Source organism: Aulonocara sp. 'chitande type north' Nkhata Bay, linkage group LG12 (assembly GCF_057382095.1).
Source record: "Aulonocara sp. 'chitande type north' Nkhata Bay isolate Kocher_YH1m ecotype deep benthic linkage group LG12, A_spYH_male_GT1.1, whole genome shotgun sequence".
In the NCBI taxonomy this organism is placed as follows: Eukaryota; Metazoa; Chordata; class Actinopteri; order Cichliformes; family Cichlidae; genus Aulonocara; species Aulonocara sp. 'chitande type north' Nkhata Bay.
In genome coordinates this window covers 33,844,108-34,104,714 of record NC_141355.1, presented here as the reverse complement: position 1 = coordinate 34,104,714, position 260,607 = coordinate 33,844,108, and the positions used below count along the sequence as shown (strand labels likewise).

The 260,607-nt window shown below is 40.7% G+C and overlaps 9 protein-coding genes across 17 annotated transcripts; 4 read left to right on the top strand and 5 right to left on the bottom strand.

Moving 5' to 3' along the window:
• Positions 1–1,697: 1,697 nt before the first annotated feature.
• On the bottom strand, positions 1,698–4,937 carry LOC147317879 (E3 ubiquitin-protein ligase TRIM35-like). The gene has a single exon (XM_086315267.1). The coding sequence runs from the start codon at positions 4,181–4,183 to the stop codon at positions 2,741–2,743; it is 1,443 nt and encodes a 480-aa protein (XP_086171393.1). The 5' UTR covers positions 4,184–4,937; the 3' UTR covers positions 1,698–2,740.
• A 1,738-nt stretch (positions 4,938–6,675) lies between these two features.
• On the bottom strand, positions 6,676–7,956 carry LOC147317878 (zinc-binding protein A33-like). The gene has a single exon (XM_086312977.1). The coding sequence runs from the start codon at positions 7,939–7,941 to the stop codon at positions 6,676–6,678; it is 1,266 nt and encodes a 421-aa protein (XP_086169103.1). The 5' UTR covers positions 7,942–7,956.
• Positions 7,957–10,588: 2,632 nt separating this feature from the next.
• On the bottom strand, positions 10,589–13,677 carry LOC147317877 (nuclear factor 7, brain-like). The gene has a single exon (XM_086315266.1). It carries the CDS (start codon positions 13,579–13,581, stop codon positions 12,157–12,159), a length of 1,425 nt encoding a protein of 474 aa, XP_086171392.1. The 5' UTR covers positions 13,582–13,677; the 3' UTR covers positions 10,589–12,156.
• A 5,849-nt stretch (positions 13,678–19,526) lies between these two features.
• LOC147317876 (retinol dehydrogenase 14) lies at positions 19,527–22,330 on the bottom strand. Its single transcript, XM_086315265.1, has 4 exons — positions 21,921–22,330; positions 21,489–21,731; positions 20,786–21,088; positions 19,527–19,943 (listed from the first exon to the last, which is right to left on the bottom strand). Exons 1-4 carry the CDS (start codon positions 22,039–22,041, stop codon positions 19,684–19,686), a joined length of 927 nt encoding a protein of 308 aa, XP_086171391.1. The 5' UTR covers positions 22,042–22,330; the 3' UTR covers positions 19,527–19,683.
• Positions 22,331–22,371: 41 nt separating this feature from the next.
• On the top strand, positions 22,372–56,295 carry susd2 (sushi domain containing 2). 5 transcript variants are annotated; one of them, XM_086315258.1, is made up of 14 exons: positions 22,372–22,734; positions 22,880–23,078; positions 23,406–23,554; positions 31,104–31,455; positions 32,253–32,454; positions 32,958–33,043; positions 33,142–33,410; positions 33,956–34,099; positions 34,900–35,052; positions 35,528–35,779; positions 36,617–36,796; positions 37,087–37,263; positions 45,491–45,587; positions 55,352–56,295. In XM_086315258.1, the coding sequence occupies exons 1-14, from the start codon at positions 22,668–22,670 to the stop codon at positions 55,401–55,403; spliced, it is 2,379 nt and encodes a 792-aa protein (XP_086171384.1). In that variant the 5' UTR covers positions 22,372–22,667; the 3' UTR covers positions 55,404–56,295. The 5 variants fall into 5 exon arrangements, with proteins under 5 accessions (XP_086171384.1, XP_086171382.1, XP_086171383.1 ...); XM_086315256.1 differs by having other exon boundaries at positions 36,518–36,796; XM_086315257.1 differs by having other exon boundaries at positions 22,880–23,082; positions 23,485–23,554; positions 36,518–36,796.
• Positions 56,296–73,384: 17,089 nt separating this feature from the next.
• kremen1 (kringle containing transmembrane protein 1) lies at positions 73,385–136,590 on the top strand. Of its 3 annotated transcripts, none has more exons than XM_086315264.1 (9): positions 73,385–73,728; positions 97,602–97,764; positions 105,822–105,913; positions 124,777–124,901; positions 126,391–126,544; positions 127,358–127,690; positions 132,050–132,211; positions 132,892–132,976; positions 133,626–136,590. In XM_086315264.1, exons 1-9 carry the CDS (start codon positions 73,650–73,652, stop codon positions 133,783–133,785), a joined length of 1,353 nt encoding a protein of 450 aa, XP_086171390.1. In that variant the 5' UTR covers positions 73,385–73,649; the 3' UTR covers positions 133,786–136,590. The 3 variants fall into 3 exon arrangements, with proteins under 3 accessions (XP_086171390.1, XP_086171389.1, XP_086171388.1); XM_086315263.1 differs by having other exon boundaries at positions 132,050–132,289; XM_086315262.1 differs by having other exon boundaries at positions 132,050–132,331.
• A 3,435-nt stretch (positions 136,591–140,025) lies between these two features.
• Positions 140,026–146,922, top strand: coq5 (coenzyme Q5, methyltransferase). Its single transcript, XM_086315255.1, has 7 exons — positions 140,026–140,217; positions 142,021–142,170; positions 142,259–142,483; positions 144,201–144,307; positions 144,469–144,557; positions 145,527–145,638; positions 146,065–146,922. Exons 1-7 carry the CDS (start codon positions 140,037–140,039, stop codon positions 146,164–146,166), a joined length of 966 nt encoding a protein of 321 aa, XP_086171381.1. The 5' UTR covers positions 140,026–140,036; the 3' UTR covers positions 146,167–146,922.
• A 1,313-nt stretch (positions 146,923–148,235) lies between these two features.
• znrf3 (zinc and ring finger 3) lies at positions 148,236–218,033 on the bottom strand. Of its 3 annotated transcripts, none has more exons than XM_086315253.1 (8): positions 217,497–218,033; positions 178,253–178,375; positions 158,354–158,428; positions 155,552–155,683; positions 154,615–154,722; positions 153,109–153,276; positions 150,233–150,335; positions 148,236–150,151 (listed from the first exon to the last, which is right to left on the bottom strand). In XM_086315253.1, exons 1-8 carry the CDS (start codon positions 217,725–217,727, stop codon positions 148,407–148,409), a joined length of 2,685 nt encoding a protein of 894 aa, XP_086171379.1. In that variant the 5' UTR covers positions 217,728–218,033; the 3' UTR covers positions 148,236–148,406. The 3 variants fall into 3 exon arrangements, with proteins under 3 accessions (XP_086171379.1, XP_086171378.1, XP_086171380.1); XM_086315252.1 differs by having other exon boundaries at positions 154,615–154,725; positions 217,497–218,032; XM_086315254.1 differs by lacking the exons at positions 178,253–178,375; positions 217,497–218,033 and adding an exon at positions 158,515–158,551 and having other exon boundaries at positions 154,615–154,725.
• A 17,500-nt stretch (positions 218,034–235,533) lies between these two features.
• On the top strand, positions 235,534–237,480 carry xbp1 (X-box binding protein 1). The gene is made up of 5 exons (XM_086315251.1): positions 235,534–235,891; positions 236,401–236,497; positions 236,674–236,790; positions 236,892–237,058; positions 237,154–237,480. Exons 1-5 carry the CDS (start codon positions 235,668–235,670, stop codon positions 237,329–237,331), a joined length of 783 nt encoding a protein of 260 aa, XP_086171377.1. The 5' UTR covers positions 235,534–235,667; the 3' UTR covers positions 237,332–237,480.
• Positions 237,481–260,607: the final 23,127 nt, after the last annotated feature.

The following is a 260,607-nucleotide window of genomic DNA, read 5'->3' as shown; positions in this document are numbered from 1 at the left end:
TGGCAGGCTTTTGAGTGTCCTTGCAAAGAAAGGTGGCTATATTGGTCGCTGATTTGTTTTTGTTTTGTTTTTGAATGTCAGAAATGTATATTTGTGAATGTGGAGATGTTATATTGGTTTCACTGGTAAAAATAAATAATTGAAATGGGTATATATTTGTTTTTTGTTAAGTTGCCTAATAATTCTGCACAGTACTAGTCACCTGCACACACAGATATCCCCCTAAAATAGCTAAAACTAAAAACAAACTAAAAACTACTTCCAAAAACATTCAGCTTTGATATTAATGAGTTTTTTGGGTTCATTGAGAACATGGTTGTTGTTCAATAATAAAATTATTCCTCAAAAATACGACTTGCCTAATAATTCTGCACTCCCTGTATTTAACTGACAGAAAAAAACAGGAGATTAATGAACTTGTTTTTCTGATATTTTCACAATTTTTGTTCATCAGGAGAAAAACTTGAACTCCACAGTTAATAAGACTAATTAGTATCAAATACAAATACAGAGGAAATGTTCTCAGCTTCAGTATTTGTATCAAGACTTGCCTGATGAGGTTTTCATTGAGACTAAAAATGTTCAGTGTTTTCATTATAACATCTTCAGTGAGTTTTGTAAATCCTCCATGCAACAATAATAATTAAAAAGACTCAAATTGCTTTCAAATACAGCAGGTGTCCAAAAAAAGGAGAAAAACATTATTTTTAGTGTTTCAGCCACTGAAACAACCAAAAGATGAACTAGTCAAATTGTTATTTAAATGGTTTTTGATCAGTTTTAGTCGCTCCAAATCACAGTGACTAACAGAAAAGTTTCAGATCAGGCTTCTCAGATTTCTGCCTGCAGGCCTGTAGTGACGGCTCTTGACCTTAAATGACAAGAAATGAACACATGACTGTTCTGTGTTTCAGTCATCAGCAGTTCATGTTGTACATTTCATTTACTCCAAGAGATATTTTAGTGTTTTCTCACATAGAAAGAAATTGATGGAATTGATCAAAGATTGAAAGATGAAACAAATACATTCACAATAATTTACACAAAAATGTAAAATGAACCAAAGGAAAGAAATTCACTGAGATCTCACTGAACTACAATGAAAAGTTCTAAAAGTCTAAAACAGGTTATTATCAGTTGTTTTGGCATCTCCTGCTTTTCCAATATTACACAAATCTCAGTGAAAGTGTCTGTGTGAGTGCAGATGTGAGTCATGTCTTCAGGGTCATAGAAGGACACCTCCCCCCTGTCATAGTCCAGCTGGACTCTGATCCTCTGGAGACTCTTCTTCACTGTCACAGTCTGACCAACAACATCAGGGCTGCACAGTGGGGACTAAAATGGCACTGATGCCTCTAATAAATCATCATTCTGTTTGAATTATCAACGATTAAATAATAAACACTGTTTTTTGTGCAGCCCTACACATAAACTACATGAAGTTTCCTCCTCTTACTTTCCCCTTTGTCTCTTATTGACACTTTAGATTTCTTCTGTATAATAATATTAATCCTTAAATTCTCTGATTCTTCAGATTATTGCTTTATTCTCTTAGGTGATGCACGTGTTTCTCTAACTTCAACAAGATGTGTTAATGTGTTACCAATAAAAGGACAGTTTGAATACAGTAAGAATTAAACAATAAAAATTAAGAGATCAAATTTTCTTCTATGTTTAAACACAAATCAAAACGCAGCCAGACTTTGATATTTTTATTGACAGAAAATAATCCAGGAAATCAGTGAACTCGTGTTTCTGACATTTTCATCACATTTGCTCTGCAGGTGAAAAACAGGAAATCCACAGTTAACAAGACCAAATCCTAAATGTGCTGATGTGATCTGGAATATGAAGTGAGAGTTCACAGAAACACACTGGAACAAACAGCAGCTCCAACTGTACAAATGTTCAACAATTATGAAATAAATGCTTTGGGTCAGTCAGTAGCAAAGAAAACAGTGTCTGTATCTGACAAAGCAATTTACACAGAACTTAGGAACAATAATGAACTTTAGTTTGTATGAATACAACTGAATAAATGTCAGACAGTCAACATTATTCTGCAATGACACATTTTAAAGTAAAACATGGCTGAATTATTACACCAATGTACACAGTTTGGTTTATTTTGCAACATAATGGAGAACATGCTATAAGAAACACATTTAAATGAAGCAAATCACTTAAATGAATCACTGACAGTTAAGTATTAAAAGATGACATTAGGATTATTTATGAGTCAAGTCTATTTATCATTTGGAAACCATTAAAACACAAATTGTCACGATGCTGTTATTAGCTGATATGGATCTAAATAACTGATGAAGGAAAGGAAAGTGACATTTATCAGTGCTTGTTCATCAATGTCTGACACATGGAAGTATGTTCAACTTCGCACTGTTTAAATGTGTAAAAACTGTTTCATGAACACCCAATGACTTGAAACTGCTATATATTTGTCAAAAAAGGAAAAAATCAACCAAAAAAAGAACAAATAAATATAAAGTTTTAAGGACCTTCAAACTGAATTTGCAAGAAAACAAAGCAAAAATTACTTTTATCCTTTAATTTTACTGTGTTTTGAAAATGATTTTTATCACATTGTATAAAATGCTTCAGATACAAATCTTTCTTTCTGCAATTTCTTACCTAAAAAATAAAAACAGGAGTTGCCTAAATTGAAAAACAAACAACCACAAAACAAGCTGTAACTAAAAGGATGAGACAAGAGAAAAAAAGTTCACAGAGACGTCGTTGCAGTTTTCAGAGAAATCTCAGTCTGACAGATTTTGATATCAGAGGTTTTGGTGTCTCCTGCCTTTCCAATATTAAAAAATGGGAAGAGTTTCTCAGTGAAAGTGTCTCTGTGAGTGCAGATGGGAGTCATGTCTTCAGGGTCATAGAAGGACACCTCCCCCCTGTCATAGTCCAGCTGGACTCTGATCCTCTGGAGACTCTTCTTCAGTGTCACAGTCTGACCAACAACATTGATATATTTTCCACTGTTATGCAATAAACACCAGATTCCATATTCTGTTGAAGCAAAACGCTCTCCCTTCCTGTCAACTGACTCTTTAACTAAACCCACAGTCCAGCCAGGATGGTCTCCCACCTCCACCTCCCAGCTGTGTTTCCCTGAGCTGAAGCCCTCAGAGCCAAAAACAGTGGTATAATTAGTGTTTCTCTCTGGATTATCAGGAAGCTGCTGCCATGTGTCTCCTTGTCTCACACTGGTCAGATCATCAGACAGATAGAGCCAGCAGTTTGCAGTGTTTGGGTCCAGAATGACAGGACTGAAGTGGACCTTCTCCTTCATCTTCTCCCACACTCTGAAGGACAGGTTGCCCAGGTGTTTGGCCACATCTATCAGTGCTCCTGAGACCAGCTGTGGATCTGACACTGAGCTCTGGGCTCTGGCTCTGCTCTGAGTGTCTTTATAACTGCTGAGGAATGGCACGCTGTGTTTCTGCAGCTCTTCTTCAACAGCAGAGATGCTGTCTGACAGAGAGGAGATCTGCTCCTCAATCATCTTCATCTCTCTGCTGATAGTCCTCCCCTTCTGCTCCTCTTCCTCCCTCAGAGCTGCCAGTCTGGACTCCTCTTCCTCTTTCAGGAACTGCTGGAGCTTGTTGAACTCTGCTCTGATCTGCCTCTCTGTGGACAACAGCTGCTTCTTCATGTGTTCCCTCACTTCATTGTATGTTTCCTCCACTTGTTTGTATTTGTTCCTCTTGTCCTGCAGAGACTTTAGGTCAGATTTCAGCTGCTTCTTCAGGTCACTGACTGCTTCTTCTACAGGAACCACTTTGTGAGTCTGGTGGAGAGAAAACTCACACACAGGACACACAGCTCTCTGCTCGTCCACACAGAACAGTTTGGCCTCATCTTGATGTTTTCCACATGCCACCAATAATTCATTTTTGCCTTTTTCTGTCTCAGATAATCCAGATTTTTGTTTCTCAGCAAATGAATCAGCAAGTTCTTTCAGAGCAAAGTTTACAAGTGGATGAGCCTTTGAAGATTTTCTTTTACAAATGGGACAGTTTGTGTTTTTAGTTTGTTCCCAGAATTTCTGCAGGCAGCTTGAACAGAAGCTGTGGTTGCAGCTCAGAGACACAGGATCTCTGAAAGTCTCTGAACACACATGGCAGCTCAGGAAATTTTCCAAGAGTTCCTCAGCCATCTCAGCTGGTTTGCAGATGTTCTTAAATATTCAAACTTACCAAAATACAGCCGCTGACTAGTATTCCAGGTAATTTGTCTTGTTCAGTACAGAATGTACTAATGTAATGGCGTCTTCGCTCTGAACGGCAAAACGTGTCTCTTAGTTTCATTTACGCAGAGGTGGAGCAGGTAACTACACTGAACCTGGTATTTGACTTTGTTCCCACTAGATGGTGTAGTTGCTATGTTGTCAACCAGACTACAAAATACTGGTAGCTCCTGAAGAGAAATGGAGACTTAAACTGTGAGTCTGTTGTTTATTTCAGCAGCTTTGCTCGATACAGTCAGACGTAAACAAAAGAGCACATTAAACACTATTAACAGAAACATTTTGATTTCACTATATGATGCTAAAATGATTAAATACAATGCATGCATTTGGTAAAATTGTCAAGTGGTTCTATCAGAAGAGAAACTCAGTGAGGGAGCCAAGGTAGTAGAGAAACTGTTGCTAAAATACAATTTATTTACCACATAAAACAAGCAATAAAACAATCCTTACCAGGGACAACAAATTTAAATATGTTAAAACGATGAAACTAAAAAGTTTCAATCGCCTCAGCCGATCAATTAGAACCGCTAAAAGTCCAACAAAGATCTATTAAAATCCAAAAGCTGGCAGCGTCCTCACCACTACCTCGCTCCGGTGAGCCCGAATGGGCAGAGCTCTTAACTGTACTTGACACGCGTGACTAGTATCTCGCCGTCCAACGATGTATGACGCGATACTATCGCGTCACCTCTTCACTCTTCGCCGACGGTGTTTCTTTCCGTTTTCGTCTCCAGTTGGACCGCCGCCAGGCACTCTTATTGGTCTGTTTGTGGCGCGAATGCGAACTGTGATTTGTCAAACGCGCAATCCTTCCAGGGCATGAACTCTCACAGGTGTGTGATAGGGGAGGTGGGGAGTCTCCCGGAAACAAGTCAACAAATGTCACAATAAAAGCATGCAATAAAACTGCAAGAGTACCACCCTTCACATTATTAAAAGATTAAAAATAATAAAATACAGCTACACATTCAAAATAAGACAACATTTAAAACACCACTCTTTCCCAGGATGACAAAATGATATTTACTTTAAAGGCCTGCGGTTTTAGGCTGAAGTCAGCGTTTTCTTCTCTGCACAAATGAGCAAAATTCAAATTTCAAGGGGCTCGAATTAATAAATACTGACTACCTGTCCAGTCATACACATAAACTACATGAAGTGTTGTCCTCTTAATTTGAGCATGAACTCCGCTGCCTTCCTGTCATTTAGTCAGATGAAGCATCACTGAACTCTGAACGTCTGCTGTCTGCTATCTCCAGTCACTGCCTGAGCCGCACGGACATCACTGAGACGTCCGCTCTTCACAGGGTGTCTTTCCAAACTTACTCCATCATTTCTGTTCAGGTGCCTTTTTCTAGTTTCCCTTTTCTCTTTTTATCACTTTAGTTTTCTTCCTCTATGTCTCTGTTTTTTCTGATTATTGTGGTGTTATTTATCAAATTATAATTCAGTATGAAATTCTGTTTTTGAAGAAATATCAGACTATACCCAGGAGTTTATATGTTTTATTGATAGAAAACTCAAGAGATCAATAAACTCATGATTTTGACATTTGATCATATTTGCAATACCTGCATTTACAAAAAAACAAAACAAAACAGGAAATCCACAGTTAACACAACAAAATCCTGAATGTGCTGATGTGTTGTTTCACATCTGGAATGTGAAGTGGGAGTTTCCAGAAACACACTGGGACAAACAACAGCTCCAACCAAAATGTGCATCCACAGTTAGGTAACTCTGTCCCAGTGTTACATTTATGTTGTATTAAAACAGAGACAAATAGAGATCCAGATTGTTTTTGTATGAAGAAAACAGAAAAATATACAGAAGATTTTGAGACAGTAATCTGCACTGATGTACAGCAGAATAAATTTTGCATTAAAGTACACAATTGGATTCGTTTTGCACAGTAACACATAGTGCGTTGTTGCAATAACAAGAAAAAATAACACAATTTCCCGAATGCTTTAAAACAGAGATTAGAGTCTAATAAAAAAATATTTTAGTGTTCATTTTAGTGTTCTGTTAAAGCGCTGCTATAATTGGGAGACACTGACTTGTTAAATGATAAATGATATCAAAATATCAAAAAATATCATCTTAGTTACAGATATTTATCTTAATCATCATATCTCTGGAAATATTTAAATGTTTAAAAATAATTTGATGAAAAATTAAGAGATTTTAAACAGAGAGGGGCAAATACCAAAATCAAAGAAAGTGACATTGATATCAGCGTCCAGGATCATTGTTATCAATCTCATATTAAGGGGATGATATTTGAAACCAACTGTTAAATAATATTGCATAGTCTCAAAAACCACAAACTACATTCATGACTTTGTTTAATATAAAATATTATAATGTATAATAATTTTAGACCTCCAAGTTTTCAATCAAATCTCAGTCTGACAGATTTTGATATCAGATGTTTTTCGACTTCCATCCCCTCCAAAACTGAAATATGGGAAGAGTTTCTCAGTGAAAGTGTCTCTGTGAGTGCAGATCAGAGTCATGTCTTCAGGGTCATAGAAGGACACCTCCCCCCTGTCATAGTCCAGCTGGACTCTGATCCTCTGGAGACTCTTCTTCAGTGTGAGAGTCTGACCGTCACGGTTAAAGTATTTTCCACTACAATACAATAAACACCAGAATCCACAGTCTGGTGAGCCAAAAGACATCCCCTTCCTGTCAAGTGACTCTTTAGCTAAACCTACAAAATAGCTAGGATGGTCTCCCACCTCCACCTCCCAGCTGTGTTTCCCTGAGCTGAAACTTTCATAACCAAAAACAGTTATGTAATAAGTGTTTCGCTCTGGATTATTAGGAAGCTGCTGCTTTGTGTCTCCACGTCTCACACTGGTCAGATCATCAGACAAACAGAGACTGGGGTTTGCAGTGTTTGGGTCCAGAATGACAGGACTGAAGTGGACCTTCTCCTTCATCTTCTCCCACACTCTGAAGGACAGGTTGCCCAGGTGTTTGGCCACATCTATCAGTGCTCCTGAGACCAGCTGTGGATCTGACACTGAGCTCTGGGCTCTGGCTCTGCTCTGAGTGTCTTTATAACTGCTGAGGAATGGCACGGTGTGTTTCTGCAGCTCTTCTTCAACAGCAGAGATGCTGTCTGACAGAGAGGAGATCTGCTCCTCAATCATCTTCATCTCTCTGCTGATAGTCCTCCCCTTCTGCTCCTCTTCCTCCCTCAGAGCTGCCAGTCTGGACTCCTCTTCCTCTTTCAGGAACTGCTGGAGCTTCTTGAACTCTGCTCTAATCTGCCTCTCTGTGGACAACAGCTGCTTCTTCATGTGTTCCCTCACTTCATTGTATGTTTCCTCCACTTGTTTGTATTTGTTCCTCTTGTCCTGCAGAGACTTTAAGTCAGATTTCAGCTGCTCCTTCAGGTCACTGACTGCTTCTTCTACAGGAACCACTTTGTGACTCTGGTGGAGAGAAAACTCACACACAGGACACACAGCTCTCTGCTCGTCCACACAGAACAGTTTAGATTCTTTTTGGTGTTGATTGCAAGACATTTCCACCATCTTCTTTTCTTTTACTGTCTCAGATAATCGAGCTGTATTTATCCCATCATACTTATCAGCCACTTCATTCTGATCAAAGTTGGCCAGATGGGTAAGAGAGTGCATTTGATCTTCCATGTGGTTTGAGGGTCTCCTTTTACAAATAGGACAGATTTTGTTTTTGACTTGTTCTCAAAATTGTTGCGGGCAGCTTGAATAGAATCTGTGGTTACAGATCAGAGACACAGCATCTTTGAAAATCTAAGAACACAAAGTGGATTAAAGTGCATAAGAAAATAAGTCTTTTTCTGCATTTTCTCTGTTTTCAAATGAGAAACTCACCAAATCAAAATTCCTCGCAGTTTTCCTCCTACTGTCCACCAAGTAAGTACAGACTGGTAACAGACACCAAACCCTGTAATGACTACTTGGTTTCAACAGTCTCTTCAAATTTCATCTAAATCATTCATTGGTTGATTATTAACTGCATTGTGCTAGCTTTTACTACCCTTATGGAGAATGGGATCTGTCCCAAAACAACCATAAACTAACCTACTGACTCAAAACTCTCGAGGATCTTATTTTGGGGATAAAATTATTACTTTTTTAGTTTAAGTTTGTGTTTTCCAAGCAAATGTCAAACATTTGTTTACATTATAAATCTCCTCTTTTATTTTAGATTGCAGCTCTTTCTTTGGATGTTGCTTCACAGCTTTTATTGTCCTCCTGTTGCAGCCTTGATGTCAACAGTTATTACCTTGTGTATTCTTATAGACAAAGGAGTTCTTCATACTTCCCTGTGGTTTATGATTTTATTTTTTATTTTTTGCAATAAGTCATCGTATAGGCTCAGTTCCAAAAAAGGCCAAATTTCAATGTACAAACTTTTTTTAAACTTACATTTATTTTTAAAAACAAATATTTTTATTTTTAAAACAGATTTTAAAGTTGGAGGTTTTTGCATCTTTTGCCTCCAAATATGAAAATAATGGAAGTGTTTCTTTAAATGCAGGTCTGAGCCCTGGTTTCAATTGATATTTGTCCTTTTATGTTCACAGACACATCAAACTGGAGCCAGGCTTCTCAGTTTTTTCCCATCTGACATATGAAGTGAGAGTTTAAAGAAACAGCAGCTCCAACCAAACAAATGTTTAAGGATTACTAAAGTAATGTTAGTACTGAATCGTTATAACAGACATCCATCTAGATTCTAGATGGTTAATCAGCAGAAAATCACTTATCATAAAAAAAATAAAAGATTAAAAAAAAATAAAGGTTGATTAGCTTCCACTTGGATTTAACCCCACCAGCATGGACCTCACTGTATGGTATTTGCATATTCTCCATGTCCAGAGTCTCTCGTCCCATAACAGCTCAGATAGGCAGCAGTCCCCACCATCCGCCCACATGGATAAATGGAAGAAAACGGATGGATGTTCTGAGATTTTAAAAACCACAGAAAAGAAATATTTGTGAAAGTCAGATTTTATTACATTTTTTCTAATCTGTTGGATTCCATTGCTAACTCCAGTATTAGTACTCATTAACTGATTACACTTAAATGTAACCTGATGCCTTTCAGTGCATGTGTGGCTGAAGAGCCCTAATTTTTTAAATTATTATTAGAAAACCGATATAGAGCTTGAGCACTGTTCATCAGATACATTACATTTCCATGTTTGTTTCCACCAACTCTAGATTTGCCCAGAATTTTTAAAGAGAAACACAAAAACATCATAAAAACATTTATTGACTGAGAAAATCAGCGATCAGCGATTCTCTTTTTTCAAATGAAACCTTGCCTTGAACTCTCTGCCAAGGAAACACAGTTCAGTAACAGATGCCAAGCCCTGCATTGGTTTCAAAATACTCTACCTGATACTCAGATTTCATGTGGATTTTTTATCAGTTAGTTATTAGCTGGATTCTGCTGTCTTATATTACCTTTAGGCAGAACAGGATGCAGCTGAAACATGTATCATGGACTTCAAACCCTGGAGATTTTTCTTGCTATCATTTGATCAAATTATTTTTACTTCATAAGCCATTTGTGTTTGTCAAGCTCACTGTCAAACATGAGCTTCATTTATGTCATAAATCTCCCCTTTGACTTTGGTTTATGGTTCTTTCGTTGGACTTTGCTTCACAGCTTTTATTGTCCTCCTGCAGCTTTGATCTCAACATGTATTACATTGTGTATTGTAAGAGAACCAGGGATTTCTCGTGTACTTCACTGTGGTTTATGACTTTATTTTGATTCATTTTTTACAATGAATGTTTGTATGGTGGTGGCGATTTTACTATATTGCTGTTTGTTCATGTCTGTACAGTAGTACAGAAATGTAGTAGCAGCTTAATAACATCCTGACTGAAATGTGAGGAGTAAATGCTAAAATCCCCCAAACAACCTCAAGCGCTTTTTTTAGTATATGCAGGACTATATTGTGAAAATCAGTACAAATATTGTTTACATTAAAGACTTTTTGTTGAAATTCATTTTGTGGATCTATTTTACAAATTTGGAGAATGAAAAAATACATTAAATATTTAGCATCTCATTTTATTCTTTGTGGTTATGAGGATCATTATTTTGCATGCTGTTCTATGGGTTTCTTATGTACATAGGTGAGAGGAGATGAGACACATTCGCTGCTGTTTTACTGACCGTGCATGTTAATGCTGCGCAACATGTAACTGCACAATAACTTTGGTGTCAGATCAAACAGACCAGCCAGTCAGTCAAGTTTTTTTAAGCTTGGAATAAAACAAAACAGCTTCCATTCAGATGAAATAGCACAAATACCTTTAATGAATCCCACAAAACAAAAAAGATTTTGATTGTACTAACAAAACCAAATAAATATATACAGAATGCAGTACAGCCAGTACTGATATACGTATTAAACAGACAACAGATGAATTAGTATTTGGTCCATTTACACAGTAGCACATTATATTGTATTTAAAATTGTAAAAATTTATTTTCTCTAACTGAATGATTTGACAGTGAGCTCTGAATAACTAACCTGACCAAAACATCAGCAGCAAAAGTCCAAAGCTCCAGGGCTACAACAGTTAACTCACCTAAAAGCTGTCTTGAAATGAGCCCCCCATTATGTTACAGCTGGCTTGAAATTGAATTGAACTAAATGATTTTAATTTAGCCACACTGGAGGGTTTTCGTGCATGAATGATCTGTTTAAGGTCATCACAAACCAGCTCAATCCGATTTATTTCTGCACTCTGACTAGGATACTCCAAAACCTTCCTTTTATTCACTTATTCATTTATTATTTGCATCATTTAAAGGTGGACTTGCTTGTTTTGTATCCTTCTGCATAATCCAAGTGAATTTAAATTTCAGAGCACTGATGGCCGGACATTTTCCTTCGGGATTCTGAATTTCCAGGATTTAAATAGTAGATAGCTAAATTCATGGTTTCACTAATTACAGCAAGTTATCCAGATCCTGAAGCAGAAAAGTACCCTCTATCCCTCTATGACTCTTAATATGATATATGTTTTATGAAGTGCCGTTAATTTTATGGCAGATACAAAGGAATGTGAACCTTCCAAGAAGTTCAACTTTTATCTCATCAGTCAACAGAATTTTTTCTTAAAAACACACAGCAAGATGTATTTTGGGAAATGTGAGATGAGCTTTTGTGTTTGTTTTGGTCAGCAGTAGTTTTCACTTTGGAAGTCTCCTATAGATGCCATTTTTTAACCCAGTCTCTTTCTTATTGTTGAATCATGAACTCTGATATTAACTGTCTGCAATTCTTTGTTCTGGATTCTTTTGTGATCTCCTGGAGTGATTTTGGTAGGCTGGCCACGACTGGGAAAGTTCACCACTGTTGTAGGTTTTCTCCATTTGTGGATATTGGCTCACAGCGTGGTTCACTGGGGTCCCAAGGTCTCATAATTGGCTCCTTCCAGACTGACAGATGTCAGTGAGTTTGTTTCTCATCTCTTCTTGAGGGTCTTTATATTTTGGCATGAAGTTTAATGAACCATTAAATCACTGTTAATGGTTGGTTCATTCTTCATAATAGATTGCATGTAATCAAAAGTATCAATAAATGTTAAATGTCAGAAACAAAACAAAGTAAGATGAAGGTTTTCAACAGCTTTCTTCTTCATGAAACCAATTTGTTTGAACTTGGTATTTCCCTTCTTGGATAATTAAGAATTACATTCATGATTTGTGGCATTATTCCATCCTTTTTGAAAATCTTGTTTAGATTTTAAAAATAAATCTAACCAACATTTACCAATAGTTTACAAAATAAACAGATATAATAATCACCACAAATTAAATATCAAACCAAAACAGAAACACTCCCCTCAACTTTACAATGAAATGTTAGTTGGACAGATTTTGATATCAGAGGTTTTGGCATCTCCTTTTTCCCCCACGTTAAAAAATGGGAAGAGTTTCTCAGTGAAAGTGTCTCTGTGAGTGTAGATCAGAGTCATGTCTTCAGGGTCATAGAAGGACACCTCCCTCCTGTCATAGTCCAGCTGGACTCTGATCCTCTGGAGACTCTTCTTCACTTGTAGAGGCTGACCATCACCATTAGTGTATTTTCCACTTTGATGTGTTAAAAACCGGAATCCACAGGTTGGCGAAACAGATGGCTCATTTTTGTCAACTGACTCTTTAACTAAACCCACAATCCAAAAAGGATGGTCTCCCACTTCCACGTCCCAGCTGTGTTTCCCTGAGCTGAAGCCCTCAGATCCAAAAACAGTGGCATACTTAGTGTTTCTCTCTGGATTATCAGGAAGCTGCTGCTTTGTGTCTCCACGTCTCACACTGGTCAGATCATCAGACAGATAGAGACGGGGGCTTGCAGTGTTTGGGTCCAGAATGACAGGACTGAAGTGGACCTTCTCCTTCATCTTCTCCCACACTCTGAAGGACAGGTTGCCCAGGTGTTTGGCCACATCTATCAGTGCTCCTGAGACCAGCTGTGGATCTGACACTGAGCTCTGGGCTCTGCTCTGAGTGTCTTTATAACTGCTGAGGAATGGCACGCTGTGTTTCTGCAGCTCTTCTTCAACAGCAGAGATGCTGTCTGACAGAGAGGAGATCTGCTCCTCAATCATCTTCATCTCTCTGCTGATAGTCCTCCCCTTCTGCTCCTCTTCCTCCCTCAGAGCTGCCAGTCTGGACTCCTCTTCCTCTTTCAGGAACTGCTGGAGCTTCTTGAACTCTGCTCTGATCTGCCTCTCTGTGGACAACAGCTGCTTCTTCATGTGTTCCCTCATTTCATTATATGTTTCCTCCACTTGTTTGTATTTGTTCCTCTTGTCCTGCAGAGACTTCAAGTCAGATTTCAGCTGCTCCTTCAGGTCACTGACTGCTTCTTCTACAGGAACCACTTTGTGACTCTGGTGGAGAGAAAACTCACACACAGGACACACAGCTCTGTCTTCATCCTCACAGTACCAGTAAGGGACGTCTGGATGTTTATCACACACCACCTCCTCCTTCTCTTCCTCCTTCTCGTTTTCTGTCTCAGGTGAGCTCTCACTCTGCCTCTTAGCAAAGGAGTCAGCAAGTTCTTTGAGAGCAAAGATCATGGATGGTTCATCTCTTGAAGATTTTCTTTTACAAATGGGACAGTTTTTGTTTGTAGTTTGTTCCCAGAATTTCTGCAGGCAGCTTGAACAGAAGCTGTGGCCGCAGCTCAGAGACACAGGATCTCTGAAAGTCTCTGAACACACATGGCAGCTCAGGGAATTTTCAAAAAGTGCGACTTTCTCCGCCATTTCGTAATTTTTTTTATGACTCACCGAAATACGACCTCTTTGCCTGATAATGTCGCCAAATTGTGCTCTTCGGTACAGAGCGCAGGTTTTAATGTAATGGCGCCTCCAGTGTATTGAAACTCATTTCAGTTTCATTTACTCTGTTGTGGGCGGAGCTGATAGTAACGGACTTGCTATATTCCCACTAGATGGCGCCATTTCTGTGTTACAGATTTTGAATACACCACCAAACTTCCTCTGATGCTTCAGAAAAAACATTTAGCTGAACCAACATGAATATGCGTCGTTGTTTAAATTCTGGTTTGAGTTTAGGCTGCACCGACCTACCTCTGTACACCAAGGATCGACATTCAAGTATAGCGTTATTCATGTTATTCATGGCACAGCAGTTAAAAAAGGGCAAACAATTCTATATTAATACATTAATATTTCAATATATTACTGTAATATATATTATAATGACATAATCGTCCACAAAGAACTACTACACACGACCATTTAATTCTCTCGCTTTTCTGTCTCACATGATGCTTTGTCTCCCAGCAAAGAATATCTTTCAGTGTAAAGTTCCTTCCTGGAAAATCAAGATTTCTTTTCACACATGGGACAGTTTTTTCCCCAGTTGCCAGAATTTTTTATATAATATTTATTATTCCAGTAAAACTCATACTAAGATTCATAATATCAGGAGACAGGACTGATAAACTGGTCAAACTGAACACAACGTCCAGATAACATGTAATAATGTACAGTCCCAATCAAAAGTTTAAGATCACTTGAAAAATGGCAAAAAATATTATTTTACATGGTTGGATCTTAACAAGGCTTCAAGTAGAGCTTCAACTTACAACAAGAAGAAATGGGAGTGAGACAAAACATTTGGGCATTTAAAAAAAAACGGAAACAGGCAGTTTTACAGTTGATCCAAAGTTTAGGACCACATGCCTTTAAATGTAAAAATTTGAATTTATTGTCATTATCTTTCAGGTCACTGTTATGATGTTCTAATGGCAAAGGCAAAAAAAAAAAAGTTCCCTTTTTGAATGTGGTCAGGTTGTTGAACTGCATAGGTACGATCTCTCGCAGTGTGCCATTGCTGCTGAGGTGGTACAAAGTAAGACAGTCATTTTGAATTTCTTAAATGACTATGAGAGTTATGAGACAAAAAAAATGTCAAGTGGAAGACCCACAAAAATTTCACCAGCACTGCAGTGGCGTGTCTAGAAAATTTTTGTTGGGGGGGCCAGGTAGGGGCACAGATTTGGAGAAGGGTGGCAGATAATGTTTAAAAAAAAATTCTACCAACCGTTAACCATAATTCAATAATCCTATAAACCTAATAACCAAATGCACTTTTAACTCTTATTAGAATGAGATTTTAACCACTACGGTGCAAAGTTTTTAGATACTGCGTTGATAAAGTACAAGAGATGCAATCAGTGCTTTGTCAGTGTTTACTCAGCAGTCAAGGACAACAATATTTGCATAGTATTTTTACTGACATATAGTGCACATATGTTTTGGGCAAAAACATTTTTGAATATTAAAATACGAACATTTGTAACAAACAATTGACAAATTAGCCAATGCCAATGTAAAACTTTATCTGCCTATTAAAAAAAGAAGATAATCTTCTCACAAACTGGTGTTTGATTTTGAAACAGGAAAAAAGTGGGGAAACAAATGAAAAGACGAACATTTGAATAAAACCTGAAAGCAAGTAAATACTCTCTATGCTGCCTTATGGTAAACTTTGGTAATATTGATAAAGAACAACACTGGCTGATGATGAAATACAGTCAGCTGGCATGGTGACACTGCCAGTATTAACCTGCAGGGCTGGACTGGGACAAAAAAATTGGGCATTTTCACTACAGATTGGCCCACCAGGTAGTAAAGCCATAAAGACTTTGACTGAAAACAAACCCTGTTGTGACAGTGATGTACAGTCTTTTTGGTATATGTATGATTTCTATACATTTTACGTCAGATAAAAACTTTGGTTGTACGATTTAGATAATTATTTAATAAAAGCGAGATATTTTAAATGAGAATAAGAAAGAAAAGTATTTCTTTGTGCCCACCTTTCCCTGTTAATGCCCTACCTGGCCCCCTGGCAAAACTTTCCTAGATCCGCCCCTGCACAGTTACCAGCTGTCAGCTACTTAGAAAAGGATCCTGGTGTTATTTGTCTCTCAGAAACAGTTCATAACTTCCCTTCAACTCATTCATGTCACCTAAAAGGTAAACCTGTTTCTCCATCACCTGTTCAGCTCTGATGATTCAGTAAGGACATCTCCTGGTTTCATCTTCATGTTTCCCTCTCACCACATATCCAAACCGACATCATGACCAGCAGCTTTACAGCTGTGGCTCCAGCAAACATCAGCTGATACTAGAAATTAATATTAAATAAATTCTAACAACAGCTGATCAAGCTTAAACGTGCTGCTGTTGTTTAGCGCAATATCTGCTGGTTTCCTCTTTCTGGCGCAAAGTGAGCGATAAATAAATGAGAGAGAAAAGCCGATCAGCTGATCATTGATCAGTTTAATGATTGAAGTAGCAACAGGAGAGGGAGGGGGAGAGAATGAGAGAAGAGGCAGCTGTGCAGCATAAAGACAGAATAAATCCAGCTTTGTGTCTTTTTTCCATTCTAGCTAAAGTTCGGGACAAACTGCGTCTCTTCTCAGCTCAATACGAAACGTGTAATATTTTCTCTGAATGAGGGACCATTCCATTTTTTTTAAGGAGCCGTTGGCAACTCTACTAACTTTATGAATAAAATAAAGTTCACTATCAGTAACATCATAGCACCCACCCAGCTGTATATAAACTCCGTCAAGCTGGCTAGAACGCAGTATGAGTTATTGCAACTGACAGTAAAAAGTCAGCACAATGAAAATAAACTCCACCTAAACTTGGTTTATATCTGACCCAGATAGACTGCAGGTCATACTTACCTGAAGTTCAGTTCACCTGACACTCGGACTGGCGGCTGCCTCGGGGCTCTCCTCCTGCCTCCCCTTCCCTCATCCACCTGCTGGCCTCTGTGGAAGCCCCGTCATAGCCACCACCAAACAACTGAGTTATTTTTACACATCGACCTGCATCTGGCCAATCCACCACCTTTCATTGTTCATGCCATTACAAAAAAAATAAAAAATAAGTCACCGGGCATATGCCCGGTATGCCCGATGGCCAGTCCAGCTATGTTAACCTGCAACCAAATCTGCAGCTCCATACAGCAATGTTACGACTTAGATTATATCTTATAACTCATAACTCTTATGTTAGCTGCCCTCAGTAGCATACTGTCTGAAATATTCCACGGCTGCAATAATTCTTTAAGTGTTATTTTTTTCCTTGGTATTCTAATTTCACCGAAGTTTACTAAACTCAACAAACTTAATATTACTTACCAGGACATTTATTCTGTCCTCATTTTCTTTCACCGAAAAATTGTTTCCTGCAGTGCCGTCTTTCGTGCTTGGCTCTCCTACCTTTGCTAACGTGATGCGCATAGCGCAGAAGCCGATGCTGCATTCACTTACACTCGGATATCTGAGCTTCACCGTGAAAACATAATCGGACATTTGATATTTGATTGAAGTTTATTGTTTTGCCTTTGGGGTGGCCAGTCTGGTTGGGGGGGGTGGCCTGTGCCCCCCCAGGCCACCCCGCTGGACACGCCATTGCAGCACTGAGCCGAAGGATCCAATTGTCATGCACTGTGTGCGGCAGGCAGGTAGGGGAGACCCAATGTGCAGACTCCAGGAGGTGAAAAGTGCCATCAAAAAAACGTTATTGCTGGAAACACGCAAAGCTAACAAAATACAAAACAAATTACTGTGTGGCAGAACACACAATATGGCATGAGGGAGATCACAACACAGACCAAGAAACACACAGGGCTTAAATACACACAGGGATAACGAGAGGATGGGGAACAGGTCCTCAGTGGCCGTTTGACACCCCTGCACGTCCTGAAGCCCTATTGTTCCACTGAAGGAAAAAGCACCCCAGACCATTATGGCGCCCTGTCCACTGTGGTGATTAGAAAACATCTCAGGTGGAATCTGCTTGTCATGCCAGTAAAGTTGGAAGCCATCAGGACCATCAAGGTTAAATGTTTACTCATCAGAGAATAAAACTTTCTTCCACCTTTCAATGTCCCATGTTTGATGCTCTCTTGCAAAGTCCAAACAGTTATTTCTGTGACGTTTAAGGAGACAAGGCCTTTGAAGAGGTTTTTTGTTTTTGAAGCCCTTCAGTCTCAGATGCCGTCTGATGGTTATGGGGCTGCAGTTGGCACCAGTAATGGCCTTAATTTTAGTCGAGGATCATCCAGTGTCTTGATGGACAGCCAATTGGTGTTAGGGTGCCTGGGTGGTCCACCCAGTGTGTTATGGTCCAGGTGAGTGCTGGTGTTTTTCCATTGTACCTGTTTTTCCACCTTGGGGCGGAGCCGTGGTGTCTACACGCATTGGCGACACCTGTGTGTAATAGGTCTGTGATGATATAAGACCAGCACTCACAATCACTCTTTGTGAGATCATCTGCTAACCGCTGTTAGTGAGGGCTGCCACAGTCAATATGTTTAGTTATTGTTGCGCTGACAGTGTTTCTTAACTTAAATGATTATTGGAAATTCATTATTAATGGAAAACACTCTGTCCTTTGATTTTACTAGTACTTTTGTCAGAACTAGGTGGGGCTGAAAACCTGTGCAATGTTCCCATCAGACTTTGGCTTTTGGTTTATTGTGAACAAATGTGGAAAACCTACTTTGTCACAGCACAGATACCTGTGATGAAAATAATGAATGTAAAGTGAATTTCAAATTCATTTTGATAAAATGTTTGGTTTTAGTTTTAGTACTGACAGCTTTAATATCCTGATCTTTGCTGTATGCAGCATCTTAATAAACAACAGACTCCTCATGTATTTCCCTTTAGTTTGTGTTACTAATTTATTTCCCAGTTGTATAAATTGGATGATTTTCTATGTGCTCCCCTCATTACCTTTTTTTAAAAGTGAATTTAACATACACTAACTTCTCACTGTGTTTATTGCCTGGTAATATATGATCGAATATAGGCATTCTTTGCTTTTTAAAAACCAACCAAAAGTTTTAAGGCCTAAGTGCTTCCAAGCTTCTCATATGCAGTGCATGTATGGATAAAAACTACTTCTAAACAAAAAATAACTTAAAGTACATTTTACCAAGAGACAAGACATGAAAAAACTCTAAATGTTAACAAACTGATGGTGAATTTACCCCTAAGACAATCTGTAAGGGAAGTGTTAGCTTTGGTTTACCTGGTGGATATAAACACAGAGAAATGATGTCCACACAAATTCAGATGAGTTTTTGCTAATTAAATATAAGAAAGAAATGAGCGTTAGTAAATCAGCCTTGATATTGTTTAGGTGGTCAGACTGCTTTATATGCGTGCACAAGCTTGTTCTTGTTCCACAGCAGTAAAACACCATTCTTCATCTGTCTTTCTCCAGTGTTGTCACCACTTGCTTCTTATATTTGAAATATCCTTTTCAATCGACTCGCTACATATCTCTTTGTTTGATTTACAGTGTTTGTGTTTTTATGGTCTGGAGCTCCATTCAGCAAAGTTGAGAGTACTCAAATTAGCTTCCCTGGAGGAAAACTGACACCACATCTTCTTAACAGCCCAGGGTGCAATTTGATTCATTAACAATTTAAAAACTGTAACCCTCCCTATGAAGAGCCTTTAATACAGATAGATATCTAATACTATTGTGGTTGCTTTATCAAAATATAACCCGTCCTGTTTGAACAATCACCACATAAATTATGCTATAAAACAAGTGTTTAAACCATGAAGTCACTGATTCATTAAATGAATATTCATGTACAACTGCAAGAGAAATAAGGCAGAGTAAGTCTTCCACAAAAATTTGTGTTTGTAAAATAAAGTATTTTACTTGAAATACACAAGTACATAAGAGAGAATTTACAAAGCAAAATGTTCACAAAAACATAACAAAATATGCATAAATAATATAGAAAAAGGACAAGAAGAGGTGGGGTCATTTCAAAAGTGCCTTCAGATTCCTCAGTTAAGCCAGCTTCACCAGTCTCTCACTGGCCTCCCACAGCTTTTTGGCCACACCTGCATCTTTTGCAAAAGGACGGAGCACTGCAGGTCGGCAGTCGACGAAGTACCCCCCGCTGTGTTTGGCAGCTTCATCTGACACGGCACAGTAGATGACAGTCTGAGCTCCAATCTCACACGGCACAAAAAACATCCACATGATCACCTGCATCAGCATCCGGAACAGGAAAGAGTAGTGGCATGTCCAGCTGCTTTGCACAAAACCTGGAGTAACATAAAAATCCAAGATATGAGGATAATTATTAAATTTTTAGGTCTTTAAATAGTTGAATGACACAAGTTTGTATTTTTGCCTCTGTACATCACTACAATGGATCAAACAGTCAAGATGCGGTGGAAGAGTTTGGTACTGTTAATTTCAGCTGTCATGCTTGGTACCATTTTTTTCCTCATCCAGGTAATTAAATAAAACGAAAAATCATAATCTCCTATACTGCTATTCTCTCTAAATGGTTTCGTGAGCAAAGGTGGAGCTGACTGAAAAACCATGGATTATGCTCATGTCAAACGTGATTCATTAATAACACGGCAGACCCAAACGGTTATCCCAAAGGAAACCCTGCTTTATTGCCTTCTCTGACTCTAAAGACACCATAATTTAAAAAAAATCAACTGCATGTTTCATTCAGTAAGTTGTGAAACTTGCACTTGAAACCTCAACAGATTGTTCAAGTCATAGATCAAGAAAGGTGAAAAGTTTTTTCTCAAAGACTAAGCACTTCTTTTTGCAACCAGGAGTCGCCCCCTGCTGGCTATGAGAAACAATGCAGATTTAACTACATCCAACATTGGTCTCACTTTTCAAAACCAGAAGAGACTTCCCAAATATTGTATAAAAAGGAAGGGGAGAGGGGTTTTTTTGTTTTGGTTTTTTTTTTACTGTAAAACTGCAAGCTCTGTTAGGAAAATGTACCTCTTGAAGGATAAAGATGGAAGGGTAAAACAAAATCTCTTTATAATTTTTAACCATTCTACCTCAAGGCAAATTATAGAAAGAAGACATAATAAAAACTAATTAAAGAGAACTGTTGATAAAAGATTTTTACCAGGGTGCACAGCATATGAAGTCACTCCTTTCCCGTCAGTGATGCGAGCCAGCTCCTGACTGAAGTAGATATTAGCCAGCTTGCTGCGGCAGTAGGTGAAGAAGGGAAGCAAGTTGTAATTGAGGTCCTGGAAGTCCAATTTCTGGTATTTGTAAGTGGAGCATGTGAGGGTCACCACCCGGCTGGGGGCACACTCCTTCAGGCGAGGAAGAAGCAGGTTGGCTAGAAGGAAGTGCCCCAAGTGGTTGACGCCAAAACACATGCTGAAGCCATCATCCGTCCAGTCAAGGATGCTGGGCATGCCTGCACAAAGAGAAAGAAAGAGATCAAAAAACAATGAGATGGTGAGGCAGGAAACAGGTGACTATAAAATCCTGCTTTTTTTTTTTTGGTTCCATACAGTGTAGCTACAACACAGATGTTTACGACAATGTGTGCTGGGAAGCATCTGTAGTTTTAAAGTAAAACTATCAGTCTACAGTCTCAATAAGCTTCTGCTGTCACTGCAAACTTTTCTATGCAGGATTCTGCACATCAGCAGCTTGCTTGTTTTGGATCCGACATGGAAAAACAAACCTAAATAGTGTAAGCTAATCAACTCCAATCAAATGTGATTTATTAAAAGGAAATAGTTCCTATTCTATATATTGCTTTTGATATTGTTTCATAGATCAAGAGACCTAAATGTGGTTGACACACTCACCTGCATTATTGATCAGGATATCAAGCCTCTTCTCTTTCTGGAGAAAGTTCTTACAGAATTCCCTCACTGAGCGCAGGTTGGCCAGATCCAGCTCCATGTGAAGGACGTTCAGACTGTGACTCTTTAACTTGATCTCTCTGACGGCCGTCTCGGCCTTGTCCGGGTCTCTGCAAGCGATGACGACACGGGCGCCTCTCAGTGCCAAGGCAACAGCGGTCTCCTTACCTATACCTGAATTACCACCTAGGAAAAATGATAAGCACTAATATATAAATGTCCTATGTGAAATCTATTACTGTAACCCTGCTTGGAATAATCTAAGTTTTATTGTAATATTATTTAGTATTTTGACTTCTATTAAAAACTTAAACCCCACTAACACTGCATCAACAACAAAGCTTACTAAAGGTGTGTGCTGCCCCACACATTTACCTGTTATAAGAACTGTTTTACCATCAAGTCTTTTCAGGTCGGTGAAATATCTCCTCTTTTTCATCCATTTCAGAATGAAGAAAAAAACTAAAGATGCGAGAATTGTGTAGAAAACATACATTTCCCAGCGAGCAGTCTCACCGACACTGACGTCTTTAATACAACCAGCTGATGATGCTGCTAGCTGGTTAGCTTGTTAGCTAGATGACTGAGCGCAAAGTCGCATTTCCCCCCGTTATTCCGACATTTGGGTTCGTTGTCGCGGTAAACGTAGGAGACAGTAGATGAAGCAGGGCGAATTTCAGACACAAATATAGCTTAATTCAATACAACAATTCAATGCTGCCCATTTCGAGTCATTTGCAGGAAGATGCGAGGTGTGCGCATGCGCGAACCGCTCGCCCTAAAATCTCGCGAGTGTATGCGTGGATAAACCCATATGTTAGTGGAGTGAACCAAACGAGTTAACGGTTAAAGTTGTAACTTTAAATAGCTGAAAATGAAATTAAATACGTGACAGTGCGAGTTTTGGAAAGAATATATACATTTTGTTGGTTTCCTGTAGGAAAAATAAATAAAAACGTCAGACCTTAGCGTCTGTTAATCAGTACCTCGTGATTTAGAACTGTTACTAAAGTCGAATACTTAATTTTGTTTGCTACCTCAAATGACCTTTGGCAGACTTTCAGCCAAAGATGGTGTAACACAGGCAGGAGCGTGAACGTTATTTTGTTGTCCAAGCTAAAGATGAGGGGAAACTGTAAGATATTTTGTCTCAGTGGGCTTCTTATTGTTTTCTCATATAACACAGCTGGTAAGTCATTTTCAAAGTTTTTCATTAGACAGATAATCAGAAATTATGCGCACCCTGTAATGGAATGCGGCTGTGCTGTTGTAATATAAAATCGATATATATTTTGAGGTATGAAGTGCAAATATTTTTTGTTACTATTCATTAGGTCAAACGTGCAGGGGACGCTGTGGAGATGTACTGGAGAAGTGCTCCTGCCATGATACCTGTATGTCTTTGATGAGCTGCTGTGCAGACTACAATCAGTCCTGTTTCCAGGTGATCCCTTATTCCAGCTCCATGCTGGGCGGAAAAGCGCTCAGGATCCTCGGATTGGACCTTCATCCCCATGGGCAGCTTCTCTGCAGGTGTGTTTTTGTAGTATAAGAGTGTAATTTTAAGGTCAGAGATATTTTACTAGGATTTAGATGGCATTGTGGGTAATTAGCCAGATCTCAGCAAACTGATGGGAAATGTGGGGCGGAAAGTGCTTTACCTGTGCTGAAAGGTGGTCTAAGATGTTAACATAGCTTACTAAACTGTGAAGGTGAAAGGTTTGGCGTTTATGTTTATACACTAAGCATGAACGGAAGCTAAGGTTTGTAGTCAGATTTCACTAGTCTCTCTATATTTGTGTTTTCCATCTGAATCACACAGTTCTTGTTACTAATAAATTGTGTTCTTTTTTTTTTCAGGTTTAAAGGTGAAATTTTACGTGATGGATTTATTGATGCTGAGGGCCGTGCATACTGTATTTCTCCTCTATTGTATGAGACAGGTTGGATACCATTTGATGTCTCAACAGATGGTATTAAGTTTGACAGATCTGCACAGTATTTCTCAGGTAAGCTGCTGAAATATGAAGCTGTTTATTAGGGGTGCAACGATACCCAAAATTCACGGTTCGGTTCGGTACTTTGGTGTCACGGTTCGATATTTTTTCGATACAAAAAAATGTTCATGCCTTTTTAATTTGTCATTTATTAAAATTATATATATATATTTTAACTCAAAAGTACAGTTTTTAAATTTAATGTTGCTGAAACAAAAGTAATTAAAAAAATAAATATATCTCAGGGCTCTCAAAATTTCAAAATCCCTGGTAGCCCTTCGGGCAGGGACTCTTCAGTTTTTGGTAGCCCAAAATAAATGTAAGTAGCCCGAATAAAAAAGAGAGCAATTTTTTGATTGATGTTTTGTTTCCTTTACAATATTATATATTAAAGTATAATATTGTAAAGGAAACAAAACATTAATCAAAAAATGTTGAAAAACAAATTACAACATTGTACAAAAATTACAATCATCAACTCAAATACTTGGTTCTAATTGAACAGAAATTTCTATGAACTTGTAAGAACTGTGTAGGACATGAATCAGTCTGTGTCAGATCCTGAATTTGAAATTTCCACTGAAGTCACGGGTAAGAGACAAGTGGAACCAAGATCGAGGCCATTTGCTTTTTGAAGTTTGCAAAGACTGCTAAATTTTGCCAGTGGTAGTTCACTCTTTGCAACATAGTACGCTGTTCTAAACTGATTTTTCAGGTTTATTTTTAGTATGTTATTGCAATTGGTGTTTGTTCTGGGAAAGATATTGCAGACTGAGCAATAATGCATTTCTTGCATTTCTCATGGGTTCTAATGGGGGCCTTTCTTAAAATGACTGGTCCCAGTAACAAAGGCGCTTGTCGACTCAGAAATCGAGAGAAAACCAACAACACATCCGGCAGAACATTATGTTATTTACATGGGTGCACATAAGTGGTCCGCATGTGCGCATTCGCTGTCAAAATAAAAGACGAGCACCAGATAAGAAGTTGCAACGCGCGTTTGCGTCCATATAAAAAGCACTGTTTTTGTCCGCCGCTAGAGTGGGATTTTCACGGCACATTCCACACCACATCTCTGTGCGTTCATCATTTGTTTGAAGCCAGCTCACCTCCTGCAACCACTTTTCCGAGAATACGTGCTTCTTTTGTGGTTCGGACTCCTTCTGACATTTGTTTGGAGGTGGAGGAACACCAAAGTAATTGCTTAAAGGAGCTTGCTTCTTCGACATCTTTAAGAGTTCTAAACTTAAAGAGTCTGTCCTCCTCCAGAAAATCTTATGTATGCAAACACGCGTTGCAACTTCATATCTTGTGCGCGTCTTTTTTTTTTTTTTTTTTTGACAGCGAATGCGCACCTGCGGACCACTTATGTGCAGTCCCGGTTATATAGCTCATCATATCGCAGCCACAGAAATTATTTTGTCCATGAAACCATAAAGCTGCACTTTCTTTTTGCCTTATAGTCTGATTTGTCATAACTTTTCCGTTTTGTGGTAAGCTTTTCTTTGGCTGTCACTTCTTCACCCTGACCTGTCATACTTTAGTTCTGCTGAGCCAAATATATGTCCTGCTGCTTTTATACACACACACACACACACACACACACACACACACACACACACACACACACACACACACACACACACACACACACACACACACACACACACACACACACACATAACGCTCAGCGATTCTCTGCGCGATCAACCTCTCACATGTTTAAGCTTGCTGCGGGAGATTTCACTTGTCATGTTTGCATAGTAAGCTAACGATTGATAAGACGATGTCAGAGGAATTGGTGCGCAAATTATCATCACTCACCAATCAGTACTCTCTATACACAGTTAGCGCGATTGCAAAGTGAAAGCAAAAAACAAGCGCAAATTCAAACGCGATTTCAATATGTCACATATTGACAATGGCTCGCCGATGCCAATGACATAATTACCCAGCTACATTTCCGAAAGAATGCAAAATCATTGGCATATATTTTTCCTTCCTACAATAGCCCAACGGGCAGGGCAGAGATAGATTTTGGTAGCCCGACTGGAAAAATCGCTAGCTCCGGGATGTCGGGCTAGCGATTTTGCAAGCCCTGTATCTGATTCAGGAATCACTCATCTTTGGAAAAGAGAGTTTATTACAGAGAAATGGCTCTTTCCAAAATAAAAGCAATACTATATGCTTGTCCTGGGCTATATTGTCAGCAGCATAATGTAGTGGGTCAGGGCTGTTCGAGGTTCTGTTTGTACAGTTATGTTTTCTTTATGTTGCCATAGTGACGGGTGACCCCTCTCGCTGCAACGGTGTGTCCTTCCGGGGTCAGAGGGCGCCCTGTGTGTTGTTGTTGTTGTTGTTGCTGCTGTGCGGTTGCCGCACTGAACAGTTAGCTAGCGGCAGTGTTCTTCTGTAGATGTCAATAAACAGCTGTGCTCACTGGCTAGCTCACGGGAAGCAAGACCAACCTTGTTTGAGAATCATGTGCTAACGGCTGTCTAGGGTAAAGTTTGTAGCATGCATGCTTGTTGTTTTTGTCTGCTTCCACTTCTCCTAGCACTAGGATGATGTCGGCGTAAATGTGCAGTCATATTCGTTGTGTTCCCACTAGTGCTGTCAGCGTTAATGTCATTGAAATGAAGTTAACGCCACAACACGGCAAATCTCCGTTAATGAGCTATCCCTGATCGCCCAGTGTGTGGGGCTAGACGGCCAACACGTTAACGAGCTAACTGCGCTAACACACTAGTTCCCACCCATGTAATTGAGCATTGCGTGGCACATCCAACATACTGTTTTACTTTAGTCCATGACACGCTTACCTTCAGGGTCATGTATCTGATTCAGGAATCACTCATCTTTGTAAAAGAGAGTTTATTACAGAGAAATGGCTCTTTCCAAAATAAAAGCAATACTATACGCTTGTCCTGGGCTATATTCTCAGCAGCATAACGTAGAGGGTCAGGGCTGTTCGAGGTTCTGTTTGTACAGTTATGTTTTGTTTATGTTGCCATAGTGATGGGTGACCCCTGCGACGGTGTGTCCTTCCGGGGTCAGAGGGCGCCCTGTGTGTTGTTGTTGTTGCTGTGCGGTTGCCGTGCTGAGCAGTTAGCTAGCGGCAGTGTTCTTCTGCAGATGTCAATAAACGGCTGTGCTCCCTGGCTAGCTCACGGGAAGCAAGACTGCCTTCAAAAAGGGACTCATAATGATTGTTTTTCATGCTTTGATTTGCCACAACATGGCAAATCATGTGCTAACGGCTGTCTAAATGACTCGGGTAAAGTTTGTAGCATGCATGCTTGTTGTTTTTGTCTGCTTCCACTTGTCTTTGCACTAGGATGATGTCGGCGTAAATGTGCAGTCATATTTGTTGTGTTCCCACTAGTGCTGTCAGCGTTAATGTCATTGAAATGAAGTTAACGCCACAACACGGCAAATCTCCGTTAATGAGCTATCCCTGATCGCCCAGTGCATGGGGCTAGACGGCCAACACGTTAACGAGCTAACTGCGCTAACACACTAGTTCCCACCCATGTAATTGAGCATTGCGTGGCACATCCAACATACTGTTTTACTTTAGTCCATGACACGCTTACCTTCAGGGTCATGTATCTGATTCAGGAATCACTCATCTTTGGAAAAGAGAGTTTATTACAGAGAAATGGCTCTTTCCAAAATAAAAGCAATACTATACGCTTGTCCTGGGCTATATTCTCAGCAGCATAATGTAGAGGGTCAGGGCTGTTCGAGGTTCTGTTTGTACAGTTATGTTTTGTTTATGTTGCCATAGTGATGGGTGACCCCTGCGACGGTGTGTCCGTCCGGGGTCAGAGGGCGCCCTGTGTGTTGTTGTTGTTGCTGTGTGGTTGCCGCGCTGAGCAGTTAGCTAGCGGCAGTGTTCTTCTGCAGATGTCAATAAACGGCTGTGCTCCCTGGCTAGCTCACGGGAAGCAAGACTGCCTTCAAAAAGGGACTCATAATGATTGTTTTTCATGCTTTGATTTGGCATGATTTGCCACAACATGGCAAATCATGTGCTAACGGCTGTCTAAATGACTCGGGTAAAGTTTGTAGCATGCATGCTTGTTGTTTTTGTCTGCTTCCACTTGTCTTTGCACTAGGATGATGTCGGCGTAAATGTGCAGTCATATTTGTTGTGTTCCCACTAGTGCTGTCAGCGTTAATGTCATTGAAATGAAGTTAACGCCACAACACGGCAAATCTCCGTTAATGAGCTATCCCTGATCGCCCAGTGCATGGGGCTAGACGGCCAACACGTTAACGAGCTAACTGCGCTAACACACTAGTTCCCACCCATGTAATTGAGCATTGCGTGGCACATCCAACATACTGTTTTACTTTAGTCCATGACACGCTTACCTTCAGGGTCATGTATCTGATTCAGGAATCACTCATCTTTGGAAAAGAGAGTTTATTACAGAGAAATGGCTCTTTCCAAAATAAAAGCAATACTATACGCTTGTCCTGGGCTATATTCTCAGCAGCATAATGTAGAGGGTCAGGGCTGTTCGAGGTTCTGTTTGTACAGTTATGTTTTGTTTATGTTGCCATAGTGATGGGTGACCCCTGCGACGGTGTGTCCTTCCGGGGTCAGAGGGCGCCCTGTGTGTTGTTGTTGTTGCTGTGCCGTTGCCGCGCTGAGCAGTTAGCTAGCGGCAGTGTTCTTCTGCAGATGTCAATAAACGGCTGTGCTCCCTGGCTAGCTCACGGGAAGCAAGACTGCCTTCAAAAAGGGACTCATAATGATTGTTTTTCATGCTTTGATTTGGCATGATTTGCCACAACATGGCAAATCATGTGCTAACGGCTGTCTAAATGACTCGGGTAAAGTTTGTAGCATGCATGCTTGTTGTTTTTGTCTGCTTCCACTTCTCCTAGCACTAGGATGATGTCGGCATAAATGTGCAGTCATATTCGTTGTGTTCCCACTAGTGCTGTCAGCGTTAATGTCATTGAAATGAAGTTAACGCCACAACACGGCAAATCTCCGTTAATGAGCTATCCCTGATCGCCCAGTGTGTGGGGGCCACGAGCTAACTGCGCTAACACACTAGTTCCCACCCATGTAATTGAGCATTGCGTGGCACATCCAACATACTGTTTTACTTTAGTCCATGACACGCTTACCTTCAGGGTCATGTATCTGATTCAGGAATCACTCATCTTTGGAAAAGAGAGTTTATTACAGAGAAATGGCTCTTTCCAAAATAAAAGCAATACTATACGCTTGTCCTGGGCTATATTCTCAGCAGCATAATGTAGAGGGTCAGGGCTGTTCGAGGTTCTGTTTGTACAGTTATGTTTTGTTTATGTTGCCATAGTGATGGGTGACCCCTACGACGGTGTGTCCTTCCGGGGTCAGAGGGCGCCCTGTGTGTTGTTGTTGTTGCTGTGCGGTTGCCGCGCTGAGCAGTTAGCTAGCGGCAGTGTTCTTCTGCAGATGTCAATAAACGGCTGTGCTCCCTGGCTAGCTCACGGGAAGCAAGACTGCCTTCAAAAAGGGACTCATAATGATTGTTTTTCATGCTTTGATTTGGCATGATTTGCCACAACATGGCAAATCATGTGCTAACGGCTGTCTAAATGACTCGGGTAAAGTTTGTAGCATGCATGCTTGTTGTTTTTGTCTGCTTCCACTTGTCTTTGCACTAGGATGATGTCGGCATAAATGTGCAGTCATATTTGTTGTGTTCCCACTAGTGCTGTCAGCGTTAATGTCATTGAAATGAAGTTAACGCCACAACACGGCAAATCTCCGTTAATGAGCTATCCCTGATCGCCCAGTGTGTGGGGCTAGACGGCCACGAGCTAACTGCGCTAACACACTAGTTCCCACCCATGTAATTGAGCATTGCGTGGCACATCCAACATACTGTTTTACTTTAGTCCATCACACGCTTACCTTCAGGGTCATGTATCTGATTCAGGAATCACTCATCTTTGGAAAAGAGAGTTTATTACAGAGAAATGGCTCTTTCCAAAATAAAAGCAATACTATACGCTTGTCCTGGGCTATATTCTCAGCAGCATAATGTAGAGGGTCAGGGCTGTTCGAGGTTCTGTTTGTACAGTTATGTTTTGTTTATGTTGCCATAGTGATGGGTGACCCCTGCGACGGTGTGTCCTTCCGGGGTCAGAGGGCGCCCTGTGTGTTGTTGTTGTTGCTGTGCGGTTGCCGTGCTGAGCAGTTAGCTAGCGGCAGTGTTCTTCTGCAGATGTCAATAAACGGCTGTGCTCCCTGGCTAGCTCACGGGAAGCAAGACTGCCTTCAAAAAGGGACTCATAATGATTGTTTTTCATGCTTTGATTTGGCATGATTTGCCACAACATGACAAATCATGTGCTAACGGCTGTCTAAATGACTCGGGTAAAGTTTGTAGCATGCATGCTTGTTGTTTTTGTCTGCTTCTACTTGTCTTTGCACTAGGATGATGTCGGCGTAAATGTGCAGTCATATTTGTTGTGTTCCCACTAGTGCTGTCAGCCTTAATGTCATTGAAATGAAGTTAACGCCACAACACGGCAAATCTCCGTTAATGAGCTATCCCTGATCGCCCAGTGCATGGGGCTAGACGGCTAACACGTTAACGAGCTAACTGCGCTAACACACTAGTTCCCACCCATGTAATTGAGCATTGCGTGGCACATCCAACATACTGTTTTACTTTAGTCCATGACACGCTTACCTTCAGGGTCATGTATCTGATTCAGGAATCACTCATCTTTGGAAAAGAGAGTTTATTACAGAGAAATGGCTCTTTCCAAAATAAAAGCAATACTATACGCTTGTCCTGGGCTATATTGTCAGCAGCATAATGTAGCGGGTCAGGGCTGTTCGGGGTTCTGTTTGTACAGTTATGTTTTGTTTATGTTGCCATAGTGACGGGTGACCCCTCTCGCTACATCACATGAAAACCAAAATAATTCCAAACGCCAGATCTGAATGAGGGTGGGGGAGGTTCAATTTGCCATGTTGCAAGGAGAGCTTAACTTCTGTCTCGCTAGTTTGCCCTGCGCTCTTCCTTCTGACAATGCTGTCTGTGTTGAACGCTCAGTGGATCTGCGCTTGACAGTGCAGCCTAGGCGGAGTAGTCGAACGCAGATTCACTGAGCGCTCAACACAGACAGCATCGTCAGAAGGAAAGTTGATAAAATAAATTACAAATTTTGTATTGTTCGATACATATGCGTACCGAACCGAAAGCACTGTATCGAACGGTTCAATATCGATACGAGTATCGTTGCACCCCTACTGTTTATGTCCTGTCTCTAAACTGATCGATATCTAAACCTTTTGGGGTATTAACTGTCTATTAGGTTGATTTAGAAACTATAGAAAATATTTTAAGTGCTATTTAAAGAAGACTTCATTGCAGATACAGTATTTTAATTCCCACTTCCCCAACTAGATATTGGCCAGTGTGAAAAAATTAAATAATATAGACCCATTTTGCAATTATTCATGCTGCTTCCAATACATTATTAAAACTGTTGCTACAACTTGTGAATTACAATTAAATTTGTTGTGTTTAACTATCAGTCCATCCAAGTAAAGCAGATCCTGCTTATAAAGTTACCCTGGGGAATGCAACGCAGTGGCAATACTACGGCACGCCGAATGTGGCAGGACGACTTGAGTTCACTTGGAATAGTTCTTTGATCAGTGCAGAGAAGGTCAACATAGAGCTGTGGGGTTACAGAGAGTTTAAAGCAAAAGAAGAGACAAATGCATCAGCCCTTTTAGAGGCAGAGCTGCGGTATCTGTATTCTCTTGGAAGAAATCTGACCAACACTGGTGCCTTCAGCTTCATCCCTGAGCCCAAAGAGGACTACTCTGACTGGGAGTTGGGCAATATCCGCATTACTGCGAGTTCTAACGTGGAAGGAGCAAGGTATCTATAATACATATCAGGCATTGGACATGTCATATTTAAACATTATTTTGTCCCATATTTGTAAAATCTTGCTATAATGCTAACAATTTTGCATCCTTTTCATAGTTGTTAAAATTCTAGGAATAAGGTGAAAAAATGTGAACTGAAACTATTATGCTAATTTCAATTTCTGTATTGTTATTCTTGCATGACTCCCAGGTCAAAATAACCTTTGTTGTTATACTGGCCATCATTTGCCATGACAGTTCCTCAGTCTTTAAGGCCATCTTAAGGCTTTCTTCTGATTGGCAGCCCCTCACAGGCAAAAGATTTGAGCAGCAAGTGGAAGTGGCTTCTGTACTTACAACCAAAGCTCTGTGACTGAAATGGAGAAAAACATTGTCTGAAACAAAGAGGCTTAGCCTTTTTTTTGCTCAAACTTACGCTGACCTCAGTGTTCAAAACTGTGGCCATATTTATTATTAGCATCCACCACTGGAACAGTGTATTTATGAACATGGATGACAATAAGAGGTTCATCTTAAACGTATAGTTTTATATCTGTCAGATATCAGAAAGAGGTTATTTGGATTTAATCTGATCATAAAATGTGCCTGGCTTTAAAAACTTAGATTTAAGGTGACTGTCTTTGTAATAACCAAAGTTTTTATTTAAGGTTTGACATTTGGATTGATTGTAAACCTTGTCTACAACCCTTCATCATTGCAAATGTCTGCTAGCATCTGAAACGCGAGGATCTACTACTGTTTTCTGTTTTTATTTGTACCAAAATCACAGTTTTGTTTATAACACAGAGATGTACAAGGCCTCTGGAGTGGAGGCCACGTGTTGGCCTGGCACCTGGAGCAGGCTTTCAGAGAAAACTCTGCAGCCTGGGCACACAATAAGTGTCTGAAATGGGATGTGCTGGAGGAAAACCTGCCAAACTTCCTGAATGAACTCATCGACTGTCCTTGCACACTGGCTCAGGCCCGAGCAGATACAGGCAGGTTTCATGTGAGTACATGTACCTCAGCGAATCCTCAAATAATATCTGTACAGATTGTGTGTCACATGGTCAGATACAGTAGAGCATAAGACTCCTGTACTGGATTGCCTTTCTTCAGTTGTTCTAGACTGAAGTCTACATACCCTTACCCTTAGTAAAAGTATATTTACATCATGTCCTTAGGGATTAATAAAGGATTCTGATTTACAGCTTAAAAAATCCCAACTAAGAACCTTTACTGTTCTGAACTGTTTTTAAAAGGAAGCTGTTCTTTAGTATTCTCAGGGTTACGGTTAGTAAGGCTAATAAGGGTGGAAATTAAAAAGATAGCATGGATTTTGGATTTTGTTCTCCTCTGTCTTTTTGAAAATATTTCTAATCTTGTTCTGTTAAATTGTCAGTCTGGCTGATTTGTGCCTCTGTAGTGGACTGCGAGGGTAACATTGTCAAGGCCTGTTAAAGATTTACACCGGTCATTGTTATTTATTTTCCATCCATTTTGCCGTTTCAGACTGATTATAGTTGTGACATTGAGAGGGGAAGTGTGTGCACTTACCACCCAGGTTGTGTCCACTGTGTCCGAGCAATTCATGCCAGGTAGGCGTGGCATAATCAAGAAAAAATCAAGTTTTTAAAAATGTAAAATTGAAATACGCTTTTCCTTTTTATTGCGATTTTTGTTTTATCATTTGTAGTCCTATCCATGGATCAGGGCAGCAGTGCTGCTATGACAGCACAGGTTCTCTGGTGCTGACTGGAGACTCAGTTGGTGGAAGCACCCCAGACAGGGCTCACGACTGGGGCTCGCCACCCTACATTAAACCCCCACGGGTGCCAGGGTATTCCCACTGGCTTTATGATGTCATGAGCTTCTATTATTGCTGCCTGTGGTCCCCACACTGCCATATATACTTAAAACGTCGACCTTCAAGTGGGTGTCAAAACTACCGACCACCAAGAGCAGGTGAGACGACTCTTCAGTCAAGTCACATGTCTTTATTTAATTCATAGATGGGAATGAAAAGCGGGTATCAAGACCTGATAAAACCGTTTTTATTTGAGTCTTATATCAGAATTATTGACTAGTTAATTTTGTTGTTTAACTTCAGTAAGTAAGTCAGCTATATAAAAATGTGTCTTATACTGCATACTGCAGTAGTAAGTATCTTTTTTTTAAAAAGTCAAACATCCTCATTTATTGCTAAAATAAATAGGCCCACACTGAGTGTTTGTTAATCTTTATCCAAATACTTCTGTCTTCCTTGAACCTTATAATATATTCTGCAAACGGTCATTAGAGCAGCAGGTTACATAAGATTGGTTTGCAGGTAAAGTAAATGAATGACAGAATATTGCTGAGAGTTAAAATGTGAAAAACAAAAAACTGACTCCATCTCATGAGTTTAAAAACAACATCGCAACCTCTATGTTGATATTAGAAAAGCTCTGCGAGAGATGAGAAATAATTATGTTTGTGGGCATCGCTGCTTTTTTCTCAATGCCTCGCAGGTGTCGTCCTCGGGGATCCACATTTCATAACGTTCGATGGCCTTAGGTACACTTTCAATGGCAAAGGAGAATATTACCTTGTGTCGTCACCAGCAAAAGGCCTGAGTGTTCAGGCCAGAACAGAACAGGTGAAACTTAAGAACGGTGAGTCCACGTTTGAGGTGAATGGCCTGTCTGAATCCACTCTTTGATCCCCATGGTGTGCCTCTGGAATTTGCCCACGCATACTGACCTTAACATCGCGTGACGCATTCTGTCTTGTTTTGCATGCACTGTTCCTCTTAATGTTTTACACACTGAGAGGAAGCAAACTAAGCCCCTAGTTTAAGAGAATGCACTAGTGCTACAAAATGACAGCCTTGTTTTTTTACTCAGTGCTTCTTAGAGTCAGATGTGTTGAAGAAGAACAGATGTTAGCTTCGCTCGTTAGAATTTTTTCCAAGTCATTATATAAGAGCCATGGGCCAAGTGACTTGGAAAGCCAGATGCCATTAATAGTCCCCTCATTAGATCAATGTAGACAAACATCTGGATTATTTGAAACGGCAGAGACTTAAAGTCAACCTTTATTTCTTTTTTCTTTTTTTTTTAAATACATTTATATTATTACTCTGGTTACAAATAAGAGTTAGTAAGAGCCAAAATCTAAGGCCCTCCTGAAACGCACCATGTTTTTTTTTTCTACTCTTGGCCCTGTCTGATGTCATTAAGAGGGACTGTCCCAAATAGGGTTCTAATATCTTAAGCACAGAGTTCTGACTGTGACCACAGGAGCAGAAAAAATTGCTTGTTTCTGGCAGAGGATGAAACGAGTGTTTGTACCGAGACCCAGCATAAGATAAACAAGGAGCTGTAAATTATGTTAATTGAATGATAGGTCCCCTTTTATGTTGACTTCAGAGTACATAATGCATATTTAAAATGTAATTATGTCCAAAAACCAGGTACTTTGGCCAAAGCCACACGGCTGTCGTCAGTGGCTATGAAACAGGATGCATCAGATGTCATTGAGGTGCGTGTAGCAGGGGCCCATCTTCAGGTGCTGAGGAACCAAAACATCCTACCATTCACTGAACAGAGATGGATGGACCTACATGGTGAGGTGCTTTAGATTCTCCTGACTTGGTTAAAGCTCCGATAAAAATCGTTACACTTTTATTACCCAAAGTTACATCAAAAGAAGGATCTTAATTATTAACAAAGTAACTTTAATAAAATAAAAACTCTGATTTTGGAGGTGATCTTTTGTGATTTCCTGTCATTACTGTGCATTCCTCCAACAGTTTATTCACTGCTTTTTGTTCTCATACTTTTCTCATGTTTTCTTGCTTACATTTTAAGGTTTGCCTGTTATGTGATGCAAAGCCTGCAGACAGTTATTGTTTAGGATGATAAAACACAAGTTTTTTATAATTTAAACCATGCCTTGTGTTGCTTTAACTATAGTGGCATCACTATAGTCACAAAATGTGACTTATACATATTTTAGTTGCTCAGTTTTTTGTTTTATTGTTACATTTATTAAACTGGAACCGTTTGTTATAAACTCATGGATGAATCTATGTTTTCTAGGAGTGTATGTGTTCAGCCCCAGTCCTGGGAATGTGACTGTAATCTTTTCCTCCGGTGTTGGCGTGGAGGTTTGTCTGTATGAAGGAACCATGGCTGTGACCATGCTGCTTCCAGGAGAGTTTTACAACCACACCCAGGGTCTCCTTGGCTCAATGAACTCTGACCCATCAGATGATCTGACCATCCAACTCGGAGAAGTCATCTCCTCAGCTGATGCCACGTTGGAAGAAATCTTTACCTTTGGAGCCAGCTGTAAGTAAGAGAGCCTGTTGTTTGTGAAACAGCAGAAAATCAATCACATTGAGCAAACGCTGACAACCAGTTATCAATCGAAAACACTAAATGTGCTTATGAATCATTTTGTTTTTGCGAGCTCTTTTCTGTGTTTACAAAGGCAAAAGGAATATAAAGATTTGCTAATAATCCCCACATCAAATCGGTTTTTTCAGCGTTTTAATAAAAGGACTACATATTTGGCTCAATTTATGATAAATGTTTTGAGAGTGCACAGAAGGAGAATATGCAAGTTTTAAGTTAGCCTTAATAGATTTTAGAGAGTGAGCAAGTAAAAGCACATAAATTGGTGCTTTTCAATTGTTACAGATCCTTAAAAACTAGTGAACAGCTGACATACAATTAACCGTTTAACTGATTTCATGTGCTGTTTTAACTGAAACAGACACTCAAAACAAAACGACAGCATGTATTTGACTCGGCTCTGGGTTTTTTTCTTGCTTACATATTGTGTACTTCTAATTCTTTACTTTTCATACCACATTCTAGAAAATAATCAGTTTCATCCAAGGTTTAAAAATAGTTGTTTTTTTATTCAGAGATATGTCCCCTATATGTTACAGACCTTTAGTTTCACCATTTATAAGCCGTTTTGTTAAGTCCAAACCTAAATGACAGTGTGTAGTAATTTCACAAATATACTTGTATGGTTTTTGTTTTTTAACCAATGAAAATATTGTGTGTTTCTGCCCATAGGGAACATTTCAAAGAAATCCTCCCTTTTCACATATGATTCAGAGCACCTTTTGGATATGTATAATATCCCACCGAGCCATGACCCCACTTTTGTTCCAGCTTTTTCTCTACCCGAGAGCCTTGATGACCCTTTGGTGGCAGACATGTTGACGATGTGTTATGGAGAAGGTTCACAGTTTTGTAAATATGATACCCTGACGACTCGGGACCTCACAGTGGGAAATGCCACACTCAAGGCCTACCAGAAACACCAAGCCCTACTGCACGCCCTGAAACCAGGTACCACAGGAAATAAGAGGAAGCCTATTCATATGTAGTTTGTGATTACATGTTTATTCTTACTGTTTCATTTTAAATAAAACTGAGTATCTGAACAACACTGAACACCAGTGTTGTTACGTAGAAAGGATTATACATCACATTATGCCATAAGAAAACCTAATAAGAGAAAATATTAGTTTTGGAAATTGTTTTATAGTTATACGTCTGAAAATAACCCTTTTTAACCTTTTCTTTAATACTTGGCAGAGCACAATGAAATAATAGTTTAGTGTGTTATTCTTCCTTAGTGGTGTCTTGTGGCTGGCTTCCCACACCAAGGAATGGGTGGAAGAACGGGACTGATTACCTGGAGGGGAGCACTCTAAGCTTCGCCTGCAACAAAGGCTACATAATGTATGGATCTGCAGAGCGCACCTGTCTGGGTGATGGGACCTGGACAGGAGATCAGCCCTTCTGTATTACAGGTACGCTCTAAAAGTAAAGCCATAATAAACAAGAAGCTCTCTGAGAACGCAAATCTCTGCCGAGGCAGGGCACTCTGTGGGCAGTATTCACCTTTAGTCGAATTGAAATTGTATAAATTTCTTGTTTTTATACACACTTTAAGAAGTTTATAATTTAAAATAAATCTAATTTTGTTGGATTTTTGACCCCACTCTACACCCCTGCAAAATTTGATCAGATATCATGCAAAACTTTTTGAGCTATCATGTTTACAAACAGATTAATGACATGCGCGCGCACACACACACACACACACACACACACACACACACACACACACACACACACACACACACACACACACACACACACACACAATACAGTATATCTTTCTTGGCGGAGGTAATGAATAGCTTTCTGTGTTTGGTAAAATGAGTTCAGCGGATATGAATGTGAGAAAAGCAGCAATAATATGATCCAGTACTATATAACTATTGCAGACATTATTAATGAAAATCTCTCTTCCAAATGATTCATGAGCTGTCTTTTTAAGACAAACAAGTGTGTTGATGATCTGAACAGAATCACGTGCATTTGATCAATTTTTTTTTATGTCTTTAAAGATGGGAGATGGTGGATATTTCAAAACAGTTCCCATTGGCAACAGAGTTCAGTGCCACATGTCTGAAAAACATTTAGAAAAAAAAGAAGTCTCACTTTCTTTGTGATAGATTCCATATCTCAAACTCTTTGTAACTCCCTGCCGGCTGAGTCTTGTAGCATGATGTATACTGTCATTGGCACTGAAGTATAATATAATTTAGACTGGAGGGAAAAATGTGAACGCTGTAATTTCTCTGTCAGTTTAAACTTACACGTTTTGTGCTCCACAATTGGTAGCAGCTTCCTCTTGAAATTGAGATGACTGGTGAATCTCTTTCTTGTCATGCAGTCTTTTGGACAGCAAAGATTACATAGACTTGGCTCGCGGTTGCTCATGCAGACCTTCAGTAACAAAGCTATAAACGTCTGAACTTGAACGGGCTCGGCTTTGTGTCTGTGAATTAGAACCACCTGGAACCATCTAATGCTTTCATTCATCACCTCATCTAAGAACTCAAAATGAGTATTGTAGTTTTAAGCTGATGCCATCAGATGGCAGTATTTCCAATTGAATACTCTTAGTGTGGTCAGTACCAGTTCTCCCAGTATGTCAAGATTCGTACAGCATCAGAATTCATTTTGCAGCCTGATAACCAGAATGTTTTTTTTTCTGGTAACTTTAACAGAGTTTTTATTTTCTATGCTCTGAAAAAAGCCTCACACATATGCACAGCCAAGCTGCTTCCAATTAAAATCATTTTAATAACCTTTTTTTTCTTTTTGTTTTGCCTTTTTTGGCTCTACAGACGTGACAAATGTGTGAGCAACAGTTTATCTCACAATGTTATATTCACGCAGTATGCCCTGTTTGTTTGCATACTGCTTGTAATGCATGTACTTTCTGTAGTATGTGTTCAGTATATTCTTTGTAACATCAGTCGCAGAGTTTATGGAAGTAAAAAGAAAGTGAGCTGGAACGCAGGCCCAGTATAATGTGTTTGTGACAGAGCGGGTTAATGCCTCGTTTTGTGGAAATAAATGGTTGATTTTAAGAAAACAACTGGTAATGACATAGTAATTATTTGTATTGCAGTTAAATTAAGATTTGATGAAATGGTGCATCTGAGAAGTGATGAAGCAGAGAATCGAAAGCGCTTAACTTCTGATCCACCTCTGCTTTCGTCCTTTCGTGGCCTCACTCCTGCCCTCCATCCTTTCCTCGTTATAACCACAAACACAGACTTCCTCTTGATAGTGATCGGGGATAAATGAGCTTCACTGAAAAGATTTGGAGTCCCTTGTAACAAACAGCTTGGTACAGCTGGATACAATTGATCCAAACTCAATTATTAGCATATTGGTTTCATAACGTGGTTATCTAGAGCAGAACTGTTTAGAAATGTTTGTTATTAAGCCTGGTGATATCTCTTTGTTTTTCTCTACATCTGTTATTTTGCTTTCTTTTCACAGCGATCTCCTTTCTGACTTTTTTGCTAAGGTTTCATCTTAATTATTATTACATTATGCATAATTGGAAAATACCATGCATATCCCTTTTCTGACTACTTGAACTTGCGCGACTGTGATGGATGAGACTCCTGCGGTGTGTCAAAAACTCAATTTGAATTTTATTTGGGAGAAAAAGAAGAACTTTTGGGCCTTCAATTGTCACAATTAGGATTGGTGGTGAGCAAAGATTGTGGGCGAAGAGCACAGTAGTGCTACTGACCCATGGGGAGCAAAGTCATGCTGCGAAAGCTTGCAAATGTTGGAAAAAATGACAAGAATTCTCCCGGTCAGGCTCCTGACCTGATGGGCTGCCTGTGGCCTTAGACACTGTAAACTTTTCCACTGCTGAAAAACTGCTGGGTCATTGCAGTAGAGCGGTGATGTTCATCAACACTAATGTCAAGTTAGTTTGAAACAGGCTTTATACTTAGTTGAAGTTTTGGACACATTCCTGCTATACTTCTCATCTCTTTATGGGCGCAGAGTGCTCATAAAGGCCACGTGGTTTTATTTGTTTTTATGGTGCAAGATGTGGAAATTGTTGATTGTAGCTTGTGCTGTCTCTCTGACAGATAGGTGCACAAATAAACAGTCATATTCTGTGAGGTAGTGCTTTAATGTGACCGTTCTACACGGGCGTATACACACACACACAGAAAGGTGGGCCTTTTTAGCTTTGTGGCAATGATTATATTTGCTGTGACACTCTCGTTACACAAATCAGAGCTAACAACTGCAAACATGACCTGAGGTTCGGAATGGCAGGTGTTGCATGAGCTGTTACCTCCGCCATTCGAATGTGACCTCTAACCAAGTAAACATACTAAATACAGACAGAGCTGGAGACGCCCTGGTGGATCTCGCCTCCTCCCCTTAAATGAATCACTGCAGCACGATGTGCAGGCTGAACAGTTGCAGAATTGGAGTCACAGCTGAGATGAAAAGGCTGTGCCGCTGAACAACAAATGTGACCACATCCAGTTTGACTTCTTCTCTGAGTCACTTTAATGAGTTGCTGCTGAAATGTTGCCTGCTATCAGCAGAGGTGACAGTAAGTCCTTTCCATCAAAAGTGGATCTCTGTATGAATTTTCCCATCACTAAAATCCCCAGCTATTTGAGATGGATGCTGTACTTGTCGGCGTGCTTTTTTAGCCATTTTAGAGTTTAGGTAGTGGTGGTGCAGTGTGTTGTGAGGATAATGTTAATATCTTCTGCTAGAAAGATGGGAGTGTTGGAGAAGTGAAGGTGGAGTTTGGACTGAAAGTCCTCTGAGTGCTTTTGATCTCACGACTGACAGGGCTGTGAGAGACTTACAAGGTCCTAGAGCTTACTAGCATTGCTGTGCCTTGTCACGGTCTTCTGAAAAACAATACCCCTGGTTGAGTATCAAATGCATACCAATAACAGGTTTGGCCCACCTTAATGGCCTTATAATATTAATACAGTTTCTTGCGTAGAGGGGAAGAAAGTGATTAAAGGGAAGGTGACAGCTGCCAGAAGGGGATCGAGCAATTTTCATAGGGAGTAGTGACGTGGGTTGCAAGACAAAGCCTCACTCAATTTACTCGCTGTGGTTCTCTCTTAGATTCCCCTGAGATAGTGCAGCTGAGCATTGAGAGAGAGGCAAAAGTGGTTGGTAAATTCAGGTTGCGTAGGAGAATGAGAATTGAAATGCCAACCAGGGACAGCTCGAGACCTTAAAACCAGTCATGTTGCTCACATTTTAGTGTCTTGCTTGTGGCCATTTCTGTCACTGAAAGTCTCTAGTTGATAAATTCCACTTAGCAGGCTTTTTCACCTCTGTTATATTTTAATTTTGAGTTCAAGTTACATTTAATTCAAATTAATTCAACATTCAATTAAAAATGAACACAAGAATGTGAAGTCAGCAGTGTTGAATGTTGAAACATTTGACATGTGTTGTTTCACACTGTGCTGAGCAAGATTAGAAGAATTGCAGCAAGTACTTCATATGACCTTCAAACCGCATTTTTCTAACTGTTAGTATCATACGCAGTAGAAAAGATGGACGTGTACTATTGCATTACCCACTGGTTTGTAAAGTCCTGTTACAAAGCCACAGTTTCATTATTTTCACCTCAGCCATCTTGATATATAGAAACCAGATGTGATGAGTGCGGGGTGGATCTGACTGTGAAACTTCAGTTATTGATTTGTGACTGGCAAGTGACGAGCAGAGATGGGCAGTAACGCATTCCGATTACTTTTTTCAAGTAACGAGTAAAATAAGGGATTACTATTGCAAAAACGGTAATTAGATTACTGTTACTTTCCCGTAAGCACGCTGCGTTACTAAAACCGTGATTTTTTTTTTTTTGCGAGAATGTCTCATGACAGTGACGTAAGCGAGTGCGACGTTCGTGACAACAGCTGTGTGCAGATCAACAATGGATAATATATTGAGTGTGGGAGAGAGTATGAGCGTGCAGCGTTTAAAGCGTGGAAGTACTGACCTTACTTTGAGTTTGATTCCATAAAAAGTGACAAAAACATTAGCGTCCATTGTGCGTGGGAAGAAAACTTCTTTTTACAGCGAAAAAACCTCCCCAAAACTTCCAAGCAAGCACCGAGTGCGCTATGACGTAATGGGGAATTCACAGAGAAACTTGCGGATTCTTCAACTGACCGCGGCACACCTGCACCAGGGTAAACCTCCGCCTACCCCGCTCCAGCTTTACAGGTGAAAATAGAGCAACAGGACCGCTAGTGTTTGATTTTATTTATTTTCTGCTGTGTTTTACTTGCAAAAGAGACTTTTCCATTTGATTACATTTTGTATGATGGATTATGCAGAATTGGGCTGAAAAATCTATTGCTTTATCACCTATTCAGGTTGTAAATCGTGTTTTTAAAAGTAATTAATTACTTTTGAAAATGAGTAATCAGTAAAGTAACGGGATTACTTTTTTGGGGAAGTAATTAGTTACTGATTACTTTTTCAAGTAACTTGACCAACACTGGTGACGAGTCCACCAGCATGAACAGATAAGCCTCTTATGACTCTTAGAATGACCATAATTTACAAAAATAACTTATTGTTCTATTCACACATGTCACAGACATTGTGGTGGATGATCTGCTTCAGCTCATCTAAGAGCAGGTGTATGACAAAAAGGTTAGGTTCTGCTGATGCACAGCACTGGTATTTGCCTTTTCCTTAACCAAATAAGATGCATTCAGATGTAACATTGCCATTTTTCACCAGCTTTCCCCCCTGTGCTGCCGTCATGAAGACAAGATCACTTCTGGTTTTAAAACATCCACTTGCATGAAGCTCATAAGATACTTACTGATTTTTCTCCATCTTCATCTTCTTCATCTTCTTTACCTTCTCCAACAGTATGTGCGTAAGTGCAAGTAAAGGAAAAAATGTCTGATTTTTTTCTTTTAGAATGTAATGTGTGCTTTCACCTGCTGTTTCTAGTATTTGATGGACAAATAAAATCTCATACTTGAGTTATTGAAACTCTAGTCAACAAAACAGGTTAATAATTATTTTAAAAAGCAGTGAATCTTCTTTAGATCTAATGAAAACCTCTTTGGAGGTCGCCATTATGCATGAAAAACCCAGTCAAAGGAAAACAACAGAACCATTTCTGTTTCGTTTGTGTGTTCAAGGCTTTATTTTCAAAGGAGATTTTGTACCAATCTGTATTGTTACTCTGTAGCCACTGATTTGTGCAATCAACATCTACTTCACAAGCTACTCTACTTTTTCTGCTAAGTAGAGAAAAAAATGGGCAAGAAACAAGTACAAATGCAAGAAATTGAGGAGTGGATGTAACATAAATATATTTAAAAAATTCTGTGTTAAAACATACACATATGCTGTAGATGTCGATGCAACTACAACTACAACTGCTGTAATTTTGTGTTCAAAATCACATTTTTAAATGCCAGATGATTGACAAGCAGTGTTGTTAGTTAGCGCCTACCTTACTTTTTGTAAGTGCGGTGATGCAATGCAGGTTTTTTTTGTTTTTAATTTTGTACAGGGAACCTATAATGACAAAAGTTTCAATCATATACATGTTTCAGATTCCAAGAATATTTGCACCTGTCAGAATAACAAGAACAAGAAACGTCTTTGCTATTACCAAGGAGAGAAAAGTCAACAGAACGATTTTGAGATGGTATCAGCAATGACAGAAAAAAAAGGAAAGCCCAGAAACTTATCTCTATGTTAAGAAAAGCTTTACGCATTAAGAACATAGCTCAAGGGTGTCCGGGTGTGTTAGCGACTAGCAATTTCTTTCAGAGATAAAGACAAAGGAGTGCATTTTAATCAGTCCAAGCCATTATGAACTCATAAATATTCTGAGGTTGAATTGATAATATGTAACATATAATTTCATCTGTTTTCACTGTAGGATAGGTGAAGCAGGTGAGGGATACTCTCTGTCAAACCCTGTGATATTTATCATGTGTTTATTTCATCTCAGTGGAAATGTGATGCTTTCAACCTGAGTGCTGTTGCTCACTGTGGGTTTATTATTTGATCAGTGAAGTTTGAGTGGACTAACCAGATTGATTTTAATGGTAAAGATTATAACTATACTGGGAGCATGTGGAGGACTAGCATTCAGTCGTTGTGCAGACGTTTGATGTCAGTCCTGCTGCATCCAGATCTGATCCATTGATATTAACACAGAGTAGTTTAGAAGCTTGTGAAGCTATTAGTACATTGTCAGTGCGCATCTCGGTGTAGTTCTTTATTAGCTTTAGTTGTGCCTTGGTTTTTTGTGTTTTGTTTTTTTTTCACACAGCTGAGGTTATTTTTAAGGACCAGCATCACACTTAACATGTGCTCAAATGAAGACTCAAATAGAAAGTCGTATAGTTCATTTGTGCTTGCCAATTCCCAAAGGAACATTTTAGATTTTTTAATTTAATCACAGTATCACCTAAACAAGTGTGCACAATTTAGAGTCAAGTTATTTTTTTAAGCCAGGTTTATCATTTTAGTTTTGTTTAAGCCCGTTGGTATGTTTAAAAACTGCTACACTGCCTAGTAACTGTTGCTTTCTGGCTAATTGGCCAATCATACTTTTTTAAAATATTTTATGAATTGGTTTAGATGAGAAAATACCTGCGATTTGTTTTTTATATGAATGGCATACATAACAAAGTGATTCGTTAGAACAAAATGAAACAACAATAAGCTTTCTAATATGAGCACAGTGTTTGCCTGTTTAGCACAAAGGAAATTGTCAAATCTGATGATTCTCTTTGGTTCATATTCACTTTATACTGACTCACCATGCCCATGTTAAAATTCATAGGACAGTCTTTTTAATTCTGTACTTTATGTGTCTGTAGACCACTTGGCACTGTCCACTTGGTGCATTTATTCTTGTCTTGCTGTTACAACGGTTACTAACCCCTTCATTCTAGTTATTGTAATAAAATGTTTTGTATATCCAGTTAAATAATAAAGATCAAGGCTTCAGCATTTTAGCGTATTTTCCTGTTGTCATTTTCCTCTGTATACATACTGTCATCAGTTCCCTGCTGTAAAAATAAATACACTTTTTCAGTGTTAATATTACCAAAGTCTTTGTAGATTAAGTGTGCCTGATATGTCACCACAATGTTGAAGAACCAAACTGTCAAAAAGCAAGTGGGGGACTTTTATATTCAGTGTACCAGTTGGATGAATAATAGATTTTTAACACTGTGAGCAAAATTTATGTTGTGTGGGGAAAGAGTACTTTCTTTTTCTTTTTCACCCAAAATCACCCTGAGCCTGACACTATTTATAGTGCTCACCAGACTTATTTGTCTGGTGAGCACTATAAATAAATCTTGTACTACTTAATAACCATTTATGCCTCTGTGTGTGCTTCCTCGGCCACTCAACCAGTCCTTGGACACATAAACGTTCACTATATATGTAACAGTTTAGCCCAAAAAAGGACTTTTAGTCATTCATCATTTGTCACTGTTTATAAAGTTTCTAAGCTTGTGCTGAGATCTTAAAACAAGCTCACTGTTTTACAAACTCTTGATGTTGTTGATACTCCAAATAATAAAGTTGCGATGGGTGCATGACTGTTCTGAAGGATAAATAGTTTATAGCAGTGTTTAACTACATTCTTGTGATTTCTCACAGACGATAAAGTGGGCTTTGTTCTCGGTGCTGTTGGTTCCCTCTTAGCACTCGTCACTGTGGGAATAATAATCAGTCTACAAAACAGGAAACAAAAAAGGTGAGATGCTCATGATTTGCTACACATGAAAATCAGTATTTTTGTGCTTATGCCACTAAAAGTAATATAGGACACAAGAAATATAAAAAAGGTATGGCAGTGTTAGGAGTCACAGTGCTCTTCACAGCATTAGCAGCAGTTCTGCTGCAGCTTGATTTTCTGTTTCTCTTAATTAGATTTTTTTTCTATGAAAAGATGAATTCTCATTTTTTCACTGGATTCTTTTTGATTTGAGAGGTACAGTGTTGGTATCCACCAAGTTTTATTATGTTACAACAGTAAGTTTATGTTTATAGTGTGAAAAAAAGGTAAGATTACTTCACTAAAAAGTAAGAGTAAATGGAAGAGCATGTTTCTACTCTACCAGTATTCAGACTTTATTCTTGATGTCTGATTAATTAATTTGTATTGTAGTTCCTAAATATTCCTTTCTATTGTCTCTGAGTCTATTTAGAGTTCTTGATTTCTTTCTTCCATTTCTGTGTCCATGTTCTGTCTTCAGTGTCATCATGTTTGTTTACCTTCAGTCTTGCTAGTCTGTTATCTCTGTGTTTACTCCTTCCCTGAAGCTAGTTTTGAGTCTGGAATCTGGGGCTGTGTCCCAATTCAGGGTCTGCACGCTTGAAGTACGCGCACTACGCATACTACGTACGGTGCGTACTATAAGTACGAGAAGTGCGGAAGTGAGAGGCTTGTGAAATGGGACGGTATACGCTTCGTCGCGCTGTTCAGGTTGCCTAGCAACCATGATACTAACCGCGAGACACGTTACATACAGCTTTGTTTGACAGAAATGAAGGAGAAAAATGTTTTGTTGGTCATTCATTTTTGTCATGACATCACGACACACCGTCGCAGCAAGAGGGCGTCACCCGTCACTATGGCAACATAAACAAAACATAACTGTACAAACAGAACCCCGAACAGCCCTGACCCGCTACAATATGCTGCTGAGAATATAGCCCAGAAGAAGCGTATAGTATAGCTTTTATTTTGGAAAGAGCCATTTCTCTGTAATAAACTCTCTTTTCCAAAGATGAGTGATTCCTCAATCAGATACAGGGCTCGCAAAATCGCTAGCCCGACGTCCCGGGGCTAGCGATTTTTCCAGTCGGGCTACCAAAATCTATCTCTGCCCTGCCCGTCGGGCTATTGTAGGAAGGAAAAATATATGCCAATGATTTTGCATTCTTTCGGAAATGTAGCTGGGTAATTATGTCATTGGCATCGGTGAGCCACTGTCAATATGTGACATATTGAAATCGGGTTTGAATTTGCGCTTGTTTTTTGCTTTCACTTTGCAATCGCGCGAACTGTGTATAGAGAGCGACAGCACTGATCTGTGAGTGATGATAATTTGTGCACCAATTCCTCTGACATAGTCTTATTAATCGTTAGCTTACTACGCAAACATGACAAGTGAAATCTCCCGCAGCTTAAACATGTGAGAGGTTGATCGCGCAGAGAATCGCTGAGCGTTATGTGTGTGTGTGTAAAAGCAGCAGATATATATTTTAGTTCTGCTGAGCCAAATAAGACAGGTCAGGGTGAAGAAGTGACAGCCAAAGAAAAGCTTACCACAAAACGGAGAAGTTATGACAAATCAGACTATAAGGCAAAAAGAAAGTGCAGCTTTATGGTTTCATGGACAAAATAATTTCTGTGGCTGCAATATGATGAGCTAAATAACCAGGGCTGCACATAAGTGGTCCGCAGGTGCGCATTCGCTGTCAAAATTTAAAAAAAAACGCGCACAAGATATGAAGTTGCAACGCGTGTTTGTATACATAAGATTTTCTGGAGGAGGACAGACATTTGTTTAGAACTCTTAAAGATGTCGAAGAAGCTCCTTTAAGCAATTACTTTGGTGTTCCTCCACCTCCAAACAAATGTCAGAAGGAGTCCGAACCACAAAAGAAGCACGTATTCTCGGAAAAGTGGTTGCAGGAGGTGAGCTGGCTTCAAACAAATGATGAACGCACAGAGATGTGGTGCAGAATGTGCCGTGAAAATCCCACTCTAGCGGACAAAAACAGTGCTTTTTATATGGACGCAAACGCGCGTTGCAACTTCTTATCTGGTGCGCGTCTTTTATTTTGACAGCGAATGCGCACATGCGGACCACTTATGTGCACCCGTGTAAATAACATAATGTTCTGCCGGGTGTGTTGTTGGTTTTCTCTCGATTTCTGAGTCGACAAGCGCCTTTGTTACTGGGACCTGTCATTTTAAGAAAAGCCCCCATTAGAACCCATGAGAAATGCAAGAAATGCATTATTGCTCAGTCTGCAATATCTTTCCCAGAACAAACACCAATTGCAATAACATACTAAAAATAAACCTGAAAAATCTGTTTAGAACAGCGTACTATGTTGCAAAGAGTGAACTACCACTGGCAAAATTTAGCAGTCTTTGCAAACTTCAAAAAGCAAATGGCCTAGATCTTGGTTCCACTTGTCTCTTACCCGTGACTTCAGTGGAAATTTCAAATTCAGGATCTGACACAGACTGATTCAAGTCCTACACAGTTCTTACAAGTTCATAGAAATTTCTGTTCAATTAGAACCAAGTATTTGAGTTGATGATTGTAATTTTTGTACAATGTTGTAATTTGTTTTTCAACATTTTTTGATTAATGTTTTGTTTCCTTTACAATATTATACTTTAATGTATAATATTGTAACGGAAACAAAACAGGAAACAAAACATCAATCAAAAGAGTGCTCTCTTTTTTATTCGGGCTACTTAAATTTATTTTGGGCTACCAAAAACTGAAGAGTCCCTGCCCGAAGGGCTACCAGAGATTTTGAAATTTTGACAACCCAGAGATATATTTATTTTTTTAAATTACTTTTGTTTCAGCAACATTAAGTTTAAAAACTGTACTTTTGAGTTAAAATATATATATATAATTTTAATAAATGACAAATTAAAAAGGCATGAACATTTTTTTTGTATCGAAAAAATATCGAACCGTGACACCAAAGTATCGAACCGAACCGAACCGTGAATTTTGTGTATCGTTGCACCCCTTGTCTGTCTGTCTGTCTGTCTGTCTGTCTGTCTGTCTGTCTGTCTGTCTGTCTGTCAGTCAGTCATTATTAAACATTCGCACATAAATAAGTTACGTCATATTCACTACTTTTGACAGTTCACTCTGCGGCCGCTCCATCTTATTAGGGAAATGCCATATACATAAATGTAAATTTCAAAACTCAACCCCATCATTTCATTTGTTTTTGATTGAAATTGAATATTACTTAAACTCTCTTAAATTAACTTCCAATAAAAAAGGTTTATCATTGATTGAAATTCATTCAGAAAGGTTTAACGAATGAGCTGTCACAACTTTCAAGTACAAAGTTGTTATGAAGTCTGTCACATTTTCCCCCTTTTTCTTTTTTTTCTCCTTTATTTATTTATCCTTCTTATTTCATTGTACTGTATATTGTTACTCTTATTTGCCTTGTATGTCTACTGTACAAACTGAACTGGAATGACTGACTGTTCACTTTATAATTTCAATAAAGTTTGGGGGGGAAAAAAACAACCTCTTCGGCCGCTCGCTTCTGCCGTATTTTGCGGCAAAATTATCCACACCCACCGCTGCGCTATGAATTGTGGGATATATGGGACCACGAAGCGTGCACCGGACCACGCTTGATATTTGGGGAAATCGACGGCGCATTTGGAGTATGCATTTGAAGTACACTTCGAATTGGGACAGCCGTCGTCGCGTGGCGGTGACGTAACCGCACTTAAAATGCGTACTTCAAGCGTGCAGACCCTGAATTGGGACACAGCCTGGGTCTCTCTGTCTGTTGGTTTCCTGTCTTATTTTGATAGTCTCTCATCCTGTGAGCACTGAGTTAAGTTCTGTTTGCCCTGTTTCATTAGTCTAATTTAGTTCACCTTCCTGATTACCTCATGTGTATATTTAAGCCCTTAGTTTCCTTCTGTCCTTGTTGTGATCTCTTCAATCTCCGTCCGGTTGCCCTCACACACCCATTCATACAACCACTTTCTTATCTGTGCTTTTTCTGCCTAACATTTGCATATATTCATACTGTGATGGATCTGTCGGAGAGCAACTTGTGGTTAGTATTTTGCCAAAGGATATTTAGTATGCAGACGTGGATAGAATCACCATGACCTGTGCTACCTGCTGAGGTACAGCCACTTCTCAGGCATGCAGCATGTCCCCTTTATCACCACATCATGGGACCAGACGGCATTGTTGTTTCATAAATACACAGGATAATAATTTATTTTTTTCTGTCAAGGTTGCACAATAATCGTGTCCACTGTATTTTACCAACTGAATACTTTAAATTTGCACTTGCAGTAAATTTAATATAGCCTGAGCCTGAGACCCTGCATTCTCAAATGGGGCTTTTGGTTTTTCAACACCTTGTAGTTGATTGTGCTCTATAGTGTTTTATATTTGTTAAGCCATGTAAGGAAATTCTGACTTTCTGTCCTAAGAGAAAGCTTGGTTTGTATACTTATCAGATCCAAGTAATCACAAGCTGACAGCAGAAAGCAAAACTTGGCTCTCAGGATGATAATGCAGAGAAAACACTGCAGCTGATCAGTAAGATAAAATTACACTAATAGCAGATAACATACAGAATACATGCATGCATGTCTAAAAACTATGGTTATCTCTGATCTGTGTCTCTCTTTCTGTGTGAAGCAGCAATGCCAAGGTCTCCTCAGGTCAGGCACACTGTGAATTAAGACATAACTATTGCCTTGTTTTTGTTTGGTAGGCCTCCAGCCATAGCCACCCATATATCTTTCACTCAGTCTTTGATGAGATTATATGTTTGAAGTTGGAAGTTCTTGTCATCTTGTGCAAACTGGTACATAGCTAGAGGTCCTCTTTCCCTCTCATTTCCTCCCAAGTCACCTTTTTGCTGTGCTAGCAGAGACATACAGATGCAATGAATCCCACCTGCTTATTTGATATTCAGCATGTCCCAGCCTCCTAAACGTTACTCATAAATTTTCTTTCTGATCTGATCAAACCCATATACCCTGCAGAATCATGCAGTCCAGAGAAACAAGAGGCTAATAGTAGTGCTTGCTCCTGGGCATATACAAGCAAATTAAAGGCCTGTTTTATGGCCTCGTAGATTTCATTTGGGCTTTCCCCCACTATAACTATGGCAAGGGAGGGGAAAAAAGATGGATATTGGGAGTCAAGAGCCGCCTCCCGCTTCCAGCATCACTTGGGGCAGCGACTTGATGAAACTACTAGGTTTATAAGTCATAAGGGCAGGGAGCGCGCACACCTGCCCTCTCTTCTTGAAGTCTTGATCATAGGAGGCCAGGTGCAAAAAGATATGATGAGTGTCAAAAGGTCTGCAGATGTGAGTCAGGTGATCTCACACATACAGCATGCTGGTACACATACTGCAATTGGAGACCTAAGGTGCATACACACTAGAAAAAATACAAGTATGCTTTGAAAATTATGCAAACTTAAATTGATTGGTTAGAATTCCTTTTTATTGAAAAGAGCGGAATTTTATTTTATTTTATTTTATTTTTTTTTCTAAATGACATCAGAAACAGCAGTATGCGACATTACGTGATGGCAGAGCTTCAGTTCATCCTTTGTCATTTTTTTTTTTTTTTTTAATAAATAGGACAGGGGGAATGAATGAGAGAGAGAGGGGGAGAGAAAGAAAGAAAACCCAAAGGGGAGAAGAGACGGTGAGAAGGGGGGGGAAGAGAGAGAGAAAAAAAAACAAACTCCTGGGTCACCTGTATGGAGAAAAAACAAACAAACAAACAAACAAAAACAAACAGAGGAGACAGCAAACAACAAAGAGCAACATAATAATAGAGAAAACAAAGCACCATCACAATAAACTAGCTAGTCATAGATATCAATATTTACTAAATAATAAACGATATTGTGCAGCACGCAAGATAGACAGCGCACAGTGTGCTTTGAGGCAGCAGCCAAGAAAGCTTTAGTCCGCGTCTGTGAATACCCATGTGTGCATACCTGTGTGGATCAGCATGCTTGCATTCCAAAGGTTTCTCCATGTAATGATCTGCTAGGGAGTGTGGGGGGGCCACAGCCCCGTCCTCCAGGGTGTGAAGCGGGTATGGAGGAGATCAAAACTCAAAAAATCAAAAAAGAGCGGAATTTTAAATGATGTACAAAATACTGAGCCAAAGTAACTGACCATGGCTTAATTTATCCATCAGTAGAGAGTTTTCTCACTGAAAATAATTAATCACTACAAGTCTCATCCATGGTGGCCTGTTGTTATAGCCAAGCCATAACCCTGTTCTTTACCACACAAACATTAAAAACCACATCACATATCCAGCACGCTCACACTATTAAATTAGTGATTTGAAGTTAAACATTAACAGTCCTATGGGTCTTAGCACTCACCCATGTGGAACTGTCAAAATAGTCAAGTATATGTTATTAAACAACTAATTCTCAAAAAAGCGCAGAAAACTTTTAAGTAAATCAAATTATAAAACTAATAGAAATTAGGTTTAATTAAACATTTAATTTAAGGACACAGATTGTTTGTTTTATAGCAAATACTACTAATAATATAAAGTTTTTCCATATACAGTAGCCCAAGTGTGTTGAGACACCTTATACATTCACATGCATGAAAAGTCTCCTACGGACAAGTGCAGACACATCGATTCCTCTTCAACATCTGAAGCATATCAGGATGGAAGTAGCTGGGGTCTTACCGTATTTCAGATCATGTCTGGGTTGTGTGTCTGGAGGAAAGAAGCAGTGAAACTACACAGCTCTGTGTGTGCATGAGGCTATGTGTGTTTGTGTATACAAAGCTCGCAGAGCTCCTGAGCCTCTGTTCCATGTGTCTTAGACCTGCAGGGGTACTTTCCACATCTAGGGTTACTTTGCAGGTTTCAACAGGTTGACTGGCAGCTCACCACAGTAGTAGGAAAGTCATTACACCATATGATGTGAGTCTGTGTTTGTGTGTCTGTGTGTGTGTGTACTGTGATGTCTTCTCCACTTCTGCTTTATGACACATCAAAAAGGTAGAGGGGTGTTTGTCTGAATGTGGAAAAGGGTTCAGAATAGATTTAAGGATTGATGTGGGAAGCACATTTAGAAAAGAGAAGTAAACCGTCTCAACACCAAATGGTAGGAAACTCTGGTGTCTCACTTATGCATCTGAAAATATGACTTAAAAATAGCTCTGAATTTGGGAGGTTTCTTCTCTGCTTCTCATCATGAAATTTTAATCACAATCCAAATGTTGACATATCTAAAATGACTGTCTGTATCCCATTAGCACCTTGCTACTATCTGGCCTTTAAGTCTGACATCATTAGCCGTTTCTGGGTCCAAACTCCTCTTCAGGTCCCAAAGTCAAACGAACACTGCCACATGTCTGAGAGTTACAAACTGTATAAATTCTTTCACCTTTAATAAAATGATCAGTGTGGCTGCTCTACCAGGTGTAACAATGAAGTTTAACATCCAGGCATCCATGAAAACAGAATTTATTCAATTTAACAGAGTTAGAAATTAGCAGGAAGTTAGCTCGCTAGTTTCCACCTCAACATAATATACCACGTTCTGACTGAGAGATTTCTGAAAAATTAAGACGTACAGCTCTGCTATGCTATCACTGCCGGCATAAATGAAGACAAAACTAAACAGCAGTGACGTTTGTAGGGTTACTGAAGTTGGGCTAGCTGGTATATAATGATGTGGTGGCTAGCTACACAGCTGTGTTAGCATAATATAAACACATTAGCACAGTGAAGCTGGAGGATGAATGCTAACTTTTTTCCACTCGATAAAAGTTAGGGACAAATGGAACTGCATGGCAGGATGCTGTAAATGGACCAAACTTCAGTCAGGAGAACAACTGAGATAATCCATCCACAATACGAAGTTAGTCATTAACATACTGCTGCATGGGCTGCGCTGTAGTTACATCGTAAGGTTTTAAAGACTGAGCTTTAAAATGAATAGTGGTAATAAAAACCGAGAGAGGCCGACAGTGATCACCGACTTTTTTAGGGACTTGTTCAGATTAAATATAACAAGATACAAAGCATTAAAACATGTTAAAAACACAGCAGCCTCAATAAATGCAGAGTAGTTTGGATCCCGAAGCATATGTCATCACCGAATTGTGTCAGGACTGAGATTATTGCAGCTTGGTTCGTGACATGTTACGTATGATGGAAGCAGCCATTACAAATGTGTCCCTGAAGGGATGGACACAGTCAGGAACAATACTCGGGTAGGCTGTGGCATTTAAACAATGCTCAGCTGGTACTAAGGGTCCCATTATAATTGCTGTGCAGTGCCTCACACATCACACCATAAACCAAAGTTGATGTCAAACTGCTTGTCGCTAGCTCCCAATTTAGAAGGTCTTGCACCCCTGGATTGTGGCAACCACAGCAGGTATACTGGGCCTTAAGAGGCCCGAAGTATGCCAAGAAATGTATGCCAAGGTCTCTCACACCACTACACAACTACTGCTACTAGTGTGAACTATTGATACAAGGCAAGATGGATCCATGCTTTCATGTTTTTCACACAAGCTTTACTGTCTGAATGTTGCAGCAGACCATGCACTTTTCCAATCTTCTATTTTCCAGTTTTGGTAAGCCTGTATAAAGTTAAGCCTCAGCTTCCTGTCTTTATCTGACAGCAATGGCACTCGGCGTGGTCTTCTGCTGCTGTAGCCCATCTTCTTTAAAGTTCCAAATGTTGTGCATTCAGAGATGCTCTTCTGCATCCTTGGATTGAAAAGAGTAGTTATTTGAGTTGCTGTTGTCTTTCTGTCATTTTGGAAGCTCCATTGTTCTGATGCTCGGCTTAAATTTCAGCAGGTCTGCATGATTAAACACACTAAGTTGCTGCTGAAAAGATATTTGCAGTTTATCACGTGTACCTAACAAAGTGAAGGGTGAGTGTTTGTGTTCTTTTAGATTACAAAAAAATTGCTCAGATATTGCCAGCGCAGATGCTGAAATAACTTACTGATCTAACCCTGAATAACTACCGAAGTATGAATGATGATCTGTGAATAGGACTTAAAGGATGGGTTACTATTTTATCAGATCTCCCTTAAAACAATACTCATCCACTCAACATCCACGTTTTTAAAACTAGGTTTAATCTTTCTGTTCTTCAGAAAACAGTTCTTTCGTAATGCCCTTCCAGTCATTGTAGGATCAAATCCAGTCTTTTTAGTACACGTTTCCTTCTTTTCATCAAGTTCAAATGATCCCAATGAGCCCTAAGGTCAAAAACCACCTAATGCTTTACTACTGTAGTTTATGTACCACAGAAGGCATAGTACAGTTTCCTTTCAACATTTATTTCCTTGTTTTGCAAGTTTTATAAAAGCTGCTTAATAAAACACCGTCAATAAGAGCAATAAAATGCTTTTATTATGAGCCGAGTTGAAAATAATGCTTGCCCTGCTGCAAGGTCACCACACAATTTACTCGCAGTTAGTTTTGATTAAACAAGTGTTCTCTATTACTTCTACTACTCCCATGAAGCTGCAGGAGAAACAGTCTGGAGGGCAATGTTTTTCCCCCCACAGTAACTTTGGAAAGATGACAATGATCATCTTTGAAATAACAACACACCCAAAAGGGATTTAGGATGAAAATGTGTGTTTTTCTTGTTTGTTGGTTGCTTTTCAGGTCTCACTGTTTAATTTTGTTTTAGCAGTTTGTTCAGTGACTACCTCTTTTATCTGTATTTCCAGAGAAAGGAAAGACAAACCAATCCAGATGGTGAACCAACAGCAGCCTTGCTAAACTCTCAAAGTCCTTTTGAATTATGGATCAACCATATCAGCAATGGCCACAAATATGTTCAGAGCTGAGCATTTGGAAACCAACACACACAGTTGCACTACAGAATAGGACGGCGCTCTTCTCTTGACCTGTTGACTTTATCAAGAAAACCTCAGGCGTTAGGCTTTCAGTCTGTTGTTTGGCCTCATGTTTTTCTTCTTGTTTAGGTTGGAAAACCTCCAGGTTGTGGTAAATGGTGCATGGGGTGACGATTGAGGGAACTGAAGAAAAGGAAAAATGCCATGATTGTTTTTATATCCCAGTTTTGCATGACTGAACGCCCGATCTTTGCTAGAGAGAGAACTGTGTAAATACTACATGGACATATCATCATTACAATCAACACTCCCTTCTCCCGTTCAGTTTAAAATAGGACCAGATGTGTTCAGACTCATGTCAAATGTGAAGTGAACCTGACCAGTTTTTGGTTGAAAAACTTTGAACTCTGTTCAGCCTACGTGTGGGCTGGTAGCCTTCAGTCAAACGAAGGGCTTTGCTGAGTGACTGAGCCAGAGAAATCCGCAAATGTTACATAAAGTTCAACTTTTTGCACTCTGTCAACACTTGCTTTCTGAATCTTTGTGTACACGGAAGACGTTTGCCTTCAATGCTTTAAGAAGCTCTGTGAATTGTGGTTAATGTTTTTGAAATGTTGCCTTTAAACTAAACTAAAACCTTACCATATTTTAACCGTAAACTGAAAATAATGCAAAGAAAGAAGCTTATTTTTATGCCAAATCCTTTAATGTGAACTTCTCCCACTGGAAATCTTTGAACTACATTATATATCTGTATTTGAAAACAATGATCGAGTATCTATAACTCACATAAAAAATCAATAAATCTAATGTTGTCCCATGGTTTTCTAGTTGTTTCTCCTTTATATGTGTACACTACTGTTTAGAGCTCAGAAATAAAAGAATCGTCCATATTCGCCCCAGCAGCATGCCTCATCGGACAGACCGTCATCTCATGTTACCCCACGGTCTTCTCCTCCACTTTGAACCTGACTGGCTTCTCCTTTTCCAAAACAAAGCCCTTTGGGGGGGTAAAAGGAAACACAGTGACAGGGTCCCCTGTGGCTGATCTCTGCGAGTGATAGGTGGGGGTCCAGCTGGGGTAGAAGAAGGGTTTCTGTTGAAGGCTAATTGAAATAACCTGGCCTTCTGCACATGGAAGGCTTTGAAGTTTTTGCTGCATGTGAACGCTGTTTCCCGAATAGCAGTTGTGCAATGATGTATCTATTACTAGCTCCTGCAAACCCTGGCTATTACCGCTCTGCTATCCCTCAAGGACCCTATCGTTTTTCACATAAAGTCACATTAATGTTTCCTAAAAGCATAAATAAGTACACATGTTCCAACTTCCTCGACTTTGTTACCTGGTAACAGGTGCTGATACTCTTACAAAGGTCAAGTAAACCTCCCAGTGTGTCGATGTCTGGGGTCTTTCTGCACTATCAGCTCGGATTTGACTCACTTGCTGTATAATCTCCTAACTGGGTGCAAATTTCCCTCCTTTCATGTGTCAGTCAGTGCTTACAAGAGAGGCAATGGAGCAAGCCTGTTTGCAGAGTCAGATGCTGATTAATTGCGTATGGATGAAAGTAGAGGTTTTTCATCTCAGTGGGGGCCTGTTCTAACCCTCAGTGTTTACAGTCGCTTAACATCTCAATAACCCGCCGTAATTAGTTCAATCATATTCAAACACAAGTAAATGCTAATGCACTCTGTGCAAGCTTGTTGCTTTCACGTGGGACTTTTCCCATTTCTCAGATCTGCTCTACATCCCTAGATTATGAGGAAAGACTTCTGAAGTGGCTTTTGGATGAGGCTTTTGTTTTGGGTGTGCTTTTTGTTTCATGTCAACTGCAGCTTTGCAGGTGTGCTTTGTCCCTTAACTTCTAATGCCTCGTAGCTGAACAGCACCTTCTGATGTTCTCCTAATTTTAAGGCGTACGTTGAAATAAAGATTGATTTTTGGGATTAAGGTGTTTGCCCAAACACAGAGTTTTGTCACTGGCAACGTGAACACTTTACGTCGAAAAGAAGATTTTGGAAAAGTCGTCTAATCCTAAGATGGATAAAAACAAAAGCTTTGCTTTTTATATTGCAGTTATACTATATTTTTACATTGTCTTTTTACAAACATGACAAAATCCTAAAACCAACAGGCAATTAACAGACTAATTAAAAATCATCTTACTATCAGTAATTTACTTGCATCTGTATGTAGCACAACCACACAAAAGCTTGAGGTCAATTGGAAAGGCCCGTGATTTTGAAGGAATTATTCTTGTTTTTATGTAATATATTTAATATATTATAATTATAATTATAATAAAAATATATCAGAAATGTTGTAAATGCCAAAACTGTATAATGGGGTCTATAGTTTCAGGCCTCTGTGAAGTAGTTGATTCTCAAATCTAGAGAGTGAAGTCCCAGTTTTGTTTATCAGTTGTGCACCAGTGCCTCCCACTTCTATTGCTATTCTGGTTGGAACCAGTTTGTGCTGTTTTATGGAAGGTGTAGTATACACAGTTGTAAGAAGTCTTTTTTGGACAGTTTTCCACATGAAATAGCATCCCCTTTTTTGGCCCCCATATGAAGAGTATATACAGTATATCAGCGGTCCCCAACCTTATTTGCGCCACGGACCGGTTTGTGCCCGACAATATTTTCACGGACCGGCCTTTAAGGAGTCGCAGATAAATACAACAAAATAAAACTAGTACCGGTACCAAAAAAAAGACGATTTATTCATAACACACGTGAAAAGACCCAGGAAAACCGAGTTAGTTTGTTACGATAACAAAATAACGCTAAAAACCGATAAAAACCCAGATAACCATACATTTCACTCTAGTTCACTCTCGTCTCTACTCTCGTGGCCCGGTACCAAATGACTCACAGACCGGTACCAGTCCGTGGCCTGGAGGTTGGGGACCGCTGCAGTATATGGCCATCACTATGGCCATCTATGGACAGTAGTTTATGTAAAATCATTAGAATTTTTTTTTTCCTAATTATAATTAGAAAACAATATTATTACATGGAAAATTTTGCATTAGATATCACAATGTTCTACTTGAAAACAAAAATGGTGGTTGCTGAAAACAGGCTACTGTGCACCTCAACAGGCTGATTGGTGAGCCACAGCTGAACCCAGCATCTTTGTATATCAGACATTGGCAATTGGCAGTTGGCTGGTTCAGTTTGCACAGTGAGATTCATGTTTACTTCCACATGAAGGCTTCATGTAAAGAAGCCCAAATGCCATCTCGGCAACAGTTTTATAGTCAGATGAGACAAAGATTGAGCTTTTTGGTCGCAAAGACAAGATACATGTTTGGAGGAGTAAGGTGAAGCCTCGACATCTAAGAACAGTGTACCAGCTGTCAAGCAACTGTCTTGCTCTGGTGCTGTTTTGCTGCCAGTGGTAGTGGTAAATTGTACAAAGGATATGAAATAATGAAGGAGTATTACCTCGAAATTCTTCAACTTCACCTCAAATCAGGAGCTAGATGGTTGAAATTTTGACACAATTTGGTGTTCCAGCAGGACAATCATCGCATATAAAATAGGCTGACCATAAACTCCTGGAATAATGGCCTTTTGAAAACCGCTGACGTCAACCCTATTGAAAAGATTTATGCCCTTGAAGAGTGTAAATGTCTGACCAAGACTACAAGTTGACATATTGTTAACCTTGATTTCTTAGGGATGATTTGACAAAGATTTTATACTAAATGCAATTTGTGATGTAAGGCTTGACACTTGCCATAATCCATAGCACGGGGGGGGGGGGGGGGATAGATGAATAATTGCAAATGTTACAGCACTGCAACAAAAAAAGGGTAAACATGATGCATATCAGACATTTTATGCATAAAAGAAACCCATCTTAAAACTATATTTTAATTTTACAAAACCAGAGTACTTTTTTTCCATAAAAATATCCCCAATTTAATGCTTCTCACGAGCTAATTTCTTTGTTATTGAACACTCTGAGTTTTATTTTCAGCTAATTTAGTTTTGGCTTGATGTTCTTTTCCAATTTCCTGTGATTTGCTTCAGTGCTGTGGGTCTAAAGATTCTTAATAAATATCCACAACGTTAATTTACTTGGATCTTAAGCAATTTTACTATCTTATCAGAGCTGTGACTACTAGAATACCAAGAAGATGGAATCCATAGTGAAGCTGACTAAAATAGCCCAAAGCTGAACCCTTAGCTTCTGTATCGACTCAAAGAGATGAGTCTTCAAACTACTCTGGACATTAACACTCAGTATAACTTTATCACTCGTAGCCCAGCTGCTATAACCCCCCACCCCCTAAATCATCTGTCATCAACATCTGAGGCTAAACTTCATCCCCTGAGGCACTATGAGCCACTCAGCAACCAGTGGCCGCTAGGACCCATGGCTCATTTTTCAGTGGAGTCAGTGCTTTTTATAATGGAGCACGTCATTCTCTCAGGCCACAATAAAGGCAGATACCTCACTTTACTACACCACAGATGAGCGTAGCAGAGCAAAAGAGAACCAGTATGCCCGATCCACCCTTACAGATGTTTGTCATATGCTATGCCCAGCACAGGAAGCCATTAAACAGCGAATCAATCAACGGGATCTGTGGAAACTGGGGGGGGACAAACCTCCATGGAAAGCTTGTGGACGGGCACATTGCCAAGGGAGTGAGATGCACTACGCAGCTTGTACCAAATATAAATTCATTGCAGGCTCTTGGAAACACGTGTTTTCATAAATACGAAAGCTGGGTGGAAGCGATTTCCTGATTTTTGAGGGATTCAAATGCAAAGCGGTGGAAGGCATCAACAAAAGAAAAGTGCGAGGAGAAAATAAATAAAGATTGTTGGTGTTCACTTTCTATTTGCCCAGAGGGGGAAAAAAATCAAAGCTTATTCTCTTGCTAAGAAATCATTTTGGCGCTCATAATCCTCAAACAACATCCCGTTCCGATTTCTCTACAGAAAGAAATAGCAACCATTTTCAAAATAAACTTTTATGCTCAGATGTATTGTTCTCATGAATAAAGATGTACGCCCTGGTATTTCTTCATGGTGTGCAAAGATGCAGTTGTTCTTTGTGCTGCCTGTTTGTTTATGAATAAGTTCAGCCCTTGCAGATGTGAATTCGTTTGTCCTGTGACCAACTTCAGTCCTTTCCCTATCTCTATTCACCAAGCATGAAAAGCTGCCTGCACACTTTGTGATTTCTTTCCATCTGTGTTGATTAGATCCTACTTACAGCCACATGGTTTAATGTTGTGTGGTCTACTCAGAACCAAACTGAGAACGACATCACGTTTGTAGGTTTAGGTTGTTAGTTGTAAAAGAATATTAGTTTATGAGTTTAAATGAGGATTTGTACAATACTATACTTTATCAATCTTTTCTAAGCATAGGCACACTCCAGATGACATCAAATATACAAATGGCTGCTGGACTCGTTGCTTTTCTTGTACCTGGGATCATTCTTCATGACTCTGCCACATGTTTGGGTTCCTTTTCAAGCTGAGTCAGATGATCTGATGGTTTGTGAGATGGATATTCTGCATGCTATGCTTTTCACAGTATATATTCATTCCAGGTTTCTTTTTTTGCCCATTTATATTTCTAAATCTTTGATTTATTGTCACGTGTCACTGGCAGGCATTAAAATACTGGCGTCAGTCCGGGGCAGAACCTCCAAGCTCTAGATATACAGTAATCTGTCAAAGGATAACTTTATCCCTATATGCCCAAGTCCCAGTATGTAAAGCTGAGTCAGTAATTCCCTGACTATAGATTTATGATAGCACCTGTCTGTTAGCACAGATCAAAATGTTTCAAAGTAAACTGTTCCAGCAGGCATGGGAATTCCCATCAAATCCAGCTCCAGAATCCCCCAGATCATCAAGAACTTTGTTCTTGCCATTAGAGATAAAGCTTTGCAATCCTCGCCAACCATTACACTTAATGATCTGCTTAAGTAGCCACGTTACGCCAAACCCAATTCCAAGAAGAAAGACAACTTCAAAAGGCACATATTCCTCCATGCTTGGTTTGTTTTTTCCTCCTTTTTTCTCGTTATCATGCGCTGTGGAACTTGTACGATGAATAGATATGATAAAGAAAGAATTAAAAGTCTGTTTTGTGCATGTGCATGTTTCCCTCTAAGGATTTTTGTGTGTGTCTCTGAGTGGGTGTGCACGTAGTCTGAAACCGTGTGAGTCGTAGTACAGAGACACCACACACATGCACTGGAGATATCTTTCGAATGAAACCATGCCAGTAGAGACGAAGGCAAGCCTGGGCTGGTATCTTTTTTTTTTTTTTTTTTACATTTACTGTCATTAATCAAAAACATCTAAATATTCAGTGCTTCAAGCACAAGTGCTTTTTCACTATCATTTAACCTGGTGCAACCAGCTTGACCGACTTCTATTGAGTCTACTGAGTGCATGAAATGATTCATTCACAATTGTTTATGCTCACTTTCAAGACACTGTCGCACTCTGTTTTGTATCTGTTTAGCCCACATTCAGAGGCCCTGGAGGCAGATTTTGTTTACTGTCTAGGCGCACTTGCTTGTGATGTCTCTGGATGTTCTGCTCTGTTTGTGTCTGGATATACCTGCTTATGGATGTGCGATAAATATCACCGGGGCTTTGAAGGTCCTTTATTTTTCTCTCTGTCTCATTATGAATTCTTATTGCTGTGATTCACTATTTTCTCTCTCTTCCTCAGTGCGTCCAAACTCACAAGGTCAAAGATCTCATAAGTATTCATGTCACTGCTGCACTACTCTAATCTATGTCTATAAACTTTAGGAATTCAGCACTCGCATTTTTTTATTCACACATAACTTTGAGGATTGAAAGAGAATTAATTAAAAACTTTTAACTGCAAAACTAAAAGAATTGTTTAATTAATATATTTTGCTAATCAGCTAATTGTTTCCTTTAAGCAAAAAATGGCAGACTTTGCCTAGTTCCCCTGTTTATCAAATATATTCTTTGTCTCATCAGAACACTATTATTTTGTTTTACTATAGTCTCATGAAATAATAACTTTTTAAATTTTTATTTATTACTTTTTCACTAAAAAGAATAACAAAACACTTATTGCCTATTTTGAATAGAATATTTATCAATGCAATGTCTTAATTTTCTGTGGGGTTTTTTTTGCATTATACACCATATATTCAGCCCTAGATAAAGGTATTCTATATCAAGCTTACCAAACACACCACGTTCTATGTGGCAAATTGTACACTCACCAGAGGCTTTGTTAGTTACACCTTTCGAGGTGTCGAACCCTCTGTTGGCTTTTAAACCATAATAGTATCACAGAGTTCCTGCAGATTTGTTGGCTACGTGTCCAACATACAAATTTCACATTCAACCACATCCTAAAGGTGCTCTATTGAGACCTGGTTACCACTGAGGCCATTTGAGCAGCAATCATTTGAGCTTCGGAACATGTCTCAGTAACCTGCAGTCTTGGGCAGATGAGTAGAGTGTGGACATAAATGGATGGATATGGTCAGCAACAATAGTCAGGTAGTCTGTGGCATTTAAATGATGCTCAGTTGGCACTGAGTGGCTCAAAGTGTGCCAAGAAAATATCCCCCACACAGTTACACCACCACCGCTGATACAACAAACACTGGATCGATGATTTCATGATGGCTGCACCAAATTTTTCACCCTTCCATTTTTTCATGTTGGAACCAAAATCGAGACTTATCAAAGCAGACGATCTTTTCTCGATCTTCTGTTGTCCAGTTTTGGTAAGTCCATGTGATTTGTAATCTAAGTTTCCTCTTCTCAGCTGATAGAAGTGCCACTCAGTGTGGTCTTCTGCTGCTGCAGCATCAGAGCATCTACTTCAGTGCTCTGATGGTTTGTGCGTTCAAAGATGCTTTTCTGCATACTTTGGTTGTAATGAGTAATTATTTGAGTTACTGTTGCCATCCTGTCAGCTCCAAACAGTATGAGCATCTCTGCCTCTGACATTAAGAAGATAGAAAGCTACCACTTACTAGATATGCTCTCTTACTTTGACCTCCGTAAATCCTAGAGACAGTTCTGCTGCAAATGTCTAACAGATAAACAGTTTCTGAAACACACCAGCATGTCTGGCATCAACAACTATGCATGTTCACAACTACTGAAATCACTTTACTTCCCCATTCTGATGCTGGGTGTAAATGTCTACAAGCCTAAATGCACTAAGTTGCTACTGTGTGACATATTGGTGTTAAAGAGCAGTTGAGTAGGTGTACCTAACAAAGTGGCCGGTGAGTCTACGTGTCTCTCTACATAGACTCTGAAGAGAAATTCATTTAAAATGAGCTTTTAAGGAAATGTTTGATATTTTGGGAAATGGGTTTATTTTATTTTTCCCCCTTGTGCTTTAAATTAAAGAGAATTGATTCCACATTTTTTTCCAGTAAATATGTTGCTGGAGCCAGCAGCTGGCTAACTTAGCGCATAGACTGAAGCCAGAAAGGAAACACAGTAAAAAACAAAACAAATGATTAATATGAAAAACCACTGTATTCTGGAGTTTACTGGATGTACTTTATGATCATTTCTTAGAACTTCAAGCAGCAGAACCTCCAAACCTATTAGTCCTGACTACAACTCAGTTTCACTTTGCAAGCAAGGATTTGACATGCTTTGTGAACTGACTGTTCATGGATTGCATGTAAGAATGCCGTTTCGTTTCAATTTGTGACTACGATGTAATGGGAGACCAACCAAACAACAGCACAACATGGCATATTAACAGTGACCGTGCCGGGGTCGGGTTGGCCTTGTTTATATGCTGAAGCCATAAACCTGTAAACATACATTTGTCTTTGCACTCTGAGACCTGTAACGAGGCTCATGAGTGTTGTCATTGTAGTTATGTGACTCTACAGACCTTTGTTTCTGTTTTCCCATGGCCATAAAGTGTTTAGTTGCGGAATTAAATGTGACGTCAAGACCCTTGCCATCATCCTTTTGTGTAGCTTGTGTAAACGCTGTAGCCATACCATGTTTTGGAACCTCAAAGTGTGTTTCTCAGAAGTTTACATTATGCATATGGTGGACTGTGTTGCCTGGTTTGCATACCCTGCTTAGGTGACATGAAAAACCTATCCATCACAGCATGTTTGCAATTGGCCCTCAATATATGCCACAAAGGTAAACTGCTGGAACTGTTTGTGCTCAAAATGAGGATTTGAATTAATGCTGATTCAGGCCTGGTGACCACTTTTTGAAATCCTTTGAAGAATCTTTCACAAGTCTACAAAGAAACCAGAATTAAAGGGAGTCTGTGTAGACTTTTAGGTTTCACATGAGCAGTCCCAATGATAAATTGTGTTTTGTTGTTTAGAAGCTAAATTTGAGCTTTAGTGCCATGGCTTTGGACCTGTATGCTCCATAAGTTCTCGAGATAAATAAGAGATACCGCAGATATGCTCAGTTTTCCATTAGCTTCTCTTCCTCTGTGTCTTCCTGTGAATCAGATTTTCTGTCACTGTCAGCCCACAATAAAGATGTATCACAAATGAATGCTCTGATTAGGGACTTTATAGCAGGAAGTCCGGAACAATTGGCCAACGAGCTTCTGGCTCTTTCCCTAGTCTATGATGAGTTGGAGGAATGATGATAATAACAACCGTGATGTCCTTATCTACACTGTTTTTATCATTTATCCTACTCAGTAAGAGTATAACAATTCTCCAAATCCACTGTTTATTTCATACCACTGTCTTTAATTTCGACAGAGGACATAAATAAGAAAAAATTAGCAGGAAAAAAAACAGAATTGTTACACCTCTACGAATCTTCATAATCAGGGTTAGGGTTATCTATCTATCTATCTATCTATCTATCTATCTATCTATCTATCTATCTATCTATCTATCTATCTATCTATCTATCTATCTATCGATCGATCGATCGATCCATAGATAAGATACATAGATAAGATACATAGATAGGAGAAGTGCTAAATTGGCTTGTTTCAGACAGCGAATGAAGTGAACGGCTGTACCAAGGCCCAATTTGAGATAAATAAAGGTTACTTTGAACTATGACTCATGCAAAGACACTCATCAAAATATGGACCTAGAAAGGAGCATTATAGGTTTCTTTTAACTTTGGGACCACGTGTGTTAGATCAGTGATGAGGAGGAAAGACATTAGCAATAATCTTAGAGAATTATAGCACAGTTATTGCTGCACACTAATCTGGAAAGGTTTTTATAGCCATTTCCAAACAATTTGAAGTCCATCATTCAGCAGTGAGAAAGATTAATCATAACATTCAAGATAGTTACCAATTCTTCCAGGAGTGGACGTCCCTACAAATTCACAGAAATGTCAGACCATAAAGTGCTCATAGAAACTGCAAAAGACCCAGAGCTACGGGCCTCACTTAGCATGTTAACTGTTAAAATTCATGACAGTGTAATTAGAAAAATACTGAGCAAGAATGGCTTGTTTGGAAGGGTTGCCAGGAGAAAGCCTCTTGAAGGGTATGGCAGTATGGCTTAGATTTGCAAAGTTGCATCTAAACAAACCACAAGACTTCTGGAACAATTTCCTTTGGACAGACGAGACCACGGAGATATTTGGCTGTAAATGCAAAAAGCCACATTTGGTGGAAACCAAGCAGCATATCAACACAAACTCCTCGTGCCAACTATTAAGCACATACACCTCACATTCAGCAACCGGCGAAAAAACTGAAATAACAACTGGATTTTCCTGAAATCCAAAAAAGAGACTTTTGTTTTTCTCTTTTATGTCTGTGCTTGATTATGGTGATGTGATTTATATGCATGTGTCCTCACAGTGCTTACACATGCTGAATTCTGTCTGTCATGGAGCACTGAGATTCATTACCATCTTTAAAGCTCTTACTGACCACTTTTGTTGCATGTTCAGATTAGGTGGTCTGTTTTTCATGTCCTTGACTCGACCACTGATATATTGTTATTTATAAGGCTGCTTTTGATTTGCCCCCATCTCACTAACGGAGCTACATTCATTAAAAAATGATTGTCATAAAGTAGGTCCCAAGATTAATTCCTACTCTGTCCACCAGTGCATAGAGTATTCTAGAGTCAAATGTGAGGCCATCTGTTTGACAGCTAAACTTTAACCGAAACTGGGTCATGCAACATGACAATGCTCCCAAGCACAGCAGCAAATCTACAACAGAATGGCTGAAAAAGAAAAGGTGAGGCAATGGCCCAGTCAAATTCCAGACCGGCAGGACTGCAAGAGAGCTGTGCATAAACAAATGTCTGCAAACCTCAATTAAACTGAAACAACATTGTAAAGAAGGGAGGGCCAAAATTGACTTCAAGTTATTGCTGCTAAATGTGGATCTACAAGCTGGTTAATCATGAGGCGTACTTAATTTTTTATACACTGCATCTGTGTTTCGCACAGAGTAACATATCAAGTATTGTTGTTCGTCTCAGCGTGTATTTACCTAATTTTAACACTTAGTAAGGCCCAGATAATTTTTTATTGTTTCCTGATGTACAAAACCTTAGAAATAAAACTAAATTGAATTGAATTGAATTGAATTGACAGAGAGTGTAGCTCATTTTTATACAGCAATAAGGTAATTTTATGTTTGAGTTTACAACTCATTCTGATAGCCACCAGAAACCAAAACTTTGGTTGGTTTATGCTTTAAATTAAAAAATCTGCTTTCATTGGTTCAGTTTTAGTGTGTTAATCCAATAATAAACAAAACAATGTTTTAGAGGATTGTTTTTTTGGTTTGTCTAACTCATAGATTTTCATTTATGTCTGTTGTACTTTAATAGGCTGTATGTAATACAAATTTGTGGCTTGGTAGAGCTCTACTCTCAGCAATTAAAAATATTTTTACTGTTTTTTTAAAGAATTATTTTTCTGCTGTTTCTCTGCACCACTGCCGTTGTTGCCACCCTTTCCCCAGTAAATTGTCTTGCATCACCAAATAAATCCATCACTTTTTATGGGATTTCCGAAAAAAGAAATGATCACTTATGCAGGAACCAGGGTCTGGTTTACAAGAGTTGAAATGCTTTAGGTTTGGTTTTTGGTTTGGTTATAAAAGTTTTTGAGGCCTCCAATGTGTTTGGCCAGTGAGCCTGATAGACAAGGTGCAAGAAACATGAATGATGTGCATTCATTGTGCCTAAAAAATGAGTCCTGGGTTGCAGCGTCACCAGGTCATTTTGTTTTTGTGCTCGGAGTTTATCCACTGAGGGAGGGGCAGCCTCCCTGAGCAAAACAAGTGGCCTGGTCTGATGAGTTTCCATTTCGCTGCAACATTTGCATGATGGGATCCAAATTTAGTATAAACAACATGAAAGCATTGATATATCCTGCTTTGCATCAACAGTTTAGGCTGCTGGTGACGTAATCATGTGGAGAATATTTTGAACTCCATAGTACCAAATGAGTATTGTTTAACCAGCGAAGTCTTTTATTACCACAGTGTACTCGTACTGTGATGGTGGCTAACATCATGTCACCTACCTCAAACTAGTTTTTTGAACATGATAATGAGTTCACTGTACTCAAATGGCAACAGTCAAAAGTTCTCAGTCCAAACAAGTGCCTTTGTCATGTGGTGGAACAGGAAATTCACATTGTGGATATGCAGGCAAAAAAATCTGCAACAACTGCTGCAACGTGCTGTCATGTTGGAATGGACCAAAATGTCAGAGGAACGTTTCCAGCACTGTGTTGAATCTATGCCATGAAGAATTAAGGCAGTTCTGAAGGCAAAAGGGGGTCCAACCCAGTTCTAGCAATGTGTACCTAATGTAGTGGCTGATTGTTTGTGGTTGAGTTGGCTGAGGAGCTCAGAAGGTAAAAAAGGTGATCTGTTAATTGGAAGCTTTGTATTTCAGTAGCTTGCTGTGCTGGTCTGTGTGCCAAAGTATTCTTGGGTGAAATGATGAACCCCAAGTTGCCCTCAGATGCAGACAGAAAAGAACTTAGGCATAAAAAATGCTTTTATGAATGTGTGAATGAGTTGAAAGTTGAAAAGTGCTATATAAGAATGAGTCTATTAACCCAAATTATATATGTAAAATGAAATAAATGAATATAATTTAATTTGTATGTTATGTTATAGAAACCTGTTCCGTCTTTCTTTCTCTGCTTCTATGACTGTTTCTTCTTCTCCTCTTTTTGTCTCTCTTTTAAAGCAGATATAGCTGAAAGATGTTACAATAAACATTCCAGAGGGTGTCACCCACCCGGAGACTAATTAGAGACCTGGGAGGCTGAGCAAGATGGATGACTGCTGTGTGTGTCAGTGAAGAGAGGCGGAGGAGGAGGGGCCGTGCTGCTACAGCGGCTGATGGTTATATGCAGGTGGCTGGATATAAACAGTGGCTTTTATCTTGGCTTTGAACACGGGTAAGCTCAGGGGCCTGTACAGGTGTGTACGCAGGGCATGAGAGTTGAGAGAAGATGGTGGTTGGGGAGTCGTTACTGGTTCAGAAAAGGCCAGAGGCAGTCATTTGTCAAAGAGAGCCCACTTTGGTGGATCTTTGCTGGGGTCATAGAGTGCCACAGTAATGTGTGTTGTGTTGTGTGTGTGCAACCACTAATGATGTGGATCATATAGACACTGATGTGGCCATGTGGGGAGGGGGGAGGGGGGGTGTTGGCCAGGTCGCACAGACTTCAAACAACAACCAGATGCTTTGGTTGAGTAATCGCATTGACTCACTGTGTCCCCCATAGGACTAGACAAAAGGAGTTGTGCGTCAATGTGTGTGCCAGGGTGTTTTGTTTTTAATTAGTGTAATGAGCCAGGCGATGGCAGAGATTATTTTGGCACTGAGGAGAATGATCCCGACAGCAAACAGTGACTCAGTGTTGATGTCAAAGAGGGAGAAAAAATATCTTTCTTCTTGTCACGTTGCAGCCAAAAAGAAAAAAAAACGGAGGAGTTTTTGTTCATAAGGGTGCGAGACGCACGTCCCAGTTCTCCTTAATTTTAGCCTCAGAAGTGTTGCCTGTCCCTGCTGGGATGTGCTAGTTTTTAAGATTAATCCATCAAATTACATTCGAGTTTTCTTTCTTAGGAGATAGCTTTAGTTATGGATATACAGATAGTTCAGGTATTCTTGTGATTTTTCTGGCGTGGGTGTTGAAAAAAGTCCTATTGCAACAATAATGTGTGATCCAAGCAATAATAATATAAATCACTCTGGTTAGTGTCCCCTTTAACCATTTTCAACTTTCCCGGATCATTTTTATACCTGATAATTCCTTTTAGTGATAGTCTTGATTATTTTGGTAATAATAGCCTCATCTGATCATCTTTAAATGTTCTCAACACCCAAGAAACAATCCAAAGATACAATACAGACCAGTGATTTTGTTATTACTAATGTGATTGGTTGAATTACAATTATGGTAATCAAAACAATCCATCCATTCGCTTATCAGAGTCGCAGGGGTGCTGGAGCCTATCCCAGTCGTCTTAGGGCGAGAGGCGGGGTAGACTGTGGACAGGTCGCCAGTCTGGCGCAGGGCTAACACATAGACAACCATTCGCACCCACACCTATGGGCAATTTAGAGTTTCCAATTAACTGCATGTTTTTGGACTGTGGGAGGAAGCCAGAGTACCCGGGGAGAACCCACGCAAACACGGGGAGAACATGCAAACTCCACACATCTGATGGTGGAATTGAACTCAGGACCGTCTTGCTGTGAGGCAACAGTGCTAACCACAATGACACCGTGCTGCTCACTATCTCAAGAAATCGGAACATCAAACTTTAGGTAGCAGCAGAAATGTCAGAACCAGCAAACTCTGTATGGGCCATTTGTGACCCAGGGGCTCTATATAATATGGTTCTCTGAAATGCCAAGAGCAAAAGCCTAGATGGAGAAATAATATTCAGCTACAAAAGAAAGAAATGTGACATTAAGATTCAGGGCTAGGCACTCGTGTTTACCCAAGAGAGAACAAGGACATGACATAGTCTTGGCCCCGAATTTGTGAATTCAAAGCATCTTGGCCAACTTCTTATTCAGCTATGCATAACTTCGCATTGGCAGGCAGGTCAGGGATGCTGAAGTACTTTCTAATACATCTCAGTGGATTATTCTTGCTGTGACCTCCAGCCCCCATCCTGTATAACTCAACAGTCAGGACACATAGCAGGGTGAGGGGCTCTGCTGCAGCCACCCATGCTAAAAATCCACACACGTGATACTGGAAGAAACTTACCTAAAGGAAAACAATCAGAATTCCTAAAGGGCAAAATGCCAAAAATATGGATGATAACTAAATAAATAAGTGTGAATGAGATGTGTGGAAGTGCCAGCTTATTTCTGAAGACGGCAAAAAGGGAGAACAGAATTACAGTAACTCCAGCAGACCACAAGGAATGTGGCCGGGCAGCATGTACAGACAAGCCCAGCATACAATCAGACATACGGACTCACATGCACGCACACACACACACACAGATACAAAGAAGACAAAGGAAGCCTTGCTACTTAAACTGCACAGCATCTCAGACTGATAGCGCCAATTCACATTCATTTTCACATGGACAGGATGTTTTCTTTTATCCCACTGGCACAAAATCTGTTTGTGTGAGGATAAACACATAACACACCATATTTAAAATAATAAACACAATTTTGTTCACATAATTGCAGAAAAAACTGTTTATGGCCTCACTGGCATTCCAAAGAAATTGCCATCTGATATTATCTAAGCCCTAAATTGTAAATAAATACTATCTGGCTGAACTGACAGCACAAAAACAGCCGTCATGTCTTTAAGGACATTTGGAGTAATAATAACAATAAAAGCCAGAGGAAGATTTTAGTGAACCTGGTCATGTGTTTTAGTTAAGAAAATGAGGCTAGGTTGGAAATGTAAATCCATATAGAGTCTAACAAATCTGAACTTCTCAAGCAAGAGGAGATAGAGAGAAACAGAAACTGCATAACGACAATTTCAGGGCAGCAGTAAGTTCATGAACGGTTGGATGATGCAACAATTTAAAGGAAATAAACAGATGAATAGTTCCAAAGAAGAAAAAATGTGTTTTTTAAGGCTTAAGTGAGAGTCCTGGCATTACCCCAGTTGAAATGGTGTGGTCAGAAGAGGGCTGTTCAGTCTAGACATCCAACAAATCTTAATGAACTGTAACAGTTTCACGAGGAATGGTCCAAACTTCCTCCTCAGAAACTGCTATAGCAAATTCTAAATGGAGGCGGGTGCTGATAAAGGCTCTACAGGTTTGAAGGGTATTGAAAAGCTACAAACTTTTCTGTCCTACAATGTTAACCCCTTTCACATTTTGCTTCTCAAGACATTCAAAATCGGTGGTTATGGATGAACACAATAGTACATTAATTAGTCAGAAGAGAGCTACACATTTTATTAATTGACTGGAATAATTAAGACTATAGAGTAAATATAAAGTAGCAGACGTGTACAGTACTTGAGTTCGACTGCCACAGGTGAATATTTTAGGTTTAGGTTTAGATATAATATTCCTTAAATATGTCAGACTAAAAGCTGGCTGTTCTACAGTAATGCAATTCAAACAAACAAACAAAAAAGTCACAGTCATAGCAAACGTCCAACGTAGTTAAATTCTAAGAACTTCCTTTCTCCTAAACAGTCCCAGTCTTTGAATTTAAAACAAGTTAAGCTTTTACCAGCAAGCATCTCAAGGCCACACAGTCGCATTTGTCCAAAGGGCACACGTCATGCTAGATTACTTTCCCAGAACACCCCTTCTCAACCCAGTCTTTTTTGGCCAAATAAATGTTGAGCTTTCCCACCCCCCTTTCAGCATGGCGGAATCATACTACTTTTAGTCTAACGGGCTGCTGTTTGGGCTTGAAAGCGTGTTCTCAGTGCTTCATGGTGATTGCTGTTAAACACGTGAGGGTGCTGTTTCTCACGAGGTCAGACTGACTGACTGTAATGTAATAATAAAGGGCCGAGAAGTGCTCACAGTGGGCTTGTACACTCAGTGCACCTGTTTCTATTAGTGAATAGGGCTGGACAAGCTTCGGTGGAGATATGCAAAAGAGGAACCGTAGAATTAGGATCTGACTTTCCGATTTTAGATTGTGATAGTTGTGTTTTCTTTACGAACAATTAAAGGTTTTCACATGAACAATAAATAAAGCAAAACGCAGATAAATATATAAATAAATGTAGGCCTTAAATGTTTTGTGATTTGTTAAGTTTTTTTGATCAGAAATCCCGCCAAAAAAAGTAATTTCTTCCAAGAAATACTTAACAAGTAGTTTCCCCAGCTTCATTCCTCCAGTTAATCTCGTTTGTGTTAAGATGTGAGACTATACTAAACTATGGCTTTACTCACTTTTCATCTTTTCCACACTTTTGACCATATTTTCTTATATTAGAAGGATGTTTGGCCTCTCCTTGTCTTTTGTTTAACACAGTGCATGAGAGGGCATGGTTTCCAAACACAGTGGACCATTAGTTATATTTAGACTCATCATAAAAACAGACAAAATAATATTTCAGAATGTTTATAATGTGTTTCTTATAGTCTTATAGCATGTTTTCCATTAACTGCCCTGCTTTATGGTAGTATTGAGCCCCAGCTGTGTCGCTACTCTGCCCGTGTTGACCTAAAACATGCTTCATTGTCGTTGTGATTGTATTGGATACTGATTTATTATATTGTTTTAGTTTAGCTGTAATATTAAACTTGGTTTGCGGTCAGTTGTGATTATTATGCTTTGATGTGATTTGATTTTTAACTTTGCGGACCTGCTGTTCATTGCACCACAGAGACCACCTTTAAAACCCCATCGCGCCACCCTCTCTCCCTCCCTCCTCCTCTTTTCTTTCTGCTGCTTTCCCAGTGCTGCAGGTTGAATCCATTGCCCCTATTTCCTGTCACATGGGTTGGAAATAGGATCCCTGTTTTCTACTATCTGGTCTCGTCGTAGTGGTGTCAGTGTAGTAGTAGCTGTAGGACCTGCCTTGAAGTTCAGGGACTTTTTAACACCGGCCAAAGCGCGACTCCTGCACAGACACAGACAGACAAGCAGCAAGTCAGACAGCCAGTCAGTCAGTCGGTCCAGCAGCCTGCCGCTCTGCGCACCCGTCCGTCAGGCTGCACTTCACCTGAGAGCGAATTCAGACTCTTTAATCACACGATGGATTCCTGGACCGTCACCTCTGCTCTGCTTCTCGCTGGCTTTATTTCTTCCGCGGCTTTTAATGATTTCGACACCGGTAAGTCAAACTTTTCTCTTCGCCTTTTCCTTGCAACGGGTTTGCGTCTCCAAAGTTCCTCTTTAGCGCGACGCACAAGCGCTTCTCTTCTTTAAAGAGAAAAAACAAACAAACAGCACAACTCGCACTAAAAAGTGCAGCAGTCCTAAATATGCTCATGATACTCTTGGTATTTGTTTCGCTATCCCACATCTTGCAGTTAGCAGTAACTTCATTCATAGTTAATCGCCTTGGTAAAAATCCCACTACGGCATTGTTTCCCAAACGGCATGAGGTATTTAATTGAGAGGTTTACAGTTTCCCTCCGAGCAGCCAAAGCTCACAGGGAAATTGTTTTGATTTTTCGGCTGCAGGGAGGAGAGTGGTGCTCTGGAGTGAAGTGTCTGGTCTGACGATCAGGCGTCACTTCCACACGTACTAAGATAAACACTTGTGCTCCTAACTGTAAGGTGTCCGGGACACATTAGTACCATGACGTTTACGGACCACAGGTCGCCTTTATTATATTGTTTTACAGACATTGTTTTAATGTAATCAGGGAAACGGCGAGTTTCCCTGATTACATTAAAATAAGACAAACCTGCAGCTGCCTCACAATCCACTTTCCAACACATCCGGCTCTATTTTTATTTACCTCTTCTACATCAGCCCCTCAAAGTTCAACGGATACATTTGAACTGATTGCATTTTCAGCTTTTCTTGCAGAAATAAAACATTTTTCATTCCCAACATCATATCGCCAGAGGAGGCCTGCTGGCTGTTTAATTGAACCGTGCAAATACGGGTTCTCCCCGGAATGAACTTGAAACCGTCCGCTAAGTCATCTGATATCACCCGTTTAATTTGCCATCAAGTTCAGATTAATACGCAAAGGGTACGCTTGCGTCTATCTGCTGCACTTCAAAGTAACAGCCGGATCCCCAGTGAGAGCCGCCTGCTCTGAGACTATTTTGTTTGAATGTGAATATCTAATAATGATGACCGCACTAACCAGCTTCTCCTTGCTGTAATTTGTGCCGCGTTTCATGTCGAAGCAGCAAATCCTCATGCTTTCCTTTTTAATTTTTTTGTCTCTTAATTATACCCTTGGATTTCAAATTAGAGGGTCCACCATCTGGGCTAGTGCGTAAGTACTCCCATGTGTACCTATGTATTAACAAAGTATTTAAAGCAATGGTCTTCCCCCTCATAACACAGGGGAGAAGAAAAGGCCAAGTTTATGTTTAGTTTGTCAGCTGTGCCATATTTACTGTAAAGTAAAACAATAATTTAATGTCTCTACAAGAAGTCAGTCTCTTGTTGTAAATGATAGAATTGACTTAGGCTGTCTTTGCTGGTTGAAGGTTAAATACCCTCAATTTGACTGGACTGTGAGGCCAAACTGAATGTTAAAGCCAGCAGCACCTAAAGCCCTTCTATGTCTTTCAAAGTAATGAGAGCTGAGGAAGATGGGCTCTGTGGCGCAGGCAGAGCTGAATTGCACTGAACGGTTCCATTCAGTGTTTGGATATCTGGATGAAAAGAATCAAGTGAACATCTGTAATGTTATTAAGCAACAAATCAGGGTAACATGGGCAAATATGAATTTTTCAGCACAGCGGCATTTTCCTTTACCCGCTGAAGTTATTACCTGCAGCAGCTTATTAATGTCGTCCAGAAAGCCAGCTGCTGCTGCTGCTGCTGCCGCCTTTGTGAGACAGCACCTTAAACAGTTACACTTGAAATGCTTTCTCTGTCCTTGTGGACTGCAGCTTTGGATCAAGCAGAAGTGTATTAGCATCAAAGTGTTCTTCATCTCCTGCTCAGTGGTAATCACGCACTTGGTGCTGTGCACACATGCAAACATGCACCTAAGTGCAAATGTATCTAAGGGTTAGAGATGGCATGATGGTTGTAGCGGTGGAGCAGTTAAGTACCATTATGCAACATATAATATGACAGTGTGCTCTTCTTCCATACAGCACACTTAACACTCCCACTATAGAGTGATAGTTAACCACAGACCCTTATCTTTATAAAGAAGCTTTATAAAAGAAACTCATTTAGACTCCCACATGCTGTTGTGCCCGACTGCATCCTGCTGTTGTTTTCTTGGCAGCTGCTTACAAATGTACACACAAGTAGAAGCTGAAGTCTGTCAGAACTGTCAAGATGAAGTGTAATTGAGTTGGTCTATAAGCCAGTAATGATCTAGCTCATGGCATTGTTGTCTTAAACAAGCTCAAGTTGGTGAATCATGGCAGATTTATGATCTTCATGTTTCTGGTAACCAGGACTGTCTCTACTAGTAGGTGGAAGACAGGTGGCCACTGGTGAAACTTAAAGTCTTTTGTTTATGTAACGAGTTCACACAATTCACACAGTTTTTTAATTAATTTTCAAGTATTGACATTACAGTAAGGTGGTTTCCCTATTAAAATCTGGGTGTGTGAGTCCTTTTTTGTCTCAGTACATGCTGGTGTAGCTCATAGGTCAGTTTGATCAGAAGATCATTACCACTCTCACATCTGTCTATGAGGCGTCAGTGTGTGGTTGATGAACTTAGTTTGTAAGACTGAACACAAATGTAACAAAATTGTATAACACAGCAGCTTTACAGTTCACTAATTATTTACATTTTTGTTATTTCTCTTCAGAAATTGAAGCATAAAAAGAAAACTTCATGTCTTTGTTGATACACTTGTTTTGGGCCATGGCCAGTAGTTTTCTGGAGTTTTTGTTAAAACTGTTTTAAGAGGCCTGTATGGCTGTGCATTAAATACTACAGTCATGCATTTTGCTTTTTATTGGAATAAACAATGACTATGTGGAATGCTTATTAGCTTGCTTTATGGATAATGGCAGCCATCTTTTATCTCCTTTGGACAGAGTCAGTCAACCCGTTGCCGAAGACAAGGGATGTGTGTATGGGTATGTGTTAGATTTAACAGATCCATCCATCCTTCCATTGACCTCATATAACCCCAGTTCACCACTTCACTCTCAGACTGATGGTTTAGCTGTAGTCCTACAATATTTAAAAGTAGAATGGGAGGCAGAGCCTTCAGCTTTCAGGCCCCTCTTCTGTGGAACCAGCTCCCAGTTTGGATTCGGGAGGTACACACGCTCTCTATTTTTATGATTTGGCTTCAAACTTTCCTTTTTGGCAAAGCATAAAGTTAAGGCTGTATCAGGTGACCCTGAATTCTCCTTTAGTTATGCTGCAGGAGGGCTAGGCTGCTGGGAGTTGAAGAGGGAAGAGAGTGAAGTGTGCTTCTTCTTCACTCACTATGTTTTTATGCACAACTTGCATTTAATTATCAGTTATTATTAATTGCTTGCTATCTTCCACAGCATGCCTTTTTTCCTGTCTTCCTCCCCTCACTTCCAACTGGTCATAGGAGAAGGCCTTCTCTCCCCAAGCCCCCAAGCCTGCTCTGCCAGGGGTTTCTTCCTGTTAAAAGGGATTTTTTCTTTCCCACTGTCACCAAGTGCTTGCTCTTAGGGGGGCATCACATTGTTGGGGTTTTCTCTGTACTATTGTAGGTCTTTACCTTTCAATATAAAGCAATTTGAGGAAACTGTTATTATGATTTGGCGCTATTGAATTGAATTGAATTGAATTGAATCATTCCTTCCATCCTTCCTTCCTTCCTTCCTTCCTTCCTTCCTTCCTTCCTTCCTTAAACACTTATCTTACTTTTATTAGGGTCACCATGTACTGGAATCTCAGCTATCATTAGGCCAGAGGGAGAATATACCCAGTAGAGTTCTCCAGTCCATCGTCGCGCTAACATAGAGATACACATAGCCACACACTCTCCCACTCACATGCAGAGAAAGTTGTAAATCACCAATTATCCTAAACTGCCTTTGAATGATGCGAGGAAACCGAAGCATCTGGAGGAAATTTGTGCAGGTGAAGACTCCATTTAGAAAGGCATAACACAATTTATTTCTTCTGTTTGCTATTTATTGCTGCAGTCTTACTATTTATGTTTTACTCCTGCACAGTTGGTGTGGAGCACCCATAATTTCATTGTACATGTACAATGACAGTAAACGGCTATTCTATTCTACTCCATTCCATTCTATTCTATCCTATTCTATAGTTGACATTGCACTCACAGAAGCTTAAAGAAATAGGCAGCAGAGAGCTATGACTCTGATTACAAAAAAGTCTAAATATGTAGAAAGTTTGGAGAAAATGGCCATGCTGTTAATGAAATCTGTGACCTTAGTAAAAAGTTACCCTATGAGTTTATGGTCTCTAGTTTTAAGTTTTATTTCATATAAGATGATGCCTGTATTTTAAATTACAGTCCTAATAAGAGTAAAATAGATAATATTGCAGGATATGTTTTAGGGTGTGGCTGTTGTGACTGACAAGTCACTGCTGCATGAGTGTGCAGTTTCCTCAGATTCTTTGTCAAATCTGGCCCCAGCTCATGTCAGGATGTTTTAACACCAGTTGTTTGTATACAGTCTGTGCATTGTATATGAGGAGTTTTCTCAACTGCACACATTGCAACTTTAATGAAAACGCTTAGCTTTGGCTGTGTCAAGCTGAAACTTGAAAAGGGCAAGCTGTGGCATTTTGGCAATATGGTATGCACTCTCATTATGTGATCACAGAAGACAGAGCTGTCAGAAATAAGCCCTGATGAAAAAAACATCAGGTTAATATCAGGCTGTGCTCGACCAGCTGAATCTTGGCCTGATCGAAGGCAGTGTGAGGTGCCTGATGGGACTGCTTTTTTCTGCACTTTTTGCAATGTCTCTTATTAGCTAGACATGCATGAAATAATGCTACGTGATAAGATTTGTCAAGCTGGTGATATAGCCTATCAAATGAGCTTGCTGCATATCCAGCCATGCTAACATATTTATCTCAGGGTTTTTTTTGCTTCTTTTTTAAACTTTATTCAACGTAGGCATCTGAAGACCAGAAATGAAATAAATTGATGGTTGGATGAATGACCACGTGTTGTGAGTTCTCTTTGTACCCTGACTTGTGTATAAGCTGCTGCATAAACTGGCAACCCTCTGTTGCATCTGGCAACCCTCTTTCTTTCCTGCTCAGTGTCTGATCGCTGTCCAGCAGGGCATGATGTTGGCCTGGACTCTGACCGATTCATCGCCCTTGACTACAGACAGAACTGAGTGTCTTGCGGTGCAGCAGGCGAGGAAAAACTGGTTCATAAGACTGTACAGAGGTGGTAGCTTCATTTTGGCAACTGTTATGCAGCTTCTGTCTTCACTGGGTTGTTGTGTGATTGATAGGAGTTATTTTCAGATGTCTGGCTTAATGTCAAGTTAGCGTGAATTGCCTGTGTGTGTTTGTGCTTGTCTAACCTCACCCCTCTGTGAAAAACAGGGGAACATGGCAGAAGCACATACGGTACCTTAGAGTTTAGGGCTAGAAATAACAATTGAGTTTGCCATAGTACAGCAGTGAAACCTGTGACAGTTTGGCTGTAAAAGTACATTCAGTTCAAGGGTGTCAAACTCATTTTAGTTTTTGGGCGACATAGAATCCAATGTGATTTCAAGTAGGCTGGATGAGTTAAACCTATGCATCCTTATTGATCCTCTTATCGATTTTCATTGGCTCCCCTTTGACGGCCATCACCTACACTAAGCAGCATATAAAAGACATCACATTTGTACAAATTAATTGCATGCTGTGTGTTCAAATGTTTGGATATGTTGGAGGTTTTCCTCTCTGTGTTGTGATCAGTATTGAGGTCATTACTCAAAAAAGTGGTTATTACACATATTACACAGAACACTTTTCTACTCACTCCCAGGAGAGGGTAATTTGTTATACTATGTGTTACATTACTTTCTTGTTACTGTATAAACTGACCTTAAATAATTACTATTTAACTTTTTAAACCTATAGGCCATCGTCCCACACAGCAACACAAATCCATATCTAATGAGGACACACACAGGATCTTTCTTGTTGTATTAAATAAAGGATTTTTTTTACAAAGCAATAATGAAAACCAGCAAAAAGAGACTTGAAAGCGATCGCCACAGTGATTCTACTTTAGAAACATGAACACGTAGAAACGGAGGCTGGAGTCTGACTGCTCATCAGTTTATTACCTGTTGAGCTTCGATTTCTGGCTGCTGAGCTCAATATTCACTCAGCTTTAACGTCACTCTGGGTTCTTGGCTAGCTTAGTATTAGCATGCTGTCTGTGCAGGTCCTTGAAAAGAGCTGAAAAGTTGTCTTAGCAGCATAACTATTGGAAGTATTTCTGTCCTGGATGCAGTTTGCACTTTACCATTGCGCTCTCATGCTTTTGTGCAATAAAAATAAAAGTAATGGCTGTATCCACCCTGTGGACTGCCCCGCCATTTTTCTCCTTCAACACACGAACTGAAGTCAACTGATTGTAGCGAGAACCCATAAGCGGGATTGATAGACAAGCAGACTCACGATTCCAAGAAATTGGACTGCTGGGACTTCTCGATTCCCATCCTTAATAGTATGTCACGTCTTTGGGATTCAAACAACTTGTCATGATCTAGAAACACTTTAACTTCCCAAGCATGTCTACCCCTGTGTAGTAATGCTCACTAAACTTGAAGAAGCAGTGAATTTTATAGAAAAACTATAATTATTAATGACTTGTCTGCAAATTTCACACTTGGAGTCTTTGTTTAACACCCCTAATTTAGTTGGTCAGCAGCAGCGTTTAATTGTAGATTAAATAGCAACTCCACAAGAACTTCTTGTCATTGCTAGATTAAAAGCACAGGTTCCAGTTTGAATTTAATTAAATTTATGATTAAACAGATATTAAGTTCATAAAATGAAAATTAAAAAAAATCCAAAAAATTAAAAATGGTCATCATAGATGGTTAGCGCTTAATGTCTTTAAATCACTTTTTTTTTCTAAAGTCTGAAACCAAAAGACATTTAATTTAATGACAGAAAAGCATTGTCCAATTTAATTTAATTTCAGCTCTGTGTGTGTGTGTGTGTGTGTGTGTGTGTGTGTGTGTGTGTGTGTGTGTGTGTGTGTGTGTGGGAGTAAGTGAAGTTTAACTGTGAAGCAGCTGTTACCATCTGGAGTCTCTATAAACTTTCAGTGTTTCTGCTTAAGAGTTTAAAGGGGCCATGTCAAGTGTCAAACCAAGAGGTGCCATGTTTCTCTCTTCCAACTACAGCCACACTCATATAAACACATATAGATAACCACAAGTGTATGCATACACGGCACACTGGATGCCTCCAATCATCATCTCTCCCTCTTTCACCCAGTCAACATCCTCAATCTTTCTTGACTTAATCTTCTTACAGCTCGTCCACGCAGCCTATACAGTTTATGACTGGGCTCCATCAACCTTTGTAACCCTTGAGACGGCGTAATCTCGGTGAGTGTGTGTGAAGGAGCGATGCTCTGAATCGTTTGCCTCAGAGAGATAATAACAGGCCATCCTCAGCCATTTGAAGAATCACGAGCTTTGTGTTGGCAGAGGTGATCGCAGTGAAGCATTGATTTGAGGGGAGACAGTGGGTTCTTAAAGAGTTTAACATAAGGACTAAATCCTCAGTGCCCAGAGTGGGGAGTGTCAGGGAGCATTATGGGAAGTGGGAGCATGGAGTCTGGGTCTCAGATGTGGGGGCTGCGGTTCCCCCTGCTTTTCCGGTTCAAAGATGGAGATGGAAACCTCTCCTCCCCTGGTGAGCTTCTGTGCAGCACATTCTGACGCACACACACAAAAACCACTCGTGCAGATTTGTTTTACTGTACTGTACTGTGTGTGTATGTGTGTGTGTGTGTGTGTGTGTGTGTGCGAGAGAGAGAGAGAGAGAGAGAGAGAGAGAAAGAGAGAGAGAGATGATTAAGGATGTGATCATGTGTAGCAGCAAGAGGAAGTTTTTGAGTTATTTAAAAATCCTTTGTCCTTTCCAGGCTTTGGAGTTGTGAAAACAACCAGCAATAATCAATATTTTACACAGTAATGGCAGATTAAATAGAATGATTTACTCACACTGATACTTTACAAAGAATTAGCACCCACTTTTGCAGACAAGGAAATGCTTGACTCCAGCACAGCCCCACAGATTTATTTATTTTTTTTAGTTATTTTTTTTTATTGCAGAGTATTGCAAAATTATAGGTGCAGCTTGTCTGTATTGTCTGTGAGAGAATTATTATGAAAAGAAAGCTAAACTAATTCTAACTGACCTATTTCTCTGTTTCCACATCTATCTATGAAACTAGGTAAAGAGCTAATACTAGGCAAAGATGCCGGGGGGTGGCTGCCAAACCGTTTTAGTCTGGGTTTTGCTGTATCTCCAAAATACTTTTCCAAGTGAAAGATTTGTAATTACAGTAATATGTGAGCTAACCTGGGATCAACAGTACTGAGACAGAGATCTTAGTTTGTCATAATAACTCTTGAGCCTCAAACACAGTGCAGCTAAAGAGACATTGCTTTATTTAATAGTTACTTATTGCCATATTATGCCCACTGGCCAGATGTCTCCCATTCCACAGTAACCCCCAACCATGATGGCCAGATACTTGCTAAAATTAATACCAAATCCACCAGATGTGGTGCTAGGTGAGCGTATATATATATATGTATGTATATATGTGTGTGTGTGTGTGTGTGTGTGTGTGTGTGTGTGTGTGTATCTATCTATCTATCTGTCTATCTGTCTATATGTATGTATGTATGTATGTATACATGTAGCTTTATAAAACTCTATCTAATCTGTTAGATTTATGCTTCTATCTTGGAGAACAGTCACAAGATGTTGTTTGGTTTAGAGTTATCGTGCATCACATCATCCATTTCTTTTGACAGATTATCTGCTGCAGAGAACAGTGCCTCATCTTTGAGTGAATAATTCAATGTGACATTTATTAGCCTACCTCAGTATTTTACACTGAAACTGTTTGGATTAATGTATAGCATTCTTCCTAAGAGGAAAGGCAAGCTTTGGAGCTGCTGCCCATTTTCAAATGACTTTTGAAATAACATAGGCCTTTGCATTTCCCTTCAAGGACATGCAAAAGTGGTTGCATCAGTCGCAGGACAGAACAATCTACTGGAGAGACACATGGTTGCTTCTGCTGCCTTTTCTCTCATCACTCATTGAAATGATGAGTAAGCTAATGCCCCTAAAAGATTTGTACACTTCTTAAACACTCTTTTTGTGTCTTTTGGGATATATACTTATCCAGGCAGTTTGTCCTTGTTGTTTTCAAAGTATACTCAGGCACTCTGTCTCCTTTTAATGTTATGTGGATGCATAATGAGTCAAAAAGCACATAAAGAGGCATAATAAATCTTTAATGCAATGCCCACAATACAAGTTTAGCAAAGCAACAAAATCTAAAGTACATGCACTGACTTCATCTGGCACTGGGACTTTTTAGCAAAATGCTTAAATGCTACTGTGCACTAAAGGAGTAATGAATTTACTGCATAGCCTATGGGCACTAAGGCAAGCACTCCCAGCATAGTGGAAACATCAGTGTTTTCTCTCCACTCAAACTGGTTATATGTGACTGTTGATGGACAGACACTGATATGTCGTAGTAAGACCTTTTCCTATAAAGCAAGAAATATCAGGGATATTTTTGCAGTGAAGAAATTAAATGCACTGCTCTTTATTTTTTCATGATATTTGATTGTCATCCATCCATCCATCCATCCATCCATCCATCCATCTATCTATCTATCTATCTATCTATCTATCTATCTATCTATCTATCTATCTATCTATCTATCTATCTATCTATCTATCTATCTATCTATCTATCTATCTATCTATCTATCTATCTATCTATCTATCTATCTATCTATCTATCTATCTGTGTTTTGCATCTCTGAATTGTCAGAGCAATGACCTCTCAGCCCTCCAATATGAGCTTTGTAAGTCTTTGCCATGATCAGCTCAGTGTCCAGTTCAGTAGCATAAGAAAGAGACTTCAGATGGAGAGGTCAGGAGTTTAAATCACCTTGTTAATGCATATACTTTCTCAGTTTTCTCTTGACAGAAAATGTTTTGCTTTCTGTTTTTCTAGCAGCTAAAATGACAATGAAAGGCAACTCTTAAACACAAACCTTCTCTTGCTAGAAAATCCAATATTGGCATCCAAGTAATGTCCAAGAAGCATACCCAGAAGATCGCCGGGCTACATCTCTGATGTCTGTACATCGTTCACTTTGGAACTATTTTTTAGCCAACAGAACATGTTCAGGTATTTTGAATTATTGGCAAGTGGACGTACCCAGATTATGCAATCAGAACAAGGACACTTTGCAGCCACTGAATTAACCAACAGGTGATCAAAGTGCACATCCTACAGAATGTGTTCGTGAAAAACAAGCAGGCTAGCTTATTTAGCAAGTTATGAGTGGTAACATGTTAGCTTACAACACGTTATGCATACAATTATTGTTTTCTAAAAAATGTAAAATTAGTTGCTCCCTTCACATGTAATGTTTACTACAACTAAAATAAAAAAATCACTAAATAGTGTTATGCATTTGTAGACTGTCCCAAAAAATCATTTTGTTTCAAGCTGTTTTTATAATTTATTCTTACATTTTAATTTTAACTGACCAAACAGTCATATGTACACATAAAAGGTACACTGGTGTTGTCGATCTTCATAACCCAGAAAATTGAGCTTTCTAACTTGTGTTATTGTTCAACACAATTTGGAATCGCACAAATTAATTCATATTAGCGATTTGATGATTAGCATCAACGCAAGTCATGATCTTATCTTAAACTTGGCGTAGCTATACTGCCTGAACCAAAGCAAACAAGAATTAAAAGTAAAACAAAAAAAATGGTCATAGAAGATATACAAAAGAGGATGCACTTTGAAGGATGCCTCAAGGGCAATTCAGGGTTTGGTATCTTGCCCAAGGATACTTTGGCATGCAAACTGGGGGAATCAGGGATTGATCCACCAGTGGACGACCTGCTCTACCACCTGACCAAATAACTAGTTGCAGGATTTGTTGTAAATTTTAACCGTGAGGTAGATCGAAATAAATATTTACACCAGCTCTCTGGTGACGCTAGATGAGAAGAAAGAAGAATTCACATTTACTTTGAAGCCACACATAGAGCCCAGAAACTCTGAGTTTGCACTTCTTAGCACACACATACTCAGCCTGTCTTGACTTGTGAAGACAGGTCAAAATTTTGAAGAATTCCTTCATTTACTTGGCAAAAACTAAGGTGAATCTGACTCATAGTTTGGAACATGTTGCAAATGTGTGCTTCTGTGACAAGTTGCTGCTGATGGAGTTCCTGTTGACCTCTGGGTGGTGCCCTGCGAAGGTCAAGTTGTGGGTGATACCCTTGTTCTCCAGTGCCAAGGGACTGGATCGCCTGTAAAACCATAAGCACTAAGAGAGAGAAACAGAGAAGAAACAGACCCGGTTATTATAAACACAATCATGCTTATTATCGTGCCACTCTGATTCTCGTCCTGTCGTGTTCAAAGGCTTACATTCCTTTGATCGAAGCACCTCAGTGTGTGTCGTTCCTCAGTCACTGCACTTCTCTTATTAAGCTTCTGCTGAGTGAAGCTCTTTCATTTCTCCTGCACCATGTGCAAATCACCACCTGCTCTGGCGGTTGGCCGGGTGACCCATCATGCAAAACACCCAGACCTGTTCCAGCTTCAGGATTTATGATGGCAAGGGAAGTACATGGATAACCCCCTCCCCCCACAGGTGACAAGGCGTGACAGATGCAGCAGTCATATTAATTACAAACTGTCCCCAAACAAAGTGCTGAGAGGTTGAGTGTGTCACCCCAGTCCCTGATCCACGGAGGCGGTCCTGTGAGACAACATGGAATTAAGCTGTCAAGCTGCTGCTGGTTGTACACAACTGTCAGGCTTTAAAGAGATAAACAATGTTTAGGTGGGAGAGTGCACTCATGTGGTCAGAGTACTGGTTTGTGAGGTTTTGTTGCTCAAAGGTCAGTTGAGACCAGTCAGAGTATTTTGCTGAATGGCTGTGACATGTTGGTTTTGGACTGTGAAAAGTGCTACCTTATTCTTTCATAACTCCCTTCCGTCTCAAAGTGTCTGGATTGTTCTCCAAGTTGTCTTTCTCGTCTCTTGCAACTGATTCACGTCTCCTCCCATTTTAATGCTATTATGCATGAGCCGTGTTGCCTGGCCGCTTCGTGCGCCTTGACATTTGCGTATGCATGAGGAGGCCCACTCCAGTCAATGCAGAGTGACATTCTCCCTCAGCTTTGCTGGTGCTCTCTGCTGCAGTCAGAGCCCATCAGCTGGAACACACTCCAGGGCAAGAGGGTAAATCAAATACTCAGAAAACAGTAATGAAATACTATAGAGCCTTATGTTCTATGAATTCTATTAACTCTCAAACAAACAATTGTTTTCATTATCAAAGCTCAGTTTAATTCACAGAGAATGGGATTTTAAAGGAGGTTTAAGGCCCCGGGGATGAAGTGGCTGATGCATGAAAACATTACACAAAATATAACTTTTTGCCACAAAGCTGGATTTATATTATAATGACGTGAAGCGAGCGTTATCAGCTCTGGCTGTGTTGATAGAATAGAAGTGCAGCTTTGCTATCATCTAACAGCTTTCATTGGCTGATGTATTGTTTCCACATTTCAAGGAGAACCGGGGATAAAAACTATTAGCCTTTGGTTTGATTTATTTTGGTCGTGGCCCAGAACCATACAAACCAGCTTCCTGTCTCAGTATTTGTCTTTTTCAACATACTATTAGTACGACTCTGACATAGTATGATTAAGGTAAATTAGCTGTTTTTCTTTCTTTGAATCAAACGTGTTCCAAACGTCTTTCTAGTGATAGGCTGGGTGTTTTTTTGCAAAAAATCTCCACAGGCTGAGTTTCAAAGCAACCATGTATTTTTGTGGTGTCACATGCAGTTTGGAGTTTTGAGAAGCGTAACCAAGAACATAACGGGAGGATATTGAATTGCTACTGTGTGAGACATGACCTGTCCGGCGAACTTTAGTTCTTTTTATACTGTAGTTATGGTTGGGCCAGGGCCACTGAGGTCTGTGTTCTACTGCGGTAGAGTAATGGAAACCACTTTAAATAAATGGAGCGTAATTTTGCTGCTGAGCCTCAGGGTCTGGTTTGTGTCCAGCTGCAGTAGTTTGTGGCCGAAGAGGCAAATTTTCACCTTTCTTCCCTTTGCAGGAAACGCCCACAGCAAGTGACGATTTGACAAGGCCGAGCAAGTGGACATGGCTAAGTGGACAGAGCAAACATTTGGACAAGTGAAGGGAGCAAGCATAGCTAAGCAGACTGAAAACAAAGGAACAAAGCCAGCAGTGGACAGAGCTAAGAAGCCATGACAGGGAATCTGAGAGTGCAGAACAGAAGCTGGGAAACATGAAACGTGTGGTCTTTTTAGGAATATGGAAATAAATTAACACAAGCCGTAAAGCTCTGATATTAGATAACCCCATGAAAAGTAGTCCCACCTCAATGCTTTGAGAATGTGAGATTTTTTGCATTCTAAAGTCTTTAATATATACACTCTAACAAACAGACATAAAAATTATTTACACTCTCTACAAAAAAATGGCCTTTTACTCCAAGACATATTATAAGGTTAGGGTTCTTCTTGTTCACCGTAGGTTACCTGAGCTTCAAAAGTTCAAGGACTTCACTTTAAAAGTGCAGAGGAACATCTCTGTCCACCGTTTTCACAAACCACCATTGTCCCTCAAGCCGTGGAGCCGATCATATCCCATTGCACTGCCTTTCAAAGAGGCTTCGAGTCAAAAGGGATGTAACTCAAGTCGCCAGGAGGCCCCGATATAGTTGTCTGTCCTGCAGCAAAGGTGAATACAGCTCTCAGAGGTGAACACAAAACGGGCTGGGTCTGCAGTAGCCTACGTGGCACCAGCCCACGACCCACACCGACCGAGGAGTGGTCACACTTGGCCAATGCCATGAAACAAAATCCACTGGCCCTCAATAGATCCTACGTAATGGATCCCCTTCTTAGTGAGGCCGGTGGGATACCCCCTGTCTGTTACCAGAGCCATCTGGTTCCCAGTACTCCTGCTCTTCCCACAGCCGCACCAACCACAATGAAAAAGATCGCTTTCACAGTCAAGATCAGGAACTGGAGACGTGGCTAGTTAAAAGGGGGCTTATGTTGAACATTGCGGTCCCCACTGTAGCAGTCCATTGTGCTCTTGTTATTGTGTCCTTCTAAGTGCACTCAATTGCGGTCTGACAGCGTTTTGTGATTTCATGCGGTGGAAATGTGCTTTATTAATTCTCCGACCTGGTCATACAGGCAAGATAATTACACGAGAAAAATGTAAACAAGTCAAGCAAAATCAAAAGTCAACTCAAATAAAGGTGTCCTTTGGCGAGGTCATTGTTCTGAGGCCTAAAACAGGCAGTATTTGCACCAGTGTAGCAAGGGATTAGCGCAAAATGTCCTGAGTAGGCTGAAGATGAAGATGTTCTCTTCAATGTAAACACATTTAAAGTGTAAAAAATCTAAACATGACGAAGAATGTTGAAGGAAACGTCCAGTTCCTCCATCTGTAGTTTAGAAAGATAGAAAAAACAAACACGCTGAGGCCTTTATTCATATGTGTTTACCACTCTGCAAATGAGCATGTTGGAGATTCATTGAATACAGATGGGTGCATGTTTGCGCTCCACACATGGAGTCTGTTAATCCACCAGTGTAAACAAGAAGTAAAAGTTGCCCAAACCTCAGTATTCAGTATAGATTGTGTCCATTTTGTCCACGCTGGCATCCTCGAGTACGCTTCTTGTTGTCCGCAGTTTCCAAAGCACGAACAAAATCCTGTTTTTGTCTGTTTTAGCTACATATAATGACAACATGTGGTCCTAAGCTTCACTCAAACACTAGATTAACTTAAGCCCAATTTCCAGTAACCATGTTGTTCCATTTCTGGAGGCCACACTTACCGAATATCTACACTAAGTGGCAGACAACATATTTTGTTTTCTACTTTTCAGAGCAATAAAATGAAGCATTTCGACAGCTCATTATCCATTTGGGTAAGCTTTAAAACAAAAACATTGTGTCTATAATTGCAGCTTCTTCAATATGAGAACTATTTTCTTTTCAGGAGGTTTTATTTGGTTTCATATCAAAGCAGGACTTGGAGTTAGCAAATGTTTCTTGGAATTTAGGGATTTTTCTGACTAATCTGTTACTTTAAGAATAATTATATAGAAAATAAATAAAAGAAACAAAGCACAGTAAACACTGAGTAAGTGACCCAGATATTCAGATATGACAAATGTCCTTAGCTTATAAAGTATTTTATTGGCAAGAAGAAAAGGCTTGTTTCAGATATTATGTAATAATACTATATAATAATATAAAACTACTGGAAAAAAATAGAGACAATAACCACCTGCTTAGCTACTCTGGTCTCTTAGCTCTATCTGAAACAGATATGGAATATCCCTCCCTACTTACTGGCATCGATTTCTACAGTCCCCAAATTAAATTTTTGTGTCATGTATGACTGCTGGCAACAAAAATGTTCCACAACAGGAAATGACCAATCAAAACAGTAGAGCAGAAATCTATAAACTCTCTTCAAAGCAGAAACAAGTAAGTGTTCTGCCAGAAGAAAGCTGGATACTGTCCTAAAAAAGTTCTTCAAAACATAAGGGGATCCAGCTTCCTCTCGCTTTACGTCCCGATTCGCTCAACGAGAGAATAAACATTCTTTTTTAATAATGATGTCTGTTAAGGATAAACAGGAAAATGGGCTGTGTTTTTGATCTGGTTTCGCAGTTATTTTTTTCCATTTGGTGTTTTTGGGTTTTTGCATTAGCAGGCCCTGTCACATTGATCCCTCTCCCTGAACCTGAGACATTTATTTATCCGAGTCTGACCTCGTCTTCTCTGGACCCTGTAATCACACAGGACCTCTGAGAGTGTGTGTGTTGGGGGATCACTAATGGCTGCACACAAATCCCTGCAACAGCTCTGACAGAACCTCAGCTCAAACAAAAACCACATATAATTTACATTCCTCAGATACCAGGTAACCTGAGCACAAACAGGACGATCGAAAACAGGTGTGTTTAGAGGCAACCCTTCCCATATTCCTTCATGGTTCACCTTTCTTTCAGGTGTAGTCGTCTGGCTTTCACGTTACCTTAAGGTGGCATGCCTTACAGTGCAAAAGGTATCCCCAGATCATACTTATATATTTTCTGTCTCTTTGTGCTCTTTATTAAACTAGATTGTTTTGGTGTTTTAAAGTTATAATTATATGTTATATATATGTAGAGGTCTCTGCTTTCTGTTGAATAAAATATAAAAACAGATGGTACTTGCTTTTTGGAGCTAAAAAAATACCTATAAAAAATTCAGCAGCAGTATCTCTTTGCACAAATCACGCCCCAGTTATTTAAAGAAATCCACAAACCTTGTTTTGAGAAAATTTCTACAGGAACTGTTTTCTTTCTCTTGTCTATATTATCCAGATAAAAGAAGCATGGAATCAGCTAACAATACATCTGAACCAAGGGGGATGCCTTAGTCTGCCATGTGTAGGTGAACGATACCCCAGATTAGATCAGATTAGCAGTTCAGTTCAATTAGTTTAAATCCAAATGTAGTCACCCTAAGATGCTTTATATTGTAAGGTAAAGACCCTACAACGCAAGACCCCCTAAGAGCAGGCACTTGGTGACGTTGGGGAGGAAAAACTCCCTTTAACAGGAAGAAAGACACTGTAGAAGAAAGCCAGAGATTAATAATAATAACTAATGATTAAATACAAAGTGGTGTATCATGGTGCATCATGGGAAGCAACGTAACTAAGGGAGGATTCAGGGTCACGTGATCTAGACCTAGGAGCTATGAGCTTTATCAAAATATACATTTTTAAGCTTAATTTTAAAAGTAGAGTAAAGTGTCTCCAGAATCCCAAACTGAAAACTGGTTCTGTGCAGAAGAGGGACCTGAAAGTTGAAGAGTCTGCCTCCCATTCTACTTTTAAATTCTCTAGGAACCACAAGTAACCCCGCAGTCTGATAGCAAAGTGCTCTGTTGGGGTGATATGGCACTATGAATCCATTAAGATAAGATAGGGCCTAATTATTTAGGATATATATAAGGATTTCATGGTTTGCGGCTTTTGTGCTACTGCGTCATAAATTCTGGAAAGAGATCATGCTCTTTTTTTTTAAGCACAACTAATCAAGTGTCATAGCAGTAGATGGTCAGCACTAAGGCCAGAGGACTTGAATTCGAGGTAGACTGGCTCTTTAATGAGCTGAAGCCCCGCTGGCCGCAAAGCTTACACAGTGTTACTGCAAACTGATTACTGCCTTTGAAAGATCGGTCTATTGTGAGCAGAGGCGTTAGGGAATTGACAGACGTGCACTCAAACATGCAAACATGTTAGCTCACGCACACACATGCACACCCTCAGTGGGCGATATCTACAGTACAGCGATGAGTGGGTGAGAATGGCATCGCCACAATGACACTGGCCCTACCACTGAAGGAACAAAGGAGCCTGTGTGCATGTGTGTGTGCAAGTGTGTGTTCGTCCTTCCTTCCCTCCACATCGGATCCATCTTAAAATACTGCGGCTGCTCGACTGATGAAAATTGCTCCCTTTCATTCTTACTGTAAGTGCATGTGGGGGGGAAAGTAGGGGTATGGGGGGGGGGGACTGGAATGATGTGGGTAGGAGCTCAGATTAATGCATGTTTTGTCACTGCATATGTTTATCTGAGCATCTGACAGTACAAGTTGACTGGGAGATCATTTTACCATCCATTTACAGGCAAAACAAAAAGAAGAGAGGGAGCTTAAAATACCCCCATGTGAGTCAAACATGGCCATTAGCAACAGTGAGCCATCATGACTTGAATCACGAGCCTTAGATCCTCTGGTTATCAAAGGCTGCCTGCAACGAGGAACCCATATGGGTCGTGTGTTTTTCTTCATCGAAGGCACGCATTAGAGGGACATATTTTCTCTCCCTTAAGCCCTGCATCAGTTGTTTGTTTGCTGGTAAAGGGCCCCAGCACGCAGCTGCACCACAGAGCTGTTCTGGAATGAGATTTGTACCTTGAAACTCAGACCCCTGGCACTGGGCTGTGTGTTTGCTGTTAATTTTACAAGCCTGGGCTTTGTCAGCCCTGTCTATAACACGGGGAAGTGCAAAATAAACCAAGTGTTCACTTCACTGGTGCAGTGGAGAAGAAGAAGAAAATTAGAGCCTGGGTTAACTATCTGTGGTATCATAAAAGCGGTCTTTGTCCCACCCTGATTTACTCTGTGTTTGCCTGTCTGTTTTTCTCTCTTCTTTCTTTTCTGCTTAATTTTGCTTCCCTTGCCATCGCTCTGTCTTTCACAATCCTTCCTGCCGTCTCAGTGCTCTGCTCTAATTTGCAGTTTCGTTTAATTTAAGATGGATCGATCCCAGACGGCCTAATTGTGCACCTTGGAAAGCTCAGCATCTCTATCTCTGCTTCCTCTATGTCCTCACTTAAAGTGCCTGCTTTCTTCTGACTGCAAAAGTCATGTTTACTGTGATGTCTGGAGCTGGTTTAGAGCAGGTTCAGTGGCATGTGTTGAGTATGCAGGAGATTTCACCTTCTGTTTGTTTAACCCTGTAACCTCTGTTTTCTCATCATATGGAAAGGGAACTAAACTAAAGACAAAGTATTGAAGAATCAAAGGCAGTGTTAGAGTAAGTACGTTTTTATTGTTTAGAAATACTGACTCTTTTTTTTTTTCTTTTGGCACATGTTGACTGTGATTAGAGGAAATGGTAAGGAAGTCCCTGGGGGAGGTAATTGAATAAAACACCCTATCCACCCTCATGTCAGCCTAGTTGACAGGCCCCTGATCTCAGTATTTTGCTAGCAACTTCCCTCAAGGGTTTCAGTGAGACTCCAAATGTCCTTTACGTCACTGACAGAGTTTGTAGCCCATCCGTCACTCCCTGAACGTCTGCCAAGTGAAACTCAAAATCGTCCCACATAGTTCCATCCTTGTTCATTTCCAGAGCCAAAGCTAACCTCGTCAGTCTGTGCTGTATTTTATCAGATATTAATTTGGCCTCTACAGGAAACCCTGAAAAGACGGATGCATTATCTTCTTCACTAATTTTGTTGATTGATTTTTTTCAAAATTGCTTTAGACAACACTAAGTTAGGGGGCCTTTGAGTAGATTGGGGTAAAAGTAAAATACTTGTATGCTTTCCTTTTTTTTTGCCTCAAGCAACTTCAAACAAAGGGGATTTTGGCAGAACACCCAACCCACCAGCAGATTACACTCTTTCCATTACAGAACTAAATAATAGGGGCTGCACAAAAATGAGATGGGGCCGCGTTTTATAGGTGCTACCCAGAAACTTTGGCAGGGAGTCCTGTGGCTACTGTGGTAGTGAACACGGGGGGTGGTGCAGTGGCGTTTTTTTTGCAGGAAAAGTGGTGGTGGAGGCTATTTTAGGAGTGAATGAGCTTTTGGTTTATGACCTGGTTATCTGAGGCTACAACCTATGACAAAAGCAAGGAATGAAAAGGGGGACTGTAAATACCATTTAGAAGTCATTGTCTGCAGATTTACCTACTTAGAGGCATCTGTTCTCATCGCTTTGCTTTTTTCTTTGCACTTGCATTGACCCTTGCATGAGGGTGCTTTTAAAAGAAAAACCTCTCAAGCAAGGAGGTGAGGTGTGGTCCATTAACCGCTGAGCTGCCTCCTCTTAGAAGTCACTGACTTCTCCGAAGCATCTTCTAACTTCATTAAAGCAGCCGTACTAAACGTGCGACTGTCAATTTGCCTTTCTGTGATCTTCTGAAATTTACATGTGGATTGAGGATGCTGTTGTACAAAAGGGGAACCACACTTGTGTTACCACCAGCTGTGTCGCCTCTGAAAAGAACCCTGTAACCCCACACATCTGGCCCAGTTTGGCCAACATTAATGGCAACCAGTGCAATGCACTGTATTAATCATGTGTCATTTCTGTCATCTTTGTTTGTAGACTTTGAAACAAAACTTTGAAACATTGCACACATTCTGCGGGCTGCCTCCAGTTTTTGAGCTTTGTTAGTGCCTGAACAAATTGGTTTTAGTCCGTAATACTGTACATGCTTACTTCTATCATAAACTCATTTTGTGTAATGTTGTTATAGGGGAAATGTTGCTCACGCAGTAAGCCTGTTTTGCTGTCCCCTGAGTCCAAAGCATGTAATAAAGATGGAAGGAAGCTCTTTATGTCAACCCTCTGTGAGGAAGCAGTTGTCTGTAATTATCGCTGCTTTTCATCCCTCCTAGCAAACACAACAAATAAGTGCTCTCGTGTGACCGGGCAACATGTTTCAGAGAAACTATTTGTTTGTTTGTGTTCTTGAGATCACACGACCACAACCCCACAACCCCCATATCGCTTTTCGTCACCCATCTTTTTTGGAGCATCAAGTGGATTTCGAGTTGCAATGTGGAAAGCATTAGCCTCAAATCCCAGCAAATATAATAACAGGGCGATTAGTTCTCTCTCTCAGTGATTTTCTCCAGTTTGTGCCTTTTTTTTTTTGCCTCTCGTTGCTGGGGTGGTGCTGTATTTTGTGAGCACAGGGCTTGGTCAAGGGCGAGTCCTCCTCTTCTCTTTCCCGGACTTTTTCTATTTGTAGATCTGCATGTATTTTATTGGAGTTTTTTCCCCATTTTCTCTCGCTTTTATGCGGTGGTGGTTCTGTTTCCCATCACAGTCTATGATGAAACCACAAGAAAGCCTGGGGCCTTGTGACGAGAGCGCAACAGTTGCTTGGTGACAAGTAAGAGGGTGTGAGGAAAGGGCTGGGTGTGTTTGGAGGGGAGTGGGCCTGAAGTGGCGAAGAGCCAATCAGTGGATGAGCTCTTCCTTTTCTGGAGGACAAGGATAAAGGGTCCATACCTACGCCGTTCCAATGCAAAATTGGCCTTTTCTTTTTAGTGTGATAGATGTGTGGGCATCCGCAGGGCTTTTAAATGGGCCATTCATCTTTACGATGGCCTCACTTATATCAGAGTCCTTGCAGATCTGTTACTTCCCATTCCCACCACAAGCAAATGATGCCTCAAAACCACATGGATCAACCCCCTACCCTCCCACCCCCATCTCTGTAACAGTGGCAAAACGCTGCCATATTTACCCTCTCATCCTGGAAAGCTAACTTGGCCACAGCGGTGCGGGATGTTTGCCAGCGGCAACCCATTCCAAGCGGACCATGTGCAGACAAGCAATGCTTCATCCTGAAACTCAAGAGGAAAGTTTCCTGAAGGAGGAGAAGAGAGAGAGATGGAAGACATTTGCAAAGTCATTTGGCTCTTTCTTTTTGATACAGTGCATTGAGCAGCTCTGCATGCAGCCAAGTTCGGTCAGTTTAATGCTCACTCTGTTTGAGGAGAAGATATTTGAAGGACGTGAGCTCATTTGGGATGCAGTCAGTTGCCCTGTCCCTCCTGATGTTATCCTCTTTGACTTGTGGAGTAACAGCCATGATTGCTTTTGGGGAGCAGTGACTCATAATTGCTCTCGTCCTGCTGCCAAAGTCTCAGAAGCAGTGTTTCCCTGTCTTTTTGTTGCCATGACTGCCAACATCCAAAAAATTGTAAATACAACATAAAATCAACATATGAGTCCCATTTTACCAAATGAGGATACGTTACATTAAGAATAATTATCAAGATAAGTGTTGAAGCAGAGCAGCCAGCATTAATCCTGAGAAAAAGCCCCCCCCCTGCCAGAAGTCCCCATAAACTCTGCATCTGTTTGCAGGTGCATCTTTTGAGGCCTGAGAAGTGAGCATTATTTAATATGCCTCGTCTGTCCTCTGGATGTCAGCCTGATGATAACTTGTTTCCTCCACTCATCTCATAGCTCCCCTATGTAAGGTTGGCAAGTGCATGACCCCCACTGAAACACCATTAAGCTGTTTTTCCAATTTTATGGAGTCGTGTTCTGCCTCAGCCGCTCTCAGGTGGATTTACGATCTGCTGGTTGATATCCTTGCATGCCAAGACAGTATTAATTTGCTAAGAGAGAAGGGAGCCATTTACAGACAATAGAGTGGCATCATAATTGCAGGAACCTGACACCCTGCAGCTCCTTGCTGCTGTTGAACTGCTGTCAGCCAGACGATGAATAGCTGATAAGCTTGACTGAACAACACAGCCGAAACAACTTTAATTAAAATCAACTTTGGCTGACGCACTGAGAGCAGTCGGGGACGCTGATTTACTCTAAATTAAGTGTTAGCACTACTTTGTGGTGGATGCAAGAAGCTGGAATGCATGTTTGCGTGCAAACTAACTGCTGTAAATATCGCACAGCATGCTGCAGAGTATGGGAAGCTAATTATAAAAGATATGAAACTTTAACAACACTTAGTTTTAGTGTAAGTAACTTAATTGTACATTTATTTACCGCTTCACGTGTACCAATAACACGCAGAGGGTTAACTTGGAAGTTCATTGATCTACCACAGAAAATAACTTTTTATCAGTGCTGCTCAGCTCTCCTTATCTGTGCGACTAGCTCAGAGAACCAGCAAAGAACGAACCTGGCAACTGACCACAGAAGTAACGTTTAAAGTCTGTGAGGGTAAAGCATCCCCAAAGAAATGCTTATCTGTGTCAGTTGAAAGAGAACGACAGAAAAGCAACGGCAGAGAAGAAGCGAGTAGACGATAGCGAGAGAGCAGAACAGATGACAACACACCAGAGAGGAAGTTGGGAAACTTTGGATTGAAAAGAGAATATGAAAGAGCCTTGGAGCACAGCTGGCTCACCAAGGGGTATAATGACTGTCATATTGCAGTGCATTAGGTCATACTCAGCCCAGACAGCTTAGCTTGATAAAAGGGGCCGGTCATTGGCGAACCACATACATAGCAACAAGACCCCATGGAGACGAGCCAAACAACAAAGTATTGTTTGCTCCTCATTAATGTTTGACTGACAGGCAAGAAGTAAAACTGTTGTGATATTTATGTGTGCTCTTCTTCTTTGTGGAAATGTCAACTTGTTGCTCTTGCAGCATCTTTTGCACCTTCTGTTTACACAAAAATGAATGCCATACCTGTACACTGGGAAGCCTGTTTTGATCCCCACATATTAAAGAAAATGGGTTTCCTGATCTATCAGCCATTCAAGTTACGAGAATTTACGTCATCTGTAATCAAAACAGTCACACAATAAATTAATATTTTCCATTGTAATGCAATCAAAAGAGGAATTCAGTTGTAGCTGTTAAAGCTCTCTTGACAGGATCCCCCCCGAGGCTCACTGTGATGAGCGGTGATAGCTCATCATCGTTCCATCAGCCGTTGTTTATTTGAATTCCCTTTTCAGCGAAGAAAAGCTCTGAACCAGCCATTGTTTGCCTTGGGAACCCGGCTTTCTCTTTTTTTCTTGCGCTTAGCCAGATGGTTGTTATACACTTCCTCAAAATTCAATCCATATTTGCTTTTGCTACATATCTGCAGGGTCTTTTCTTTTCTTTATGCTCGTGTGTTTGCATTAATTGAAACAATGTTGTCATTGATCTTGCTTTAACATTTTTTTGGCCAGAGTTTAAAATGTATGGAGCCTGGGCAAAGAATATAATTATTCCAAACTTTTCGTCTATAATCATTCCAAAGACATTAAAAAATTTAATTGCACAAGTAAATTTCACAGTCCAGATTCTTAATAAAGCAGGACACATGTGCGGCTGAGTTTTACGCGCCTGTTTAAAAGCTTTCTCCAAGTGTTTGATTTTCAGTTTAATACATGGCTAATTCCTTACTGCAAACATTAGAGGCTGCTTTATAATCGTAGTTCACGTTCTCTCTCTCTCTTTTTACAGAGTGTTACACTGCCAACGGAGAAGACTACAGGGGCTTCCAGAACCAGACCAGCCTGCATGGGGGTAAACCTTGCCTTTTCTGGAATGAGACCTTCCAGCACCCTTACAACACCCTCAAATACCCGAATGGAGAAGGAGGTCTGGGCAGCCATAACTACTGCAGGTGAATATTTTACTTTCCACAGAGCCATAACTTTAATTTCAGTGGTCACTGGGACATAAAAACTGCAGAATCAGACCCAATGAAAAATCCCTCAAAAGTTGGTTGACTTTAACTCAAATTTGAAGTTTATATAGCTTTTACAGTAAGTTAGTCATCTGCTATACATGCGCACAGTTTCACAACATAAAAGCTTCGTTCGTGACGCAATCCAGAACAGTATCTGTGTTCAGCTCAACAGAGCACTGAGCAAATGCCATGCTAATTCACACTGTGGATAACAAGAAAAAGTTAAAAAGTACATTTTTACAAGATTAATGAGATGTTTGCCACCATCCACACAGCTGAAATAAAACACTGCGATCTGTTAATGCATAGAATTAAGAACTTAAACTCCAGTACATCACAAGATACAAATGTGAGTAAAAAGCCTGAAGGAAAGGGATGTGCACAGTCGAATTTGTCTTCTTTCTTATCTCTTTGCTCACAAGCTCTCAGATTTCGCATTTTCAATAGAAGTATTTAGTTAGAAGAGAGTGGCATTGTTGTTTTCATCACAAAATATGAAGCTGCCGCCAGCAGCTGTCAGCTTGCTAACTGGGCTTAACACAAAGACTGGTAACAGGTGGAAACAAGTGGCCTGCCTTTGAGCAAAGGTAGCAAAAACCACTAATGAACACGTTGTATTCTGTTTGTTTCATCCTTACAAAACCGAAGCTCATGACCAGTAATTTCCTAGCCGGGAACCACTGCTCCAAAACTGTTTCTGTTCAACCTTTTTTCTTTTTATACCTTTGTTACTCTAAATCCAGGATGGACTCACTTCCCTCGGAGGTCACACTCACCTCAAAGTGACCTGTGCAAATTGATTTAAGTGATTAATAAATAAGGCCTGATTTCACAAATGCAGTTTCTGATCTTTTGTTGACAAGGATTTCAGTGTCTAGATGTAGAGCTAAGGGTAAAAGTTCATTTAGGCATTTCTCTGCAAGCTTCACTCCTTTCCACACACAGCCTTTTGAGCAAGCTTTTCTGGCGGTTGCCTGGAAGAATAACAAATTTTTCCCTCATGCTGTTTGTTGTAAAGCAATCTTCTTTTGTGTTGCAGATCCATCAGATTTACCACAAAGTCCTAAGCTGTGGCTCACAGTCTAAGCCTACCAATTATATAAGCACTTATCTTGTTTTTGTTTATGATGATGATCATTTGTTATTGATTAGTAGCGCCTTAAAAAGTTTCTTTTCAATACTGCTGTTTGACGGAGCTTTGAACTTCGTGGACAAAGCACTTGACTTTGTGAAGAATTTAGAGTCATGTTGTTGTTGTCTTGCAAAGGGTTTAAACACCAGGGACCAGCTAAGACATTTGCTTCTGAATATTTTATATGTAGTACCAGAGGAGAACGTTTAGCCCTGTCACCGCAAGGACGCAAATACGCCTGAAGAGTTTGTGTAAGCAAATCTCTATTCCTCATCCCTGGAATGTGAAGGGACACAGTGGCTTTGGGTGTCTAGCAAGCCCTTTCTCTCCGTCAGTCACACTCCAAGTACAACTGTCAGTATTGCATGCACAACTGTCAAACTTGTGTATTTTCAGGGAGCCACACTCATTCGTGAGTCAGTTCAAATTCGCAGAGACGTCCAGAACAGTGGCTTGGCCCAGATCGCCCGGCCATAAGAAACAGAACACCCCTTCCTCCTCCTCCTCCCGGGCCCAAAGCCTCTGAAAGCCTCTCTATGTCATGGTTGTAAACTCATAACGGAACAATGCTTTCAAGTGGCACTGGACAGATTTGTTTTTACTTCAGCTGGATGGGAATTCGGAAGATTTATGAGCAGGATACATGCAGAGGATGGAGAAAAGCTTTCCTGCGTATTAGAAGCGTATTATGTCCAACACACCATTCAAAATGGACATCTTCATTTTTAGGATTTGGCTGTTTTCTTGGCCCCTGAAGCAGTAAGCAGACATTCCAACTCATTGATAGCACGTAGCTTTGCTTCACTCACGACAGAGGGATTTCTGTCACTTAGGGCTGTAGCAACAACTGTTTTCAGAGACCCTCCTTGTAAGGAGTCACCCATCAGCATTGCTATGGGAAGCAAAGTGGCCTGTTCATTGTGGAAAGATGAGGGATGGCATTTTTGTCTGTACAAGGTCAAGCATTTGTGAATGTCTGTGCATGTTGTTGACTGCAAATGTTATGAACATAACCGCAGAAGAGGGAGTTATCCCACTGCATAAAAATGTGTAATGCTTGATTTGTTTGATCACAGAAAGCTGGCTCACGAGATGGATTTTTCCAGCCATGTGGGAAAGTGTCTTGGACATTGTTGCCCAATTTGAATTGTAAATCTCCTTATTTGCATGTGGTGCATCTTGCAATTCAAATTGTTTCCAGTGTTTCTTTAACCCTCTTTAACCTTCAGATGCTTTCTCATCTCCCTGACCTACCCATGTTTGTCTCTCCTCTAAGGTTTAGATTTTTGTCGACAGTTCTGGCTTGAAAACAAAGAGGTGGTAATCCTTGGACAAAAGGAGAAGTACCAGCAAGAAAATGGAGTAAAATGAGGAGAGCCAGGGAAATGTTGGCATGTCTAACTGTTAGGCCAATTGTAGTGTTAAGAGGTGAGAATTGAAGCCAGTGCCCAGGTGGAAAGTGTGAATCCAGGAATCATCACACATCTTAATTTTAACACACAGCTCCAAGCAAATATCAAGTTTTGTGAAGCAGAGAAGTAGAGGATTACAAACTGACTTTTAGTCCCATCATTGGCGTTTTTCCTGCTGGTGATTTATTGGAGAGGGCACCAGAGTGGTGCTGAAGAAAGAACCCTAACAGCCCCCACATTTCATTTTTATAGCCCGCTATAAAATATCCGAGTGAAAACAGGGGGAAACTGGGCAGAGGGGAAATGTCACATTATTCCCCTGCAAAGAAAGGAGCACAAAGCCTCAGGAAAAGGACAAGAGCGCTCATTTCTAAGCTGAGTCTTAGCAAGGCAGTGAATATCACATCGCTAATTATCAGCCTGGTTGGATTTTGAGCTGATTTCTTGTTATGAAATAGATGTTAATTCTAACTCTTGGTGTTGAGCTCGGATGTTGCGTCCTAATAATTATGCAGTTGTACGCTTAAAAAAAGACACTTTTTTTTCAGACCTTAAGCACTTCTTTGACATTTTGGTAATACTTTGTGACTTTCATAAGAAGAGCATCACAGAAATAGAAATCCTGATTTATATTTCATTTGTTCGTTCTAATCCACTGTTCCTTAAGGGCTGCTATTGGACTGCATTAGTATGAGGGTGTGAATTGCTTGAAGGTTCAGTGGGTGGTTGAATAGCTTTGCCATCCATTTGATGGCTATATATATGCAGGTGTGTGTGTACGGTAGGATTTATGAGTGTTCAGTATGGCTTCTAATGCTTTTCCCTTACATAGATGAGATAATGGAAATGCCAGAGTGAAAAGTGTTCCCCAAGTTGATTGTAATTGAATCTCCATGATGTCAGGTGCAAATTTGAGGTCAGACAAACTGCAGCCAAGTTGTCCACTGGTGGTATTACTTTATTGTGATCCCAAGGTGCTGCTTTGTTAAATTGAGGAAGTTAATAGAAGTGTCCCACAAGAAGATGTACATCAACATTATAGTAATATCAGAAGCATAGAAGGAACAAACTTCCTGTACTAAAATGTTCTCCTTATTTGAGCAGGTTTTTGTGTTCGGTTTACAGATGGTTTGGTTTCTTTCGTCTTCGTTTTGAGATGTTAAGAGATTTCTGCCTCCATTCAGCGATGCACACCGCTGCTGGATATGTTTGGGGAACAATAATGAGCTCCTGATTGTATAGTATTATATTATAATCCACATTTTATCATTTTATCTGTGTCTCCAAGATGTAATTTGTTCTGTTCAGACTACTTTGGTGTGTGGTCCTATGTCCGGGTTAAATAATCTTTAAATAAGTGTATTAATACTGTGATACTTTGTTTTCTTAAAACATACTCTCTATTTATTTATTTTTGCTGCCCTTTGCATTGCAGATCACAGCACGTTGTTGTCCTTGAAGCAATTAACTTCTGCCTTATACAGACTGATATTGACTGACTGATCTTTGCTGATGCCAGTGTTCATCTTTTGCAATGTTTTTGGAGTTTGAGCGAATACAAATAGTGGATTGGTCAATCTGAGTTATTTTGAAAAATCACTTTTGGAGCTAGGTGGTTTTAAAGTATTTCCTGCAACTTGGTTTGTGGTGTACAAAAAAGTTAACAGTGTGTTAATCAGCAGCAGTGTCCTGTTTCCTCAGGCCTCACTGTCAACAGCTTTCATTTGGGTATGTTTTGTGCTGAAGAAATTGTTTAAACAAAAACTGATCTGCTGATTACCCAAAGCAGTGACGACTGTTTATCTCAAAGCATACACCAGTCAGCCACAACATTAAAACCATTGACAGATGAAGTGAATAACACTGATCATGTGGTCGCAATGCAAATTATCTGCTGGGAAACCTCAGGTCCAGGCAGTCATGTGGATGCTACTTTCACACGTACCCCACCCCCTCTCGCTACGCACTGGGACAATGCTCCCAGCCGCACTGCAAAAATGCTCCAGAATGGCTCGAGGAACATGGCCCGGCCTCCAGAATCCCCGGATCACACTCCGATTGAGCATCCGCAGGATGTGCCATAACAGGCCAGAGCCACAGAGGCCCCACCCTGCAACCCACAGCACCCAAAGGATCGCGTGCCAACATCCTGTTGCCAGACACCCAAAGGCGATTTTGTGTCCATGATCCAATCAGACCAAACTGTTTTTGTGGGCTCACATCCCCTACGCATTATAGGCAGGAGGTTTCAATGTTGTGGCTGATCAGTATATAGTTTCTGTTGCTGCTGTGAGTGCTGTGAAATCATTTCATTTCCCTTAAACATATCAAATCTCAGAAACTGATATTTTCCAGGCACGTTTAAACCAAGATTATTGACATATAAGATATGAATAAAAGTAAGGTAAAAAAGTATGAGGCTGGTTTACCAGCAAGACAGGACACGGGAAGATCACAACTTCACATTTAGCACAAGTAGACCATGAGAGAGCAACAATAGACAGTAGACTATACATATCAGCCTACAACTGACAAGCCCTCTTCTTCAATACATGCATTCATGGAGCACAGCAGCGGGCAGCAGTTTGCATGCTAAATCATCCAAGTCAATTAAAGAGTCTTCTCTCAGGCAGTAAATTGCCAGACTCTGATCTGCTGTTGACCTCAAATCCCTATCCAGACAAGCCTCTCGCCACCACTGTGCAATCAGCATTTCTCCACTCTCCAATTCGGCAAAATGATGAATGTGACTCTTTCAAGTTTTTTTTTCTCCATATCTTCAATTGTTTAAACAAAAGTCACTGTAGAATCTCGAGTTTATCTCATGAAAAAATGTTAGGACGTTTCATCTCCAGATTTCCAGAATTTGAAAACATAGTCTGAAGTAAAGGATTTCTTTTCAGTAGTTACGTGCAGTTTCCGTGCCAGGCATCATACATTTTGGGACTAACGTAAAGGAAACCTTTTGAACAGCAGCCAGCTAACAACAGCTGTTTTTCTCAGTCTTCGTCTGTAAGCCCCTCTTTCCTTCAAATGTGCAGCTTCGGAGCCTTTAAGGCAAAATGCAATGTGGCTATAATTGGCTCAGTACCAAAGTGTGTGGCTCACTCTGAGCAAAATGAGTCGATCAGCGTAATTGTGCCAATTAAATGTCCAAACATCTTCTGTGATCTACCTCTGGGTATGGGAGTGTTTCAACAAGCTCATCTACTCAGAGCCAAGCAGGCAATCTGTGACGCACACAGAGGTGAATGCAACCTCAGACACACACACACATACACACACACAGACAGACACACTTTATGCAGTATATATATATATATATATACGTAAAATGGATTTCCGCATTAAGTTTTCCGCTGATCTGCCCTATGCTACCTCAGCTGTCTGCTTTCCACCTTCCATTTTGACCCTCACACACACTCTGTATGTGTGCGAGCTAGCAGCTCGAGGCAGGATTGATTATATTTCCCAACTTTTTGGGCTTGCCTGTTCATTTAGCTCCGTGGATGATGTTCTCATGCTTTTACTGAAAGGGTGTGTGCAGGTGTGTGTGTGTGTGTGGGTTAGAAAAAGGATAAAATGCTATCTGAGCTCCAGGGTTTTGGTGAAAGCTCAGAGAGGGGGAGCACACTACATCATGTACTGTTCAAAGATGTCAGTAGGTCAGATTTGGGTTGGGTGGTCTGCTGGATGGATGTTTTTTTAATGCTAATGGCTGTAATTCATGCCTGACTTTTGGAGGGATGATTAAGAAAGTGCACTAAATTGCATAAGTGGCAGCACTATCTTAGGTTTGTTCTTGGAGTCTTATTTCAAATAGGACTATTATGTGTTGACAGGCGCAGAAAGGAAAGAAGAGGAAGAAGAAATGGAGAAAGGGTATATATATCAGTGGTTTTATGCTTGGACCCAGTTTTTTTGCTCTTTTTCGCCATTTTAACAGTAGCCTCGGGGTAAACAAACAGGTGTCTGCCTCCAATTTGGGTGGAGCGACAGACAGATCTGCACTCATGATATCAAGTCCAAATTTACTGGCAACCAAGGCTGGTTTCCTGTGAACATGGGAACATTTTAGGTTGAGAGAGATGATCGTGACTAGATGAGCCTTTTCTTTAAGACTCCCATGGCTAACAGGATGCAATAAAGAAAGCCATGTTTGCTATGAATTCAGAGTAAAAGCTTTAAGGAGCTTAAACTTCAGTTCAACTCTGAAAAGTCTTCTTTGTCAATACCTCATTCTCAGTGTGAAAAGAGAGGAGGAAACTCAGGATAGTGTGTTAGATAGCAGAATAAAAGACGTGGAAACGCCCTTCACAACTGTGCGCACAAAAGGTGAAACGGGATAGTGCAGCGCTGCAGGGCTTTGTCAAGATGCTACAATGAGGTGTGTCAAAAGAGATGAAGAAAAGGTTTTTGGCAATTACCGTCAGCGCTAAAAAATAGCGATGTCATCTTAGAAGGCTTCTTTAGTCAGCAGAGAGTGTATTTTTCCAGTTTGGAATTATCTTGAAATGGAGCTTAAAGACATGAAGCAGACCAAGTTGTGCTTCCGCTGCACACTTGCTGCTTTGACTTTATTTATCGGCAAATTAGAAGTTACTGTGAAGGTCATGATTTACAAAGCTGGATGATTACCCTGGAGATATGAAGCCTGCACAAGGCTTTTAGGTATCTTCAATCCCACTTCTCATCGCTTTTGTAAGTGAAACTGAAAAGGAAAAGCACTGAGGGGCCCATCAGCCTTATTCTCATGGGTTTAAAGGGCCTTGATGAGGATCAAAAGAGGCCATAGTCTCAGACAAAAGCTTGGCCCCATCAGCCGTCCTTTTTTTTAGGTCTGTGTCTGGCCCAGAACAAAGAGGCTTCCCCCCCAACCTCTAACTAGACCAATTGGACTGGCTCTTGACTGGCATGCAGGGTCGAGCCTCCAGAGTACAGAGGAAGGGGTGAAACCAACAAGCACCAAAGGGTGCTACTAAGGATGACTGACACAGCTGAGATAATCTCCTTCTGAAACATAGTTGAGTATTCAGTCGATAGCCGGTCTTTTTGATCTGATATCCCACTATCATTTTTTCTTCCCATGCTTTTCCCTAATCCTTTTTTTCAGTTCTCCTCAATCTTTACTCTGAGAGAGAGCAATCTGATGCATTCACCCATCATTTTTTTAATAATAGATATCTCGGTACGTGCAAAATTTCCTTATTTCCACTTTAAACAAAAAATGTGCACAACAACAAACATCTGGCAAAGAGCAGGGCAAACACCAACCAGTTTTTAAATGAAGCGGGTTGTTAAACAGGGAAACATTGCAAATTATGTGCTGCTATACTGTCAGATTATAATTTTATAATCACAAGAGGAGCTTCAACTATTCTTCCCACTATTTGTTTCTTGTTTAAAATTATCCAATGCAGGCAAATGATTGTTATAATTTTCTGCAGGAATCCTGATGGGGATGTTCAGCCGTGGTGCTACATTGCAGATCATGAGGACGGGATCTACTGGAGATACTGTGACATCCCTACATGCCAGAGTAAGAGACTGCCACTTCTTTATCTCGCTCTCTGTCTTCATCCCTTCCATGCCCTCAGGGGCAAATCTTGGGCATACGGTCCAACCACTTTCATTGCTATGCTCATCTTCTCGCCTGCTATGAATAGCTTTTATGGACTGCGGTGGCTTGTACACAGCTATTATCATCTAAAAAATGTCTCTAATTGCCTTCCGTCACTCCTCCTCCTGCCATGCCTGGGCCTGTCTTCAAGCTGTCACTGCCTACTTGTGTGTGTGTGAATGTGCGTGTGTGCATTTTTGTATATATCTATCTTCATAAGTTTCCCCCTTTGGCTTTGCAGCTTGTTTTGACATGCTTTTTTGATGTGAGCGACTATGTGCATCTACCAGTTTGTGGATGCTTTTGTGTGTTTTGTTCACATGTGGGTGTGAGAGTTTCCCTGTCCAGTAATTCCAGGATTAATATGTGTGATGGACTGTTTACACAGGGAGATTTAGTGCTTCTGTGTGTCTTCTCTACTAGTTTGGCACATATCTAGAAAGAGCTGCCTGTCTTTAATCCCGGTGCTTTTGTTCCCTCCACCTTTTTAATCGCTCCTGTTGAAAACAGACTCTGATGGATCAGCCTAACACTGTTTTTGATGCCAAATATCTGAATACCCGCAGAGGAGATTCAGATCTAGTGATTTATGGCACGTAACTGGTGCACATGCTGATGTTATTAAATGCAAACAATGTGTTATTATAAAAGTGCCAATAAAGTTGGGAAACAAATATTATTTTAATAACTAAATGAATCTGATAAGTGAGCACAATAGGAGAGATAAAGGCAAAAAAATTTACCAAGCAGAGCTTGACTGATTTGTTTAATTTACATAAATATTCCATTTTCCTCTTCAGTCATGAATGAATAACATTCCATTTAATCTAATCAAACCCTACTTTATCGCTGCGTGCCTGAGATTCCTTCTCTATCTTTATGTATTTTCTATTATTATTTTTCCAAATCCTTAAATATCTATTGTACTTCTCCTGTGGCTGCCTGAGCCCTTTTCATTCCTTAATATTTAATGTGTGTAGTGTTCAGTTATATCTGCAGTGCTTACCACTGTCACCGCATTAAGGGTCTAACCTGTTCTGCAGGGTTAGTGATGCTAGTCCAGAAATCCTAATTAATAAAGACTAAAGACCACAAAAAAGAGGTAAAAAAGAAGAAGAAAATGCAGCCTGTCTTGGAACTTGAGGTAAAACAGTAGAAATAGTGCAGGTGGAAAGCTGCAAAGCTTGCAGTAGGTACTACGAGGCACTACTAGGCCTCAAGAACCTCCCAGCCCCTCTAGCTATCCCACCATTATCCTGTCTGAGTAGCATGCCTGACTAAAGCCTGCTGTTTGAATGGCCCGGAACCCATTAACCCGTCTAATAATGCCTGTTGGCTGCACGGCCTGTGTGTGTAGCCATAGTTATCCTCGGTATATTATGCATATAGGAGCTTGTCTGTATCCCATTAGAGTTTTGACTGACCTATTTCAGACAACTGTCCATTTAGCACAGTGTGTTTTTCCTCCCAAACCACAAAGGTTTGGAAGAGCAGTGTGTACATTGAGAGCTTGTCACTGTCTTTGGTAAAATTAGGCCAGCTTTTATTCCGTATGGATATACCATGTGCTGGTTGAGCCTTGTTTTTGTTTGGGATCCTAGTACTGCGTATGTAACCCATCCTTGTGACATGTGGCCAATTTTCAGCTGCTCAGAGCTTTGCCCATATCAAGTGCTGCCTTACATGATCGTTCCCTTTTTTGTTTGGCTGTTGAAAGTTAGATAGAGCAATGAAACATAAGAAAAGGAGATGGGGTGTGCTGCGAGCCAGGCATTCAGTGTCATGAAAACATGCTTGTTTGGTGGAGACGGTTTCTCCCTGCAGGGGTACGAGGCAGCTTTCAGACACGAATGCTCTGTCTCATCTATTGTAAAACCACAATCGCCACGTGGTGCCTCACCTTCTGGCGCTGTGTGTTCTCAATCTTCTGCGTTTGAAAGCTTCGGTTGCCAAGTGAGAGAATGCTGATGTTCTTTTGGTGTCAGTGTTCTCAGTCTGCGGCTGGCTACAATAGCCTCAAAAACACTGTGGTGTGCCAGAGGAAAGGCAACAGTGGTCTGTGTTTTCATTTTGTCTCACTTTTGTTTTGTCTGTGCCTTCGTTTTGTCTGCTTTTTTGCTTACGTTTGATGTCATGTGGTTGGTAGTGGGTCGCCACTCGCTGAACCACCTGCCGCAGCCTTGCTAGTGGTTCGTCTGTGATCCAGCTGGGTTTCCTGTCATCTAGGGTCATGCCACCCCTGTTGAGGGTGACACACCCTGATGGAGCATCCACAGGCAGGCAGGTCACACGAGGCCAGGAACACAACGTCTGACAGTGTGGATTACAGCGTAGGTCAGTACATTTGTTGATCTTAGTAATCCCTCATGGCAGCGTCATGTGGTGGAATTGTCTAAACATTTCAAAAAGGCACGCTGTCAGTGCACGTCTGTACACAATGACAGCTGCGCAGCAAGTTTTGTCCTAAAGGTAGAGCCGCTCCTCGTTGCCAGATCGGTAAATGCTCGCTGTCGTTATATATTGAAGTCCACATCTTGCTTCGAACATTAGCCTTGCTCTTCTGACAGCAGTTCTAAACATTTTCACATAACTAAAATCTCAATTCCCCTAAAATTATCTCATTATTAAACTGCACTGAATGTTCTTTTGAGTAATGTGACTCTTTCATTCATTGTGAAATTTTATTTTCTCAACGTTGTAGGTGAGTTGAATGCTGATACATTTTAACCAGGCTTTTAGTGTACCGAGAGGACTATGTTTTAGCAATGAGCTGTAGAAAGCAACAAGTCCACTCAGGTCCTCCAACTAAGTGATCGCATCTGTCGTGTCTTACTAAACCCATACAAGCATTCCTGAAACAACATACACAACGTGATAACATGCACGTCAGAAGGCCTCAACACACCCATTTTTTGACCCAGAGACTGGAGGTTAAAGCTTGCCTGTGATGGGTTTGGGATGATGTGCACACTTGTGATAATGTTAAACTCAACGTAAAAAGCTCCATTCTACAGGATGCCAAGTTAAAGGTGACGCCACTCATTTTTTACATGCAATTTTACATGCAATTTTTCACGCGTTCCACAGAGGCCATACTATAGATCATAATAACAGCTTGTGAAATCATTTTCTGAGGAAGGATATATAAAGGATGGACATGGCCGCACTGATGTCACAAGTAAAGTAGTAAATTCCCATTGTAACACCTCAAGCTGAGCATTTTGATCATGGCTGTCTTGGTATCTTGACCATGGGGTGACTGTGTCAGAGCAACCGTCCTGCCTGCTCGTGTTCTAGTGACTCGACAATGACAAGACGAGTGTGCCCTAAATAATAATATCAGTAGAGACCAGAATGTTTGCTGAAGAGACTTTTTTTTAACCAAAAGAGTCTGGCTGTTAGAAAGAATGCATTTTAAGGAACTTCAAAACTGGTTTTACATTTTAGACTTAAAAGCTACATCCATCCTTTATGTACAGTCTGTTGGGAGGAAGGAATTTTCTAATGAGGTGGAAGGAAAACCTGCGACCAAACCAGCAGGTTTATTAAATTTAAAACAAATGCAACTGCTAAATCCATTAATTCAAAGTGAGACAGTAAGTGGGAGGTAAAAGAAAAATGAGTTTGTGGTTACTTGCATTGACAGCAGATTCATCAAACATTAGCTCAGTTTGAAAATATGCTTTACTCACTTGTTAAAACATGCAGTCATATTAGTGATTGATAAGATGACAAAAAAACCACGAAAAAAAAAATCTGGTTAAAATTATAGACCTAACTTTTTACAAAGGATTCTGTTGCTGTACGTCTCTGTTGTGATGTTCTGAAATGCTTGTTTACATGACCACTGACAGTGTGATGGTTCCTTCCCTAAAGCATTCCATACTGCAGAGACATTTTCTTTTGGTGTGGCTCCTTGAAGCTGACACGCATTTGCTTGATGCTATGCGCTGACTGAATTTGACTGACAGAGTGAAACTGTCAGGGTGAAGTCTTCAAGCGTTTGCCAAGATAAAGTCGCTTTGATGTGCACATTGGAAGCTCATCTTTCAACAGCATATAACCAAGAAAAACTTGTTATGCCACTGTGTTCCTGTAGTATGGAGATGTGGAGCATTTGAGTTTTCCCCTTGGTTTCCTTCACTAGAATAGTTTGAAAATACATTTTTCCATGACCAATCCTAGGAATAATAAGAGTTGATAAACCCAGCTAAGCTTGCCCATGTTGCCGATTTATTTCAAGTTATATAGACTATGTGAGTGTGGTGTACAGTCTCTGTTTATTTTAGACATTGTTGCTGTGGCTGACGATACCTGCTGGGTGGTGTTAGGATGAGAGACGTTATCTTTATGCCAATATTCCCTTAAGCTCTGTGATACTTTAAGATATCATTTTGTTACAGAGCTGTCAATGTGTTTGCACCACACTTACAGTAAGTTATTCTTTTATCTGTTTAAACAATTGAGGGAATGTCTGACTAACGCTGCCGGTCAACATGCAACAATAGTCTCAATATGAGCAGTACTACACTCATCTGGCAAGGCTAACCAGTCACACCTTAAAAAGCATTAAAACAAAGCAGTAATGTGTTTGGTTCAGGTTTTATTGCTGAACGTTGAGGTACAGCCTGTACATACTTATAGTTATAGAATATTCACAACATACTTCATACCGTGTACATTATAACATACCATAATAGACCCATTTCTGTAATATACTCACATATCTATATTATTGCTAATATATATTGTAATATATCTATATCACTAAAGCACTTCTGGATGGATGCAAACTGCATTTCGTTGCCCTGTACCTGTGCATGTGCAATGACAATAAAGTTGAATTCTATTCTATTCTATTCTAAATATGAAGTGTTGAGATAAGTGCCTTCATTTACGGTGATTTATGATGACGCTAAATGCCACTTTGAAGTTGCGGATCACCTTAGTAAACCCTGACGTACTCTTGAGTGAATGTGATCAGGTGTGCTCGTCCTCGTCGTTCTTGTTCAGTGTTTTGTGAGGAAAGTGAACAGTCTGCATGTCAAAGGTTTATAATGTCTGAAACGAGTGTTTCTTGGACTTAACTTACTTTTGAAGTTGCTATAAATGTCCATCGTCACTGCTTAAATACAAGCTGTAAACTTTAATGAAACCCTTTCCTTGTAGTGTAGATTATTTTTGTCCCCATTATATAGAAAGATGCAGTATACCACATCCTTCCACCCAGTTAATGATTTGGATTCAGTTAGTAACAAAAAGTAGAACCACTGGGTTTGTAAGGTTGTGATTAATAAAAACAATCTAAAGGGCATCAACCAGATTTTTTGACAGTTTATATAAATCTACTAAATACAGGATAGTTCAGGGTTCACAGGTGTTTTTGATTTTATATATTTATAATCAAACTATTTTTATATGCAGCTCTAATAGATTTATATATATTTTCGAACTATTTTTTATATTTTATAACTTTTTAATGTATTGTGTTATTTAAATCTGTTTATCAGTTACTGTTCTTACTGCCTTGGAGCAAATGAAACCACATAATTTTCTCAGGGATTAATAAAGTATTCCAATTCAAATTGTGATGGTTTTTAAAAAGGTTTTACAGTGAGGATCCTTTTTCATCATTCCCTGATGTCCATTACTGTCCACTTTTTAGGGATAAAATGTTCTGTAAATGAGGCTCTGCTTGGTTTATGAACACAATTGTATAAAGACCTTCAGATTTTTGTATAAAATTGACTTTAACCTTGTGTAACCGTAAATCTGTGTGTTTTTATACAAATCTACCGTGAATAGGTAAAAAGTCAAAGTAGCAGATATTGTAATAAAATGTCTGTACAATATAAAATGTGTTTTAAATTAAGGATTCATTTTTGAATTTTTCATTTCCCCCAATAATGTCCAGAAATGCCTAACACTTAAACTGTGTTTTGCTTTTAATGTCTTGCATCTGTTTTCTTCATGTATTACAAACTAACAGCAGGTCAAGTAAGGTTGTAGGCGAGACTCATCTCGAGGTGTCTAATGCAGGCTTGTCTCTATGTTTTTATTTTCATGTCAGAGTTAGTCCTAATGTGACACCATCCAGCGCTGAATGATTATACATGGGTGGTGTTCCTTAAGTTTAAGCTCTGGGAAAAAAGGAACGGGTTGGAGAAAGTTTTTTTTTAGTATGCTATGATTGACAGGAAAGCTCAAGTAAATGGTTGAATGAGTGTCTGAGACGAGGACAAGTGCGAATCAAAATAAGCAAGAGGTCAAGACAAGTTGGACATGTGGTTTGGAAGCCCGGACCGAAGCACCACAGCCCTGCCTCGTGGCTGCTGTGGTTGCCTAAACCAGGGATGCCTTCAGGTTTTGCTACTGCAGTATTTTTCTCACTCTGTCATTGTTTTTAGAGGCCGAATATTTCCCTTAGGTGGTCTTGCACCAGCTTTCACCACAGCCAGCTTTTCGGCCATAATACTGACACAGGTTCAGGCAACATTGCATGCGTGTGTGTGCACGTGTGTGTGCACGTGTGTGTGTGTGCACGTGCGTGTCCCTGCACTGTTACCAGTGCAAAACCCAGTGAGATATTTCGAGTCTCAGAGAGAACATTTAACGAAGTGAGCTAATTTAGGCATTTCCTTATTTCTTTAATAAGCTCCTGTATGTAAAAAATTATAAGTACTGAAGTTGAGGTAAGGTCAGTCATGCTGTACTTATGAGTTTTCTCTGGAGATTCTCCCCCCACACAAACACATTTTATAATGGAAAACTGAAAATATGAGTCATTCTGTGTTGTTAAAACACAAAGAATGAACATAACGGATGATCCTTGAGAGCCTTATAATGTGGTTTCCCTTAAAATCATTACATTCACAAAAGGATACTCATTTTGTTAAATGGAGGCTTCTATTAAGGATGAAATAGTGTAAGTGCGTGCATGTGTTTGTGTCTGTGTGCAACCAAGTGCAACTAATGCCTGAATTCAGATTTTTGACTTAAGTACCCAGAGAGTATAAATTAAAAAAATGTTACCTGCCAAGATTATTGTCTCCCAGCCAAATTAATTGCACATTTTTCACAGAAACATGCCAAACTCCTTCTTTTTAATGCAGTTTTATGTATAGTGTTCTCGCAGGTGTTCCGTGACTAGAATTAGATGGTTACTGCTTTGCAATAATGGGACTAAAACTTTGTGCCATATATTAGGTTAACTATTCTGGAAGAAGTGAAGTGACTTTTTAAATGTTTTTAGTACTAAGCTTCACTTCTTTATGGGGTTGACATGCCCCTTTCACTTTCATTAGGCCTGCCCTTACCTGAAGAAGTGGGCAGAGGAGTTTTGAAATCACTACTATTAGCTTATTCTGACCTCTGACCTCCTTAAAGCTCACCTCCACCCACACCTGCCCTCAGGGAGAATACCTGTATGAAGTGTTATGAGGAAACTTTTAAATGCAATCTAGAAAGTAAACACACAAAAACAAACCTGAGGACAATCAGGTAAATATGGTCTCTCAGACCCCGTCTCTGGCTCCTTCCCATTCTCAAAATGTCTGGGGTTAAATCAGTCAGGACCATTAGGGAATTAGATGTATTGATCACGAGGTGAGCTGCCTGTGTAGAATGTTTGCTAATGAGTAGATGGCCATTGTTTAGTATTTCTCCTGGGAACGAGGAGGAGATGAATAGCAGGTCAGCTACTTTAGGGCTCACAAATGAGGGCTCGCTGCCAAATGTAGATCAGCTCTGCACAGTTATAATATATTTAATTTTATTTAGTGTCTATTGTATGGCAAATGGCATTCGATCGCCTAGTGTTTTTACCTGTTTTGTGTGTGTAAGTGTGTGTGTTTTGCAGGTTTGCCCATTTTCTGCTAAATTTGATCAAAATGCTTTATCATAGTCGGTCTAAGTTTTAATATTGGAAAGTAGTGACAGTGACAAAATGAGTCTGCGGTGTGTGCAGACAGTGTGTCTCACTTAATTGGGTGTTTTTAAAAGGGTCATTCTGGGAATATACTAAAAGACTACATTTAAATCGAATCTATCAAGTACTCTGTACAGTTTTTACTTTATTACTCAAACTATAGGATATGCAAGTGTCCTGCACCCTTTGGTAGTACAACACACCCATCCCATATTTCATTTTCAAGGCAATTGGTTTTTATGCTTTTTTTAAAGGTAAGGTTAACTGACTAGAACTCACATTACAGCAGTTCTGTGAGTCTGTATAAAGACGCCCTGTAAGCCAAGTAAAAGTAATCTCTACTAATCTTCTTGTTGTGCAATATTTGTTTGGCAAATGCAAATATTTGCCAATTCTCTCTAAAGCCAATGGGCCTGGGGTGGTGGGGGGCAGTGCACTTTTGCACCAAATTTCATGGCAGTACATCCATTAGTTGCTGAGATATTGCACTTGAAATTACAAATAATAACTTAATTAGTAGAGTTTCTTCGAGGGCTCGATATATTTGGCTGTTTTTGTCTATTCGTGATCAACTTTCCTCTAATTGTAGTTCGGGCCTTCTCAACCAATCAAGGAAAAATGCAAACATTTTTGGCTGAATTCCATGAAGCACAATGAATTAAATGTGTTTATGGTCCATGATAATATGTGTTTTTGGTAACCACCTGATGAGTGCAGGCATGCAGACCACATTCTCCTGCGGCACATTTATGCCTCCCAGAGGATTCATTTCAGTTTTTCTTTCAGTTTTTCTTTCATCGTTGTTTTGTGTTACCCTCAAACGAAAATATCAGCTGCGTGGATAAAATGGAGTATTTAATTATCTAATGGACAAATATCCCATGAATTTTATGGATCACATTTAAACTCCCTCTTTAATAAGGCTCTTTGATTAATGACTGCATGTTTTTTTTCTCTTGCTTCATCCTCAGGAAAAAAAAAAAGTTGTGTGTTTAAAGGGACCATTACTGGTGCTTGTAGCTGCTAGTCTTTTATTACCTACTCTCATAAGGTTTCAAAGGATGTCTGGAAAAATGCTTTTTCCATCTATCTTTCCATTGTTGTGTTTTAGTGTCCTCTGCGGTTACACAGCTTCAGCAAAACTGTTGCTGATGCCAATTGGACCAAATAAGGGATGCAAGAATGATGCACTTATTGTTTTTGCCCGATGCTGATAGAAATACTGCCAATGAGTAAAAGTGTCACAAGTTTGAAGTTCTGCTCGTGTGTCGTTTTTACTGAAATTGCAAGATGATAAATAAAGGAGCTTATTTAACATCTGAGGTGGTCACAGAGCGTCTGCTTCTCTCTTCATCTCCCAGCTGCTCTGATATCAAGTCTCATAAAACTCCTCAGGACACAGGCTGTTTGGTTTTGTGAGGGGAGGCAGTGATGTGGTATGGTGATCGTTTTTCATCTCTTCCCTGCATTGTTCTTCTCGGACTCTGAGAGCACTAATTATTCACTTAAAGCTTTGGCTCCTGCTTGTTCCCTCTAATTAGATGGTTAGTCAGTATCCCAGGCCCCTGGGATGAGACATTGATCTCCTCCATCACAATCACATTGTGACACAGTCACCACTACACTATAGAAATGTTTAAATGGGATAAGAAACAGACATCATATACAGTAAACAAGCGCAATATGCAGTGCATTTGCCTCTCTGTCGCTCTTTCACACACACACACACACGCACACACACACACGCACTCTCACACACACACTCTCTCACACACACACTCTCTCACACACACACACGCACTCTCACACACACACACACACACACACACACACACACACACACACACACACACACACACACACACACACACACACAGTAACGTGCTTTGAATGTCCAACTTGCAAAGTCACTCTGCTGGATACAAATGCTTCTCTCATTCTGTCCAATAATAAGTGCTTTATTGTATAACTGTAAACTGTTCCCATTTACAGGCTGGAGAATTTATGATCTCCATAGAAAAACAAAGCATAAACGCAGCAGAAACACATAATGGCAACACCCACCTCCTTACAAACAATACTGAGTTTCCAGAAATGATTCTCCTGGGGGAGTTTGTGGCATATTTCTCGATTTCTCTTGTGTTCTCGTGGGCTGTGGTGCAGTCGACAAGACTAATCAAAGGCTTGATGAAATGCAGCAGCTGTATTTGTTTATGTATTGAGCATACTGTACTACAAAAGGGGTAATAAATGGGGCCGAGACACAATGAAAGGGAGACAGAGCGAGGAATGAAGGCAGAGAGACAGAACGGGATGGAAAGGAGAAAAAAACAGCACATAAACACCAACTGTGATAAGTGTTGTTTTCTTGCTTTGTTGCAGTTAGCATTCCTCAGAAGGCAGTGCATGTTTCAAGCGGTGTGTGTGTGCGCCTCCGATTTGAATGGTTAACCTGCTGGTGGTGGATTAATGGGCTGCCGGGAGAGTTTCCAAGGCGTCGACATACCTGTGTTTTAAATTACTTCAATTGAGCCTATTAGCACTTGAGGAATGTGCCTTTAAAATCCTGCTTCTGCTTTGTGACCACACATCTAGAACGTCCCGTCTCTAATCTGAACGCACTAATTCGCTTTTTGTTATGGTGTGATTGGATGGTAATGAAGCATTGGTGATGCTTAAAGAATCATTTTAAGGTTTATATTTTTTGAATAAACGGGTTTTACGCGGCTATTCTTTTCAGCGATTTTCTCTTATCTAGAGTGTTATTGAAACTAAATCTCTCGAGATTTCAGATTTGATGCGAATATAATAAATTAAGCTGTCAAGGAAACAGGTGTTTATAAAAATGTTTGAGGGCCATGATTCAGGCAGCACGGTGGTTGCACGGTGGTTAGCACTGTTGCCGCACAGCAAGAAGGTCCTGAGTTCAATTCCGCCATCAGGCCGGGGTCTTTCTGTGTGGAGCTTGCATGTTCTCCCCATGTTTGTGTGGGTTCTGGCTTCCTCCCACCGTCCAAAGACATGCAGCTTGTGGGGATAGGTTAATTGGATAATCCAAATTGCCACTAGGTGTGAATGTGAGTGCGAATGGTTGTCTGTCCCTGCGTGTTGGCCCTGCGACAGACTGGCGACCTGTCCAGGGTGTACCCCGCCTCTCGCCCTATGACAGCTGGGATAGCCCCCCGCGACCCTGAAAAGGATAAGCGGAAGCAGATGGATGGATTCATAAAAGGAAAAACCGATGAATCTTTCCGTGCTCACAAAACATTCAGAAGAGAAGGAAATGCTATATGTTTTGCACGTCACATCATGTGCATATCGCTCAAGAGCTGTCTGCCATATTGGACGTGACACTGGTAGTGATCACGCCTAAAGTCATGCATTGTTTACACAGAAATTATCACTGACTGTTGGGTGTTGCAATCATCAAGGACACAAAATATTTTTTTTATTGCTTTCCTGCTGATTTGGAAGGTGAAAAAGACAATTTCTTTGATAAATAGTTGGGTCAGTTATAAGTTATTTGAATTTTAAAGTTTAACAGTATCTGTTTCAAAGAATATTTGACCATTTGACACTTTTACTTTTTATATATTTCTATTTCTAGTTTTTTCTTTCTCATCTTCTTCATCTGCCTCCTTCACCGCTACGCTCCTCCTCGTCTCCATCTCATCCTCTTCCTCCTTACCTCAAGCCTCACTCCTGAACTGAAGTTGGTTCTAACATAAGAAATCCAACAGGAACGTGTTTATTTATTCTTGATGTTGTCGCATTTAGTTATTGTCGTTAAGTAAGCTAAGAATAGAATCTGTCACCCCTCCCAGGGTATGGGCCGCCAAAGATAGATCTCTAGAGTTTTAAGACTCTAGCATCCCAAAACTCTCAATCACAAATGAGCTACATACACTTGTCGACAGTGTAATGCACAGTGACACATCAATATCAAAATGCAATAAAAATCAGGTAAATACCTGAGCAGTGACCAGTGACCATGGTCCCCTTGGTCCAGTGACTGCAGTTCCAGGAAGAGTCCAGTGACTGAGGTTTGTTACCCATTTTGCAGGACTTCAGATCTGGTCCAGTATAATTTTATGGGCTGTTGATAGCATAATGATATAAATCGTTTGTTGTGAAGTCAGGGAGAGCACCACGGTTGCACTTCAGAGCATCACTAAACTCACTCAGTGGGAGTAAGTAAACATCCATCTTCAAGTCCTCCCTCCCACATTTCTCCACATAACGAGCAAAATGCTTGCCATGAGAGTGTTTTACTTCCTCTGAGAGAGTGTATACACTAATACTTACAGCTGCCATAGTCTATATCGCCTTCATAATGTTTAGAAGGTTTTTTACTCACTTGGCGTGTCAGGATTGTTACACGTTTAAAAATGGCCGACAAATTAATGTCATGTGGTGAGTGGTCACATGTCTGCAAAAGCTCTAAAGCAGGAGCTTGAATGAAAACCAAAAAAAAGTTATATTGTTATTTATTGTTTTTATATCCCAAGTTGAGCCGGCACACAAATAAAATAAGTGAAATTTGGCATTTTCATCTAAAAGTATGAATGTGTTTTACATTTTTTCTACATGTGTGTATGTCTGGTTCCCCACTTGTCATCACTACATCTTTATCCCCATACATCAGACTCGGCCCTGATTAAGTTGTATAGCTGTATAGCTTTGTATTGTCTTATTTTCTAAGGATGGCTTTTGAAGCATTGGTAGTCAGAGCCAGATGTTATAATAATGGATTTTTTATTCTCTCAAAAATTGATATCAGTATTGGCTGAGCCCAGCTGGGCTTTGTTCTGGGCTCTAGTCTGCATGAGGATGCGGAAAAGAGAATTTGTTTCCTACAGTGATGCTTCCTCATTCCTCACACCTTTGAACTTCTTACACGTTGCGCATTTCCCTGGTGTTGAAGGCTGTTTCCTGAAATCTGGTGCTTATATTCTCAGGAAATCAGTTCTTTTTTTTGTAATATTTTAGTAAACTAGTGGACATTATGATATATATCTATTTACTGTAGTTCAAGGTGATATTTTTTTCTGAGCCAAATGTGAAAATTAATCAGTTGTTCAGTGTGTTTTTGTGTCAGTTTTGTTTGTACTTGATAAGTCTGGCGGACGAGTGGATCTAGAAAGTGAACATAAATTTCAACACAGTTATTTAGAGACCTCGTGCCATCACCCACAGAGTGAAGCCACAGAGCGATATCATTCATCACCTGAGTGGGCATCGTCAGTCATCCCCTTTTGACATTAAACTTGACATTTTATGTTCCCACGTCCCAAATTCTTGAGACGGTAACTCACAAACCGCTTACAGAAAAAGAAACTAAATAAAACAAAACCAAATGACTGGATTCGTTTTTGTCAGTTCAAATCATGAATAGAGAGTCCATTCAAAACAACTAAGTTAGGTATAGAGTTATGTGTGCCGTAAGGATTCTTTTTGCTACCCTGCTTTTAGGGACAGAAAAGACTCAAATTTTTTTCATCTCTTCTAGATTATAGGATTAGGACAGACTGCAAGAATAACTTTTCTGCCAAATTCTCCAGTGTTCCAGTGATTATAATACAGAAAAATCATATTCATCATTCAACTTCACTATCTTGCTTCGTGTGGAGCATTCTGCTGGGTGGTGCAAGCGAACGGGGTTGAAATAAGAAGTCCTACCCAGAGTCCCATTAAAAAGAAAACATTTCTTTAACTCTCTCTCACCCTCTGTAGCTTATTCTTATGCATATCTTCAGTTCTTTACCCTCCACGTCATAGAAATTTATAACTATAATTATGTTTGCTTAATGTTATGCTCGTCCCTCCAGCTCATCAATCAGCTTGCACGTACTGCTTGCCAAGCACATTTGCCAAAGCCTGCTGCACATGTTTGATGTTGTTTGTCATCATTCTGTGTTGGAGCTTTTTTTTTCTTTTTCTCTCATGTGTTTTAGGTCAGTGGTGCTGTTGTGTCTGCTGCCTGGCAAGACCTCCTGTTAAACAGACACCCATGAACTTTGCAGCTTTGCCCAGTGCCTCCTGTCTGCAGTGCATTGTGGGAAAGCTGGCTGACTGCTCTTTAGTGAGCTGAGGCTGCCAGGTTGGGATGAGTGTGGCTGGGTTTTTTTAAACATTGTAGAAGTCCCCCCCTTTCCCCACTGTGATCTCCCAGGGTTTTCAGAGGTCTGGTGTGGGCTAACTGGAGCATTTATACACCTTGTGTTTCCTCCATTTCTCCCCTCTGGCTCGTTAAAGTCTAAATTCCAGCAACGGCTTTGAAGTGTGTTGAGTGTGTTTGTGTGTGTTTTTTCTTTTACTGTACGTGAAGATATTTGCACTTGTTGCGCCTGCAAAGCAGATGTTTTTAAGCGAGATGCTGCTGTGCTCAGGAGTTTTCATATAAGAACAATTCTGTGCTTTTTGTGGATGCACACTGCAAGGCGGTGCATAGAAAAGCGATCGTCGCCGTCTTCAGTTCTGCACAAACCTCCAGTGCACCGGTGTATGAGCCGGACACCTACCGCTCCTCAGCCAGTACTTCTCAGCCCCTAAAACGAGAAGAGGACAAAGAATGATAAATTAAGTTTAGTCTGCAATCTTCTTGTCAAAGCCAAGTTGAAAAAGAGCATTTGTGCCTTTAATCTAGCTCCTGAGCACAGCAGTAGCATTTTTTCCTCTGCTTTTCAAAACCTCTATTGAAGTAGTACCTGCCTGCCTTGCTCGGAGGGAAGTTGCTGGTTCCCTACCAGGTGTTTATCTCTCTTTTCTTCTCTGCTTCCCTGTTGTGCACCTCACCGCTAGTGTGTACTTAAGCAACTGATAAAAAAGAAACCGCTTCTATAGCACCGTGGAAAATACGAGCGACCTCAAACATTCTTATAACTGTCATGTTTGCCTTTAACCTGTCAAATAATCTGGTGCTTACTTTTGCAAGTGTGCACCGTGGAGTCTTAGTAAATGATCCCCCCATCCCAACCAACCACATTAATCTCTTCTAAAGCTCTGGCATGTTTGTGGCTGAAAAAGGAATATAGCACATGATTTATTGCTGGTCTGAGTGTGTCTGAGGACTTTGTCTTCAAGTGTTGAGTCATTTGTCAAACGCAGTTCTTGGCTGCTGCCAGAATTTCGCCGGTCACTTAACGGTCATCAAATGTGAGCGAAATGCAGGGAGTGGCTGTCTCTCTGCCAGTCTGTTTCGGCACCATTTTTCTTTCTATTCGTCTTCATTTTCCAGTCTGTGGGGGACATTCTTGTGGACAACAATTTGTGAAGAATCTAAAACATGTCACACTTTTTCCCCAAAGAGTCTTTGTGCCTCAAACAGAGAGAATCTACAGATTCTGTTGGTGCTTTGTGCAAGCCAATAAGTTAACTTTGGCAGCAGCTGGCACGCCAGTGACAATGCACATGTGTGGTCTTTATTAGGGTCACTTCAGTTCATGAAGGCAGAGTTGATTGATGCTCTTCTGTAGTAATGTTATAAACATTCAAACAGAGTTGTATGCAAATCCATACTCCCTTTTTTGTTTGCACAATACCAATATATTCCACATTTCATGACAGGCTTGTAAAAATAGATGAAGTGTTTTTCTGTTTCGTGCTGGGAACTGCTTGTGCACTGGTGGAACTTACTGTCATCAGCCGAGCTGTGCCTGCATGTTTGATGACAGGCAGAGCTCAAGAGATTCTTATTTCTAGGACAGTGTTGGTGTACAGTATCAGGGGACTTTACAGTGTCTGAGCATGTTGTCAGACTTTGGTGTACCCGCAAAGCAAGACAGTGTTGTTGTACAAATAGACAGGAATTGCTATTGTGTAATGTCTTAGGATCAAATGAACGTCTTGCGCTCTTCTCAATTCGTGAGGAAACTCTAGCGGGGAGTTCTCTGTGGGATTCTATTTGCATGTCATTAGAGAAATAAATAAAAAATCAATACAAATGCTATTAAGGCCTCACAGGCCATCAGTGACCATAAATGTGTGAGTGGTGGCTCGCATTTGCTGTGAAATTGAATGTAAAAGCCCCATTCTTGCAGGCCTAGAGACCAGTTAATGACCCAGTGGTAACCACCAATCCCTAGGGAAAAGGGTATATTCTGTGACCAGTAAGCAAGCGGTTACTAGCAATTGCTAGTGTGAAATTACTCACAAAGAGAAAACCTCTATGGGATTTCTTTGGTTGCCAGCAGGTTGCCGTGGTCACCAGTTTGCAAATCATTACCAAGCGATAACGAAACTGTGAACAACGTGACGCAAATCGAAAGCAAAACACTTGCTTTCAAAGTAAAAGTCGTGTCTTGGCAGTCATCTTTTTTTTTTTTGCAGACAACTCAGCGTCTTCCATGCAGACTAAGATCAACTGCATCAATCTGGTAGTTGACCAAAGCAATTGCGGAGGTTTTTGGTGCAGCACCCTCTTTGCATCTGATCTCACATCGCTGACCCTTTGGAGAATGTGCGTTTTTTCTGGAAGTTGCTGATCTCCAAACTATGATTGTCCTGCATTACACAAAAATCTAACAATGATCTTTGTGTAGCGGTTTGATTTGCAGTTATAGGATTTCAGCCACTGTGCTTTTTCATGACTGTATGAAATAAGGAGCAATCAGACTTTGAGTTTTTACTAAAGGTCATTTGAAATTGGAAATTGTAAATGCTTTAATACAGACCACAGTGTCACATGCTTTTGATTTTTGCGTCCTTGTTGTATCTCACAGCAGACTTGACAGCTATTTTGGACGCAGTCTTTGCTCTTGTCTTTTCTATCGTTCCCTAATGATCTCTTTCACACCCTAAGGCCACATGACACCACTTCCAATTACACTGAAGAGAATTTTTTTTCAACTTCCCGTTGAAATTACTTTCAGGGTGTGCATTTACTTATGTTTGTCAAATTCATTTTAGCTCTGAACATCAAAATAAACAACTTTAAACGCATTTGGATTTAAATGAAAAGCAAATCACAAATAGGATATAGATTGCTGGAGGCTTTATTGGCACTTCCCAAGCTATTACATTGAATTTAAAAGCTTTGCAGCGTTTAATCACTGTACTAGATTTTGAAAGATTGTATAGTATTTGATGAATACATAGTGGATTAGGGCAGACAGTTTGATTCATCTGCACGAATGTGATCTGGAAAGGTGTCAACATCCATCTTTCATCTATCTGTCTGGTTAGAAATCCATCTGGCATTGTTGGCGCATTGGTCTCACATATTGTAAAATCTAACTTGCATGCAGAGAAACTTTTTGGTGCACATGAGAGGCTATCATCAAAGTATCAACAAAATAATTCAAAAGTAATGTTTTTAGTGTCGGTTCTGTTCTGTTTAGTCAAAGAGCCTAAATTCACGAGATTAGAAATTGTGCTTACCTACTGTTTGATGTCAAGTGGCTGCTGTGCAAAGATCTATTGTTCAGCTTAAGCCTGTCTGAGTGTAAAAGCACAGAAGTATTATATTTTTTTATAACATGTCCGTCAGGACAACTGATTTATGAATAGGATTTCAGCCTCCTCATATGAAAAGTGAAACCAGCATAAGAGTGATGTGATTTCTGTAATCTATAATTTTAGTAAACACTATCTTGTGGTTTGTAATCATTAGCTTTAAGTCATATTCAAAAGATAAAGGTCATTTTTTAAAGATTATCCACTTAGCAACTTGACAATGAAATGTAGCCAATATTCATGCATTTTCACAGTTTGATCAATGACAAAAACACTTAGCTTGGGTCTTCCTAAATAGACTTTATTAGCCATCTATGCTGTTTATGTGTAGAAATAAAACAGGCATAGATGGCAATGACTGGGAAAAAGTCAGACATAGGATAAAAATGAGGAGTTGGTTTAGAGATGGGTTGCAAATTGGCTTGCAGAGGCAGGACTGACTGAAGACAGTGCTGAACAACTAAAGCAACAGAAATATTGTGCACTTTACTGAAGGGTGTTGTAATCAGCTGTTGCAAGTTTATACACAATGATTGCTGGCAAAGCTTAATTTTGGAACGTGCCAAAACTAATGCTGCTCTTAATTTTTGTGTTTTACAAAAATACTGAGTTTAATAAATCTGAGTTTAATAAAGGCCCAGGTGTTGGACATGGTCTTCTTCCTGTCATGTGACAAATTCCACATGGGAACCCCCCCCCCCCCCCCCCTTTTTTTTTCTTTGTACGTGAGACTTTAAAAAATTATTTTCTCTCTCTCTCACTCACACACACACACACACACACACACACACACACACACACACACACACACACACACACACAGTCACACAGTCACACATTTAGAAAATGTTATATTCCTAATCTGATGCAACAGCTCTCAAATCTGACATGGTACATTTTCTAAATTCCAGCTCTGTGTCGCTATGACTTAAACATCCTTGTCCTCTTCACCCCTTTTTCTTTTCTCTGCTCCTCTTCCTCCATTGCCGCTCGCCACCTCCTCCTCCTCTTCTCTTTTTCTCAGAAGCCAAATAGTTGGCTTGCTTCTTGGCAGTTCAAGCTAGAAGTTTCAAACAGAGTTCTGAATATTTGACGAGTGTGTCATCACTGATTGTTCTTTGGGCTGGGTTTTTGAGATTAAGCGTTAATCACAAACATGATTAGAAAATTGAAACAGCATATAGACCATGTAAATATAGTTTGAAGCATGTTCTGTATGAAATAATCCATTTCTTTCCATATCTGTCGACTTGTTTCTAACACCTGCTGTACTTTAATTCCATTATACATTTGATCTTCCCTAATCATGTGAAAACCTCGCCTTACTGTGTGATGCAGACTGCATCTAAGATGCAGCATATAACTAATCATTTTTTCCCACTCTGGTCTGCTCTCCCTACAGTGCCTGGAAACTTGGGGTGCTTCAGAGACAGTGGTGACCCCCCCACCCTGACTGGTGCCAGTGAGACCTCCAACAAACTCACTATCCAAAACTGTATCAGCTTCTGCAGGAAGCAAAGATACAAGGTGAGATTTGGAATTAAATTAAAAATATATTAAATAACAAGAAAACATGAGAAATTTTATTTCAACTGCAATCAAACACGACAAGTTCTCCAAAACTAAATGTAAAAAATCCGAAATAAAAGAGGAAAACAAACCGTAATTGGTTTATGGTTTATCCTCTGTCCTATCACTTCAAATCTACCTATTGGATGTAAAAACAGAGTAAATTGTTGTTTTTAAAACAGGCGTGAGCAGTCTTTTTGCAGTAGTCAGGCTTTTATGCAAATCATCTGCTTTTATGGGTAGTTTTCTGTCAGTTATCTAGATGATGCCCTCTTTATTCAGCCATCACACTTCCTGTTTGAAGCCAACCAGCAGATGACGAATCATCACAATAATCAAGGCTGACAGCTGGAAATGAATGGTTATTAGCCCACTGGGTTCCTCCTCTTCACTGCATTTTCCCTTCTCTCTGTTTCTGGCGTGCCATTGTCCCTGCTACAAACAGTGCCAGGTGTTAATTTTCTGTCTCAGCAGATCCACTTCAGCTCAGTATGCATTGACAGATACTGACAGGCACCCCCTCCCCTCTCAGTTAGGCAGATGTTACAGGAAATGGCAACAGACTGGCATCATCTGCCTACCCTTGGACTGTCACTGTCCTCAATACACACGTGAAACATCAGTGCTCTGAAATATGGATCCCACGTGACTTTGTGACAGAGAGCATGCCTGATGAGTGAGACAGCAATCCATGGCTTGTTTACTCTGCCAAAAGTATTTGTGTACGTGTTCTCAAATTTAACCGCATCAGATAGAATAATACAACAAGGAGCTTGATACATCTGGGTGGAAGCAGAGGCTGCGTGAATTCTTATTCCATGAGTAGGAAATTATCCAGTACCTTCAGTTGCGTGTGTTCGTTTAGAGCCTGAATATCGAACAACGGCGTCCTTCTGAATGAAGAACAATACCTCTTTTGACAGCGAGTGGCCAGCAGTGGCGAGGTCAAGATGTGTGAAGGTTTTTGACGTGTCACATTCCTGCGCTGACACTTTCTGGAATGGTTTACTAACAGTTTTGATTTGAAAGACAGATAGGTGTTATTCCTGTACCGTTTCTTCTGTACACCCCGTGTGCAGCTGCGTGTTTGAAGGGAGTCTTCTAATCAGCTGAGAGGCCACTGTTATACAGACTCGGATTACAACATCTTGTAATCACGAGAGAAAGAGCAATTAGGGCGCTTTAGGCTCGAGTCACTTATTTCAGAGGGAAGTAGCTACATGTAGTCAACTGTTTACCCCACGTTTACACAATTCCACATAAATCGAACATGAAAAACATAATTGGTCCTTTTAAAATGAAAAAATGTAATGTAATCAAGTCTTATTTTATGGGAAAACAACAATCTTTATAGTTTGAGAGAACTGAAAGAATGTGTGTTTGCAGTCAGCAGAATGACCCCCTCAGTGTTTTCCTCAGTTGCACAACTCCTTTTTCTGTTTTGCAGCTTGCTGGTATGGAGTCAGGATATGCCTGTTTCTGTGGCAACGATGTGGACCTACAGAAACGTGGGGAGTCACCTAGCATGGAGTGTAACCATGTTTGCTTCGGTGACCACACTCAGCCCTGCGGCGGAGACGGCTGGGTCATCATATTCAGCAGTGAGCACTGACAGTTGTCATTCTTGATCTCATTCTTTAGTCTTTTCACATCTCTGCTGTAATTTCACATACATTTTCAAACATTTAGTCTAGTTTTATTTTGTACAAATCTGATTTGGGGACAGCTCATTTCTTTTATCATCGTAAAGCTGTAAGAAGTCAGAACACAACACACCTACAATTTTAAAATTAGTAACCCTGCCTGCAGCTAGCTCTTCTTTATTCTAAACCCATACCGCCATGCCATCAAAGACAGGATCTGCTCTGAAAAGACTTTTGACTGACAAAATCTGCTATCAAAGATCAGGTTTTGTACAGCCTGAAATTAAAGCCCAAAGGCTCAGCAGTCTAGTTTTCTCTCAGACCACCTATATTTCAGTCTCCTGAAAAGGTTTTTTTTGGTCCATTCAAAAACATGTTTCTTGCATAACATTTATTCATATGTTATGTCCAGTTAGGCTCATTTTCCAGAAGCTTTGTTGCTGGTTATGCGTGAATCCTATTTCTTGTTTTTAATACTCACATACTCTTCAGTTAAACCACATTCTTCTTCAGGCTGTTTTTAGGCTGAATCTTGTAAAGATGCTTTGAATTAAATTCTGAATCTAAATCAGCTTGAGTTTAATAAATCAGATACCACAGCTATGGTGTTTTGTTGTGGTGCTAAAAATCAAAGGACATGTCTGTCCTTTGTGTCTGATCAATCACAAAAAGTCATGTACAGCATGATCACAAGTCCAGATGTCAACCATCTCCACAACTTTTAATCTTTAAACGAATAACACAGGCATTTTTTTACTGCTCTTTTTTCAGCCCGAGTGGGGGCCTGTGGTGGGAACTACACTTCTCCATCAGGAGTGATCTACTCCCCTGACTTCCCTGACAAATACGGGGCTGGGCGTGTTTGCTACTGGACTATCCAGGTCACTGGATCTTCGGCCATCCTCTTCAATTTCACCTTCTTTGACATCTCCGACCAGACCGACATGGTGGAGCTATTGGATGGCTACACAAATCAAGTGGTGGCCCGCTTCGACTGGCGAAGCCCTCCGCGGGATCTGGTAAACATCACGGGCGACTTTGTCATACTGTACTTCTACTCTGACCGAACCAACCAGGCCAAGGGATTTGCTCTTCTTTACCAAGGTGAGAGCTCACCAGATTTTCTGAAATGTCTCACCTATTGTGATGTTTTCCTTCATTATAGCTTCTGTGCTCAGCCTGCCTTCATTCATAACACTTTGCAAACAAAGTAAGAACCCTCATTTGCGTGGCTGGCTGGCTGGCTAGCACTATGATAGAGTTTTGCATAGCATCCCTAGTTTAGTAAAGCAACACCTGTTAGTTGTGGTTAGGCAGTTGTCATGGCTTTGGCAGGCCCTTTTCTCTTTTCATTTGCTAGTCAATGTCTCACAGCCCCGGGTGATATTGCATATTTAAATGTGTTCTGTTTTTCTAGGAACTCGGTCTCTTATCAAGCTGCTGCAGAGTGCTCACCCAGAGTGTGTTCTCTGCTAAATTGCACTGAAAGTTTTTATGCCACCTACATAAAAAATACAACCATCGTGTGCATTACGGCTTCTGATATGCCGATTTCATTGTCTAGTGGATGCATTTCTAAGAAACTACAGCTCAGAGGACTTCAAAGTAATTTTATTCCTCCCAGGCTAATGCAAAGAATGTATAAGGATTCATGTGGAATAAAAAAAAACCTTGTTTTTTTGTGTTATGTTCTCTCATGAATAGTCTGAAAGCACCATGATTTAATAGATTAATTTCTGCAGGAATGAGCAAAGCACACCCTGATATAATTCACTGTAGGTGACATTCAAGCTCACATTAAGAGGCAGTCTCCAGCCGCCCCTCCCTCTCTCCCTCCATCTGTAATTCTGTGTCATTTTTCTTTGCCTGCTGGCATTACAGTAAAAACAATATTGGAAGGTCAAAATCCTCTGACCCTCAGACAGGCACGATCCTTTCTCATGGCATGGATCTTGTTTTGCGGGAGGTATAGTCTATTCCAGAAATGCAATCTGAGATGGGTTATGAGAAAAGGTCACCTCCTGAATTAAGTAGTTGTTTTTTTGTTTTTCAAACAGAACTATATAGATAAAAACACATAGTGACTGAGGTACAAATAGAAAGCAGACAGTGTCAGCACCATATACGTTTAATATCTCCTTGGTGGCAGGCTGAGCGGTTGGATCTGTAATTTGAGGATAAACGCTCTCAGATGACAGTGACAGCACATTTCAGCTGTGACTGGGTTTGAAGCATGGCATTTTGTTTGCAAATGGGAAACATGTGGGCAGTTCTGGGAACATCACAGCCAGGTTGAGCAATTACGTGAAAAAGAAAAAAAAACCCATGCTGGTTTAACATCTGACCAGCATTCATAAAAGAGTGGAACAGTCCTGGAATAATCGATATTTGAAAGTAGTTCACGCAGCTGAGAAACTCGAAGCACCTCAGCAGTGGAAGAGGCGAGGTGATGTGAAATAAGATAAATAAATGTACAGAAGATTCATGAGAAGCAATATAAAAGAACTGCACAGTACATGTCATGTGTTTAATGTAAAGTTAATAATTTGTTGAACATACTGGGGTATTTAAAAAATAACTTGAGCCTGAGTTGGTTAGTTAGAAGGCCACAAAGTCAAGCTTAACTGCAGTTCCCAGCAAATAAGTTGACGCCAGTCCCAACCCACATGCCAGCAGCTGTCGTAGCCCATAGTTGCTGCATATCTGCAAGCCTCTTTGCAACCCAGCTTGTGTTTTATTTCTGACTTAATTAGTCTCCAGAACATATCCATGCCACCAGATATAAATTTCTGCAGTTGAACACTGGTATTCCCGAATGAAATATGCTTTTGGTTCGACCATTACTCACATATTGGAAAGTTTATTCTGCACTGCCAATGGAGCAGTCAGTGGAGAGTTGTGGAAACTATCATTTCCATTGGACTGTTTCAAATTGTTAGAGATGGCTAGGTCCTTACTAAGTCACCTGAAGTTAAATATGCTTAAAAAAAATGTTTTTTCTCAATTTATAACTTAAGTCATTTATTCTGTTTCTTCATACGTGTGCTTAATCTTTTGATGTTTTGTGACTGTGTCTAAAAGTTTTAATTCTTTAAATCTAATTTCTGATATTCACAGACATCTGCTCTAAGCATCTAAGTAAAGCACAATATCTCATCTGCGGATGATTACAATTGCAGCATAATGACTCAAACCTTAACATGTAAGAAAAATAATAAAAGACCCAAGTGACACTCATAAATATCAGTGTGAGACTGAAACACTGCACAGTTTGTTTCTCAGCGGCAACATTTCACACGGAGGACGAGAACATTTCTTAAAATCACACAGTGATTTTAAATAAATCGCAACTATGTTTAGGAGACGTAAATGAAAGGCAGAGGAGATCTCATTTAGGATATTGCTTTCCTCTGGGAGCCCATAAATGAGCTGAAATAGTCCATGCTCCCTGGCACTGTTGTTTTATGAAGCAAACTCTGCCCATCTGGAGCTGTAAGCAGGTTAACGCAAACAGAATTTATTGCAAACACTTTTTGAATCATGTCTTGAATTTTAAAAAAAAGTTCTCAGCACCACATGTTTATAGCACGCTTGGGTGTTTTTGCAAACTCCATCTGTTTCTTAACAAATGCAGTTAGTATTAAATATTCACTCGTGCCTCTGCTGTATATACTTTCAACAACATGATCAGCATGAAGTAGTATAATATTACCTCATGCTTGCTGCAGCCCAGTTTATACAATGGAATAATTAAAGGAGTGTTAAGTGATCGATGCCCTTAACTTGTAGAAATTACAGTGACATGGCATAACATTTCCCTCTTCTGCATTCGACGCTACATTCATCACTTCATTGTGAAGACACGGGATGTTACATTACACAGAGCTGTAATCTAGTAAGGGCAGTAAAGCTAAGTTATAATAACAACCAAGGAGTAATTTTACTACTAAAACTGATAAATGATTTATATATTTCCAGATGAATAAAAGATTTTCTTGAATAATGAAAGTCGTTTTCCTCTCCTATCTTATCAAAAGCTCCTTCTAGCCTTTTCTTATTGTGGCTAAAGGGTGACATTTTCACAAATGATTAAATGCAAATGATGGAGGACTTCATAAAAACTCGCTGATATAGCGAGATGTGATCTGCCTTCCGTTAACGTTGCTTGTTTTGTTGCTACTGACAAATTAAATGCGTCAGATCAGATTTGTATTATATCAAAAAGAGCTCATCAGTGTGCAAAACAGCAGTAGCGTGATCAGAAATCACTGTGTCGAACAAATTCAGCACAGTGATTTAGTTCAGACAGGCCAAAACTCAAGCTTAGTCACAGTCCTAGCAGATCAGCTGATCTCAGTGTCAGCTGATACCCTTATTCACCTTCAATATTGGACTTATTCAGTCTTCCTACAGTTGCTACACAGGTGCAAGCAGCTTTGCAACCCGCTTTCCACCCTTTTTCATTCTGTACCTAACATTATCAATGTCATATCAGTGTAATATGTCATGTGTTATCATTGATCCCTGCTGTGTTGTTCTGCATTTAGTTGCTCCACCCTGCCCTCCTCTGGCTTTAAATGTAAGCACATGAATGGATGGGAAGGTCGCAGAATTGAGCTGGTCATCAACTGAAAACTGGATATTGAAATCCCAGTGCTCTTCTGGCTATAGTGGTCCTGAATGAAATTAGTTTTTACCACAAAGAGCATGCAATCATTATTCTCCCTGACAAAAACTGATGCATTACCTAAAAACTGGGGGGGAAAGTGTCAGTTTACAGACAGGTGTGCTGTTATAATATGGCAGGGAGCGATATTTTAACGTTTTTAACTCGTCGTGAGACAGAATGTGAGAGAGGAGATAAATATTGGCCACTGAGTCCATATTAATCCTGTCTGAGTTTATATCTTCTCCCTGAGGATGTGTTAGTTCGTTTCAGGTGCTGCAGTTTCTGCCACAGTTTAAAGACTTGTGTGTTAGGTTAACTGGTGATTGTCTGCCTCCTGTGGTGAAGTGGTAACCTGTCCTAGGTGTAATTTACCTCTTGACCAAAGTCATCTGGGTTGTATTCCAGCCTCCCCATGACCCAAGGTGGATAAGCAGTTAAGAAAAAGGATGGAAGTAATGTTGTTGTATTGTATTCATGCATTATTTTCTTTTGGGACTGAGAACTAGTTTTATTGCTGTTAAAGTTGACGTCTCTGCTTATACCTCAAGGACAGGACAATCATTTATGTCTGAATAGTTGGAAAGTTGCAGTTTTCTTTGGAAATGCCAGTGCTGTGAGACACTTCACATCAGAATTGAATATTCTTAGCACCACACCTGACAAAGTAATCTTTTACTCACTGAAACAACCAGATCAACTTGGTGCTGTGGGATAGTAAGCTTTTGATTTGTTCCATGTCTCCACCTGATAGTTTAAGGAATAACATTCAACTGTCTGTTTCTTTTTCCCCCCAGCACTCCGAAGCCAGGACACTAGAACAATAGAGTCTGAAGGAGCGCTTCAAAGCCAGGACACCAGAACAATAGAGTCTGAACGAGATGACGAGGAGGAAAACGAAGACGTGTCTAGCACAGCAGGGCCCCAGCTGGCTGGCGGAGTCACAGAGAAATCTAACGGTACGACGAATGGACGTTCGTCCCAGATCCTCTACGTGATCACGTCCAGCCCCGGTAAACCGGAGCACAACATGCCAGGTCAGTGGGCTGGACGCGGCGAGACCACCGGCCACAGCGCTAGTATGTTAACATCCGTCGTACACTGCACTTACCGCGCCTCTCTCTGCCTCTGCTGGGATGCTGTTGGAGGTTTCTTAGCAAGAACTCCCACTTAGCATGACCTGGTTTCTCTGAAAGTTTGAAAATTGTTCTGGTTTGTCGAGATACTGCTAGAAGCTCTGGCCCAGAGTGACTCCCTATGATCATAATTGAAGTAATGCCACATGACGCTTGTTTTCACTTGTCATTGTCTCAGAAGTCCCCACTTTTCCCAATCAGCCATCTAGTCAACACTTTGCAGGGTGGACTGATGTGCTCTGCGCTTTTCTGCTTCCTCCAAATGTTATTCTTTCCAAGCCCTAATTCTTTTTCTCAAACAGCTAGCTGATAACAGATGTGCACTGATAATGTATCGCCATTTCTTGACAATTAGCTGACTGAACTTCTCACAGGTGTAAGTTTGAATTAAGCAGCGCTTGAATAGTTCTTGACTCGCTAATCTCTTCAGTCTGCTGCGGTTTGTTTTAATTACCGTGATCGGATGTCTGATGTCTTGTTAATGTGCTCCGCTCTCTGTCTAGTGTGGACCATCTACGCTTTAGCAGCTCTCCTCATACTGACTGTCATCGCCATGGTAGCAAAGCTGCTGCTGCACGTCACAGTCAAGTAAGTATGAGGATGTTCGAGGCGTGGCGGATCAGCCAAGTATCACGTTTCCAAGCTTTTACCCGTACGCCACGATATTCATACCATACTGGTTGAAGATGAAAGAACAAGTCCTTATGTAAAGAATTTTTATCTGGAGCCGCAAAAGTCTGTTTTTTCACTTTGACTAAAGCCAGAAATTTTCCGATCAAAGAATCTCCTAGCATCAACAGAACAGAAAATTGAAAAACAAGAAAACGACGTTGTTTAAACATTTTCTTCCAGTAGAACATAGTTTCCCTTTCCCTTCAGTGAAAACACAGAAACATTTATATAAAGATTTTTCCCCTGAAAATGGATCCATTTTCCTTAAAAAACGAATGCAATAAATATAGTAAGTTTAAGTTAAAGCCAAGGTTTACCACTAATTACAATAATTTTGAGTCCAAAAATATTGAGGGCTTTTAAACAAGTACCCAAAAATTGTAAAAACCTACACAAGAGCTTTAGTACCACCGTTTTAATGGATCTGTCTGTGACATTAATCGAGGACACATTTGTGACTCTCTTTATTAATCTCTGTTCATTGTTTTCCATCTTTTCTCCTTTCCCCTCTCTTTTGTGCAATTCCTTTTCTTTGTCTTTACTTCGTCTTCATTTCTACTCTCAGGTCTCCAAACATCCCAACCGTCAGTGGTTCAGACACCTGCAGCCAGAGCACAGCGTCTTCTGAGCCTTGGATCATCCTGTACCGCCCCTCTACCATCTCCCTGTTCAAGAAGAAGCTAAAGAACCACCACGGTGACCTCAGCCCCCTGGTGGGCAACTAGTGCTCCTGCTGCGTCCTGCCATCTAACCAAACAGTACCGCCACCCGCCACTATTCTGTTCAAGGGCCGTCAGATGCCAGGCCCTCAGACAATGAAACTCTTTGAGGCGCTAAGCAAACAAGCCAACAACTGAGTGGCTAATGACAACTGACTGAGTGAATGCTACTAAATGGTCTGTGTGCCAAAGTGGCCACGCCCTCCTAACCTGCTCAGCACCGAAGAGGAGCGGGAGGGCAGGCAGGACTGTAAGACTCCACTCTTGGAGAGGAGAATAAAAGATTGGATAGAGGAAAATCTCAAAGATGCTTTTATCATACAAGAAGCTGTTTCCATCACCCATGGATGACCCTACCAATCAAGATACCTCCAAAAACCCCTCTGGACAGCAAGCTCACTAGTGAAAATATGACAAAGCTGGAGTGCAAAAACAAATCAGCTCAGTTCAGTTTCAGTGGCAGCCGAATCTTCATCAGCATCAACGAGAGGATGAAGAAACTGAGTCTTTAATACATATACACATATGACACATGCTGTAAAACTTCAGTTTTTTTTAATAACTTAACTGCCTCATGCGGATGAACATTTTCAGCCAAAATCCAGAATCCTCCCATCCAAAGAGTTGTTTATTCATTTGTGTTCTTAATTCTGTATTCAAACTGCTAATATTTTTTTGTTGTTTTTTTTAAATATATGTTTTACGTGACACCTGGCTTGCTGAGGAAAGGGAAACAGGACGCGGAAATGTCACACGGAAGGTAGATATGACAGCACTTTGGGGACGAATCAGTCACCGCAAAATGAAAAGATCAGCGAGAAAGGGAGCTTGTTCGCCCACTCGTTCACTCAGCGCCCATGGATTTGTGTGGCGAGGAGAAGTAGCTAGCTGGCTGGGGGGTTGGGGGGTTGGTGCAGTTTGCTCACAAACTGCCATTTAGGGAGGCTCGGGAAGATCTGAGGGCTTTTTCTGCTCGGTTGTGGGTGGGAGTCTTTCCGGTTTGATGCTGTTCAAGTGCCTTAAGGATCTCCTCTTCCCTTGACTCAGTTCCGCACATCTGTTTCTTTCACAAAGTGGACTGGTGTCCCTCACAAAAGTCTGCACTTCTTTAACAAATCCATGTAGATATGAAGAGTTTCATTCCAGAATAGGGTTTCCGCCACTTAAATGTCAAAAATGCCTCCCGGTCTTGTGCAGTGATTGAAAGCATTAATTTCAGACGGGATCTTTTACATTGTTTTTTTAACACGATTTTGTTGATGTCGATTTATTTTCTTTGACACACTTAGCCTTTTGGGATAGAACTCTTCATATAATGACAGACGAGGCTTTAAAAGGCTTTTTTTGTTTCTTATTTGTGTATCTTATGTGTAGTCTTGGACGTTTACTGAACATATTGTTCACATTATGTTGTCTTTTGATTACAGGGGGATGAATATTGTTGTATATTATGTAATTCAGTGTGGGAATGATGATATTTATGACTGCTCTTTCATTTTGTGTCTCGGCAAAGCATTTAAGCAACTTGTCAAAGTTCTTTTGTGTTACTTTAGCTCAAAGGTGGAGTGCTTTTTAAAAAAAAAAAATTCTAATCTTTGATACCAGTAAATTGTCTAAATTCTGCAGAACGCTGCAGACCTTCAAGCTTTTACTTGTCATATAGATTTCAGGCCAAAAGGTTGAGTGCGAACAATATAGTCAGACAGAAATATAACCAAAAGCACCCCAAGGTACTATCCACAAGCTGACAGAAGGTTTCCAGCTATAATGGTTTTCTGTGACATTTTAACTACTTGTGAAAGGTCAGAATCTACTAATGCACCAACGGCATAGTAATTGGCCTTTCCTGATGTGAGACTTGATGTTCAAGGTTTCTGCAGATGGCCGCTGAGTTATTTTCTCACTGGCAAGAAAAATAAAAAAAGATCCTAACTTTGAAGCACTTAATTTTGGTTCAGCTTACAAGATGAAATGGTACTTAATCACTTACAGCTCTGTTTCAGTGAAAAGACAAAAAAAGGAAAAAAAATACGCACTTGTACAGCAACCTGAGCACTTGAAAGAAAGGTTATATTTTATGCATGACACAGCATTACAGTGACATTCAAATCAAAAGATTTATGGTTTTCGAGAACTGAGACAGAATTTAATACCCGTAAAAAGATGAATAACTTTTGTTTTCCAATCAGAAGTTTTCTAAAATGTTACTCTCTGCTATGTTTTGCCTGTCCTCTCAACTGTAACTCATGTTAATTATTGCAAGACAAGAGCACATGCCCCTGGGTCTGTGATGTTCAGAGCTGACCAAGCGTAGAAAGAAGGGGAGAAACGGAGAGCAATGGGAAATTAATGCGCGTTCAAGTCAAACACAAGCTAACGAAATCTGACAGTTAAAATCTAACAAGGGCATATTTGTTTGGATAGCCTGGTGAATTATGCAAACTTCCATTTTCTGTCCGGTCCTCCAGTCAGTCGTAAAATTCCACGCCGTCTTCTGAGCGGTGGAAACAGTCTTTTTCTTGTCTCCAAAACTGTTTTTGTTGATATGAATGTCCTGTAGTGCTCGATAACATGAAAACAACACCAGAAGCCCTGAGTCATCACAAGAGGCCAAAACATTGTTTTCATCAAATTGTAAATAGCAAAATAGTGAAAATTTTAATTTATACAGTAAATTATTGTTATTTTGTATGTGAATGGGATATAATCTATCTTTTGTATAAGTGAAGTATCTTTGTAGTTTTATTTAATGTGTCCTGGTTGCAAAATAAACACTGTATGCATGTTTCTTATACCTGTGTTGTGCTTACTCTACTGTTTTCTTCTGCCCCAGCAGTACAGTTTATTTCATCATCAAACTCAATTTCTGATACCCGAGCTGCTGCAAAGCATATGGGCTGCAAATATCAGATCAAGCTAATCCCATTCTCCCCGTTTCCATTTGAAGTCTTTCTGTGCTTTGTGTGCGAAAATCTAAAGGTGCAGTGTGACTTTCTGAAGTCTACTTGCCTTGATTGGATTCAGGCTCGGGACATGTGTACAGGCCTTCGCCTTTTCTTCCACGAAGCACAAAACTTATCAGATATGCGAAATGACTCCCAGATTGTTTGGAGATGCATGCGCAAGAGTGAGGATTTGGAGTGCCATGTGTGAGCCATTGGCGCCACTGTGGGATGAGGTCAAGCATGCAACCTGCACATTTTAGAAGGAACAGCAGGAGTCCAGCTTTACAACTGGAAACACACTGCGAGGAAGAAAAATCCAAAAACAAAACCGAACACAGAGGGGCGTTTAATAAGCTGGAACACTTGCGACATTTACAGCATTGATTTCTTAATTCATGAAAGGTGTTTCTGTTTTCCTTTCATCATTGCTCACTTTGAAACTGCTTAAAGCTTGGCTTTGCTGAAATCTGGATTGTATATTTGGTGGTTAGCCGCATGCAACTTCATGGTAAAGTCATTCTCTCAGTGGTAAACGGGAACTGTCCTGTTTTTTTGACTATTGTTTGAGAGTAAGAAAAACCTCCTCTGAGGCTTCTGAATGAAGCAAATTTTAAAGCAAAACACCTGTGCACATAACAATAAGCAATTTTAAGACTATCAATGGTCTTAATATGCAAAGTCCTCTGGAGATCAGCAAGAACATTCCAATACATCAGACAAAAAAGCAATCTGTAGACAATCCTCTTACTCCCTCTACTGGTGATAAGATATCTAAATGATCCTCGCCTTGATGCTTGGTACCAGCGGCATCCTTTTTGCTACTTGTGTGTAAAATAATGTTTCTACACCACAGATAATCTGAAATGTTGCTAAAATTGTTGGATGAATGTATTCATTGAAAGTGTTTTTTTTTCTCCCAATAGCCGTAGTGCAGATTAAACTTTATTATCGCTCCTCTGGGTCCCAATGAAAAGTCTCAGCCTAGTCAACAGACAAGGAAAAGAGACTTGAGTAAGCAGATCCCTCTGAACCCAAGTCGACCAGTAATTAAGACAACAATGGGACAAAAGGTGACAGTGTCTGGTTACTGTAAGAACGAGAAAGTGAGAAGAATAGGAGACAATACCTGCCACTTTCTGCACTCAGGGTACTGAAGTCAGGTTAATTTGCAGGGATGTAGCATTAGAGGGTAAAGGAGCTTGTCTCACTTGATAGATCTGAAAACGATCCCTGTGAAAGAAGTTGACTGGTCGTGGAGGAACCTGCCTGTTTGACCCACTTCACTCTGCAGTACTATCTCATGAACGTCAATGAACAGGTATGCTGGCCTGTTTAATGCTTTACATATTTTTTTTTTAAAACATTAAATCTCACAAAGTGCATTACAATAAAAGTGGTAGAACATCCAAACAATAAATTTACCCAAAAGCAAGTTAAAAAATGGATACGTAGCTGCTTTTTGAAAGAGATCACAGATCCACAGAACTCAGGCTCAGTGGGAGAGCGTTCCATACTGGGAGGCCACTGCTGCAAAAGCTCTGTCTCCTTTAGTCCTCGGCCTTAAATGCTGCACAGCCAGCAGGCCCCTGATCACATGACCTGGGCATGTAAGGATGTAACGTTTTATGATGTAAGCTGGCGTTTGTCCATGGAGACCTCTAAGAGTCAAAACCAGAATTTTAAAGTGAACTCTAAAGTTAATGGGATGCCAGTGCACCTTAAAGGTGTGACATGTAAGTACAAACAACCTGCAGACGAGCTTTAAGATTTCATAGGAGACGTGAACAATGAATTACAATCATCCAGACATGATGAAATAAAAGGATGATTTCCAATTTCCAGCTCAAAGCGCGACGCAACTGAGCTCAACTTAACAATTTTCCCTAAATGATAGAAGCAAGAGTGAGACAGAGTGTCTAAAATGAAAGCTGACTCAAAACATACTCTGAAGTTCCTGATGAACTAGTCACCATTACTTTCTGCATAAATTTGTTGGGGGCACAAACAAGGACTTCTGTTTTCTCCTCATTAAGTTAGAGACAATTTTCAACCACTTTTAATAGAGTCTAAACACCTCTGAAAAATCTGCAGACTTAAAAGAGATGTATTACTGAATGCCATGTGCATAATGCCATGTGCATAACAGTGATAAGAGACAAACTTAAAAATGCTCAAAATGTGCTGAAGAAGGAATGAATATAAGAGAAACAATAGCGATCCCAAAACAGAACACACAGTAGGCAAGAAGAGCTTAACTTAGGAGCAACAACAGAAAAGTAAAATATTACATTTCACCCCTGATGATTTATACAAAAAGTAATAAAAAAGAAGAACCAAGCAGATTTAGTAAAATCACTGATTCATCTGTTGAATGGATACTGCGAGGTTTAGTTCCCTGGCAAACTGACCTTTGAGAAAGGCCTAAAAACCTGAACCCGAACCAGCTCTTCGTATTTGTGTCTTCTTGGATAATAATATTTTCTCAGTGAATGAAATGAAATTATGATAAAGTTTTTTATTTTAAAATTTTGGTCACACAGTAATTGTTTGATTGCATAACGTCAACTATGAAACCCCCCTAATGGCCTTGCTAACCAGAACAATGTCATGAAACAAAAACAATAAAACAAGCTTTCAAATAAATTAAAATCTTGAGCTTTATAATATTTATCAACAGTCTCTATATATTTTAGATTTAGACCACAACAGGAGATTTACATCATAGTTGCGCAACAAACAAATCTGCATCAACTTTGTGATGCTGCTGTATCATGTATCATGTGGACCAAAATCTCCGATCAATGTTTGTAGCACCTTGTTGAATCTATGCCACATCTATGCCGGTGAGTGTATCATTGATTTTTACCTACAGTTATGATTCTTATTTGAGTAATAATATCCTTTTTTTAAGCAAGTAACCAAAAACATATCGTAGAGAAAAAATATCTAATATCAAATATTTAATACACTGTACTACAAGGACACACTCTGATACAATATCCTTTCCATGAAAAAGGTTTAGCTGATACAATTTATACAATAAAGCAATTTGCATGGAGAACCCCACAGGACACTAAAATGCAGCTAAAGAGAAAATGTAGCCTGGCCAGCTACCATAAAAGTTTCCCTTCACCTGTGTTACATGAAAATTTCACAAAACCTGCATTAAACTATTATTATTATTATTATTATTATTATTATTATTATTATTATTACTAACGTATTTAGATTTTTGTAATATTGCTACTTAGAAAAAAAGACTACATTGTCGCCTACGAATGACGACATTCCGTGACATAACTGTCAGGCAACATGGCGGCGTCCGTGAGGTTGCTTGTCCGTCAAGCGATCCGACTTTCTCACAGAAACATCACCGTTACAGCCGCCGGGGTTTCTGCTCGGCCGTCCTGTCGATGTTTTAGCGAATCAGCCGAAGAAAGAAGTACGCATTTTGGTTTTGAGACCGTGTCGGAAGCAGAGAAGGCGAAAAGAGGTGAGCGACTGTGGAGCCAGTCTTCATATAAAAATCTCTCCATTTAATAGTTCGTTGCCTCTCTAGACATGTACAGACTTTGAAGCACGCGATATGAGGTCATTTTAGAGTCGTGAGGAACTGCTAGACAATTCGGCTAACCATTTATGTCTGAGGCAACATTCAGTGAACTTCTAAGTGTTTAAAGTGCGATGCCGTCAACTTTATTTATGATTATTTTCATAGTGACACCTTTAATATCCCACAGCATCCTGTCATACCAGCCCATATACATTTCCTCCTTCATAACATTCATGAAGCTTCCCTGTGGTCTTCCTCTTGTCCTCCTGCCTGGGTGCTCCATATTTAACATCTTATACCCAGTATATTCATATTCATCATATTTCACATGTGCAGACATGGGATGTCTGCACATGTGAAACCATCCCAACCCTACCTACCTCTATAACTCTCCAAAATTCCAAAAAGTCTCCCAAACTTTTGACCTGGGCTGACTTAGCAGAGCAATTTTATCACAGTCAACTGGAACTAACCTAAAAACTGAAACTAGATGTGAAAACAAACTAAACTTAAAAAAAAAATGTAGAGGTAATGGCCTTAGTTTTAGTGTCTGTTAGTTTGGTAACTTGGCCTGCTAGTCACCGAAAGACATTATATTATTATTGAGATGTCTACAATACTATGACACACTATGAGTTTGTCATAAGTTTTTATTGTAATATCTGCACTAATTTTCCTAAATCTTGCCTCTAATACATGCCTTTAATACAATAATAATTAAAGGACTAAAACTAACACTAACAACTAAATTAAAACTAAACATTTATTAAAATAAATAAATAAATAAAAACTAGACCTGAAACAAGGAAATCCACTTTGGAAAATAACTAAACTAAACTGAATTTAAAAACTAAAAGTTCAATGAAGAAAAAATCTAATTAGAAAATACAAAACTAACTATAACAACTCTGTAGCAGTCAGTAATTCCTGACTCCTTGTGCATTAGCTTGCCATATTATTGAGGGTAAAAATAAAAAATACACAAAATGACCTTCAATTCAATTCAATTTTATTTATATAGCGCCAAATCACAACAAAAGTCGCCTCAAGGCGCTTTATATTGTACAGTAGATCGCACAATAATAGATACAGAGAAAAGGAAAGTTTTAATCCTAATCTTAAAAGTAGAGATAGTGTCTGTCTCCCGAATCCAAACTGGAAGCTGGTTCCACAGAAGAGGGGCCTGAAAACTGAAGGCTCTGCCTCCCATTCTACTTTTAAATACTCTAGGAACAACAAGTAGGCCTGCAGAGCGAGAGCGAAGTGCTCTAATAGGGTGATATGGTACTACAAGGTCATTAAGATAAGATGGGACCTGATTATTTAAGACCTTGTATGTGAGGAGGTGGATTTTGAATTCAATTCTGGATTTAACAGGGAGCCAATGAAGGGAAGCCAAAACAGGAGAAATCTGCTCTCTCTTTCTAGTCGCTGTCAGGACTCTTGCAGCAAACCTTGAAGTGAAGGAGGAACTCACTCACATTGAGCTGCTACATTAAAACGAATAACTGTGATACACATACGCACTAACGCTCTGCTTTCTAAACTTTTTGGGGATATTCTTTTATTTCATTTGCACAGATTACTGATATTTCATATATGGACTATTTTGCATTGTATCACTAAACCACTGTATCATGTCATATTTGATGTCCAGGGTAGCTATGATAATATTATAGGTTACGTCATAAATCCTACCCCTATTCTATACCTCTTTCTTATTGTTTTTTTTTTCTTTTTCAGTATATAAAGTTTTTGAGAATGTGGCACAGAAGTATGACATAATGAATGATGCCATGAGTTTGGGGATTCATCGACTGTGGAAGGACATGCTGCTGCATGCGATGCATCCGCAGCCTGGTGCTCGGCTCCTGGACGTGGCGGGTGGAACAGGTAAAACCGTTTGTGTGCGCTTCTGCGAAACATCAAACTGAAACATCTACTGGCAATACACATCTGTATTCCCTGTGATGATCTTCAGGTGACATTTCTTTCCGTTTCCTGGAGTACGTTCGCTCTCAGCGGGAGCGGCAACAGAGGCGGGCGGTACGCTTCGGCCAGACGCTGTCATTGCAGGACATTTCCAACAGCTACTCCACGATAGAGACGGACGGGCCCCGGGAGTCAACGGCTGTTGTCTGTGACATCAACAAAGAGATGCTCAAAGTGGGAAAGGAGAAGGCTGAGAGCTTGGGCATCACTGCTGGTAATCTTCTAAATGCAAAACTGCTTCAAGTGTCTTCAAGCTGGATACTCGGTCCCTGTGATTCTGTGCATGTACAGATCTCATCAGTAATAGGAGCCTTAGCCTCACTTTGGCTGAGTTGTTCTGAAGGAAACTGGCAATGTATGCTGTGTCACGTAGCCTCAGATGCATTATAACTGAGAAATCAACAGCTTTTCATTGATGAAAGCTGGCTTTGTGTCTGACAGAAGGAGAACTAACCATTCAGAATCAAAAGGTTAATGTGGAAAATACTGTTTTTTAATTTAAGATGTGCAAAAGTGTCACTAATATGTCTATAACATATTGTCATCAGCCTGGAGATAATACTTGAAATGCCTACAGTCTGTGAGATTTCAGAAATGGCTCTTGTAGAAATGAGGTTTGGTGCACAGTTTCCAAAGGTCATACCTTCTGATTCATTGGGTCTGATGCATAGCAGCAGTTCCTCAAATATTCATTCAAATGTGGTCCTGGTAATAGCTAAAATAGTAGATCACATATACAGATGAAGTTTTTGCTACCACAGCTCAATGAGATTTTCTCCTTTCTTGAAATCAGAAATGTCTGTTTGGGTTTGTTCTTCTCCGCAGTGATGCCAGTATTGAGTTGATCGTTGTGGTAGTTAAGCAAAAGTTTTGTTTGTGGATCTGTGGAGCCCAATATAGGACAGATTCTATGCAATTCCACCAAAAAAAGACTGATGCCAGTGCCAAAATGTTTACCACTGCTGTGGTCCAAAATTGAACCTGGAGTTGTTAGTGGCTTTTGGGCTAAGTCACAATTAAAAAAACAAACAAAAAAAAATATCAATGATTCAGAGATTCTCTTCATCATTTCCTTCCCACAGAAATTCCCCTACCTTCTGCTTGTAACTCTACATGATAATCGGTTCTCAAACCTGTCAAAATATCGTCTGGTTCTCAAAAGAAACCATGCAGAACTGGTAGAGCACCAGCAGTGACACTGTATTATGGGGAAAAGGAGTTGTTCGAGAACGCTATCCAATCATTATACGTGTTTAATTGCATGTTCCGATGCAAGGTGGTGATTCCTGAGATATTTATCCCACCTGCATCCTCTCTGGAGCCGGAACAGTTGAACACATCGTACAGACCAAACTTCTGCATCATACTGGTTGGTTTGTTACAAAAGGCAACTCGCTGTTACGTACAACTGCGTTTTGGAGCATTTCCTTCACGTTGGTCGTCTTTCTTGTGGGACAGCCACAATTGCAGTGTATACCTGGCTTACGTCAGTGGAAAAAAGTTATTTGATTGTGAAATCTTGACAACAATGTCAACCTGACACCAGAGCGGAGGAGACGTATGCACGGAAATGCGTTTAAAGAAAAAAACCTGCGTTCACTGATATCAGATATAAGCATCCAGCTTTAGTGGTGGAAACACTGCAACTTGACTGTAAACACTTTTAGATCAAGTAAAACAAAATGTAAATTAAATTTGTGCCACTATTCAGCTTGAAACATTCTGCAAGTCATGGTGGTGGGAACGACACACAGGATACAGGAGATGCAAACAGTTTAATTATAAGTGTGGGAGATTTCTGTTCAGCCATGCATGACCCGAACAGATACACTGTAATTATGGCGGAGCTATTGGCATAAACTGTCACGAGGAATTGCAAACTGCCAATAACCCACAGAATTCATGCTTGTTTGCGTTTTCCTTTGTATCAGGTCTATCATGGGTGGTTGGCGACGCAGAGGAACTGCCCTTTGATGACGACCAGTTCGATATATACACCATCGCCTTCGGCATTCGAAACGTTACTCATATAGATCAGGTAAGTTACTTTTAACGGTCTTTTTATTTTCTGTTTCCAGTTAAATTTTATTTTTTACTAATTTATTCTCAGTTTAAATAAGAGATGAATCCAGCAGCTGTGTTTTTAGAGTAACATTTTTTTGTGTCCTTTGACATTAAATTAATAACTGGCTGTTTCAGGCACTGCAGGAGGCTCTGCGGGTCCTGAAACCTGGCGGCAGGTTTATGTGCTTAGAGTTCAGCAAAGTGACAAATCCCCTGTTAGTAAGGTGAGGAGGAGATGATGGCCTTGAGTGCATATGTAATATAAATCAATACTGTAAAAAATAGTCTTGCTGAAATGTTCATTTTCTCTATAAGAGATGCTTTTATGGTTTTATAAGTTTATATAATGTGATGAATATTGCTTAATTACAAGTCAGTTGACTTTTTCTGAAACTGCAGATGTAACAGACTAAATGAGCTCTTGCTGCCCTCTTCTGGTTCTCTTTAAGATAGTATGCATGCACTTAAGTAGAAATGGAGTTTTGGGATATTTAAAAAGAAGTTGAGAATCATCAGCTGATCAATGATCAGTTTGACTTGCAGACTGTTGACTTAAAGTTCAACAGATTTCAACACAAAGTGAAATGAGGCACTAGAACTGTGATTGCATGTGATTTAGAGGTTTTAGTTTATTGAAAAGTATAAATACATGATATTCACAAATGAACTCTGGAAAATCATATAAATCAAGAGTAAAGGATAATGTTTATTAAACATCTGTGAAATAAATCTGGTCAAGTAACAGCAAGTAGCAGAGGGGTTTGTTAATCACACACACACACACACACACACACACAATCACCCCTGCCCACCTGAGTAGCCCTCATCTCCCAGGCCACTCATGCATGGACTCTACTCAAACCAAGTCCTTGCACTACTTCCAATGATAGATACCCTGACTGCCATTAGGTATCAGGATTAAACGAGTGTCAGACCTCACACTGTTGCAGTGGGTCCTGGCTCCCCCCTGGTGACGAAAAAGCTCAGTCTCATATGGCGAGAGTATCGAGGCAGTTCCTGGAGGAAGTGATACTATTGAGTAGCCCCATGCTTACCTGACATGATTTGATGCATCCAATTCTGTCAGGCTGCACCTCAGACTGTCCAGGAGCTCAGTGAAATGTGTAATTATGGGAGTTATTTGAGACTAACACTGGGTTCTAGTTCTGAGAGATTCCCGTTTTCTTTTTCAGGCTTTATGATGCGTACAGTTTCCAGATAATCCCAGTGTTGGGAGAGGTTATTGCTGGAGACTGGAAGTCTTATCAGTATTTAGTAGAGAGCATCCGCAAGTTCCCCAGCCAGGTAAGGCAGATTTATGGTCTGTATCTTATTTCTGTCATTGCTGCGCTTACTTTGATTACAGTTCTGAATTTCAAGTTCCCTTCTTAGATCTTTCATTCACATAATTTTTTCTGAAAGAGAGATTTGATTCATGATAAATGGCGTGAATTTGTTTATCCGAGTACTCGATTGTACTGGCACTGTTTGTCACATTTCTAAACCCTCTTTTAGTCTAAGAAAAAATTGACAGCATTTAAATGAGGTTACAGTGTCTTTAGTGCACATCAACTGATTGGATCTATATGCACAGTCACAGTATTAAACATCCACTCTGGAAAAGAAACAGCTGAAGCTTGTTATGTATTCACACTGTACTGCTGTGTGCATGTCTGTCACTTTGTGGATTCACTGTTAGTCATTGGTCCCCTTGTTCTTTTTCCTCTGCAGGAGGAGTTCAAATCCATGATTGAAGATGCAGGTTTCTATTGTGTGCAATACTACAATTTCACAGGTGGAGTTGTGGCTCTTCACTCTGGTTTCAAGCTGTGAGATGCACTCCGAATGCCTTCTGTAAAATATCGAATAAGTAAAGTCAGTTTCAGGCGTCTCTGCAGTATGACTGTACAGATTTTTCAGACTTGAGTTTTCTAGCTTGAGGCTTCCATCTGCTCATTGCAGAATGACCAAAGGTCAGAGAACATTTATGAAATCCAGAGGAATTATTATGAAAACTGCTCTTAATAGATCTCACTGTATGTGTACTTGTACAAATGACAAGATGATTTTTTTTTTTGGTAATGTGTTTTGGTGATGAATAAAAGCTAAAAAAGCTAATCATAATATCCAAATGGATTATTACCAAAGCTGCAAAAGGCACATTAATTACTCCTTATAATGAAGCTCTTAGAATTTAAACCACTGACTTTTTGCACAAAATAAGAAAACATTAATATAGAGTGCACATGATGAAAAGCAGGACACCACAACATTAGTTACTTGAATAAAACTGTATATTTTACATATCTTTATACACTTTAATTACAAAACTGTATGGTACTAAAGTTTTAAAATCAGTTTTTTGGTCAGAGAAGATTTAATCGTCTTTTGTGCAATTACCATGTATATACAAAGTCTCATGTTAGTGATTTTCCTCAAAATAAAAAGCAACTCAAATGTTCATACACTCGGAACATAAGACATGGCTTAAAGATAAATATATTAGTAAATAAATATTCAGAGAACATATTTCCATTTATGAAATGTGTTTGCTATACAGGTACAGAAATATACAGATTGATTTCTAGCCTTTTTTTTTTTTAAACATTTGTAATAGTAATGACAGAAAATAATTATATTCTTAAAAAATATTAATTTTTGTACACATTTTTTAATCTTAAGTGCTAGAAACAATAACAAAAACAAAAAAAACTTAAATAGTGACTCAAGTACCCCAAAATGTTATATTTGCAGTAGGTACATATCTCTATGCAAAAGGCAAGATTAGATTCTCACTTGATTACAGCACTGGGTTAACTTATAAATAGGGTTATTTCAGGTTTTCCTCTGTGTAGAGAATGTGTATATTTCATAGAAACAGTATTAAAAACAGTCTGCAGGACAAACAGAAAGGCATGAATGACAAGCAATGATATCGCAAGTATGTATTATGCACAGCACGATTCAAACGGATACACTGCGGTACTTATAACTGCATCATTCAAAAAGAAAAGTCACAGTACAAATAAGGAACCCTTTTAAAAGATGAGTCTTTTCCAGCTACTTTCCTTTGGCCTTTTGATACATGCTAGAACCTTTAAAGATATTTAATAGAGCATGTTTCATTGTGGAAATCGGGTAAGTGACAAAAAAAATACACTTTTAAGGGCTTCCAAACATTAAGTAGAGTGCTACACTCTATGTTTGAATCTATTGACCCCGAGACACTCACTCTGGTCTGAAGTTTAACGAAAACCTGTGCAGTGTCTAGATATTGCTACAAATAGCTTCCCAGCCCAGCATAAGGCTTGCCACGTTGCTCTGGCATCTCTCATACAGGTAGGCCACAACTGGACAGAAATGCAATGCATAAAACAAATTCTGTGTATTGACCAGTGTCAGCCTTGCATTCACATTTCTATGCAATTTTCTGTAGTTATACATAGCTTTTTTTTTTTCTCCATGGAGAAATGAGTGGGTCACAAATACCTAGAAAGACCCATTTCCCTGCTTGAAAACAGTTTAAAATAAAACAATCATGTCTTTCTGTTTTGGTATTGGTAGCTAAGTCCATAAAATCTACTTGACTTGGTGGATGAAGCTTTAAAGGCAGTGGTCATGTGCACAAATATGCAAAATGTATATGTAGATGCGGATAGTGTACTTATGTGTAAAAAAAAAAAAAAAAAAAGTCAGATTTCTAGAGCTGGCACATAAAAACAAAACTGAGTTGAGATTTTATTAAAAACTGGGCCCAGATTGCAAACCCTTCATGGCAGCAGGAAGTCTTCAAATAGATGCCAATACCAACCCAACTGAATTTTCAGTTAACAACCTCCATCCATGTGTGTAGTATCATTTGTGGCCACAGGAATGAACTTAATACTATATATATATATATATATATATATATATATATATATGAATGACAGGCCATTTCAGTAGAAATCCACACAATCTAAGATGATAACATTCAGTGCTCAGAGAGCAAGGCTAGAACAAGGCAACTGAGGGTTTCAATGATTGACTGACACGGTACCACATACATTGTCCCATTCTTTCAGGACTCAGGTTCATATGCCCAAACCTCCCTCATATGTTGAAGTACTGCTTCCCAGTACAGTGGGGCTTGCAGAGAGCTGAGGGTGAAACAAAGCCCTGGTCTCCTCCTCTTGAAGGTATGGGTGACCTCTAAACTGTCCTGAGGTGAAGTACCTGTCCGTGGGCTCACGCTGCTCCCCTGTCCGCAACTCCGTCTCCACTGTGACACTGACTGGTAATAAACTGCTCTGGGTCTCTGCCCCTGTACCCGATTCACAATCTGTGTCCTCAGGAATAATGGGTATTCTCTGGTTGAGTTCGCAGCAGCCCTGTCCTGAGCAGGCCTCTGAGTCTGCGTGTGCATACTGCACATTAACAGCGTAGTCCTCAGTATAACGCCCTGCTGTGGCCCTGTGGACCTTCATCTCTTTGTAGAAGCAGCAAGGCAGCCCTTCATAGCTCACCTGCTCAGAGGAAGGGCACAATTGCTCAGAGGCAAAGTAGTTCTTGGAGGTTGACCCCTGGAAGTCCATTTCCCTGTGACAGCGTTCGGAGGCAAGACGCCCTGCTTGGTCCAAGTCCTGCCCTTTGCACTCAACATTGGGCGGAAGCACCTCAAAACAGCAGCTACAGGCTGCGGCCCCGAGCTCCCCCGACTCCTCTTGTGCCCCCTGTCCCCTGTCATCTCCGGCAGCCTCTGAAGCCCCGGCTGAGGTAGTACTATTTTTGCTGTTCTCCCTGGGTTCCAGTGATGAGCGACTGCTATAGTTGGGCTCCAAACTGCAGTTGGAGAGATGGTCCCCCGTGTTATATCCTGAAGCTCCAGCTGGGAGCTGGAGGCAGTCATGTCCCAAGGGTGCAGGGGAAGATGAGTCCTCAGCTGAAACTGTGTTGCAAGCCGTAGCTCCCGCTTCCCCCCCGGAGCCCCGACACGGACTCTTGCTCCGGTAAACGTAAGGATCGTAGTCGCTGCTCAGTGAGCTGCGGAAAGTAGAGCAGCTACCGTAGACCCCCTGGTTGCTGACTTCAGTACAGTCCAACATGGAGTCACTGGAGGAACAATGGCACTGGCCAGAGCTGCTGCTGCTGCTATCACTGCCAGGACAGTCAGCGAGGTAGCCGCTGCACACTGAGCGGTGCCCGTGATAGCAGCTAAGGCCAGAAGTGCTGCCATTATCAGCTATCCTTGAAGAAGACGCAGGTGCCATGTGTACCACCGTGGGGTACAACAGCCCTTGCTGAAAAGCCCTGCTGTGGTGGCTCTTGTGGACCCCTCCTCCACCAAGCTGCCCTGGCACAGCAGATCCTTGGCCACCATCAGGAGGTTGAGGGAAAGTCAGCCCCTGAAAGTAGTAGTGCTGGTACATGGTTTCATACTGCGAAAAACAGGCTGCCCGGGAGAAGTTGCGATTATGGATTTTGGGTCTTTTAAACGTAACATGATGAGGCTGTGAAGGGTAAGCAGGGGGTCCACGGTGCTCTAATCCACAGTGGTGAGGGTTGATTGAATGCTCCAGGAGAGTGGGGTGGTAGCTCCGGAGAAAGGCTGACGTCGATTGGGGTGGGTACAGACCTTGGGGATCTGGGTGCTGGTCCACAGTGAGCACCGTGATTGGGTTGCCATGCGGGTCCATGCTGGTTCTAGTTGGGTAAGCTGTCACCTGACCAGCACGGTGCACCCTTCCCGGGTAATGAACTGGCAGGACCACTCGTTGCCTGCCATGGACTGGATTGCCAGGGTCCATGCATGCTGGTCCTGGATTTCCCTTCTTTTGCTCTGTGATGACAAATAAAACAACATTAAGAAACATTTCTAAAAGGGACCCTCAGCATAACCAGAGGTTGAACATCAACTCACCAATGATGTTGTGTCTGCAGTGGGGACAGGTGTGATGTTGGAGCAGCCAGGGGTCGACACATTTCTTATGAAATCTGTGGGCACAAGGGATAACCCGCAGCTCCTGCAGGAGAAAATAAAAAATTCAGCAGTTAATCTTCATGCACTGTCAAAGCACAAACAGCAGCAAATACAGCAATGAAATATATCAAACGCATGCTCTTATTTTTAATTACGCTGATATAATCTTTTTAAATCTCATAATACTGTCCGATAAATAATTCATTCTAGAAATATTTTAAAAAACATTCAATATATCTGGTTTATGTCAGTGGTTAAAAAAAAAATGAAATGATTAATGTAAAAAATAAATAAATAAAATTAAAAAAATCAAACACCCAAACAAGTCATTTAGTTTTTGGGGGTTTTTCTTAAACCCAGTTAAGACATTTTCAACATTTTCAAGCCAATTAATTTCTTACCAATAAGTCATTCATATGTATATTGCATTAAAGGAGTCCTAATATCTTGATGCATGCTCATGTTCGTACTTTCCAACGGAGAAATGTTTTTGGTCTCCACAAAGAAAGAAAGTCACATGGAACAGTGACGAAACGTTTCTCCGACAGAAAACATCCTGATGAGCAGAATCAGCTTTCAGGGGTTTCAAGCTCCATATGTCCATCCTTGGTTACTAAAAGAGTGACTGCAGTATAAAAAGATTTCCTCATTTTATCTTATACTCGGCTGTGATGCAGGGAACAAGCCATTTATTTCCATTTACCCACCCTTTAAGCCAGCGTTCCCCTGATTCCTTTAATACAGCTATCATCTAATTGGCTGCTGCTTGCAAACAAAAGATTTGAACGGCAGGTGGGTGGGGGCGTTGTATTTATAGCTCTGTCCCTAAGATGACCATATTAGCGATAAACCCATCCTCTCTGACATCATACAAAGCCTAGAGACAACTTGCACATACTCTGATAACATTATTTGAAACTTCCCATGTATCCAACAGGTCTCCTTTAAAAACACATTTTATATGTATTATTTCATAGTTGCAGTTGTATTATATATGCAGAAAAGTTTAAGTGTGAATTAATGTGAACTTAAGAGAAGCCTGGTGTCCAGAAGGTGGCAGCAAAGCTACACTGAACTGTTATCGGTTGATCGTGAGTCTAATTGACTTTTTAAAACTAACTTGACATCATGGGACAAACACAATACTCACACCACAGTAAAATGCAACTTTAATGCTCAATGAAGCCACGTTTTCAAACAAAGCAGGCTTTTACTCATACACCATTAAATATGATAATTTTCCATTTGAAGAATTCCAAAGTATTAAACTAGGAGCACTGGTTTTCCAGCGACAACTCTTTCACTGCCACAAATACTTTACTGTGTGGCTTAATATGACTCATCTTTAGGCTCTTTTGTTGCTTGGTTCACTGCTCAAAAACAGCTTTGATGCCATTCAGTCTTTTATATCGCCACTTCCTCTGTGCAATCCTGGCGCCATGCTTTGTTCTGTTTTCTTCTCCTCCTTACCGAAGACACACATAACCACAAACTCTCGCGCACACACACACACACCACTACGTCCCTTCTGGGCACTGGGGTTTGTCCCCCCCATCATCGTTGAATGAGGATGAGCAATGCTCTTACTGTAAATCTACAAAGATTAGGATACATAATTTGACAATGACTCCTTGAAGGATTAAAGAAGGCCACAATGCGAAAACAGGAAGCCTAATCACAATCCAGTGCACTCTGGGTACCCTTATCTCTCCAGGTGCTCTGAAAGACTGAGCTAAACATCTAAAAAGGTAGCGGAAAGCGTGTCACTAAAGATCGCAGGACTGCGGTCCCCGAGCACATCAGGGGGACTTCCATTCCATTGTCCATAAAAACTGCATTATGTTTCATGTCAACAGAATATGCAATGAAAAGAAAACAAACGAGGCGGGTGGATGACCGCTTTAGCACGACCAGAGTTAAGCATTCTGACTCCCATATGGTTCACTTATGCCTGCGTGAACCTTGAAGCGTTTAAAAGCATCCATCTCAATGCAGATGTTTTACATTAGTCCTGCGTTTGTGTTGAACTTTTCGGTGTTTTGCAAAGTGTCACTCAAACTGTTAGTCTGGACTGCATTATTATGCATTTTGCTTTAACAGTTTGAAATATTCTCATTTAAAAAAAATCTGATTTAAAGAAACAAAACGTGTCGGCAGTTATCAAATAAAAGTGCTTTGCTTTGTTACAAGCAGACAACATTCAGCACAGTCTTTCCTAATCCAGCTTTGCTTTATTTTCTTCCCTTTCATCCATGGTCATCTTTTTATTTGTGCAGATTTATAACATTTTGCTCAGTTTTATTATCAATTTCTCAGTTTTAAAAGACATTGGGGCGACCGTGGCACTGGGGGTTGGGAAGCGCATGTGTAACCGGAAGGTCGCCGGGTTCGATCCCCGGGCTCTCTGTCCTGGTCGTTGTGTCCTTGGGCAAGACACTTTACCCTACTGCCTACTGGTGTTGAGAGGGGCCAGAGGGGCCGATGGCGCAATATGGCAGCCTCGCTTCTGTCAGTCTGCCCCAGGGCAGCTGTGGCTACAACCGTAACTTGCCTCCACCAGTGTGTGAATGTGAGAGTGAATGAATAGTGGTATTGTAAAGCGCTTTGGGTGCCTTGAAAAGTGCTATATAAATCCAATCCATTATTATTATTAAACAGTGCTACACGCAAAGAAAGTTTGATTGATTGATAATATGGTCTGTCACGAAGGCGGCCTAAAAAAAAAAAAAACAACCTATGTGAAGCTTCAGAGAAGTGAAATAACTCCTTCATTCCTTCCAGATTTCAGGGTACCCCAGGTAAAAAACTCTTCTTACCTCACCATCGATGTACTTCTCCAGACAAATGGCACAGTCAGAGGTGGAGCTGCTGCTCAGCGAATCAGAGGCTCCGCAGCTGCTCTCGCGCTGTCCCTTGCCTTTGGCCTTGAACTTTCTTGTCTCCATCTTTTCCAGAGCCTGGATGGCCATTCTGTTCATCGAGCTCTGTGGAGAGGAGGGTGTGGCACAGTGTCAGAGGGGGTAGCAGCACATTTGAGACCAACATCTGACTTTTGCACGACCTTTCGAAGCAAAGTTGACATAAAAGCTGAGATGAGCGATTTCAAAAGAAATTCCATTAAAGTGTCTACACATTACTGTTGGCAAGTGTGCGTTTTGGGGGGCTGACATCATGATTTAACACTTCTCCCTCTGACACAGTGCATCATTTTGCAATATTTCACTGATGCATGAGCATCTTTCTGGTTTTAATTCCCTGTCCTCGTTTCATCTTTTAATTTGCTTTGCGTCGCCTTAAAATTGTTACTTATTAGGAAATGTTGACTGATAAGTCGGCACGTACAGAACTGCCTACTAGGATTAAACTAAATGACTCGTGTGGAGCAGACATTGTGATTTATAGTACTGAGTGCCTAAACTGATGGTGCATCACTTGTTTACAAGACACGGTTATTTATGCTCTGGCTTAACTAAATCACGTCTCCACAGGGTATTATCCCAGGTCACAACCCACACCCTGATTAGCAAGAGAGCAATGAATTTGGGATGAAAGGAATTCCCATCACAGGGTTAACAAACAGAAAACACGAGGACTTTAAAAGTTCAGGATTTTCCGTCTGTTAATTAACTCGAGTCGCGCGAGGACGATCCCTTGAGGAATCCTTCATTAAAACCAAAAAAGTAACGTAATGGATTTACAGTTACTGTTTAAGCAATATTTACACCACAAGCAGTTCATTAATTCTTCACATTTTGAGAAGGAAATGGTTGTTACGTGTGATAAATCCGCCCTCGGTGTGAGGCGAGTTCACTTAATTAACCACCAAACGAAGTCACGACCACGTCATCTGCTGCTGCGACACACACCCCCTTACATAGCCACACATACACACGCACATAAAAAGAAGGAAAGTGTGCACAGGCTGTGAACGCAGACACAAATGTCTGCTGGCAGGATTACACCTGTCTCGACGAATGCCGCGACAGGTTTTACGCGCCGTCATGACATCTCTGTACGCTTGGCTCCTCCAGCCAGCCTCGCATCAGCATTAACTGAATGCTAATCCTGAGTCATGCACCCGACGTAAGCCTCCACCGAGAGCTTTTTGTCGGCACAGAAGGGAAATCAATCAGCGGCAGAGCTACTGTCGCCTGATGCAACGCCTCCAACTCCCACTAAAGTCGTGCTGACTGGAAAAACAAGGCACGGCGTTGTATATCTGGGTGTGTTTTCAGCACGACGCGGGCATACGTTTGGTTGTGACACACACAGACTGGCATATTATGAAACAGTTTCTCAAGTTATTTGAGCTCCTCACTAACCTGGCTTCTTCTCTGCTTCAGTTTGATCTTGATGAGCAAAATGAGGCAAACCAACGACACCACCACGAAGAAGGCCAGAAAGATGCCCATGTCAAAATACTCTGTGGGCTGCTGTGGAAAAAGGAAAGCAACAGAAACACATGCGTCTCGTTAAAAGGGTTATTTCATCGTATAAAGACTTGCATTTAAAAGAAAGAAAATTCCATTTACTGGCATTTCGACATATTTGATTATAGTTTTTGTTACTTGCTCAGCAGACCAGAACACGCAAAGCTGTGACTCATTCGCCGCTCAATGCAAATAATATAAAATGCGACCTTCATGCATAATTCAGTGGCGTGTTAAAGAACAGATACGTGGATGATTATACATGCTGGCCAGTTCACTTTGCCATGTGCATCACTGTCTTCTCACTCTGTCAGTAATTTGCACAGGTTCGAGCTACAACTACACAGTTGAGACCATTCTGCAGACTAGAGCTTAAACGAGTCAGTAGCAATAATAATACGGTTTGTTTTTTTTACTACACTGCTACACTACTGCTCCCTGAAAAGTCTCTCTCATCACCAATCCTTTCTCTTGAGGTTTCATTATGTCAAGTTATTTGACCTCAAAGTGTGCAGGTCTCTTATCAAATATTCCAAGCAAACAAACAGCTCTTTGAACGGCTGATATTAATCTCTCAAAGTGCTGCGAAAAAGTCTTTGGCCTCGGGGCAGCAAAGAGCAGAGAAGAAAGGAAAAGGGGTCAGATTTCACAGCTGGAATTTTCGTTTGTCTTCACATCCAAAGCTTCTCTGCGCTGTTTTGCCGCGTGGGCCTCACAAACATGTTCACCTCATCCCCAAGTTCCTCACATGCGCCTGAGATTTGTCCCACACACATGCACTCCATCTACACTGAGCGATTTTGAGGGTTTTTTGTGAGTAAGCACTTACCCTCGGTGGTCTGTGTTGTATCCGAGCACGGGCCACTTTCTGCTTGTTGACGATGTTCATCAGTTTGACGGCGTCGTTGCCCTTCACGTAAACCACCGGCCGCTTCAAGGGATCCTCAGCAACCTGGTTGAGCTGAAGAGGAGACGGAGAAAGAAGACACGTGAGACACAGGCCTCTTGTTTTCTAACTAAATTAGACCGGTTTTGTAATTTTGACATGAAAGCTGTCGTGTTCAAAAGGGACCTGTTATGCACGGCCAAGGTTTTAAATAATGCGGTCTGTCTATGTAGAACTCCACATTTACAGGTTTTTTTGTGGCCCTGTATGAGCACAGATGCCCCAGCCACCTTCTTCTTGCAACGTGCAGCCAATCAGAACAAAGCTGGTTAAAGGAAGGGATAAAGTAACTAATATAGTTTGTTTCCAATAACATATCTACTGAGAGGGTGGCACCAAAGCACTATGTCACACACAATGATAACTTCAATGTCCGACCTCGTGTGAAGACAATGAGAGAAACTCACATTAGCTGAACGTTACTGTTTAAGGCTTTCTTATATGTAGGTTATTTTTAGATGATCAAAAAAAAAAAAAAAAATCATCTTTCTTTTTTTTTTTCCATAAAACATGGACGTAGCTTTCCAGTGTTGTTCGTGGCGACAGCTATGGTTCCAATCAGAGCTCTGGTCCTAAAGAAGTGTGGGTGAACCTCTTTCTGTACTGACCCTGTAAACACTTTACTGTTGAGCTTATGCACTCGGTCACTAGTTTTCAGTCTATTTTGTAAATCTCGGTTATTCTGTTTCATAATGGAGGATTATCTGTGGTATTAGTCAATCGCAAGTTAACCGATAAGTTTGTGCTTTCACAGTCAGAACTACCCTTCCTCCTTAATTAGTGGAAATAGCGGATCCCTCGTCTCCAGGGGACGCCACAGTGGGTCGCTCCGCATGTTTTGATTCAGGCAAAGTCTTAAGCCAGATCCCCTTCCTGTCGCAAACCCCAGGGGAGATGTGTGTGTCTGTCTGGAATCAAAGCAGACCACTGCAATATGGAGGTATGGACAGGTTGAACCTTTGTTTTTTTTTTAGCTCCATTATAGTTTTAATTTCAAGCTGTTTTTATATATGTAGAAACAGTTCATGGAAAGGGTTGCTTGAGGGTTGCTTGAGCTGAAGTTTGGTCTGTGGATATTAAACCTTGAGCTCAAATGCATTTGTGTCAAATATGCAAAAATGAGGCCTTTTTAATTATGCCCAGGACTGATTGTTCTTTTTTATTCAACTCCAACAATTTTAAACCACTCTCTGGTGGATTGTTCTAGACCAATTAACATATGTAGTGTGAGACAAAGAGGATATGAGGCAAAGAGAAACCGGTGACCTTTGTGAATGTAAAAAGTTTTAAACTTTTCCCAGCTGGGAAAAATGACCTATAGGCCCGAGACATGGAAACTGCGGCCACGTTTGCCAGAGGGAGTAGGAGGAAATAGTCAGTGAATAGTATGTTCTGGCTTTTGAGTCAGTTGGCATACTCCTTTACTCCTCCTCGCCCTCTCTGTTCTTCCCGCTCGTCTGCTGGTTGGAATCTGTAATTTGAAAAGCCCAAGGGAAATACCGAAGATATATTCACATTGCTATTTCTTCTGCTGTCGTCATGTTCCCCAGTGAATTACTGTATGTTCTGGTTTAAAAGTATAGATGCTGAAACTTTTGATCTCCCGCTTGATTCTGGTGAGCTGCTCTTACTCTGAGAAACGATTCCACTGCAACTCGAGTTTCCCCTTTAACAAGTAATGCCCCAATAAAAACTAGCTAAAAATAAAAATACAGTACACAAGCACAAAGTTAACCATAAACTTAACTTTTCCCAAAACAAAACTCCAAGTGGCACTTGGCCCCACATTACAGTATAAACAGAGGAAAAAGGAGGTCAAGTACATTAAGTTTATAAAGCTTCTCCTAATTTTGGCCCCAGGACCTTAATTCTCTTTAAGCTCCTCCTCCCTGCCCCTCGGCCTTGTGACTCCTGTCTCTGCTGATCGGGCTGCTCTGACTGGAAAAGCCTCTCGGGGGAATTTAACACAGCCGCCTAGCGCTGCCTTTCATGTGGTCTGCGCGCAATCCCTTTTATCTCTCAGCTACGCGCTTTATGATCCGGCAGCAGAGAAGAAGAGGCAAGGAGAGAGGGAAAAAAAAACCCTGCAAGTCCAGGCCTGGTGTGGCAGGAATGAATACCACAGGAGAATTCTTGCGACAAAGGCGTTCAAGAGGAGCAACTCGAGTATTATACCTCTTAACGGCAGAGACACGGGAGTCAGGAATACTGTCTCGATTTGTGTGACAAGAGATATGCTTTCTTACTTTAGCCTGTGCTCCCCTAAACTTGCACTCAAAGAACGCTCTCAGGAGGTGAGGTAAAGTATGCTACCTGTGCAATTGTGAGCTCAACAGAGTTTGGTCATGGTCTAGTGAAAGCTGAACCTGGATATCAATTTTCAGTCCTCACAGAGTGTAGTGCACTCCTCCAAACACAAGTTGGGAGAGATGAAAGGCCCAGAATGGCTGAATGCGCGAGGCTGATCCGCGTGCTTTTGAACAGAACTAAAGATAGAAAGATCATTGTTTGTACACACACACACACACACACTCATACACTGCCAGCCAGAAGGGCAGGGCAAGCTGCTAAGCTTCATTCAGAAATGAAAAGCGGAGAGTCTTTCACGGAGAGACCGAGACAGATTAGACAGTTTCAGTGCTGTTGAGAGCGTGAATGCCGGAGTAATTCTCTGTGTGTACAAACCTGGTCGATGGCATCCGGATTCTCAGATACATCAAAGATGACGGCTGTGGCTCCCCGCTGCACCGCTCTCTTTGCCTGCCAACACAGAACAAAGTAATCATTAGATATATTGAGGAAAAATAGCCGGGGAATGCATAATCATACCGATAAAGACACTCAACTCCCAAAGTTGGATTTCACATTTTACTCAAGGCCACTAGAGGGAGTTCTCTGCCCGAGTGTAACCTTCACACACATTATCTGAAGTGAGAAAACGAGAAGGAAAAATTAAATCGAACAGATGAGACGTAAACAAGCCGGGGACAACATTTGCTTGGATGCACATGTGGCTTTCTCCACCATGATGTCATTCCACGTATATCTGCGCCATATTAAGTTAATAATACGACAGAGACTTAAACACTTCCATAAGGAACTAACGCATGCACAGCTCCATGTGATGCAACTCTGCTGTGCAGGTTTAGAAAAGTTAAATAAAGTTATCATGGATTTCCTGCTGTTAAAACTGTGAGCTCCTTTCATCTGAGAGGGGGGAAAGTCATAACACAGAGGCCTTTTGAAGAGTTCTGCTAAAGGCAAAAGATAAAGGAAATGCTTGGATCTGCAGAACCCTGAGTATCTCCTTGCAGAATCCAAATTGGCTTCCCCTCGTCAGGGAAAAAAAAATAGTTCCTTTATCTTAACTCCTGCCTTCCCCTACAACCCGTTCTCACCCCGCCTGATTCACGGTGCCCTATTTAGACAGCGTTTTGATGTCTACACTACATGATCTAAAAGAGCGCGGCTGGATCATATCCTGGTATTATCAAGTGCCCTTGGGCTCTTGCCAGCGTTCTTCATAACTGGAGGGAACAGGGACGGGGGGTGAAGATCAAAGTGACAATGTACAGTGCTGTGACTCCGCTGCCGACTGGCTGCAGAGTGTCACCGCTCCACTCTGCAGGCACGGAGGACGGACACGGAGTGGGGACAGGGAGCGGTGGTATGTGCGGGGGAGGCACAATTGCTCTTTTCCCAACATATCATGTTGATTTCTGAGGTAACAACATTCAACAATGGGATGTTGAGCAACTTTCAACATCATTTGTCAAAAGGGCAGCCATGTAGTTCAGTAGAAAGACCACCGTGGGTCTCAAAAAGGCCCTCAGCACTCCTCAAATCAAAGGCTTGTAAAGCCCTCGGTGCGCTATTCAAGTTTTATTTGTCTAATTGGTAGCTATATGGCACATCATGTCACAAAGGCTTCAACTGACAATAATTGCTGACTAATTTATCAATTACTTGTCATGAGTGAGTCTATAGGATGGCAGAGAATTGTAAAAACAGGCCACTAAAGGTCCTGTGTAAAAATGAGGAGTGAAGAAAAGTAAAAAGGCTTTTAAATTCAAAATAATCCATTATTTAATATCATTTTTGTGACTTTACCCTAGATTAGCTTTTCTACAGGATGCTTGCGTGACACTCTTAAGTTTCCTGTGTTTCCTGAGTCTGTAGGAAGGTGGTAATGATTAACATAGCTGTCCAAGAACAAGCAGGTGAAGTTAAAGCAAGTTTGAAATAAACTTTTTCCAACTTAACTGGCAGCTTTTAATTCCTTTACACAGTCCACTGCTACTATTTGCATTCACAGCAAATAATGAAACTGTATAGAATAGTTAGATTTTCAGTACATGGGCTTATTTTACAGCACAGGGGAAGAAAAACAAAAGGAACAAAAGTCCTCTGATGGGGGGGGGCTTGACTCTGAGTGAACATCAGCTTCAGGAAAATGTAAACATATCATGTCTCTGAATTTCAAGCTGTCTTAATTAGATTTCCCCATGGCTTAATCCATAGACAAGATGTTTATGAATCTGGCTTTCATAGCTCATTAAAGACTAATTAACTAAACAAACTGAATCAATCATTCCCAGCAGTGAAGGAAAGCCCCATGAAAAACAACAGCAACACGCAATAAGTACAAGCGCTTCCAACTTTCTCTTTCGTTCTGCTTCCTTTACATAAACTAGCATTGCTCTTTTCTTTCTCCGTTTTTCTTTAACTTTTGTACTTGGAAAGTTCAAAAGCGAGCGGTGTGGAATCGGCTTTTCCCTCTCACCCAGTTTTCTCTCAGCTCCACGCTGCCAGGCTCCAGCCCCCATTTAATTCAGCACAAGTCTGCTCCTTTGATGTTAGCTCTCCCAGTTAATAATTAATAGCTCTTGGTAAGACGCTTTGAGAAGAAAGAGATCTCCCTCCTGAAGAATCTCCACTCGGGCAGGCCCGCGCTGCAGTGCAGGGACTTGCCTGACGACAACAAAAATGCACCCACAGGCAAACTGGCTTGCTTAAAAAAAACACCATAAAAAAAATTACAATCTTCGGACACCAAAAGATGGATTAATACGGTTAAAAAATTTGCTCAGAACTAAAATACGGTTTATTTCAATGAGTCAAACTGGGTTTAACGAGACATTGTGCAAGAAATCTGAGACAGCACCAAGTCGTCTGTGGTAAACCTTTCAAAAAAAGATGAATTGCACACTAGAAAAGTGGGCTTTCATTGAGATTCAACAGGGATTTCAAAGAGGTCTGGTCATTAAGCTTATCGGGAAGGAAGTCACGATGAAAGTTGCAATAAGACAGAAAGTTGCCTGACAAGTAACAGTTTACAATATTTGGGTTTTATAAAAACTAATATAACATTAAAGGGTGAATTGTTCAAGAAACAAGGAGATGGGAATTTTGGTGGTATATTTACCACCATGTACTGGTACATTGTCCACATATGTAATATGTGGACAATGATAAAATGTAGTGATGTAATTACGGAACTATTTCTTTAGTGTAGTGTAATTTCATAAAATACAACAAACTGTTATTTAAGTTACTCCCAAGCACCCCGGTTTGTGATAATGAGTGAATAACAATGTCATCTATAATAAAAAATACAATAAACACTAAGAAGATCATTTTACTGCAGAAGTACTTTTACTTTTGACACCTTTGAAGTGAAGTATATTTAAACAGAGCTTCTTTCACCAGTGGAGATTCACTGATCAAGAACTTGAAACACTATAAAGTGTTCAGATAATATTAGATTACCATGATTCCCCATCTTTTGTACTTTTTTACTCAACCAACGGTAGTTTGTAAGATTTGATCTTTATCCATGAATCAAAAAGTAAACATATGAGGACAAAACCCCTGCGAGGCAAACAGAGGTGGTCAAAAACAAGGCAAACCGAAAACTGTCTCACTGTGAAATCCTGCAAAAAGTTAATATTTTTCTCAAAGCTGAGACGTGATCTCTCTCCCTCTCTTGATCAGTCATCCATGCTCAAAAGTCAGCTGAACTCTCAACCCGAACTGCCTGCCAAAATGGTGGTTGGGGGGGGGGTTTACAGGTACTTCACAATAATGCTGGCTAAACAAACTTCCCGCTGGCTCGGAGACATTAGAATTAGGGTACAATCGTCCCCGAGTGAACAAAAACCGCAGCAGAAAGCACTGAGGACTCAGTCTAGACGCAGAGGAAAATGAAAGCTATGTTTAGCATCCCTAAGTAAACCTGCCAGCTTGTAAGATCTGAGGGAGCGAAATTTTCACTCGTCTGGAAAGAGTCTCTTCTCAGTGTAGAACTCACTCCGTCATTCACACGGACCGAGGGTTGGCATATTAACTCTGTGTCACACACAGAGCCATCCGTGTGTGTTTATAAATGCATGTTTAACAGAAAAACACAGGCTCACGTGCAAACCGAACTACACCTGGATACACCTGCAACATCTGTCTCACGCTCCAGCTCTTCTATCCCACTGCTACCTTTCTTCTCCTCTGCTTCCCTTGTTTTTTTCCTTCTTCCTCCTTCTGCTCATGCTTTCCTTTCCTGCTCCCTCTCTCTCCCTCTCTCTCCGCACTGCTATAATTAAGGCAATTAAGTCTTCAGAAGACTCTCCACTGCTATTATGCTGTAATTTCATGTTGCCTCCTGGCTTTACCGTTTATTAAAAGATAAAGGCATACTTTTCTCCCGTGGATTTTCTCATATGTGGTCACCCCCTCTTTTTTTTCATGTCCTTTTCTCACTCCCTTTCAGGGAAGGCATGTGTGCCGAGACATTATTTACATTCAGCTAAAATAAAATCAGAGTTTTCAATGTGGCTATGCTTCATCTGATTGGACGCCTTTGCAGCTGAGAGAAAGAAAAGCATTTCTGAAACGTCTCTCCTTTGTTCTCCGTGGATGCTGAACTTCAGCAGACAAAACCTGGCTGTATTATCGTGACATTTTCAAAACAGCAGGATTAGGAGCACTTACTCACCTAACTAATCCTTCTTCATCTCCCACCGTTTGATGTGAGCACTTCACCGACAAACCGTTGCTCTGTCGTAACATGTTTTTCTATTTACAGATATTCGACATAACTGTTTTGGCCTGTGTGTCATTTAATCAGCAGGTTTAGCGATCCTGCCGGATCTGCTTACTGTTGTGTCATGACCACTGTAATATTAAGACCGCGCTATTGTGAAATCATTTACAAGGACACAATGTCACTCAGAAAACCTTGATGTGCTAAAAACACCTGACTAGTGTTGAGTCTAGGGCTGCACGATTTTGCATAAAATGAGAATCACGATTTTTTTGGCTTAGAATTGAGATCACGATTCTCTCGCGATTTTCTTTTCCAGTATAAATATTTATTGCACTTATTAACTGCACATCAACTTCGTAAGACTGAACATAAAAACAATAAATAAACATAAAAACAACAAATGTCTCACATTTTGTCGTTGCCGCAAAATGTTGTACTGCTTGAAATTCCGTCTCCACCGTTGCTCGAGGCTGCGTGTATAGAGCAGGTAGTGCAACAATAGAAAAATAGTTGCGGGACAGCACTGTGTAGCGTTTGTCTAGGGTGTTGATCATTTTCCTAAATCCCTCGTTTTGCTCAGTGTTGATGGGAGCCATATCTTTGTTCAGGTGATAAGTGATAGCCTCCGTAATTTCTTTGTGCCTGCAGGAGTTCGACGTGTATAGGGAAGCGCTGTATAAGGTTCCCGTTATTGATGTTTGGGTGGTTGACCGGGACGGATTTTCTCCTGTCACTTTCTCGTCGTCCCTGACGTGTTCTCCGTTGTCTTTCCCCTGCTAATTTTAGCAGCCAGCTTCTGTACCACGTGGTATAAGGCTCCGCCCTTGTCATTTGTTGAGCAGGAAGAGTGAGCGCTTGTTTTCATGCAGATTACGTCCCGGATCAAAATGCGGTACAATCGTCGTCGTCTTTTTTTCTCTCTTTTTAAAAAAAATCGTTGTCATTTGGAAATGAGATCGCACATAAGTATGAATTGAGATCGCGATTTTCTAACGATTAATCGTGCAGCCCTAGTTGAGTCACCGTTCAGTTTCTGATTCCATCCTCACAAACTTTTGAACTCGCCCATTCGCTCCCTTTTTTTTTTTTTTTTTTTTTTTTTAATATTAATGCTTTCTCGCAGCTGCAGCATGTTACAACAGTCCTAAGGGCAGTCTAAGGCACCATTTCAAATATTTACGGAGCACATAAAAATCCACTTGTGTGTCACACCGATGGGGGATGGGGGCCGGCAGGCCTCTGAGCTCCTCTCCATTCAACCACTTTCATATAAACTGACAGTTCACCCAAAGTAAACACACAGGGGAAAGAATCACTTAAAGCACTCAGTGAGCTCAGTGACTGCCATTAATATCCAACATGCAGATAAGAGGTGAAGTAAGGAAGTGGATGCTGACCTGGTCACCATGTGCTGAGGAGTAAGGACGCTGAATAAAAGAATGGTTTAAGCCCTAAAATTTGTTTAAGACGACAGGCAACTTTAATAATCTGCTGGCATAATGTCAATGTTACTTCATCAGGGTCTGTGCGAGTGTGCCACATGGTGCTACAGGGTTATAGCACATTTCCCACACCCACTTCTAGATTGGGTGATCCATCACGATAATCATGTCAACTCAGAAAGAAGCACGAGAGGCATCGTGTACATGCCTACCTGTTAATGCGGCTGCGGCATTGAAAGTGATAAGTAAATGTTATTAGGTCTGACCTGGTGAGACTCCCCGGGAAGCTCATTCCCAAATGAAAACATGTTCACATGGCGTCCGATCAATGGAGCGCAGGTCTGCCATAAATCATGGTTTCATTTGAGCTGCTGGGGTAAGGGTTCACTGTTCATAGGAATCACACTTTTATCTGATGTTTACAAGTTAGGTCTTTACTGCTTTTTTCTCCCTGCTTCGCCAATTTCTAGAAAAATATCTGGGTGGCATATATTTGCTTGTCTTTGCCAGATTAATGACTATTAGCCATTTGTTGGTTTAAGATAGCTCACAGGCTTGGCTATCAGAGATTTTCTATCATTTTGTAATAAACATGAAAGAAACAGTTTTGTCCCTCAAACAATAAGACTTACAACCTGCTGAGTAAGAAACATTCAAATAAAATGTGTGGTCCAACCCTTAAACCTGCTGTGAAGCAGGATGTGTGCAAGTATGTAATTTGTGTGTTTAATTTAATTATATTGATCCTGATTTGAATCATTTCATGGTAAGGTTGCTTGAATTAGACCAAATTTAACACATTTTGTTTTTATGACTCAGTATTTATGAATAGTTGTGAGATTTGTCCAGGATGACAGATTGAGAGAGATGTAGAAATCTGGAGCAGATATAATGAACTCACTATCAGACAAACTTCAGGTACACTGACCCTTGACCCCATCTCTGTGCTGTACATATAATTGACCAGGACGCATGCACACACACACACACACACACACACAGCATGAAATGACTATCTTTGTCACTGTGACACTGTAATCAGTTCCCCTAAGTCCAGCCAAAGGACTTTCTTTGCACTGAAGCCCCAGAGCTGAAAAATTGTAAAAAGTGAGGCAGAAAAAGCAGACATTTCCAGGTTTCCTTAGGAGGCAAAGAGCTTTCACCTAGAGTCACTACTCTGAGGTTTATGGTGGACAAAGACTACACATCATCTGTCATTTCTGACAAAATCAGCCGTATTCATTATCTGTCTTGATATTGCTGGACTAAAGAAAAAAAAAACAGATTTTTTGGGGGCGGTCCATTAGCCCGCCTTTGTAGTGGCCCTTTGGGATTTGTCCCTCCATGGCTGATGTGTGGGACACCAGTGTCCCCTCTCCATTTCTGTATCTGCCTCAGCGCACAATATTGGGTGGCCATTCACCCATTATTGCATAACCAGCATTATACAAGTGAACTGTGCTATCAAAATATGTGTGTGTGTGCATGGGTGTGTGAGGGGGCACCTCTGAGGAGGCCTGCCAGTGGAACTTGGCAAGGAGCCGACCCCATTAAAGAGTTGAGACAGACAGAGAGAGAGAGAGAGAGGGAGGTGTAGTTGGGAGTGCTCCCTGTCCCTCATAATAAGACTCATGCATAGTCGTGCTCATGCACACTTATCTACAATACCAAGTCCTGACTTATCTAAACTAAACTCATAAAGCTCTGACAGAATCCAAAATGAAAAGTAATGCCATAAAAAAAAGCTATCAGTTCTCAATGCTGGCAAACAGTTGTGGGTGTTTGCTTTAGTCTCTGTTCAAAATGTGACCTTAAAAACACAAAGTACCAGGCATTAAACGCCGGATCAATTTTCTCTTCTTTATTTGTTGATTCGATTCTGCCTGGCTGAACTCACATTTTCCCCACATGTAGACATGATTTTATTCAGAAACATTTAAAAGAGAGAAGCATGTAAGAAGTTTGCATTTTTGTCCATCAGTAATATAAATATGAGCGCTGCTGCTGCCATCATGGATTGCAAAGTCAGAGTTGGTGGACTTTCCAAGTGGGAAATCCAACATGAGGGGGCATTCCAGCTGAAAATTCCAACCTGGAAGTTGAAATTTCAAACTTCCCACTTCAAATGGAATGCACCTTTACCTACTACTCTGCAGTCTGTAAAAAGCAGCATGTAATCAAAACCCATATACTAAGTATCATGTTTGCTGTGAAAATCTTTAAGCTGCATGTCACTTTATAGGAAGGAATTATAAACTTCACTTCCTAGAAGAAAAAAAAATAACAAAGAAGATTACAACTAACCCATGTTTTTTAGTTTTGGTGTCTTTTTCTCCAGTGAATTTGAGACACTATTAGCCCTTTTCCACTAGTACCTGCACGGCTCCACTCAGTTTTGCTTGTTTTCCATTACAATCGAGGACCACCTAATGGGGTCTGTATAGCAATGCTATAAAGTACCGTGGCGTCATTTGTACGTGGCATGAACACCACAACAATGGAGGACATCGAGGCGATGGTATAACTCCTGCTTGTCAAACTCGGACGACATTGTTGTTTTTAGTGTAGCCTTTCCCCTCGTCGCCTGGTTTCAAAAAATGGCGGTTTTGATTTTCGTGAAGGACTCATGTTTCATCGAGTGACACCACCGACAAGCCAATCTGTGGCATGTGTCTGTTAACAACACATTTTTGGATCCCCACAGATTTCTTGGAATCTCGGCCGAGAAGGCCGTAACATTTAAACATTGGCTTCAAATGTTACCATTTTTAAATGAATTTTATTCAGTGCAACAGTCAACAGTATGTTCACCTATCAGTGGCGTCATATTCTCTTTAAGCCCTCTCCCGTGGCTATAATTTCCAGGAAACACCGTAAACACCAGATGAGAATGTGCGCTTGAATGTTATAACATTGCTGTTTTTAGCGCAATTGTTTTGAACACGGATAGCAGATTGAATTAACCAAAACAAAACAAAACAAAAAAAAACATGTTTTCACAAAAAACCTCGATCAGAATTATGTAAAAAAGACAATGAAATCTCATTATCTTGTCATCATGTGGGAAAAAACAAAGATTACTTAGGATACACTGTGGTTTTTACAAAATGAGAGACTTTCATGAAGCATCGAGTTGAATATGGCCCTCGTTTTATGCTTGCTTTTCTTTTTAATTACATTTATTTTGGCGGGAAATTTGAGCAATGGTTCGGTTTTCTTATGTGCGTCCCGAAGGCACAATAAACAACAAATGATGGATGAAGTGCAATCACTGAACTCGAACTTTTCGCAGAATACGTCGCATTTTTATCTCTCTCTGTATATAAAAATACACGAGCTCGTCTTTGCCCGTTTTGCACCACAGACAGCGTTTCCCATCTCTCCCTGTGGTTTGATGTCCTGTGGTGTCAGTCAGACACACACACACACACACACACACACACACACACACACACACACACACGTAAATGCACTGACTGAGACTGCCGCTAATCAAGATGCTTTTTAGTCTTCTCTCCTCCCGCTGCCCACTGCTCTGCCCTGCTGAGACCAAACATTGAGACCGGAGGAATGGACAACCGCTAATTAAATTTCCTCCACTTTTCCTCTCCGTCCCTCCCATGTTGTTTTCTTACCGGTTTTGGTTTCTTGCCCTTTGTGATTCACAGGAAAATAAACAAGCATCCAGCTAGGAACAAGAACACTACTTCTCAAAAGCTTCTTCTCCACCTAGTGTCTAAAAGAAGCCGTTGGGGCCAAAGTGGGAGAAGTCATGACTAGAAAAGACGGACTATAATCCCACTTGTTATTCATTGGTGGGATTTTACTAGTATTACTGATTGTTAATTTGGCCTTCCGTCATTTTAATCAGCCTCACAGAACTTTAATGAATGGAAGAGTGATTTTATGATACAAGTTAGATTATAGCTTCTAGAAAGGGTTTAAAGGATTTTTTTAAATGAACACTCAAAGGCAGAAGAACTGAAGAGAGCTGTCAGATGAAACTAAAGAAGACAGCAGGCCTGGGATGACACACTACATTTGTGCTTTCCTTCCTGCAAGGCTCTTGGCACATAACAGATCAATACTAGTGTTTCTCTCTGACTGCCAAGGATACTGACCTCAAACTAACAAAGTTAAATATTAAAACAGAAGGTCAGGCGGGTTTAGCTGATCACTTTGAAAAAGACTTTTTATCCTTTTTTAAAAAACTGATTCTGTTTATAAATCACTTTTTCTATTGTCTTGCTGGGGGATGCCGCTGCCATTGAGGTGTGCCATTACTCTGGGCGGGGTGTGCTTGGTCTGCAGCATTGTTCCCATGGGTGGTACATGTCAACTAACATCAATGTAAATTCAAGGTTATTCACTACACCTGTCAGTGGTTTTAATGTTGTGGCCAATCAGAGTACAATATGAATGAATAAACTGTTAGACAGCGTGTGCAGACAGCTTTATTGACTGCAACAGCTGTAACATCAACTGCACGTGAGACGCAGCTGAAAAAGACGGCCAAAGCTCTCGCTCAGTCAACAGCCTTTTTAGCTGCAAACAAAGAGAAAAACATCTCGTTCTGCCTCCCGGGCTAGCTGCTAACCACAACACATACAGGTGTACCTGCCATACGCAGCCGACGCAGGTGTCTATAAAACATGGATGTAGCTACAGTTACACCAGTGTTTTTTACAAACCTCAGATGAGAACGAGACTGACGCTCACATGGTGGCATCTCGTCAGTCGCAAGGCAGCCACCATAAATGCCCTGAAGCTTGTCATCCTTTGTTGTCTATTTTATGCAAAACGCAACCTTAATTTACAAAATGAATATCGTGATGGACTGAAAAAGATTTAAAACTAGTGATTGAAATCATCAACTTACTGGTCAAGTGTTTAACAGGGTACATGAAGTAAAGAAGTATGGCTGTTTTTCAGTAGACCGCTTTAAAGTCAGTAAGGCAGAGGAGTTGTGCCGAAATTTCTTTTCTTTTTTTTTCTTCTACAAAACAAAACAGCAACAGCACAATATTTGTTGTCCCCAGTGTCCACGCTGCTATATTGTGAACTTGCACAACGTTTAAAATGCAACTATTTCAGTCAAGTGGAGGCGTTTCACTAAACTGCTACTTCTCCCCTTCCTGTAATTCGTCTCCAGTTATACGGTTTTTCTCTAATCTCTGACTCGACGCTGCTTTAGGAGACCATGCCCCTGCACGCTTGAAAGAGACACCGCCGCTGTTGCTTCTCTTTCTTGTAATACGCTATCCTCCTGCTGGTTGGGGGTGTTGCCATTGCCTGCTCACTTCTTTGCCTGGGCAAACAGCAGAGCGGGTCAGGACTTGGCCCTATTCCCCTTATTTTGCATCCTTCTTTTTTCTTTTTTTTTACTGTTCCTTTCTTCCCCCACTATAAAGCCTAACAGTGGGTCAGCAGAGGAGGATGACTGTGGTTGATTATGTAGAATAAAGAAGAATACAATTCTTCTTTAAATTGGGATACAATGTGACCAATTTGTTGTGAGCACACGGACTTGTCTGCTTAGCTGCGACACTGAAAAGGCATCAACTGCATGTATCCTCCAAATGGAGTAGAGAAGAGATAATTATAATAAGGAAAAGTCTTGATACAACTATTTTCACATATGCAGTTTCACGCCAAGATCCTTTTTGATATGTAAAAATTTCCTTTTAAGTAATCTGGGACAGCTTACAAACCTCAAGACAAAAATCGAAGGATTCGTGAGATGTTTGATGGCACTGGAAAACATAAAAAAGCCTTTTTATTTCTTCTTCCAGTCTTTTCTTCCTCTCATGACTAGATTTTACTTGTTGTGGGCTTCTAAAAAATATTTATATGAAGACACTGGACTTGAAACTAGAACACAGGACCTGCTGCAAATAGGATTTGACCAACCTTTATATTGCATGACCTTAATGCCTCCATATAAAGGTGCGTTTATTCAGCTATTACTGCAATAAAACACCTCACACTGTCATTTCTCAGCAAGTCATCTCTTGGTTATAATATCTTTTGGTCAACAAATCCATTTCTGGATCACACACACCTTGTCTTTCATGTACCTCTATTTTGTAAAAAAAAATTTTACAGATAAATTTGTATTCCTTATATTTATCCGATTAATTTTTCACTGACTTTCTTCTTCAAGTTCTTCTTGCAGCATGTAATCACTTATCCAGATGTTAGATCTTTATTGTTATACTGGTCTCCAGTAAACAATACTAATGTGCTACCCAGAATCTACTAGGTGCATTCCCATTCAATATCCCCTCCCTATCTACATGTTTCTCTTTCTCTTGTTCCATTACCTCACTGTCTGAGGGCACGACCAGCTCCGATGACACTCATACATCAACCCACACACACACACACACACTCTCGCTTAGGCACACATCACTTCTTCTCCATCTTCTTGTGCTGGACCTAACCATGCCTCCCTGGCAAAGCATGAAAGAAAGTTTGAACCACAAGAACAGGATGCCATTTTCACCCCCGCTAACCCTTCAGTTTTGGAGTCATGTATAGCAGGGAGAGGCATCAGATTAGCTGTGTGGGACCTCGGGGCTTCAGTTTCCAGCTTTTGTGCCAGGCCGTGGGCTCGAGCCGTACAGACAACACGGCCCTGACATACACAGTGAGGCGCGGGACACGAGGATTCTCACGCACACAAGCACATTCCCATACAAAGCAACGGGCTTAGAGATGAAGGGAGAAAAGACAAGGCTTTGCTTGATGTGGGTGGATGTCTGGTCCTATCTTTTCTAAGATTTACTTTTTCCATGGCTCATCTTTTCTTTTGTCTTTTTGCTCACTGTCTGACAGACAAGACAGCTTAAGCTCAGGCTGTTGTCAGACTTTTAAGTAACAATTGTGATAAAGATCAAAAATCAGTGTAAAGGTGGAGAAAATAAAAAGAAACATCCATAGTAGAGCTAAATGCACTTTCTTCTCCCCTCCTCTCTTCCTCCCCCCTTATTTCTCTGCCCCCCTGCCTCATCTTTTCTTTTTCTCTCCCTCCATCTCTCTCTCATCTTAAGTCCCCAGGGCTCCTTTCTCCTCTCTTTAAATAGAGGCCTTAGCTGTGAAGTCTAATAATGGTCATTTGGCCTCCCATTGAAAGCTGGGTAATTCGGTCCAGGGACGGCTCACTTTGAGCCACATGACACAAGGAGCTTCCCAGTGACCATGGAAACGAGCGCAGTGGGACCCCTGGGTCCCTCCAAGTGCCGTGAAACACGGCAAAGCAGTGATTTAGGGGAGAGACTTACTTGGGAGGGGGTGATGGGGGTAAACTGAAGTAGGAAGATGGGTGAGTGTTCCAACACACCCTAAGAGAGAAGAAGCCTGCAGAAGCTTTTTTTTTTATAGCTCCAGTAAAGGTTGAAGACAGTACCCTCTTTTTCCTGTGGCCTGCATAAAATGGGAGCCAGGGTGATTTTAGGAGCTTTATTTATAGGGTCTTTTATTATGAGTTATAAGCTAAATTGGAAGTACTTCCTCAATATAGGAGGAACTTTGAGTGGTGCAACACTGGTAAAAGATTAAGAGCTGCTGTCCAAGACTAATGTTAGCCTCAGAAAAAGGAGCAAAACATACAGAACAGAACTGATAGTGAAGTCAAGGCTACACTGAGTCTATATGTAAAATTCAATCATCGGAGTGAAATACATTAGGAAAAAAAACTCTCCACGTTCACTTCACCTTGCTACTAGGCATTCACACACAGTGAGGAACTGTAGGTAGAAAATAAGGAGGTTGGAACAAGACTGCAAGAAAATCAAAGACTGCAATAAAAAGGTGATGCTGCATTACTATTTACAGGCCACTGGAAACTGCACCATTATTAGTGGTTTGAATGCAAACAGGGGAAAAAAAGGCTTGGAAAGTATACAGTCTACAGAATGTCACATGACATAGGCCCTTTTTAGAGAGGAGACTTAAAGCTCAGCTTGTTTCATCGGTCCACTAAAATGCCTGTTTGCTGTCGATCGCATTTCTAACTTGTCATTTTTATTTTACAGCTTTAATCAACTTTCCAACACAAGTGAGTCACCGCAGTTTTGAATGCTTTCAAAACTTCATTCTTTGCACCGTTATTACCAAGAGCAGGTTCTTGCTGTCTGTGCTGCCTCTGCAACTTGTACACAGGCTGCGAAGGGGATCGTTCTTCTTGCACTTCCAGGTATGAAGCCTTACCCTGAATTGGCAACGGTTCTTATTGTGGGACAGATACGAGACCAAGGACTTCCTGTTTCATCTAAAGGTCAATGTTTACTAATGCAGATCACTTTTAAAAGCTAATTAAAAGCTAGGTTATCTTTAAGGAATATCAGATCGCTTGATGATTGTATTTCTGCAAGTGTAACCAGCACACAACCAAATATCTGACTGCAGGTAAACTACAACTGCAAATCAAAAAGCTTTCAGTACCAAAAATCCCATGTTGATAGATTCTAAATGTTCATATGCATATGCTAAAAAAAAGTTTGCTCAGGCTGCGTAAGACTGCGGTCATGACTTTTCCAGAAAAAAGTGACTCAGGCGCTCATTCAGATATAAATCCACCATGTTCAGAGGACGTCAGGTTAATAGAAAAGAGTCTGAAAAGGGGCTACACAGATAAGAGGGAGAAAGAGAGAGAGGCTCCTGCCTGGTCACAGTGGAAACCTCTCCTGACACCCCACCCGGAAGAGCGGCCAAGATAATATCAGCAAGTTGAGGCGCACACAAACATGAAAGAAGCACCCAAGAGGCAGGCCCCTGAGTGCTCCATGCTTCACAAGATTTATTTTTTCCTCCCCCTTTCTTCTCTCCCTGCTGCTCCTCCTCTCTTTTTCAGTTTCTCTTTCTATCCCTCCCTCCGCGCTGCCGCGTTTGAAAGTGTTTGTGCAGAGTGCTTAGGGCGAGGGCCAGGTGGAGAGAGAGCTAAAGAGTTAGTGTGTGCATTTCACCCCATCAGGGTAACACGAAGTTCATCAAGTATTTCCTTTCAGATCTAGAACCTTTCTTTCACGACTTCATGATTTGTTTCTAAGAGCTAATAAGGCTGCACAGAACACTAAGTCCTGAGTGATCACCTGGCTATTATTTCAATCATTTGAAGTCTCAGATAGAATTGCATCTGCATTCAAATGTGTGGAAACTGTTTCAAATTGCAAGCCGTCGAATTCGACAAAAACGTGTTTCAGTGACAAAAAAAAGCAAATCCCTAAAGTTAGGTGAAAACTCAACAAGTTGAAGAAGTTTAGCCTTCAATTCTTTTTCATACTGGGGTCGCCAGAGTTAACGGCTTTGATTTAAACAAAAAGACTGGCTTTCGGTTTGCGGTATTCAACTGAACGGGAATAAGCCCCCGTAAGTTTTAGCACAATCGCAGGGGAAAATTGTCTCATCGATATCATGCATCTTTATGGATCTTCTGAGAAAAGAGTTCTTTTAAAAACTTTGAACAAAAAGACAAGCTTCGTCATTATCGAACGGTCCCTGTGCAAGTTGCAGATCAATTGCAATTTAACAAAACACTCGGGAGAACGCGGAGCGTAGAACTCCAGCAATTTTCCTTCTTTCTGTTCACGAAGGTCTTTTCTATAACAGAAGGAGTGAAATGAAGAAGGCAAAAAAAAAAAAAAATGGCGTGAGAAGAGAATCGTTAGAGAATGTGAGTCATTCAGCCATTTTCATCAAAACACAAGCTGATCTGCCAGCCCATTAGGTCTCCATGTCCATACTGATAAACAGCGGATGAGCCACAGCGTGCACACATTCACAAATACACCCACTGATCAAACAGTATTCGTATGAAAAAGTCTGAAAACAAGGCCACATAGAGCCAGTTCAATCCAGCATGTAAGCTTCTTTACCACACGGCCTGCGGCATGACACCCTACTGGCATTGCCGTGGCCTCGGGATGACCTCTAACAGTAAAGTGTGTAAAACTATAGCGTCTAGGATGGCTAATGTGGCCACAGGCTATGAGCCAGTCGCCAGCAATATCGCACTCATCTGTCTGTAGCCATGTCTTTCTTTTTAATGCCCATCTCTCCCCTTTTCCTCAGATGCACATCATTCTTGTAGCCCTCGTGCACTTTCCCGATCATTCCTTGCCGTCACACACACACACACACACACACACACACACACACACACACACACACACACACACACACACACACACACACACTCTCTGCAGCTCTGGCTGAGATGCCAGACACAGTTAGAGTCCAAGAGCCACTTAGCACTAAGACTCAGCAGCTGTTTGCTCTGGCCTGCTGTCCCACAGTGCCAACTTCAGGACCACAGTAGAAAAGGACACACTCCTCTGCCCGCTCACATTGTTCCAGAGAAACTGCTGTTTTAAGATGAAGCTTGTGTGTGTGTCAAAGACAGAGCTGCCCACACAGGATACACTTTTTATGGTGGTATGCCTCTGGCAAAAACTTTAAAGTAGCTGGCTTTATTTCGGGGAGGATATGTCAGTAAAGGTCTCGAAACTTTTCTTGTTGCTCTAGTTATTTTTAAGTGCTTTGTAGCGGCCGATCTCATGGCCAGTCGCGCTCCGCTGCGATGAACTGTTGTTTTTGGCTGGCGTTTAAGGTGGAACTGATCATGGTTCAGAGACAAGCTGGTTAAGGCCAGCACCAGGCCACACACAACAAGCACATACCAGGGAGATTTACATGCTATGCCAGCCAAAAGTCTTGCTTTTCACAAGCAGCAGGGCCGTGTGGGAGGACAGGTTCCATTTTGCTACTTATGTGCATATATAAAAAGAAAATATATATACCATGCTAAATGCAAACCCCAACCACCCACTTACCAAACAGACACATTTACCCAGGTCATCTCTTTGAGACACCAAGTCTCCGAACTCTTTACCTTAATTTTCTGCCCATACACTCTTCTGCCTTCCCTCTCCTGGCTTCCAGGGATGGGGACTTATGTCATGAACACTCGGGCGGGATGAAACGAGGAAAGCCGGCATGCTAACGCCCCGAGTGAGAGTCCAGTGCCCACTGGACTCGCACTGCAGCACTGGAAGAAGAGATCTCTTGCTGGCACTGCAACAAAGACACCGACGGGTCTGCGCCCCCAATGAAGGCCAGTGGCATGATTTCATGTTCCAGAGGAGCTGCCAAAAATTGCAGTGAATGCGTGTGAACAGACAGCGTAGCGAAGACGGGAGGGAGGTCAATTCTGAGAAAGTCGAGCAGCGAGGAGGAAATGACAACCAAGAATATGTAACTGGCTGCAATAAATAGTTCAACATGAAAGAGGATACATGTGTGCAGAGCTGTAAGCATGATTTACAACATTTACAAACACCCCAGAGAAAGTTAAGGGTTGATAAGCTGGAGTTACAGAGACGGCGCTGTGAAAGCAACAGGGCAGGCCTTCGGACATAGGACATTATAAACAAGACAAATGCACTTTTTAGCCAAATCTGATAAAGAACACATCAAACACTACAGTGAGAGCCCATTTGCTCTCAGTTCTCCTGCTGTTATGGGGAGGGGCTCTAGTTCTGTGGCACACTGAGGTCAGAGGTTTTATAGTCCTGGAGCTCTCACAGGAACCAGACAGGAAGTGCAGGAAAAAACTGTGTACATATATATGACACACCAGCACTTTAGTGAAGTTTGCACATGGACTTCAGAGGCTGGAATGACCGACCCCTTTTCCTGTGTCTTCCTCTACTGCGATTATTTTATTTGTCAGAGCAGTTCTCTATAATAATGAGCTCAACCCGACATCCCTGTGCCACTTAGCTGAATAACCGAGTACAAATCACAAAAGCACAGAGGAGCAATGTCCTGTGTAGCTCCAGCTAAAGACAATCCAAACCAAGAACGAGACTTTACAGCGCTAAACATTTAGCATAGCACTAGAACATCAGTCTGTCCCTACTGTTGGATTCATCAGGTCTCAGAAATGTTTTCTCCATCAAATGTTGCTTTTAAAACTGTTGGAATGATCATAAGGACCCCTTCCTCAAATTCAGCCAACCCTAAACAGAGGAGGGAATGCCCATCAGTGAGTGTTGATCAGCTCCGAAGCACAGCTGGGGGCCCAGTGTTCCCAGACAGTTTATATTTAGACGCTAGGTTTTTGTAATTGAATGGAATCTAAATTGACCAGACCAGACCCTGACACTGTTGGTGGCAAAGTGGCAGTAAAGCACACTTGGGTTCAGTCAGGGGACAGTCTGGTAGGGCGGGAGAAGGGTGGGGGCCGCCGAGCACGAGGCCAGGCCAGGCGGGGTGAGGGTGCAGGAGTGGGCATCGTATCCGGAATGGGGCTGGGCGCATAGCGGCCTGGTGGTCTGGCTGGCTGGTCGGGCAGAGGGAGCAGACTGGTAGGGGGTAAACACTGGACTGTCTGGCCTGGCAAAAGCGTTTGTGCCAACGCAAAGCACCCAGCTGTGTTCAGGCCCCAGGCGAGGGTTTGTCAAGATGCAACAATGGGCTTTCCCTCCTCTAATTATAGTCCTGGCTGAGTACACACAGAGGAAACAAGAGTGACCTAGAAGTTGGGGAGGCTGGCTAGAGGCCAAAAGGTCACAGGCCAAAGTTCTTGCCATCACCGCTACAGTGTCCCTTAGCAAAAGATCAGATCTAGAATATATAAAAATGGCCAGCTCATTAGGACTCTGCTCTGACCTGGTCCACTAAGCGGAAGGTGTGGGTTTCTCTAACTTGGGGTGTCCCCGTGGCTCAGTTGGCTAAGACACATCCCGCGTAACCACAACATTGTGCATCTGAATCTGACACTGGTGCATACTGTATCCTCCATTCATCCCGTCTCTCCTGTGTTTTTATTTTTTCTTTTAAACATGGTATGAAGGAACAAGCTGATGGGAACGACTGAACAAAAACTATCAACCTCGTTCCGATTCGCTCTCTTCCTTCTGAAAATGCACCTGCTTGTATTAAATTGCTGATCTAATGTTACGGACATGATTCGTATGCTTACAGAAAAGGCAAACACACATTCAGCTTTACGTTTATAGAAAACTGTCAGAATCAAAAACCAGGAGGGGAAATGACTGATGTTTGTGACCTTGTCAGGTTTTTGCTTGTACTTCTAGTACTACAGCCTACTACCTACCATTAAAAATCTGATAGACTGAAAACATATCTGTTTTACCATCTGTTTAAATGTATTATTCACGTGCCATTTCTTCCACTTGTGCTGCTGAAACTCAAGCGTGGGCACGTTGCCACGATAAGGACTACTTAGCTGATGAAATCCAGTTAATGAGTTCTGAGCATAACATTAGTTTTCAGGTCTCAGTGTATGTCAGCTAGAAACCATCATCAAACAAAGTGCACCATTAGGATGTTTATATGGCACGTGGGCTTCTGATATTATGAATGGCTGCTCTCTTTCTGTCACCAGGAATGTACAGGATAAATGAGACTATGGACAACACTCCCTTATTTCATCCTCTGGGGAATGTTGGTACGTTCCATTAAGAGGAACACTTAATTAAAGCACGATAAAATACCACTGGAGGTGCCTGGGCACTGGAGGAAGGGAGGGCGGGAGGATAGGGATTGGGGAGGGATCACTACACTCTTGTTCTGACCACAATGGGAAGTAAGAAGCAAAATAAAACTAAACCATCCTTCCATGAATTGTCTCAGTGACTGCACTATATCAAAGCTAAACCCTTAAAGGGATTTTCATCAAATGCAAGGAAATAACTTTTCTTTACTCGCATGTTGACAGGTGACAATCTATTGTAATTTTAGGCAAATAGTAATCAAATTATTAGATATTTGTGCCCCAAGATGGCAAAATCCAAGGTGTTTTTTTGGGCTCTGAATATCAAAGAGTATTGCTAGCTTCTAATTTACAGTGAATTACGGTGTCAAAGTGACTCACCTGCATTGTTAAATGCTGATTTTCATTTTATTGCATGGTTCAACAAACCTGCAGTAGCACAGTAAAGAGCAAGGTGCTGTAATATATTAACTTTCTGAAAGGATAGTCATTGGATGTACATTAACGGGAAACAAAAGGCAAATTCAGAAACTAACACGGTGGCAAAACGGAAACTTGAAAACATAAAAAAAGCAGTTCTTTACCTTTCCAAGCACCGTGAGACAACTGGGGTCCAACTCCGGCTGCTCCAGCTTCACCACACCAACCCAGCCATACTCGTATAGGTCCTCTTCATCATTATTATTACATAGTCCCAAAGGATGCATCTGGAAAGACAATAAGATGGAGAAATAAATATTTGTCTCTATGCTACGGAGCTAGTATCACATTAGAAAAGTCAGAATGTGCAACCTTCAAGATTAAAAAATAAAATGTGCATCCGACATACATGATGTATCAAGTTTCAGGGTCTTGGCATCCCCACGTTCTGAATTTGACTCACAAAGAGGTAAATTACAAGCTTAAAGCTGCACAAACATCTCTTGGATGCATTCCTCATATTTATAGGGAATATAATGTTCTTTTAACCTATGATGAAATTTAAAAGCATTAGGCACCTGAGCTATTCTCTGTGTGCTTAACTTATCCAGAATCTAAACATACAGAAGACCTTTTAAAGAACAGCAGCAACATAAGCAAAATCAGGATTTATGTGCTTTCATGGATCTGCTGATCAGGCACATTTTTACTGAATTTCTACTTAGGGAAAGGTGCATTAAGTCTACTACCATTGTTACTGCTGGAAATGATTAATGCTGCTGCCATTTCTATTGTGCTTGTGCATACATGCACAGTGACTGGTTACATTGCATCTTCTCTTCTTAAATTGGAAAGTGAATGTTGACATTTTCTTCGAGCAGCATCAAACATTGTCTATCAGGTAACTTCAGGTGTCAACGCATACACAAGGTCACTAATATGCACCAGTTCTTTGCTTTGCAGAGCAAGCACATTCACATTGTTTACATATAAAGGAGGGCATAAATCACTGATTGATGAAGAAGGTTGGAAAAATGCAAAGTGGAATATTTTCAAAGAATAAGAACAAAACAAAACAACAAATTCTGTTCTACAGTTTGACATCAGGAGACGGCTAAAAGCTAATCCAATCACCAATCTTGTGGATATGCTAGAATGCACTCCCAAAAGATGTGTACGTCATGAGGAAAATTAAAAGATGATAAAAAAAAAAACTAAAAAAAAACCAAATTCATTCTAAGCGTGTAATTACAGGTTATTATATTTTTATTACATTTTATGTGTTATTAAGTGTCCTTCTTTTTCTTCACATACCCACAAAAATATAAAAGCTCTCCAGCACAAAACATCAAGAAACCAAAAAAGGAATGGCTAGAGGACAGCCATGACTGTCAGGCTGTAATTATCAGGAAAAAGAAAAAAGAGAAAGAAAAAAAATCGGATTAAAAACTGTAACCAAGTGGAGTCACCAAAATCCTGGATCAATTCCCCACCTTGGCAACACAGCAAAGACAAGCTCGCGTATTAGCATTAGAACTGGGCCAAATGACCTGCAGGCCGCTTTCGTATTAACCCAGTGACCACGGCACCCCAATCTGTGGCTCCGAGCCTTAGGCTACTCTGGGCCGGGGGCTACTGCTGATGACCCAAGATACCCTTCTTCCACTGGTGAACCCTGACCTTTGAACCCCACTTCATCGCAGAGGGAGCAGGTTGGTTGTGCAGCAGGCCAATTGAAGAGAAATTCAGAAAGTGCCCAGTCACTTCAGTTCCACAACCCTGAGAGGTCAAGCCCCTGACCTGAAGGGGTTTTGGGGGAGGACTTAGCTAATAGTAATGGGGTCAAATGCAAATCAAGTGGACTAAGTTCGAGTCACAGGAAAGGAATGTGGACAACGTGCATCATGCTAGAGCTCCACAAGGTAGCATCTTCTCTTTCTGCCTTTAGGGAGGAAATCTGAATAAGAGGAATCGGCTTTAATAGCACGAAAGCAGACAGCAGAAATCATTTGCTTTTTGAGGTATCAAGGTTAGAATTACATTTAGAAAAACCTAATATGCTCAATTTATGCTCTTTATTTGCATTCCTAGATTGTACTAAAGTAACTTTTGATGATTAACTTTGGGATGGTTGATATGGCCCAAACAGAATATCATGAAATTTCAGAGTATTCTCACGATAACGATAAATTTTACGATATGACAAATTACAAAACTACAAAACTTCAACTTCACAACTTTATTAACCTCATTCTACATGACCCATGTGAGCATAATCCACTGCCTAATGGGGCGACATGTTTACACCATGAAATTAGCATATCATGATATAGTTTTTTGGGACTTTAGAGCAATCTGAAGCCTGATTTAGGCTTCTAATAATTACTTGTACATCCGCTGAACTCATTTGAAACTTTGGCCATTTTTAACATAAGCGTCTACCATTGTTAACATGTCTGACAGAAAGTAAGTATAAGTCTCCTTTCATACTACATACACTTACTTTTCCACGTTTTCTCTCCTATAGCCTGAATTACACCTTTACAGGGAAAAAAAAAATCCTCATCCTTGAATCCTCCTCCTCCTCCTCAGACCTCCCACACACAGACAAAAGTACGTGTGCTCAAACATGAAAGCTTAAGCTCCAACATTCAATCACAACCCTTTGAAACAAGTGGATCATTCTTGCAACAGCGCGCAAACACATAAAAAGTCATCACCAAGCGAGGCTTTCCTGACTCAAAACACCTTTTTACACATCCACAGGATGCAGTCACCTTGTCTTTCTGATTTCACATAAAACAGATTTTCAAAGCTGCCCTTTCTCTCGTTGTAGAGCAAAGCTTGCTCGGGTTGACCGTTCGCCTTAGGCTGACAGGAGCAGGCAGGCGGAGCAGGTATACATTACATACACATTTGGTATGATAATTTTAAAGCATATTTTCCCTCTCAGCTTTTGGAGGACGGCAAAATTGAAGGGAAAGACAAAGATTAAAGTGCGTAACTTGGTAAGTTTTCCATTCAACCAGCATCTCCTGACCTGCCCCCCTCCACATGTCATCACTGTACAAATCATACCATCTCATCTGCTCTGTGCATACCGCACACTGCAGTCAACTAAGGTAACATTTTAGATGTTATGTTAGATAAGGTGCAAGCGTGCAGATGGGAAAGACTCAGAGATAGTGTTGTGGTGGATCTACATGAGGACCGGGAAGCGTAGCCCTGCTTGCACTGTGATTATGACCTCCCTCTCTGGCTTGTCTAACAGCTTGGATGGTGGTGGGGAGCCCCGCCTGCGCCCCTGGTCCCTAAACACTAGGCCATTGTGCGGGGGCACTTGGACTCCAAATGGGACAGTGTTGTTGTTGTGCACCATGTTGTTATTTTAGAGGCTGGCCATTGCACCATTATCTCCACCACAGAGACTTTTTTTTTTTCTTTTCTCAGATGTTGACGTATATGCGTTGATGGATGTGGGGATGGGGAGCAAAAGGAAAAGGAGCTCGGACTTGGATGAGAGATGAGAGGTGATCTTGCGAAGTGGGTCACAGCTACTGGCCGAGCAGACAAAAGATTAACGAGCACATATGCAAACGTGCGTTCACGCACACGCGCAGTTCCACGAACACACAATAAGACAGAGACTGTTCTCTCTTGTGTTCCAACTGCTAGCTTTCCCTGCAAGGCCCCAAAAATCAAACCAGCTCAGCCTGCTGGAAGCACCGAAGTGCTCCACTTTGCTCCGTTGCTTCGTACCCCAGGTTTGGAGGAAAGGCATAAGGCACTCCCTAAGTACCACAAGGGGGCGTCTCTTGTTCTACCCCATCTGTCCTGCCCCTTGGGGAGGCAGCCTTTCACATGAATATCTTGTTACACAAGCCACACTCGCAATAAAGTCCTGGCGGGGATTTGAACTTGGCTTGTCACTCAAGCTAGTCACAGCCCGGCACCGACCAATCTTACACCTCCGTCTGGAGAACCACCTGCAGACATTGTTAATATTCAGCACTGGTATAAAATGGAAATTGACGCAAACTTTGTTGTAGCAGTGCACCAGTTCACTCTGGCTGTTATAGCAACACTGGATGAATACATTTCATACTTTAATCTAAATATTTTCAAACACTTTCACACATTATGACTCATAAGAACATCACACAATCATCTTTCACTCAGAGATCCTTAATGGTCAAACAAGTGACCTGATAACTGTTGGTAATGGGATCAAAACAGAGCCGTGCTCCTTAAAACTCCCACCATCACCACTCGCACCCCCCAAGCTCTCAAAGGAAATCAAAATGCAAGTCACACCACTCAATGCCATTCTTCCCACTCTGTCTGTGACACAACCACTTCTGCTGCTTCCCCATCCCGCTTCCCTCCCCTCCCCTTTGCCACACCCCTTTTCCCTCTCTCCTTCTAAATTATTGGTGGCCCCAGTTACAGCCCCCCATTACCCCTTTTCCCTCTTACACGTCCAAGACAGTCGCCCTACCTTGCCCTCGCCACACTATATTGTGCTTCTGTGAAAGTGGTAGTTACATTTTTTTCCCCTGTGCTGTGTATTAATGTGCTTTTTACAAATTCCATTCCCTCTGGTATCCTAACAAGATGAAAAATAGGAATGCTCAACATAAAAAGGTCATAATCAGCACTTTAACTCAACTTAAAAAAAATCAAAAAAATCCTGTTTATAACTCTTTCCAATCTATTTTTGACACAGAAAAATAAAAGGCTTTTTATTTTTTGCGACAAAGCACAAACTTCAAAAAGATTACTCTCCAATCGTGCTTTTAGCACCACCAGCAAGGAAAGCCTTGTGAACTGGAGGGGAGCTGATGCTCACAGGGTACCAGAATCTAAAATTCCAAAAGAAGCTGCTGAATTGCATGTTTATTTAAAGTGATGCACTTGCTTGAAAATGGTGCATTACAACAAGCCATCCATACTACAGCACGGCAGGAGCCAAAAAACATCAAAAGCAAGTAGGAGGGGATGATCCCTGAGCTAAACCGATCTATACATGTTTATAGACTTGCATGTACTGTCTGTTCTTGACACCAATATTTTACTCAATCTGAATTCCAACACTTCCTTTAATGAGCTACAGGCCGCAGACAATAAGCCTCGGTTACAACAAAGTGGAAGTGCACGACAGTTTGTATTTGAAGTTCTTGAAGCTGGCTAAATGATTAACCATGCAGATCTCTCGTTTACCGATTCCACCTATAAGTTTTGGAAGAGGAGCTGGCACCAATTTCACAAGCACACAAAATCCAGAGGAAGAAAAACCTGGGCAGGAAGCCAGTCCTCGCACCCACCTGCTTCCCCGGTGCCGTGCATGTGTTTACGTATCTCACTGTTTGAGAACAGGCGTAGGGGTTTGTTTGTAGCGTGAAACATATCGGGGTGACCAAGGGGTGACTTATTCACTCCAGTGGAAAAGCATCTCACGCACAGCCCCCGAGCCTTTGACTCAGCCAGGTCCTTCATCCTCCTCACCGCCATCACTACCAAAATACTGTCAACTTCCTGGAATAACACACCGGTTTCTTGTGTTGATGGTTGTGGGGATGGGATGGCAAGGTGGGTATGTCTAATCACGGCTCAAAGACTCTCCCCTGGGAACTGTGGTGTCTTTGAGAGTCTCAAAACACAGTCATGAAAATGGCTAAGTCAGACTGGAATTAGGGCTGAACGATTATGGAAAATAATCTAATTGCGATTTTTTGCCCCAATATTGCGATTGCGATGCGATATGCGATTATTTTTTAAGGTATTTGTCTTCTGTATTATTAAACAAAGACAAGCAATACTTCATATAGTATGGCCAATACTATATTACATTAATTTTAAACTGTTCTTTCCTGGAAGACAGACCTCTGTTATGATGACATGAGGTGATGCATGAATTGATGACTGACATTTTTATTTAACTTCTTCAATCACAACAGTATATTTGAACATACACAATAGTTTATTTTTAGCTTACAAACATCTGAGCATAAAGTGCTGACAAGGAACCCTGGTGTAAACATTAAAATGAAAGTCAGTGCAATGTGCAGATTGCAGAAATATACATAAAAAAAAAAAATCAGTGGCTTTACCACACTCAGTTTTTCGACATCTGTGAACTACTAGACAGTCATTCAATTAAAAAATAATATTAAATAAATAAAACTAATAAATAAAAAATACACACATCTTACTGATCTCTGCAGTCAGTAACATTACACATAAAGTGCAAACATAATAGCAATTGTATAAACACACACACAAACACGCCTTTAAAATTTAAAGGCGTGAAATTGGACGGTCTAGCCTTCTGATTAGCGTCACCGCTGTCTCGGTGGAGTTTAATAAACTCGGCCGTCTGCTTCTTGCTATCTAAAATATAACCAGACACTGGTGTAAATTCTCGACTGTCTCATACTTCTGTTTAATAAGTTTTCTGTTTGACGTTTAGTCAGCTGTGTGAAAACCAAGGAGGAACCCACCCGGGGGATTAATAAAGTTTTATTTTATCTAATCTAATAACTTTAATCTCAGCCAAACCGATTTACTCACGAACAAACAAAACACTGAAAAAAGCCAAACAATAACATTTTTAGGTTGTCTAAGTGACTTATATATTACGTTTAACCCGAGCAGCGAAACTCCGCGGTGATCTGAAAATGATGTGCCGGGAGTTGTGCCGTTCTCGGCCGCATCAGTAATCCTCGAGCTCCCGGCTAGCTGTCGAGCTGGTGGGTAGCAGACGCCTCTGAAAACGTCGAAGCACTTTTGCAAATATGGGATATCTTGATAAACCGAGCAGATATTTGATGTTTACACTAGGGCTGAACGATATATCGCATTTGCGATAATATCGCGACATGATCAAGTGCAATTTTCTAACCGCAAAGGCTGCGATTATACTCTGGACATGTCCAAATTCATGGGCTGCATCCTCCTGAGGCCGCATTTGTAGACCGATTACGTCACAGCGACGCGCCGAAGGCTGTCCAAATTACTACCATATCCCAGAATTCATAGCGCGGCCCAGCCAAACTCCAGTTTCCAACAATGGCGGCCGCTACTAAGTTTTAAAATTACTCATACTAATCTTTCTGGGTCACAAAATAAACTTTTAACATATTTTCAGGCGAGAAAGTAGTTGTGTAAACATCAAATATCTGCTCGGTTTATCAAGATATCCCATATTTGCAAAAGTGCTTCGACGTTTTCAGAGGCGTCTGCTACCCACCAGCTCGACAGCTAGCCGGGAGCTCGAGGGTTACTGATGCGGCCGAGAACGGCACAACTCCCGGCACATCATTTTCAGATCACCGCGGAGTTTCGCTGCTCGGGTTAAACGTAATATATAAGTCACTTAGACAACCTAAAAATGTTATTGTTGGGCTTTTTTCAGTGTTTTGTTTGTTCGTGAGTAAATCGGTTTGGCTGAGATTAAAGTTATTAGATTAGATAAAATAAAACTTTATTAATCCCCCGGGTGGGTTCCTCCTTGGTTTTCACACAGCTGACTAAACGTCAAACAGAAAACTTATTAAACAGAAGTATGAGACAGTCGAGAATTTACACCAGTGTCTGGTTATATTTTAGATATCAAGAAGCAGACGGCCGAGTTTATTAAACTCCACCGAGACAGCGGTGACGCTAATCAGAACTAGCCTTCTGATTAGCTAATCAGAAGGCTAGACCGTCCAATTTCACGCCTTTAAATTTTAAAGGCGTGTTTGTGTGTGTGTTTATACAATTGCTATTATGTTTGCACTTTATGTGTAATGTTACTGACTGCAGAGATCAGTAAGATGTGTGTATTTTTTATTTATTAGTTTTATTTATTTAATATTATTTTTTAATTGAATGACTGTCTAGTAGTTCACAGATGTCGAAAAACTGAGTGTGGTAAAGCCACTGATTTTTTTTATGTATATTTCTGCAATCTGCACATTGTACTGACTTTCATTTTAATGTTTACACCAGGGTTCCTTGTCAGCACTTTATGCTCAGATGTTTGTAAGCTAAAAATAAACTATTGTGTATGTTCAAATATACTGTTGTGATTGAAGAAGTTAAATAAAAATGTCAGTCATCAATTCATGCATCACCTCATGTCATCATAACAGAGGTCTGTCTTCCAGGAAAGAACAGTTTAAAATTAATGTAATATAGTATTGGCCATACTATATGATGTATTGCTTGTCTTTGTTTAATAATACAGAAGACAAAGACCTTAAAAAATAATCGCATATCGCATCGCAATCGCAATATTGGGGCAAAAAAAATCGCAATTAGATTATTTTCCATAATCGTTCATCCCTAGTTTACACAACTACTTTCTCGCCTGAAAATATGTTAAAAGTTTATTTTGTGACCCAGAAAGATTAGTATGAGTAATTTTAAAACTTAGTAGCGGCCGCCATTGCTGGAAACTGGAGTTTGGCTGGGCCGCGCTATGAATTCTGGGATATGGTAGTAATTTGGACAGCCTTATAATCGCAGTATAATCGCAGCCTTTGCGGTTAGAAAATTGCACTTGATCATGTCGCGATATTATCGCAAATGCGATATATCGTTCAGCCCTAACTGGAATGCAACAGGATGTCCAGAGCCAGACAGGCAGAGCACACACAAAGCTCCACACACAGTTAAACAACCTTGAGCCTCAGTACATCTGCACACATTCACAGTATCTAGCAGTGAAAAACACAACATGAATCATATCATAAGGTTTTACTCAATAACGGTTAACAGCCTTTTATTGAGTATTTCAATTAGAAACTGTTACCTTCAAAGACAACACTGCATAATATGAAGGAATAACATGAATATAGCAATTAAAGTAATAATCTCATGTATTCATAGTAGAATTTATAGCTCACTTTTACTGCATGAAGGTGGCTGATTCTACAACTAAATTAAACTAATTTTAATTTATAGCTCACAGATTTTCTAAAAACTACCCATTCAAATCTTCCAGGTCTTTCCAGGAAAACAACAGTCATAACCACTGAAGATTTTACCAAGTAAACCAAATTAGCAAGTCTAAATTTTTCAGTAACAACTTCAAAAGTCTTCATGCAAACCAGCACATAACATGGATGCTCAATTGTGTAACATCCAGCTAACAAGCCGGGCCAAATCACACAAACCACCACAATGTCAACATAGCACCAGCTCCACCACCAGCCACTTCAAACTGTGGTGTGGTCAGGATGCAGTCAACTTCACCCCCAAACGCCCCTGCAAGCCAGACGTGGAAGGAGACTTCAACCAATTAGAAACACGCTGGTGTTTTACCCCCCCAGATGTCTTCTGCAAGTGTGTGTACACACAAGCACACCAGCTCTTAATCATAAGGCCGCAAATGAACTCTCTGTCCCAGTAAATGCAGGTCAGACTTCCAGTAAACGTATTAAAAGTGGAAGTATATGAGCTGCAGTTCCTGTGAGCCAATGCGGCTCAAATAAATGGGAAACGCAAATACTCATGGAAGCCGATTCACTCTTAAAAAGTTAGCATTTACAGAAACACAAAAAACAAACAAGCTGAGAACACCAACGACATTTGCGAGGCACAGTTTTCATTCGTATGACCTATAGTAGGTACCTGCAAGGAAAACATAGAAGTAACATCTGACTGAGATTCAAATGTCAAAAGGTCAAGCTGTCATCTGTTTACGTGAGATGCCTCTTTATTTTCTTTTTTGCTTCACATCACCTCTATTTAATTATCACGCATTCCCCAATGACTCAGAGAAATTGAATGAACCCTGAGGAGCTCAGACATCACGTTAGACACACAGAGGAAGCCAATCAGTCTGACACTGAGCCTTAATCCAAAAGATGACCCAAAACCCCCGAGTGAAGCAAGCAGTCTACCTCCTCATGCAAGTCGCTCCAGTTCAGGCTTTATGAGGTTAAGCTTCTAGTGCGGGTTGAAACGTGTGTGTTTAACAGACACTCGGAGACCTTACCAGGAGGATTTACACTAAGCGTCCTCAGCTGCAGACAGGTTACTTTAACCATGAGTCTTAGATGGGGACAAATCTGGCTACGCATGAAAAATTAGAGCAAGTTAACCCTGATCTTGAGAATCCAATTAGCTGATTAATTGGGGCGACTGGAGCTGAAGAAGTAGAGTGGGTTGTCTGCTAATTGGAAGGTCAGTGGTTCGATCCCTTGCTCATACAGTCCAAGTGTCAAAGTGTTCTGGGGCAAAATAATGACCCCTACCCACTCAATGCATCCATCAAAGTGTGTGTGTGGTAGCTATGGTTTACTTTGAACTTAATTTGCTCCACAGTACATCAGACTGTGGCTAAACAAAAGTATACGTCAGCGAGTCTTCTGATCCCGCTACACAAGTTCAATGTCAGATCACACTGAGGGGGGTGAGCACAAGAAAGGAGAAAGAGTTTTGAATTGCAGCCTTCTATGTATAGCATGCACAAATAGACTTACAAACTCAAATGCATCCAGTAAAACGCTACACACACACCTCCCCTTTTACAGTCACTCTTTGCCCCTCTCAATCCCTCTCTGCCCCTCTTTCCCAGCACTAGAAATAACTTCAAAGAGGGCTGGTAGCCTTGAGGAGAGAGGGAGCGGGATCCAGTTACAGTGGAGCATCTGGGAGGGCCATACAGGTGGGGCTGACACTCCTCCTCCTGTAACATTATCGCTGTAAAGGGATCCTTCTGCTTCTCCTCTGAAATAATGAAGACTTCCTCCCTTTTGTCTTCTCCACTGGGACCAAAAGAACAATTAGCCAAGCTAGCCATCTTTTATTTTGGTGGTATAAACCAGCCAACAAAGGCAGGGCAATAAACAAAATAATGTTGACAGAAAAATGATCCAACAATAATAATTACATGTTGGACTTTGATCACTTAGACTTAAGAAAGCTGTAATGTCAAGGCCATGCCCCAAGCGAGCCAGCTTTGTGATACGAGCCTCAGAGCCGTCATCAACTGTCCGTTTGCCCCCCTCTACTCCAAGTCCACCTCTTAAACTCCCCTGAAAAATCACCTCTACACCATCTTCATAGCAACGGGCAAAGCAAACAAGTGTCATGGTTTCAGTGTGAGCAGGGGACACTGGCAGAGGACACCCAATATCATGTAAATGTCCTGATATGTAGCACAAGGCACTAGGGTTGACAGCTTTAACACTGAGCAGGACGCCGAGCTTGTGACTCTATTAACTCTCGGCGAGTGCATCCCGAAACCATCAATGGCGTGTGTGTGACTGTGTGTGTGTACGCACACTCAAAAGTCTCTCTGGTGTCACTTTCAGCTCTTCAGTCTTTAAAACCTAGAGTGACATGAACAAAGGACAGGCTGACAAAGTTCAGGGGTCAACACTGGGTTGGATGGCACCATTTTTTGGGGGGAGGAGTGGAAACAATTGAGATCATGGTGATCAAAGAAAGGAACAACAGCGAGCAAACATATTGTCTCCATGTGCAAGATGCTGCTGTCCTTATGAGGACAATTATGAAAGTAGGTGAACACATGCATAAATTATTTGTCGGCATCAAGGTGCCACTGTGAATTAATTAGCATGACTAACAGTGTAACAAGCAAAGGGAAATGGGGCTCATTAAATCTATACAGCACGCAACTGCACAGCTGTAGTACAAAACTCCAACATAATCTTTTTTCCACAACTGTCCTGACAAAGTTCAAAGTTGGAGATGATGTCGCCAAAATAATTATTCGATCAAATCAAGGTGAAAAATCCCAAAGTGACACAATTCTTAGTCATTATGTGAAACAAAGAATTTGAGAAGCTGAAATAAATTTGGACTTTTCATTTACTTGTTAAATAACGTACAGGATCTATGTACTATATGCATTGCCCTCAAAACATCAGCTATTGATGGCACTCGCAACAATAAAGTGAACCGTGATCAGCATTTCAGAAATTAAGCTGAATACATCAGATAGTTACCGAGGCAACCAGAAACCGGAAATGTCCACTAGCAATCAGCTGTCAGCAACAAGGTGATGCGCTACAAGAAGATGTTTTCTTGTGTAGATGCCTCTTAGATCTCAGTACCACAATAAAGCAATCATGGCCACGACAACACAGCACTAAATACATGCCAAGTATTTAAGTTATAGCTACGTGGCTAACCACCTCCATCCTGCATCACTCATGGCTACGAAAGAAAGCTATTATTAGTTAGCAACCGTTAGACACCTTGGCTTTACGTTTATATTATTTATTACAGACTGCAATCAAGACAGAACAGATGACTGCACCTCCCTCATCCTGGTTCTGCTGGAGTTTTCTTCCGGTTGAAAAGGATTTTTTCTTTCCCACTGTCACCAACAGCTTGCTCACAGGAGGTCATCTTATTGTTGAGGTTTCTTTCTAATATTGCTGGGTCTTACCCAACATACCATATAATATAAAGCACCTTACGGTGACAACTACTATCAATTGTTTTATATAAATAAAATGGAATTGCAATGACACATCTAATCAGGACAGTGTTTTGCTATAAGAGAAAGCTTGCAATTCAGCTGAGTTAGGAAAACTATCCGGGAGAAAGCTGGCTCCATTTTGATCCTCAAAACTAAACAATGGTTTCTGAATTAATGATGCAGAACATAATTTCGCCCCATCAAGTTCCCACTTGACCAGATGGGCTTCACTCCAAATGATCCCATTCATCTGGCTAACGTCAGCTTACCTACTAAATCCAACAATTGCTTTTGCTTGCAACTCAATGTAGCATCTAGCTGAACAGGCTAAGCTGGTTTTTATCATTTTAATTCAGAGCACCGCCCCCCTTCCTTGTGTTGTTTTTGTATTGTTGCTGGTCATTTTTTTTGCCGTTTATTACTAGTGGGCTCGATTTCTACATTAACAATAGCTGGTACTGCTCACTTTGAACACTGCAGGGGATAAAAGACACTTTGAGAAATGGAACTCAGGAGTAAGGACAAAAGTCACATCCTTCAGATTTTTGTGGCAAATGTGACCACAAAAATCAGTTGCCTTTTAATAGTTCACACCCTATTAAAAGGCAACTGAGAATGCTGAGGAAGGTTGCATTAAAAAAAGCTTTTAATACATTAAAAAAAAGAACAATAAGCACTTAAGTGTTTTTGATTGTGTTCCACATTACCAGCATTAAGTGCTCATGGATTGTTATTATGTTTACCACCAGCACCACCCCAAATATTAGTGGTATCCCCTGCTGCAGCGAGCCCGGCTCATCCTCCTTCAACTCTCTCCATAAAACAAAAGTCAATGTCACTACTTAATGAGCAGTGATTAATAATGCTGCAGAATGGCCACTGAGCCTAGGGAGGAAGGAGGGTGAGCATGCTTGGCGCAGCCTGCCTGCTCTATGTGTGCATGTGTTGGAGGGCTAAGGGGTTGAGGCTGCTAAAAGTGGACTGAGAGGAGGATTGCAGTCATCAACACCTTGGCTATGAGTAGCCTTTGATGTTGTGCGGCATGTTTGATGGCCCCGGCTATGGAGGAATGTTACTCCCCCCACCCTAAAAAGCTTGCAGAGCTGTGGAATGCGATGCAAGCTGCTGCCGCTTGGCCCGCTGGAATGGGATTAGCGTATAGGCCCATGCTACCCTTCCCCTCCTTTACCCCTCCCTTCACCCTGCCCTCAAATGTCCAGCACGGCAGCAACTTCGTCCAGACCCCGAAGTTTAAGCATTCATCAACCCTTTTGTATTTAATTAGTCAGAAAACACAGTAAACCTCACAAACATTCTTTTAAAGACTTTTAAGTACGAGCATTTTCGTAATCTGTATTTCATTTATGATGTAAAGAATGAGAATACAGGCGAACAAGTAAACAAAGCTTTGCTCGGGACTGTGAATTCAACTTTATGACCGTCACATCAGACTTTGATCAATAGATAAAACTGCAGAAAACTGCCAAATTTTGGACATGCAGTATGTGAAAGAAGAAGCAGAGACAGCTTATGGAGCTCGTGCTTGTCTGCAGCAATGCAGCATCAGAAAGATGCTTTCAGATATGCAGTTTAGGCGATGGAACCACTTCAGATGACCAAAGTCACTTGTGAAATTTGTATAGCAACCTTGGCATATCAAAGCAGAGAGCCAAACGTTAAATCAGCGAGAGACGATGGCCTCCACAGTGTTGGGGTGTGCGTGCGTATGTGTGACAGTTACAGTGTGAGATGAGTATTATAATCCAGCTGCTCTCAAAGGAGGGATACAAGGCTTTCTCCAAAGGTCAGGTTCATTTTGTCCTTGCACACACTTAATGTAGCGAATGACCTTCTGCACGACAACTGCACAAACAAGCCGTTTTGGCCTTGCATGCCGGTGTCTGTCAGGGCTTGGCTAGACGAGGCCAACCTGAATATTGGCTCACACCACACAGTGTGTTTGCAGAGGATTGCAGCTCCCTGCCAGTCAGAGCTGAAAGGAATGTGAACTGGACTTACAGTACATGCGCATGTTCACACACTTAAATGAATGTGTACAAAGTGGGTTTCATACAGTAAGAGCTACTCACCCCCCCTCCCTTCCACCTTACCTCTGCTTCCCCTGTGGCCACAGGGTTTTGGGAGAGAGAACCAAGGTGGGGAGACAGCCAGCATTAGCGTGGTTTCAGATTTCAGCTGCCTCCAACTTGTTTTCTTTAGGAAACACTTACTGGGGTTCCAAATACACCAGAGGAAATGCTCAGCTACATCACTTCCGGGTCATATGGCTAAGGTCACGCGGCACTTAGAGCGAAGAAGATGAAGAGCGGGGACACCATTAAACCACATGTGGAATGTGTTATGCGTCGCCTGCAATTAGCCTTGTGATTCTGTTTGAAATGTAGAGACACTTAAACAAAACAGGGAGGAATATGCATCGGAAGAGATTTGTGAAAACTGATGAACAGCCTCTGACGACTTCCCCAAGTCTGCTTTTTTCTTGGCTTGCTTGGCTTTTTCCTGAACCCTCTCTGTCTTTTGATTGTTCTCTAGTTTCTGTGATTGGCTGCACAATCACCTTTCATGACAAACCAGAGGGAGAGAAGGAAAGCGCAACCCAGAAGTTCACGCTCTCCAACTAGCTAATGATATTCCACAGGAAACAACAATAAACAATAAACAAAGACAGAGCCATTTTAATGAATAATGGGAAACAGAATGAAGAGTTCTTAGGTGGAGGGAGGGCTGTTATCAGCCTGCGGCGTTCTACATACATTCCTTAAGGGAAGATCCTGATGGAAAGAACAAGGGCAAAGGAAGCTATTTGGATGCTTTCCAAACTGCCAATTATGTTCTCGTTGTTGTAGCTTCTAGGAAAAGCCCGGGTCACATGGACACAATGCGTATACAATATGTGCCTCCAGAGCTTTGCATGGTAAACATAGTGGAATATTTGCTGATAAGTAAAAAGCGCTTGAGTCTCCAGCTCGGTAAATACTTTAGTCGCACTTTTTGCAACAACTACATTTAAGTTATCCCCATTTTTCCCCTTTTATGCAAAATGCAGATGCTAAATATTCACACTGACCTTGACTGTGCACCAGCTGAAAGCTATTTTATATTTGTATATAAAACACAAGGACTCCTGTGACACATGGGTTTATGTCATGTCGAGTGTCATTGCAACCCTTTCCCTGAACTAGAAAGTATGGAGGCCAGTTTCCGCCACAAAAAAAAAAAAAAAAAAAAAATTATCCATAACTCGAAATTTCGACTTATTAACTCGAAAAAATTTCGAGTTAGCTCTGCCAATCAGTAATCTATGTGGAATGCGCGCTCAAAACCGGATCACAACTAATTGGCGCTTTTTAGAGTACGTTTGCTGATAGTAACGCCATGTGATTCAGCTAATAACACAAGGATTTCATCATTTGTGAAGTCACGCTGAAAATAATCAGCAATTTGTGCATTCATGACTGGCTGTGATACTGCTAGCTTAGCTGTAGCGTTTGTAGCTGAGGGCTTCAGCTTCCGGGTAACAAGGAAATGATGTCATTCACGTAGATTATTGACCGGCAGCGCTAACTTGAAATTTTGAGCTATTAACTCAAAATTTTGAGAAAAGTCAAAATTTCAAGCTACTTTTCTCAAAATTTCAAGTTAATAAGTCGAAATTTTGAGAAAATAACTCGAAATTTCAAGAAAGATTAGTTGAAATTTTGAGTTATGGATACTTTTTTTTTTAGTGGCGGAAACAGGCTTCCATAAGAAAGTCATCATTTTTACATAACTGAAAAGCTGACGCTGCAGTCTTGACAAGTTGCTCCTGGATGTTTTTGCCTCAAGATCTGATCAAAGAAATCGTATTGTAAGCCTAGCTGCAGCTTTTTCTGTGGGGCCGTTCATGTTTTGATGAGGGGTAGCCATCACTGCATCATAGCCTTTTAGTAACCACAGACATGGATCACATCAATGACGTCTCCGAATACTAATATAAAGATTAGTGATATATAAATTACAGGCACAGTCAAATTCTTTTTCTGCATAGTTTATTAGTTTGTTAGCAAGCTGTGGTCAGTGCCCAGGGTCAGCCATGATACGATCCCCCCCAGCCCTCAGAGAAGACAGGGTTTAGGGGCTTGCTCAGAAACTCAAGCTTTTGATCAGTAAGCCAGAGCCCTAACTGTTAAGCCACACTGCCTCAAAGGAAGCCAACAATGATTCGGAAACACAAATATGGTGGAAGCTAGATTTTCTGTCCAGCTTTGGAAATGTGTTTTCCTGTCTTCTATTATTCATTAATGTTCTCATTGTAAAGAGAATTATGAGGTGTGGGCTGTTAGTTTGGCAGACACCTTAGAGACATCACACTTATTTTCTATGAATCCATCTGAAGAAATAACAGGATAAAGTCATCACAAAGCTAACTTAAAAAAGACTGTTTTGTTTTTTTTTAAATCCCACCATACTTCTCATCTAAAGTTTCAGTTTAAAGCGCCCTTTCAAAAGATTCTTTCAAGTATTAGGAGGTCTGGGACAAGAGCTATGCTAGGCAGAATAGAGGTGGGATAAACCACTGGTCCAAACTTAAAAGCAGCAGTCGTCTCTGCGTGTGGTTTTTGAACCTCTCCCTGTGCTTTTTCTGACCAGTGATCAGGTTAGACAAGTCCCTCTATTCAGAGCTACACAGCAATACCGATATCCCCAAAGAGAGGGAGGAGGGTGGAGAAGAAGAAGGGAGAAAAATCCCATCTGAGAGATTAACTCACAGCACCCAACCGAGCCAGTGCTGGGTTCACTGGCTCACTCGGTGCTATCTTGCGCACTAGTCTCGTTCTTAACCAAAGCATGTCTTTGATACTCGACTAGAAGGAATCTGGAGGCGTTACAGGTTTCTTTTGTGCTCTACACTGCAGTTTGTGTGTGTGCGCGCGCATGAGTGTGTGTGCCAAGGCTGGGATTTCTTTTCTTTACCCCCCCTCCTTTCCCCCCCTCCTTTCTATTTCACCCTCTTCCCTCTGCCTTCATCTCCTGCTCCCCTTCCCCCATCCCAAACACCAAATCAGTCAATCATAAACATTTCCTCTGTTTTTTGGGGGGGGCTTGCAAAATAAAATCCTCATAAATGCTTCTCCTCCGTCTACAAACTAACTCTACCATTGAAAGTTTCAGAGCCGCTGTTCCTGCGTATCATATTTTGATGTTGACCGAAGGTGGTGACCACTTCAGAAGAGTGGATTTTAGACTGAGGTGGTGGCGGGGCAGGGGGGTTTGGTTGGGGTTGTGTGGGTGAGGTTTGACTCCCCTTGGAGATTTTCTTAAACCCATTACATCAGCTTTTTTCTCCTTTATGGGCTCCAAGTCCAGGGCTTTTGTGAGGGTAGAAAATGACCTAAATTGACATTCAGAATGGTCGTGGTTGGTTAATTGTGGCCAGGCATTTTTGGCATAAATAAAACAAGATTCCAGGGGCCTCCTCCTTTAAGCCTTTTACAGATTCTGCTTTTTAGTAAGCACAGCCCCCAATAATTGTGAAGTGGTCATACCCGAAGCCACGTGAGCTTTCTCAAATATGCTCAAACCTTGCAGATCAAAAGAGAGGAGTGTGTGCTATCAGAGTGATTCTGAGAAGTGATAAAGAAAAGAACAGTAGAATATCAGCGAGCAATTGCTCAACGCCCACATTCTGATTCACCTTTTGTAGAAACTTCTGTGGTTTTTCACCAACTGTGCAGTTTTTGCATTTCTGCTTCCTCAGTGGCCAACATATTAAGCGTTCCCCAGCTTTCATGGCCTCTTTGTGGTGATCAAAGTGGCACATCCGCATGCCGTTGCTCTCTTTCACTTACAAGTGCATGTTTTTCCTACAGATATGATCGCAGAAGTTGACATTTTGAGAAAAGCAGTCAACACAAGCTCTTCCCAACAAAAGGGAGAGAAGACTCAAGAGAAAAGTGTGAAATAAGAAATGAAACACCAGTCCTGCTAAGCTCTACCCACACATTCTAATCAAAAGGCTTAACAATGGCTGGCCTAAAAAACATAAAAGAGAGAGGAAAAATTCAAAAGAGGCCACTTGCTGGTGCCGGGCAAACTGATCAGCTGCACATAGACTGTCAAAAGCTAGTGGGAATGTCAAAAGCACCACTGATCTCTCTCTTTCTCCCCTAATGTGATCAAACAGTGGTTCGTTCCCGAGAGGAGGTCAAAGAAAGAGAAGGAGAGAAAGTGAATGGGAGCTTTGGTGCGCCATAGGAAGCCGGCCACCAGCAGCATATCCAAGCAGTGAGCACAAAACAACATGCTGTCTCTCAAGCTTCCTTTCACTTCCACGGCGAGAGGGAAAAGAAGAAGAGTGGGCTGAGGAGGAAAGAGTGGCTGGGCAAACAGTAAGGGGTAAGGGCTCAAAGGGGCCCGGTTGCCCGGGTGAGGGAAACCCAATGCTTCAACAATGTCCGCCATCAACCGTCCGGCTTTGGGCCAGACCCCGCAGAGGTGCGCTTGGAGGTCAGTGGCATGGACAAAAATGACTGGAACAGCCCTGCCCCTGGCAGAGCAGCTGGGTTCAGGGTATCAAAGCCTGGGATTAAACCGGGGCGAGGTGTGTGACTGAAGAATCTTTTAAAACACATCCAAAACCTGTGGCCAGTGAATCAGCTTTAAAGATTGCTACTAGTTTCATGGTTGGGCAATATTTAAAGATTTTTCAACTGATTGCAGCTGCCAGAAACAGCCATGCACAAAGTCGCTTGTGAGGAAATAGGAATACAAATCACTCGATTATGTTGATTGTAAAATGGATAAAACTGGAAAGCCAACCACCTAAAAAAACCAAACAAACAAACAAACAAACAAACAGATGAAGAACACCGAAAAGCCTCTAAGTGAGCAACCAAGTGCGGAGAACAAATGCTATTAGCTATTAGCACATGTGTGACATTCATTAGTCATACATGTGGAGAATGTTCATCAGTGTTGGTGCCCAGCTCTGCCACACAAAACAGGAAGGGTATTCCAGAGCTTCATTTTACAAGTGAATCAGTTAATGAGTTGAATTATAAAGAATTATAAACAAAACCATAAACACAACAGCAGTGGGGTTAGCATATCGATATATTAGCTCAATCACTCACCCTTAACAGTTTTTTTCTTTATTTCCCAGCATTTTATAAATGAAAAATGCACAGAAATACATAGTTTTGCTGGACAATGTAATGAGGCAATAGGATAATGTTGTATGTATGGCAATCTCTGTTCATTCAGTATGATATCCGGCTCTCAAAGCAGCTATACCTATAACCCTCAGGCAATGTTGCTAGGAAGAGAAAGCGTGTCGTGGGCATGAGCTGTATCAAAAATTCAGAACACCTCAGTGCAGAAGCTGGGGACAAAATACAGTTCATATGTGACCTGATTTAAACTGCTGAATGTTTTATTATAACTCTTCAAAGCACGTTTACTTATTCATAGTGCAGCCTGGGAGTTGTAGTTGACTTGGTTCCTTTTTCAGTACCTTGGACTTTTGATCAAACAGTTGCTCATCTTTTCTGTTGCTAACAGTTTTAAAAAGACATTCAAGAGTTAATTTCCCATCAAAGCCTCGGAAGTGCGCCAAAAGCCTGTCACCTGACACCATCTATGCGTCGTCAATCTGGGATGCTCCAGCAAACGCCTCCTGCTTTGCAAGTCTAAAACATGCGCCGAGCTCCACTTTTTGTCCCCCTCCGCTCGGTCAATATAAGTTACCATAACGATCCAGCCACACCTCCCTCCGACTGCTTGAAAAACCGTTTGCGCACACAGACCTACACACTCACTCACTGTCCCTCCGCATGCACCAATAAAAGGGGGGTGGGGCCGCAGCGGTGATCGGACAAACAACGTTCTTGGACTTCTGCCGAGCGAGGCTATTGTGCAGGCGCGCAGTAAAGAGACACAGAAAGGTTGTGGAGGAGTGGGGGTGGTGTCGAGGTTGCTTCAATGGCTGGCTCCATCAGCGGGTGGAGATAAAAAGCAGAAATGTGCCAAGTTGAGGCCTGGGCGAGGAGGTGAAAAATGCAGTGGTAGGTGATAGCAGGTGAGGTGGATTTAGAGAAAACATTTGTTTGTCTTCTGAGTAAGTTTAAGTTCAGATAATATTATTTGTTCCAACTTAATAAAGTACCTGGATTTGTATAAATCACAGTCTGATCAAACAGTCTGTTAGCCATTAAACTAAACACAATATTTGTAATATTTACTGCATTCAACTTTACTATTAGCCCGACTGACTCATGGCCCATATTTACCAATATATTCACGATCCTTCTTGATCCTAAAGCTGAGGGGTTAAAAAGAGCAAAACTTTAAATCATCAGAGCTGTTTAAATATTATAGAACAAACTCCCAAGGCGAGAAATACATTGGGTTTGTTGATTTGATTGAATAAACCCTCTAATAGTAAGCTTCTCTTCCATAAAAAACAAAAAACACAAAAACGGGAACATAACATGCTCTTCCGTATGCGTGACATTTCCTCATCACCTCATGGCCACATCACCTGACCATTTAATGCTAAGCCACACCAACACTTGAGAACGGGGTCTATGTTAGAGATGGCACGATACCACTTTTTTATGTCCGATACCGATACCGATATCATAAATTTGGATATCTGCCGATACCGATATGAATCCGATATAGTGTTTTTTAATCAACAAAACTGTTTTTTAAATATCTTGCTGCATTTTGTATAAGTTCATACTCAAGTTTAAAACAACAACTACACTAAAGCTATTCTGTTATACCTGTATGCAAAAAAAAAAATTTCATAGTTCAGCAATACTGATCAGTCTAATAAACTTAAACCTACACCATCCTCCCTATTCTGGTATTTTAAAGAGTACTTAGCATAAATATTAAGCAACCTAACTAATAGGGTTCCAACTCCCAGCAACAACAAAAATAAATAAATAAAAAATAGGGAACCACCCCTCACGCTCCACCTCATGGGGCGATCGTGGCTCAAGAGTTGGGAGTTCGCCTTGTAATCGGAAGGTTGCCGGTTCGAGCCCCGGCTTGGACAGTCTCGGTCGTTGTGTCCTTGGGCAAGACACTTCACCCGTTGCCTACTGGTGGTGGTCAGAGGGCCCGGTGGCGCCAGTGTCCGGCAGCCTCGCCTCTGTCAGTGCGCCCCAGGGTGGCTGTGGCTACATTGTAGCTTGCCATCACCAGTGTGTGAATGTGTGTGTGTATGGGTGGATGACAGGTTGTGTAAAGCGCTTTGGGGTCCTTAGGGACTAGTAAAGCGCTATACAAATACAGGCCATTTACCAGGCCATTCATGATGCTTAATCGACGTAATCAACCTTAATTTGATGCAGTGTGAAAAAAAAATGCACAGAAATCAATTATTTTTCAAGAAATATTAAATAGATTCAACATCTTTCTTCAACAAAATTGCAGACTGCACAGATGGTACCTTCCCAAAGGAAAAAGTACTATAGCTTACTAGGGTATATATATATTAGACTTAATAGTGACTATATACAGTAATTGACTTCTATTCATTTTACATCAAATTAAAACTTTGGGTGTCAGATAATTATTTATTAAAAGCTCGACATTTAAAATGAGAATAAGAAAGAAAAGTATGTCTTTGTGCCCCCTTTTCCCTGTTAATGCCCTATCAGCCCCCCTGGCTAAACTTTGCTAGATCCGCCCCTGCACAGTTACCAGCCGTCAGCTACGTAGAAAAGATCCTCGAGTAGAAAGTAATAATAAATAAATTCTAACAACAGCTGATCAAGCTTAAACGTGCTGCTGTTGTTCAGCCGCTGGTTTCCTCTTTCTGGTGCAAAATGGGCCAAAAGCAAACTAGAGACACGGACTCGCGACAGAAAAGCCGATCAGCTGATCGTTAAGCAGTTTCATGATTGAAGTAGCAGCCGGAGAGCGAGAGGCAGTCGCTCCATATATCGCTTGTTAAGCTTAACGCAGGAATGCTTTACAAACATTTAGAGATGGACTTACACACTTGCTTTACTTCTCTCGGGATAACTTTGTCGGAGATGAAATGCCGGGTTGCTAGCGAAGCTCCAAATGCTATCCAGACCACCGACAGGTCCGGCATGCCACAGCCGCTCTATCACTGCTCCGACGTGCTAACGTTCTGAGGTGAGTTACGGCGTGTTGCAAGTTTTGTGAGGTGCTTTCGTGATATTTAATGGATCGGATTACATTTTTTATTTTTCTCCGATATCCGATCCAGTAATTTAGGTCAGTATCGGACCGATACCGATACGTAATATCGGATCGGTCCATCTCTAGTCTATGTATTTTAAATGTTCCACAATGGGTGAGGATGTGTTTTTTTTATTTTATTTAAACTTTCAGGACTTAAGCTTCTGCAAGTAAAAGATAACCCAAATTTAAGAACAGTCATTGAAAAGTAATTATTTATGATTGGAGTTCTGCATTTCAACTGATCATTTTCGCCACAAGCAGCCACAGCTTGAGAAGATGCCATAAACACTACTGCAAAAACTGCACCTCCCCGAAAATTTATGTATGCGCCCTGGGCAATAGAACGCTTCCCCTTTTTGCAGCAGGGTCAAAATAAATAGTCTACACAAGGCCAAGAGAGAGCCAAAGTATATTTTAATTGATGTGGAAATAATTCCATTACCATATATCTCCCTATAAAGGGTGATTTGTTCTTTTGATCACTTCAGAGAGTGTTTATGAAGTCACTGTGGGATCAGCTTGGGCCCAGGGGCAAGGCCAGCCATTAGAATTCCTCCGAACATTTGTTTAGCAGCAGGCCAAGTGCAGAGCAGTGCACAAATGCCGTATTGTTCCTCTCCTTCTCCCTAGCTGCGCTGCCAGAGGTACAAGCTGACGGAGACTGCAGGAGAAGAGGAACAAGAGCTCTGGAATAAGCAAGACCCAGAGGATAACCATCGTTTAAGAGTTAAACATCAAACCTACTTTACACAAATGCATTTTCTGTCTGGCTCTTTGAAAAGCTAATGGCCAGCATCTAAAGATAAGGTCATTTCACAGTTCAGAGAACTGTTCAGCAGCCCAGTGGTCAGCTCTTTTCCATGTTGTGGCTTTAATAGTCAGAATCCACTGTGTGTAGTGCACAGAGGTAATATTATGAAATAGCTATAAATCTAAAGGCTCATGAACCTGACAGTAAATTTTACAATCGCAGCCAAAAAGTTCCTCCCACATTCAAATATTTGCATGGGGACGTTTGAAGAGGTTTATCTGCCCTGGAGTCCAGAGACTGTAGCGCTATAAACCCCTAGGGAGCCATGTTATTTGATTTGTTTTTTATTAGATGCAAGGAACCACTTAGCTGACTGTGACCTACGGGGCATTTGGCTCCACATCTAAGAGGACTGCAGGTTGCAAGTCCTTTTCTGGAAAAAGAGGAGCTGTGGCAAATAGTGTCCCTGGAGACAAAAAAGGCTTGAAAAACTGTCTGAAGTTAGAGTCATTTAGAGAGGATGTCAAAACAAACAATCTTGAGTCTTCTCAGGAAGCAAAACTCTTATAGTTTTTGAAAACCTCTTAGGTGGCTTGGACCCATTTCAATGTGAAGTACTTTGAAAACTAAATCCTGCAGCAGCAATTAGTTCAGAACTCGTGTTTGTTCTGAACATTGAGGTATTGGTGAAGCTAGATTTTAAACAGACAATTGATGCGATGAAAACACTGTAGAGGAAAGGGGCAAACTAAGGCTCTTTGACGTGTTAAAGCTGACTATCCAATTCAGAAGATCTAAGGGTGATGAATGGTAAAAGCGGATGGCTGGACATTCAAATGGCCTGGCAAGTTTGGCCTATTTCTGTATATGAAATTCCACTGCAGCTATGGGTCAGGACCTCTTGGTCCTTAGGAAAGAATGTGTGACTTGGAAAAGGGCTGTTTGCATCCTCTGGCCTCCCAGCTGGGAGGAAAGAATAAGGATCAAAGAGGCTCCACGAATCTCTAAGAGGGGCATTTGGCATAGACCCGAAGGGGCATGTGAAGGGTCTGGGAGAACTTTCACTCTTTATGCATCAAGCCTGGAAGCCCCAAACAGCTTCTCCTTTCTTTGTTAATAATTTGAAATAAAAAACATGAAAAGACTGCAACTAGTCTCAGCTATTAGTGCCCCCAGCTAGCATGTAAACACATAAGATGCACAGTACAGTGAGCAGTGTGTTTACCTCACTGGCCATCTAAGCAAAGGTGGATGATACAATGATGAAACCTCTTTTAAGGCCATTGCAGCGCCTTCTTTGTGAAAATACTCTTTTGGGCTTATCTGCCAACTTCATATCAGCTTTAAACCAGCTCAATGGCCCACAGTCAAAGGAATCACAGCTTTCAGTTTTTATTAATATCTTACATCTGTTCCATGAACTGCATGAGATACATGATGTCCCCTTTTTAAGCCTCCTGACTTGGGCATTTTGCTCCATCTTCTTGTTTTGAAACCAGATGTCACCAGTAAGGTGGTAGGACCTGATGGAGAAATCACATTGTCCACTTGTATAGTAGAGCCTTGTCAATCACAAAGAAGAAGCTGCTACTTTCAGCTGTTCCCTTGTTCACAAAGGGCTGCCGCAGTGGGCAGCCCTGCATGTTTGATTTGACAGAGCTTTAATGCCGGATGCCCTTCCTGATGTAACCCCAAAGGGATTCATGTATCCCCCCTGGGATTAGACCAGGGACCTTGTGCTTGTTTTGAGAATGTGCAAACCACAAAGCCAAAGTCTTAAACAAAAGCATACCCTGCTTTTGATCTTTTTTAATGCAAAAAGAAGCTTCATTAACAAAAACATCATTTTGTATTACATGAGACCTGGAACTAGTTATTTAGACCATAAACTTGGTTACTTAGTCAAGTGTCTACTGAGTCAGGCAATACACAGGATCATTTCCTCATAGACTTCTATACAAACTGACTTATTTTTGCACCAAGAAAAGTCAGTCTCTGGAGCCCCTTGCAAAAATCAACAACACCAACATAACTAAGTATATCCCCACACAGGTGGCTATTATACTTGGTGCTGTGGGTGTGTCGGTCTCAGCTAAACTCATGTGTATGAATGTAACAGGCATGTCACAATAACAAGGGCAGGCCAAGAACAGAGCGTCTTTTGTGAGGCGAACCTGGACGATCAGCATCCTTTGTCGGGCTTCTGCCCCTACGAGAGAGCTGAATCTTCCAGACCTTCAGCACCTAGTCTGCCAGCCAACCAGGGCCCAGCCTGGAGAAGCCTGTCATCACTACCACAGAGGCCTCTATTCATCCCCGCAAAGACAAAGCCAAAAGTGTACAGCAGCCATCCAAGGCATCCCAAGCATCCAGATATCCACCAGCGATATCATTTTAGGCTTTTGTGAGCCTGTGCTTTGGTTTACCCGCCGGTCTATCCCTACCATCCCTGCTCTCCTTTCCCTCCATGTCAAGGATTTATCTTCTTTGTGATGCACAGACCTGACATACGCCGCTACTTTGCATTGAAACCGGATGCCAATTAGAACTTAATGTAAGGTTTTAAATATACTTTGCACCTGTTTTAAGGTATATTCTCTCATTGGCCACATGTGAAATGACACTTTTACAATCGCTGCAGCAGTTTTGTTTTTGCAAAAGACTATTTACACTTGTGCTCTTTGTTGGCTGAGCAGGTGAAAGAACAAAAGGCAAAACAGCTTCAACCTTGTCGACGTCCCATTTGCCAAATGCTTACACTCTCTCCAAGTGTCATGCAGAAAGCTTACTTGTGTAACTAAAAAGGCAGGTGTTTAGATGACAGTGAGGCTGCACTGTAAAGAATTTACATTGCTGGCTCCCATGTCAGAGCCTTTCCGGCATGGCCCTCCTCTGGCCACACTGGGCCCCCGAACTCTTGTGGTGAAATCTCCACCTGCTGATAACATCAGCCCCCCAAACCTCCCCCTCCCCTTTTTCTCGGGCATGTGTGGCGGCCACTGATAAAAGAACGCCAGATAAGAGGAAACGCAAGCTGTGATGAGGAACACATTGCGAGCCAGGAGCACAGAAAAGAACATCAGCCCAGTGGAATGGAAAGACAAGGAGAGAGATAGAAGAAGGAGGGGGTGGAAAAAAGGAGGAAAACAAGCCTTGAAGGAGTAAGAGAAGAGAATGACAAGGAGGCAAAGTGAGAATCTGAGACTGATTAGAGGAGAACACCGGGTGGAAGAGAATAAAATGAAAGCTGTTGTGTATCCCGCAGCTAAAAGCAGAGATAAGATTACACTCTGTCACACAAAACTGAAAAATACTAAATATGAATAGTTGCAAGACTTAAAAACACACGTTAGTCCTGCAGGGAAACTGCATTAAGTCTTTAAGGTGTATTTTTGAACCAAACCCACTGCTTCTGAGATTCAGGATGCATGTGGTTTGTGGAAAAAAACAAAAACAAAAATTGAACTGCAATCAAGCTCACAGACAAGTACCTATAAATATCGAAACACTAGAAGTAGCATAAATACATAGTACTGCATCCACACAAGAAGATCGCTGTGTACAACGTTGTTGTTGTATTTCGCAAACAAGAGAGAAAGGGTGCAGTGTTCGGGGGGAGTGGTTTAGCTATAAAATAAATACATTCATAAACTCCATCAACTGACAAACCTCCAGATCTCACAAACGGATCTTCTGCTGATTCCAGATCTGGAAAAGGGAAAACTGTGAATGTAAATAAATCTGAGCTGTTGACACAGGCAAAGAGTGGAGGAGACAGGTGCCACAATGACACCAGTAACCTCCAGGGGATGTATGCATCCCATAGCGGTGTCCCCTTTCAAGATGGACACCAGAGGGGACAAACCAGTTGGTCCATCTCCGGGGTGTGAGCACAGCAGCGGGTCACTCTGTTACAGTCAGAAACATCCACAGCACAGGCAACGCTTCACGATCATTAGCTCGGTTCTTTCGGCACAAAATCTGATTCCCGTCCGCACTAAAAACACTTTGTGTCCTTAAGTACAACACAAATGTTCATTTGTCTCATTTTAATTATATGCTGAGAAAAAAAAAACTTTCTATTTTACTTTGTGTTAAATTATGCAGGACACAAGCAGCTCTGGTATGCTTAAAATCTAATCCATCATATATGCTACAAAGCAGTCTATTAGCCTGCATTTAACCCAGTACCTCCTACCCCTGGCCAGGCTGCCTCCTATTGGCTCAGATTCAACGCAAAGTGTTAATCCAACAGTTGTCTGGCTACGCTGAAAGTCACCTCTGAGTCCAGCTCTAGCACTCGCGTCAGGAATCCACAGGCTCTTTGCATACCGAGCGGCCGGATATCCTCTAGTTAAAGAGGGTCCTCTAAGCCAGGGACATGTGTTGGAAGACTGGGGAGGGTGACAAGGGGTAGGGTTGTTTTTCTGGGCCTGGTGGCAGGGACGTTCAGGCAGTGCTTAAAAGGCCTTTAGAGTGACATCAGCATCACTTTGAGCTGGCACAAATAGTGAAATGAGAGCAGTTCCATAGAAACCAATCCATTTTCCTGCTGATCCTCAGAGCTCTGCAGCGCGCTGGCTACAAGTGCAGTTGCTCTTGCTCTCAGCCTGCGGATCTGCGCATCTGTGAAAGGCTTTTGTGTTGCTGTTGGGGCAGAACAAAGTGAGTTCAGGTTACTGCACTCCTCCCGTTATTGGCCCACATTGTCTCTAATTATTCCAGCAAACATTGACACAGCATGTGTGGTCCCACTTTTATACACCCTCCTCCTTCCCCTCCCATGCGGAACAGAGACACAAGACGGAGCGAAAAGACACTGAGAAAGAACCAAGAGAAGGAACGAGCAAAAGAAACGCACTTGCATTCACAGCTGTTTATTTTTTTATGACACAATTATATGTGTAACTGGCTTAAGATGCTTTCATGCCCGTGAAGAGGACTGTTGCGTTATCCTCACCTTTCTTCCATGCTGCCTCAACTCATAAGGATAGAAGTGCCATGCCAACTCAAGCTTTTAATACATAAGCAACCAAGACCAATCAGCGGGGGGGCAGACTGCAAAAATGATGGAGACTTCCTGGATGCAGTAACCAAAAAGCTGAAAAAAAGCCCTTCTCCACAACTTAAAGCTCAATCCCACACTCTAATTTGAATTCTGAAGCTTTCCCGTTGCCTGGGCGATTCAAACTCCAGCTTTTGCAAAACAGTAATTATGACAAATGTATGCATCAGTACCTTCCCAAATCCTCCGTCCATGAGCTTAGCTTGAGGCAGTGCTGCAGGAAAGCTGACCGAAATGGATAATGTGCGGTTGCCAACAGGAAACGGCTCAAAAACAGGCACAAGGATAAACTTGTGTTAAATCAAAACATAAAATTTAGGAAATGTCGTAACAGGCACCTTAATTTGTTATCACCCGTTATCATTTGGTGGCAACACTACTGAAAAACCTCAGTGGGGTGTAAAGCCATTATGGAGAATTCACATAAAAGCCTTTCTGAGAAATTCCCATCCAGATTTTTACTGGAAGCCCAACTGACAAAGTGACTGACTCAGCTGTCAGGAAGCACAGCATTTTAAGTTTTGCAGATGGATTCTGATTAATGTTAATGGATTCATATTTTCTGAATTTAACAACCCTCACCGCCTTTGAGACCGGATGCTTTGGTTTGAAGCTAATTAAGATTAGGACAGACAAGTGTGGCTCTTGCAAGCACAAAAGCCCTGAGTGCTCGACAGCGAGTCGAGACAACATAACTGCACATCTAATATCACAAAAAGGGTTATTACTGAAGCATACATGTACCCACTCGCTACCCCTCAAAAGCACCATAAGGTAGCAGCTCCTATATTTTTGTTTGTGTTGAGATTGCTGGTCATACAACATCCACCCAATGTAGTATCTTGGACTCCCGGCCTTGTCTTGGCAACATTATACGCTGTGAGCTCTGGTGTGGAAGTCTGAGCTAATAAACCCAGTCTGGCCTCATGTTGCTGTTTTTTTTCCCGCCAACACATTACTGACTGTGCACTATGACCATTCATTAGCATGTTATAGAATAGCCTTTAGATGATTGCTTTAATAAGAGCCCTCAGCTTGCCAACTTAGTTAGGTTTAAAACAAAAATAATGCCAAATGGGTCTCACCTAATCTTACTCCAGCCATCAGACTGCAACATTTCCATAATAATTTTCACATTTATGTATCTTTTATTAGGCTACAGGGCATGCTTCATAATAAAGACAATGGGAACATCTGAAAGTTTTATTTAGTTTACAACTTCTGTGAAAAAACTGAAATTATTGCATAAAGTTCGCAGCACCTAAAAAAAGTGCATTAAAAACAAATTTGGTGTCATTTGCCTTGTTTGGGGTTTTTTTGTATAAAGTGACAGTATAAAAATGACAGTGATGTTTTGTTGATCCTCTCATCCATTCCCAATGTGTCAAACTACTCCTGCAATGATGCTCAGATCACAAGCATCATTACTTTTAGATCATAAAAGTATCAGAGCTTTTTCTTATGCATAAATAATACAACCTTCAGATCCTCCTGCATTCATTATATGAGAGCTAAAAAGATGCTTCCAATATGGCGAGGCCACATTCCCTGAGATGTGTTTACTTCGAAATGCCTGTGGGATGCATGTCACCCTGGGGGTGACAATTTGACTATGTCACATGCCTGTGGGATGCAGACAGAATAGCAAAGGGCTGTATTGGCCTGTCTTTTTCTGTCATTCCCATCCTCTCCCACTCCAGCTCTCCTTTCTCTTAAAACAGAATTCTGAGAATCTAGATTTCCTTGACATGTCCGAGGACATGCTGTCATTAGTGAGCCAAGTGTGTTTGAACAAAGTGCCCATACAGTGTCAGGGGAGAAGGGGGAAACAAAGCATATCTCCTTGGCCTTTTATGAAATTGCTAAAAATGGGAAGAGCAGCTTTTACAATGATGCGTGACACAAGGATGAATCTAGATAAATACAAGAGAAGTTGTGAAATAGAGAAAGCATACTGACAACAATAATGATGTCCTCCATTTTATTTTGCTTATTTAGCGAGCTGTAAGCTGTGGCATATGCTTTAAAAAAAAAAAAAAAAAAAAAAGGGAGAAAGTCTTGACATTTTTCCTGACAGTAATATGCAAGAACAATGAAAGGTGAACAGATGGATTGCAAGGAGAAAGATATGGACACAGCTGGCCAGGAGTAATTATCCTAACCTTTTCATAAACCTCAGGCTCATGCTGAGCCTGGGGGGTACAGGTGGTGGGGAAGGGTGGGGTCTGGAGTAATGCAGAAAAAATTTGCATGGCATAAAAAGTCGCATCTATTAGCCAAACTGATCATGACGATGTTTTAATGTATTTAATTACAGATCAGGCGTCTCGTTCATCAAAATATACCTCTAGTGCAATGTTGTTGAAATAAAAACTCATTTTAAAATATCTACACTGATATTAGTGAAGAAAATCATGACTGATAGTACTGCATTATAAAAATACAGCTTTCCTCTACAGAGTTCCCATAACATTTTGTATAATATTGGCTTGGACAGAATATCTAACATGTAGTATTGGATATACCATGTAAGCCTTCCAATAATGGCTGAAAGACTTAGACAGCACTTCTTCCCCAGCGTGAGGTTCAATTGCAGTATCCACCTAACAGCAGCACTTTAGAGGCAATGGCACCTGCAAACTGACACTGAAACAGGGCCAACGCAATCTATAACTCACAGTGGTTCGCCACGCTTTCTGCCCCTCGCTCTCCCAGCAGCACAAAAGTCTCAGTGTGGATACAATTATGTGAAACTGCTGGCTATTTTGCTAATGAGGCTTTCACTGATGATGTGCTGACCACATAAGGAACATTTCCAGTGTAACTGAGCATTTTAACTGCTGGAACACCAGTAAAACAACAGGTTAGAATGAAAAGCAGAACACCATATGTCTTTGGGTTAGAGAATATTTTAAAAATCAGTTTCTGGGAGGAAAAAAAAAAAAATCAGAAATGAACTGCCATTTGTAGCAATAAAGGAAAGCTTTGATACAAATTCAGTTTTTTCCACCCTCCATGTAAGTATATTAGCAATTTGCTGCAATAGCCTTGAGCTGCAGCATTACAGCCTTCATTGCCGAAAATGCTGAAGCCTCTTTTTTTCTAACCAGCAACAAAGGCTTTGTGCTGCAGTCCTGACTTGTGAAACCGACCCCAGGATGGAGGAATTAAAAGGCTGGACTTCAAATGAAATAAAGTGCAGCTGTTTAGTACTAATTTAACTTCAAAGGGAACATGCACTCGCAAAACAAGGACGAGGAAAAGATAACTTCAATCGGAGGCATGCAAATAACCTCTGGCATACTGAATCAACAACAGCAAATTACTGTTGTGCGCTGTCAACAACGGAGATACTCTCCAGCAGCGTGTGCTCCGCAACTGTCATGAGAGCTGTCAATGAGTTATCAGCCTGATTATCATGGGGGCATTTTGAAGGGATCTGTAGTCATGCACATTAGAAGAGAAGTACACGCTATCTCACACATGTAAACACAAGACCTGTATAAACTTTACAAAGAACAAAGTCAACTCTGTTTCACCTGTTGTATACTTTAGAAACGCCCCGTGCATGTACCCATCCACTGAAATCACACTAAATCCATTTCCTGTTCCTTTTTCCCCCCACTGGGATTCATCCAGCAGCAGTGTCAGAGGGTGACCCAACACCTTCACCTGCAAGGTGCTCAGGCTTCAGTCAAACACTCAAAGTATTTTTCTCACCGTGCTTGTGCAAGGGAACACCTCCATCTTTATTTGTATGGGAGCGGATTTAGCTCGGGGGCCTGCAATTGCATCATCACTCGGTTTTGTGGCGACACATATCAGGCCCGGCATTAGTCAGAGAGGCCTTTGAAGAGTTTGGCCCAGCCCTCGCTCGCTCTCTTCCTCTCTCCGCCTCCCCTCCACCCCCACCTCCGCACTGCCTTTGATGTTAGCACGCGGTGCTGCGCCGAGCATCGTGGCCTCCCAGGCCTCCCTGCCTCGCCTGATCCTATCTGCTCAGGCGGCACATTCATGTGGTTTACACCCGCAGCATGACTCCCGGCAGCTATTCACCCAGCCCCGCAGGCCCCTCCCTGATCAGCCCTGTTCAGGGTCCAAGGGCTGGACAGAGCTGCTGCGTGGCCTGAGCTGCCGGCAGGGATCGAAGAGAAGAAGCAGAGGCCCTAGGCTGTACCAAGGAGCTTTTATTGGCATAGTTTGTCAGTGAAGATTCTACATTTGCAGATTCATAAAATGGAAAAAATTCACCTGACCCTTTGGGATTTCAGGAGATAAATCTGTTTTACGTTGGCAAAGAATTTACTCTTACAACTACAGAAAAAGTGATTCATCTTAAATGAAAATGAGTTTTCCTGGGGATAGTCCTTCAGCAAACATTACAGGCAACATATAGCAGAAAACCCTGTGTCCCCAATACCTTCAGAATCCCCATGAAACAGGGACAATATAAAAATAGAGTCAATTTTTCACTTCAGAATCCAAGGCGCATGTTTAGCAACAGGAAAAGGAGGAGGTGGGAAAATGCAGTGATATATTCATTGCAGAGCCAAGAGACATGCAGTGCTGTGCCAGAAAAAAAATTTACACAGATAACCCAGCTTGTTCACATCTGACCAAGCGAGACCAATCCATCATACCTCTGACCTCATTGTGTTACAGCCTGCATCGTCCTCATTACTGGAACAACTACCTGCAGACACAAAAGGAGCCTCACAGTGGTCTACGATGGGAGGGTATAGATGAACATAATGAGGTCAGAGCTTCCACCTGAAATGGATTTATCCCCATATGGCACCCCTGTACATTACCTTTGGGGGGAATTTCTCATATACAGGCTGTCAGGGGGAGCATTCACAACATTAATATGGTGCAAAAACCGAGGTTGATCTGACACGCAAAACATGTTTCTGCTTCACTGAACCATACAGAAATTAAAATCGAGCAGAGTTAGTTCAGCTAGGCCACAAAGTCGAGCTTAACTGCAACTCTGTCAGAGCAGCTGATCTCAGTGTCAGCTTGTATAAGCTGAACAGTCAGCTGATATCCTTCTATACACCCGGTGGGTAAATGTCAAATAAGGTGCATTTATTTGCTTCATTCTGTCTGTTTGTTTTGCTTTGCATCTGCAAGCTACATTGCAACCCACATGCACCCCAGCACCTCCTTTTAATGCCTTAAGCAGGTTCATATCTGTCGCCTTTGACATCTGCTCCGCCACCCTATGCGTTCCCTGTATGCTCTGTCCTCCCATAAATGGAGTCATGTTGGTAAATATAAATGTCTGCAAATTGAAATAACAATCTCCTTTAGACTATAGAGGTCCTGACAGAACTATGGATCACAAAAGGGCAGGATCTTCACATATTAATAGCACCATTGTGTGCAAGTGTTTTTGTTCTTACACATGAGGCTCGTCATTATATAATGATGTACACAAAAGAAAGAACTTTGAACCCGGTGTTCTTGAACTTGGATGAGTCGGAAAGATCTGAGATAAGACTTCTCCTTTCATGAAAGACAAACAAGACGAGTGAGGGAACAATGACAGTAAATATACTTAGGAAGGATGAAAAGAAGACGGAGTGCAGGGCTAAGAGTGAAACTCTTTGCACAGCTACCTTCACTGGCAAAAAAAAAAAAAAAAAAAAAAAAAAGTACAACAAAAGGGGCGAGTGGCATTGTGGCCTTCCACAGTTAGTCAGCACATTCCTTGCCGACAACAAAGCATGCCTCTGCCTGGATGAGCTACTGTGAGCATTGTCATTTCATAACCCTCGACCCTTTAGCCTTTGTTTTGGAGACCCTCTGTGTCAGTAGATAAAAATGTGGGCAGAGAGGATGAACTGGGCCTTTCAGCACCATTTCATCAAAGACCAGGCTAACACGCCAGGGGTTATTCAGAAAGTGAAAACTCTACTCAGGACTTCTCTTCATCTTTAACTTGTCACAAATGTGGGGTTGAAAAACCCTCACTTAAGACAGGCAGCATCAAAGAAAAATCATAACCTTGGGGGAAATATGAATAAATATTTCCTCATCACTCAACTGCAATACAGAGGACATATGCAAGAATTTCATACAAGTGAGCTCAGACATGCAATCTATTGATTGCATGTCTGAGCTCATGTCAGGAGAGGACTGACTCGGGTGAACAAAGTTACTCTGGAAGAGGATGGATGCTGGAGAGGAGGCAGCCGCAAGCATCACGCTGACTGCTAATCTCTCTTGGAGTTGAACATCAAAGATAAGCTCAGCCATTCAGCCCAGTGGAAACTAACATAGCTACTGGGGCCACCAGTACCAACATGCACTTGTTCCAGGTGGAGCTGTGCATTCGGTGGAAATGTGAGGCTCGGAGAGGCAAGCGCAGGAAGATAAGACAGAGCAACAGAGCCAGCGGCAGGTGAGAAAAACAACAGTTGAGGGTTGGAGAAGCAGCATTTCTGAGTTGAAAGAAGTTTGGACAAGTACTACGTGATCAAAACAGGAAGTCAGGCATTTCAAGATTGACAGACATCTCAATATTGACTAAAAGTAATCATTACCATTTGGCACACACTTCTTTGAAATTACTATTATTGGATCTGACAGAAATGTTTTGCTATATCAAGCAATTGGGAAGTAAAAATGTCAGATGTTAGCAGGTTGGTGTCCTCAGAAGTGCAACTTGTTTAATATAACTGGGGGGGGGGGGGGGGGGGGGGGGGACATGGAAATCTATCATTTGAGCTGTTTTTCAGCCAAATTTAAAGACATTAGACGATAAAGGAATTTTTAGTTATGTTTTGACTTTAGGGAAGTAAATGCAACCCTGAGATTTATTTCAAGAATGAACTGACTTTCTGTATCCTAATCATCAGGCTGCCACTGGAGCAAGGATAAGTGGGACACAGAGGTGGGGAACGGTCTGAAACTAAGATCCAGGGGCAGCGCAATTCAATATCAGCCCAGTTCACCTGAGCTTCAACTCGAAGTCAGCGGATGCATCAAAAAGACCAGCGCAAAGGTGTGGGATGAGTTTGTGCATATAAGAGGGGGGTGTTAAGCAAGAGAAAGAGAAAAACAGTTTAGTCTGTTCTATTCCAAAAAGGGGAGAAACGCAGCCTCAAATTACTTTGGCTGGGACATGAAAGTGAAACAGGGTGGCGGTTAAGAGACGATAGCACTTAAAATACAGCTGCGACCGCCAAGCCAATAAATGGAAAAAAGTAGGGAGCAGCACTTTTAACCTTTTAAACCAGCATTTGTGTACTGCTACTGTTGCTTTGGCGCTGGGAGTGGCCCGGTCCCTGGCACCTACCGTCTGGGACCGGCCCATTATGGCCTCTTGGGGTTTCCAGGCTGTGGCGAGAAAGCGCGCTGGATTCCTTAAACCACTAAAGCTCTCATTATAGTCTAAATGCAGCGCGACACAACTCCTGCCAGCTCCAAGGTAGGAGCTCCAGTATTTAAGCTCATCGTTGTCTTCGTTGAAACCACCACTTTACCCCTGCACAAGACAAAAAACAAACCCCCCCCCAAAACTGCCACCTTGAAAGAAGTCGCAGTGTTCATATGCATGGAGATGAAGCCCAAAGGCAAATGGGGTTCTGGGTGCTTCTGGACGTGGGATTCAGGGGATGCTCTGTGTCCCCTCTGAGAGAAAGCAGGCAAGAGCCACGTTATTCCCTCTGGTTCTGGCCGATGACACTATGAGTTCCATCTGGTCCCCTGCATGCCCCTGCCACGTCCCTGCCTCAGCTCTTCACTCACATGCTGACAGCACGGGCCCGCTGGAAATCAGAGGCAGATGTGAACTCATGCAGTGCATCGAAGCTCATCTCGCTACAGGAAAGATGATTTGGCGTTTGAGAGACAATAAAGAGTGATGAGCAGCAGATGGCGTTTCCCTTCGTATTAAATCCATTCTAATCAGAAATGCTGTGCGAGTGCTGTCAACAGCGATCAGAATGAAAACAGCACAGCGATGAGAAGCCTAACTGAGTGTTTAGGCTTCTGAAATCAAACTATCGGTAAATGCAGAAGCAGGATCTGCTGCCAGTGTGAGAAACGCACCTACTTGAATCAACCAGGGAATGATTTGGTTGTGCCGTCAATGCCCTGCATTAAAGGTTTAACCGAAGTCTGAGCTGCCGCTAACCCGTGGAAAAGTACAGCAAGACTGCAAAACAAGAAATCGAATATTCAGTAGTTCAATCGCAGGTGATCCAAATTGGGCTTTCCCCCATTTAATTAATTGCTCATTTTCCTTCATTATAGTAGCCTATAAGGCAAGTATTTTCATCTGGGACAATAGGTGAAAACCATTAACTACCTGTGCTCTGGTTGCCTAGAACCCAAGTTGAGTTGATGCTGTAAATACACTCTTAAAGTTGTCACGCCTGTTGATACACACACACACACACACACACACACACACACACACACACACACACACACACACACACACACACACAGATTTAAGGAGACATTGATTACTTTGCTATTATGGAGCTGAACTGTAGCAATTAGGGAGCTGCCTTGGGAAGCCTGGGGTTTGGCACTGTGGCCAGATATGCGTCATCATGCTTCCCCCCTTTTAGAAGAGCGCAAGAAGCAAATTAACTTAATTTATTATTTTTGGCCCCAGGAGCGTGTGCCACTGTTTTCTGCACTCTTCAGTCAGATCAGCGGGGGTGTTAGCTTTAGGGAATTAGCAAAACGAGAGTCCGGAGCGTACGAGTGGTGATCGCGGTTGGGTCTTTGCTCAAGAGTGTTGCCAAGGCCCCCCCACTTTTCCCCGGAATCTGAACCCATACCTGCTGAGGTCTGACCGCTATTATACACACACAATTAAGGTAGCGCAAACCCCTCAGGGTTCTGATCAAACAGAGGACCAGAGGGCTCCACAAACCTCAGGAAGACTTAAGCGAGCTTCTTATTTGCTGAACTCGAAAGCCTTGAAAGTGGACAAGTGCAACGGCTGCCGACATCACCAGAGACAAGAACCTAAATATTTGAGTTTAACCCAATTCCAGTGTAAAACAACACCACAGAAATTTCCCAACACATTCCTGCAATGTTATTTTACAAGTATAGAATTCAAAAGTAGGAAATTGGATACTAGTTTTAAATTATACTCCTCACGATGTATGATTGTCATTCATTGTCAGTTTCAACTTACATAAATCTTTGGTAAAATAGGAAATTCAAGACGTGCTCGGGCCGGACAAACTGCCCCTCATTATAGCCTGACAAAATATAAGCTGTCTCTAAGTGGTCAGAGGCCATGTTAGCAAAGAAAGCAAACCTAAATAGATGTGGTTTTCAATGTAAAGCTGAGGTCCGACAATTCTGTGTGGTTACCGAGTGGCGCCAAATGACCATCACTGTGTATAAACAGGGCCCATTTGTGTGCTGAGTATCCCTGCCTTTGATCTCCACATATCGTGTTTATTTCAAAATAAGAGCCTATGTTTTTTTTAGGGGGGGGAAGCAAAAATGTGCACTCAAAAGATGCTGCAGAGTAGCTGACTACACTGTTGCAGAGAAGTGAGGGATGGCTGCAGGGTGCTACTAGCTGTCTGGCTGACTGGAGAGCATGACGGCAATGCAACAACACAACTGAGGCTGAACCTGATTAAGCCTTAGATCCACCACGACCTGTCCTATACCCTGCAAAAACAAATGGTCAGGAATGATTATTGCTGTGGCTTCCGGGTTACTGATGAGCTCACTGACACCCATATTGAAATGATGTCTCTGATCACAATGCAACTGCTGACAAACTTTATGCACATTGCCTTCATATGGGGGCATTTGCTGCACTCTGGCTTTTACAAACATCTCCCAGTTACTGCATCAAGCTTCAAAGAGAGGACACAGGCCATTCAAAAACTGCTTTACATTTGAGTGGCTTTGAATCGCCCACAAAGAGCTGTGCACCCCCTGATCCAGGACATGTTAGAGGTTAGGAAATATAACATTAAACATCAAAGCTTTTGCACATAACCAGAACCCAAACTCTTAAAAACAGTGTCCAAGCACATTAGGCAAGAATAATAAAACATCAAATACATCCTTCTGGCACTTAAGAGAAGCTTCATATTTTAGCGACTCCCACACAGAGTTGGTCCAAGCATAGCCAGCTCCAGCCAAGTGCACTTGTCATGTCTGAGGCCAGGAAATTAAAGATGGAACCGGGATGCTTCTTCCACGACTACTACGCACTCTATTCTTATTTATTTGTGTTTCCGGAGCCTTGAAATAGTTACAAGTGAGCCTTATCCAAAAACGTGCCACTACAAATGTAGTGGTGACGGCTGCACCACGGCGGGACGTGGGGTTATTTTACACGTTGGTCCGGTCAATAAAAGCAGACCTATTCCACTATTAAAACTTGCTTTGGGTGGTTTTAAAGCTAATATAAAAACGCGGCTCAGCTCTGACACGGACAAAGTGCTAAATACGCACAAATAGTGGCTTCGTAGTGTTTTAATAGTGGCCCTTGCGAAATGCGTAACGCCTGCTCGCTACGAGTTTGCAAACTTTGTGGAGGCGGTGGTAGGGTTGTAGCTATTTAAGAAAACTGCTCCGAAATGCGTGTGTTTCAGAGTGAGAGCGACTGAATGTAAGGCGCGTTCAAGTGAGCTCCAGACATCAACAAAATAACTTGCAAGAGCATGTTTTCCCTGTGAATGAATTCCACAAGATAGGAGCCATCTTGTGACCGCATATGCTTGCAAGCTTCGTTACCATCCTCACACACACTGCCCGCACACACACACACACACCATGTACAACTCTTGTCAGCACCCCTAAGTCCCAGCGGAAAAAGTTTCTAGGAGGGCAGCTTGGTTAAATTACAGCCCGGGTCCCGGTAGCGTTGCTCGGGACCGCCGCTTGTCATCCCCCCCAGTAAGAAAAAGGACACTTTGCACGTACTTGAACGATCTCCCCCTCCGCGCTGATAGTGGCTCCTGCTTTGGAGAACCGTCCTTGCAAGCCAGTCGTGTAAGTAGTATAATCTCCATTGGGACTGGACTCGAACAGAACCACTTCCACAAAGGCTGTATCCTTGGCGAAGACGGTACCAAGAGAAGCGGCGACCACCAAGATCACCAAGACCACCGAGTCGGGCACACGATCTGAGCCTCTCCTTGGTAAAATCATCATCTTGCCGGCTGGATCTGCGCCGATCGGGACATAATTTCACACGGATGAATTAATCGGGTGAAAATAATCGAAATCAGGTCTGTGCGCTGTGCGGGCGATGCGTCAAGAGTCAAAATTGTGCAATAAAAAACTGAGCCTTGGCTGAAGCGTGTTTATTTCACCACTGCGAGCCTTGTCAATTACATTGCCTGCAAACGCTGCCTCTCTCCCTTGCTCTCTCGCTCCCTCCCTCTCTCTCCCTCTTTTTTCTCACCCTCCTCCTCCTCCTCTACAAAGCGGATCTCCTTTGATCTCTAAACACGTGATTTTTTTTTTTTTTAGTTTTTTCTTTCTCTCTCCCAAAAGGGCTCTATCCCCACCCACCACTCGTTCTGACCCTCTCCTTTGCACTCCCCTTTCCGAAGTGCCAGCACTCTGTTAAGGAGGCACCATTGACTTCACTGCGCACTGAAAGAGGCACTTGTTGTTGTTTCAGGTTAAATTTCAAAGTTATTTGAGTCACTCGAGTTAAATACGAATTACAGTCCGTATATTTATTCCCATTAGCATTCCGTGGCTGCCCGGTGGCGTTTTTCTTAGTTCGGAGTCCTCGGTTAAATCAGTTTTCAGCCGTCGTGCCACCTTAAAACAAACACTACCCTCTTCAGGACGCTTCGTGATTTAACAGGGCTAATTTTCCAATTATGTTCAAATGCGCTTACCTTACAGGTAACAGTGTTTGTTAATAAGAAGTAGTTTCTCAGTATGACGCCCAAAGTAAGTCTGCCTTCAGATCAATCAAATATAAGGAAATTTGAATAAAAATATACATAGTATTTTATGAAGTACCTATATGGAAGCTAGCTTGATATAGCTATCTATCCAAACCTTTCATGAACAGCTCATCTCATTGCAGCTCACTTGAACTCATTTAACTGTGCACCAGTCTTAAAAGTGGTGGTTTTTGTATTTTGACTTTTGTAAAAAAGCTACAGTAGTGATTCAGCCTTTATGATACATTGTGCATTTATTAAGAAAGGTCGGTTTTGTAACCTAATCTTTAAAATGTGTCCACTGCACTTCTCTTTTATACAAACTGTTGCTGTTATTTACTGCAGAAGAATTATTACTCAGTCACTCTCTGGAATAAAGGGTCTATTGTGAAATTTCCCTGCAGCCCAGCTCCTGGGGAACATCTTCAGCCTGCTGCCTTTTCTTTCACTGCCCGTGAGGCTTCATTATGTGTCTGAGAATAAGAATCTTTTTATTCTTAGAAGGGAAAAAAAAAACATAATTTGAATCTTTGTGCAATTGAACAATTCATGAAAAGCACTCATGGTACCATGCAAGTGATGATGGTACTGTGCGTGCATTGTTCTGTCTTTAATGTAGGCTGCGAGAAAAAATATAGTCTAGTAAAGCTCCCTCATATTTGAAGCAGAAAGCTAGCCCATTTTTTTTCTCCTCTCAAAATATTAAAGAACAATAATGAAAAAAGACTGATTCTGCTCTGGAGAGACTAGTCTGCAGTAGTTTCACCACACTGGCCTCTTGCAGAAAATGTAAGAGCTCTGCACAGTGATTAATATCCCAAAAAGCGTAGAAAACAAGGTTTCATCTTGCTGTCAGCTGTGTGGCAGTGTGATTATGAAAACCAACTGTGAGGACTTTTCAGGTCAAGAATGCAGTCGCCTGTGGAAGAAAGAAAGGAAAGCGTGATGGTCAACATGTGTTTGGACTCAAAAAAAAAAAAAGAAAGGAGGGGAGAGGAGGGTGTGGGGGTGGCAATTCAAAGCCAAGACTTAAGAAGTTCTTCAGCGCCTTCAGCATGACAATAATTTACAGATCAGATTGGACACCCCTCAGTTTTATGAATCCTGATCCACACCACATGTGCCGTATTTGCCTTGTGACACTCTCCTTTTTCTCTCACTCTTAAACAGAAATGAAACTCGGGCACATTTGACCGAATAAATACATAACTGATGGGAATTTGAAAGCACTGCCTGCAGGCATAATGATCAAAATTAAATTAGATTTACCTTATCAGCTTACTAAAGGACCACAAAATGCATTAGGAGAAGAGTTACAGTGATCCAATTACTCACTAAAGGGCTTATTCCTCTTTTATTGCAAGTCTGCCCTCTGCTGGATGCTGTAAGATTTCAATCCACAGCAACTTTTTAATGCTTAAACTCCATTTTTAGTTTCCTGTCATTTAGATTTTATCTTCCAGAATATTTAAAGGATATACGGTCGATAGTCTGAATTTGTTAAATTGATTATTGCTTCAGCGGTATGCGGAAAAATTGTCACATTTCGGAGATTCGGCAGCAGCTGCGGATCCTCTCCTGACGCTCCGGTCTATCTGCACCAGTGTCTAAACTCGGGCCACCCTGAGAAGAATCAGCTGTCTGCTTGTTTAGGCTGAGTGAGTGCTGAGGATGAGAACGGCTCTGAGTAGTGATGGCTGGCTCAGCTCTGTGCATTACTGTCCCATCTCTCTCTGTGAGCTATTCAGTTGGGGGATTTCTGTGGGATCCTTCGGCTGATTTAAGATGTTTCATGTGAAATTACAAAGCCACACAGCACTTTCCTCTCTTGTCTTTTCAAACACTCTTTATCTTCTCCTCTTCTGACTCTGTGGTGTAAACAAAACTGAAGCTGAAGAAAGTGTTTTGACTGTAATTAACATTTTAAGGATTTGATGCTTTGGGGGGGAGGGCTGGTGATTTTTGAACTGTAAGTCCACCTCATTTGGGGGTTTTGGAAATGCTTGCAGCATTGTCAGACTAAATATTTACTCTGTTGATCATAAATATAAATAAATAATGATTGATTTTCTCCATTTATTTTGCATTCTTTTGATGCTGCCCAATTTTACACAACGCAGATGTGCATTTTTTGGGATAAATGTCAGTGTCATACACATAATGTAATTCATGAAGACTGTATTTTTTTATATCAACACCGATGCAAAAGAACAACTGTTGTTTATTTTGTGCAGCTTAGTTTTCCCATCCACTCCCCCCCTGCAAGCATGCCATTGTTGATAAGAATTTGGCTTTAATTGACTTGGCTGGATAAATAAATAAATATGAAATACACAAGAGCACGGGTTACTAATAATACCCAAAGGGAACATTTGTGCACATGCACCAGGCTTCCAGCCTCTGTGAATTGTCCCTTTGTTGGTACAGTGCTGACGTTATGTTTTAATGAAGAAAGGAGATGATGAGGAGGGGGAGCATTTACATTCATGGATCCCAGAAGAGTGCATCACTGCAGCGTATTATTACACAAAGCAATTAGGGGGCCCCACTGCCCCCCAGATTATGATTTCCCCAGTACGAGGATGACTACTGACTCCAACAGGCTCGCAGTATGCTGCATGTTTGCAATGATGTCACTGAACAAACCACAGTGGGAAACTCTCATGAAACGATCTGCAACGAATTATAAGTTGAGGGGACAGTTGGGGAAAAATACCAGCACCGAGGGTGGGATGATGGAGACTCCTTTGAGTCCTGAAAACATTATTTATGGACTGCTTGCCAAAACAAATGAGGTTTCATGATGAAGTTAAAGTGGCAATGTGGAAATAATGCAACAATGCCAAGAGGTCCTTCTTTGGGGATCATGACACATATGCTCAGGCCCCTCACTAATACGATTTAAACATAGACTGTACATAAAAGACAGACAATCGCCAGCCGCCATCTTGGTGTTTTGAGTGAGGATTAGGTCTGAGTAGCCCCAACATAAGAAAATGCTGCTTTTCTTCATCTTCTTTTTTTTTTTTTAAAGTCCAATAAGGACTACATTTCACAAAAAACATTATTCTGTGTTAAAACACATTTTAAGTTGAGCAACTGACACCATAAAGAAAATACTGATTTCATACAACCAGTAACACGTAAGGTCATTTTCTTGTAGACTTACAGTCTGACTTTTATTGTGAAACCAGAGGATAAAAGGTAATAAGAGCTATGTGGAAAGGTGGCTCGCCTTCTGTAGGCTAATCTCTGTCTTTGGTGATACATGGGCAGCCTAATTCTCAAAATGCCACGGAGACACTGAGGATTCACTGGAGATTTACACCAATTTATTTCACGAGGCAGAGGCTTTTGTGTGTCTTTCCAGAGGTAGTGTAGGTGCCGGAACAGCTAACAAAAAAGGACAAGAAAGGACTGTATTTTGTTGAAAATAGTCTCTTAGATTACAACAAATATTATGTACTCACTGGGGTCGATTTCTTCTCAGGCCTTAAGATGCTTTACATGGTTACTAGTGAGGTTTTGAGTGCAATCTCTGGGTACTCCTGTCTGAAGTTTGTCTATGTTACTATTTTAAATAACACAACGAACACAAATTAGAGACTATGCCTGAAATTATTTCCTATTTACAAAATAGTGAGAAAAACTTGAGTCGCTTTGAAGTAACTGTTGTTGTGATTTGGCGCTATATAAATAAAATTGAAATTAAATTGAAATTAAACTCATCCACTACCAATTTATCCAATTACAAGACTATACATTCACTGGTCACTTTATTAGGTCCACCTTGCTAATACCAGGTTGGACCCACCTTTGCTTCCAGAACTGGCTCAATTATTCATAGATTTAACCAGTTTGCTCAGAAATTTTAATGCACATCGGTATGGTAGAATCAGGAAATTGGCCCAAATCTCAGCCCATACCTCACTCAAGGGAACACAGATCACCTGCCTTCCACCTTCTGATGCTCAGTTTGAAAGACAGCAGGTTGTTTTGACCGTGTCTAAACAAAGAGTTGCTGCTGAAGTTGAGAAGATGTACCCTAAAAAACTTTATCCACTATACAGTGCCCTCATAATGTGAAAAAGTAAGGGCTACTATGCCATAATGTAACAATAAATGCAGAAACAAACATTCAGACTGTCCTAAATTTCAATTAACTGCTTAATATTAAGTAAACTACTGAGTTGCTATTACTACCATTACTGTACTACGTGTGTGCTTAAAGAGGTTAAGTGTTTACAATTCAAAGGATAACTTAATCTAACTAAAGTTGTGAGTAGTTTTGGTCAGACAGTAACAGTCAGCTTGTGGACAAACGACAGCATCAATCACATATTTTTTTAAAGGGGTTCTCCAGTTTTCAAACAGGTCATAACTAAATATTACAGACTTTGAAGTCCTAATTATTCAGAGGGATGGACTCATTCCTGACCGGGCCGCCTCCTTGGATTTGGCTGCAGGGTGAAAGTCGACTTTGAAGTGCAGACTAGACCAGAGGAGGTATTTCAATAGGCCACTAGTTCAATGGAGGGGTAAAGTTGCAGCCGTAAGGGTGGAGGGAGAAAATGAGAGAGGAAAAGGGGAGAGGGAGAAAAAGAGAGGAGGGCTGTAGTCTTTTGAAATGAGGCACCTGTACATTTGAGGCTTGCAAGAACAGGTATGTTCCCAGGGGTTAGGGGCTTTGGAGAATTCAAAGTAATTTCAGTCAGCTTCAATGCTCATAATCTGTTCTGAGACATGGGGGATAGAGAGGATATAATGGTGATACACTCACACAGGTGGGAACATGTTCTTAAAGGACTACTGGAGGGATGGAAGGAATCTCTCTCATATGTATACACACACATGCAAATGCCCACACACAGCAGCAAGCAGAGTGCTTATTCAGGCATGGAAATGTCTATTCTACTGATTGGAGTGTGAGCAATGTAGGAAAAAACAACAATGTGTTGGCATGCCTTTATCTGAAGAAAAATTGAAGCACAATATATCAGAAAGTGTGGCGTTGAGAAAATGAAAAAGTGACTGATCTCATCAATGAGCACAATTTTTTTTTTTTTTTTTTTTTTTTTTTAAATGACATCAGAAACAGCAGTATGCGACATTACGTGATGGCAGAGCTTCAGTTCATCCTTTGTCATTTTTTATTTTTAATTTTTTTTTAAATAAATAGGACAGGGGGAATGAATGAGAGAAAGAGGGGGAGAGAAAGAAAGAAAACCAAAGGGGAGAAGAGACGGTGAGAAGGGGGGGGAAGAGAGAGAAAAAAAAAAAGAACTCCTGGGTCACCTGTATGGAGAAAAAAAAACAAACAAACAAAAAAAAAAAACAGAGGAGACAGCAAACAACAAAGAGTAACATAATAATAGAGAAAACAAAGCACCATCACAATAAACTAGCTAGTCATAGATATCAATATTTACTAAATAATAAACGATATTGTGCAGCACGCAAGATAGACAGCGCACAGTGTGCTTTGAGGCAGCAGCCAAGAAAGCTTTAGTCCGCGTCTGTGAATACCCATGTGTGCATGAGCACAAATTAAAAGAGCGAGGGGTTTGGCCGATGGCGACGTGGCAGGAAAGTGGAAGAGGAAGCAAGACAGGGGACAGATGAGAAGCCCTCAGGAGAGTGGCGTGCATGTGCGTGGACACAAAAATCATTTTTAGGTAACTTCTTCCACTTTAGAAAACTACATTGGGAAAGAGTTTTCTTTGATGTAAACATCAGGGTTTGTTTTTTTTATTACTATGATTATAAATGAAAAAGGGCTGTTTTTATTGTCTCTCTCAGAAAATATTGATGTGCAGAAGTTTAATTTTAGGAGTTACTGAAGTGTTGCATTTGCAACAAACTCATATTGGTTCTTTAAATGCCCACTAAAAAAATGCAGTCCAGCACGATAAAAACAAGTTTTCTTGAATAGATTTTAAACAAAGGCAATATAAAGTGTTAGTTATGATGATGTTATGAACCTATAAATGTGGGTTTTGGCTGATTTAGACAAGTCATTCTCTCTATTCCCTTTAGTTTACTGACTTTATGTTAAGCTAAGATAATTGAAATAATTGTAAACTTATTTTACAGTTAATGCCAATAGTTAACACAATAGAGGCAATTTGTAAAAGCGTTGATAAAGAACAGTTTTAGGGATTTTTGTTTTGTTTTTTTCAGAAGACCGTCCAATACCGCATCTGCTTGCAGTGACTGCTGGGTTTCTGTGTTTGTATAAGCAGTTGGGAGCCCACTGGTAGGAAGGGTTTTTTGTTGTTGTTGTTGTTTAATACAGAAACCTCCCACAGTGACTTGGATCACAAAGCATCAAATGAACTGTTTGCAATGACAACATTCCCAATGTGTTAAAGTGATAATAAATTTTAAAAAATCAACTAATGCATCCAAACTGAGAAACAGTTGTGGGCCTACACAAATCTTTTTGTAATATCCTTTTCTATAATTAACTGCTTTATTTGTTCTTAGATATTTTAAATGTATTTATTGGCAGCGCAGCGTCATTAACTGACATCCCACTGAGCACTAAACCCGAAAAGATTCTGTTTGAAGCTGCCAAACTGCAGATACAAAATTACCATCTTTGAGTATCTCTGTCTCATCTTCATTCATCTCCCCTATCCCCATCTCCTCACTCTTCTTCCTTATTAAGGCCCTTTCACTCCCTCAGATGGTTCAACAAATCCCCCAAAACTCCCATTTCATTGCTCTCTTGTTGCTTCTGACTACAGGCATCGCCAAATCCCAAACATCTAAATCCTCAAATGAAAAGCTGTTCTGCACATCACTCATTCTGGTTTGAAAGGAGGGATCTTGCGTGAGAGGACATGCTGACATATTACAACACTTTGCCGCATGTGCCACCCAGTGGTTGGGTGGCAGTAGAGATGTAAGGATCGTGGTTGGAGTGAGGGATGACTGGAGAACTGGTCGGGGAGAGAAATGTGGTTTGCCATGACTCAAAACAGATCATCTTCCCTCCTGGGTCTCTTTGATGTCTGTGAGACTTATTTTGTTTTCTGCTGATTTTGTGGTAATGGGTACTCACGCACATATGCTCATAGACACACACACATACAGGATCCAGTTAAAGGAGACATCAAAGGGACTTCAGCTCAGACTAGTAGCTGGTAAAACACAAATTCAATTTTGCTTGGAAATCAGAGCTTTGTGTGAAGCAGAAGGAAATTTAGTTATTATCTCACGCTGTTGAAATCATTGAGACTTAAATGGATTTTCAGCTCGCATGTAGGTCAAACCTCTGAAGTCTATTTTATCTTTAAATGCGTTTCAACTGCAAAGGTTATATTTAAAGGTTGACCTTTGACCTTGGAATCAGCACTTGAAAAAATAATGGCAACACATGCAACAGCTGTGTAGCTTTCAATCGCATTACTGGTCTTCCAATCCCATTTGGATAGCAGGGAGTGCAGAGTGCTGACATTATCTAGCTACCAGGAATAATTATGATACTGAGTCATTAAGTGCAAACAGAAGTTTGTTTTATAAACAAATGACCTAAAACTACTATAACAATCAAAATTATTTAAATTCTACCACATGACCACAGGAATCTTTTTTTTTTTTTGCTTTAGAGGCATTTGACAGGCTTTTCTTACTGGTAAATGTAAGGCAACCCTGCACAGTAGTACCGTGGTTAGCACTGTCACCTCAAACCAAGAATGTTCCTGGTTTCCTTTCTGTGGTGCATTTGTATGTTCTCCCTGTGCCTGTGTGGATTTTGTGATTATAAATTGGGCATGGATGTGAGGTAGATATGGTGTACTGAATAAAACCCTGTAAGAATGTACGGTTAAATTTGTCTTTCAGTCTAAAATGCTTTGAGTGATCATTGTGGCTATAAATGTCAGCCCATTTCCATTACTCTGCACCAGTGAGGATTTAGCAGCTGTGGCGACCCCTAAAGGGGGAACCACTAAGAAGAAGAAGAATGAGGATTTTTTAATACAAAGATAATTTCTCAGCATTTCTCAGCTTTCACCTCATGTCCTAACTCCAGAATTGTTTGATTTGCATACATAAACAAACATGTTGCATTTTGCATATGTATGCAATATATATGTACAGTGGGGCAAAAAAGTATTTAGTCAGCCACCGATTGTGCAAGTTCCCCCACTTAAAATGATGACAGAGGTCAGTAATTTGCACCAGAGGTACACTTCAACTGTGAGAGACAGAATGTGAAAAAAAAATCCATGAATTCACATGGTAGGATTTGTAAAGAATTTATTCGTAAATTAGGGTGGAAAATAAGTATTTGGTCACCTCAAACAAGGAAAATCTCTGGCTCTCACAGACCTGTAACATCTTCTGTAAGAAGCTTTTCTGTCCCCCACTCGTTACCTGTATGAATGGCACCTGTTTGAACTCATCATCTGTATAAAAGACACCTGTCCACAGCCTCAAACAGTCAGACTCCAAACTCCGCCATGGCCAAGACCAAAGAGCTTTCGAAGGACACCAGGAAAAGTATTGTAGACCTGCACCAGACTGGGAAGAGTGAATCTACAATAGGCAAGCAGCTTGGTGTGAAGAAATCAACTGTGGGAGCAATCATCAGAAAATGGAAGACATACAAGACCACTGATAATCTCCCTCGATCTGGGGCTCCACGCAAGATCTCATCCCGTGGGGTCAAAATGATCATGAGAACGGTGAGCAAAGATCCCAGAACCACACGGGGGGACCTGGTGAATGACCTGCAGAGAGCTGGGACCAAAGTAACAAAGGTCACCATCAGTAACACACTACAACGGCAGGGAATCAAATCCCGCAGTGCCAGACGTGTTCCGCTGCTGAAGCCAGTGCATGTCCAGGCCCGTCTGAAGTTTGCCAGAGAGCACATGGATGATACAGCAGAGGATTGGGAGAATGTCATGTGGTCAGATGAAACCAAAGTAGAACTTTTTGGTATAAACTCAACTCGTCGTGTTTGGAGGAAGAAGAATACTGAGTTGCATCCCAAGAACACCATACCTACTGTGAAGCATGGGGGTGGAAACATCATGCTATGGGGCTGTTTTTCTGCCAAGGGGACAGGACGACTGATCCGTGTTGAGGACAGAATGAATGGGGCCATGTATCGTGAGATTTTGAGCCAAAACCTCCTTCCATCAGTGAGAACTTTGAAGATGAAACGAGGCTGGGTCTTCCAACATGACAATGATCCAAAACACACCGCCCGGGCAACAAAGGAGTGGCTCCGTAAGAAGCATTTGAAAGTCCTGGAGTGGCCTAGCCAGTCTCCAGACCTCAACCCCATAGAAAATCTGTGGCGGGAGTTGAAAGTCCGTGTTGCTCGGCGACAGCCCCAAAACATCACTGCTCTCGAGAAGATCTGCATGGCGGAATGGGCCAAAATACCAGCTACTGTGTGTGCAAACCTGGTAAAGACCTATAGTAAACGTTTGACCTCTGTTATTGCCAACAAAGGTTATGTTACAAAGTATTGAGTTGTATTTTTGTTATTGACCAAATACTTATTTTCCACCCTGATTTACGAATAAATTCTTTACAAATCCTACCATGTGGATTCATGGATTTTTTTTTTTCACATTCTGTCTCTCACAGTTGAAGTGTACCTCTGGTGCAAATTACTGACCTCTGTCATCATTTTAAGTGGGGAAACTTGCACAATCGGTGGCTGACTAAATACTTTTTTGCCCCACTGTATATCTATTGTTTTGCATTGTTTAAGCATGCATTTTGGCATAGCCTTGTCAGCTGTGCCATTTGTTTTAAGCCACCACATGTTTTGGTGGATTTACAGCTTGAGATGTGGTGAATTTTAATTTTTTTCCTCATAAATAAACAACTGAATCATCTCTCCAGCTCATAAAAGGGGATTAATTGTGTTGCCTTGGGAGTGTGGATCGTGTCACTAAAGAAACACTAAGTGGCATTCAGGTCAGTTTCCCTTATGTGGGTAAGGTAATACTGTGTTAGAGACAAATGCAAGAATTCCCTGTTAGAAAGTTCTTGGTGACGGTACAGTGCTCCAACAGAACCAGGTTTGGGTAGGGGCAGCCATCTGTAGTGACAGGTTTTGAATGTGAGGAGAAAGAGACCAATGAGCAATAAAAAGAGAGAGAGAGTTGTTTAGATTACTTACAGTAGTGGCATATGAACACACAGGGAGTGAAAAAGAGAAGAGGTCATTGCATCATGGGAGCTTCCTCAGTAGCCTGGACCTGTAGCAGGGATGGCTCAAGATCACCTGATCCAAATCAAATAATAATCGTTTTCAAAAAGAAAAGTCTGAAACCTAAATGTACCCTTAAATGTAAAGAGGCTGTCTCTCCCCCGAATCCATGCTTGGAGCTGATTTCACAGGAAAGGAGCCTTGTGGCTGAAGATTCTAGTTCCCATTGTATTTTTGGAAACTCTGGCAAATTGCTCAGTCGGTATAATATACCATGTGATCTCTAATGTGATAGGGATGCGGATAATAAGGACAAGGTATTCGGGCAGTCTCGAGTTTGCTAGTACTCTATCTGCAACATTTTGGATCAACTGAAGATTTTTGAGGGAGCTTTCAGAAAATAAAAATAAGGAATTACCATAGCCCATCCTAGAAGTAACAAATGCACCAGAAAATTGTAGTAATACACACAGAACTGGGGTAAGAACGGCTTAACTGTTTCACATGGAGATTAGACACAGGTATTTTTAAAAAATCTCTTATGAGGAATTGAATTGAACTGGTTTGTCTCTTCCCTCTGGCTGAATGAAACACCAGAGACAAAAAAAGAGAGATGGGATTATAAAATAAAGATGTAGCTACTTTCAAACGTTTTTTTCCGCCTTCCATTGAAAATAGCTCAACTCAAAGATGGTTGCAATGTACTGTTACAAACACCAGGGGGCAGTAGCACACATGACTTCTCCATGAGCAAACTTCAGCCCGGGTATTAGCGTGACATGTTATATAAAAATGAATATTACTCCTTAAAAACATTGCCACTATAGGATGTGTGCAACACACATATCTGACTAGGCAGAGAGGAAGTGACAGTCATGACCAATGGCCTAGGTTATGATTAATGCAAGATTAAGACAGATTTCATCATGTTGAGGACAGACGTTTTCCTTCTTGCTTCTGGGTTGCATCATAGTGGAGCCAATCCATCAGATCTGTCCAAGTACAGACCGACTCATGCATGTTAGTGCTGAATGTGTACATACAAGGAATTTGTAATAGTTTTTCCTTCTAATTATAATCTACTTTATGTGGCACTCTAATTTCATTCACTCTACTTTATGTCTCTTTGGTGAAGTAAGTTAGCACATTGTTGCCAGTTTAATTGTACAACAGTCTTCAGGGGACTTAAGATACTTCAGTTGACACATAAATGGTCAGGAAGTTGATTTCAACCACAAGTGCAAAACCATTTAATCTTGTTCTTAAACATAATAACAGCTGAGGTGGCTGCACAGCAACAGAGCACTATAACTCCATATATTAACGCCTCCAAAAGGGGTGGTTTCAGGTTATCATGAGGTTCCTGCAAGATCGTCTTCTTCTGTATCTGAACATTACTGTGTTGTTACTGGCAAAAGTGTTGTTGTTGTCGTCTGTCTGGCAGTACAATGAGACCAGAGTAAATGTGGCCCATCAAACAAAAAGCGCGCTATGTCAGCCTCTGCACTAACAAAGCATGGCTTATCTGGGTGAACAAAGTGCTCCCAGAGACTCTAAGACAATTATAGACCAACAAGGTTACATGCTGGATTTAGGAAAAATGATAAAAGATGCATTCAGTTTTACTGTTTCCTGTGATATCTCCTAATTCTTCAATGCAAAAAACCCCAACTTGTGATGCATCAAAGAGAAACATGGTTTCTTTGAACCAAAGGTGAGGCCATGTGTGTACTGCTCAAAACTTGTAGTGTCCCTCTAGTCTTAACTGTCACATATGCAAAGTCTTATAAGCCTTATCTGTAGACAGGCCAGCAAACAGGTACGTGAACTCAGATGCACAACCACCTGCTAGTAACTTTACTGTCTCAAAGGACTGAATGAGCTGCTGGATGATGTGTTAGTGCAGCATTAGTGTAGAAGTGGAATAACCCTGCAGTGAGTCAACAGTTCTGCATTAGCAGAGTTGCAAAAGCTTTCTCGCCAACACAGACCTAAGTGTTGTGAAAAGATGAAGTTAAAATAACACCTTGATGTAAAAAGATATGAAAAAAATGCATGCTAAATAAATATTTAGCATCCTGTTTATTTAAGAAGAGAAACAGACAGGAGAAAAAACACAGAGAAAGAGGAGATGAGAGCAGGAGGTGGAGGGTGTGGGAAACCTCCAGGCCAGACAAACACCCTGGTGGGTGTGGACAGGGAGCGAGATGTGCAGTGGGAAGGAGGTATTTGCAGACACATTGACCCACCTCCCTCTGCAGCTGGCTGTGGTCCCAGGGTGTAACCCCACTCACCTCCATTGTTCACCTCGGCTTTGCCCCATACCACCACCATTTACAAGAGCGGCCGCCCTGATGAGCACACACGGGTGTTGCTGTTTACTCTGCATGCTTAGCCTTCACTGTACAGACCAGGCCTTTCCTGGAAAAGAAAAACAACTGATGCTAAGTTGATAACAGCCTCTAATTAAACACGTATTAGTATTTTGTTCTTAATTGAATCATGAGTGCTGACACGTACTTTAATCTAGTAATATTGTTTTTAATTAAGATTGTAATGAAGAAAAAACGATGTGGAGTGCAGGGTAGGATAGAACTGGTGCAGCTGACAGCAAACAAAGCCACGAGCAGTAGTTATTTAAAGCTGGCATGCACATTTCTTCATTTTGCCTGTCTTCAGAGTCAACAATACAGATCGCCAGACTAGCCATCAAATCTAAGTTATAAAGTTATTTCAATAGTGATCAATTCCGGTCATTTTGGAGAGCATAATGGCCCACCTTAGTGCTAAATTCACATTCATGGAAACACACAAAATATTTAACTGCACACGTAGATGAAATGTAGGCGGCATAAAATGTAATTACTTTAATTACCTCTTTACTAGCATAAGAGTTACATAACCAGTATCAAATCCATGGGTAGGTTATAAAAGGAAGAACATATTTGCTTCACTTTAAACTTATTGTTTCAGTAGTAATTCAAATCAAGCTTATTCATTGTCATTTTCTTTCTTGGAAGAGACTTGGCCAAGTGAAGAACACAGAGGCAAACATGCAAGTTGTGGGTGGTTGACATACCACAGTGTACTCAAACAGAATAGTAAGTATGTCCTCCTTTGGCACAACAGTGTGGATACAGCAGGCTACAACTTTAATTTAAAAGGCCTGATTATATCTAGTATCACAGTTACAGTATGTCTCCATCTGGAAGAAATAGACGTGATTCATACACCCTGAGAGGCTTTTTGATGATTTTGGGATTCTTTCATTTTAAACTGTGGTTTTGTGGATCCGCCCACCTTAATCACAGACTCCAACACTGAACTCCAGGGAGGATCCCCACTTCTGAGTTTGTGAGTCTATCACTGTTTGCATTTGTGTTTGTGTTTAAGTACTGGCTGAGCCGAGTCTAGCGACAAGGCGGACTATACATAGGTTTAACTCTGCACACGGTCCCTCTCCGGGCCTCCAAGGAAGATTATCTGAATCCTGGTTGTGTAACCAATGATTTAAAGCAGCCAATAATGTCAGTCAGTTAGAGTTGTGCTAACACTTATAATATAGTTTCTCAACACTTTAACACATTATTAGAATGTAAAACAATGGAACGTTTCACTTAACAAACCTGACATTTCTTCACAAGCTTGCGTGCTCTGCAGCAGATTCAAACAATTCGTCTTCTTTCCAATGAAGATTAATTTCTCCCAGAAAACTAAAGTAGGTCAGGGCTATAATACAACTTTAATACTCAGTCCTACAATAAAACGTTTTTTATGAGCAAATAAACACAGTATATAAGATAACATTAAATATGTTGTTAACACTGTTTTAAAAAAACAGATGACATATTTCCACCATCGGTGAACAAGAATAAAAAAAAATCAGAAAATACTACCATTTCTAAGCATTGACAAGTTTGGCATCAGCACTTGAAGGGTTAATAGTAAATCACACCCAAAGCAAGTGCAGCACACGTATAGTGGGGTCAATTGTGTCTAATAAAGCATTATTTATGCAAGGCTTGTTTAGTGAGCAATACAACAGACATAAGACAGTTGCGGAACCAAAACTCGTGAATGAACTGCACTGAGGGAGGGTGTCTTTTATTGCTTAGGATATTTACTTCTTATTTGTAAGAGGAAGAATGTGTTTGTCAGATGTTATAGCCTTGCTGATAGCGGTGCTGCCTTCTTATGCTAGTACAATGTAAATGCAGACTCCATGTGATGGTGTGCTGATGTATAGAGCCTACTATTGTTACTCTAACAGTGAATCTCATGTGGCGACGCATTAAAGCCAGGTGCAAACAATCACGCTTTTATTCATATCAGAGAGCTCTTTTGTTTGGCTCATAACTCCTTCTTGAAACTTTACAGGGATGGCTGAGGTCCTTCACGATCTTCCTGGCCTTGGTCCAGCACCGCCTGCTGTAGATTGAGTGCAGGTCAGGGAGCTCGGAGCGGATGGTGCGCTCAGCTGATCGCACAACCCTCTGTAGAGCTCGTCTGTCCTGCATGGTGCTGTTCCTGAACCAGGTTAAGATGTTTCCCGTCAGGATGCTCTCCTCAGGCTCTGTGATGTAACTTGAACCCCAAAATACTAACATCTTGGAAAAATGAGGATTTAGGAAATTATAACACTTTACAAATATGTCCAGACTTCAAAATTCTGAACTATATATTAAATCACTAGACAAACCCTGCCTAGTTTTCCCATTTTAAACAATGTACAGAGCTATTCCAGTGGCCTAATAAAAAAAGAAAACAGGGAGATTTCACCAAAGCAGTTGTTTTTTAATGACATAAGAATTCAAGATGCTCTTCAAGACCCCTTTTCCTGCATTCTCGAAGTACACTTTACATTCTTTTTATCCACTTGGTCAGCAGTGACCTTCACATTTTAAGACTCTTTAATCTCCTCGTCTCAAATTGTGTTTGTTGAGTCTTAATTGTTTGTGCTTGCATTGTGTTGTTACACCCATGTAAGCAAATCATGTATTAAGAGGATTTTCATGAGGTACTTACCACACTCTGTTGTATAGTCTAAATCTGTGGTGGGATTCACTGGGACATTCTACTGTGAAATGCAGGGGAATACTGCAGACTGAAGGCATCATTTGCATTTAAAATGCTCAGCAGAACAATTCCAAGTGGCATTTGAATGTTAACTGACACGCTGGACATTTTCTTACACTTACTGATGACAGATATCCACCGAGAACAGAACGTAGTGAGAGTAAAGTACGACACACAGTAAGGAAACTCCCTTAGCAGTTATTAAACCTCCCTTCCCCTCCAGCATTAACTTGACAGCTACATGCTGCAAATATAGAAGGTCGTTTCACTGATGGCCAATGCGACACTTGTATATAAGTGTGATGGGACATCCCCAAGTCAGAAATAACAGTTTCATTCTAGAGCTAAAGGCTAGTGTATAATATGAACTGCTGTATTGCTGCCTACTTTCTTGACATAAAGAAACTTACATTTGGGGAATTTAGAGGAACGCTCACACATTTTTTCCTGTTTGCTTTGACCTATTATGTTTATATCTGGAAATACAGCACATCCTGTTTTTAAATCCTGTTTCCTTTCTTCAATTGATCATAAACCGAGGCTCTCACTTTCTCACATGCTGATTCTGTAGCACCTGTAAAGCTTCGCAAACAGGCCACTGTTTGCTCTAGCTGTTGCAGTTACTCCTGCTGAGGTGACAAACTGTAGGGGCAAAGGGCTACAAGCTGTAAACAATAATGGTGGCCAGTTACTGCAAAAATGTGAATTCCTGTTTGAGGACAAATAGAAGTTTGAGGAAGAGTGCGTACTTGTGAAGTCGATTGATGTCTTTTCTCTTTCTGACTGTGGCCTGTTTACTTTTGGGTGGCAGCTTCAGTTGAAACCGTGCATGAGTATTTGTTGGCACTAAGCCATCTCAGAAATTTTACTGTGGTTGAACGCAGGTAGACAAAGTCTACCAGGTTATAAGCTACGCCTGGTCCTATAAATTATTATCTTTCACTGCTGCCTCATCCGTTAACACCTCTTGTTTTGTTTTGTTTTCAAAAAGCGTTGGCTTTTTGGCACTGGATCAAGATTTATGTTGCCTGACTAATTCAGTTTTAAATTCTGCAAGACATCACATGCAGGTAATAAAATATAGCTAAAAAAATACTGTTTAAATTAATTTCGAAAAGATATACAAATGTCTGTTGACAGGAACTATTTCACAGACAAAATAATAAGCTAATCAGTCCACCAGTCCAGGAAAAAGGAAATGTATTTCAGGGAAGGCCTTGTAAAGCCTGTTGCTTCATTAGAATCCTTTAGAAAAGAAAAGAATGAGGAAACTTTTCTATCCAGCACAATTTACCCAGATAGCTGGAAGGTAAAATAAATGTTTAATTAAAAAAAAAAGAAACGAATTGAGGTAAAAAAAAAAAAAAAAAAAAGGTGAAGTTAGCATAAAGGCATTTTGCCTTTCAGACTAATATAGTAGCTGGTAACTTTTAGACTTTGCTGAACAGAAAGCTTGTAAATGCTGCACACACAATGGAAAAAAGGCTGGGTCCATCTATGCCAAAATAAGCCTTGGAGATCCACGAGTGAGGCTAGTTAATAAATATATTAATGTGGACTTGATAAAAAGTCCCATGCAAGCAGGCAAAAATAACGGACTGAAAAATTTAGACTTTATGTGACAATAAGGCTTGACTGGAAATTACAGGGAACTCGATTTTACTTTGCAAACAGAGTGAAACACTTTATGTGCAAACTTACATCAGCATTGCGACCAATCACAAGCTTCAAGCTGATTGCGTCAGAGCAGCTGAAAGCCTATCGGGTTTCACCACGATGGTAGAAAAGATCGCAGACACAGCCCATTTTCTTTAGGCATTTGAGAATTGTCGGGGCTCGGGTCAACAGGGAAACCTAAAGGTTTCTACTGACTTTAATACGGACACCCGGTAATTTCTGAGTTCAGACAGCAACACAACAGGATACATCAACATGGTGGTTGTAGCAGCTGGGGCTGGAGGAGCCCACAAAGTCCTTCTCATATCAGGGAAGCAATCCGGCTCACAGACGGCCCTCAGCCGGCCCATCTCTGTCGTTTTACCGTCAACGGCCAGCCAAGTGTCGTCGGATTCAGACTCCAACACTTCTGCAGGGCCGCCGGTGCGAAAAAGACAGAGACTCACACATTTGAGTCCTGAAGAGAAAGCGCTTCGCAGGTTTGTTCAAAAATAAACCCTTATCTATAATTATATCTGTGTGTAATTACTTATTTCTAAAGCGTAAATGGGGCCATTGTTCAAGAAATTAATACAGAGACACACCCAAAGATATCGATCCCCTAGCAAGACAATAGGTGCTATGTTTACGGTTTAGTTCAAATGCCAAGAAAATATAAATGCAAGCTCAAATGCTGTGTGACTATAGCGGTGTAAATAGGTTATCTCCGCACTATAACAACTGTCATGTGAAGCTGTTAAATATCGTAAACGTTATCGTATCTGCGCTGCACTTTAAGCTAGCTGGTCAAAATTATGTGAGGGATTTAAATGTTGGTGGACCCGCCCGGCTCTGCTGTTACAGAGCAGGACATTGATATCATGCTTTGCCTGCGTGGCAGGAACATGGCCGGTGATTGCGCAGTACTGTGAACTCAAAGTCATGTCAGAGGGCTTAGTCAGCATCGTGGAAACTAATTTTCCCCCCACTCCTTCCTTTTTTTCCCCAGGAAACTCAAGAACAGAGTGGCAGCTCAGACAGCCAGAGACAGAAAAAAGGCAAAAATGGGGGAGCTGGAGCAACAAGTCCTAGAGTTGGAGCTGGAGGTATACACTGTTACACATTATAGCCATAGCATTAATTTGTAATTGCATGTCTTAGTATGAAGAAATGCAAAGCAATTTTTTTTTTTAACCGTTTGTGCCATTTCATGTGATACTTCACACTTTAGTTCCTGAAACTGTTGCAGGTTTCATTCACAGACATCTGTTTCCTCCTGCAGAATCAGAAACTTCACATTGAAAACAGGCTACTCCGGGAAAAAACAAATGGCTTGCTCACAGAAAATGAGGAACTGAGACAAAGACTTGGATTGGACACTCTTGACTCGAAAGAGAAGGTAAAAAAAGAATGGAGAGCTGAGAGGGGAAGTGGTGTGGGCTGGATTGCAGGGATTGGAAAATTGTATTAATTCTTTTTAAATCTTTTTTTCCCTCAAAGGTTCAGGTTATGTTGTCCACCGGGAACGATGCAGATTTGGGGATCGGGTCTTCTGAGTCCGCAGCACTCAGGCTATGTGTGCCTCCGCAGCAGGTGCAGGCCCAGCAGTCCCTAAATCTGAAGACTTCCCAATGGATACAGATAGTCCTGACTCTTCAGACAATGAGGTGAGTCCCTGCTAAAGTGTGGGTCTTAAGATTTCCACCAAAGCTCCACAACAATTCAGAACGAATACTTATACCCCCTTTCTTTCTCTCCCTAGTCTGATTTGCTGCTGGGCATTCTGGACATCCTTGACCCAGAGTTATTTCTCAAGTCTTGTGAACCAGACTGCCAGGAGCCGCAGGTCCTGTTGCTCGGAGGGGGTGAGCCAGTACCTACCACCCCATCTCCAACTGTGGGGCCCACATCAGTTAAGCTGGAGACCCTTAATGAACTGATTCACTTTGACCACATCTATACAAAGCCCGTGGAGGAAGTGAGTAGTGGGCAGCACACCGACTTGGAGAGCGGCACAAATGAGACGAATGACGAGGTAGCCTTCCCCGTTACTGAGGTCATGGTGGAGGAGGAGACCATCTGCGTCAAAGATGAACCACAGGAAGTGGTCATCCCTGCATGTAATAGTCAGAGTCAGGCAGTTGAGCTTTTCTCTGGACCCTCCTCTCCTGCCCTCAACAGTCTGGAGAAAGAAGCCTGCCTGGCGGACACCTACAGCGACTCCGGATATGAAGGTTCCCCTTCCCCTTTCAGCGACATGTCGTCCCCCCTGTGTGCAGAGAGTGCCTGGGATGACATATTTGCTAATGAACTATTCCCCCAGCTTATCAGTGTCTGAATCAACCCCTCTACCCAATAATACAGATGTATTTCCATAATGTATATACACATGTAAGGGTTAATGTGTAGCCTAATAAATTACAGAAGCACCCTATTTGTCATTAACAGAACATCTGAACAGGATAATATTCAGTCTCCTTTTATTACAGCCGGTCTGTATCCATCTGTGATAGATGGAGTTCTAAATAGTTTATATTAGCATGACCTAATTTTGCATATGATTTAATAGTTCACTGGTAGGTGAATCCATTATTTCTGTAAAAAAAGTAAAATTTTAAGGGGGAAATGGAACCGATCATTTAAATATAAATTATTTATCTGTTCTGCTTTGGAGTCGTATGTATGCTTGTTTAAAAAAAAAAACGTCTTCTTCTTATTTTTGACTGCTCTCCTTGTAGTGTAATTGCCGCATTAAAAAACTTTTTGCATCGCATCTTGTCTCTGTATTGTGCCATTTTATGAAATGTATATTTTTTGCAGGATGCTAATACTCACATTTTGTCTTATTCTCCACCCGCTGTGCTGGGGACCAAATTAAACTTTCAGTCTTTAATCACGTTATCTATATACTAGTTTAATAGACTTTTTGCAGATGAGGCATGAGTCACATTTGAAGAGCTGATGGGAGTCAACATGAGAAATCTAACTCTTCCATACCTAGCTTTTATGATTTCTACATGAAACTTTACACAGGTTTTCCTCCATTAGGCTTACACATAATCAAGAAGAAAAGAAGGCAAGATGTAAGATTGAAGAAGCATAAACTTGTGCTTTTTAAAAAAAAAAAAAAAAAATTTTTTTGGCCTTTTTTCAGCTTTTTTAGATGGATACAGGAAAGAGAGGGGAAGACAGGCAGCAGAGGCCCGCAGGTCTGACTCGAACCCGGGCCAGCTGCTCTCAGCCATGCGGCATATGGTCGCCTGCTGAAATTTAACAAACAGTTGAGGCAATTTATGGCAACTTCTTGGCTTTATATCATGTCTGTAAAACCTTGGATTGCTTAAAACTTAAACTCTGACTATAAATCTGAACAAAATCAATGAAAAATGTTTACCTTTCACAGTGTAGTTTTTGTGACCGGTGTATTTTCTCGCTTTGGAAATTACTTTCTCATAGTATAATTTGGTTGTTGATGTTACTCTACCTGAAGATGAAAAAGAAAAGCTGAGATGAATCAGATTATAAGACCTGTAATCAGCACTGAAAATAACTGTTATAGACACACAAAGTTCAGAATTCTATAGACGATTACTAAGACAGATCATTTTTAGAAGACGTGTCATCTTTTGAATCACTTTATCATCTTACTTCAACTCATCAGCCTGTTTTTCTCTTCTAGTTTTTCTTTAGTCGAATCATGGTTTATTCAGTTACGGTTATCTTGGTGTAGTATGTATGAGCAAAGGTTAGGGTACTTTTTAAAGATATCTGGTCAACTTTCCTGTCCTTGTTTGTTAAATACCCTTACATGTGCAAACACAGTGTTTATAGGCCCTCTTTCTCCTGTGCAGCACAACGTTGCTGATCCAGGAGGAAGGGCTGCATTACATAACACTTCTAATGTTACTGGGAGTTTCCTGGGCCTCTAACCTGAGAGAATTTTTGTCAAACCTTTCCATGAAAAAGAGGTCAGCAGGTGTAATTGGTGTTTTGGCTTAGTGTGAAGAGGATAAGCAGAAGAGGGGGAAAACACCATGGCCCTCAGTCATTTATTTAAATCACAATGAGGCCTCCTTGTATGCTAGAGGAGACAGTTTCCCTCTTTTTTGGTCCCTGAAGGTATGATTGGTATGACCCACCCATTAAGTAACAACCTTAAGAGTCTGTCCTTGTGAGCTGATTATATCAGGTTTTTAGATGCAGAACTGATCTTAAAACTACAGGATCAAACTGCCCATCTCCATCAGCTTTAGCTCCTTTATATGATTACAAAGCGCTGTGAAAGTATTTGCATGTCCTTCTTTGTTTTATAGCATCTGTGCTGTATGGAGTAGGTGTCAGCAATAGCAAAGACAAACAATAAAATCATAAATTCAGCTATTTCATTGATCTCTACTGACTTTTTATGTTCTTGCGGCAGGATTAAAAAAACCACAACATCCTTTGACGTAGCTATGTGTCAGCTACTTTGAAATAGTGAGGTGAAAAACTGAATTTCCTGTTTTGAAAGCCACAGCAAAGACTAAATCAGCCTTACAGCTGTTGAGCTGAAACTAAAACCTATCTGCTGCTCCAGCAGGTCTTTCGATTTCAGGTTGTAGATTCTGATTTATTTAGAGAAAACAGGCTAATTTCTGTTTCGACATGGTGTGTATCCGTGTGTGGAGTCTTTACCCTGCCAGATCCTCATTGCAAAATCAGTATGATGTCCATTTGCACCCTTGTAAAAACAGAGTAGGAAATTGTGCAATAATTAACAATGAGTCAGTGTACATCATGCTTCCTGACTCCTGTTTATTCTACACAGGCATCCTCATGTAAACCAAACTAAAGACTTTCCATTATGAGAAAATGTTAAAGTGAGCACTCTACTGACGTTTAACATGTGGGAAACAACACTTTAAAAAATCTTGATTCTCCTGATTCTTTTTTGAAAATATACTTCATGTTTAGAAAAAAATCTGGTACTTGATACCTTTGTAGCATAGATTAAATTCAATTCAATTTCATTTATACAGCGCCAAATCACAACAACAGTCGCCTCAAGGCGCTTTGTATTGTAAGGTAGACCCTACAATAATGTAGCTTGCCATCACCAGTGTGTGAATGTGTGTGTGAATAGGTGGATGACTGGATGTGTAAAGTGCTTTGGGGTCCTTAGGGACTAGTAAAGCGCTATACAAATACAGGCCATGTACCATAATACATACAGAGAAAACCCCAACAATCAAATGACCCCTTATGAAAAAGCACTTTGGTGACAGTGGGAAGGAAAAACTTCCTTTTAACAGGAAGAAACCTCCGACAGAACCAGGCTCAGGGAGGGGCGGGGCCATCTGCTGCGACAAGTTGGGGTGAGAGAAGGAAGACAGGATAAGACATGCTGTGGAAGAGAGACAGAGATTAATAACAGACGTCTATTAACACATAGTGAGTGAGAAAGGTGACTGGAAAGGAAAAACTCAATGCATCATGGGAATCCCCGGCAGCCTACGTCTATTGCAGCATAACTAAGGGAGGATTCAGGGTCACCTGGTCCAGCCCTAACTATATGCTTTAGCAAAAAGGAAAGTTTGAAGCCTAATCTTAAAAGCAGAGCTAGTGTCTGTCTCCTGAATCCAAACTGGAAGCTGGTTCCACAGAAGAGGGGCCTGAAAACCGAAGGCTCTGCCTCCCATTCTACTTTTAAATACTCTAGGAACAACAAGTAGGCCTGCAGTACGAGAGCGAAGTGCTTTAATAGGGTGATATGGTACTACAAGGTCATTAAGATATGATGGGGCCTGATTATTTAAGACCTTGTATGTGAGGAGCAGGATTTTGAATTCAATTCTGGATTTAACAGGAAGCCAATGAAGGGAAGCCAATACGCCAATAGATTCAACAAAGAGCTGGACACATTCCTCAGAGATTTGCTGCAGTGTTGTCAACAAGGAAATTATAACACAGAAAAAAAGGTGGTCACTGAATATTTTCTCTTTTTTGGAGAACAAATAGCTCCAGATCAGCTCATTCCCTGTAAACCAAAGATTTTGTGCAGGAAATTACAGTAAAACACAAGTTTCTGAAATACTCAGACCACTCTGTCTAGTACCAACAACCATGCCATATTTAAAACCACTCAAATCATCTTTTCTTTCTATTCTGATACTCATTGTAAACTTTGGCAGGTTATCTTGAGCTTCTCCTTTAACCTCTGGCATCAACAACTCACCTCAAAGTACAAAATTTGCTTCAAAAGTAACACTTAAAAAATGATGTTCAAATAAACAATTAAAAAACATGTAAAAACCTCACAGAGCACTGTAAAAATAAAGTCTGTTATATTTTTAATACACATACAGGGCTGATGCTGGTCAATAGTGATGTTGGGCAGATATACTGGTGCATATTTAGGAGAAATACATATTTAGGCAGTGAAATCCATTTAACAAACAGCAACAGTGCATAAAGGATTATAAAAGAAGGTCAATAAACTCCAGACTACTTATTTAGATTTGTCTATCTTACAAATTCATATAAATAACAATATAAATAATATAATAACAATATACAGTGATGTAGATTTTTCAGGTGTACAATGAAATCTATGTCTTTTTACAATATTAATAACATCTTTCTGTAAAAATCATGTAAGGTGAAAAAAAAGGCACCACAACTCGGAGAGCAATATGAAGATACGGGAACAATTCCTTCCTGAAATATGATCAAATAGCTGTACACCCTTCCCTTTTTTGTCACGTCAATCCTGGTAGTTACAGAAGTCTTTCTCTACACAGGTTAACAGAATCACGTTTTCTTGTGTGAATAATATAAGTCAAATTACGCTTAATCAGCAGATTACTGTTTGTAAATATAAACATTTGCTTTAGAAGAACATGAGTCAGTCAGCAATTTAAAAGGCGGCATATTTATGACTGGGAGGTTATCTTTGTAAGCCACTTGATGTTCATTACATGGCATTAAATTATTACATAGGTTGGATTCTCGATCTGCCTTTACTTTTAAACCCTTTTAAAATATTTTTCTATGGTATTCTACAGAAAAAGTAAGTCTAATCTGTTTGTTTACATGCTTTTATGAAGCCTGCATGCCCTGTTAGAAAAATCCACTGCAGTCACCTTGCTGTATCAGCAGGTATATTATGTTAATGTTGATACTGAACATATATGCATAATGTTTTCCCTTAAAATACAATACTTTGGTGACTGCAAATTCTGATTACTTTCTTCATTTAGGCTTGTTTTCATTTTCCGAAAGGGTCCTAAATGTGCACTTCTACACCATCAGGAACCCAACTTGCTTCATAGTGTCAAAGTTCATACTTAAATTAAAGCCAGATTTGTCATGCTAATATGACACTGTTGTCACCTGTGCATGGATTTGGCTAAACCTTAGAGCATGTCTCGAGTTACTTCACTCAGCAGGATTATAAAGAGGATTGCTAAACCTACACTGCCAGCTGCCCTCTTCAATGTCAGTGCGGATCCACAGATAGAACTTTAAAGGTCTTTATAATGAACATTAAAAATATCTCTTTTAGATTATATCTTTATAGCCTGCAATTTGACACAAGGACAGAAACTTGTTCCAGTACTTTTCTCTTTTTTTTCATTGTTATCTTTAAGAAAATCTACCAGCTGATCAAACAGAATTTAGACACAAAGTGAATCGTGTGCAAAGCAAACAAGAAGTCAAGGCAGCTAGAAGGCCATAACATGCCTCATGTGACAGTTTTCTCATGTGAGGATAAGTAGAGTTGCTGGCTGGGGGTGAAAGGTCCACCAGACCCAAATGAAGAATAAAAATGGCTCAAACACTCACTCTGGTCTCAATGTTAAAAGACTAATAAACGGATTACAACCTGAAGTGGTGAATGGGATACAGGATTGGTACTGAGAGAATTTTACGAATGACTTTATGAATGAGCTGGAGATAAGTGAGTCATTGTGTAGGTAACTGCCAACAAACGTCATGTGTCCATCTCTGTTTGTGAACAGGGAGAAACACAATGTACCCCCATGTTTAAAAATGACAGTGCTGTCACAGTACGGTAACAGTCTTCCAGTTTCTAAAGGTGTGGTTCTATTCCCATAATAGAAACCAACCACGGTATTTAAGCCTGGCTTGTTTTACTGGATCTTAGTGAGGTTGAACATACCATACGATTATTAAGCATTCAGTAAATGATTACACAGTTTAAAAGCCATCAATCAATCTTTTCTTCTTAATTACACCGCTCGAGCTGCTCTTTTTGCTTGGAAGAAAAAAAACACCAAAGGAAATGATAACACGACTATCCCAAACCTCATGTCAGCCGTTTTTAGTTGCTTCACAGCTTCAAGGTATCTGCAAACAAGAGACAATGACGTACACATACCATCATAAGCTCACACACACAGACACACTCAAACCTTGTGCTCAGTTGACTCTCAAGCTGTGGCAGAGATCTTTATCCTCAGTTACCACTGGCAACAAAAGATGGTCAGTCAAGTGTGTTAATGAACGTCTGATCCACAGCACTGAGCCAGAACCCACTGAGGGAGCAGTAACGCTACTTATGGCCGTGCTCCAGAAAGTCAAGAATATGCAGTTCTACAGTTAATGTTATACAGTAGAGTTTTACAGCAATTTAGTTAATATCTGCTTCATCTTTCTCACTGAAAAACACCTTAAACAGTCGTATATTTTCTTCTCATTTTGAGACCAAGAACTCCAGACTTGTTGTGTGGAACAAAATCCTGCTTGTTCAGTCAAATCCAGAAATATTGGACCATTTTTAATACACAGCTATTTATTTTTATGGACCAAAATGTAGTTGAACATCAATCAAAAAGTTTCAATAGACAGCTGTTAGCTGTTATTTCTTCATTTATTAAGCAGGTAAAAAGGTTTAAAGTGTTTTTAAATGCTGAATATTATGCAATGACCAAGTCAGACATCTAATTTTTACCTGAATGAGCTTCCATCTCAACTGCTGAAGACAAAATTAATGGCAGAAAGCCCACCAACAATAGACACAATTACAGCAAAAGACTGGCAAAGCATCACAAATGGGAATGTATTCATGTTAATGAATGTCCTTACAAATATAGCCAAACGAGCGTGCCTGTGTTTATAGCCCTTCCCTCACAGCGAGGCAGCAGTCACTCGAGTGGAAACACTGAGATAAGAGTGACTACAAAGAGAATGAGTTCTATCCAAAAAATGAAAACTGCTAAATCAAAAAAACTCCAGGACTGCACTTATTCTGGTGAAAAATATCCAGCCAGACTGAAGATAATCAGATGTTTAACTGTATAGACAGGCAAACAACAGATGGACAGGCAGGGATTTCTCTAATGATAAGTGAGATTACATCACTCTTCACAATTTCCATACCTAACCGTATGTACCCATCAAATCCAAATTTGTACATCATTCTGCACACTCACGATCAAATAAACATTAATAAAATATATAACAATAGTAACAAAAACATCACATAAACATTTACTCAGAGAAAAACATGCTGTTTGGAACAAAATGTAATGAAAAAAAAGATGATGAGTCAATCTGTGCCATAAATGACATCACGTAAGCAGAAAGCTTCCCGGAGTGATACTTAATAGGCACAAGCTAATACATGCTATGGGAGAACTGGCGTCACACATTACACAAGCTGTCATTGCCATGGTTTCATTTCCTGTACATGTGGCAAGTGTGCAAGAGGCAGCCTGTTAACAAAAAGACAACATCAATCTGCTGGATTCCTCCTACACTGCGTGTCAGGTTCTCCCTTTGAAGCTCTCAGAGGCAGCAAACCCACGTAATGGAGATTCAGAGCAGATCAAGGGAATTTAAACTGCAAATCACGAATTCATCTAAATGACTCCAGCTCTCATTACCTTGACACAGTTTTGCCTTTTATTTGATCTTCAAATGTAATTTGAATTCTGCACCCTGAACTGTCTGAGACTGTTTACAACTTTAAGTTAACCAGATCTTTTAGATGGCCTTTCACAGTCTTTTCAAACCAGGGCTCTGGGCCTAAAGGCTCATCTGTCAGCTCATATTTGGCAATAACAGTCTACTTAAACATGATCACAGAGCTCAGACAGACTGGCATGCATACTCGTATGCAAGCTAAGTATGGTAATTCCTGTTTGGAATTTCAGCTTTCATGTGTTTTCACCAGGACCAACTGAGACAATAAACAGAGTTCAGCTGTCACAGGCTGTACTGTGTCTGTTGTAATATTAAATACTCCCACAGAGATGAGGTCTAAGAGATCAATAGAATTGATGTCAGGTGTAAACTTTGTACTGTATGTCAGCTTAACAAGGAAACAACTTAAGCTTTATTTAATGACTCATCTTATTATACAAGACTATGGACCCAGACATGGATTAAGGCTAGCACTAGACTAAAAACCTTACTCTAAGGCTGGAGCCTATCCCACCTGCCACAGGACGAAAGACAGGGTACAGTTAATAAGTCTTTCCCTGGCCTAACAAAGAGTTATAGATAACCATTCACATTCGTGGTTAATATAGAGTCACCAGTTAACCTAACCCCACGCATGTCTTTGGACTGTGGGAAGAAGCCATGTAACATGCAAACCCCACATACAAAGGCCCCAGCTGGTGGATGGATTCTGACTCAGGACCTTGTTGCTGTGAGGCAGCAGCCACTGCACCATCGTACTGCTCCATATTAACCTTAGTATACTTGTTGTGATATTTTGATACCACGGTAGCATTTACAGGATATTGCTTTGTAGTGAAAACTGTTACTCAATAAGGCCCATTTACTAGTTGTTTTTCTCTTTCTCTCTGACCCAAGAATTGATGTGTAAGACTCACAGGCTGGTACCCCAAGGTCGAAAACACCACAGAGACGAGACCACTTCCTTACTCCCATCCTCCCTTCTTTATCTCTTAGAAAAAGGCTCGTTAAAGGCCAGGTGGTTTGTTTCAGAATTCACTAATGAAAGAACTCTGTATTCTATGTCTAGGAGTGTATTTTGCTGGAATGATCATAAATTGTAGCTGAACTGATAAACTACACAAAGGATACTTCTCTGCTCACAAGGCAGGAAGACGTTTCCTTATTTGGTCTGTACCGGTTTGAACTGAGAATCTGCTGACACACGAACCTTTTTCCTCTATATAAGCTGTTGTATGATAAATAAACCTCTGAGTCAGTTTGGAATGACACCTAGAACGGTCTCCGTGTCTTCTTGTTCTTCTGAACTGCTCCCGGTACTCCGGCCGGTACCGTGATTGCCCGTTGATCATGCATGAGAATATTTTAATTTTGTTATATGTTAAAGGATGAACTCTGCTTATTGGTGCCCATGCCTTAGGAGGAAAAGCTCTATCTACGGACAGAGATTTCCTTCAATACTAGTATGCTATCTAGAGCACAGACAGCTTTGTGGACAGTGAATTGAATTAAAAGCAATCCTTAATAAACTTCCCCCCAAAATTGAAGGAATTCTTTCTCTGTCAGTGCACCCAAGGGCAGCTGTGGCTACAATGTAGCTTGCCATCACCTGTGTGTGAATATGTGTGTGAATGGGTGGATGACTGAATGTTGTGTAAAGCACGTTGGGGTCCTTAGGGACTAAGTAAAGCGCTATACAAATGCAGGCCATTTACCATTTACCATTTTTAATCAGAGTATAGCATCAAGTCGGTTAACCTTCCGGGATATTGATCCACTTAAGTAGCAGATGGGGTTGTTAATCAGTTTCAGCTGCTTTGGTGTTAACGAAATTACCAACAGGTGTCCTAGAGGAGAAAGAATGAGATAAGCCCCAAAACAGGAATGATTTTACACGTGGAGGCCTCGGACATTTTTCCGTCTTTATCTTTTCATGTTTTCACTCTTTTTGCATTTGGCCAAGGCAAGTGCCACAATCAGTAGCATGACGATGGCACTTCAATATGTGCCTTTGCTATAAGGTTTGCTGTGTCTCCCAGCACAGTCTCAAGAGCGTGGAGAAAATTCCAGGAGATAAGCAGCTAGTCTATGATAGCTGGACAGGGCCACAGAAGGTCCTTAACCCATCAGCAGGACTGGTATCTGCTCCTCTCAGTCTGTTTCTACGACCAAACAATTAGAAACAGACTTCGTGAGGGTGGCCCGACATCCTGTAGTGAGCACTTCGGTCAATGATTGTGTAGATTGGCATTTGGTGTAGAATACCAGAATTGGCAGGTCCACCACTGGCACCGTGTGACAAACATGAAGGGCCCCCACGTTGGCCCCCACGCAATGGCCCTCACACTGTGAATTGAATGGTAAGGTCCTGCAAATATTTAACCACAAATCATAGTGCACAAAAGAATAAAGGGTCACCAAACAAATTTATTGTCTGGGAACAAATAAAGGATTAAAGTCAGAATCTAGACATAGAGCACAGTATATTTAAAATAATCAGCCATGACAGCAGGGCTGAATTCTTACCACTACAACAGGTGGTTTCCCGCTGTACTTTAGTCTAACGTGACACAGCTAGTTTAGTAAAGACAGCCTTTAACCAGCTATACCAGACATGACTTTGATCTTGGGAAAAGTGTCATTTGTCACAATGACATAGAAGTCCAGTTAATCACTAGCTCTTGCCCTGATAGATCTCTGGAAAAACTATGGAGTAGAAAATTCCAGTGTGTTTGTGGCTTCGAGAACTGTGCAGTTACCCTTAACTATCTGAGCTGAGATAAGAGTGACTACATGTGCAAAGAGCTGACTACAGGGAAGTTTATCAGTATATGATAAAGTGCTAACCAAGGATACATGCAGTAGCAGGAAGATAGAAAAGGGGAAATGATGAAAGTGTGTTATGTGCCCATTAATAGATTTTATAAATGATCGGAATATAACTTAAACACAAGATTACTCTGTTTTCAAGCAACAAGAATTACAAAGAGGATATAATACAAAAATTAATAGATTGAATCTGAAATTGCAAAACAAGCTTAAGCTGCTTTATTTCACAATGCAAAATGTCGTTATTTAAAGTTGATTTCACTACGACTCAGTCTTTAAGCAGCTATTTCAAGACCCAACTTCAGGTTGCACAATTTTTCACCACTAATCAAATGCAGACAAATTCACTTTCACAACTACAGGAGCACGGAGGGCCTGTCACTGGAGTAGAGCAAATATTGAATTTTCCTGTAGGTGGCTTTGGTCACTTTGCCTTTGATATCTTGTAGCGGAAAGAACACAGGGTTTTAAGATCAGGATGCCTACATGACTTCATCATTCACATTCTGCGTGTTCTATCATATTTAGTTCAAAATTTCTGGTACATTTTCAAAGACATGGTTATTGTTACTGTTCTCATTTCTGACCACTTGTAGTGATGATTAGACTTGTATTCCTAAGAAATGCTTTCATCAAAAGGCTTAAAATCCTCATAAAATGCAAATGTAAATGTCTAATTCTGTTGTGTTTTCTCCTGTTTTCCTCCTCTCTCACTACATTAAACTTCACTCTTTTTTAAATATGTTTTTTGTTGCTTGCACTTGAGCAATTTTATGATTAGATGAACTTTATTGAGGACAGCTTTCGTCCTTGGTTCTTTGCTCTCTACTTTAAGAACACTGTTCATGTTTATAACACTAAATCCAAGACCATGACTTTCACTTTCAGTTGCTTGACTCCACAGAAAACAAACATCAGACTGTGTACACGGATTCTCACTTATGTCCACACTTTAAGGCACCAGCAAGTCAGTCTTGCAGCTGTTGCAGCTGTTAAAACAGTTTGAATTACAAAATCTACATATACTCAGGATGAAGAAAACATGTATCCTGATCTTTAGTCCTTTTGTGAGTTATGTTGTAAAACCCTGGATCTTGTATTTGCAAGATCCAGGCATCTTTTGGCATCTTTTACTCTACCTGCATTATAACTGCACAATGGTAACTTTGTTATATTTTGAAATTTCAAGTCAAAACTGAGAAAACCTTGAAGACACTACAATATCTTCAGGGTTCTCAGACAAGAATGCTTCTTCTGGAGCCACAGAGGACAGGCTGATGACTGATTGATCTTTGAAACAATCAAACAACAAGTATGAAATGTATGAAATGTAAATTGTAGAAATCTATGCAGTAGAAACATTTCAGCTAGCTAAACTGGGGACATTATTGTAACCAATAATCTATTTGCAATCAATTAAAATCAGTTCATATTCATGTGCACAGTTATTTTGTGCCTTCATCTCCACTTAGTCTAGACTAAACGCCCCGAGACGTGAATTCTAAAAGCCAAGTGAGACCTTCAAATGGAAGAATTCTTGTCCCTCCTCCCTCATGTTTTGGTTTGCCACTCTACACACCACCTTCCCCCTCTCCAGGGCCCAGTGAAGGCTGTGGGACTGTAGCATTCTTGAAATGTGTGCAGGCTTGCTGCTGTCTCTATTCCCAGTCCCACCCTCTCCTTCCACTCAACTTTTAACAACATACATACACAGACTATCTTATCATAAATGATAAGAAAGATTAGAAGGTGCCAGAAGTTTTTTTTTAAAATTGAAAACAGAATTTAGATAACACAGTAATTTTTATTAATTAGACAAACATGATTTTCCTTACTTAAAAAGGAATGTCAAAGATAACTAAAATATCTCTAGGTAAAATGAGTCTCTTTCAGTTCCTCCAAACTCCTACCTGAGACTATAAAAAGATGGACCAGAGTTTATTATTGTTATCTAACAGAAAGAAAGTCAAAAACACACTGAAAGGTGGCGTGGGGGTCAAAGGTCAATATGAGTTTAACTGGGTTCTGTGGTGTAACTTTTAGTATATTCAGTGAGTTATCCATTAACTCTGTGTTTACATCAATGTGCCCTTTTGAATAATAACTTGTAACACTTTCATTTATTAAATATATATTTTGAATCTCTTTACAGCACTTTTTGTGATATTGATTCATCCTTGCCTGTTCTGACAGGTTTTGATAGTCAAAGCACAGGCACAAGTAAGCCTTTAGAGGACAAGTTGTTCTTGCAAATAGGAAGTGGTTCTACGATGAGTTTCACATTTGGCAACAGCTACAGCGGTTTCCTTAGAATAAATAAAAGAAGAAGGAGTAAGTTAGCAAGAATAGCAAAACTAACCACAAAATACAAAAAAAAAAAAAGAGAAAAAGAAAACAGAAAGAAAGGTTCTGGGAAGTTTGGGCCACACAAAACTTCAGCACACAGCACTAAAGATCTGAACGTTTTTACAATGTTTGAAGGTGTAATTCTGGGAGGCATTGCCAGTGACGTACAGAAAGATGAGCATGGTCTTGTCTTAGTTACAGTATCCAAGCCTGAGTTTGGGTCACCTGATGTTTGAGGGAGCATGATAATATAATGGGGCAGAGTGACCCTTAAACACAGCCGGGCATGATGCCCTTCCCTGGGCAGTTGGACCTGACGCTTAAGTTTAATTTGATAGATCAAAGGGAATCAAACAGACAACAAAAAGAAATAGATACATAAAGCAATTCCATCATCTATATTCCAAAGCAAGCTAGAACACTAATATACAACTAAAGTCTAAACTTAAATAAACACTCATCAGGCACTTTACTAGGTACACCAGTTCAAATAGCTAATCAGCCAATCATGTGGCAGTAACCCAATGCATCCAGGTATGTAGACGTGGTCAAGATGACCTGCTGAAGTTCAAGCCGAGCATCAGAATAGAGAAGAAAGGTGATTTACGTGACTTTGAATGTGGCTTGGTTATTTATACCAGACAAACTGGTTTATTTCAGAAACTGCTACTTCTACTGGGATTTTCCCACACCACCATCTTTACACACTGTTTAGAGAGAAAGGTCCAAAAAAGAGAGAAAAGAGACCAGTCTAAAGATTGTTGCTGACCGTGTCTATTTCTTTATTAACACAGTGCACCAATCTTCTGATGGCTGCTTTCAGCAGGGTAACACACCATGTTACTTGAACATGAAAAACAGTTTAGTGTAGTGTCCACAGTCACTAGACCTCAGTCCAATACAGGACCTTTGGGATTTGGTGGAATGGCAGATTTGCATCATCTATGCACAACTGACAAAATCTGCACCAACTGTGTGTTGCTATCATGTTAATATGGACCAAAGTCTCTGAGGAATGTTTCCTGCACCTCATGAAATCTATGCCAAGAAAAATTAAGGCAGATCCGAAACCAAAACGAGGTCTAACCAGATATGTAAGAAAGTGACCAGTGAGTATATATGTTGGCTTTGTAAGAATCAAAAACAGACTAATAAAACTTTCTCCAAAACACATTCACAGAAGAAGTTCTACATTTCCCAGTCCCCCATGTTGTCCTCCTTCTGAGTCAGAAACGAGACCTGAAACCAGACTTTGATGATCTGTTTAATTGCAGAATGATTCAGTTCTGAGCTTTGGAGTGGACAATGTTACAGACTGTGGTGAAAATGCCAGTGCCAACCCCCTAAATCTCTGCACAACTGTTCTGGAGTGTCATTTATCAGGTAGCTTCCTGTCATTAAACCATCAACTACTACAAGTTAGCGAAGAATGTATTGCCCCTCATTCCTAGCTAGCAGAGACGTGTTCAGGACACTGTTAGTGTTGGTCCAGTTAAAATGATGAATGCACTTGTGTTAGTCTGTTCTGTTAGTCTTGCAATGAGTTGAATTGACAGGAGTTAGAATTTTATTAGTCAGCTAAAGATTGGAGCAAGGTCAGGGAGGACTTTTGAAATGATGAGACTTTTTCAGAATTCATGATGAGAAGAAATAACTTCTTCTTTGCACTGTTTTAATACTGTACATATATTGATGTCTTGAGCATTGGTAGCCATGCCATTTGCTGTGTTAATGTATTACCTTCACCTGTTCTATATGATATTCTAATTAAATTAAATCAAAGTAAATAAAAAAAACTAAATATGTTCAGTCAATGAGTGTCATATTTTTGATAGACAATTTTCACCTTTTTTTCTACCCCAACAACTACAGATGATAGTGTTTATTAGTATTTAAAATTAGTGCATCATGCATTTGGTCAATTTCGGTGCATTCAGAGCTTAAATTTCTTAACTGTGCCCTTACTATTATTTCTATTAGCCAAATAATAATGTTCTTCCATCATCTTTGGGATGATTAAACTTTCATTTGACTAGTGTGAGGTGCAGACCAATACGTCAAACAAAGTCCTTATTATCTTTTGAATAAACCTTTAAAATAAGTTTACATCACAAATGCAAAATATGATGTCTTGTGCAAATCAGGCAGGGTTCTAGCACCTTCACAAAAAGCTGTGGTTGAACTGTTTGGATTCCACCAATCTGTAAAACTTCTTCAGAACTCCTAGCATCCTGGAAACTTTCCCAGGTGGGCTGCACAGTAGAGAATGATACATATGATAAACATGTCATCAGAGCTACATGGTGTTTATTATGCACACATATGTATACCACATGTACAGACATGTGGATGTGCATTCATAACTCTGGCATGAGTCCAAGCTAACGAACCACATTCCACACTAGATAATGCATGCGACAGGCTGCATACCACATAGATTGTTGCTGTGGGTTTATTGCTCCTTGTCAAATCCTTTGGAGCTGACTGGTCACATGATGAGGGAGGGGGTAGTAGTCCGTCATGTGGCAAAAGGTTCAATAACCATGTTTAACCTCACTCTGCGGGGGGAGAAGAAAAAAAGGTCCTGTGAGAACTGATAAGCGCTAACATTCATTAACATTCAGCACACAGCTTTTACCGTAATGGCACACTTCCTGCAAGTTATTTCCTAATGTGAAATAAGCACACCCACACAGTTAACTCGGAAAACAACTTTTACATAAGTTCCACTCTCCGGTTTACTTTAATAGTTAAAGTTATACATGATAAAATAGGAGATTAGGAACTAGAGAAAGTTAGGCACCATGAGCCGTAATAAGGCTCAAGAAGCGATGATAGTATGAGAAGAACTACTTGTGTGAGCACAAAAATGCTGGTTTCCTGAAGCAATCATGAACTGACAAAAGCAAACATAAGCACTATACAAATCTCTTTCAGCTAGTTATGCTATTCGAGTAAATAATTTGTAACAAAATGATGCTATTTTAGGTACGTCAGCAAAAATACTGGGATTAGATGATTACCAAAAACGGCTTTAAGCTTTAGAAAGTCTCCATAGTTCGGAGTAATCTTCTGAGCTCACACAGATAGGTAGACTTTTATCTTATGCAGCATGGAGGCCTCTGTGTTGATTACAGGGCAATGATAATGGCGACTTTTTGTTTGCTATTTCACTACACAATGTGGTTTTAACTTCCAAACACATAATAAGTCACTCCCACAAAAAGGCAAATTATATATATAAATATATATACATAGATTGTGTTTTGTTCTGCAGTGACAATAACATTAAGGCATTGACATCCACACCAAACAGTGAACTATATTTAGTTTAAACCCCTCTGCAGTCAACTGCAGTCTGCAGTATATAAGCACTTATTTTCTACAATCCCTGCAAGAATGGACCTGCACCATGACCATCTTTACGTTTTTGTAATTTTGTGGAATTGTACTTTTAGCCTGATCTTAAGCAAACATACTGTATGATTTTTTGAATAGAGGTAACGTTACACACTTGGTCACTTGTTTATTGCTTTATCTGTATGTTCAGAGTATTTAATGTAAATAATATTTAAAACTTAATAGTTATTACTATTAACGCATTACTTGCTCCTTAAATCCTGACCTTATATCTGACATTTCTTTAATTTCTATCCTCAACAAAGAAAAGAACGGATACTAAAGTAGTTCAGTTTAATATTAATGCCATAGTCTGCTCATCAGACCAGCTATTATCTCTGCATATTTGATGGCATATGTATAAACTGCATGCATATATGCTATTTATTTGCCTTGTTTACTGTACACGTTCCATCACCGATAAACACGGTTTAATACATGCATGTTACATTAACAGAAACATAAAAAAAACAACAGCAACAATATCTCCACTATGGCTGATACATATCCAATATCTCTCAGCGGTAAAGAATGATTCCAAATATTGCCTGATCCAGATTGATTTCTGAATTTAATGACATATATATTTGTAACATGGGATTACATTTTGATGCAAATCCATGTAAGCATTCTGACTAATCCTGCTAACATGCAGACAAACCTAATCAGATAATTTCCTTGACAAAGGTAATAATAGATTGCATAATTTTTGCTACTGGTAATTATTCTTGCTATTGTTTTCACAAAAGCAGTTATTATGGGCGAGCCGGTTTGACCTCCCACATCTAAAGTGAAGAATGACGTTTGGACTAAGGTGTTGAAAAACTGGAAAAAGTGACGGTTACAACAAGTAAGACCTGCTAAAATAGGGATTGGTCAAATGGGGTAAAGGTTTAATGGTGTGTAAAACTGAAACTAATAACTACATGATATCACATTCATTTCTTAGAAAATACTAAAATTCGGTAAGTTGGCTAAGTAGGGCTTAGTTCCATTGAAAGATTGGTCCTAATAGCATTTTTTTATAGCATTTGTATTTTTAAATATAAATATGAACAAACAAACCATCAGATAAGTACGTGTTCTGATTATTATATTTTCTTAATTTATTTTTTATGTGAATTTGAAGCTATATTTGCTGTGTAATTCCGTGTCCATTTATGCGCATGTTTTCTATGCTTTTTAATTTATATAGACTTAAAATCACATGTCGGGGAGGCAGGTGAGAACACAGCTGGTGGTTTGGACTGATGATGGTCTTTTTCCCCTTTTAGTGAGGCGAGAGAGGAGAGAGGAGGAAAAGCAGAGACCAGCGCTGACCAGACTGTGGGTCGTTGTATAAACACCAAAATAAACCTGACATTGTGTGTGGAGTGCATTCTACAAATACGTAATTTCCCCCCTTTTCCCAGCCTCGTCTTTAGGATTTCATTTACTCTTCAGCTGTTAATCAATGAGTCATAAAGATTAATGCATCATCTGCAAATAATGATAATTTATGCTACCCTGTCAATAATCTTATACCCTTAATCTCACCATTCTCTATTATGAATTGGCGAAAGAGACCTGTAAACAGAATAAACAGATATGGGAGACAAGGGAAGCCTTGCTTGCACTAAACAAGATTTTGAGAGGCTACCATCAATTTTAATTCTTGCTGCTGGTTTTTAATGAACATCTTATGAAATCCATTTTAAGTGGTACTCTGTAACAGAAGGATCACTTAACTGAGTCAAAGACCCTCTCTTCTGTCCCATTAGTATAGGTTTTGTCTTATTTTGCTGTATGTGCCAGATAATGTGCAGTGCTCTTCCTGTGCATACTTAGGTCTGTCCTTGGTAAATCCTGTAGGTTACTGATTGATGTTGTTTACACTTCAGTTTATCTTTATGTTCTTTTGGTGTAATAGAGATTACGGCCTCTCTCTATGGGGGGAAGAGGGTTATGCAATCGGGCACTCAAAGGACACTCAAAGTTTTATTTTGGGCTTATTGATACTAGGTAGGTTCAGATAGCTTAGGTACCACTCAATTTGGCTTTATCTAATCGCAGCTGTGAGTAAAGATCTTTGTAGTGCATGTCAGAACTTTATTGGATCTCGTCTACTTTAAATATTGGCGTATCCTGGTTCAAGACAATCACATTGTAACATTGTATGCTTGTTGTCGACTCAATTTATATGCTAGTAATTCCACAGCTTTATTTATCACTTTGCATTTTTCCTGTTTCAGAAATTATTTCTTCTGTGTATATCTTGTTGATCTTATTTTATAGTTTTTTAACTGCTGTTGTTTTGTGTTAATCAGTCCTTTTTTGTTTTTTTCTTCTTCTTTTTTTCTTTTTTTTCTTCCCTATCATTAATTCAGCTGATTGGACAATAATTTTACACCATGGGAGGTGGTACTTCTCCAATTTTGTTCTTTGAAATAGGTTCCTATTTCAGTTGCCATTCACCTTTTCACCAGGGGTTATTCAGGATATTCAAGTTCAGTTTCCATGAAGTAACATCTGGAATTCTGGTAATGCAAATTGTCAACTATATCCCACATAGCAAAATCAGTATGGCCCAGATCTGGCCCACACAATGTGCTTATGTGTGGGCCAACGGTGGCCCACACATGGGCCAGCACAAGGCCAGTTGCAGAGACACTGGTGGTCATTTCTGGCCCAGAACAGTTTCAGCTCTGGCCCCAGGTGACAGCCTAATGTGTACCTTAATTAAGCCATGTAATAACAACATGTGCATAATAGTGCAAAAGTAACATGACAAAACTCTGTTGAGGCAGTGAATGGACTTCTTATATAGCGTTTTTCTTTTTTTTCTTTTTTCTTTTTTGCTCTACTGCCTGAGCTACAGCCACCCACTGGCAAAGATGAGTAGATCCTCACTAAGTTTTGGATAAAGTGTACACTCACAAACCTGTCAAACCTGCATTTGAAAAGTTTACTATACTGCTAAAAAGTTTTAGCAGTATAGTATTGCAACATGGCATTTGGGTCTTCATTGCCAGACCTGGCCCACATCTGGTTGACATATACTCTACCATGACACCAGTCAGTCAGAAGTGCCAGCTTGATGCCAGATCTGGGCCAGACCTGTTTTCTATAAGCCTGGGCCACATGAACCAAACCACAATCGAGCCAGATGTGGCATGCCATCACATAGACAGTGCCATCTATGCCAGGCCTGGCCCATATCTGGATGACATACATCTTATCATGCCAGAAGTCAGCCAGCAGTGCCGGCTTGATACCAGATCTGGACTAGACCTGCTTGCTATGTGGGATAGATAACGGATCTGAATGATCAACTGATCCCATATCACATATCTGGATTTTAAGCCTCTCTCTCTTAAAGGCAAGAAAGTAATCAGCTCTAGAGTAGATGGACGGTGGTGCAGGGAACACAATCTCAACCCAACACTGCCATGATATTCAACATTATGGTGTTTTTTTTTTTCTTTTTGAAATTATAGGCTTATTATAGGCAGTGCTTTGTGTCTATATTGGAGTCCATCTTTGATAGCCTTATTTTCAGGTCCCCTCCACATCTCTGGGAACCATTTATCATCATATCAAACAGTCTTTTATAAAAGAGCATTCACTCCTCTGAGGAGTCAGAGCATAGCCTTTAAAGGGAATTACAAAGAAAATCACAAGCTGAAGGGATATCTCCTAGGACATAGGTGTCAAACTCTGGCCCGCGGGCCAAATTTGGCCCGCAGCCTAATTACATTTGGCCCGCGAAGCCATACCAAATTACTATTAGAGCTGGCCTACTGGTATTATACAGCTAATATATATATTGTTTAGTATTAAGCTTTGCTTGTTCCATATTCAGTTTTTCAGCAAAACTTGTTTGAGTCCATAAGAAAAGATTCACTCTTATATCTAGAGGAAGATTTTTTTTCAATAAATATTAACGTTAGCCTGCGACTTTGTTCCAGTTTTGAATTTTGGCCCACTGTGTATTTGAGTTTGACACCCCTGTCCTAGGAGCACATGAGAAGAGTACATACTGAGCTGCCACTGTAGCTTTGTTTTCTCAGCACTTCTTTACTTCACACATTCATTACAAAGTCATGGGTGTCTTGCCCAGGCCACTGTGCCTTGGACTTTTGTCCTCTTTACAACTCGCTGGTGTTGATGTACAAAATAAAGTTATTTCACCAGGTGCCTATTTGTGTCAATCTCTTGTCAGCTATTACATCAGTGTGTTTTGTTTTAGATCTGTAACTCTCCCTGGCTCTAACGTTGTACTTGTTTGTGTTTACAAGGGTTTGCACAAAAACAAGTAGGGTTGCATCAAGTCATTTCAGACCTGATTTATACGCCTATTCTGAAAAACAAGATCTGAAATATAATTGTTTGCAGACATTTAAGTAACATAAATGTACTTATGTCTGATTATGCTAAATCAGACTGTGCAATTCATGTCATCGCAATGGCGTTACTGTGGCTGTAGGTGGCTTTCATTCACAAGCGCATAGCGCCCCCTGGTGTTCATATTTGGTTACTACACCGTCAAAATAAAACTTTTTCTCTAATATGTAATCCCTTTGAATCAGCATCCAGCACTAGTTTATTCATAGATGCCATATGCAGTGATGCTACAATAAATCTCCCAGAGTATAAAGTGCTCATTAAAATGTTAAATACCGGCCTGGATGATTCAACTTCTGTATGAGCTGTGACAAAATTAATCACAGCGTGGAAAATGTGGGATATTTGGCTCTTATTAAAATGTACAGCACAATTCCTCATGAGGAATAGCTATAAAAACCTGCAGCTAAAATTGTAATAGCCAGTAATTTTTGCAAACTGGTTGGCTTTAGATTGAACAAATAGTTCTTATTTTAATTACCCCACATGAATGTGATGGATTAAGTCTGCACAGCTAAAAAAATTAAACAAATAAATGAAAAAAAGTTACTGGGGGAGGCATTGAAATGCAAAGATAAACCTCCTAATTATTCCAAGTTTTACAAATCCTCCTTTTTCATCAAAGAGCTTGAAAAACTACTTATTTTGTCACAAAGTATATGTAAAAAAAAAGAAAAGTAAAAGGAAACAACTTGTCTTTCAACTTCATTCACCAGGCAAAACAATGTAGTGTGGGCAGAGCTGCACATCTCCAGTGGCCAATTTCTGGATTTGAGACATAACTCTGGGGATTAGCTGGAACAGCAGTTAATTGCTTTAAACCAATGACGCTGAATTAATCCTTTTGATTTTTGGACTCCTTTTATGATTAGAGTGAGAGCAGAGAGAGAGGGAAAGGGAGGAAAGAGGAAAAATGTGTGAGAGTAATGGAGAGGAAAACAGAAGAAACAACAACCTGAGGATGACTCAGGGAGCGAAGGCTAGCTGAACAGTCTTTCATCAGGGGGTAATGATATGAAACCTGTAATCTGCAGTGGGTGGGGATGGTGGTGATGAGGAGATCAGATGACTAATTATATTCTTCTCTGGAGCCTGAAAAGTGCACTTTGGAAAGCAGTGCAGGGCAAAGCAGAGCTGAATCCTGACAGAAAGCCTGTGATCACCCAGCTAAAGAGTTTAGCAAACAGACCCAACTCTTATTTAAACTTCCATTTCTGACTCAGCAGTGCACAAGTGTGCGTGTACATGTGTTGGATGGGGAGTATAAATGTGATTTTTTTTTTACTTTTTATTTAATTTACTGTCTTTATCCTTCTTTGAATTTTGTTCCTTTTATCCGGTTGAGCAAAGGATTAAGGGTTGGATCCTATCCCAGCTGACATAGGGCAAGAGGCAGGATACACCCAGGGCAGGTCTTTATTTTCCGATTTTGCTCATGTGAGTTATCGTGACTGTTGCATAATTGCGACATTTTTAAAAATTAATTGGTTAAACATTGGTTACAAAAATTAATGATGCATTTTTGCATTCATCGCCTTACAGTGATAGCACACCTCTGGTCCTAGTTATAGTGAACTAAAACGAAATTAAACCATAAAATTAAGCAAAAAACACTAATGATGAGGGATTTGGTGTATTTCCCTATCTAGAGTTTTTGGTGTGAGGTGTCCAAATTCAGGAGATATTAACTATAACAAACACTTTTCTTGTATGGAACCAGATTTCCATGCTTTGTATTTCCCAAGGCACCAAAAAGAAATTGCGACCTGGTTGCTGACAAAAGCCACAAACCTTGCTTCATGTAGGAAATGCTATGACCTCATCAAAGGTAGATTCATGAAACTGTGTTGGTGCAGTTCAACAGAAAGAAATTACATAAAGGTTAGGTTCCAAATTAAGGCTAGTGTACCCTGAGGAAAGTTACAGATGGCCTGTAGAGGTGGGGTTTACAAGTCTGTGTCTACTTTTAGTTGCTTACTTGTCACAAGGGTTGCCACGGTATCTCTGAATGTTTGATTTGGCAGTTTTACTCCTGATGTCCTTCCTGACACAATCGCAAAGGCAAATTTCTGTCTCCAGTTGGAAACAAACCAGTGACTTTTTACTTGTCAAGCAAGTGTATAACCTGCCACACTCTGGGGTTAATAGTGAAAGTTGGGAGAAAGACCAGGGGGAAGACACGGATTTGAACCACAACCGCTGCCTTAGCGTTTCAGCATTTGAGCAAGGTCCCCTTCTCACATGTAGCACATGTAGTTTTAATGTACAAAACTCTTGATTTAGTGAAACAAGCAAACATGATGACAATAAAGGACTATTTTATTCAATTCTA

Coding starts and splice junctions, on each gene's coding strand:
- LOC147317879 (XM_086315267.1), bottom strand. CDS start 4,183: ATGGCTGAGGAACTCTTGGAAAATTTCCTGAGCTGCCATGTGTGTTCA.
- LOC147317878 (XM_086312977.1), bottom strand. CDS start 7,941: ATGGAAGATCAAATGCACTCTCTTACCCATCTGGCCAACTTTGATCAG.
- LOC147317877 (XM_086315266.1), bottom strand. CDS start 13,581: ATGGCGGAGAAAGTCGCACTTTTTGAAAATTCCCTGAGCTGCCATGTG.
- LOC147317876 (XM_086315265.1), bottom strand. CDS start 22,041: ATGTATGTTTTCTACACAATTCTCGCATCTTTAGTTTTTTTCTTCATT. Junction 21,089..21,488: donor TATCCTGATCAATAATGCAG/GTGAGTGTGTCA, acceptor CTCTTTGTGCAG/GCATGCCCAGCATCCTTGAC. Junction 19,944..20,785: donor TTCATATGCTGTGCACCCTG/GTAAAAATCTTT, acceptor ATGTTACTCCAG/GTTTTGTGCAAAGCAGCTGG.
- susd2 (XM_086315256.1), top strand. CDS start 22,668: ATGAGGGGAAACTGTAAGATATTTTGTCTCAGTGGGCTTCTTATTGTT. Junction 22,735..22,879: donor TTTCTCATATAACACAGCTG/GTAAGTCATTTT, acceptor ACTATTCATTAG/GTCAAACGTGCAGGGGACGC. Junction 33,411..33,955: donor CTACCGACCACCAAGAGCAG/GTGAGACGACTC, acceptor AATGCCTCGCAG/GTGTCGTCCTCGGGGATCCA.
- kremen1 (XM_086315262.1), top strand. CDS start 73,650: ATGGATTCCTGGACCGTCACCTCTGCTCTGCTTCTCGCTGGCTTTATT. Junction 97,765..105,821: donor GGCAGCCATAACTACTGCAG/GTGAATATTTTA, acceptor AATTTTCTGCAG/GAATCCTGATGGGGATGTTC. Junction 124,902..126,390: donor GCAGGAAGCAAAGATACAAG/GTGAGATTTGGA, acceptor TCTGTTTTGCAG/CTTGCTGGTATGGAGTCAGG.
- coq5 (XM_086315255.1), top strand. CDS start 140,037: ATGGCGGCGTCCGTGAGGTTGCTTGTCCGTCAAGCGATCCGACTTTCT. Junction 140,218..142,020: donor AGCAGAGAAGGCGAAAAGAG/GTGAGCGACTGT, acceptor TTTCTTTTTCAG/TATATAAAGTTTTTGAGAAT. Junction 142,484..144,200: donor GAGCTTGGGCATCACTGCTG/GTAATCTTCTAA, acceptor CCTTTGTATCAG/GTCTATCATGGGTGGTTGGC.
- znrf3 (XM_086315252.1), bottom strand. CDS start 217,727: ATGATGATTTTACCAAGGAGAGGCTCAGATCGTGTGCCCGACTCGGTG. Junction 153,277..154,614: donor TGAAGCAGAGAAGAAGCCAG/GTTAGTGAGGAG, acceptor TCCTCTCCACAG/AGCTCGATGAACAGAATGGC. Junction 150,152..150,232: donor CTGCAGACACAACATCATTG/GTGAGTTGATGT, acceptor TTGTCATCACAG/AGCAAAAGAAGGGAAATCCA.
- xbp1 (XM_086315251.1), top strand. CDS start 235,668: ATGGTGGTTGTAGCAGCTGGGGCTGGAGGAGCCCACAAAGTCCTTCTC. Junction 236,498..236,673: donor TCCTAGAGTTGGAGCTGGAG/GTATACACTGTT, acceptor TTCCTCCTGCAG/AATCAGAAACTTCACATTGA. Junction 236,791..236,891: donor CTCTTGACTCGAAAGAGAAG/GTAAAAAAAGAA, acceptor TTTCCCTCAAAG/GTTCAGGTTATGTTGTCCAC.